At 42.9% G+C, this 242,283-nt stretch overlaps 7 protein-coding genes and 1 long non-coding RNA gene across 17 annotated transcripts; 4 read left to right on the forward strand and 4 right to left on the reverse strand.

Moving 5' to 3' along the window:
- Window positions 1-1,510: 1,510 nt before the first annotated feature.
- gata3 (GATA binding protein 3) lies at window positions 1,511-17,119 on the reverse strand. Of its 5 annotated transcripts, none has more exons than XM_086146568.1 (6): window positions 17,022-17,119; window positions 11,716-12,273; window positions 10,539-11,015; window positions 8,283-8,428; window positions 6,083-6,208; window positions 1,511-3,403 (listed from the first exon to the last, which is right to left on the reverse strand). In XM_086146568.1, the coding sequence occupies exons 2-6, from the start codon at window positions 11,948-11,950 to the stop codon at window positions 3,113-3,115; spliced, it is 1,275 nt and encodes a 424-aa protein (XP_086002694.1). In that variant the 5' UTR covers window positions 11,951-12,273; window positions 17,022-17,119; the 3' UTR covers window positions 1,511-3,112. The 5 variants fall into 5 exon arrangements, with proteins under 5 accessions (XP_086002694.1, XP_086002692.1, XP_086002696.1 ...); XM_086146566.1 differs by lacking the exon at window positions 17,022-17,119 and adding an exon at window positions 12,439-12,995 and having other exon boundaries at window positions 10,482-11,015; XM_086146570.1 differs by lacking the exons at window positions 8,283-8,428; window positions 17,022-17,119 and adding exons at window positions 8,104-8,150; window positions 12,439-12,965.
- Window positions 17,120-24,553: 7,434 nt separating this feature from the next.
- LOC147233917 (uncharacterized) lies at window positions 24,554-32,651 on the forward strand. Its single transcript, XR_015106142.1, has 3 exons — window positions 24,554-24,663; window positions 26,980-27,045; window positions 32,519-32,651. It is a non-coding gene; the product is annotated as an uncharacterized LOC147233917 (long non-coding RNA).
- A 55,838-nt stretch (window positions 32,652-88,489) lies between these two features.
- atp5f1c (ATP synthase F1 subunit gamma) lies at window positions 88,490-92,448 on the reverse strand. 2 transcript variants are annotated; one of them, XM_086146564.1, is made up of 9 exons: window positions 92,362-92,448; window positions 91,800-91,834; window positions 90,649-90,780; window positions 90,355-90,562; window positions 89,589-89,732; window positions 89,453-89,517; window positions 89,223-89,378; window positions 88,999-89,095; window positions 88,490-88,630 (listed from the first exon to the last, which is right to left on the reverse strand). In XM_086146564.1, the coding sequence occupies exons 1-9, from the start codon at window positions 92,400-92,402 to the stop codon at window positions 88,627-88,629; spliced, it is 882 nt and encodes a 293-aa protein (XP_086002690.1). In that variant the 5' UTR covers window positions 92,403-92,448; the 3' UTR covers window positions 88,490-88,626. The 2 variants fall into 2 exon arrangements, with proteins under 2 accessions (XP_086002690.1, XP_086002691.1); XM_086146565.1 differs by lacking the exon at window positions 88,490-88,630 and having other exon boundaries at window positions 88,995-89,095.
- Window positions 92,449-93,474: 1,026 nt separating this feature from the next.
- On the forward strand, window positions 93,475-97,872 carry kin (Kin17 DNA and RNA binding protein). The gene is made up of 12 exons (XM_086146573.1): window positions 93,475-93,718; window positions 93,807-93,901; window positions 94,000-94,043; window positions 94,485-94,607; window positions 94,939-95,123; window positions 95,201-95,249; window positions 95,742-95,793; window positions 95,880-96,000; window positions 96,169-96,297; window positions 96,396-96,495; window positions 96,633-96,733; window positions 97,732-97,872. The coding sequence occupies exons 1-12, from the start codon at window positions 93,605-93,607 to the stop codon at window positions 97,789-97,791; spliced, it is 1,173 nt and encodes a 390-aa protein (XP_086002699.1). The 5' UTR covers window positions 93,475-93,604; the 3' UTR covers window positions 97,792-97,872.
- Window positions 97,873-97,933: 61 nt separating this feature from the next.
- itih2 (inter-alpha-trypsin inhibitor heavy chain 2) lies at window positions 97,934-111,695 on the reverse strand. The gene is made up of 21 exons (XM_086146572.1): window positions 111,515-111,695; window positions 110,262-110,294; window positions 109,976-110,014; window positions 108,913-109,085; window positions 108,628-108,732; window positions 108,383-108,545; window positions 107,912-108,019; window positions 106,999-107,127; window positions 106,797-106,913; window positions 106,071-106,239; window positions 105,852-105,977; window positions 105,589-105,770; window positions 104,388-104,573; window positions 103,479-103,618; window positions 102,498-102,670; window positions 101,915-102,067; window positions 101,721-101,834; window positions 101,334-101,532; window positions 99,796-99,968; window positions 98,396-98,507; window positions 97,934-98,322 (listed from the first exon to the last, which is right to left on the reverse strand). The coding sequence occupies exons 1-21, from the start codon at window positions 111,608-111,610 to the stop codon at window positions 98,175-98,177; spliced, it is 2,838 nt and encodes a 945-aa protein (XP_086002698.1). The 5' UTR covers window positions 111,611-111,695; the 3' UTR covers window positions 97,934-98,174.
- Window positions 111,696-114,767: 3,072 nt separating this feature from the next.
- itih5 (inter-alpha-trypsin inhibitor heavy chain 5) lies at window positions 114,768-141,345 on the forward strand. The gene is made up of 14 exons (XM_086146574.1): window positions 114,768-115,019; window positions 115,088-115,132; window positions 115,743-115,906; window positions 117,251-117,352; window positions 119,924-120,192; window positions 121,061-121,230; window positions 121,366-121,482; window positions 128,565-128,736; window positions 128,864-129,173; window positions 130,697-131,337; window positions 132,780-132,833; window positions 135,467-135,583; window positions 136,350-136,727; window positions 137,371-141,345. Exons 1-14 carry the CDS (start codon window positions 114,870-114,872, stop codon window positions 137,628-137,630), a joined length of 2,949 nt encoding a protein of 982 aa, XP_086002700.1. The 5' UTR covers window positions 114,768-114,869; the 3' UTR covers window positions 137,631-141,345.
- Window positions 138,147-155,223, reverse strand: tmem110l (transmembrane protein 110, like). 2 transcript variants are annotated; one of them, XM_086146576.1, is made up of 8 exons: window positions 154,790-155,223; window positions 151,673-151,721; window positions 150,702-150,797; window positions 150,490-150,611; window positions 149,556-149,668; window positions 149,345-149,428; window positions 148,989-149,120; window positions 138,147-139,706 (listed from the first exon to the last, which is right to left on the reverse strand). In XM_086146576.1, exons 1-8 carry the CDS (start codon window positions 154,977-154,979, stop codon window positions 139,578-139,580), a joined length of 915 nt encoding a protein of 304 aa, XP_086002702.1. In that variant the 5' UTR covers window positions 154,980-155,223; the 3' UTR covers window positions 138,147-139,577. The 2 variants fall into 2 exon arrangements, with proteins under 2 accessions (XP_086002702.1, XP_086002701.1); XM_086146575.1 differs by having other exon boundaries at window positions 151,646-151,721.
- Window positions 155,224-159,730: 4,507 nt separating this feature from the next.
- sfmbt2 (Scm like with four mbt domains 2) lies at window positions 159,731-220,088 on the forward strand. Of its 4 annotated transcripts, none has more exons than XM_086146577.1 (21): window positions 159,731-159,927; window positions 172,844-173,018; window positions 174,777-174,874; window positions 181,282-181,522; window positions 189,276-189,296; window positions 197,672-197,760; window positions 200,025-200,274; window positions 201,273-201,370; window positions 202,590-202,691; window positions 204,079-204,309; window positions 205,599-205,725; window positions 205,953-206,066; window positions 206,609-206,651; window positions 209,698-209,765; window positions 213,114-213,253; window positions 213,427-213,536; window positions 214,512-214,687; window positions 215,332-215,501; window positions 215,842-216,108; window positions 216,185-216,349; window positions 219,151-220,088. In XM_086146577.1, the coding sequence occupies exons 2-21, from the start codon at window positions 172,925-172,927 to the stop codon at window positions 219,289-219,291; spliced, it is 2,745 nt and encodes a 914-aa protein (XP_086002703.1). In that variant the 5' UTR covers window positions 159,731-159,927; window positions 172,844-172,924; the 3' UTR covers window positions 219,292-220,088. The 4 variants fall into 4 exon arrangements, with proteins under 4 accessions (XP_086002703.1, XP_086002707.1, XP_086002705.1 ...); XM_086146579.1 differs by lacking the exon at window positions 159,731-159,927 and adding an exon at window positions 169,304-169,418; XM_086146578.1 differs by lacking the exon at window positions 159,731-159,927 and adding an exon at window positions 169,334-169,471.
- The last annotated feature ends 22,195 nt before the right edge of the window (window positions 220,089-242,283 follow it).

The following is a 242,283-nucleotide window of genomic DNA, read 5'->3' on the forward strand; positions in this document are numbered from 1 at the left end:
CTGCCGGCTGTGACTCACTTAAACAGATTCTCAAGGAAGTCCCTGAACATCACACCCGCCAGCCTTCTGTCTCCTCTCATCTGCCAATTGCAGAAGTGTGCGGCGGTACTTTGTCTCTCGCTTGAGGAAAGTCAGAATACGCCGGAATCTCTGTCCAGGAGCCACGAGGCTCCGCTCCCGCCGGTAAAGAGGTTGGGACGAGGAGTTTCGCTGGTTTACGAAAAATTAGAGATCGGTTTGTTTGTTGGCTGCGAGAGCGACACCTCATCGAGAGGCAACTCCTGCGACCTGGGACTCCTGTGGTTATTATTGTCGTTTTTTTTCTATGTTTTTTTTTTTTTTCACCTCTGAGACGATAAACCCCGGTTCCTCTTTTCTCCTAACCGCATTTACTTTTGGACCTATTATTTGTGCTTCCGTGTGCAGCTTCCCAGGGGCCCCATGTTGTCCCTTCTATGTCCTTCAGTGGTTTGGGTAGACGGCGGGGGCGCTTTTCCGATCGCGTTCAGGCTTTAATACCCGACCCCGAACCCTACGGCTGCAGATGTCAAGAGATCTCCTGCCTCTGATTCCAGCAGAGATGCTTAAGTAAAAAAGAACAAGACCGTTCGGGTGATTCAACTTTGTCGAACACAACAAAGAACACACACATCGTCTAAAAGTTGTCCATAACGTGCAACTTCCTGTTTTTTTATTTGAAAGTGCCTTGACTTTGACTTCAGCACCAGTCGGAGCCCATACACCAGGCGTCATCGGGTATTTTATAGTAATTTATCATTTATCCTTTATTAATCCCTCATTCTGTGCAATGGGCTGCCGTCCCCAGCGCTAGTTAGGGGTTCGGCGTCTTGCTCGACAACACTTCGACATGCTAGGAGGAGCCGAGAAACGAACCAGGAATGTTCGGTTCCGTCGACACCCCCATTTTCAACATTTTCAACATCCCCCTTCCTTTCTCTGTGAAGCAAAAAAACTATTTTTCTTCCGAGCGTGGAGTTTTCCAAGACCGGCCCCTCCAGAGAGACGCCTCACAGTTAGCCTGAGTCACCATCGGTGGGTCGGGTGGGGTGGGTGAGACGGGATGACCACAGAGAAATGAAGAAAATTTAATTACGTCTCAGTTTATCCGGGGTCTCGGCTTGTTTCTGTTTCTCGTCGACTTGAATCTAAGCACGCGGCGCCACGACCGAACCGCGTTTCAGGCCCAGCCTGTATGTTAAAGTCCGTATGACGCCGTAACCCAGTAAAGGGTGATAGCGCCACACGAACCCCCCTGCTAAATACACCGCGGCTATTTGATGTGCTAGCTCAAGCCTTCGCCTGTCCCTTTGCCCGCCGTGCACGTGCGCGCGCGCGACCCCCCGTGACCCCTCCGTTTGATTTGTACCTCCGTCGCCACTGTTTATTTCTGCTTTTCCTGTTTGTGCTCAGCTAACGTACTCGAGTTTTCCTGTGAATGCCGGGAAGGAGGGTGCAGTGTGTCAGAAAAGATGGCTCCGGACCACAGCGCTAACATGTCAACAGAGATTAAACTAGTTTATTATTTTTAAAGAGGAGAGGGGTGGGGGTGGAATTACGAAACCAAAAAAAAAAAGCAGTCATATTTTACACTAGTGATTATTATTAAATTTTTACAACCATTCAGTCTGCATAACATAAAGAAATAATTCTACATCTTTGTTTCTTTCGTATTTTTGGTACTCTGATTTATACATACAAATAACAAATACAGGAACTTTTTTTCACAATGCATATAATCTGTGGGCAGGAAGAGAGTCTTTCAGGTGATCAGTGTATCGGTGCGTGCTCGTGTGTGTGTGTGTGTTTGTGTGTGTGCGTGCGTGCATGTGTGTGTGTGTACAAGTGTTCGTACGTGCGTGTCAGCACAAAAAAACCAATTGCCCGAGACCTATAGCACATCCAAAAAATAAAAATTTAAAAAAAAAGAAGAAGAAGAAGAAGAAGAAGAAGAGACGCCTGCAGCCGGAGCCGCCGTGTCTCTGCAAACTTAATGCAACACAATTCGCACAGGCGAGGGGAGGGGGGCAGGGTGGAGGTGGAGGTGGAGGGGGGGGGGGACAAGGCCTGCCCTTCTCTCAAAACGTCTCTCCGCGTCTCCTCCCTTCTTTCTTTCTTTTTTTTTTTTTTTTTTTCTTCCGTCTCCTCTGGCAACAAGTCTCTCTCTCCGCCTGCTGCGACTCGTACCCTTCTCATCGTTTAGCTGCCCGGGGGGGGTTGGAGGAGGAGGAGGGGGGGGTTAGCGGCGGCGGTGGTGGTGGTGGTGGTGGTGTGGGGGGGGTCGGGGGTGGGGGGGGTAAGTTTTCTTTTTTTTTTTTTTTTTTTTTCTCCTCTCACTTAATTAAAAAGTCTTCATTAAACGTACTGTATTTCATACAATTTGTACAAATATATTCTCCCCGTCTTCGGCTGAAGGCGGAGGAGTGAGGAGGTGCGTGGGGGAGGAGAGGTGGGGGGGGGGGGTCCTGTCACACAGGCGCTGGACGAGGAGTCGTGAGTTCGGTGGGGAGTTGGGGGGGTGTGATGGGCACCATAAAAGTTTTTTTTTCTTTCTTTCTCTTTTGTGTAATGTCTGTTTGTGAGCAGAAAACAAAAATGGCTTCTTCTTTTTTTTTTTTTTACCCCCCCCTCCCTCCCCCCGTTTGTACAGTAATGGAGCCCCTGGCGGCGGTGGGATCGATCTGCCGGCGACGGAGGGTTCGCAGGGGAGAGGATACGAGGGCGGGCGAGAAAAAAAAAAAAGAAAACAGGACCGCCGGCCCGCCGCTGCCACCGCCGCCCTCCCCGCCCCCCCTCGGAGGTCAGTGTGCCACAGTCAAGTCCGCGGGGCCACCAGACGGCAGAGGTACGTGTGGATTTTATAAAAAATAAGATACAGCCGAGGACAAGGGGGGGGGGGCTGTCGTTCGGGCGCGGAGGGGGGGGGGGGGGAGTGCGGTCACGGGGGAGGGGCGTAGCTTGGGCAGAGGAGCTGATTATTGGTCTTTTTCGGATACAGAAGCGGGTCGGCAGAGGTACCGAGGGGCGCGGTGGTGACGGGGAAACGGAGCGGGGTGGTGGAGGCGGCGCGGGTGGAGGCCGGGGAGGGGGTGTTTTAGCCCATCGCTGTGACCATACTGGAAGGGTGGTGCGGGGCGAAGGGGAGGCTGGAGGAAGGGTGCATCGGCGTGGGGGTGGTGAGCATGTGGCTGGAGTGCGAGAAGGGCGGGAAGGAGGACATGTGGCGGGACAGGGCGGCGGGGCTGAAGGAGCTGCCCTTGTCCATCAGGCTCTTGGAGAAGTCGTCCATGGTGTCCTGGGACTTTTTGCTCTTCTTAGACTTGCTGGACATCTTCCTGTTCCGGGTCTGGATTCCTTCCTTCTTCATGGTCAGAGGTCGGTTGATCTGCTCTCAAAAGGGGACAAAAAGAGGACGGCAGGTTAGAACTTTGTCTCGGTGGCGAGGTCACCGAAAACGACACGAGCTGGCTTTTTTAACGTTTAACTCGGGGTTTCGCAGAGAAACACCCCTTTTCGAATCAAACGCGCTCAGCGTTCGACGAAAAACCTCCCGGCGTCACCGCGCTCTCCCTTAGAAAGCAGCAGTTTCGGTCCGATCGGGTCGGATAACTTGGGCCTTCATCAATGCGAAACACTTCGACCTCGCTCCTTCCGTCACGGTGAAAAAAGTTTTCGTGAACAGATTTTAAGGAGCGTCCATTCCGTCAGCAACACTGTGGCTCACGAAATTGAGATTTTTTGATTTAATCAAACCGGAGCGGAGGACAGGTGCGGCGACAGGTCGGCCCCGAATTCAACGCCAGACTTCGGCCGGGAGACCGAACCCGCCGCCGCCGCGGGGCCTTCTGTAGTCCACGTTTAAAAAAAAAAAAAAAAAAAAAAACCCAGAGGCCTTTTTTTTTTTTATTCATCCGAACTGCTGAGGCTGGATGTGAAACAGCCTAGGCTCAGCCGCTAACAAGCAGCAGAGGAAGAGCGAGGGCGAGGGAAGCTCACCAAGTCGGGAAATGAGAAAAACGTGAGTTTTTTTAAGGTGTGTGTGTGTGTGTGTGTTGTGTTGGTGGGGGTGGGGTCTTGTGTAGCAACGACAATGCGTAATGGAGACACTTTATGAGGCAAATCTGACTGTTTCATCCTGAAAGAGCAGATTGTTTATACATCTATATGTATATACACTCCGTATCTTTTGTAGTGTGTGTGTGTGTGTGTGTGTCAGCGTCTGCGTGCACGCCGGGGTGGATACCAATGTTGATTCCTTTAAGCTGGACTGTGCCTGCGACGGTGCCAGAAAGAAAAAGAGGAGAGACGGTGAAAGCGCGCATTTGTATGTGTGTGTGTATACGCGTGCTTGTGTGTGTGTGTGTGTTTGTGGAGCGGAGAGACGGAGAAGGGTCTGGCAGCTCATGTGCAGCCAGTCGACCGCGGAGACACATGGCCGCGGCGACCGCCACCACCAGCCAAGTCCTCCTCTCCACCCTCCTCCTCCTCCTCCTCCTCCTCGACAGCGCCGGCCGCCTCTGCCGGCCAAAATGGCCCCAGCTGCCATATTCCAGCGTCGGTTTAACGGGGAATGAGAGCTCGGGATGATGGAATTCCGGCTGCGGGTGAGGATTACGGGGGGAGGTGGATGAGGCCGACCGGCTTCCTGATCTTTCCGAGGCGGGAAAATGGAAGCCGGGATTCCGTCCTCGCTCTCGCTCCGTCTGAGACCTTTTTTTTTTTTTTTTTTTTTTTCCGCTTACTCTTTAAGCAGAGCGGACCTCGACGATTAGCGGAGGGCAGAGTTACGTGCCCCCACCCCGATCCCGACCCCCTGACACTCTCCCTCCCCCGGCGATGTGGTTTCGTTGGTTAAGAGGTGTGCGACTTCCTCCGGCTCTGACCCGAAACAATATGGCGGCGGGGAAAAAAAAAAAATCGCGGAAAACAATTATTAGAAACAACTAATCGACGAAAAGGCCTGCCAACAACTTCCTCTGAGGCAGGCTGAGAAAACCGGTGTCTGCGTTACAGGGCTTTCTAAAACACCTCCAACCCCCTCCTTCGGTTAAAAAAACCCGTCAGGGGGATGGACGGGGCTCGTCAGGTGTTCCAGGGGAGGGGGAGAATCAGTGAACTTGGAATATATTACAGAAAAAAAAAAAAAATAGAAGCAGCAATGGGGGAAAAAAAAAGGGGGGGGGTCACTTTCTCTCTCTTTTTTTTTTTTTTTTTTTTTCTAAACCAAATAAACGGATTTCACGATGACGCCGGGCGCCGGGGTCAGTTCTCGTGTTGTTCTCCTCCCCGTCTAACCTCGCTCTCAGACCATCTGCCAAAAGTAACATGGGAAAACGATTTAGCAGGGAGCATTGCGTGACGAGCGGGGCGGCCTGAGCAGGATACCCCCCCCTCCACCCCCCCGCACCCCCCCAGCCCGCTCCCTCTCGACCAGCTCCTTCCCAACATGGAGGATAGAGGCGACCTTTATCGGTTGACCGCGAGGGGAAAATATTACCTCCACCTGGCCTCGCAGGCCAGCTCATTATTATTATTAGCTTCTACTACAATGGCTGTTTGATTAAAATTGACAGCTTTGCGCGGAGGAGAGGGGAGGCAGATTTCGCTGGGGGGGGGGGGGAGTCAAAACAGGTCCTCGGGGGTGTGAAGAGGGCAGCGGGATTTTTTATTTTTTTTTTATTTTTGTCAGATTGAGGATGTGAAGAAATGTGGCGCAGCAGCCCCGAGACGAATCAGACGGAATGGCGGGGGCGGGGTGGGGGTGGAGGGGGGGGAAAAAAAGGTAGAAATAAAAAATTTTTAAAAAATCAACCGGGGAAATGAAGGAACATTTTTAATTGTGTATGTAATATTCAAAGTGGCAGTGGGTTATTTGGTGTTTTTGTTTTTTTTGTTTTTTTTTTTAGATTCACACTTTGTGCTAAAAGAAAAAAAATCAATTACGCATTTTACTCTGTTGTGGGCCTGAATCTGAACGCCTCGCCAAGGATTGTGTGGTTTTGGGGTGTTTTGTCAGTAAAATAAAAGCTGTATCAGGGAGATCTGATGCAGGTTTACTACTTACATTGTGCAGTTTGAAGTACAGGCCGCAGGCGTTGCACACCGGGTCCCCGTTGGCGTTTCTCCGCCACAGCGTCGTCGTTGTCGTTTGACAGTTTGCACACGACGTCCCTGCCCGCCTGGCCGCGGACTGCACACACACACACACACACACACACACACACACACACACACACACACACACACACACACACATGGGACAGAAAGGAAAAGCGTCACATCACCACGCAATGCACGACAGCCCGTCAACGCATCACATCCCGGCGGTTAAAGACCGATTTTTGTGGCGTCTTTGCGCACAAAAATAAAAAAAATGCACGTTGTATACAAACATTACGGTTACACGTTGCTAAATCAGAAGTATTTATATTTTTCTCTTTAATGCTGTTTTTTTATATTGGTCTTATTTTTAATATATTCACAGTGAGCTGAAGAGGGTTGGAAATGAAAGACGGAAAAGACAAAATATTACATAAATAAATGAATATAACAGAAAATATTTGGGGCTAAAAATAGCGCGATGCGAAATAATCATTGACATGTTGTAAGAAGCATTGCTTCGGAGAGGGAAGGCCATTAAATCTGATTAGATTACACCCCCCTTTACACACACACACACACACACACCTTCCCTTTTTCAAAGTATGCTTGTTTCTAATCGCAGTCGTAATGAAATGCGGAGGATTTTTTTTTTTACGCGCAAATAGTTTCGAAAAAGAGATGGGGTTGGAGGATGAAGGGGGGGCGCAGAGGATTTGACAGTGATGCGGGGGGAATGCCTAATAACTTTGAGTACGTGTGTGTGTGTGTGTGTGTGTTTTGCGGGGGGGGGAGGGGTGTAGTCACAGTTGAAAAATTAAAAACACAGAATGGGGTAAAGAGGCTCCGCGGATTGATCCGCAAAAGCCCGCGTCTGACAGTGATGTTCTAATCTCCTCTGAGTAAATAAGTGGATAAATAAATAAATAGATAGATTAAAAAAAAAAAATCGATAGTGACCGCGAAGGACACGCGTGTGGGTGGAAGTTAGGGGGAACTACTTTATCTGGAGGAGGGATTTCCCATTAGTCAAAAGCGCCGGTCTATTGCGAATTTAGAATAAACGATCATACCAGGAGCAGGTTATTACTCATTTTTAATGTTTCCTTTTCGCACGTAATTGTTATGTTATTATCTTGTGTTTACCCCTTTGAGGACGTTAAACCCCCCTTTTTTTTTTTTGGTATTGAACTGTTATTGTCGTGAAACAGCCTGGACGCGGGGACCGCCTCTCCCGCAAGTCCCCCCACCCCCCCACCCCGCACATTCCTTTCCCCGCAAAAATACAACGCCCGCCGTTCCGACCTCACACCGTGACTCGGCTCTGCAGATTTTTTTTTTTTTTTCTATTTTGACTGGGGGAGGTGGGGGTGGGTAGAGGGGTTGGGGGGGGGGTTGTGTTGTTAAAAGCGACTTTATCTGTGCTGCTCAGATATCCGGCAGCCTTTTCCTGGGAAGTCGGGTTTTCACATTAGAGAGAGGGGCGAGGAGGAGGAGGAGGAAGAGGAGGAGGAGGAGGAGAAGGAGGAGGAGAGGTCCAGAACACCACTGGACATTACTATTATTATTAGGGGTATTATTGTATTATTTTTATTATTATTCACTAATCGCTTCCCATTCATTTTTTCCCTCATTTGTCATAAATCTGTAAAAAAAAAAAAAAAAAAAAAAAAAAAAAAAAAAGAGGGTTGGGGGCTCATTAGAGATGTATGTGGGGTGGGAGAGGGCAAAAAAAAAAATGTCTGTAAAAATAAAAAATAAACATTGAGTTTGAGTCGGGTGGTGGTGGGGAGGGAGAAAGATCCAGGCCTGCAGCTAGCAATTCCAAAAAAAAAAAAAAAAACACAGGGCCTTTCTGTGTAGGTACTAAAATAGTTATTTTAAAAAAATAATAATAAGGAAAAACAGTGCAGTTTTTGTTTTTAATTTTTTTTTCTTTTTTTTTTTTCTTTTTTTTTTTTTTTTGTAGTATCTGAAAGCAGAGACCTGCACTTGTCGGGTCAATTTCCTGCAGCTAATAGGCCTACTTCTTCCTGGATGGGGGGGGAAACACAGACAGAGAGAGGGATAGAGAGAGAGAGGAGAGGGACAGAGGGAAAGAGAGAGAGAAAGAGAAAGAGAGAACGGGAGAACGTCATCAACAGAGACACGTAATCGGAACGTACCAGCCGCCGTTTGGGTTTGATGAGGGGGCGGTTCTGCCCGTTCATCTTGTGATAGAGTCCGCAGGCGTTACACAGATAGTGACCCGTACCGTCCCGCCGCCAGAGCGGGGTCGACGTGGCCCCGCAGTTCACGCACTCTCTGCCCTCTGCCGGGCCCGGGTGCATACACACACACACACACATACGCACACACAGAAACACACATATGCACGCACACAGAGGGGACAGTGGACACACACACACAGATAGGAGACAACGAGCAGGTCAGTTGATGATCCAAAAAAAAAAAGTTGGAATACAAATCTTTTGGAAAATCACAAGCTGAAAACAGGTTAGAGGTTAAACGTGCAGTAACAACTCGATCATAATCAAATTATTAGAATAATAACAATAACCATCACATGTGACATGGCAGGTTAAACATCCATTACAGCAGCAGTTTTTTTTTTTTTTTTTGAATGAGTCACATACACACACACACCGAACACACACAGAATAACAATTGCCTTAAGGTCCTTAAATCAGATAAGTCTTTGTTTACATAGTGGTGTCGATTGACCTGTTTGCTTCCAGATACTCTAAATTCATTTTTTTTTACTAACTAGAGCTGTTTATCTTGCGTGAGCAGGGTTTATTGGCTACAAAAAAATTCAATTACATCGACCTCATATGTCTCATAATAATGGTAGTGAGGAAGGTAATAGCGGTGTAATAACAGTGGCGGTGCGATGCGGGAGCAGAAGCCTTTTGTTTTGACCGGGTCCCGCCGGTTCTTCTCTGCTGACACCGGCAGGTGACACACGCACACGCACTAACAGCTTCCGATCGGGTGGGTGGGGTGGGAGCGGAACCGCGGAGCTGCGGGTCGGCGGAAAACACAGACACACACACACACACACACACACTCACACACACTCGTTGTTGGTTTTTTTTTGTTGTTTTTTTTTCTTTTTTTAACCCGCAATTCAACCTCCTTCGCAGCGACAGGGGGGTGTATTCGTGCACATGCACGCGCAAAACCCTACGTGTTTTACTTCTCATTATCATCATCATGTATCTCGTCGTTTGTTTACGCGTAATAACGCGTAACTGAAGCAAAAAAAAAAAAAGATAATTGAATTGGATTTTTGACGAGCGCGAAGTTTGAGCGTCTCTAAACACACACACATACACACATATTAACCCCCTCCACATTTAACTACTAATAACAATATTTGCGTTAATAACGCGATGCCGAATAATCTCGAATGATATGCATCGGCTAATCCACTCTGCTCCCTATCAACCCCATCACGATGTTAATCTGATTACGGCAATAATAATATTTTTGTTTGTTTAAAAAAAAAAAAAAAAAGGGAGAGGAGTGCTTTGCAGCGGGCGCGGCAATAACCTTTAAATTATCACCCTTCTTTGGATCGTGTGTGTGGAAGTGAAAGTGTGTGTGTGCGTGTGTGTGTGTGTGTGTGTGTGTGTGTGTGTGTGTGTGTAGGTCGTTGCTCTCTGCCCCCGCCGCGGTGCCGGTTCACCCCCCCCCCCATCCTCCTCCTCCTCTTCCTCCTCCTCCTCTCCCTCCCTGTGAATGAACGCGCAGCATCCGGTGCTCCGGCGCTGCGTAAACAATGCAACTGTGGCGCGCAGTGGTCTGACAGTAATGGGATTATCTTAAACATATAAACGGGGCGACAGAGAGCCAGAGCGCCCCCCTCCCCTCTTTCCCCCTCTTACCCCCATCCGACCCCCTACCCCCGGTGTCGGTGCAGGGTTTCCGACTAAACGGAGCGGCGTTGGATTGTGGCGCTTGGAGAGGAGGAGGGGGTGGGTGGGTGCGCAATATCGGATTTTTTTTTCCCTTTTCTTTTCTAAACCCGTCAAAATAATTTCCAAAAAAAAAAAAAAAAATCTAATTGAAATAAATCATCAAATATCCTCCTCTTTATCTTTTAATCTGCCTCCTTAATAACGCTGTAATTAACGTCGTTTTTCATTGAAAGGAGCGTGTGTGTTAACGCAAATCTCCCATTTTGCGGGCGTCGAATTTACATTTGAACACTAGTCTAATTCTATTAATAGTAATAATAATATTGACGCCGAGTGGGGTTTTATTTAATTTTTTTTTTCCCTGCGTTGCATCTGCACTGTATCTGGGGGGGAATCATGTGTCAGGTCAGAAGGAGGGAATGTAATAAAGCGCTCGCCTACCTGAGCAGGACCTTGTTTTTGGTCTTGTTTTGGAACCATAACTAGAAGAGGACCCACCTATCAGGCTACTCGGGGGGAAGAGGCCTGGCCCGTATTCGGGGACATAGGGTGGGTATGTGGCGATGGGGTGGTGGGCAGAGGAGGACCCTGCTCCGATGGACGCCACGCTCCGGCTGTGAGCCGGCTCCAGTTTCATGCCCTCGGCCAGGGTCACCTGGTACTTTATGCACTCCTTGTCTTCCTGGCGGCCGGAGCCGCCGGAGCCCGGGGTGGAGATGCCCGGGTCCGGGGACACGTCCTTCGGCGGGGTCGGGGGAAAGGTGAAGAGGTGCGGGCTGGAGTGGCCGGTGGACAGGGAGGAGGAGGAGGCCGGGGGGTAGACGGACAAGCCGGCCGGGGAGCCGTGGTGCAGCGGGTTCTTGGGGAAGGGGCTCAGGTTCCACGGGGAGGTGCTGTGGTGGGGGGCGATGCCTTTGCTCCCCTCCAGCCAGGGCAGCGAGCCGTGCAGTAACGAGGGACGGCACACCTGGCTACCTGAGAGGGGGGGTGGGGGGGGGGGGGGAGGCGGAAGCAGAAGGAAACATCACCAGCTGAACCTCGGGAATAAAACGACTCATCCGGTGCGATACGCATATAGAGGCCCGCGGATAAATCGGTGTTTTAAAAAAAAAAAAACACGAGTTTATAATTCCGGTCGCTTCACCCCGACACCCCCCCACCCCTCCGCGTTCCGTTCGGGTGGTTCCATCCGCGTCCCTTTCCACGCGGTGTAAATACAAATACAAATAGAGGAAAAAGCTCCACGCTGCTGACGTGGAAACCGTCGTGATTGACCGAAAGCGGGGAATTACTGGAAATTCTAAAAAAAAAAAAAAAAAAATTTGATATATTTCAGGCGCATCTGCACACACACACACACACACACACACACACACACACACCATTATTTGTCTAACCGAGCACAGGATTGATCCAGACACAAAACGCGAATAGAGCTGCTCATCTTAATCCCCCGATTTTAATCAATTTATTTTTTAAATAAACGCCCGTTTCAATGCAATCAATTTGTAGATGCATATTTACGGACTCACAGAAAGAAGCTTGATTTTTGTTTTTTGTTTTTTTTTTTCAGTCAAAAGCGAAAGTGGGTCAGATAGTCTTGTTATTTCGACGGGTACGTGTGACATTAGATAATGTGTGTTTTTTTTTTAAATAATTGTAAAATAAGACTTACTGTGCGGAGGAGGGGGATACCTCTGGACGGCCCGCACCGAGTTCCCGTAGTAGGGGGAGACGTGGTTCCCCTGCCCGTCGATATTAAAGAGTACATCCACATCGTCGGTCAGCGGGTACTGCGAGGGGTCCATGTAGGAGTGGCCGAGGCCCGGGTGATGGGAGCCGGGATGCTGCTCATTGAGCACCGCGGGGTGGTGGCTCATCCACCGGGGCTGGTCCGCGCTTACTTCCATGGTATCTGTGCGCGTTCACGGGCGTGAGTGTCTCTGTCTCTCTGTCTCTCTCTCTCTCTGCGTGCGTGTATTATTTCGTTTTTTTATGTCCTTTTTGTTTCTCTTTTTTTTTTTAAGCACGATCTTCAGGGGGAGAAGGAAAAAAAAGGGGGGGCAGGCGAGGTTCGGGGTCACAAGGTGTGAGAAACAAGCGCCCCCCCTCCCCCGCACCAAAAAATAAAAAATAAAAATAATAATAATAAAAAAAAAGGTAAAAGTTCCCCCCGGTTTTCTTGGCGTTAAAAGTTAAATCCACAGGTTCCGAGCGGCTCGGTTCCGGTCACCTGGCGGGGGAGAGAGACAGAAAGAGGGGGGGGGGGGTTACCGACTGGATTTCACGTTAAAACCATCAGACACCGGGAATCACCACACACACACACACTTTAAAATAATCATACATTTTAAATGTGACTATAAATTCAGTGAAAGCGAAGGAAGCCGACACCTACCCTTCATCACAGACCTGTAGAAAACACGTATACACGCACACACACGCACAAACAGTCGCACAAACGCCGCCGCCACCAACGAAGAAGAAGGTGTTGTCACATAGATATACGTCCAAAGCGGAAAGGTCGGTCCTCGCCGCACAGGAGCTCCCGAACTTCCCCCCCCTCTCTCTCTCTTGGAGAGGAGAGGCGGCGAGTCCAAAAAAAGAAGAAAAAAAAAAACAAAAAAGGAGGAAAAAAAAAACTTTGAAAAAATAATTAAAGATGTGTGTTTTTTTTCTTCTTCTTCTTGTCAGGCCCGGCTCAACAAGTCTGAGGAGGCGGTGCTGCGGCTCCGGGATCCGGTGCGCACTGACCGGCACCGGCGAGTTCAACTCACTGATCGGATCGGTGTTTGAGCGCGACTCTAAGCCTCTCCATTAACTCCTCTCTCTCTGTCTCTCTCTCTCTCTTTCTCTCTCTTTCTCCCTCTCTCTCTCTCTATCTTCTCTTGCTCTCTCCCTCCTCGCTCCTGCGCCGTTTGGCTCTTTTGCTCTCTCGCCCTTGCTACACCTTCTCTCTCTCTCTCTCTCTCTCTCTCTCTCTCTCCCCACCTCTTTTTTTTCTTTTCTCTCTCTTTTTTTTTTTTTTTTACAGTGAAGGCATTCTTTCAGGATGGCGCCAGGCAGCTCAATGCTTGCAGACAGCTGCGGCGCGACGCAACTTAAGGAGGGTCTGTCAGTGTCATCAGTTAAGGGGAGGGGCCTACCCCTAATTGAATACAAGGAGTGTGCGTGTGCACGCGTGCGTGCGTGCGTGTGTGTGTGTGTGTGTGTGTACGTCCTCCTGTTTAACGACCTTGCCAAAAAGTGTAATAGAACAAAAAGTATCTGCTATGAAAACGGAAACTTTTCCTGCACGTTTGCAAACCGGAAGTAGTTAATCCGACGGCTTTTAGAATTATCTTTTTTTTTTTTTTTTTTTTGGAAATGTTACATTTTTATTTTTTTTTTTAGGTTTATAAACTCACATCCGGGGTACTTGCCACGGTTTGAATGCCGAGGGGAAAAGCCCATCCAAATATTGGCGCCAAGTCCGAGTGTCGTTCTGCGCATTCTTTCTGCGCAGGTTCGAACCGTCCGGAGGCGGAGGCTCCGCCGCCCGAGCCTGTTGCGCGGCCGCCGGCCTGGTCGAGGGACGTGCACGTCGTAAAAAAAAAAAAAACGTGTGACAGTGCGTCCTCTTGCGGTGACACGCGCACCCCCCCCCCCTTAAAGAAAAAAAACACATAGGAGAGGCGTGCACGCGGATACCAGGACGCGCATCTACTGGACAGTCAGAAAGCTCGCGCAGTAAGAAAGGTAGTCAACCGCAAAAACCGGAAGCTGGTTATGTGTGCGCCCCCCCCCCGCCGTGCCGCGTACGAGCACGGCCGGTTCATCGGTTATTCACGACGGTGAGTTGAATGGAAGGCGCGTGCGTGCGTGGAACGAGTGAGACGTCAATGAAGACGATGTAAACTCGCGCACGCACGCACGCTCAGGCACGACGTGTCTCTGACCAGTCTCGCGCGCGCGCGAGAGCTCGGACGCCATTGGGTGCGTGACGTAAAGAGAACCAGGAAGCGAAAGCCTGCACGCGCGGGGGGGGGGGGGGGCACGCTCGGCGGAAACGCAGGTGAGTGTCGGTTCCCTGCGCGCACGCTCACGCGTACACACAAACACTAAAAGAAAAAAAAAAATCAATATTTCTCCTTTTACCAGTTTTTCTGTTCACATTGATTTTCAGGCGAGAACTGGCACGGCCGCATTCTTTTTATTATTTTTGGCCTTATAGCTGAAAGGGGGGGGGTTCGTGTGTGTGTGTGTGTGTGTGTGTGTGTGTGTAAACCCGAGGCTGAACTTGGACGCCGTCGGGCTGTAATTATCATCTTCAGAGGGAAAAAAAGGGGAAGCCATTGATCCGGTAAGTGGAAGGAAGCCAAACTGGAGGAAATAAAACCCAGGTTCACAATAAATGTGTATATGCTTTTATGCATATATGTATATTTATATGTATATACATATTTATATGTGTGTGTGTGTGTGTATTTAAACACACAAGCTCCCTCCTGTCCCATCATACCCTCCATAGTCTCGGTGTCAATATATATATTTATGTGTGTGTGTGTGTGTGAGAGAGAGAGAGGAGAGAGGGAGCTGTTGGATGCATCTGTGTATGTGTGTGTGCGTGTGTGTGTGTGTGTGTGTGTGTGTTTTGTTTGACGAGATGTATTGGTTAACGTCGCGCCCGTACGCTTGCACGCACGCATGCACGGTGGCGACGACAAAACCAGCACCGGTTGTTTAAAATGTAAACATTTATTTGATTTATTTTTGCCCGTTTGTTTTTCCCCCGCGGTGCAGATTGTTTCATGGCCACCGCGTACGTGCATGCATGCGTGCATGCGTGTGTACGTGCGTGCATGTGTGTGTGTGTGTGAACTTCCTGTATTTGGTCTCCTCAGCAATTATCTCCTTAGATTTATCACTGTTTACTTCCGGCAGCTGGTTAATCAGAGGGTCAGGGGGATTAATTTAGGAAAGCGGTAAAAGTATTAAAATCGCGTGCTATGTAACGACTGTGTAACTAATCAGGTTGATCTTTGTTATTACTATGTTATTACTCTGTATGTTGAAAGAAAAAAAATGACTCATGAATAATCCACTGAGCTTCTTGGTAAAGAAAGGCAGCTATAAGGAAAATTGAATCTATTCGGCCGAAGTATGTGTGTGTGTGTGTGTGTGTGCGTTTGTGTTTTACATTAAGGGCCTGTCAGCCACTCGCCGCTGCAATAAACACTGTAAGATAAATAAATGAAATTTAAAAGAAAACTCAAGACGAATAAATATATACGAGACGTTAAAAGAGACAGTTTCAAAATCACGCCGTAATTTCACGTGGACCAAAAAAAAAAACATGGCGGGACTCAAATGTCACAATGTCACACTCTTGAATTCAAACAAATTATATGCGACGTGTGTCTGTGTCTGCGTGTGTGTGTGAGTAATTTCTTCACCTTTCTGTCTTTTCAAGAAAACCGTGCACTCCCTCACTTTCTGTGTGTGTGTGTGTGTGTGTGTGTGTGTGAGGGGTATCAGGCATGAGAACCAACGCGGATTCTTAGAACCAAGCCGAAAAACCGAGGCGTTAAAATTCTGCGAGCCGTGTAAAAAAAAAACTAAAAACGAGAAGCGGATCCATTCTTTCTTCTCCCCTCCGTGATTAAAAGCAGGAGCCACGCGTAGCGGGGTTGCGTGGAGTGCGGGGGCCGCGGTCTCTCGGGGTTTGTGTCAGAAAGAGGAAGATGGAGCTGGAGGAGGAGGAGGAGGAGAAAAAAAAGGGGGGACCGTGGATTGATTGACTGCGATTCTTATCTGAGCCTCCAGACGCGCCGGAGTCATGTGACTTTTTAACACCGTGGGCCCGTGGATTAATCCACGTCCCACTAAAACACACACACTCACACCATCAAGAAACACTCGGGGTCTAATGAAACGGCCGTCGGATTATATCAAAAAGATATTAATTTGTAAAAAAAAAAAAAAAAATCAAACAGTCAGCCAAATCACGCGTGGAAAAAAAATCTCCCGAGATTTCGATTTGTTTTAAAATTAGATCCCGATAATTCGATCAGATAGGGGATGTTTGTGATTTAATCTGCGGTGATATCTCAATCGCACATTTAATCCCCGTGTTTTTTTTTTCTCTGTCTCAGTGTGTGTGTGTGTGTGTGTGTGTGTGTGTGTGTGTGTGTGTGTGTGTTCCCGCCCCGATGTCCTTCGCCTTTCGGAGCCTCCGTCGCCGCGGCTGCATCACAACGCATCCACCGGAGAGGAAGAGGAGGAAGGTGTGTGTGTGTGGCGGGGGGAGGGGGGAGATGGAGAGGACTAATAACGTGTGCGGGGGTTGAAACGCAACATCAGCACCCCCCTTTTTTTTTTTTTTTTTTTTTTTTAACCGAGCCGCCGGCGAGGTAATCAGATCAATTTCACGCCTTGTTCGGTGATTCTGCCTCCGCCAACCTGCGCGGGAGGTAATAGGTCATTAACCCTCCTTCCCTTTTCACCCCCCCCTCCACCTCCATACCAGGTAAGATGTTCCGTTTCCGGTCGCTGAAGTTCGGATTTTATTTTTATTTTTTAAAAAAGAAGAAAAAAAAAACACGATGAAGAGATGCCGGTTTAGCGTCTATGGGCGGCGACGGCGGCGCAACAATGGCGGGGGGTTCCGGATGCGATCGGCGCCGCGCTCGGTTTCTTTCTCGGGCGCATCCCTGACGACCGATAGATGAATCGATAATCGATCGATAAATAAGGGACCTCGGCGGGGAAGGGGGATCGCTTTTTTTTTTTTTTCTCCTCACCGGGCGTTTTCAACAACGCGCGGAAACGTCAATCGCCGCCGTAAAAGTTTCCGATCATTCGAGGAAGAGAGATGGAAGGATGGAGGGAGGGAGAAGGAGGGAGGCGGCGGGTGATCGATATCGACAAACAAGCAAACGGACGAACGGGGGGGGGGGGGGAGGAAAACAAAAAAAAAAGGGGGTAAATGTTTTCACCGACCTGTCGGCGCTGCTGCGGCCGGAGAGGATGGACATGGAGGCGGGGATGGAGGCGCCGGCGGGCGCGACGCGGGAGGAAGGAAAAGGAGATCGCGAGGAGGAGCGGCGGCGGCGGCGGTTGGATGGATGGACGGGGAGGGGAGACACACACACACACACACACACTCTCTCTCACACACACACACACACACACACACACAGGCTGCTACTTCCTCTGGTGGCGGAGGAGGAGATGGCGTGGGGTGCGCGTGCTCGGTCCCGGAGTCAGGCGGGGGCGCGTGCGCAGGCCGGAAAAAAAAAAAACCAAGGCCTTTATTTTTATTTTTATAATTTTTTTTTTTTTTCATAAAAACAATTATAATTTATTGATTTACTGTAACTGTCCGCGCGTGTTAGAAAATAATTACGTAACCCGTAATAAGCGTAACATGTAATAGCGTTTGAATAAAACGTTAAAAGTAATCAAAACAATCGGGTTAAAAGGATATAACAACAGTCGTAAATGTTAGAAATGTAATTACGGTCACACGCGTTGAAATGAGTGTAATATATGTTTCTCTTTGACGCTCGCCATATTAGAAGCACTTCCGGTTTAAAAAAAAAACTCAAAGTGTTTTTTTTTGTTTTTTTTTTAACCTCCGCCGATTGAAATCGAGACTTTCTTTCCCGCGCGCTGCTGAGGGGGCGGGGCTAAACCGGCAGGGTTTGTGACGTCACAAACGGGATGTTCGCCATCCCGGGCCGGTGCAGAAGCTTATTTCTTGTTTATTATTTCTCAATCGACCAAGAGAACGTCGGGTAGTGTTTAGAATAAAAAAAACGTTTGATCAAACACGATTTTCAAAACGATTGATATTGACAGACGATCAGTTGAAATCAAAAATCTGCTCCTATGAGTATTTAATAGAAGAGATATTTTCTCAACGTAATTTATTTGGCATTTTTCTTAGCCGGTAGAATTCATTGCTCCAATAAATGGGTATTGGTTGAATTGGAAAAAGACGACGAATCGTTTTACCGTACAAACTCCGAGTTACACATTCTCGTGATAAATATTTGTTAGAAAAGCCAAAACAGCGTGATATGTCCAAGGATTTTAACACGTTGAGTATTCATTTTTCCCAAAATACACCTCAGATACATGAATGGACTCGTTTTTGAGTGACCTAACAACCTTGTTACCCTACAACGTGAACGCAGGATTAGTTTAAAGATTTTGATGTTGTAAGTGTTTAACTTAGCATATGGCTGATTTATCAATCAATTGGAAAGTCAATGAAAGAATCAGAAGTTGACCGATCGATTATTTCGGCCCCCGAGAAAGGAATTGACCGGCGATCGATTCCAACATGGGGTCTTTAGAGTTTGACGGGATCGTATTTGAACGACATAAACGCTCAAACCGACCGATCGATCGGCCATCGATCCATCGACGTTCGTGTTTCCCAGAGGGGACGAGAAACCGGAAACGATTTCAGGATCTTAAATCGGTCACTTGGTTTGTTTCTCAAAACCGACCGGCGCTGCTGACGGAGTCATCGGGAAACAGAGCGGGGTAAGTTTAAACATTTCAATTTGTTGGAAATGAATTTTTTTTTTTTAAACATGAAGCTGGGGGTGAGGGGCAAAAATGACGTCATCAATGATTTTTGAGGGTTTTAAAAGCCTAAGAGGCCTTTAAAGGTCTGTCTTCGGTGTCCAGAAACCAGGAAATTCGCTCCCTGCTTTTCCTTCATTTGAAAAAAGATAATAATGGTCTTCTGATTAAAAGAAAAAAGAAAAAAAAGGCCGTTTTTTGTTTTGTCTTCCTCCTCCTCCTTATCCTCCCTCTCCCTCATCCCTTTCCGTTATAGAGCTCGATTGTTGCGTCTGATCGATTTCAGTCCAGGACGCACGGCGTGGCTCCTCCTCGCCGCCGTCCGAGGGCGAGGAGAAGAAATAAAGAAAGAGAGAGAGAGGGAGAGAGAGAAAAGAGAGAGAGAGAGGAGGAGGAGGAGGAGAAAATATGAAGCTGGAGTCTCATCAAAAAGCACGTTTCTGCGCGGGCAGAAATAAAGGGGGGAATCTCTTCGCGTCATTACGGTAAACGCGCATCGGCTTTTATTTATTTTTTTTATTTATTGACAAAACAAAAAAAAAAAAACGCCCGTTTATTTGGGTTTGATTGAAAGGAGCAACGAGCAAATCCCGTCTATCCACCCTCCTAAAGGACAGGAGGAGGAGACATTATTTCGCGTTTTTTTTTTTTTTTTTGGAAGTGAGCACACCCAAGCTTCACTACGCATGCGCGGTGGATGGATTTTGGGGGGGGGGATTCAATTAAAGTAATAAATTAAACATAATTGCTGCTAAAAACTTCCGCATCTAAAATGTTTTTTTTTTGTTTAAAGGAAATGCAAATGAATAATTCAGTATTTCCGGGTTAATCTGCGACTCCCCATTGATGAGGTGAATGTTTCGGGATGTAAATAGAATTAAAAGAATCAACGCACACGGATTGGGATGATTTATTAATCTGCTTTTCCAACCGAATCCACTGATTATTTTTGGCGGCGCGGATGGAAAAAAAAACGTTTGTTTGTTTGTTTGTTTATTTGTTTTATTTTGTATCGTCAAGGTGATAAACCCAGAGCGTTGATTGGCTACAAAAATGGCGCGGGTAATTAGAGCACATTATAGATGCAATAATAACAGATTAATTAACGAGCAAATAACAACAAGGGGTGCGTATGTGTGTTTTCAATCGGCTGTAATTTAATATATGTGATGAAAGGAGGGAAATTCATTTTATTTATTCAGGATAAGGCTTAAAATCAGGACATATAGGAGATTTAATCCAGGGTTCCATTTAGATGTTATTTAAAGCTAATATAAAATCAATTTCATTCATCATTTGTAGTCATTAAATCACATTTCGCTCAATATAAACCGATGTATGAAAAACTACAAAAGCAAAAAAAAAAGAATCACAGGGTATTCTTGCTGATATTGTGAGACATCGAAAATAAACTCGTTGAGCTGCAACCCTTTCTACACAAAAAAAAGAAAAAGAAAGAAATGAACACCGATATTTATTTTAATCGTGCAAAAAATGAATGAAATAAACGCGAGATTTTTGTGAATTAATGTGGTTTATTATTTTTCTTTTCCCTTTTCCCGTTTAAATGAAAATAATAATAATAATAGTAATAGTAATAATAATAAAAATAAACGGCTCCCTACCGAGGTCCACGCGTGATGCCGCGAGAGTTCATCGAAGTCACGCCGCCAGTTCTCGTGAAATCGCGTGATTGATGTCGAATTTGACGCGAGTTGCCGCTTAACGGCGGCGGCAGCCCTCCGGTAACACCGGGGCCGCGACAGCAGCAACAACAACCGGAGCCTGCGCACAAGGACCGCCCCTTTTTTTATTTATTTATTCACCATATTTTTTATTTCTCTCTCTCTCTCTCTCTCCTCCCGTCATCAGTCAGCTGATATTTATAAATCTCAGCAGATTATTACCCCCCACACACCCCTTCAACACCTTCTTATCAATGATAATATTAATATTCCCCAAATAAAAATAGGATAAATCCTTATTTTGCCCCCATATATTCTCACTGTTATGTTGTTTTTTTTTTCTAAAAGGGTTATTAAGAATAAACACCACCGATCTTCCATCTTTCCCCCACGCCTGTAAACGTGGATTAAGATGACCTTAATTTGAGACAAAAAAAAAAAAAAAAGAAACACCCCCGGATTAAATAAATATACACACTTTTTTTTTGTTGTTGTTGTTGTTGTTTTTTTATTTTTCTACGGTTTTATTCTCCTCACCCTGTTCGCCCTCCAAGCGTTAAGCCACTCTTGATATTTAAAAAAAATATATATATTAGGCCGAGGTGGTGGGTGGAGGGGAAGAAGAGGAGGAGGAAGAGGAGGAAGAGGAGGAGGAGGAGGGAGGTGTGGGAGAATTATAAACGACTCCCCGGCTCTTATCTGCTCCCTTCACGTATCCAGGATCACAGAAGCTGATTAAGAAAGAAAGTCGCAGCCAAACGGCGGATTCATAATGATTGGGAATAATGAATCCTTATCTCCCCGCTGCAGATTATCAGCCTTTCAGCGCGCCATGTTTTTTTGTTACACGGGATAATTTATTGCATCTAATACATCACAATGAATCTGATGGGTGGAGGTGGAGGTGGAGGTGGAGAAAAAGGAGGAGGAGGAGGAGGGGGGGGGGGTGATGGCCATGTTAGGAGAAGGGGGGGGGGTTCTAAAATCATTTATTGTTGTTATTAAAATATATAGATTTAAACATGGGGGAGGGCATGCACGCTTTTTAATCTGCACTATAAAAAGAGAGGGCTGATGATAGATATAGATATATGTTTAGTGTACATATATATGCATATATATGTATAATGGGGGTGATAGAAGGTATATAGGGATGGTTGGTATTTATTGTATATATAAAGAGAGATGGATGGAGGGAGGGGGGGCGCATAGAGGTATAATCTTGCCTGCTAGTTGTTTCCGGCAGCTTCTATAATTACTGTGTCAGTTTCAACCTGCAACGCACGTCGTCGACCCTCCTCCTCCTCCTCCTCCTCTTCCTCCTCTTCCTCCTCTTCTTCGTTCTTCCGAGATTTTCCTAATTTGTCGTGATTTATTTTTCCGCGGAGAAGAGATAATTAATCATAAACACGCAAGGGATGGGGTGATGGAGAGACAAATAAAAGGAGGGAAATATTCGGGATGGAGCTCATTAAGCTCCGCCCCTCCACCAACCCTCTCCATCCTTTTTTTTTATCTTATTTTATTCATTATTGCGTCATGACCTCTCTGTGCCGGCGTGACGTCTCAAATGCGGACGACGTCAGCGTGCGTGTGCGTGTGCGAGTGCTGTTTGGACGGCTGCCATCTTCCTCCTCCTCCTCCTCCTCCCGCAGCTGGCCGGTCCCAACACAACGCGCATATTAATGTGTAATAACGCCGCCATAAGTGTAATAACGCTATTATTACACTGTTATTACCTAATGACGACACTAATACATAATAATCCATCTCCGTTTGAAACAACGAAACACATTCGTTGGTATCAAAGTGGCTGTTATCGGTCGTCATGGTTGTCGATGTCATTTCGAAATATTATTATCATCATAATTCAATTGTAATAGTATAGCACATATGAGTATTGTTTCTATAGTATTTTTTTTAAAGAATGAGTGATTTTAGGATGATTGCTCGATGGTAATATGATTATAATTGAAATAATGATTAGTTTTTTGGTCTTTTGGACAGGTGTGTTTGTATTGCCTCCTCCTCTCTGGCTCCAGGACTCAGAGAGTTCAGAGTATTTATACTCAGCCATTCCATCCATCCATCCATCCATCCATCCATTCATCATTCCTTCCATCCATTCATCTATCCATCCATCCATTCATCTTTCCATTTTCCCATCCATCCATCCATCCATCCATCCATCCATCCATCCATCCATCCATCCATCCATCCGTTCGTCTATCTGCCGCCCTCCCCCCCGTCCATTCTGCACCCCCATTCCCTCATTTCCCGATGTCCTGGCAGCTCCAGCAGATGTTTATCTCTCTTATACGGCGGGATGCTGCCACGTCCAACAGAGGAGGAGGAGGAGGAGGAGGAGGAGGAGGATGGAGCACGACAGGCGGCTGGCCGGGCCTCCTCTCTTCTCCTCTCCTCTCTCCACTCTTCATTCGGCCTCTTCCCATCTTCTCCTCATCTGGATGAAAAGTAAGGCTTCCATTGTTCATCAGGTTTTAAAAAAAAAAAAGCAGGTTCAGGACATCGGGGATGTGGAGGAGCTGCAGGTGGAATATTAGGGATCTGTAGGATCCTGAGGAGATGCAGATGGGATGATTTTTTTTTTTTTTTCCGCTTTCTTGATTTCTGTTTTCTTTTCCTGCGAAACCCCCGAACTGATCCCGTATCATTCCTGGATTACATCCGTGTCGGTCCCTCGGCCGCCGGTCAGGGAGACACTCTGGACGACCTTCAGACCTCCGGACGTCCAGCTCCTCTCTGGAGGTGCGACAAAGGGGAGGACAGCGTCAAAGAATATTTGACACACACACACACACACACACACACGCACACGATGGCTCGACAAGCGGCGAAAAAGTCTCCGTCTCCTCGGGTCCGACTCGCCTCCTCTTTTCTTTCCCGTCAAAAGTAAATTTCCACATCGCCTCTCCACACCTGTCGGGTTTTTACTCATTTCGACTCAGCGTCTGGATACCCAACGGATCTTGAATGCAGCACACATACACACACACACACACACACACACACACACTGATATTTATATATAAATAAGCTTATCCAGATACAGGTCACCTATCCCGGATGAGATTTGTGACTAAATACTTGTTGATGCATCTGAAGGAGAAACAAAGATCTAGACCTGGTGTCTTCTGAGGGGGGTCTTTCCCCCCCCCAGCTTCCCTTTTAGATCCATGAAGGTTTTTTTCTTTTCCCGCCGTCCGGGGAACAAATCAGGAGCGGTTCAGGTTCGCACCCTGCCGGCGACGGGCTGGCGCTGCCCGGCCGGCTCGGGCCGGAGTGTCGCTTTTCCCCAAGATCTCCTTTAAATGACCGTCAAAGGGGCCGATATCGGGTTGCACGGGGGGGTCGAGGGGGCGTCGGGGGGGTCCAACGCCACCCCCGCCCGCCGCCGCCGCCACCACCCTCCCCCTGCCACTCCAATGCTACAGGAGTGAGCGAGCGAGGAGCAGGAGTAATTCAGTGCCTCCATTAGAGACTTGAAGGCCCGACAGTAAAACTGTGTTTACCCCGGAGTCTGATGGGGGATCGATAAAGAAACACCTCACTCTCTTTCTGCAGCGGGGGGGGGGGGGGGGGGGGGTCACTATGTACCCCCTGCTGCACCTCCGACTCCTTGCAAATTCCTGATGATTTCATTTTTTTTTGTTGTTCTATTACACAGGTTTAATGGTCTTTTTTCAGGCAATGTTTTGCAGTTATTGTAAATTTTATTAATTTATTAGTATTTTTTTTTTTTTTTTGTAATTATTTCATCTTATTTTTATTTTTATTTTTTGGAGGGGGGGGGTTATTTCCTACTATTAAACTTTTTATCTTCTGTATTTATTTTCTCAATTTTTTGTTTGGAATTTTTTTCATATGAATCTAAAGCAGATTTTTTTTTACAAGTTGCACTTGATGTCACTATTTTTTCAATGAAATATATTTTCAGTCTTTGTTTATTTTCTTTTTTCTATGCCACTCATTTTTTTCTGTCATTTCCTGCTCACTTGTTTTTCAGCTAATATTTTGCAATTATTTCATTATTTCTCTTCTATATTTATTGGCCATTTTTTGCAATTGTTTCAGTATTTATTTATATTTTTAGGGGGGTTATTTCTTGCAATGATTTCTTTTCTTTTTTTGTGTTTTTTTTTTTAGCTTCTGGCTGGTTGTATGCATTTTTTTGTGTGTGTATATTTTACAAAGTTAATAGGTTTGCCGATAAAATAGTGCCTGGATGTCACTTTTATTTTAATGAAATGTAATTATTATCGATTATCGAGGAAATTGATCTGGTTCCCGCCTCCTGACTGTTTTCCCGACTGAGAGAGGAGCCACTCAATCGCAGAAAGGTACGTAAAAAGTACACGAGACATCGATGCAATTCCCGATCGGCCTGCAGATTCTGTTTTAAGGCATGATCTCATCTCTTCCAAAACACACACACACACACACACACACACACACAGAGTGCCCAGGTTATCCTTTATAGGGGTCCCAACCTAGGGGTCAGGGGCTCTTGGTGGAGGGTCAACAGACAATTAACAGCTTTGGGAAGAAACAAGAGAAAGTTTTTCTTCTCTTTTTAAGGTCAAATCGTCCGATGACGTCACCGCCGGGTTCGCGTTCGAACACTCGGACGCTCGATAACGTAAACTCACACCTTTTTAAACCATTTCTTTTTGTATTCTAGGTGTTTTAGATAAAGGTGTTTGTATGGAAAGGTATTTACACATTTATTTATCCAATTCATCAATTGAATCTATTTATTAAAAAAAAAAATTGTAGCCAGCGAAAGAGCTTTTTCCATCCATCCGTTCGTCCGTCCGTGCGACTCCCAAACTAATTATTTGTTTTTGTTATGATTTATTATTATTGTTTTCCCACCAGTGATCATTTATATTGCCCCCCTCCCTCCCTCCGCTTCCCCTTCTTTTCACAATTAAGGCAAAGACATTAACTCCCCCCCCAGCTGCGAACAAACTCCAGTATCCGTTTCACACACCAATCATCAATCCTTGACGTTATTAACCCCCCTCCAACCCCCCCGCCCGCCGCCGCCGCCGCCACCAATTTCCATCGCTCACCTTTATCTTCTCCGGCGAAAGGTGACTTTAAACTGCAGGGCGACGGGGAAGAAAAAAAAAAAAACAAAAAAAAAAAACAAAACAATCCACTGAACACGCTAATTTTACGAGTGTGTGTGTGTGTGTGTATGGGGGGGTTACCTTCAGACACACATAAGCAGGGTGTTGGAAACAACACATCCACTGTGTGAGCGTGTGTGTGTGTGTGTGTGTGTGTGTGTGTGTGCAGGCCTTATCAGCTGAAGGCCCTGCATCGTCATTAATCTTCAGCGGGCTAATTAAATTAATCCATCGCCTCCTGGCACCGGAACATAACGACCGGCACCGGATAACCATTTCTACTCTTTTTCTTTTTATTTATTTATTTCTTTTTTTTTTTTTTTTTTTTTTTTTAATGTTTTTCATCTACTCTCTTTCTTTCGACTTCAGCGGTCTTTTTTGGGGGGGGGAATTTTAATTTATTATTCCTATTATTACGAAAAGTAACGGGGGGGGGGGGGGGGGTTTGATTGACAGTCCGTCCGCAGGATCATGTTTAATCCCTGCCTCTCTCCAGCCTGTTCAGAACTCATTTCTCCGCCGTGAGATGGGGGACTCAGATGGTTGCCGGGGCAACGGCGATAGTGCTAAGCCATTTCCATTTTCTGCGAGGAGGATGGGAGGCGCGCTTTGGGGTGGAGGGTGGGTGAGGAAGAGGGAGGAGGAAAGTGGAGGGGGGGGAAGGGCATCCGCAACAGAGGTCACGGCAAAGTCATCGGCGAACGGGACCCGCCGGAGTAACTGAGTACTACTTACTTTTACTCCAAAGTAGTGGGATTACTCTTGACATCTTTCCCTTGATGTGGATTCTCTTTTTAAAGTATTGCGGTTTAAAGATGAAGTTCAGTGTAAAAACCAGACACAAAACTTAGTTGAAAAATTACATTTATCATAGGAGGGGAGGGAAAAGTATATCGGTGTTTTCGATTTTTTTTTTTTTTTTAAAGTTTCCCAGGACTGAATGTTATTTCACAAAAAAAATTCACCCCAGCACACGATGCCTTGGTGACATGGTTATAACGGTGTAATAAACACTCGGCTCCCAGAACTACGACCCTGAAATAACAAGATGCGACTGAACTCCGTTTCTGCTGAACAAATTTACAAAGTTTTGCTAAAACGCCAAAAACGAACACAAACCAAGGGCGTAAAATGGGGAAAAAAAACGCACCTTATTCTCACAATATTCATAAAGTATTACAACGTCATACTTGAAAAATCAGTTTTCTGACTTGAAATGATACAGCTTTGTAAAATATTACAACTTTGTTATTGTTCTTGTAAAAGTTTATTTTGTTTTGTTTTCACTGTATTGAAAACTTTGTCCAGGTACAAATTAATTTTAGCACTGTTGACACTGTTATTGTGTTATTACAACTCTATCCTCGTCATATTACACTGTTATTACAACTTTATTTTGACAGTATTACAACCCGATAGTTGGAATATTATAATTCTGCTCTCACAGTAGCATGACTTTACACCGGCACGATTAAAGTTCTCACCGTGTATTTTTTATTTTTTTTTCTTCTTCCCCCTCAGCTTTACTTCCCGCCTCTTTGTCCTTGGAGAATCAGGCGTCGTCGGCGTACGGTGACATCGGCCGGGGTAAGCGAAGACGCGCCGTCCTTCCAGATCAAAGCTCAGCAGCTCAAGGCTGGCCTTCCACGGCGGGTTTGTCGCCTTTATTCGGGAAACACACACACACACACACACACACACACAATCACACACACATTCCTTCACCGCTACCACTTTCAATCAGGCTTGCATTAAAGAAAAAACTGCCATCTTCCTTCTTTTTTTTTTTTTTTTTTTTTAGTGGGGGGGGCTTTTTTTTTTTTTAAATAAACTTGACTTTACCTGTATCTGGAAAAGCGGCGGCGGCAGCCTGGGGAGACGGCGCCGCTTCCGCTTCTTATATGGCGGGGAGAGTGTCAGCGAGCCGGCGGGATGCTAATGCGCCGGCTTGTTAGTTTTAATTAAGTAGCCTATAGCCTCGGCGATCAGCCAGATCAAGGGCAGCCATTTAAATTAGCGGGTAAACTGCGGGCGGCGGCGCTCCGGCTCGCCTCACCTGACCTCATTAATTCCCCCCCCCCCCAAAAAAAAAACATTTCTCGCCTCTCGGTCCACACCACACCTGTCAGAGCCGGGGCCCTGGCAATCCAGCCGCCTTTTCTTCTAATAAGACGACACACACATACCACACACACCTCCCCCCGACCAACTTGCTTTCTCAGCGAGAGCGCCACGGGCGCCCCGGCGAGTTTACCCGGTCTGTGTGTTGACGATAAAAGGGCCGAGTTTAGGTGAAGGACAACAATCGGGGTTGGGGGTGGGGGGCAGCGATAATGAGCCTAATAAGGTATCTCACTCCCGCACATTGTTGAGGAGTCTGCATGTCGCCTATGAGGCGTCTTAAATTAAGTCACATCTCATTTTTTTTATTGAATATGCAAACATATTTGAAAACTCTATAATTGCAGATGATGCTTTAGGCTTGTACCCCTCTTCGCCCTCCCGCCCCTTCTCTTATATAAAGCTTTCACAACGCTCACGCCGCTCTCTGCTGAGCTTTTGGAAAAGCTGATGTCTAAAAAAGACTTGATAACGCAGGGCGAGGACGGAGGAGTGTCTCCGGGGCGGAGGGGCGCGGATCCATCTGATGAAGAGACGTGAAAGAGAAAAAAGGAAAAGGGGGTTGGGGGGGGAAGGATTGTCTGGCTTGTTCCTTCGTTTTGAAACTTTGGTACTAAAATAAAAGAGAAAGCGAGGAGGAGGAGGGGGTGATCCACTTTCTCTGTGCCGGGAATCCGTTCTAAGTCACAAATCTATCAATACACGATCAATATGTATTGAGTCAGATTTGGTCGAGGTGCTGACGTCGAGCTTAAGTTGGTTTTGACGTCTTACGAGAGCCGATGCCGGGCTGTTTTAACGTTAGGACCCGAACGCATCACTTGATTGTTGGCCTTTTGACGTCGTTCCAAGATTGGACGTTGTGATGGCGGTGAAGCCGAGTTCCAACAGCGGCAGGACTTTCATTCTGTCTGTCCAATGACCCTCCTCAGTTTAACCCACGTCTCTTTGACATCACGCTGACCTTTGCGATACTATAGACGTCTATGGTCTTAAGCTTTGCACCCCTATGATGTCAAGTTCGCAACTCGAAAATGGAAAGTTGTCACCTCTGTGATGACAAGTTGGCATCTCTAAGATGTAAAGTTGACACCTCGGTGATGTCAATTTGACAACTCTGTGATGACAAGTTAGCACCCCTAAGATGTCAAGTTGGCAACTCGAAGATGTCAATTTGGCACTTCTGTGATGTCAAGTAGGCAACTCTGTGATGTCAAGTTGGCACTTTTTAAGATGTCAAGTTGGCTATTGTAAGATGTCAAGTTGGCAACTCTGTGATGTCAAGTTGGCAACTCTCTGATGTCAAGTAGGAAACTCTTTGATGTCAAGTTGGCACCTCTAAGATGTCAAGTTGACACCTCTGTGAAATCAATTGTGCACCTCTGTGATGTCAAGTTGGCAACTGTAAGATGTCAAGTTGGCAACTCTACGATGTCAACTTACACCTCTGTGATGTCAAGTAGGCAACTCTGTGATGTCAAATTGGCACCCTTGATAGGTCAAGTTGACACCTCTAAGATGTCAAGTTAGCAACTGTAAAATGTCAAGTAGGCAACTCTGTGATGTCAAATTGGCACCCTCTTTAGGTCAAGTTGACACCTCTAAGATGTCAAGTTAGCAACCCTTTGATGTAAAGTTGGCACCTCCAAGATGTCAAGTAGGCAACTCTGTGATGACAAGTTGGCACTCTTAAGATGTCAAGTTGGCAACTCGAAGATGTCAAATAGGCAACTCTGTGATGTCAAGTTGGCAACTCTGTGATGTCAAATTGGCACCCTTGATAGGTCAAGTTGACACCTCTAAGATGTCAAGTTAGCAACCCTTTGATGTAAAGTTGGCACCTCCAAGATGTCAAGTAGGCAACTCTGTGATGACAAGTTGGCACTCTTAAGATGTCAAGTTGGCAACTCGAAGATGTCAAATTGGCAACTCGAAGATGTCAAATTGGCACCCTTGATAGGTCAAGTTGACACCTCTAAGATGTCAAGTTAGCAACTGTAAGATGTCAAGTTGCCATCTCTGGGATGTCAAGTTGGCAACTCTGTGATGTCAAGTCTGATTCCATGTCTCACATCAAATTGAAGTTTCTTTGAACTTGAGCTGGCATCTCTTTGCTGTCAACCTGAAGTTTGCTTGTCCTGCTTGACGATCGGTTTAACTACTGGATTTGGCAATTGTCATTTCGTATCAACATCTTTGACATCAAATAGAAGTTTCCTCGATATTAAGTTGGCGTTTCTTTATGTCAAATCCAAATTTCTTTGATGCTATCTGATGCCGCTAACTTTAAAATCCACATCGTGATCGGATATCGGACGCCTATTCCCCACGGCACACTGACACCTTCATCTTTGCACTTTTTCTCCGTCATTTTCCAGCTTTGCTTTACCGTGCGTGTTTTAAACCATGCGCGTGTGCACACGTGCCTGCGATCGTTCCCCCGTACCAAAACACATTTAGCCGCGGTGACTTTCCCGAAGCCGCATCCCGTCCGTCCTCCAAAGCCCTTAAAGACGTCCCTTCATTGAAGACGGGATTATTTGTGATGAAACCCGCCGGAGCCCAAAGATGGCGGCGGCGTGATGAAACCAAAACAAAGGGGAAATGCCGGTATGAAAGCAGGGGGCCAAGAGAAACAGCCGGACGCAGGCGGCCGCTCAGATCGCAGATAAATCCAATATTTCTCTCCCTGATGGTTCCGGGGGTCAAACTATGGGGGGAGCCCCCGTTAGCGACCCGTCCTGGCGGTCGGCTCAGTAACCAACCAGGGAGGGCGGGGTCTCGGCATCCTCTTCTGAAAACAGATCGGTGATCCGTGAAAACAGACGCCGTTGTTTTCGGAGCTTTTCCACCTCAAAGTTTTTCCCTCCAAGCAAAACAACAGGTGGGAGATGAAAAGAAGCGGTGGCGACCGGCGAGCGCCGGTCCGGTCCTGGGGGGGGCCACGGTTAACCCCAGCTGGAGGAGGTTTCTGTAGTACCTCCTTAAAAGCTTTTGGAAAATTTCAAAAAAAAAAAAAAAATTCCAGTCATTTTGAGGCCATTTCTTTTTTTTTTTCCTTCAAATTTCCTACAAAATTTTCAGATTTTGAAGGAATTCCTTGCTGAATTTTTGCTTTCTTCCCTTTTATTTTCTTTCTACACATGTTCATATGCTTTTTTTTAATCTCGGTTGATTTTTATTTTCCTCGCTTTTTTTACATTTATTTTACTGGGAAAAGATAATAATTTTTTTTTTACAAGGGAGTCCCTGCAAAGATAAATTACACAATTATGACAGGGTAATTACACAGTTAGTAATTTTAGGTAATTTTCCGCTCAATAGAGAAAAAAATTCAGATATTTTAAAATGATTCCTCTTCAATTTTAAAGGAATTGATTGATTTATTGCAGATTTTTCTGTTAATCTGTGGCCAAGTCAGTACGTTAAGTTCTTCTCAACCTCAGCTATTTCGGAAACCCAACCGATCGGTGGTCGTTGTTTTTTCCCACAAATCTGAAAACAATCAAGCGAGAAAAGAAAAGCGCTGCGGGTTTTCCGGGAAAACAAATCTAGATCTGTCGATGAACCGAAGCTTTGAACTCTTAAAAAGAGAATATCTGCAAAAACCTGAAACTGCATGAAAGACCGGGCTTCCGATGGATCGCTATCTTTTCGGGTGGCCGACGGTCGATGCGGTTTTTCGCGTTCCGGGAGTCGCGGAAAAGACCGTTTTGGACGGAGCACGTCGGGAGACTGGCGTGCACGTTCATCATCAGCATGCTCGGGGACGTCTAACAGATCTGGCCGGAGGCCTGGGAGTCATTTGGAAAACATCCCTTATCCATCCGCCTAACTACTGCCGTCTGGGGCCACCTGCATTAACATTTTATATATATATATACACACACACAGGTGTGTACACATGGGTGAGACCGGTTACCAGTTGGCCATCGGTTGATCGCAACGCCTCATAAAAAGATGTACAACCATTCACCCTCTCATTTATTCATCATATTTGGACACAAAACCATTTCCTCATTCACACACCATAGAGATAGAAATATAAAATCATTCACCCAGTCACAGGTCGGGGCAGTTTAGGGTCTCAAGTGAACCTCCAGGCTGATCCCTGTGCCACCATGAATAAAACGAATGAATAAAATTAAAAAAAAAAAAAAAAAAAAAAAATGACCATATATACATATATGTTTGTAGTTTGATATCTTCCTCCCATTGGGGGACTTCTTGTTGGCATTTCTTGTACTGTAAATATATTGATATAAATTTTTATAAATAATATGAATTAATGATATAATATCATAAATATATATATTTATAAATTAATATGAATCAATAATATAATAATACAAATATATATACATATTATAAATTAATATGAATTAATATAAATATATATACATTTATATATAATTTATAATATTTATAATATAAATTTATATAAATATACATTTTAAATTTTTGTTTTTTTTTAGGACAAAACATTTTTTTTGGCTTATTTCTCTTTCTTTTTTCTATTTGTTATTTTTTTATTTATTTTTTTCAGTTTTTGGTCATTCGGATTTTCCATCATGGATTCTTTTGAATCCAAATGTCGATCGATCACCGATCATGCCCCTCATTGTCTTACAGCTCATATTTCGGAGGTATTTTGATATAACCCCCCCCCCCCATTCGATTCAAAAGCAAATGTTATCAACGTTGGGCAGACGTTAATTCCACAGTCTCTCCCACCGCCAGATACATTTAAAAAGAAATCGAAACCAAAATAGCGTTCAGGAGAGTGACGACATCGGAGTATTCACGAAGATGGGAGCGATTTAAAAATATCCAAATAGCTCCGTCTTATCGCCGGAGCAACCTCAGATTAAACAACCTCACATTTTCTCTCCCTCCCACCCCCATCTTCTCTCCACATGTCAACATGTTTACGGCGAAGGGGAGGAAGAAGAAGATGAAGAAGCCGGCGAGGAGCTGCAGAGGCCCCCGCAGGCGTCTGCCACTCATCTGCCACTCAGCCCATGCAGATCCAGCTTGATTTGGAACTCCCTAATACTTGATTGTTATTATCAGGGGCCCCGATAAAAATAAGTCCGCGTTTGAGCCGAGAGCAACAAAATGTCAGTCAGGCGGCGGCGGCGGCGATGATACGCTAAAAGGGCTTTCCGCGACGCGGCAGACAAGCAGATACCCGGCAGATTAGGCTTTATTAGCCGTTCACGGCGACTTAATTGTGAGATCAAAGTTAACGTGGGATCCGTCGGTGCGATGAAGACGATTTTGCCGGGGCTGAGAAACAACGGCGCCGTCACGGGAGCGAGGGCGGCGAAGGGCGGGGGGGGCGTGGTCACGTGAAGCCCACGGAGGGTGGGAAAACCGTTCCAAATAGGAAATTTTCCAACGGGAGGCTTCCTGTACAGCAAGGGTGCCCGATACGTCCATCCCGATCCACCGGGCGATCGCAAAGGTACGGGTAGATCGGATGGTATTAAAAAAATAAACATCATCCGTCACTCACTGTGGAATTTGTCACTTAATTGACGTACAGGCCAGACAGTCTGACTTCTGACCTCTTCTGACACATGAGCATACAACTCCAGCAAGCTAGCGAGTTCCCAAGTTATCCACCAATTTATTTCTTTTAAACTCAGAAAGGGTATTAAAATGAACTGGACCAAGTAAGAAGCAAAAACTTACCACTTCCATAGAGAGTGGGAGGTGGATTTTCTTTTTTCTTTTTAAAGGGTGTCTGCCTCATTTGTCTACCATCGCTATACCGAAGAAGGGAAATGTGGACTTTTCGGACGGTTCATAAAAACTACGATGCTGACTTTCTGCCCAAAAGCAAGCTGGGGAGGAAGAACTAAAATCGCAGTTGTCCACTTATTTATCTGAGTCAGCCTTTTCCCACATGGAGATTATTAAGATTAAATAAGTCCAAATACCGATCTACCATGACTGATCATTTGGAAGCGTGCTTGAGGTGGATTTAACCTTAAACAAAGCATTGGAGGTTAATTTGGATTTTTTTTTTTTAGTTGTTGTTGACATTACTATTATCATCATTATTATTCTTGTTATTATATTAATAATAATAAGTTTGATTTTTTTATTTTTATATTTATATATTTATGAATTGAACGAGAATTTACGTAATACAAACGGAGATTAAATTAATTGTGATATTAGAACAGGAAAATCTGAGTTTGGAGTTGAATCACAGTTATGTCATAATATCAGAAAAAAGGTCAAATGAGACTAAAACTAATGATTATATTACTATCGTTGATTAAGTTCTTTTTATTATTGTTGTTATAATGACTTTTTTCACCATTATTATTATAATCATAAAATTAATAATGATAGTTTTATGTTTATATTCATGAATTGCATGTGAATGTAAATATTACAAGTAAAAAATAAAATAATTGTGATATTAGAACATGAAAATCTGAGCATGGAATTGTATCACAGTCATGTTATTACATCAGAAAAAAATTGTAAAATTCGGAGAATAAAATTATAATCCGAGCCACTCAGGGGATTTAGCTAACAGGGATTAAGGCATGACATTTAAATGTGGTTGTGACTCTTATTATGCAGCCTGATGATCCTCTGAGATGTTTTCATTGGTCAGACGCAATTTTTCCGACTTCACTATGGAGGATAGCAGGAAGGCTATTCTGCGAGCCTGACGTTGGTTGGAGAAAGTGTGGAGTCTCAGGTAACTGACCCTTCTTTCTGCTTTGCTTCAATTGCAGGGTCGCTAACAGGATGTAGCGAGCTACCTCGCACTCACCCACTTCTATGTGATTTTAAATGTTCTGGTGTCGTGTCGATGCAAAACAGCCGCCATGTTGGCGGTACCTCAGATGTAATTTTTTTATTTTTAATTTTATTTTTTTATTTTTTTATTTTTTGTTCCTCTTCAAAATCCAAACACAGTCATTGGTGATGTCACTCATTGCCATGTGACTAGACCTCCATCTTTGTAGTCCAGAGACACGAACTGATCTGTCAGAGCTAAGCCTTCTGGATGTAGAACATGGAAGCAGGAACCGACAGAAATCCAAGCGGTGGAATTTAAAAGCCGACGGATGCGGAGAACAAGAAATAATAGTCTTCTGAGCGTCAGGTTCCCGCGGGGGGGTCGGGGGGGCGTTGGACCCCAGGAAGTTTGTCTGTAATTTTCTGTCTGGTAACAGAACTTGCAGTTTCATCGTTCTGGTCACTAATCGCCAGAAAGCTCAGGATTACATTAAACTCAGATGACGGCGGCCAAAAAGCCCCCACATTGTGTGCGTGTGTGTGTGTGTGTGTGTGTGTGTGTGTGTGTGGTCACACGCCCCCTTTCAGCTCCTGTATGTGTATGTGTGTGTTTCAGAGGGGTTCCTCACATACACACACTCACAAACACACGCACCTCCACCCCCACCTCCTCCAGCGGCGTCTCCTCTGTACGTTCGACTCAATGGCCCCAGTGTTTGCGTGTCTGTGTAAGTACGTGTGTGTGTGTGTGTGTGTGAGTGTGCGCTTGGTGTGTGTGCGCGACTGTGGCACTTAACCTTGTGACCGCTCCAGGAATGAGCTCCACGGAATCGCCGCCGAGCCTGTCGGCCCCCTACCGCACCGCCGCGGTGTGCGTTACCACCCCAGGAGAGGCCGCGCACACACACACACACACACACACACACACACACACAGGCTCCTTCTATGTCCTCCAGAGGCGGAGATGGTGACGGTGTAAAGCCTGATGTTTAGACTCAGCGTCTTTGTTCGTCCCGGATGGTGCCTCCTTTTACCTGCATGAGGGAGGAAGTCTCTGCTGTTTCCACTTTAAAAGCCAGGAAGTGTTTGATTCCCTTGGTTTCCATGAGCTTTAAAAAGCCCCCCGGTCCAAACCGCAGAGTTGACGAGTCTGTATTATCCCCTTCCGACGGTCCATCACACCTCCTCCTCTTCCCTCCGACGCCCTTTGATTCACCAATTCATTTCGGGCCTCGGCGTCACGCACTTGTTGCGCGAGCACAACGCGGTCACCTGCATTGTCTGGGGAAAGAGGGGTGGCGTCAAACGGCAGGTGTACGATGTGGGGGGGTTGGAGGGAGGGTGAGCAGCCCCGAGATGGAGGTTTATGTATGTGGGTGGGGGGTGGTATGGGGGTGAAAAAGGTGGGTGCAAAAAACAGCCTTTTTAATGCCCATAATGAATATGGCTGTTCATGGTATCCGTTTTGCTTGCTAGTTTTTGGGTTAGTATTTTATTGCCCATAATGAATAGCAGTTCAGGACCTCGGTTTTGCTAGCTAGTTTTTGGGTTAGTATTGTATTACCCGTAATAAATATGGCGGTTCACCTCCTCAGTTTTGTTAGGTGGTCGCTCCATTTGTATTTCATTGCCCATAATGAATGTGGCGGTTCACAGCCTCGGTTTTGCTAGCTAGTTACTGGGTTAGAACGTCCACGATCATTTTGGCTGTTCAAGTCCTCTGTTTTGTTAGCTAGTTGTTGGGTTCGTATTTTATTGCCCATAATGAATATGGCAGTTCATGGCCTCGTTTTTGCTAGCTAGTTTTTGAGTTAGTATTGTATTGCCCATGATGAACATGGTGGTTAAGCCTTGGTTTTGCTATGTAGTTGTTGGGTTTGCATTGTAGTGCCCATAATAAATATGGCGGTTCACGGCCTCAGTTTTGCTAACTAGATGTTGAGTTAGTATTTTATTGCCCATGATGAAAATGGCGGTTCACGTCCTCAGTTTTGTTAGCTGGTTGTTCGATTTGTATTTCATCGCCCATAATGAACATGGCGCCCATAATGATTATGCTAGCTAGTTGTTGGCTTAGTATTGTATCGTCCACAATTATTTTGGCTGTTCGAGTCCTCTGTTTTGTTAGCTAGTTACTGGGTTAGTATTTTATTGCCCATAATGAATATGGCGGTTCACAGCCTTGGTTTTGTTAGCTAGTTGCAGGGTAAGTTGACTCAAAACTGCATTTCCTGGTTGCAGTTGGAGTATCACAGGAGGGGGGGGGTTCGTCCTAAGGTTTTCCCTCCCAACCCCCTGGGGTTGGGGTTGATGATGATTCTGCCCTTTTATCGATCGAGCTAGCGGTGGTTTCTCTGATCCCCTCGCTTTTCTGATCAGTACCGATGCAGCTGGTTGTGACGGCGGACGCCCAGCACACCGACTGACCTCCCCTCCCTGCTCCTCCTCTGTTCCTTCGGGCGAGGCAGGAAGAAAAAAAAACATGGCTGTTCTGCGGTATTTTAGGTCCTGCTCATTTCTTTGGAAAAAAAAAAAAACTAATTAAAAAAACCCTGCTGAAGGTTTAGATTTCCTTTTTCGGGCTTGTGTATTCGGCCTTGCAGATGCAAACATCGGTTGATTGCGTGAATAAAAAACACATTCGCTGTGTTTTGGATTGAAGAATTGTACTCTTTTCTAAGACATTTTTCAATTACTTGATACTACAAAGTGTAGTTTTATGTATTTTTACGAAGCCTGGCGGATGTTTGGGACATTTATCAGGGCCTGAGAGATGACAAACTAATTGAGTGTGAAAAAAAAAAAAACACCCAACCCCCCCCCCCCCCCCCCACACACCCTCGAACCCACAGCGCCTCTGGGGTCAAGGGGTCGCCGTCGCCGTGCACGTCGAGGTAAATGGATACGCGTGTGCGTGATGTTTGCAGCGGTGGGGAAGAAGGCGTCCGCCCTGACGCCACGTAGGAAATAATTCAGCCATCTGAGCCGGTTACAGCTGGGAGGGATAGGAAGTGGAGTCTTGCGGGGTCGGCACCATGGCAACGGTCTGCCTCGAAACCCGGGTTGTGTTCAGTGTCACAAAGGATGCTGGGACTTTACAACTTCACTCCATTAAATTATCCATTCCATTGGAAAACCTCACAGATCCACAAGAACTCAGAGGAACTGTGATTGACAGGTGACGCGTAGGGGTTAAGCCCCGCCTCTCACCCCTGGTGAATGAATGAATGAATGAATGAATGTTCTGTGTTTCTTCACGTCGTAGCTGGAATCGTGACAAAATGCCAAAAAATAGGAGACAGTTTTCACCTCCTTCTCAGCCCGCGACTTGTCACAGGCGTCTCCTACTTCCTGTCATGCTCGGAGCAGCAGGTCGTCGCTCGCTCTCCCGCCGCGACATCTCTGGCTTGTGATCCCGCAGCTTAACCGCTTGGAACTAAATTATGCATTTAAAAAAACCTTGTCTCATCGTCTCTGTGTATTGTTCTTTTTTCCGCAAAACCACTGGTTTGCCTGGAGGATCAAATTAAAAGCAAGGCAGGTTTTGCGCATGGAAGATACAGTCTAAAGTGCGTTTATTTTTTCGTTTTGATCTTTTTTCTAAAGTTTTGCAGATAGTTTCAAGCATGTTTACTTTTTTTAAAAGTCTTTATTTCTTGTACTTGATTTTTTTCAAAGCACAATCAAGTCTGATTTTATCAGGGAAATCAAGAATACTTTATTCTTTGTTTAATTTCTCTACTAATAATAGTGAGTCGGTTTTATTTATCTATTTCATGTGTATTTGATTCTCTATCTCATTTAATGTTACAAATAAAACCAAATGGATTCAACTTGTTTGTAATATATAAATATATACACACACACACACACACACACACACATATATATGTATATATATATACATATAAATATATATATAAACATATGTTTGATTTTTTTTCCATGGATAATATTATGTGTAATTTATGTTCATTTTACGTGGATTTTTTTTCCGTCATGTTATTTAATTTCACCAGCAATCTCAACTGGGTTTTATATTAGTTTCCCCAGCGTTTTTTCTTTTACATTTAACATGAATCAGATTTGTTGTTGTTGTTGCTTTTGTCTTTATCACTGCCATTGTTGTTTTTGTTGTTCTTATCGTGGTCAGTGTTGCCATTGTCATAGTTATTGCAGAAGTTATTGTTGTCATTATTGTTTTATTGCAATTACTGTTATTTTACAATAATTGTTGCCATTGTCACTGTATTTGTTGTGTGTTTGTCTTGGTTGTTGTTTAAATTTTGTTGTTGTTGTCATTGTAGCTTCAATCCTTGATGTTGGTGTTGCTGTTGTTATTGTTGTTAGTGTTGCTGTTTAAGTCTTCATAGTAACTGTCGTTGTTGCTTAAATTCATGTTGTTGCTTGTCGTTGTTATTGTTTGAGTCTTTCTCATTGTCATTTTTGTCATAGTTATTGCTGTTGTTATTGTTGTTGTCATTATTGTTTTTATTGTAATTATTGGGTTTTTTTTTTACCATAATTGTTGCCATTGTCACTGTAGTGGTTGTGTGTTTGTCTCGGTTGTTGTTTAAGTCTTTGTTGTTGTTGTTGCTGCCTCAGTGTTGTAATTGTAGCTGCAATCCTTGATTTCGTTGTTGTTATTGTTGTTACTGTTGCTGTCTTCATAGTAACTGTCGTTGTTTGACATTGTTTTTGTCATTGTTGTTGTTGTTTAAGTCTTTCTCATTGTCACTGTTGTCATAGTTGTTGCTGTTTTAGTATCTGTTGCTGTTTATCCAGTCTTTGAGGTTGTTTTGACTGTTGTCGTTCAAGTGTTCGTTGTTATTGTCATTGTTGTTCCAGTTTATATTGTAATTGCCATTGTTGTTGTTTAACTCTCTGTTACCGACGTTTATGGTATGGTCTTAAATGTTCTTGCCATTGTTGTTGCCATTATTTTCGTTATTTTTCTTCAAGTCTTCGGCATTGCTGTGTTCGTTAGTCTTCCTTGTTGCTGTTGCTGCCGTTGTCATCGTTGTCATTGTTTTTATTGCCGTTGTTGTTGTTTCAGTCATTGTTGTGTCATTGTTGTTGCTGTTCAAGTCCCTTGTTATTACTACCTTTGTTATCATCTTTGTGGCTGTTGTTACTGTTGTTGTTGTTTAAGTCTTTGCTATTGTCGTCCGTGATTTTTTCATACTCTCATTGGAATGGTCACATTGTTGCTGCCATTGTCATTGTTGTTATTGTCATTTTTGTCATAGTCTTTGTTGTTTCTGTTATTTTCATTATTGTTCTTTGAGTCTTAGTCATTGTTGTTTTTGTTAGTATTCGTTATTTTTTTTGCTGCCAATGCCATTTCTGTGATTGCTTTTATTGTTATTTAAGTTTTTGTTGTATCATTGTTGTTACAGCTGTTGCTGCCATTGTCGTTGTTGTTAATACAGTCTTTGTTGTCGTCTTTGCGGTTGTTGTTACTCTTGTTGTTTAAATCTTTGCTGTTATTGTCATTTTTGTTGTCGTTTAGGTCCCTGCTATTGTTGTTTTGTCATAGCCTTAAGTGTCATTGCTGCTATTGTCATCATTGTTATTGTTGTTGTTGCTGTTTACGTCTTTGTTGATGTCATTATTTTGTTTGTTGTTGTCATTCAAGTCACTTCTGTTATAGTGTTAGTTGTCGTCGCTGATATTGTCGTTATTTTAGTTATTGTTGTTTAAATCTGGTTTTTGTTGTCGTCTTAGTTGTTGTAGCAACCATTGTACGTCTTTATTATTGTTGTTATTATTCTAGTCTTTGTTGTCACCATTGCGGTTTCTACGTCGTTGTGGGTGTTGGGTTTGTTGTGGTTGTTTGCTGTCGTTTTCATTCTTGCCCTGGTCGTTGTTGGTTCTCTAATCCCTCCCGGCAGTGGTGGTGGTGGTGGTGGTGGTGTTGGTGGTGGCGGGGGGGATCACTGTACAGGTAAACATCTCCACGTCACCTCCAATTTGTCTAAAAGAGAGACACAGGGCAGGTCCGAGGGGGGCGGTCTGTTTCCCCCTCCGAGGCGAGAAGACGAGTAAGCGAGGAGTCGAGCCCGATGAACCCGCAGGCGGCTACGTGGCGGCAGCGGCTCGGCAGCAGCCCGACGGAGGCTGGTGCGGCGCTGGAGCTTGGCTGGGCTGTGCGGCATCTGTCTTTGTGTCTTTGTGTCTGGGGTAAAAACCCCCCGCCGCCGCCGAGCCTTTGTCTCCTCCTGATCGCCTCTAAAGCCGCAGCACTAATTGTTTAACACAGAAACACGTCTTTTCTCCCTTTAATGTTTTTGTTTTTATTGTCATCGATGCATTTATTACAAAACCTTTGTGGATTTTCGAAAAACACACGCCCCTCACCCCCTCCTCCTCTTCATCTTCCTCCCTCCCTCTCTCGCTCTCTCTCTTTCCAAAATGCCCGCCCAGAGAATGGGGAGGGAAAAGCAAAAAAAAAAAAAAAAAATGTGAACATCAGCAGAAAAACGGATGTCTGGCAAGTTGCATCATTTTCAGAAACAAACAGTGTGAAACCGTGTTAGCCAGCCCATTAGCATATAAACATAAAGACGGCATGTGTGCGCGCCCCGGCTCTGAAATAAAAGGAAAACACACACACACACACACACACACGGGGAGAAAAAAAGAGAGGTAAAACGTTACTCTCCGCTACCCGTGACGGAGGTTTCTCAAAGAGATAAAGCCCTGGGTAAACATGTGATCACCGCAGATCCAATCAGCTCAAACAAAAAGGGGATGTGCGATGGTGCCCGGGCGGAAACAAAAAATTAGCACGTGTTTGTGTACATATGTGTGTGTGTGTGTGTGTGTGTGTGCACTGTAGGTGTGCGACTACTATTATGCTTTTCGCGGTGAAAAAGTGCAGAAAAGAATGAGGAGAGCCGGGCGTCGCCACCGCCGCCGTTATCATTTGCATCATAATGGCGAAGTGATAGCGGTGCCGCTAAGCTCCTAGCGTAGCATTGAAATCGCTTACCTTCAAGAAATGTGTCACCCCCCCACACACACACAAACACACTATTTGTGCGCGCGTCATTGTTCTGCGGTTTCATCATACTTTTTCTTTATTATTATTTTTTTTTTCTCTTTTCAGGCAAAAAAAAAGAAGAAATAAACAAAAGTGCCGGGAAAACGTGTCGTGGGAGTGGTTTAGCCACAGCGCCCGGGAAAAAAGGTAAGAAGACACCGAGCGAGGCGGTACATTTGGGCGAATCAAGTTTTCGTTTTTGTTTGCGTGTCGTTTTCAAGTTGAAAATCAGCTTTCAGACTTTAGGAGAGAGAAGATGACAAATCCTCGGCTTCGCAGACGTCTTTCTTTTATTTTATTTTATTTTTAGATGTAGGACAAGCCGTGGAGTTAGAGGAAAACAAATAAAAACACCCCTTTTCCTTGTTTATCTTCCTATTTGAAAAATCTGCAAGGGGGGAAACAAGTTATTCATTTTGCTAAAAAAATTAGACTTCGTTTTTCGGTTTTAAAATACATACAGAAAGTACACTAGATTGGGAATAAAACCTACATCGTAAGATCAAAATGAAACTTTCAAGTGATAATAAAACCCACTTTATATTACAAGTCAACTCATATACAACTCATATAAAATAAGTTGATGCATTTCAACCCATGTGAAATGACTGATACAGCTCTAACATATATTACATTGCAATTACATGAAATATGAAGTTTCAAAATTAAATTTTGATGATTTTTTTTCTTCGTTGTTTTCAGTTTTTTCCCCCAATATTGTGGATTTAAATATTCCCATGGTTCCACGGAGAGTTCGGGCACAAGCAGAGGTCGTCCTGCGTATCGTGGAGCCACGATGACATTGAATAAAAGAGGTGACAAAGTATGTTAGATTTGGTTTCATCTCAAAGTGTACTATGTCTTTTGCAAAAAGGGGGCGTCACTCCTGACGTCCACAAACGGGCGCCCAAGGTCACCCGAGGATCACAGTTTCAAGGCGAACGAATGAGCTGCAAGAAAAGATCCTGCTTTTAACCCTCATATTATGTTAAGGGTCAATTTGACCCATTTCACCCATTGACCCAATGGGTCAAATTGACCCTTAACATAATATGAGGGTTAAACAACAGTTTAAAAGCGTTAGCGTAGCATTGCCAGATCCTTGGGTTTCTGTGGGCGCCCAATCACAGCACGGCGAAAGGCGAATGCAACCAATTGAGCACAAGACTCCACTCTTAGTGGTAATGCGGCTGTTTTTGATGATGATAATAATAAAATCTTATAATTGTTATTATTATTACTTTAACTTTAACATCATCATAAATACATTAATTGTAAGAGAACATTTAGAGCCTTTGTCTTTCACATCCAGCGGAAACAAACTTTATTTTTCCGCCCTTATCGTTCGGAAAGGCACAAAAAAAAAAAACATTAGAGGACACATCCAAAGACACAAAGTGCCCCCCCCTGCAACCCACCCTCCCCACCCCCCCGCGCCCAACCCACCCTCCCCAGCAGTCCCCACCTCAGCCTCCTCCCTCCATCATCTCCCCAGGAGGCTGCAGAGGCCCTGTACATCCCAGATAAGACCTTCTCAGAGGGAGAACTGAGGAGGAGGAGGAGGAGTTGAGGTGGGAGTGGGGGGGGGGGGTAGGATGGGTGGGTGGGGGTGAGGGTGAGAGCGGTGGGTGGGGTTGGTGGGGGTGGAAGTGGGGGGGGGGGGGAGCGGCGGGCGACTGAGGGCTTCAGGGTCACCGCAATGGCACGCTCCTGATAGCGCTATCAGCTTATGCTAATCACCAGCTAAGTGTTTCAGGACGAGCGGGAGCGGCGGGGCGTTATCCTAAAACACGCGCCTCCCACTTAACCTGCGCCGTATCGCGATGAGACCCGGCCCGCGCAGACGGCGGGGGCCCCGCTCTTTATTCAAAGACGGGGTGACGGAGAAAAAGGGGCCCAAATTGATTAATCGTGTCACAAATTGATGTTAAGTGCCATCGCAGATACGGCTCCTCTTTCTTCCTTCTTCCTCTTCTTTTTTTTTTTTTTTTTTTTTGGACCAACTTGGTTTTTTTTGAGGGCATTGTTCTGCAAAATAATGGCGGCGGGGCGGGTTCGAGTTGGGGTGTGGGGGGGCTTAGTGGATGGTGTGAATACAAAGCGGATGTGTAATGTAATGTAAGGAGCCATTGTTACCTCAGCTTACTGTACACGACAGGTGAAAGATAAAGACATGTGGAAGCCAAGCCCCCCCCCTTCAAGATAAAAAAAAAAAAAAGGGAAAAGTTGGCTGATAATGGCATCGCGCGAACAGACAATTTAGATGAAACGCCCTGTGAATGTGTCAAAGGGCCACGTCTCGCCCCGCCGCCCAATGAGAAGGAACAGACCTTTTTCTTTTCTTTTTTTTTGGGGGCGGGGGGGTGCGCTCGGCGGAATAAAAAGTATTCTATCGGAATTTACATTTAATTCACGTTCGTCCCGGCTCTCGCCGGTCGTCACAACTTCATCAACGAGTGTCAGACTTTTAGTTGTTGTTGGATACAACGGAAGCAGAAGAGTGAAGTCGTACTGAAAACTTAACTGATAATCAGGATTTAACTCACTCATTGATTCATCCTCTATACCGCATTTCCGGCACGAAGGGTCGTGGGAAAGCAGGAACCAAACACCGTCGTACAGACAATGAGGGAAGCTACATGCTAAAGTCCGGCTGTAATCGCTTATATCCCAACCTGCCAATTTGGACCACGATTGGGTGGACTTTACCAGCGGGGGCGACAGTTGTACTCTCGATTGTTAAGACAGGACATGGTAGTGGTCTAGCGGTCAACTGGGTTTCCACTGTGTGTTCTAACCATGTTCTCCTGCCCTTCTCCTAAAGTCCACGATCTGAAAAACAAATCAGATATTTAATCAAAGACTAAATTGAGTAGATTTGAATGAGAGGGTGGAAGGTTGCATGTCCCAACCCCTTGAAAACCAACGACGCATTGTCACCTGGGAATAGCACGATGTTGCGCAGTGACAGCTCTGCAGCGGCGATCCAAACATAATCAGTGGAGATGAGCAAAGGGTGTTTATCTGAAACGTACGTAAAACAACACTATACCCACACACTGGGTAAAAAAAAACCCGCGGCGACCCAAATCCCGCATTTAAAGTGAAATGTCTGCAGGAAATTGTGCAACCGATGCTAACGAAACAACAACAACAACAAGCCGACCCAAATTCGCACTGGAATAACGTTCAATCCCGGCGGCATTTGAACACATCATTGGGGACTATGCGGCCGAATGGACAAATCACGCGATTCTTATCAAATGAGTCATTCCCTTCGGACGGGAAGTTAAACGGGACTCGTGCGACTAGAGCGGATTAAGAAAGCAAACAAAAAAAAAAAAAGGACGAGAAGGCAGGTGGACATGGAACCCCCCACCAACACCGCTTGCTGGAAATTAAGACTCTCACCACCTCCCGACGATGACGGCGTTCAGTGCAAACTCTGAAAATTAACTTTCTCTGCCTCCTGCCTCCACCTGCGTGCACTGGCTTGCACACGTGGGTGTTGTGTTGTGTATATATATATATATATATGTGTGTGTGTGTGTTTTCCCTCCACCTTCCCCCTCCTAGCCTCTGCTCCCTGTTTAGATAGAGGAGCTCCAGGGGTACCAGGGGGACGGGGAGGTGAGGTCCGCAGATAGAGGACCCCATTGTGGTCGGACGGGAGACGCATTGTGGCTGGATTTGTCCAGTTTTATGTAAAAGCAATACTCTTTTCACCTGAACTAATACAAGCTGTGGCGTAAGCCCCTTACTGCCATGTGCTGCATTTTCCCCCCTAATCTCTCTGGATTCAGCAGCGTCCCCACATACCTCAGGGCACTCACTGATAAAGCCTTAACTCTATACTACTCCCCTCTCTACTCTCGCCTGTCTGCCCCCCCCCTCGCCATCCTACTCTCTCTCTCTTTCTCTCTCTCTCTCCTTCTCTTTTCTTTTTCCCAGGACACCGATGAAGCAGCCTAGCAAAAAATTAAAGTGATCAAGAGATTTAGAGGAACGAGGAGAAAATCACTTTGTGAATTCCATCTAGGGGAGGAGATGAGAAATGTTGAAGGGAGGGAGGAGGAGGAGGAGGAGGAGGTCGAAGGGGGTGGTGGTGGGGGGGGGAGTCGAGGGAGAGGAAGAGGGAGGCGGTGGGGATTTCTGGACTAAATCAACTTCGGCATCGTCTTCAGTTCGGCGGTAAGGGGGGGGGTGGAGGAGGTGGAGGATTCTACAGGGATGTGACGGGCCCGATACCTGGTCTTGCGTCCGTCTCCGGCCGGGATGTGTTTCTTCTGTAACCCCCCCCCAAAAAGAAGGATTTTATTTTGTTTGCTTTGAATGGGTTACTGCACAGGAAGCAGGGTCGAAGCAGGGGGGGGGGGGGGGGGGGGAATCCATCCGGTCAAAAGGAAAACGTTTCTTCCAGCTTGACGGGTCTTTTTCATTTTATTTTGGATGTGACGAAACGTATCGTATCATTGTCGCAAGACACGAAAAACTGTCGTACGCTAATCTTGCGGGTTATTCTCATGCTGCGAATCAGCGCGAGACAACCATCAGACATCGACGAAGACTTCGTCGTCCTTTGTTTTGGACATTGACCAAAAATCGGCAAAGTATGCTTTGTACGCAATCCATTCATTTCTCTTGAGTTGATGCTAGCAAAGTTAGCATGAGCGGTGATGGCTGGCGCTTCCGGTTTCCCTTTTCCCCTCTAAATCGCTAAATCACAAGGAAGTCGTCTCCTGACAAATTAAAAGCCGGTCTGGACCCGATTCTTTAAGTTGATTTACAGAAACCAAGCGATCCTCCATGAGCAAGCCAGCGGCGAGGAAACAGATCTGAGTTCAATGCGGGCGGCCTTCTGTCTCGACCGAACGGTAGTGACGCCTGACTCTTTTCACTTCCTGTCCTCGGGTTAACTCGACTCCCGGGACTCGTTCCCCTCCTCCCGACCTGGTGTTTCAGCTTCACGGAGGAAATAAAAAAGGACTCCGAGACATCCCGCCTCCCCGCCGTAGATCGCTTGGCCGAGAACTAAATTTAATCCCGACTTCCTGCAGTTGAGACCGGCCTAATCTTTACCATCACCAGTGGGAAGGGCGACGCGCCGGCGGCAGAGGTTCATACCGTGTTCGCGAGACCTCTGAAGCTGCTGTTTGGTGGAAAAACGACCTGCATGTTTTCGCAGCACTTCTTCGAAAAGGTCCCTGGTTCAATTCCGAATCCGATTCCGAGAGCCTTTGTTTGTGTGGTGGTCTCCGTGTTCTCCTCGTGTCTGGTTCTCTGGTTTCAGACCACAGTCCCAAAAACAAAGAGGAGGGTCATCGGAGATCCTACATTGTCCAAACGACTGATTGACAGGGTGTCTCTTGCAGAAGTGCAGGATGAGCAGAATAGATAATGAATGAATGACTGAATGAATGTTTTTTTGTTGTTGTTCTTGCACATATAATAGCAGATTCAAGCAGCCGACAAAGGAATAAAAAATAATTAAAAAAAAACGCAAGATTAAAAAATATATATTGTGTGAAAATTGAATTAGAAACTAAGATTTAGGGGTGAAAGGGTGAGACAGATAGACTGGATCGGTCCATCCAGAAATAAAACAAAGGTAATAATGAAGAAGATAAAAGGGAGGAAAGGCAATTGAAGAGGTCGGCCTGCGCTGGAATAAAATAGAAATGAAAATAAGATAAATAAAAGAGGAGAAGAGAACTTGTGGGAGACGCTGGAGAGATTATGGGTAGTAATAATGATAGAAAATAAAAAGCGATGAGAGATGATACAAATAAAATTAGAAATGAGACAAAGGTAAAGAGGCGGGAGATAAAGGAGCTCAGTTCTCAGGTGAAGGAGGGAAGGAAAGGTAGGTCGACCGAGCGATGAGGGTTAAAAAGTGACAGTCGAGTAAAAGATAAAAACAGCTGAGAGATAAATTAGACGTATAAAAAAAAAAAACGATGAAAGAGCCATGGGGGCGGCACTGCGGCACAGCGGTTAGCGCATCAAGAAGGTCCCTGGTTGGATTCCAGCAGGAGGGCTTTTCTGTCTGGAGTCTCCATGTTACAGAAATACACATATATATCTATGTATGTATAAAAATCCCTTTATTCGTCACACTCGGTTATACACGCAGCACAACATCAACGATATTTGACCGCTGCATTTGAACCATGAGCAGAAAGCACGCGCTAATAGGTGAAGCGGTTGCTCAACAACACTCCGGCGGGCTAGGAGGAGCGCGGGAATTCATTTATTTTTATTTGAAAATAAATATATAAAAATAAAAAGATGTTTGTTTTTTGTTTTTTTTTAAACTACAAGCCTAATCTGGGTCTTAATCCGCCCTTCTATCGCCAAGATGTTCTCCTTCCCCACGTCGCCTCGGATGCTGAAGTTCGTACCGATGTGTTTTTACCGGCGGCAGTTTTTTTTTTCCCCTCCCTTCTCAGGTAAGAGACCCCCCCCCTCGCCCCACAAACACACACACACACACACTCCCACGCCCCTCCCGCTCCCCCGTCAGCCATGATTTGTCAAAGCAATTTGAGATCGGCCGTAGGTTCTCCCTTCTTAAGCGACCGGAAAGCGCGCGGCGCTGACAGGATCTTTATTCAAATGAAGATCCTGTCAGGGGAGATTAAAGCGCCGGCGAGCCCACACAGGGATATTCTCGCCAAAAACTACAGATAATGCAGCCGGCGACTTGCTTCGACATCACGCCGCGTCCTCGGAGGTCTGCGTCTCCTTCCCACTCCCCGGCCTGACTTCAAAAAAGAAGAATCACTTTCTTTCCTTTTTTTTTTTTTCCTCCTTCCTATCTTCCTCTTAATCTTCCCCCGGGGTTCTGAACTGTTTTTTGTTTTTCGTATTAGCATGTTAGCTCGGACGCGACGCCGCCGGGCGTCTCCTCGGAGGGAACGGGCGAGGAGGGGGCACCTCGTCCTTGGTCGCCTCCGTCCTTTCGCTCTTCCCCGTCGCTATTCTTCCTTTTTCTCATTTAATCTCGTCCTTGGCCGTCCCCTCCCCTCATCTCCTCCTCTGAAGCGGCTTTATTTTTTTTTTCTCAACTCAAAGTTTCATATCACGCGGTTCTTCGTCTCTTTGAAGGAGTTTCCTCGTCACCGAGGCGGAGAAACAAGAGGCGGCGGGATTTTTCAGTCCACACAGGAACAAGAAGTAAATTTATTCGGTCGGGAGCTTAAGCTCTCAAAAACTTTGACATTTGGGTGAAAATCAGGTTATATTTTCACATTTCGTTCCGACAACATCCCGTGTTGACACGGCCCAGTTAGCTTCAACCGATAATCCTCCCATCACTTCTCGCTCTGTTAGCCTAGCCACCAAACAGCGAAGCTAGCTAGCAGCTCGTGCCTGTAGCTACCGGATGCGTGACCTTTGACCCCGTCCGAGACGGCTAGCGCAAACACCTATCTAATGATGGAACGGATGAGATTATGACGTCTGCGCGCTGAGTGCCCTTCTTTAGTGATAGATATTTTTATATATTTTAATCTTGTTTATTTATGCTTCTTTATTACATCAATTAATTTTTCAAATTCCACTCAGCGACAAAAAAAGACTTGGAGGTTGGCGTGATCCGAAATAACTCATTTTTTAAGTTAAACAGAAAATGAAAAAAATCTTAATCATTGAAAATGAATCCGAAAAAGGTATTTCTTGCATTTGGATACATCAATAAATTGTAAATGTACGTAATTAGAAACCATTGTTTTTCTGTGATAAGCTCATCCGTAATGTGGTTTCTAATGTTACTTTCAACCGTTAAATGAACAAATGATTTTTCTTTTAATGGTACTTCCACGTGTTTGCACGTTGTGACAATTACTGCTATAGAAATAGAGTGCAAAATATTTATACAGAAAATTTGTTTATATATAGAAAAAAAGATTACTGAGTAATGAATAAAAATATATATATTTAGTTGAAGCTAACGCTTTACTGATGTTTTTTTCTTATCTATTTATCTTACATATTAATTTAATATGTTTTGGTGAACAGGTGCAGCATAGTGGTGAATCGCACAGGTGGAAAGCCGTGACGGTGGAGGTGCTGTGTGTTTGTGTGTGTGTGTGTGTGTGTGTGTGTGTGTGTAGGTGCATGGTAGGAGGCCACTCACAGCAGTAATCACTGCTCTCCATCGGAAAATTTCTATCAGCAGATAAAACAAGGAGGAACAACTTGGACAAGATCCGCCCACACTGATCTCCAACTACACAAAAACACACACCGACAACACACTACCTACACACCTGACCCCTCCCTTCACACACACTCACACACTCTCCCACCGTCTTGAGCTGCCCACCACCGTGTGTGATACCACGAGAGGCTCCTCCTCATCAGGACCTCCACAATCCGGTCCCAACGATAGGTCCACGTACTACACACACACACACACACACTTGGCCAAGCCGCACCTATACACACATGCACGGTGACGAGTTGAGCGCGGGCTTCGGCGCTGACACGCACCATTATAAATAGTCTAATCTATATGGTAATGGTGTTGTATTCTACAGGCGAAGGAAGGGTGTGTGTGTGTGTGTGTGTGTGTGTGTGTGTGTGTGGTGGTGGTGGTGGAGGGGGTGAGATAACACCCTGACTCCGGGGTTCGCACCGCCTTCCACGGTAATTGTTATCAAAGGTTATTTGGGATGACACCGCCAGCTCCTCCTGATTGGCCGGTCCCCGTTATTTACGATATGAATTATGATAACCATGATGTCTCGCCGCTCCTGCGCCTCGCCGGCCGCCAGATACAATAAATTGCTATCGTTAATCACCGTGCTTTGTTCTGCCATGATTACCCCACCGCCGCCGCCGCCGCCTCCCAACACACACACACACACACACACACTCGCCGCAATAAGAGTTTTATTTAAGCGAGAATATGGCTTTGTCATCCTTTCTGGCGGGCAAAATGAAACTGACAATATTTTATGTCCTGACATTTAATTTGTAAAAAGCGAACGCCAGCGCGCATTTGCATTTTATGACACGCACACAAACACACTCCGTGTCTTTTTTTCCTCTCCTGTGCTGATCCATCTCTCGGCCCTCCTCCTCCTCCTCCTCCTCCTCCTCCTCCTCCACCTCCGTTGGCTCGGGAGCGGAGGTGACGTCTGAGGGATCAGGTTGCGGAGGGAAGAATAAACGGCGAGGCTTTGAATGCGTTTGAATGTCCGCCAGAGTTTACGGGTTTTGTTTGCGTACCTTTCTTCATCTCCTCCCCCTTCTCCGGCCTCCGGGATTGAATGGGGAGGGGGGGGAAATAAGTCCCCCCCCCTTCCCCCGTCTTCGTCCACCCAAAAACAACGCTGGGATTTACATGAGGTTTGTCTTATCCGCACGCCATCGGTGCAGTTTTTTTTCTTCTTCCCAGATGAAAAGGCTGATTACGCGGCGTGTCGATGGGCGGATATTAAAAGCCGGTATTGTGAGTGGCTGAGTCGGTTCGCAAATGAAAAAAAAAAAAAAAAACACAGCGGCTTATGGATGCAGTTTTTAATGGCAGGTGTATGGACGGGGGAGGGGATGAATGGATCCGCCTCCTCAGTCACGCCGAATTCCGAACTGGAAGCGCCGAAGATCTGAACGATGTCACGTCGATTCGCCGAGAACCCGCAGACGCCGGCGTGAAGAAATAATGTCAAGAAATCAAAGTGTCCCGTTTGGGAGAGCATTTGTAGGGCGTGGGGTGTTTTTTTTATTGCTATTATCCACACATTACGTCAGGGGTTAGCGTTACCGTGTCAACGCCGGACCCGGGGGAACCTCGAACCCTGGAGATACCGAAGCCGATTTGTGAACTTTGACCCGGTAAAAAAAAAAAAGGGAGCCGTGTTCACCATCAGAACCATCGGACCAACCGCTAGAACACAGAAGCTCCATCGATGTAAAAGCAATTTCGTAATAACTTACACTCTTGTTTGGTTTGCTTCTCCGTCACCAGGGTCTGCGTGTGAGACCCTCCACCTCGACGGCGCCCCCTGGTGGTCGGAATGTGCGAGCCGATGGCAGAACTTCAGGTCTGAGTGAGTGGGCTTAGCGTTGCTAGCCTGGTCTTAGCATCCGGCGCTCAAGCGGGTGAAGCCTGGGAACCCCCGGTGACGGATTGTCGTTGTCGCTCGGACGGTGGAGAAAGAGGTGGAGTCGGCTACGGAGCCATAATCCAAACGGCGCACTCTGGAGGGTGATGGTAAAGATGGCGTCCAACACGGCGTTCCCTTACAAAAGCACAGAACATAAAGTGACGTCAGCTCGGGCTCTTTAAGCGCTAAAGGGGGGCACTTGAGAAGTGGTTAACACCATCCGTGTGTTCAAAACGGGTGGCTGTCGTTGTAAAAACCCCCTCCCTGCTCCTCCATCCCAACCCAAAGGCACCCTGTGTGTGTGTGTGTGTGTGTGTCTTTAAATATTAACAAAGTCTAAACACTAACATATTCATAAACTGATCCTCGCCTGTGCGCTAATGCGCCGCCACTGGGATCCATATTTAAACATGCTCTCGCACATGCATGCCCGCAATCACACACACACAAACACACACACACACACACACACACACGGAGGGCTCTCCAGGAGATAACTCCACTGAAGTCGTTTTTTTTTTTCTTCCTTTTCCTGTTTGCGTGGTGCCAGGCGAGCCGTCCTGCTGCCACCGAGGAATGTTGATAATGCCGGCCCCGAGGCCCTAATGCGCACAAACACACATACTCGCACACACACGTACGCACACAAGCGGACGACGCCCATCATGTTCCACCGACGGCAAAGAACTTAATACATGTAAACACGATGGGGAATAAACTTGAAAAACAGCAAAAAAAAAAAAAAAAAAGAGGAGACCCGGAGAGGAGAAGAGACTTTGAATGACTTTGACCCCCGCGTTGCCTGAGATGACTTGAACACACACTTTTTTTTTTTTTTTTTTTTTTTTCCCCCTCACATTTTCCCTCTGAGCTCCAGCTTTCACTCACTTCCCCCCGACCTTCCGGTCCGGTGGGGACGGTGGAGGGAAAGCGAGCCCGCTGGAACCTCGGGCCCGAGTTCTGCAGGAGCTTTGAATAATTGTCCCGCAATATGAGTGTCTCTGATTAATTGCCTGAGATAAGGTCTCCTGCAACCCCCCACCCCCTCCACCGCCCCACCTACCATCCCTCCCCGGCCCCGGCTCCAGCTCTCCGTCTCCCAGGCCTTCCTGCCTCGGCTGCCATAATCAGCCCGGACTACTGAGAGAGAAACTATTTAACTGACCCTGTCATCTCAGAGCGCGATGATGGCTGTCGTAATTACTCAACAATAACAAAGGCCCTCATTTAGCTCCGACGGCTGCCTGCAATCAGCAGTTCTATGAATAACTTAACAAATAGGAATGAGCGGGTGTGTGTGTTGGGGGGGTAAAGGGGGGGGGGGGGGGGTTCGGAGGAGGAGTGGGGTGGGGATGAGGGAGGGAGGAGGGAAAAAAAAGTATTTACAGTCGCATTAATTCAAGGCCAAAAGACAATGCATGTCACCTCCAGCTAGCTGGGGATTCAGGTGACAGTCAGGCTCCTGTGTGTGTGCGCGTGTGTGTGTGTGTGTGCACACGCATGCTAATTACTGGCCTGATATCTGCTGTATGTTCCGAGTGGAATTACAAGAGTACGGTTAATTTTTTTTTTTTTTTTGATCACACTGCTAAAGCTTGACATTTGAGCGAAAAAACAGCCTGCCGGGCCAGATAAAACCATCGGGATGAACGGTTCGTCTCTCACAGCGCGAACCGCACCACAGGGTTTAACCTGGTTTGGGTTGTGACCCCGTAAAATAAAGACAGGAAACCACAACCTCGACAATGCATAGTTGTGTTTAACGCTAACAAATATCTAAACACACCCATTCCACTATTCATTCATTCATTCACCAGCCATACTGCTTATCCTTAGTTGGAGCCGATCCCAACTGTTTTTAGGTACAGGTGGGATTCACCAGTCAGTCACGCGCCCACATATAGAGACAAAAAAAACATTCACATATTGTATAGAGACATACATTCACTGTGTCATTCACATCTCATTTAGAGACAAACAACCATTCATTCTTTCTGTGGCTGAACCATATAGATTTTTTAAAAATAATAATAATTATCATTAATTATTAATAATAATCATAATTGCCAATAATTTGGCAAAAGATGGTCATTTCTACATTTTTTTTTTACCATTCCCTTTTTTTTGTAATTTTACAAAATTTTTCTTTGATTGTTTTTTAATCCTGTAAAAACGTCATTATCCCATGAAATTACAGTTTTTCAACATCTTTGTAAATTTGGATTTAATTGCTTGAAAAACAAACATTTTAATGCTTCAAGTGGTCCGTGAGAAAAAAAAAAAATGATGCAGGAAAAGAAGTATTACCGGAACGTGCAGATTTTTGTTCGATGCTATCCTGATGATGTGATGATATTATTGACCAAAAAAATTCAGTACCGTTTCCTTGTTCTGGAAACTTTTACTGTTACAAGTTCCTGCTTCCTGGTTGTAGATTAACGTAAGATATACACTCACGTTTTGATGCTTCCCTCCGATTCTCGTGGAATTCTTCTTTGTCTTCCTCCCAAACCCCAAACATAGTCAGGTGAATGGTTATATGTGGAGCCTGTGATTGACAGGTGACCCTGTGATTGACCCAGGTGACCTTACCAGGTTAAATCCTGTCTCAGTGTGATAAATGAATAAGTATTAATTCTGTTATGTTTTCCGGGATTAAACATCACATTATCCTATTATTCGAAGAGGACTGGTAGGACGTTTTTAATACATTTCATGATTGTACTCCGTGAATGTGACCTCAGCGCACACTTCCTGTTATTTACATGTACGACGCCGCCTCATCCCGCGCATTAACTCGCGAACGAAACCCCGACACGCCGTCGAGTTGCACCAAGAGTCGCCTCGACCCCCCCCCATTATTTCCCGGCGAGAGCCTCTGTAAAGAGACGCCACGCGGGCCGGCGAGGTATCATCGATCTGGCCGGGCGGGACCGACGGACGCGCACTCAGACGTGGCACAAAAGCGCCGTCCCGAAAGCGGCGGTCCGAGCCGGGGGCCTCCGCCTCCTAATTGTGTGCCTGCATGTCTCAGAAGGCGAAGCCGCCCGCCGCCCCCCGAGCGCTGTCTCCTGTCGCCTCCGATAGCACCTGGACTTTGTTGAAACGGACTATTTACATATCAAACAGCCGCCCGCCTGTTGTCACCGCACCCTGCATGGAAGACCGGCAGAGAAGAAGGCCGTTTCCCCTGGGAGGGGAAGAGAAGGGGGGGGGGGGGGTGATATATAAACCGTAACAAGGAAGTGAAAAGATTTATTATAATGGCGGTGGCGAACTGTGCGAGCTCTGTTTACTGATAAACACGCCGGGGCCTTTATAATGTTACAATCATAAGAAAAAAAAAAAAAAAAAAACTGGACCTGGGTAAACATTGGCGCGTGAGGAAAGGGGAAAGTTAGATGAAGTTTGACTGGAATTTCGGAGGGGGGGAGAAGGAGAGGGTAAGATAGATGGTTGAGGGTGTCGGAGGGGGGGGGGTTGGGGGTGGACCGGGCGCGCACTCGACACCCAGCTAATGGTAAATCCTAGGCTTTATACAGTAATTTACTGCAGAGCCTCGGGGCCGGGGAGTCTTTGAAGTGCCGGGAAATGTCAAATCAATTATTACTTAAATGAAAAAAAAAAAAAAAAAAATTCAATTTGCGCGTTTCATGATAATCGGTAACATTTCACGATAGGGGGAAAAAAAAAAAAAAAAAAATCGCAAAGCAATTTGAGACGATTTGAGCCCGGGCTCTCTCTTTTTTTTTTTTTTTTTTTTTTTTTCTAAAATACAATTCTTTGTATCGAGTCTTTCTTTTTTTTTCTTTTTTTTTATTGCTTCGCTCTGATACACTGATTGGAATATGAAGTTGTTGATGACGGCGTCGGCTCTTCGTCGTCGCCTTTCCGGTGTCATCGCGATGGCGGAGTAAGGAAAATCAATTTGGCGGCATAATACTCTTCATCAGTTGGAACTGGGCGATAATGATGTTCTACACCTGGGTGCAAGGGAGAGAGCGAACGCGCGCGTGTGTGTGCATGCGTGTGCGTGTGCATGTGTATGTGTGTGTGTGGAACAATACGTCTTCTTCATGATTCATTACTTCCTAATGTCGCTGGGTTGAATAAAGACGGCGCGGGAAGCCTCTGAATTACACACTGCTCGCGCTAATGGCTTCAAAAATAGGCCGAACGCCGCCGTCCCCCCTCCGCCACGCAGGGCTTTGTTCACGGACAGGTAAAGCAAACGAGGCGTGACAGTCCCCCTCTCCCGCCCGTCCCCCCCCCCCCCCGTCCTCCACAACCCCGCCCTCCTCGCCGACGAACGGCGTGATGGCAGTATTAGCGGTAACATCTGTATCAGCGCCGAGCCGAGCCGACTGCAAATGAGGCTTTTTGATCTTCGCGCCATCGGGAATGTAATGAGATCGTAATGGAAATGGCGGTTAAAAGTTGGGAAAAAAATAAAATAAAATATTAAGGTATTAAAATAGTCACCGCCCACCTGAAAATAATGAGACGAGACACGGTTGTCTCACGCCGGACGGCCTTCTGTCTCGACCGGCCCCGGCGGGTGCAACCACTTTTGTGTTTTTTTGGTTAAATCAGTTAAGACAAGGGTGGGCAATTATTGTGGCCACATTTCTTATTTAATTTTTATGTGCGGGAAAAATCATGTAAACTGAACAAAAGAAAAATTGCATTTCAACATTAAAATTTTTTTGCATTTTACTTAAATTTTAAAATCATTAATGATCACATAAATGTACTGACGTTATTTTGTATGTAATCATCCATAAAGAATTAAATTAAAGGAAAAAATAAGGAGTTTCGAAATTCAATATTGATTGAAAATACTTATTAAAGTATTCAAAGAAAATAGTTCGGCGGGCCGGATAAAAAAGCAAAACGTGCCGGATGTGGCCCGAGGGGCGTAAAGTGCTGAGTGAAGACATAATTTTTCATTAATTATGAAAGTTTTGAAAGTTTTTTGAACATCAATAAATATATGGGTGAATATATATATATATAATACAGGTATAATAAATTACTGTACAGAATCGTACAAATTGTATAAGGTAAGAGAGTGTAAAATTAGCTGCGCTCTGCATTTATACAATAAATATGAGTTCCGGGGACAAAGGTTTCCTTTCTCCCTTGGATTTTTGCAGGTGGGGCTCCTCATCTGCCCACCACCTTCCTTTTGTTCATGACGTTGTTTGATATTGATTAGCATCTTAGCTCGGGTGCCATTCCAACCACCAATCATAGCTGACGCTTGTGCGAGAGGCGGGGTTTAAGCTGGACAGGTCACCTGTCAATCACAGGGTCGCCTTCCACAATCATCCAGCCATTTATGACTGAAGGAAGATTTAGATTAACCTACTTTTGGACAATGGGATGGAAGACGGAGAACTCGGAGAACCCGCAAAAACTTGCTACCTCCTTTTACTTGTTTTATTATATTTTATAATAACAATCACTTTTATCGGGAAGGCAAACAGCAACATTCTTTGTTTACGTGGCAGCAGGAGGAGAGCAACGCCTGAGTGTCCCATTACAGGAAACCTGTCTGTTGTCATGGCAACAAACAAAAAAAAAAAGGAAATAAAGCTCCGAGACAGAGTATTTTGACTAAAAAACGACCCTGACGCGAACCTTAAAAGACCAAGGTCTTCAAGGGACGTGCGGATGAAACAACTAGAAAAGTGAAGACTTTCATTTTCAAGGAAGTAGGAAGTAGGTCGATAAATCACGACTGCCAAAACAAGCAAATAATTGAAAGAAAATCATGCAAAAACGATATAATGAGAGTGAAAATAAGGGCCCGGTTCACCGAAACGCTCTCGTTGAATAAATGAAACGTCAGCAAAAATAACACCATAATAAGCCCTTGGATTAAGTAATAATCATCTGCAAATAATGTTAAAATTTCCAACATTTCACCTGCGGTGAAGGAAATCCTTCACAGTACAGTATACCCTTGTTTTTCGCGGGGGTTTGCGTTCCAAAAAGAACCCGTGATGGGCAAAATCCATGAAGTAGAACCCTTTATTTTTTTTTACAATTATTATACAATTAAATACTCTATTATACAAATTGCTGCTGTCGTCCTTATGTTTTTTTCTTCCATCTTTATGGAACGAATGGAACATTCATTAATTCCGTAATGCCGACCTACAGCCGCGTAGCTTTTACCTTCCCTTAGCATGTCCAGAAGTTTAACTTTATCTGCGATAGATAGCATCTTCCGCTGCCTTCTGAGCCCTTCCGCAGGTGCTTTTGTCAGTCCAGAGCGTTTTGTCAACATTATGGGTTTTAGAGAAACTCGAAATTGCAAGAGAATTTGCACGTACATAATGTAAATTTGGCAAGCTGTTTAACGTACGTGTACATATTAAACTGCAACGTTATTGACGCACAGGTAGAGAAGTGGAGTGACTTTTTTAGTCAATCAGAATGCAGAACACGATGCATGATGCAAATCCGTGAAGTAGCGAAATGTTGAAAAGTAAACCTCGTTATAGCGAGGGATCACTGTAATGCAAAATAAACCTAATGTTGCCGAAATACTTGCAAAAAACAGGATCGAAAATAGAAAATGTGGTTAATGGCTCTTTTCAAAAACCGTGAAAAAACCGTCCAACCAGGTGGTTTTTTTTTTCCCGTCCCTGAACTTCACTCCTCATGTCGGACAAACTCCCGACGTCGCAGACGGCGCCCACCGAGGAAGTGCCACCCACCGACCCCTCGCATAATCGCCGAAACTCTCCCGATGACTCCGAGGCCTGAGTCAGCTCGGACGGAGGAAAAAGGGCAGACAGGCGTCCGTGCCAGGCACCCACATGTCTTTCTGTGCGCCGTGGAATAACATACCTTTTTTTTTTTTCCACCCACGCCCACGCCGGCCCCCCCCCGACGAGCGATCGGGGCCCCTGATAGTGACGATCATTACAGAAACCGCAGGATCGGCCTCCCCACCAAAACAAAGTGTTTTTCTGCTCCTGTTTTTTCAAGGCCTGGCGCCACCCGGAGTACAGTAAACAATAAACACAGGGCAATGCCGGGCCATGCGGGGGAGGGGGGGGGGGGGGGGTCTACCTGATTCACCCAGGAGCGGCTTTAACACACACACCCACACAGACACACACACACACACACACAGACAGACATCATCGCAGGTACAGTGTGTCATTGTGCGTAAACGCATTGAGAGGCAGAGCGTGAGGCGCCGCTGAGTGACAACATACATATCCCGTGTGCAGACGCCGCCTCGGAGGGTGTGTTTTTACGGTCGTTACCGACGATTTCAAAAAAAAAAACATGAAATTCACTTTGAATATACTTCAGTAAAAATAAAAAAAAAAAAAGTGAAAAATCATCAATAAAACAACTAATAGAGTAAATTAAGGAAAAAAATGGGAAAAAAAAATTATAAAATCGGATGGATCCGCGAGAAATTCCTGGCTCGCCGATTTTAACCAGTGTTACACACAACAAACAGTTCCAATGCCCGAGTGTTTTAATTGGCTGGTTTTGTTAAGCTCCGCCCCAAATTTCCCTTTGACCCCCCTGCCCTCGGTCCTGTCAGGACCCGAGCCCTTTTCCTACGTGTGAAAAGGCGCCCTTTCCTCGCCGCGGCCACGCTTATCGGTACATCGGCACGCACACACACACACACACGCACGCGCACACACACACACACATCCCTCCAGCCCCCCCGGGCCCTGCGTCCGGGCCGTTCCTGCCGAAACGCTGGACTCGCAGCAAATCGTCTGTCACTTCAAAGTGGCCTGTGATTACGGCACCCGCCGATTAGGGGGCTGTTAAGAGGAGCCGCTCCAGCCTCGCCAGTGAACCCGCCAAGGAATGCCGGGCCCGGTGCCGACCCGCCGGGGAACCGGAGGGGGGCGGGGGGGGCAACGCCACTGGGGATGCAGGGATCCCACGGAGCTGCAGCTCTAAAACTCATATTTTTCATTTTTTTTATTTTTTGTCTGTCTTGTTTGACGTCAGCGTCAGCCCCTCACCCATGTCTGTATCAATATCTGTAGTGATCAGGGCTGCTCGAAAATCATACTGCAAATTGTTTCTTGCTGATTTTTTTTTATTTATTTTTTTATTCATATTTAAAAGTAAAAAAAAAAAATGAATCCCATTTTTTTTTTTTTTTTTTTGTAATTACTCGGTACTTAACCCCTAGGGGACAGGAGGGGGAACATTTTTGAAAGGCAAAAAAAAAAATGTACTTAATCTCACAAATTTTTTTTTTTTATTATTCAGAATTTTTTCCCTCCATTTTCCCTCTGGTGCTATGTAGTAATTAATTTTTTTTGTATTTTTTTATATTTTCAGGATATTTTTTTTCTGATTTTTTCCAAATTTCCACTTCGATTCTAGGTCATCATCCTGGTTATGCTTCGCCAGTTGCCATGGGAGATGGTATTAAAATGCACCAGCTGCGTTTTTCTCCAGTTCTCTGAACTGTCCGTAAATAGAACCCCGTGGAGGAGATGGAAAGACAGATGCGGATTCTATCTGCGGGCCTAGAAGAAAAGAAAAAAAAAAAAAAAAAAAAAAAGGCCCAATCATATTTAAATTTAAATAAAAGCAGAAATACCAAACAGATGTCTCACTCACGGCGGCGAAGTCATTAGCCGACCCATCGGGGACCGGGGGCCGCCGGACGCTTCCATTACACTCCCAACTGTTTCCACATTTTCACCAACTTTTTTTTTCTATCTCAGCGTCGACCTGTTCTTGCCTTTTTTTTTTTTTTCCCCCTTTTTCGACCCGGCCTTCATCTCCACATCAAACAGACGGGGGAAAGAGGAGCGACGGGGCGGAGGGGCGAGGCAGAGGGGGCCGGTGGAACGAGGCCCCCGAACGTCTGTTTTAATGGGAATAATAAGCTTCTATCTCAGGCAATTAAAGTCTGCATCCGATGCTTATCGGCGGAGTGGAGCTCCGCTGTGGCATCTAAAGAAAATGTTTGCGTTTGAAAAACTCTGTCACGTAAACAAGATAAGGCGGTGGAAGGGGGGGGGGGGGGCACGGACACGTACCGCCGCGGCCAATGGAGGCCCACCTTAGCTTTGTCCTCCAGCAGGGGGAAGAGACTTTTTTCTGTTTTTTTTTTTTTTTAGATCCAACTATTTTGAATTTAGTATTTATGTAAACCGCTGTCCGAGTCATCGCCGTATATTTCTTTATATTTGATCGGCGATGTAATTTTTTTTTTCTTTTTTTATTTGTAAATTGACCTTAAATGTTCGTTACAAATGAATCAGAGCATGAAGAATTTGCGGCTCTACAAGGAACAAAATCATTTTTATTATCATTATTGTTGTTAAATTTCTCGAATTTTTTTTATTTTTTAATTTTCATATTCTTTTTATAATTTCTTTTATATTTTTTTATTTTCTTATTATTTGACAGATACACCTGTATCTCAGAGAAAAAAAGACATATAGATACACTTTTTTAAAATCCCTTTTTTGAATTTAATTTTGTAAATATGTATGGAGTCTGTATGTTGGTTCACTTTTGATTTGTATTTTATGTTATTTCCTATCCCTTATAGATATTTCTTTTTTTTTTAAATGCTTTTTTTTAATTTAGAATGCTCCCACCCTATATTTTACCATATTGTACCTAATAAAGTGGCAAATCAATTTAAAAAGGCCATTAGATTTGAACTGATTTGATATTTCTTTATGTCTTACATTATGGATCTGACTGTAAAAAACAACATTCCCATTTCACTGAAATCTACTTATCTTCCAAATTAATGTGTAATTACATTGTTTTTACAACTTTGACACACAAACTCTTGTCATGACCTTTCACCCCCATCCACAAATTCCATCCATGTTAACCTAAACGCAACCATTTATTCATGTATTTTTTTCCTTTTTTATTTTTTCCGTTTTTGGGTGGTCTTAAATATTCTACAAAGAAAAGAATTTGAATAGTCTATTTTCTTTAATTTTTTTTAATGTCTCATAAATCGCTCTGGGATTACCAAGGTCAATGTCAATGATGACAAATAAATAATGAAATGAATGAATAAATAAATAAAAGTTTCTAACTGACAGCAGCAACACTTGAAACCGCCGTTAAAAAGAAAAGTGTTATTTGTAGATGAGGCAACGATACGGTGCTGACATATATCCTGTAATTGCTGAAGAGCCTGTCAGACGAATGTTGGGATTATTAGAGATAATCTGCTTTTTTTTTTGTCAGGTTGGAGTCGAAGCATCGCTTGTTTTGGTTCCGTCGTTGTTTCTCGCTATCAGACATTTCCATCTCTTCGCTTCTCTGCACGCCGACGTCTCCTGAATGCACAGCCGAACGCCACCGTCCGGAAAGTCAGCATTTTAGGCATACAGTACAGGCCAGTACTCACACACACACATACACACACGCATGCATGCATCTATGCAAACACACAGGAATTAACACATGCATACAAACGCATTCATAAACTCACACAAGACACACATAATATATGATATAGGGTACACGCATCACACACAGGGTGCATGGACACACACACATTGATTCATAGGGTGCATGTGCATACACACACACATGCATGCAGATTTACGCAACGCACTCACACACACTCAGGTTCATAAACTTCATGCCGGCAGAAAGTGGGACAAAGTTCAGACGTCACATGACAAAAAAAAAAAAAAAAAAAAAAAAAAATCACATCAATTAGTGTCAGTCAATACAATCATCAAGTTGCGGACTTCAATTTAAAAAAAAAAAACAATAAAAATGTGAATTGTTTAGTCAATTTATAAAACCTTTTTCAAGTACAGCTGCAAAATGTTTAGTCATCAGAATCTCCAATTTCTCTGCAGCATTTTTTAAAGTTCCTTTTTTATTTTTAGTGCGTTTTCAAAGGATTGATCTGTTTTGTGTTTGTTTTAACATCAGAAGATGTGTTTCCAACATACACACACACACACACACACACACAATCGTACAGCGCGTCCTTGCACCGCGGCCCTGAGGTGACCTGGACGCCGACGATACGGCCAAAGCGGGCGCTGGGGTCGTGACCCCGGGGCCGTGCCGTCTCCCGGGGCAACGGGGTCGGGTCAGCCCGAGGGTAACGCTATCCTCTCAATCGGAGTTTATTTGTTTAATTTTCTGTTTAAATCCCAGTGTCTGCCTCTGATCAAGATGGCGGCGGATTACTGACGGGATGGGGGGGTTGAGAAATGGAAGGAGGGAGAGGGACGGAGGGATGGAAGGAGGGAGGGAGGGGAGGATGGAGGGATGGAGGGAGGGGGAGGTTCCTGCTGCTTCAAATGAGGCTGTAAAAATAATCCATCCTTCATTCAACCAAACAACTGAGTTTAAACTGGAGTCAAACCTCGAGGCTGCAAGGAAAGAGAGAGAGAGAGTGGGAGAGAAAGATGGTGAGACGGAGAGAAAGAGGCTAGGAGAGAGGGAGGAAGGCAGAAAGCAAGTGATGGGGAGAGAGATAGAGCGAGATTTCAGACGGAGGTCAGGTTGACTCTCACCCTTGAAACACACACACACACACACACATGCACACGCAAACACACACTCTCCGCTGTGAGGTGGCAGGAGTCCTTGTCTAGACCATCTCTTCTTTTCCTTTTAAATTAAATGAATAAATTAACAAAATGAATAAAAGCATAAAAATAGCATTATAAACAATTAATTTAATCAGCAGTGAAATAATTCAGTGAATAATGAGTAGTTTTGTAATTTTGAACTGATTGATTTACAGTTACAATCCTAAAATAAATGTCCTTTGTGTGCATGTTTTTATTTCCTTTTTATTCCATTTTTGTTCTTTGCAAGCCGTCTTATTCATACTTCATCATTTTCATGTGAATTAGACTGCAAAATTTCAGATTCCATAAATATTTTTAATAAATATATAACTATAATCACATAACATCAAGCTCTTCAAATGTATATTTAATTTCATTTTTGGAATGGAGAAAAAAATGGCAAAAGTGAAAAAATCAAATCAAACTTCATGGGTGATAAAGTGATTAAGTAATGAAAATAAACTTTTGTATAAAAGTTGATATATTTAATTTAGTTCTTCCTCTTCCAAAAGGTCCAAAAGCTGCAGACGGGAAAAAGAGTGACAACAAAATAAACAAAACTATGAACATATTAATTTTTCATAGTTTTGATTCAAAGGGAAAATGTGCCTCAAGGATATATATAAATTTTTTTTTTTTTTACAATCATGAAGTTATGAAATGATTACAATATAAAAAACACCTCTTGTCCTTGAAACATCCGAAAAGTAATTTAATGTAATTCTTATTATTCATATGATTATTTATTTTTAAGCAACAAACAAACCCATCAGACTTTACCAGTTTGTTTATTTTAATACTTGCAGCTGTCGGACCAGGCATTTGAAAAATACTTTTCAGTTGATTAAGTAAGTAAATGTAAAAAAAACCTGAAACAATTAATTTTTTTTGGCTACTATAATTTTTTCATATCCATCTTGTAAATCCGTCTCCTTGTTGTGACATGATTTTTCTTGGCGTAGTAAATTGAGGATGTCAAAAAGAAAAAAAAAAGCCAAAAGAATTTGTTGTGATCACATGACGAGTCAGACTGTTTGGACCTTTCTAATTCTTTTAGAATGACCTGATTGGCTATGGATATTAAGCTTTATCTCTGATCGTTATAAAAAAAGACATATGGGGACCGCCATTAGTATCGTCATAGAATCATAGCTTGAAAAAAAGTGGTAAAAGGCAATCTCATCTTAGTTAGCCACTAGCAGCACCTAAGCTGCACAGAAAGTAAATCAGCAAACGAAAAAACGTCCTCATATGAGGACAGCAGGATCGTAAATAATTGCAACATGGGATCTCACTATACACTGGATACATTTAAATGAATAAGAGATTGCCAAATATGTGTAAAATTTTATTTTTAATTTTAATTTTTTATGAAGGGGAATCGTTCACCGCCATTTGGACTTTTTTTTTTAATGGAGAAAAAAAATGGAAAAAATAATCAAATTGGGCTTTTGCTGTATGATAGAGAAATGAAAATTAACTTTTTGACTGCTTGACCTTTTACCTCTCCTAAGCCCCGCCCCTATTTACCCCCCCCCCCCCCCCCGAAAACCCCCACAAGGAGGAAGCCGGCGGTGGCCCCGGACCCTCATGTGAGGCGAGAACAAAAACCTCCAAATGACTTTTTCACCCGCCCGACACCGGAGGCAACGCAACAATACACTTAATTTGCCGTGTGTACCTGCAGAGGTGTGTGTTCCCCTCGGTTTTGTGTGCGTGCAAGTGTGTGCGCGTGTGTGTGCGTGTGTGTTGCGATTCAGCTCGAGCCCAAACAGTGCGGCGCCAGCAGTCTGCCCTTCCCTTGAGAACGTAACGGCTGAGTGGCATCGGAAAGAGAAACCAACAGAGGGTGTGTGTGTGTGTGTGTGTGTGTGTGGGGGGGGGGGGGGGGGGGGTGTTGCTTAATATGTGAAGGGGCGGCAGGTGAGGCCTTTTCAGGTAATGCCGTTTCCCTGATTCCCCGTCAGCAGCACGACGGTAAACCGAGCATGACTCAACTTTGCCGCCGTGGTTTTAGAATTTTCCAGAAACTCGACGACCCGGAGTCACCGAGGTCACGGGATCCGATACTCGGACTTGTTGGGCGACGCACGCGATCGTGAGTAATTTACTCAGGAAACGAAATCGCTAGGCGGTCGGTAAAACACAGAACATTTAATTTATAAACTTGGTTTACTGCGATCACTGAACATCTTCTAATGACAAGAAATTAAAATAAGAAATAAATAAGGAAATAGAGATAAATGAATGAAAATAAAACAAACGATAACGACGAAATAAAAAAAAAAAAAAAAAAAAAAAAAATGCATTTTGTTCCATTGATGTCTAAATAATCATGCGGAGTAGCCATGCGGATTTTAAAAGAAAAGCAGAGGCTGAAAACATTTTTCGTGTCTAAGATTCATTTGAGCCGGTAGACCAGTTCAATGTTCAGTTATTCCTACTGTTAACTAATGCTTAAAGTTTGTATCAGGAGTGCTAGCTAGTAACAGGAGTGCTAGCTGGTAGCAGGAATGCTAACTGGTAGCAGGAATGCTAGGGCTAGCGGAGCGGGTCAAGGTGTTATGACCCACCTGATTGACAACCCGACCTGCACTTCCGTCTGCAGCCAGCAGGCGGTCCGAGGCAAAGCATAGGAAGCAAGAAAGTACACTTGCTCTATCGTTTAATTTCTACCTCCGAAAAAAAAAAAAAAAAAAAAGATCTCAGTCCGGGCTGAACGGTAATCCTACTAAAAAATGGAGGAATGGGGAGAAAGCAGGGGTGAACTCCGGGGGTCTGGGTCTGTGCTTACTCCCACAGAAAATACAGTTTCTGCTTCCCCCGGCAGAAAAACCTTAGCAGCCGATACCCCCCACCCCTGCATCCCCCCACGGGCTTCCATTTCTGCTCATTCATTTTAAAATCGCTTAAGAAACCCTTTTTTTTCATATCATTTTCTGAAAACAAAAGGAGCCACGACAGCTGTAGTTGAGGAGGAAGAGGGGTGGTGTGTGTGTGTGTGTGTGTGTTGGGAGGGGTTGAAGGGGGAGTCGATAGAGGAGCCAAGACTCACTGAAACTCAATCTGGTTTTCGCGGCGCTCTGTTTTCATTGACCGGAGACTGATTCTTAAACACCATTTCAAACGCTAACTCGCTGAATAAATACGAAAATATCGCAGCGAAAATATTTTCGCCCGATTGTGTACGTTTTACATTAAAACCTTCGATCGTCCCCCACTCCCGCCAGCCCCGACATAGGCGACCATTCTTCCCGCTTCAACCTAACAGGACGAAAGCTTCGTGCTTTTTTTTGGTTTGTTTTTTTGCCCGACAAAACCAAAAAAGCGAAATCACCATCGTTTTCTCCCATATTCCTCAGAATATTCTGGACGTATCCGCGGAACGGCCTCGCCCGGTCCGAGCGCGCCGTCTCTCTAATGAAAACAAAGCGTCGCTGTTCAGACGGTTCCCTTGACGGCGCTCCAAACAGCCCCACTTAAGGTTATTACGGGCTATAAATAAAAGCGCTGGTTGGCGGGGCTCGAATGTCAACACTGTTTGCCCTCGTTAGGACACATAATTACCTCATTTACATTTCGTTTCCTCCCCAAAAAGTCGGAAGCCATTATGCGCCCGCGCCGCCGCCGCCGCCCCCTCCTCCTCCTCCTCCACAGTCGATTAGGGTCATCATCCAATCAGCTCCCGAGCTGCGCGATGGGAAGGGAAACGCTCCCATGAGTCACGCTGGAACGACGAGCCGGACAGTTTTGGGGAAGGGGGGGCTCATGGGAGCGGAGATGTTCAGACAGGAAGTGCAAGTAAAGGGTTTTTTCCGGCCTGCAGGTCTAGTCGGACCCCGTCTTCCTCCTCCTTTCTGCCCACTAGCTACCCCACTAGACGTGCTGCAGACAGATTTGGATGTCGAGGTCAGACTTGTTTGGGTTTTCCTCGGCACGTCGGTACGTCCCCGTCTCGATTTCCGCGACGGCTCGTCTCAAGAAAATGTTAAAAAAAAAAAAAAAAAAAAAAAGGGCTTCGAAGCAGAAACGGAGATCCGCACAGATTTGGTTATAAAAAAAAAAAAAAAAAGACACTGTAGTTTGCATGCCAGCCACCAGGAGGCGCTGCAGCGCACGACTTCAACCCTTGGAGGGAACCTGGGACAATGGAAACCCGTTCGACATTGAGCGAACAGAAAGGTTGAATTTTTTAAAAAATTGATGAATAAATAAATTAAAAATGTATAAATCAGTAAATAAACACCAGGTGATTGCCTTCGGCTATGCCGGCTCAATCCGAAGAACAGAAAAAAAAAAACAGAAGGTCAGCGTAATAAATATATTAATAATACTAATAGTGATTATAACAATAAATCTATCACTTTTTTATTATAAATTGTACAATCATTATTGTTATTATTGAATCAACACAGGGGGAAAAGGGAGGAATGGGAGAAATTAAGGGCGAAATCCTCGGTCTGAGTCAATGCTCACTGTGCTATAATAATAATAATAATGTAATTATGAAAGATAATCTTTTATTATCATTATTATGATTATCGTCATCATTATAGTAATCTTGAACGTTGAATCGTGGATTCAAAATGTCAACAAATTAACTAAATGCTTCAGCAGCTGAAGCAGGGTCACATAAACCGGGTCAGGAAACTGCAGCAAATCTGATTCTGTTTGAGTCCAGTTAACAAATGCACATCCTGCAGGCGCACACACACACACACACACACACACACACACACACACACACACTAGGGGCGTCTCAGCGTGAACGTCCTTCACCATTAGCTACGTGAGAAACACTGAGTGGTCGAAGGAGGTGAAGAACCTGCAGAACACACCGGCGCTTCTACAAAGTCGGGCCCCTTCTGAGCCGAAATAAAATTCTCCCGGCATTTTCCAGAGCCTGCGGCGGAAAAACAAATCACCCGGAAAAATTCCACATTTAGTGAGCGGGAATCGGAGAACTTTTCACTTTGGTTTCGTTAAATATCACTTAAACTTAGAGGCTAATTCGAGGGGTCGGGGCCAGAGCCAATCCCGGCTGACCCTGGGGCAGGAGGCGGGGCTTAAACCGGACCGCTCAGCTGTCAATCACAGGGTCTACATATAGAGACACCCAAGCATTCACATCTATGGAGGATTTATTTTCTTACTTTGAGAAAAAGAACCCACACAATAAGAGATTGCTAATAAAAACAGCTCATTTACAATATTGTTTAACAATCGGGTTAATACACACGTAATAAATATGCAGTAAATGAATGTGTTGAGTCCAGTTGGCCGTACATGGCCACGCCAACGACGCTCTACCACGCATCCCCGGTGAACGCCGTCGTGACCCGGCGTTCACCCCCCACGAGGCCACGTGTGCGGAGACACACCAGCACGCCAATCGCTCAAAGTTCTAAGACGCTGCAGACAAAACAGCGCTATGTGAGGCATGCAAGCGGGCGATACGGCCCCGACAAAATAATCAGCGCGGCAGATCGCGAGAGGCCTCATTCCTCACGTCGACTACGGGCCCCCGCCGGCCTCCGTCTGGCCGCGCCGGGCGCCGGCAGCCAACAACAGGAAAGAAAAAAAACAAAACAAAACACAAAACAGCACTCATCGGAAGCCGCTTTGCGTCCTCCTCGTCCCTCCATCAAAGCTTTTCTCCTTTCGCCTCCTTTTTTTTTCTCCTCTCCTCCCCCCCTTCCCTTCCTCTCCCTTCGTTCTCCCTCCTACAAACTATCTCCGCCGGCTTACCGCTGTGTGGTGGGAGTCCGGGATATTGTGTGTACGTGTGCGTTATAGCAGTATTACGGCAGTTGTGTATGAAAACAGCAGATAAGGGAGCGGGATGATGAAATGTGAAGCAACAACACATGACCCAGCTTAAAGATCTCTGATAAAAACAAACACGCTATATACTGTATCTGTTCACACACATACACACGCTCAGGAGTACACAAGGTCTCAACGCACACGTACACACACACACACACGCACGCTCAAAGTACATTTTCAACAGAAACACACACACTCGCGAGCTGTGAACCGAGCGTCGCACACATTCACGGTAGACAGAAAAGCAAAAATGCGCTCCTGTATTTTCTGATTTCCTGCACGTACCTACGCGTGTGTGTGTGTTTGTGTGTGTGTGTGTGCTCCATAATGACACAGTTCGGCATAGTGAATGTAAAAAAAAAAAAAAAAAAAAAAAAAGTGGTGTGGGGGGGCGATAAGATCGGTGAGACGGACCGAGTGACTCGGGTTCGTGTGGCGGTTGGAGCAGAGGATCATGGGTAGAGGGCGTTTTTGCCGTCGCCGCTGTGAAATTCGTTGCAGATGATCTTCGAGAGCAGGAAAAAAAAAGGGAAATAATTATTTTCATACAAGTATATCAACTTGGTTATTTACTCAAATCCAAATATACTGTTCTTTAGGATTTTCCTGCCGGAAGGGATGATTTACGGGCAAATATTGAAAAGAAAAAAATGATGGACGTGGATGATGCCACATGCTTTGTCCCGCCTCCCGTGAAACCGCCAGTCATCTCCTAAGCCAATCATCTGCTGAGATTCAAACTGTCAGTGCCCAAATCGGTAGGTTAGTAAAAAATTTGAAAAGGAAATCTATGGCATCTGGAGGTCTACATTTCAGATGAGGCGCCATCTTCCTTTTTCACTGTTTAGCATCTCCACCAATCAGCTGTTAGCCAACACTCACTTCCTGCACGATGGATCGGCCAATCAGGTTGTTCCCCAATTGAAGGAAGGTATTCTGGTACTCATTACTGCTGCGGTCCGCACCCGGTCTCAAACCCCCGCTTAGCACAGCTTGGTTCCCTAGCTTAGCCTAGCGTCTACTAGCTAGCTAATGCATGTTTTAATGAGCTGCATCTGCAATTACGACATCGGACCGCGTGGAAATCTAACCGTTAGCTTCTCCCGCTACATGTCAACCATGATAGCAGGTCCCTGTTCGGCCCTGCTGAGAGTTTCTGGGTTATGAAAACACACACACACACACACACACGCGCTCTCACACCAATCAGCGGCTATCTGATGTGGAGTTGTGGCGTATAGATGGTCTCCACTTCCTGCACATTCACCCTGATAACAGCAGTGTGGGTAGAGGTGGGTGAGGGGCTTTGGAGGGGCGAAGGTGAGGGACAAATATGTTTTTTTTCCGGATGGACAGCTATGGTTTTGTCCACGCTCCGCTACTCCGGGACACCTGGGTGATTGGCACGGAGGCCGGGCCACCTCCTCCCAGGACAGATTATTCATATCGCCTAGTTAGAGCGCGTGAAGCAATTACGGGCCTTCACACTCCGTCGGCTCCGGGAATGGCAGACTATGGAAACGCACACTATACGCTTCCTCCGATGGCGGCGAATGCCTGTCAGGGAGGAAGGAGAGGCGGCTCCTCGGGAGTCTCGGGTTCAGGCGGCTCCGGGCCGGACCTGGAAGCAGCGCTGAGATTTTCACGGTAATGAACGCGGAACTAACGGAGTTTATCGCACATTTTGCGTAAAAAAAAAAAAAAAGCATCAATGTTAGTTTGATGAATGAACTGTTTTATTTTTTTTTTTGAACCTCCAGCATTTCGATCTCCGATATTCCGAGAATGGGAATTCTGGGAACACTGGATCGATCACGTGATCGACCGCTAAATGAGCTAAACTTTGAAAATAAATTAATTCAAGTAATTTAAAAATATATCATGGCTATAACTAAGACAAAAAAATTATATATAAAACTAGACAAGTTTTAGGAAGAGTGATTTCTTTTTATGAATTTAATTTCTTAAAATATTACATTTATATCAGCAAAATAAGTATAAAAAAAACCCTGCATTTTCCACTCTCTCCCACTCTCCCAATGTTGATGCATTGCTTTAAAACTGACTTCACTGTTATTGCAGGGAAAAAAAGACATCCATTCATCTTTGCTCAGTAAACAGATGACAGGGTTATGTCTCAGCTCCGCCCACCATCAATGACCTTTGACCCCTCCAGGCTGCAGCAGGTAAAACACCAACCACTCGCCTTTATGTGTCCAGCTCTGATTGTCAAGATGTAAAGCTGACATGCACAGTTGTGAAAGACAATGGTCACAACCTATCTCACACACACACACACACACACACACACACACACATTTATAAATTATATAAATGTTTCCCCGCTGTGGCATCAGGGGGAAAATAAATGTGTGTGTGTGTTGTTTCTGGCTTCACACCTGCCTAAGCACATGCATGCACGCACGCACACGCACACACACACACACACACACATCCAGACATTGATTCGCATATTAGGATTAATTTCTCACTTATTTTATTTCATGTTATTTCTTGCGACATTATCGGAAATTTTGGATACTTTCTTACTTTATATAATTTCTGATAAAGTTTTCAACATTTTTATGGGAGTATCTCAAAGAACTAGTCATTGATTTTGTGAAAAAAAAAAAAAATTCTAGATATCCTATGGTTTTAAACCAATAAATTACATTAATCAGGCAATTAAAACCCCCTTGGATTTATTCCCGCTCACACTTGGTGTGACGTTCGGAATAGAAACAAAAATAGAAAGCGCTGGCCTTTTCTCACGGACAGGTGTAATCGATGTGTGATGTGAGCTGTTTCACTTTGAGACACACACACACACACACACACACACACACATACATACACACACGAACACAGTCCTAGTTCTCACACCATCAGCTGTGACCTGGTTAGCTTTAAGCCGGTGTTTGAGCCTGGCCCTTAGTTGAGGTTGGCTGCCCAGACAGGGCAATAGTTTGCACACACACACACACACACACACACTAACACTCATGCACACACACTAGCCGCCCTGGCTAATTGAAAGGCCAGGCCAAGAGGTCCAGGTCTTTATGGCTGCGGAGAGGAACCATGAATATCTCTGTTTCTTTTTGGCCTTCGTACAGAGACGGTGGGAAAGAGGTGAGCGGCTGTGGGAACAAAAAGCCTGGAATATTTATATGTGTGTGTGTGTGTGTGTGTGTGTGTGTGTGTGTGTGTGTGTGTATGTGACGTAACACCAAAGCCCTCGAAGCATTCATGAAAAATTTTCACCTATGCATAATTTATCCCAATTAAAACACATTTTTATTCTTAGATGTAAAAATGTATGTATGTATAATAGCATTGTGCCATATTCAAATAATTTCTTGCTGCATTTCCTCCCTCTCTAATGGAGTTTTAGATCATTTCAATTTTTTTGTGCTTTTAAAAATGTGTCATAAATGAATAGATGACGTCAGTGCGCCTTTCGCTGTTTTCCCCGTCAATATTGACCGTCCAAATGCAACAATTTCCGAAAAAATTCTGAAACACAGAGAGAGAAAAAATACCGACAAAAAAACGTACTGGTGGTCCAATTCTGCTTCACAGACCAGGATTCTGACCAGCGCCCACAGGCCAAGGGATCTGGACCAGCTTTTGAGTCCCAAGACCCGGAAACTGGTTTCCTGGACTTTCTGTAAGAACAGGATTCATAAAGTCGAGCTAAGATTTCTCATGTTTGTCAGAATGGGCTTCCATCGAAAGATCTTCATGGTCGCGGACTTAAAACCGAAAGTCGGAAAGGACATATTAGGAGTTGTTTTTGGAGTTGTGGCTCGCTCCTGTTAGGTATAAGGTGGTAATCTGAGCTGTTTTAGATCAGTCCCTTCCAAGTCCTGAGCTTACGACAAGTCTTTCAGTCAACAACCGATAGATGAGTTCGACCAAAACCGGAACAAGGTAGACAAACAATCACCAGAGAAAGTATTTTTGAGGTATGGATGAAGGGTAACGGCGAAGGACGTGATCAATATGGAGCATCCAGAAAGAGGAGAGGACGGTGAAGCTGTGGGCAAAAAAAAACTCAGGTTGTACCATGTCAGTTCTCCGACGTATCACAACCGAGAGGAGAAGGAAAAGCAGTGGACCGAAATAGCGGAGACTCTGCAAATACCCGTTCAAAACATTGCATGATGAGGAAAAACTGCAGAATGAATCTAGTTGTAGTCTTAGTGACTCTGTAAGGCTCACAGTCTTTCTTAAATCTCAGTCCGGGACCAAAAACTCAAGTGTTCTCCAAATCTTTTCAAAGTTTTCTGATATCTAGGTAGCATACATGTCAGATGGAGTAGAGAAAGGGAGTACAGAAAGAACAAAATTGTAGTGTGTGTTTTCTGTGTGTGCACGTGACATGTCAGACACATTTCCCACAGAGACGATAGACCGGGAACAGCGGGAACGTCCCGCTCAGTGCATGGACAAAGAGACTGGAGACTCGGGAAGGAAGTGGCAGTGCATCTCCATTGGGAGGAGGACAGAGAAAAGAGATGAATGGAGCAAAGTGGTTCTACCAGGTTCTCCATCATCAGTCAACAAACAGTTGGTAGATTCATTGAAGACTAAATTGTCACCGTGGGTGTGAATGGTTGGACATCTCGCTTAACCATCCGGGTTAAGCCCCGCCTTCTCGCCACTATGGCAGCTAGCATTGGCCCTGTGAGCAGGGCGGTTTGGACAATTTATGGATTAACTTACTCAACAAGAATAAACACTAATTTGAAGATTTAAAGATCCAGATATTTTTAGAAACAATCAATAAAGTGAATAGATCCCCCCCCAGACTGATAGATATGGCCACCAGGGGGCTCCAAAACTCACATTTCCTGTCCCACGGTCCAACATACAAATAAAATGACTGGAATGACAGAGGGATACATGAAAAATATAGTTATTCAAAAATTGCTGAAAATTAAGATTAAATAGCTTTTAAGTTTAGTTTCTGTTCATTATCAGGGTACCTTTTCTGTTTTTAGTTTTTTTTGCTCATTCTGGAGTTAATCTTTAATCCGCCAAATGATAGGAACTCAACATCCTATACGTTTCCAAAGAAAGAGCAAGAAACTACAAAAATGGGGAACATCTTAATCAGAATTCCATTTAAAAAAAAATGCAAATGTTAATAAGGGAGGAAGAGCGGAGGAGGAAGAAGGGAACCGAGGTTGAGGTGGGACAATGGAGTCAAGAAGGACAAAGTGAACAATCAGCTAATCGATCACAAACTCTGATTTCCAATAACTTAGCCTTTGATCGACATCTGATGTTTAACACATAATTCACTTTTGCACAATTAATTCTGTTTTGTCTCGCGGTGAAGACAAACATCGAGGAAATGATGGTGAAAGAGGCGAGAGCCTCCGGTTTCCAGACGCTAGACTTCACGACGCCCCTGCCAGGTTAGCCTCATCGCTAGCATCGGTTGCTAAACACGGATTTTGGAGACTGTACGCGTCTGCGGCTTCGGGAGGAATGTACAACGGCGTCATTTTTAAACTGCTGAAATGGCACATTGAGAATGACCGAACACGTACACACACACACACACACACACACACACACCCATGTGTGCACACATACGTGCACACGCGTCCCGTCGCAGTGGAAAAAGAACACACTCCGGGACAGACGTACACAAACCCATGGCTTTATGATGAGACATGCCTCATTTTTACAACCAAAACCGGCTCGGCAAATGAGGCGTTGACTAATTGCTGGATAAGTGGCCGTGAATGCTCTGTGTCTCCCACCACACACACACACACACAAACACACACACACACACACACACGCATGCACACACGCAGATGCACAATGAATTCTACTCTAATACCTTTGCACATGTAATGGCTCCCATAAGGGTGAGGAGGGGGCCAAGTTTACATTTGAAGTGAACACACACATACACTGATGGGAAAACATGCTCAGCCATCACACACACACACACGCACACACACTCCAAGGCATATAAACAAACAGGCGCAAATAAAGCGGGAAGTGAGCTTCATTTGCTCGCATGTCAAACAGTTGCGCTTTCTAGTATTAATATAGATTTCGCTTTGAAAACGTCATTTCAACACATGGAAACAGGGATGTACCATCACTGAGCAGCGCGGGGGGGGGGTAAGGGACCGATCCAAAACAGATGCACGTAGGGGTCAATAACGTTCGGTTACAAACTGTGACTCTGGAGATTGAAGGCCAGCATTGCTAATCTAAGGAAACCTCAGACTCAGGAATCCTCTTTTTTCACTCATAGCGTATATTCCGTGATTTTTCATTTCAATTATGTTTTTATTCTATTTTATTTCATTTTATTTTTTCATTCAACTCTTATTTTATTTTAGTAACCTTGAACTTGAACACCTTAATGACCACATAACACACACAGTCTGTTTTCAGTAAAGTGTGATAATGAACAACAAAAAAGCATGGATAGTTAGAGCCCAAAATTCAACACATTAAAAATAACCCAAAGGATTTGTAAGACTTAAAATTGTTTTTTTTACCTTAAAATTATAGATAAAATGATATTAGTAAGCACACACATATATATATATATATATACACTGCATAGCCAAAAGTATCCGCTCACCTGCCTTGACTCACATATGAACTTAAGTGACATCCCATTCCTAATCCATAGGGTTCAATATGACATCGGTCCACCCTTTGCAGCTATAACAGCTTCAACTCTTCTGGGAAGGCTGTCCACAAAGTTCAGGAGTGTGTTTATGGGATTTTTTGACCATTCTTCCAGAAGCGCATTTGTGAGGTCACACACCGATGTTGGACGAGAAGGCCCGGCTCTCAGTCGCCGCTCTAATTCATCCCAAAGGTGTTCTGTCGGGTTGAGGTCAGGACTCGGCGCGGGCCGGTCAAGTTCAACCACGCCAGACTCTGTCGTCTATGTCTTTATGGACCTTGCTTTGTGGACTGGTGCGCAGTCATTTTGGAAAAGTAAGGGGCTAGCTAACAAACTGTTCCCGCAAAGTTGGAAGCATGAAATTATCCAAAATGTTTTGGTTTGCTGAAGCTTTCAAAGTTCCTTTCACTGGAACTAAGGGTTCAAGCTCAGCTCCCGAAAAACAACCCCACACCATAATCCCCCATCCATCAAACTTCACACTTGGCACAATTTTCCTGGCAACCAACAAACCAAGGATCATCTATCAGATCGCCAGATGGAGAAGTGCGATTTGTCACTCCAGAGAACGCGTCTCCACTGTTCTGGAGTCCAGTGGCAGCGTGCTTTACACCACTACATCCGATGCTTTGCATTGCACTAAGTCTCTGCACACTCTTCTAGAGCTGATCTGAAGGCTACATAACCTTTGGAGGTCTGTAGTGTTTGACTCGGCGGAAAGTTGGCAACCTCTTTGCACTATGCGCCTTGGAAACCGTTGACCCTGCTCCGTCAGTTTACATGGCCTATCATTTAATGGCTGAGTTTGATTGGAACACCTGATTCGAATTATTTGGATGGGTGAGTGTCCATGTTATAGATTTGTTACAGAGCTTTAGGTAATTTCTTGTAACATTTGAGGGATGAATTGAATTTGAATTTGATTTTTTTTTTTTTTTTTAATATCAGCATTATTAAAATTATCAATAAGATCAAGAGGACAAGGGCAGAGCAGAGCACAAAGTGGTGGGGGCTGAAAAGGGAGGTGTGTCGGATGGTTTTCGGGGAGGAGTTGAGAAAGGCTCTGGGTGGTCAGGTAGAGCTTCCAGATGATTGGACAACTACAGCTAATGTTATCAGGGAGGAGAGGTACAGGTAGGAGAGTACTTGGTGTATCATCTGGAAGAAAAGTAGATTAGGAGACTTGCTGGAATAAGTAAGCGCAGGAGTATATACAGAGAAAGCAGCTAGCAAAGAAGTGGGACACCGAGGGGGCTGAAGAGAACAGACAGGAGTACAGGGAGATATAAAGTAAGGTAAAGATAGAGGTAGCAAAGGCAAAACAAAGGGCGTACGATGACTTGTATGCTCGTTTGGACAGTAAGGAGGGAGAGAATGATCTAAACAGGTTGGCTAAATAGAGAGATAGACATGGAAAGGATGAACAGCAGGTCTGGCTGATTTTCGAGGCGAAATGTATTGAGAAATGCTAGAAGAGTGATGGGAAGATGGAAAGAGTACTTTGAAGAGCTGATGAATAAGGAAAATGAGAGGCAAGGGTAGAGGAGGTGACTATTGTAGACCACAAGGTAGCAGAGATTAGTAAAAGTGAAGTGAGGAAGGCATTGAAGAGGATGAAGAGTGGAAAAGCAGTTGGTCCCGATGATACTTGTGGAGGTGTGGAAGTGTCTAGGAGAAGCAGAGGTAGAATTTCTGACTACATTATTCAACAGGATCTTAGAGAGTAAGAAGATACCTGAAGAATGGAGACAAAGTATGATGGTGCCCATCCCCCCCCCCCCCCCCCCAATCAAGGGGGAGATTGCAGAATTACAGCAACAAGAGAGGGATAAAGTTGATGAGGTATCATACAATGAAGTTATGAGAAAGAGTGGTGGAAACTAGACTGAGAGCAGAAATCAGCACTTGTGAACAGCAGTGTGGCTTAATGCCTGTAAAGAGTACTACAGATGCAGTATTTGCTTTGGGAATGCTAATAGAGATGTACAGAGAAGGCCAGAGGCAGCGGCATTGTGTTTTTGTAGACCTAGAAAAAGCCTATGACAGGGTGCCAAGAGAGGAACTGTGGTATTGTATGAGGAAATCTGGAGAGGCAGAGAAGTATGTTAGACTGGTGCAGGACATGTATGCTAGCTGTGAGACAGTGGTGAGGTGTGCTGTAGGGGTAACAGAGAAGTTCAAGGTGGGACTCCACCAGGGATCAGCTCTGAGCCCCTTCATGTTTGCAGTGGTGATGGACAGGCTGACACATGATGCTAGACAGGAATCTACATGATGTTTGCAGAGGACATTGCAATCAGTAGCGAGAGTAGAGAACAGGTTGGGGAAAATCTAAAGAAGTGGAGGTATGCGCTGGAAAGGAGAGGAATGAAGGTTAGTCACAGCAAGACAGCATAATGTATGTGAATGAGAGGAATCCGGGTGGAATGGTGAGGCTACAGGGAGTGAAGATCAAGAAGTTGGAGGATTTCAGGTTCGGCTCAACAGTCCAGAGCAGATGAGTGTGGAAAAGAGGTGAAGAAACGGGTCTAGCAGGTTGGAATGAGCGGAGAAATGTGTCAGGGGTGCTAGAAGACTATCAGCCAGAATGAAAAGAAAGGTGAGACCAGTGATGCTTTATTGCCTAGAAACAGTTACAATGACGAAAAGACAAGAGTCAGAACTAGAGGTTGCAGAGATGAAGATGCTGAGGTTCTCTTTGGGAGTGACCAGGATGGATAGGATCAGGAATGAGTCTATCAGAGGAACAGCACATGTTATTTGTTTTGAAGAGAAGGTCAGAGAAGCCAGACTGAGATGGTTGGGTCATGTACAGAGGAGGGATAGTGAATATATTGGTAGACGGATGCTGGAATTGGAGAAGATTTATGGACGTAGTGAGAGAAGATATGAAGGTAGTTGGTGTGAGAGAGGAGTAGGGATGGATGGAGAAAGTTGATTCGCTGTGACGACCCCTGAAGGGGACAGCCGAAAGAAGAAGAAAAAGAAGATTATTAATATTATGATGTGGAATTGTTACGGTGGAGAAAGGTTTCGTCAACACGCCTGGCGCCCCCGGAGGCCTGGAGGCCTGCAGCCCTGAGGCGGTCAGATGAGACTTTGCTGTGGTCGTAAGCTCAGCTCCTTACTGACTGATGCGGGGTTGCTTGCACAAACACAATTAGCACGTATGAGTTTGCGATATTTCCCGTACATGAGTGTAAAAAAAAAAAAAAAAAAAAAAAAAAAAAAAATGAAGGTACCCCCCCCCCCCCAACGTTATATACCCTAAACAGTTGGCCCGGTGATGCGCCAGTGTGTTTCATTCTGATCAAAACACACATGAGAAAAGAGTGTTAACGCTGTCAACAAGCGAGGAACCGCCGTTTTCATTCTCAGTGTGTCAAGGTTGGGGTGTATTCCAGCAGCCAGCCAGCGAGAGAGCGAGGGAGATGGAGAGAGAGAGAGAGAGAGAGAGAGAGAGAGAAGGAGAGGGTTGGGGGGGTGTCGTTCTCCATCCTCTGCTCTCCAGAGAATCCCATCATGAAACGCCAAAAAGCACAAAGAGCTCAGAGCCTCCGACTGAAACCGAGGGACCTTCTCTTTTTTTTTTTTTTTCCTTCTTCCTCTTCTTTTTTTTCCTTTCTTTTTCCTTTTTTTTTCCTCCAAAGGCGTGACGCATCACTGGGGCAACAGCGCCTCCCAGCACACTGCTGCTGGTACTGCAGATCGACTCCTGGCCCACTCCTCCCTCCCTCTACACACACCTCCCCTTCACCCCCACGCCGCCTGACATGTCCGTCAAAGAGTGAGAGAGAGGGAGGGTGTGTGTGTGTGTGTGTGTGTGTGTGTGTGTGTGTGTGGAGGTTGGGGGGGGGAATTTCTGCAAATCCTGCATTAATTCATTGATCAAAAAATGGGCGCCGGTGAAACAATTCGAGTCAAATGTGCACTATTTAATCAAAGCTTGCGCCTCAGTGTGTGCGCACGTGTGTGTATGTGTGTGTGTGTGTGTGGGAATCGAACCCAGCCAAGCACACACACACATACACACACACACACACACACACACAAAATCAAACTAATTACAATTTGTCCTTTCTCTTTTGTCCTCTTTGCACAGGGCCTCCCTTTTTAAATCCCACCAAGAAGACATTAAAGAGCAGGTCTGTGTGTGTGTGTGTGTGTGTGTGTGTGCGTGTGTGTGCGTGTGTGTGTGTGTGTGTGTGTGTGTGTGTGTGTGTGTGTGTGTGTGTGTGTGTGTGTGTGCGCGCGCATGCACGCGTGTGAGTGCGTGCGTGCGTGCGTGCATGCATGCATGCATGCATGTGAGAGGTAGTGGTAGTTGATGTACTGAGGGATTTTCCAAAGTGACACAGTAAAATAGCACACTAGAGCATGAAAAATATATATACACACACACACACACACACACACACACACACACACACATACATATACACATGCGCGCTCCCTCATTTAAATAAGCGCCAACACTGATTTCTCTCACAAAAAAAAAAAAAATATGGTACTAGTATAATAACAATGAAATAAGACCCTGTGAAAACTCGCAGCCTGCAGCAAGTATTTAAAATATCATTTAAAAAGGGCTGATCTGTAATTCAGAGCGGATCTGGTATCAGACGGCGTGCTTGTCATTCCCCGCCATAATCTCCGCCACGCCGAGAAACACACTGTCTGCTGGCAGCGGCGGAGAGAGGGAGGAAGAATCGGGGGGCTGAGAGGAAGAGGGGGGGGGGGGTTGACTTTTTTTTTCGTCCTTCCGCTCGGCATCCCGCAGCGTCTTCCTTCCTTCGTATCGACAACGATGATCTCCGCGTCTTTTTTATTTTATTTTATTTGAAGGAAAGAATAGGAAAATGCGTTGTTTTGTTTTCCTTGGGTAAAAGGAAAATCTAAAGGTTGAGAGACATTAAATAGTCAGAGGAGGGTTTGTCAATAAATCAACGCGATGGACTGATCGACTTTGGGTATTATTTTGAAGGGTTAAGGCGCGGGAGGTACCGCCTTTGGGGTTCGTTCATTGGTTCGTTCCGGGTCAGGTGACCCGGTGCCCGTCTTCGAAGCTTGGACGGGATTTCCCTCCGGTCGTGTCCGAACCGGAGATTAAGAGATTCTGCGACAAAGCTGGCCTCGCCTCCGGGTTCCATCAGTTCCGGACCTTTTCCGCCGCTCGACAGAGGAGCGAGAGACTTGGGTTGTCGGCGTCAGATTAGGAGATGAGGGATTACCGGTCCGATCTGGCAGATGTCCTGGAGCTTCTTCTGCTGACTGGAATAAATCAAATTCTAATCTCTTTTTTGGGGGAGGGGGAGCATTCTCATCTGTATTTCCTCTGAAATTAGGGATTAAAACCCGACCTCCGCTCCGGAGCCAGCTCGCCGACCAATCAGATCTCACCTGGAGGTCCGGCCAGCCGGCAAATAAAAACCAGACTTCCCGGATTTGGTTTTTCTTTTCTCCAATCCCGACTCTGGAGGGAGTTCTAGATGGGAGAACCTCGCTGGTAACTTCGAGTGTTCAGCTAATTTTCTAATAAGCGGTTTTGACATGCTAGAAACTAGAAAAGTCAAATTTCCACCTTTAAATGGATTTTCGACAAATCTCGAAGCACAGTACATTCGTAGAGGACGTAGAGCGATTTAGCATTTTAGCACGTTAGCTCCCACGCAGTCCTCACCCCCTCTGCCATCGTACGACAGCTCGACAGAACGTCCATTAAAACGGTAAACAGTTTCCGCCATTGTCCTTCGGTCCTCAAGCAACCACTCCTCCACGATCAAAATTAATTATTTCATTTAAAGAAAAAAATAAGGAGAAAAAAAAAGGAACAATGTCACTATCTACCATCTCCATGGATTCTGTTTCTCCACCTGGCTCTGGGGTGTTGTATATTTCTGGATGGAGAAACTGAAAGGATTAGAAAAATAAGTCAATAAATTCACAAAAAATGTCTTAGACTTTTACTGATTTTTAAGAAATATTCTATTGATAATTTCAATGATTAGAAATATAATTATTTGTCTTTTGTCTCATCTTTGGTCACAGGTCTTTGCCTTTTTTGACATCCTGCATCTGCAGATCCTGGAGAAGCTGTGGGGGTTTTCTGACCAGGTCACATTATTCTTCTGCAGATTGAACACATCACGCTTTTGACAATTCTATGTATTTATTTTCTTTTTTTCTCAGATTTATCGTATCTGAGGTCACTCATGTCTGAGTGATTTGAGCTGGTGATTCATGGGAAACGTTGACAGAGTAATCATGCTTTTATTTGCTAATCGTCCAGAAAAAAAAAAAAAAAAGAAAAAGAAAGAAATCAAAATTAAATTTAAAAGACGTTTAGAAAAGCCCTTTGAATCCGTGAGAGTCTGACAGGCGCGGCTTCAACAGCGCTCGAGCGCTGAATGGATCTTTTAGATCTTCTGGAAAGGAAACAGGGAAATAACTGCCAGTGGAGTAAGGGAGACTGTACTGGAGCTCCTTGCTGTGCAAACACACACACACACGGGGTTCTGGTTAGACGTGTGGTCTGGACAGGAAAGGGCTGGGGCCGCCGCACTCAGCGGGACACGGACCCCGGGCACTTCGCACTTCACACACACACCCACGCAAACACACTGCCAGACCGTCCTCACCCACCTATCCTGTTGCAGCGGGGGAGGGGTGGGGGTTCGGGGTGTGTGCGGGGGGGGGGAGAGTGATGGGGTCGGAACCACACACACACACACACACACACACACACACATATATAAAGTGGGGCGGAAACAGGCGGTGACATGCTGTCCTGCGGCTCGGGCCGGGGGCTCCAGGGTCGGAGTGGGCCATCTATCATACAGCAGGAACACAGTAACCCAAGATGTGAGTGGCAGCGGATCTCTCTCTCACACACACACACACACACACACACACAAACACACACACACACACCTTCAACCCGTGCATAAGAACGCTGATCAACAAAACAGGTGGCGAGCGAAGTCACGCTTTGCCGCTTGTGCTCGAGGGTGGGCAGTTAATGCAGCTAAGTATAAACATTATAGCATATTATAACATCATAGCATTATAGCATATTATCTACATCGCTTATCCTGCAGGGGTGGCTGCAGGGGAATTCACCCTGGACCGCCCACCGGTCCATCACATGCACGCATGCAGAGACATACAACATTCACACTTTCATTTATTCCTTCTTTCAGGAATCATATAGACATATCATCCTCTCATATGGAGACATATATAAGCATTCTTCCTGTCACCAAGATGTTTTTTCAAAATGTGTGAGGGGGAAAAACGACGGCACCAGTGGATGAGCGAGGGGCTGGTAGAATCCCCCGTCACCACAATGACAGAGTCTAGAGAGAAATATTATTTGACACAAAAATTCAAATAAATACATTTCAGTTCCCACGTTTGGTCACAAGAGGGGGAGCTGGTCACTGTATCCGGTTCACTTTATGCTCACTTTATCCATAATAAAAACATAATGATTATAAAAATGATTATCATCAAGAAGACTGAACCACAAAAAAATTACAACATGGTGGCGTGGAAATAAAGAACTGTGTGTTCTTTATTTCATTAGAAGTGAATTACAATCGAATTTTGGAAATTCCAGCCAAATTGGAAACAAATGAATATACATGAAGAAAGGCTAGAAAGAAAGATTGAGAAAGATGTGACATTAAAATTTAGGAAAAGAGACTAACCTTTGAAATCAGAAAAAAAATCACCTTGGGAAAAAAGGAAAGAAATGCTATAATTGAATATAAACTTAAAAAAAATGAATATAAAATAATCAGGTTGATTCAGAGACTCAGGAATATTAGAAGCCAGAGACCCATAATAATAATAATAATAGTAATAATGTGTCAACTACCTGACAACTCAAAAATGGTTTATAAAGTAGTTGAAAAAATAGTAAATTTGTCTAGATTAGCTGAAAATAAAAGAGTAAATATCCCTTATCCCAGTTTTGGACCGCCAGCATCTCCCTTCTGCAGGGGGTGAATCAGCCCCTCCTAATTTGTAAAGCAGGCCTGTGAATGATACAGGCTTGCCTTCGTCTAAATCTAAACCGCCCCCCTCGCCCCATGGATCCCCCCCCCACCGTCTCCTAAGGGCCGGATTGATGAGGCGCTGGCGTTCGCCGGCCCCTGGAGAAAAGTGGCCCGTTTAAGGGCCACTACTGTATTTTAAAACGCCATGGGGTGTTAAAGAGACTGATACCCCCCCGGCCCCTCAGGTGGGAGGAAAGAGGAAGACCGACGGCAGGGGTGGGGGTAGGGGGGGTATAAATCTGTATGGTAGCGGGAATCGATCACCCCCCCCCCCCCCCCACACACACACACACACACACACACACACGCACACACACACACATACCCTTGCTCCCTTCCCTATCTCCTGCGAGAGGCAGGGCGGTTTAAACGATCCTGCCCTTGTCCGACATAAATAGTCCGAAAAGTCCACAGAGCCGATACTGTGGGGGAGGGGTGCACAGAGATAATAGGGGTGGGGGGGTAAGATAATCATGCACCGGTTTTACTACATCAGACGTGCTCCCACGTCCACTTGTCGCCGTGGGAAACCAAGTTCTTTCCTTCATCCACTTTTTCAGATTAACCAGATTAACTAGATGAGTTTTATGGTGCAGTACCAGTTTTGGCCACTAGGGGGGACGTGAGCGGGGAAGATCCCCTATAATTGACGATCAAATAGTTCGCGAAGGCCAAATCAGTTATCTGACTGAAATAGAAATAAATAAAAAGTTGAATTCAGAGAAGAAATACATGTCGTTTCTCTTTACATCATAATAAATAAACCTGAATCGGCGAGAGGCTGCCGGGATGAAGACACGGGTCCCGTCCTCATCGTGAAGAAGACGTGGAGGGGAGAAAGGAGCGCTTTTGTGCGACGGGCCTCGTCTTTTCTTTTTTCTTGTGTAACATCTGTGTCGCCGACGGCAACGCGGGCCTCCCCCCGCCCCTCTCCGGATATCTGGGCTTCCATTGTCACCCACTCCTCTCATCATTTCCCGCCACAATGGCAGACGGCGATAACGATAACGAGGTGAAGACAAGCAGCCCTCCCTGACCCCCCCCAACGCAACCTTCACTCTCTCACACACTTTCATACTGTTTTTTTCCCCCCTATTCTTTTATTTATTTCTTTTTTTTTTTTTTACACACACACACACACACACACACACACACACACACACACACACACACACGCACATACTGAGTTGGTTTTAATTACCCTGCCCTTCTTGAGGAGGTCCGGTCGAGGGCAAAGTATAAATATTGAGATTAAATAAAAACAAATAGACGCTAAAATAAAAAAAAAAAAATGAAAAGTGGGGGGAAAAAACACATATTAGTTGTCTTAAAATGTGAGGTAAAACTTAGGGCAGGAAAAAGTGTAGATATATGTATATAATGGTACAAGTTTTTGAAAATTACCAAATAATAGAAACGATTTGTGCAGAAATTTACACAATCCTACGAGTAGTAGGTAATATCTGGGCATTTGTAATTAGCTTAAAAAAAGTACATGACTCATTCATACATTATATAGAAACATACAACCACGCACTCCCATGTTTACGCATCATAAAGAGACCTGGCACACTCTCATTCACGTCAAAAAGCGACAAACAACCATTCACTCCGTCGTTTCCATGTCATAAAGAGACAGGGGAGGGAGGGGGGGACTCTCATTAAAACATAAAAAATCTAAATTGTGTTGTACACCACCCGATGCATTTATTTGTTTAAAATGGGTATAAATAGTTCAGATCCCATTTGGGTGCTCCAAATGATCTATCTGTTGTCTCTTGCTGCTATGAAAAAAAAAAAAAAGACAAAAAAAACACACGGTCTTTCCGGGCCAAAGATGTCGGATATGAAACATTACCATGCCGCTAATTGAATCAAGGATAAGATACTCTTAACTTCTTAGAATTACAAATGTGACTCCAAAGGAGCTGTTGCCTCGCTGGTCATGAAACTCAATGCACGGCACTGAAGCGTTCACGCTCTCAGTCACAAGTCATATAGAGACATAAAACGATTCAGTCTCTCATTCAAACATCACAGATTCACATTCAAAGCATTTATTGTCACATAAGGTGTAGAAATGTGTTTCCCTGTACGGCGAAATTCCGACTTTGCTGTCCGCAGTGCATTTTGATGGATAGGAAGAGTATAAACATTATTATAAATATGATTATAGATATGAATATGGACAGCACAATAGAACAGCGGCAGTGCAATAAGACATTTGAGTGCAGCTTGGTGTGCAACTCACAAAGTGCAGGTGCAAGGATGAGTGCAAATTAAGTGCAGTAGACTTTACATGCGCAAGAAGAGACATATGATGACATTCCCTGCTCATGTGGACAAAAACAACCATTCACTCTCTCATTGACATGTTATATATACATACATTCACACACAATAAAGAGACATACAAGTATTAACTCTCATTCACTAACCACTGCCCCACGATGAATATGGGGTTTTCTATTCATACAAATATATATATATATTTGTATGCAGCATGGTGGCCCATGGTTAGTGAATGAGAGAGAGAATGGTTGCACGTTCATTTATGATGTGTTTTGATGTGTGTTTGTGTCTTTATGACCTGTGATTGAGAAGGGGGGGGTGCCTGTATGTCTGTGCGACGTGATGGTGGGAATCGTTGTATGTCTACATGTGACATAATACATGACATGTTAGCGAGAGGGCTAAAAGGCTGTAGGTTAATTTATACACACACACTTATGTACATATAAATACATCAATTTATATGCATCTACAGACACGCGTTTGTTTGATCTGAAGCATTAAATATGTAAGCCAACATTGCGTTAATTGTTTTTTTTAGAATTCTAATACTTGAAAATAACAAATCAAGGGAAAAAGCACGCTGACGCCAGGGGGCGCAGTTTCCCCCATCTTTCCGAATTACCTGAATCACCTGATCGACCCTTGGAAATGACAAAGTCAACCCACGAATTGTTTGAATATTAAAACTTAACTATCTAAAAGTTATGCCGTCAAAATATAAAATAGAAAAATTGGATTTATTTTTCTTAAAGGACTTTAAACATGCATGAACATGGACGGAACAAAGCTTACATGACGAAATTAATTTAAGGTTCTTACATCTTACTTGTTACTAATACCACAACTAATAATAATGACAATGATAATAATACTAACGATAAAGACACTTACATGTACACATTACATTCATAGTTTATCCAACATTTATCGCACATGTGTGTGACAATAAAAGACAACAGATTGGGACTTGTATATGAAATGTTTACAAACAAAATGTGGAAGTGGGGGTGGATGGGTGAGTCCATCTCCCACTATGGGGGGGGAGGGATATTCCATCTTGCAGTAAAAGGGGGGGGGGGCCTGCAGGATTCAGATTTAGCTTCAGGGAGAAAATACAACTTCAGCTCTGGGTTTTACTAAACTCCCACAGTCTTACACGGAGTTACTTCAAGCCCTCCCACTCCCACAAATGAAAGCCGTGACGTGGCGTGTGATTTGCAGGGGCCTCGTTTTTATCGCAGTCTGGCATCGTTGTAATTTCGTGTGTTCAGATGAAGTCACCCACCTTCCACATCTCCCCCCGCAGGGAGTAAACAATAACAAGCGCAAATACAATACACAAGCGAGGCCTGCGGAACACACACACACACACACACACACACACACACACACACACACACACACACACACACACACACACACACACACACACACACACACACACACACATAGGGATACGCACCTGCGTACTCGCAGGGATGCTGACAGACGCGCCGCATTGGCTTTTCTTCACGTTTGTTTTCGGAACATCCGTTACTTTGCTTTCGTTTTAATCTTAAAAGAAGCGGAATAATTGAGGGGGGGGGGGAAAAAAATCCGAACCTGTTCTCCCTTCCTCCGAGCAGAAACAACTTTTTTTCCCGGCTCTAAATCACTTCCGGTCTCTCAGCTGCAGCTCGTTTACAGACCGACGCCATCATTTCTTATCTGATAGCGCCATCTAGTGGTCATGATGGGAACTGCGCCTCAGCGTCTCGCTCACCACGTCGGTCGCTGATTGGTGGAAAATTTGGAAACCTGTTTTCCGATCGAAAGTATATTATTTGCTTTTAATGATTTATTCCATCCACAAAAAGGATGTTTTTCATGGTTTATTGAATTTGATTACGTATACAAAGAAACTACTTTTAGACCCTTTAATGGGCTTTATTATTATGGTTTTATGGTTATTGGTTTGTGCACTGTATAGCGTGTGTAGCTATATTTTTTGTTGTTGTGAGTATAAAATATAGGGTTTCATAATATAGTAAACTCATAGCTCTGACCTGATACTACTTTCTTTATCTCACACACAGACACACTTCATCACTTCTAACTCATAACGTCATGACTGCTCACAGAGAAGAGCTTATTGAAATATTCTGATTGTTCTGCAAAATTAGACTGTTTTATTTCTATGTAAATTGTTTCTGTCATTATTGCAGTTTAATTAAAACTGAAAGTTAACCAGCGCTGGATTACTATGAAATAATCCCTGAAAATATTACATTATGAAATGGGAACTGATGACAACCACCTCTCAGATTCACTGGATACGACTATTTCGTTTATTTTTTATTTTCTTTAATGGTCCGTCCTCTGCAGTTAGACATCAGATACAGATAGATGTTTTAAATGACACGTCATCTCCACTTTCTGTTGAACAGCGTCGAAATACAAATGTAACTCAACTCCGAAGGAACAAAACTGAGCAGAAGCCACTCATCTTCATCTCGGACGGGAGGGATTTTACCAGTCCAGAGGGAGAGACGGAGCGACGGTTTCTCTGTAAGAGCTTTTATTTTTCTTTACACATTTTACAAACAGAAACGCAGACGTTTGTGGAGTCCGGACGACCACCGCCTGGAGAAGTGTGAAGAGCTATCGGCAGAGGAAGAGAAGGAGGAGGGTCCTTGCCCGTTTATCTGCAAAGGAAGAAATAAGAGAAATGAAGATTGGATGATTTCAGGAGCTGAAGGACTGGAGCTCAAAGGGCGTCTAGTCTATTTTAGCTTCAGAAGAAAAAGGTTCACACACTCCTACGCAGAAGTACACACACACACAGACTTCGAACTAACTGGAGGACTGACACCTCGCTGTCTACGACCTAACATTACCTCCTCCTCAGTTCCTGGGTTGAGCAGAGGATGAAGAGGAGCAGATTGTGTCAGAGCAGAATGAGCATTTATATAGAAATTTTGAGAGAAAAGGGATGTGGGTGAGTTGAGAAGAGGGAGGCGGGCATTGACGGAGCTGGAGGACTCAAATAAAGATGGAGGGGGCGGGGACTCACAGAGCGGCGGCGCCGGAGATGATCTCGATCAGTTCCTTGGTGATGACGGCCTGCCTGGTGCGGTTGAAGGTGAGGGTCAGCTTGTCGATCATCTCAGCTGAGGAGGAAGAGGAGGGAGCATCATACAGAGCTTCAAAACAACAAAATAGTCATCCCGAGAGGAACCGCTGTGATCCAAATGCTCTTCGGGATACCGAGAACTTGTGGGAAGACGTTGCGCTTACATGCGTTCTTGCTGGCGCTGTCCATGGCGGTCATCCTGGCGCTTTGCTCGCTGCAGGACGACTCCTTCAGGGCCAGGTAGAGGATGTTGACCAGGGTGAACTCCTGGTAGTTCCTCAACACGTCTGCGTCGATGTCGTCGTAGATGCCCATGTTCTCTGCATGGAGGGAAGGGGTGGGGTCAGCCTCGCTGTGTGTCACATGACTAAACCCGGCGTTAAAACAGCATTACCTGAGCCAGCCACAGTCTCTGTGGAAAACAGGGGCTTCTGGTCCGTCTTGTACGAGATGACGGACCTGTGGGAGGAACGTCGTGGTCAGTCTATGACGCACGCTCGCACACGCGCAAACACACACACGAGTGTTACCTAAATCTGTTGTAGATGACAGCACCCTGGTCAAACTCGTATCCAGAGTTGATCAGCTCGGTGGCGATGATGGAGGCATCGCCGAAGCTGGGGGGCTTGCGGCCCACCTCTTTGCAGTTCAGCATGATGTGCTTTCCATGGGTTCTGAGAAGGACCAGCGGAGGAACAGTAATGAGTACCAGCGGGCAGGGTGGGGGGCAAGCCAGCTGACACTGAGCGAGTTTGACCTTGGTGGTTACCTGTCAATGACCAAGCCAAATATAGAGATATCCAACCATTTCCTCGGTGATTACAACCACAGACGATTTGGTCTTCCAACTGACCCCCCCCCCCACACACACACACACACACACACAGACAAACAGACAGACCCTAGATGACTGTTTAGAACCTGGAATGAATGAACAAATACTTCCTTCAATTGTCTCACAATAGGGAAATTTCAAACTTGTAGCACCACAGTGCTACCTTCACTTATCCTGGGCTTTTTCAGTGAAAATTTGAAATTTCTAACCAATTCTGAGATTTCTCTCAACAAATCGTGTTTTTCTGACTGAACTGAGGTAAGCGGCATTCAATCAGTGCAGTGGAAGATTTATGTGAATTACAGCGACTTGGGTTTATCTCCATTTTGCCAGCGGGTGAGTGAGTGACAGAGCGAGAGTAAGGCAACAATTTGAGATTCTGGCAAGTTCAGGGTCAGGTCACAGTAACCTCGACTCTGAACCCATCTTTCATGAGGGGCGGGGGGAGTCAGGATCGCTACCTGTGCAGGAGGCCTCTCAGCTTGTCTCCCACGTTGATCACCATCACCTCCTTGCCGGCGCCGGTCAGGTTGGCGATCTCGCTTTTGATGGTCTTGGCCACGCCAGAGTGGATGGCGCCGCAAAGCCCACGGTCGGAGGTCACGCCGACAATCAGATGCTTGTTGGCCTTGTCCTCTGGCGCCTTCACCTCAGCTTTCTCGTACAGGGCTGGTTGGGGAAGAGGACAATAGAAACTTCAGTGTCTTTACCGTCACTGACCGGAGCTTACTGGTGGCGAAGATGCCGACACCTACACAGAGCGCCGGTGCCATAGATGCGGGCCGGCTTCAGCTGCCGCTCGGCCCGAGCATACTTGGCAGCAGCCACCATTTTCATGGACTTTGTGATTTTCTGGATGTTCTTGATGGACTTCAGCCGAATGGTGACTAAAGAAGAGAGGAGAGGAGCGAATGTTAAAGCATGAAATAAAAGGTGTTGACGTGACACCAGATAGACTGTCGCCGATTTAAAAACACAGATTAAATTCAAAACAAAAAATCTGGTTGTAAATTCAATGAACATGACTGACTTATTACAGAACTGAATTTACACAATTATCAGTTAAAACAATTTGAAAACAAATCTTGATTTTAATAGTATGATATTATATATAGAACTATCTCATAAATCAAAGTGACTTTGGATTGAAATTTTTGAAGAAAAAGGGGGACGTCAAGAGTAAATTACAGTTTAAATGAAAGGATGAGGTAGAAACTTAGACGGATAATCTATCTTTCAGACACAATACATTCCGATACTTTTTTTCAAATGTATAATATTGGTATGCTGGTTCGATTCTGTGTGGAGTTTCCTCCCACATTCCAAAAACATGCAGCAGGTCAAAAATTGGGAAAAAATTGCCCCGAAAGAGTGAATGGTTGTTTGCCTATATATGTGGCCCTGCAATTACCCCAATGACAACAGGGTTCTAACACCACCCGCAACACTAAGTGCAGGATAAGTGTCAGAAGATGGATGGATGGAACATTAGTATGCATAACCCACCAACATGACTTCATGCATTGAATGTTACAGATTCTAAAACCAAATATACTCAGCTAACATGCAACCAGTTTCAATAAACTCGAGTACTTCAGTCTCAACCACAATACCATGCAAAAATATGAATGACCCATTATAGTTAATTTGAACCTCTGTTATTGCAAATACTACATTAAATACATGCATAATACTTATTAATACAAATCTGTGCACAAAACACTGAGAAATTACTACTGCATTTGTAAAAGGTGTGTGTAAACCTGTAGTCACACATTAGGAAGCTATTAAGAACCGACAGTGTCTGAACTTTGCATCTTGTGGTGTTATTGTCGTGAGAATACACATGTCAACAGGTGTGTGTCCGTTTATGCATCTCGAGTGTGTGAAGATGTTTAGTACTCACTGTCCTTCAGAGTGGCCATGTTCCTGACCTGCCCACTGTGAACATAAGAGACACAGAGAGGAGCGCTCAGCTTTGTTTTGGTGCGAAAAACAACGCGAGATCCCTTTGTGCAAAACTACAACGGGAAGTGGCTTTGGAGCTCGAATTGGTGTCAGATTAGCATGACCTAGCCGTCCCTTTGACGACCGTTCGAACTTATAGCAGTGCATTATGACTAGCTAGCTAGCTAACCTACCCTAGCTAACGAAGCCTGAAGTTCACTTTCCAGTTAAACACATATCGCAGAGAATGTAAAGCGACGAGGGGCGTTTATGATGAGACGTTTTCATTTCATTTGCTGCTAAAATTCGCACAATGTCATATTATTTTAACCTGAGCTCCCAAACCGGGTGAACTGTCATTCATTAGCCACGGCCTCCAAGTTAGCACGTCCTTCATTTAGCTGCCACGTTTCCAAGCATTGGAAAAAAACCCTATTTGTATTTACAACGCCAAAATAAGCGGATAAAGAGGTGGATAGATTAATGCTTGTAAGAAAGTGATCTAATATTGCAGTTTTTACCATTGTGGGGAGAAAACCAACGCGCTGGTCCTGGCGAACATGGTTAGTCCTATGAAGGTCAGACACGCAGGACTGCGCAGGCGCCGGCTGAAAGCAAAATGGCTGAATGTTAGCTTCAGGTTAAGGAGAAAACGTCGGACGAAACAGCGCTAGATCCACAGCGACTCACTCATAATCTATTGATATCTTTTAAGCCTTAAAATACGCAAATTGGCCCACCATTATTGGCCCCAATATTCTTTCAATAGTTTAATAAGTATTTTCAATCAATATTGAATTTGGAAACTTCTTATTTTTTCCTTTTGTTTAATTTTATACAGATGATTACATACAAAATAATGTCGGTACATTTATGTGATCATCAATGATTTTGAAGTTTAAATAAAATGCCGAAAAATTGAAATTGCAATTTTTATTTTGTTCAGTTTACATCATACCTATTTCGCCCGCACATAAAAATTAAATGAGACATGTGGCCCGCCATCCAAAATAATTGCCCACCCTTGTATTGATGAGATGATGAGATGAGATGAGAACAACTTTATTAATCCCGAAGGAAATTGTTGTGCCAGAGTTTCAAGTAAAAAACATAACAGTAATAGATAATAGTAGAAAGGAGGAAGAATAAGAAATATAATGAAATATGAATTGTCTTAACTGTTAGCAGTAACTACAAAGATTGAAGATTCCCTGCAGCTGAGGGCAGAGGAATTAAAAAGTCTGATCGCCTCAGGTAGGAAAGACCTCCTGTGGCTGGTTATTAAGGTTTAACTTTCGTAAAAGCTTAGATCAGTCTGGACTTCAGACATAATATTCTTCCGTAGACAATTTATACACTTATATTTCTGTTTTGTTTTTTGATCGGGCTCCTAGCTTCTTAATACAATATATCTCTCGAAGTATGATACTGATTTCTTTTCATATCGACAAATAACGGATTAAACTCAAGTTATGCTACGTGTGTGTGTGTGTGTGTGTGTGTGCAGAAAGGATGCGTGTATCTAACTACCGAAGACAAAAAGTTTTTGTTTGTTTGTTTATACTTTTACGAGCTTTACAAAGACCCCGAATGCAGCATATGATCTCGCGATATTATGACGCAAACATCGGGAAACTATACATGTTAGCGGCGGAAATTCACACTGTGTAGCCGTTTATCGAAGCAAAAACATCTTTTCTTGTTATTTTTGTTTACTTTTTAACCTTTAGACGTGTCTTTTATTATCTACGGGGTCCGGCAGAAATGGGGAAAGCGGATTTTCTCTCACCGAAGGCGATAAGCAACCGGATAAAATCCAAAGGTCTCCAGAAGTTGCGGTGGTATTGCCAAATGTGTCAAAAACAATGCAGAGATGAGGCGAGTCGCTCGTTTTCAAGACTATTTTATAATTCATTTTCTGTTTTTGTTATGTTCTAAACCCATCGTCTGACTTTTTTGTCAACAGAACGGCTTTAAATGTCACTGCATGTCGGAATCGCATCAGAGGCAGCTGCTGCTTGCCTCCGAAAACCCAACCAAGTTTATGGACTTCTTCTCTAAGTGAGCTTCTTCCACATGGACCGAAAATGAAGATATTTAAAAGTAAAATAAACTTTTAAGATTCCAGTTCTGACTGCCTATTTTCTGTTTTCTTCCAGTGAGTTCAAGAGTGAGTTCCTGGAGCTGCTCAGTAGACGATTCGGTGAGTTTTGTTTTTATTTTCTAGCTAACATCTTGGCAAAGTTTGGGAATTTCACCATACTCGCCACTTAAACAAGCGCTTTTTAAAATGAAAACAAAGTGCAAATAAATAGAGTAAAATAGTGCTAATAGAAAAGACAAAGTGATACAAAGGCCTGAAAATGCACTTGAAACAAGTGGCTTGCTACGCTGAAGAGCAGAGATTGAGTTAAAGGATAAAGGAAATATTATAGATTAAAAAAAACAAATAACATACAACAGCGTAAGCCATAATTTGAAAAAAAAAATCCAATGTATACAGGAAAAGTATCAAGGAAAAACACATCGGTGTGCCAATACTGACAGGAGATGAAGTAAATAGTTTCTGTACTGTATTCATATGTCTGTGTGTGTGTGTGTGTGTGTGCGCGTGTGATGACACGATTTTCTTTTCACCTTTCAGGGACAAAGAGAGTTCACAACAACATCGTGTACAATGAGTACATCAGCAACCGCGAGCACATCCACATGAACTCCACGCGGTGGGAGACACTCACAGACTTCACCAAGTGGCTGGGCAGGCAAGGTCGGCCATCTCTCTCTCTCACACACACACACACACACACACATATTTTTTGCGAGTGGAAATGAAGCACCTGCAACTGAGACGTCAAAGGAAACTAGAAGGTTGAAGATAAATGTGTAAAGGTTAAAATGATGGATGATTTATGATGTGTTTTAAGAATTGGATTATTATTGCGAAATATAACCTGAAGAAAAATCTGTTTTTGAACTCAGCTGAAGAAAAAAAGAAAATGAAGACTTGAACATGATCTTTACCTGTCAGGTAAATGTCTAGAATCTTCACTTTAGTACAGACGAGCTTAACTCTGGCGCGCTCTCGACATGGCCGGCAGGTTATTGCAAAGTGGACGAGACGCCGAAAGGCTGGTACGTCCAGTACATCGACCGCGACCCGGAGACCATTCGGCGCCAGGAGGAGGCAGCGAGGAAGAAGAAGCACGACCTGGACGACGAGGAGCGCAGTGCCAAGTTCATCCAGGAGCAGGTCCGGCGGGGGCGCGACGGCAAGGACACGGATGTGAGTGGGAAAGCAGATGGAATCAAGCGCAATCGTCTTATTATCACTTTGTAACAGGCGCGTTTTCCCCACTGTAGGAAACCCCAGTCTACACTGAGCTGAAACGAGAGAGTGAAGAAGAAAAAGGTTTGTTTTATGGTTTTGTTTTTGTACATTTGCCGCAGATAGGAACTCTTAAAAGATTATCGTAAAATGTTGTACGGCCTCTTTCAACTTTGCGTCTACATAAGAATAAGAATAACTTTATTTATCCCGAAGGAAATTGTTGTGCCAGAGTTTCAAGTAAAACATAACAATAATAAATAATAGTAGGAAGGAGGGAGAATTAAGAAATAAAAATAAAACTATAAAGTGTCAAAGTCAAGGCTATAAAGTGTTTTAAGGTCTTAAAAAGTACAAAGATTTGAATATTCCCTTCGGCTGAAGGAAGAGGATGATACATGATATGCATGTTTGCATTTTTCAAAATAAAATGCAACGGGTGAATCACATGAAGCGAGTATTTAAAGTATCATGATTGACTGAATGAATAATTTGTCAGCTGTAACTTGTTTCTTTTTTTTTTTTTTTTTAAAGTGAGGATAAAAGTTGATGCCTCTCACTTGTGTTCTCTTACAGTGACGTTCAACCTTGGCGCCTCCTCATGCGTCGCCGGCCCGTCCAAACCGAGGTAGAGGAGCCCCGGCTGTGTGAAAATCTCTCCTGGATGTTTTTCTTTTTTGCCGTTTGGTCTGAACCACCTGGTGTCATTCTCAGCTCCATCCTGGGGGCGAGCGCCCTGAAAGCAGCGGCGCCCTCAACAAAGAGGAAGGATGCGTCGTCCGGCTCGGAGTCCCGGGAGAAGAAGAAGAAGTCGGCCCTGGAGGAGATCATTGAGGTGTAACAGGGGTGTTTTATTGAAATGTATCTATCAATTACGCGATCAATAATTGATCACGACATACATAATTCAGTCATAATTGGCAGCCTTGCTGCATGCGGCGCCGCGGCAACCATGGCGAAGTCTCACCCGAGTTTGTTTTTGTTTTTTTTTTGGGTCGGCCAGATGGAGGAGAAGAGGAGGAAGAAGCAGGAGCCGGTCCGGACCGACCACTGGCTACAGCCCAACATCGTTGTCAAAGTCGTCACCAAGAGGCTTGGGGAGAAGTATCACAAGAAGAAGGCCGTAATCTTGGTAACGGCTTTACTTAGACTCCCCGTCGCCATGCCGGTCGTGTTCACCAATGATGTTCATGGGTTTGGTTTTCCCTTCCTGTTTTTAATAACCTGCAGGAAGTGCGAGACAAATTCACCGCCGTGGTGAAGATGATCGACTCAGGAGACAAACTGAAACTGGACCAGGATCATGTGGAGACCGTGATACCCGCTCCCGGTAAATGCTGAACCCGCGGGGGCATAATAGCACTCGATGACTATTCCTATTACAAGTTTTTATTAAATATTCAAGATAGTACTGATTGCACGTGGTCGTACTTGTAAGAAAGCTGTTGTTTCCTGGCGACCCCACAGGGAAGCGGGTGATGATCCTGAACGGAGCCCACAGGGACACGGAGGCCGTGCTGGAGGGGATCAACGAGAAGAGCTTCTGCGCGACGCTAACTCTTGACTCTGTGAGTTTGCTTTTTTTTTTTCTTGTTGCTATGGTTACGAGAGCCCATCCAGGTCATAAACCTGATTGTGTTTGACTAACAGCTCGAAAAGAGAGGGAATAGTAGGCTCTCGAGATGAAACCCACTGGACCTTCTCTTCATTTAAGTTGGGGTCAGAGAGTTAGCGTAGCATAGAGAATGGTAGCCCAAAGAATGTGTTAGCATAGCTTGGTTGAAAGTCCTTGGATACACACTCCCACCACTGCACTCTCGGCTTCATACCGTCACCACGGCATCACGTCCAGTGCATCATGAAACTATAGGCCCTCTTTGCACTGTAGGACCTTTTTGCAGTTCCTAACCTTTTCAGGAACTCGACTGCCTCTGTCTTGCAATTGGACTCCAAAGGAACCAGGAACCATGGACCTCAGTTCCTAGACCTGTTCTATCTCCTACTCCGGGGGAGGGTCATTAATAGTTCCGTAGGAACTTGTGTCATAGGTGCTCAGTGATTGGTGGAACTCATAAGCCACACCAAATATCAGATACTTTTGTCACTGGATGGCTATTTTCTGGCAACAAAATGGTCAGAACCAATAAGAAATGAACCAATGAAGAGGTCTTGTGGCCTGCTATGTCACAGAGGGGTTTCCAGAACTTGCAGAGGAACATTTATATTTTGTAAACTGTAATGCGGTTACTGCCTGTGAGAATGCAAAATGAAAAAGTTCCCCCGGAAGAGGATAGTTCCTGGAACGGAATTCTAGCCATATAGTTCTTTGAACTGTTCTGTCCAAACGTGGGTAGTGACAAACAAATGCACTACTTTCCTGACAAAAAACCTTGAAAAAAAAAAAAAAAAAAAATCAGCTAAATAGGGTTTATTACTGAGATGAAAATGACCCAGAAGCAGCACAGACACAATGCCAATTCTAAGAAAATAAACCCATTCGCACATGAACTGACAAGTTGCCGACTTTTAAAACCGCCTAAACACATCTTTTTGGATTCGTCCTCAGGGTCCACAGAGGGGGAAGCGCGTGGAGGTGGCCTACGAGGACTTCTCCAAGCTGCCCTGAAACCAGAAGCAACCACCACAACCCCCAACCTAGACTCTACTGTGTCAGAGCTCTTTTTTTTTTCGTCCCCCTCCTCCTGGGCTTTACATACTCTTCCTCACTCCCTCCGACGAGGCGTCCGACAAACCGACCATTCAGTTCCTTTGTACATTGTTTTTCTTTTTCTTTTTTAATCGACACTCAGATTACGACAGAGACGTCTCAATTGTGTGAATAAATTTGAAAATAGAGCCTGGTGATTTTTTTTTTTAAGACACGTTATCGGAAGCTTTGAGGGGAGAAAAAAAAAAAAAAAAAAAAGTCCCAAACACAGCACAGTGTGTTTCAGGCATCACCGCGCCTCCGCCTCCCCTCCCTTTCGTGGAACAGCAGCAACCGCTGGGTCAGAGCGGCGGCAAGAAGCTGTTGAGGTGCGGGAGGATGTAGTCGCTGTAATGGCCGTCGATGAAGCCCTTTCCACTGTTGTGCACGAACCAACAGTAGACGTCCGAGCCGTGCTGCACGTCGCGCCTGTAGTCCTTCTGCCAGCCCCTGGATCAAAAACACGGAGGTTGAAGGAGGGAAAGTGGCGGCGACGGCAGGTGGAGCAGGAGGTCAACGGTACCTGGTGACCAGAAGCTTGTTGCCTTTCACCTCCATGGTGGCCTCCTTCTTCAGAGGGTCGGCTCCTTCATGGACGTCGTAAACACTGATTTGAGGCTCCGTGGTAAACTGCCCTATGAGTGGAGATCACACACACACACACACACATTTTCAGCATCCGGATTTTAAGGTTTCGGCGTCCTTTGAACATCAGGAGTCTGACATTTTTATTAAAAGACAATCAGTTACTGATATCAGACTAATATCGGCTCCCTTCAGGTGGCAAAGCCAATCTATTTAGTCCTGGTCTATGTTTACAAGCATTTTTTCATTACAAACATTTTAATATATTGAAATCTCAAGAAATCTACATTCTATTAATTGTTTGGAGGGGGAAATTTTTTTTTTTTTTTTTTTTTTTTTTTATTATAGGTTTGAGGGTTGAAAAGTTGCACTTCGCCCAGACTTGCCTGCGCTGTGCTGTAGGTATATTTTGTACGTAATTTTTTTTTTTTTTTCTCTAGATCTAAATAATCAACGTGAACCAATGATTCAGTGTTGGGCGTATCCAGGCATCCTGGAAACTCCTTAAAAAAATCAGCAAGACAAAAAATTTATCATGTAAAACCTCATGTTGTCCTGGAATATAATTAAAATTTTAGTCATCGCAGCTTCCTGAACAAGCTCCACAAAATGCTTGAAGTTATCAAACGGATCATGTGAGTGGATTTCAAGTCTTTTTCATGATAACAGTAAAAAAGAATCCAGTATTTCCTGAAGAGATCCCGAAGAACTACCTCAAGGACCGAACGAACGACAAGCTCCAGGTTTGATGTAATTGTGCAATGCACCATATGGCCTCTAGGTGGCAGCAGAAAGCTTATGATCCTCTTAAGGGCTGGTTCACGCTAAAACTATTGATCCATTGTCTTCTGCTTATCCTGCGTTCAGGGTCACGGGGGGATGCTGGGGCCTATCCCAGCGGTTATCGGGCGAAAGGCAGGCTGCACCCTCGACTGGTCGCCAGTCAATCGCAGGGCCACATTTACAGACAAACAACCCTTCACTCGTTTGAAACCCATGCAGACAAGGGGAAAACATGCAAACTCCACACCGAAAGGTTCCCTTGTCGGAATCGAACCAGGGTCCTTCGGGTTGTGAGGCCCGAACACCAACCACTGCTGCCCCCACTACAGTTATTTTATATTTAATTAAGTACCAAAAAAACAACATCACCAATTTGATCATACTCACTATACAGATGAAATTTTTCATCCAGAAATGTATTTTCTTAATGAGTATCTAATTCAAGTCACCTGAATAATGATGTCGTTGTTGTTTCCCCTGCAAGGATGACTTTTCATATAAACTGTATTAGAGTGTGTGTCTTTCCCGAGGGCGCTTCGGCAGGCGGGGATGTACCTATGAGCCCGTGGACCCGGGGAGAATACTGGTTGTCGTTGGGGAGGTAAATGCCCAGGAAGTCAACGTTGATGGGGTGTTTCTTCCAGACGCGGTGGAGCAGGACCGCCACTCGGATGCTGCCGTTTACAGTAACGGTCAGGTGGGAGTCCTTGAGGATGGCGACCCGCACCCTGAACCAGACAACAAACAAAACACCACGGCTTTAGATCAGGGGTTGGCAAACTGCGGCCCGCGGGCCACATCCGGCCTGCTGGTCTTTTGAATCCGGCCCCAAAAGATCAGTACAGAATTCATACTTGAGCTGAATGATTGGATCAATGAATGTGGGAGCTCAAACAGGAGATTATTTCATTTTTGGAGCTACTTGAGAATTTTCCTGAGCTGAATGACCAGTGTGCCGTGTTCAGAGTTAGTGCAGCAAGACGAGCGAGTGACAGTGATAAGGATGGACAAAAGGAAAAAAAGAAAAGACGGTGAACTCGAGGCAAAACAGTAAAAGCTATCTTTCATTTTGGATCCACTTTCATCCGGGATGCGACGGCATCCGCCCGCTGTGCTTGGTGTGTGGTGAGAAGCTATCCAATAGCGCCACGGTGCCAAGCAAGCTAAAACGCCATCTGCAAACGAAACATCCCTCAGTTCAAAACCAGCCGATGGGCTATTTTGTGCGCTTACGTACAAACAATAAGAAACGGGCAATTTTTTGGGAGGAAAAACCACAAAGGTAAACAAGAGAGCCCTAAAAGCTAGCTACCTTGTTGTCGAACTCGTAGCTAAATCAAAAAGGTCCCACACTGTGGCAGAAACATGAATACTGCCAGCTTGTAAAGCTTGACCAAGAGCTTCGTGTGTGTCTTTCTACCATTACTGCCAGGATATCCATTTTGTTTCCATCCAAACAGTCCCAGGTTTCACACTGAGTATGAATACATCAAAAACTATATTATTAACCATATGTATTATATGTACTGTGTTAGAGTGTAACTTTGGATAATTTTGGTTGGTGGTGTGCCCCAGGATTTTGTAAATGTAAAAAATGTGCCGCGGCTCAAAAAAGGTTGAAAATAGCCTTTACTGTGAACATACTGACACACATGAATGAGCTGGACATGAAGCTACAAGGGAAAAACTGGTTTGGTCCATGAAATGCGAGCAAACGCAAGAGCCTTTAAAACCCAGCTGGTTTTATCTTCCGAGCAAATGTCAGATGAGTCTAATATGTACCATTTACAAATGCGTTTTTACATTTTTTTAAATTTTTTTTTATATGGAGTGTCAAATTTTAAAAGTCAATGTGGCCCCCGAGCCAAAAAGTTTGCCCACCCCTGCTTTAGACGCTTTAGAAGGAAGAGGAGGATGAAATCCTGCTGGTTAAAATATAGCGGCAGAAGCACTGGCTAAGTTTGTATGTACTATTTAACATATTCGGTACAAATATTTAACTCATTACCTGAGGACATCTGTTAATTCAACATCCAAAAATATGAATTTAACATCGGATCGACCGATCTGTGATAGCGTAATTAATTGGTTACCGGTTCAGCGTGAGTTCAGCCGTGGCCGCCCAGGTCAAGGTGCGGTTGCTCCCGCCGTCGCTCACGGCGATGGCATCGGTACCGACGGTCACGGCAACCCCCTCGGGCTGGTAGTAGATGGAGATGACGCCGAAGTAGGTGCTGAATTTGCCTTCGCGCGGTCGCTTGGAGGCGATCAGCTGCCCGTTCACCACCACGCCTTCATCGACGCCCGAGGAGGAGGAAGAGGAGGAGAAACACTATCAACCAGTCAGTTAGTTTTTACATGACGTCACTTTACGCAAAACGTCGGTTATTTTCAGTGAATTTTCCCATATTGTGATGAGGAAAACTAAACGGGTGTAAACCGTTCCGGTGGGACCGTGGAATGCGGAGGCGGCCTCGTACCCGCTCCGGGGTCCGACACCAGGTTGAGAATGTGGCCAGGTTTGGAGTCGATGTTGAAGCAGACGTCCATGTTGGTCGAAGGCAGGTGGATGATGAAGTGAGGGTCGTTGTCCACTGAGGGAGAAATAAACAATTTTTTATTTATCTTTTTTTTCTTAAGATTTGAGGGTGCACTTGCGGAGGGAGGGGGTTACCTAGGTTGACCTTCTCGGGGAGGGCCCACTCCTCTGGGCCTTTGGCCACGTGGCTCGGCGGAGGCATGGTGGTCATCTGGACCCACGGCGGCGGCTGGTAGACGACCCTCACCGGGCTCAGAGGTGCAGAGGAGCCGCCACCCAACCCTGCGCCTGGAGACAGCACACATTAATTCATCAGTGATAATAACAGCAATAAAAAAATGAATAATGATAATAATAGCAATAATAATCAGAATAAACAACAGGTAATTCATAAATATTATTAATAATTATATCAAAAGGACAATAAATAATCATACCAAAGGATGAGTTAGCCAGATCTTTTAATTTAAACAACACAAATAATAATGATGATATTAATGATTTTAATAATAATGAGATTGATAGACAGACAGATAAATAGATAGCATAAATTAGCCTGACTTATTAATTTAATTTACAAGAATAACAACAAATACGTACCAAATTGATTATAATATTCAGATTATACCGGGGCAAAAAATGCGATTGTTTTGGAATGACAACAGATGTGTGTGAACGCAGCGGTGTGTGTGTATGTGTGTTTCCCCGACACACACACCTGAGCAGCAGCCGTTCTTGCTGTCCCTGGGCGAGCCGGCCAGCAGTCTCTCTGTGCCGTCCTCACTCTCCACCAGCAGGGCGGTGAGCGGCGTGACAAACTGGTGGTCCAACGACAGCGACAGGATGCGCTGCGTGATCTTCCTCTTCTTGACTGCTGTTGGCGCCAGGGACCTGCCGCCATCACACAGTTCACTCTTTATACAGGTATGTAATCAGAATCGCTTTATTCGCCATGTCATTTTACATGACGAATAATAAGTCATAATAATATTTCTAAAACAATTGAAAAAAATAATGAAAAACAATAGTTTTAGAGGACATAATTTGTCATGCTGAGCTCATGATAGTGATGCTATTTTTTTTTATTTTTTAATTTTAGTAATTTCTTGATTATTTTTATCTATTCATTTCTAGATTTTAGTTAGTTGTTAAATTACAGATTATTTTCTGATAAATTTAATTTCGGTATGTTTGTTTACTAATAATAATACTAATTTCAATCACCGTTGCTCCTGCTACTCATACTAGTTATCCAGCCATCCATCCATGGAAAAAAAAAAAATATATATATATATAAATATATATATATTGGTATGATTTGGTAAACAGTGCTAAACAGTGCTAAATAGACATCATGTCACAGGCATTAAATAAATTAAGTGAAAATAAATTAAGAGTGAATTAATTTTATTCACTTTTTATTTCATTTTACCTTATTTTATCTTATTTTTTACGGCAAAATAAGGATGTCTGTCGTATTTCCAGGAGGATAAAATGAGGCGATTCATTTGGTATTGTTTCTTTATTCAATTATTTCATTTAATTCCAGAGACATGGACAATTTTTTTCTTTTGTGATAAATTAACATTGATGTGTTTGGCGCATAATATTAATGATAATAATTTCATTTCATTTTCATTTCATTTCATTGTAGTATAAGAAAAAAGATGGATGGATGGATACCTTTGACGCCCCTCACCTCTCACTGATCAGCTGCTTGATGGTGATATACGCCCACAGCTGCCTGGCGAAGCCGGTGAAGGAGTGCTGCTGCTTGGCCAGCTCCTCGTCCAGCTTCGACATCTCCACCTCCTTCTGGAAGGTGAAGTCCAGACTGGCCTGCGGGATGGGAACAGGAAGCCCCAGGGGTTTGGGGTGGAGGGGGTGGGGGGCGTCTCAGGTATACACTTCATACAACCATTTTGACTTTGCAAACCTCATTGTAAAATAAGCACATTTAAAAGCAGCCCGACTTGTCATTATTCGGACACGTCCAATAAGGTGCGAGTGTTGTATCTTCTTCAAGTCGCTGTGGTTACGTCGTCAGTCAAGCATCCCGTTTGTAGTTTTTATAAAGAGCTGATCAATTACTGATATCGGACCAATACCGGCTCCCTTCAGCTGACGTGGGTGGTGGGGCCAATCGATCTCTGTGTTTACATGCTATTTCTGATTACATCAAAACATTTTATTGTCATATTTCTTAGGAAATGTACTTTTTATTAATTGCTTGGAGGGTGAAAAAAAACATTTTGTTTTTTTTATTAATAAAATAATTAATTATTAATCTAATAATATGAGCTTGAAGGTTGAGGAAAAAACACAAACAGAAATAACAATTTCTAAAAATATTGCACTTCGCGAAGACTTGCCTGCGCTTTGCCAAAGGTATATTTTGCATTTTTTGAAATTATATTTTGTATATTACATGTAGTTATTTTATTCCTCCCTTTTTTGCAGCTGAAACTACTTGTTCTCTAAATCATGTCAACAATCAAAGTGAACCTTTTTTTTTTTTACCCACCAAAAAAAAAAAGGTAAAAATGAACATAGTGGGTGTATTGCTGAACATATTTTTTTATGGATGGCACGTGTGTGTGTTACTCACAGCAGAGGCGGTGGTGAGGCTGGTCAGTGTGTCGCTGTCGGTCGGCAGCACCTTCCCGGCCACCACCAACTCGGAGCCGCCGAAATACTTGTCGAAGCGGTTCTGGGTGATGTCGGACACCGACTCCTCGGGGAATTGGATGGCGATCCTCCTCAGCAGGGGAGAGGATACCTGGCTGTAAAAATTCTGCGGGAGGACGACGAGGAGGAGGATCATGAAAAGGATTTTCACAAGACCAAAAGACTTGCTGACAAAAGATGCTGCATCTGTTTAAGATAAGATGGTCGTTAATTAATCCCCGTAGGAGAAATTTGTTTGTCACAGCAGCGCGACAATGGCAATATCAATAAATATGAATATAAATGTAAAAAGAAGAGATCATTAGCAGGACCAAGACGAGAACAAGGATAGGAACAGATAACAGAATGACGACAAGGGTTAAAAAATAAACAGAATCACAACAGCAAGGATAAAAATAGATAACAGAAGTTTGCATTCTTCTGCATTATTGCAGATTATTACTTAGTAATGCTGTGTATCTAATAAGTATTCAGTGTCATAATGCATAATTACATGACTTTTACGTAGTCATAACTATATAATAAGTTCCTTTTCAATTGTAATAACTATATAATTATATTTGTATTTGGTCGACGTAACTAAGTATTTAGTGGTAATTGAATTACCGTAATTTCCAGCTGCAGACACCTGCAGATTATAGGCAGGTGCAGCCTATATATGTACACATATATGTATTTACTTATTTTTAGCTAATGCGGTTCAATAGTCCAGAAATAATGGTAGTTTTCAATCATCATAACTCTACTGCTGCCTTGTATTCAGAACTTGGAACTATAATATTCAATGAGTATGATGTACTCATAAATGCACTGGCATAGAAGCATTCAGTCGTCATACTTGTGTCATATCATAAGCATTCACATGCTGTGAATGTATAAATAAAGTTTTCCTCGTACATAATTGCATAATTACACCAGTAATCAATAGTAAAAACAAACCTATGATCGCATTGGTATTCAGTAGTCATGATAACATAATTACTCAGTTGTCATAACTGCAATATAACACAAGTGTTAGGTGGTGGTAAATGTCGTAACTGTGTTCCTGGTCTCCTCCTGGTCACAGTAGCAGAAGTGATGCTGTTATCTGATTGGCTGAGAGGGGAATCAGCTGGCCTTACCCGCAGCTGCTCGGCGGCGTCGTGGTTGGCGTAGATGCGCTGGGCGATGCCCCTGTTCTCCGTGGCGATGCGCTCCAGGAAGTCGTAGTCCACGTCGTAGCCGATGCCCAGCGAGAAAAGAGAAAACTCCTCCCTCATCACCCGCTTCACGTTCTTCTGGATGGTGCTGAGTTTGATCTCCCCTGAAGAGGAGAAGTAGGAGGAGGAGGAGGTGTCAGGCCCAACGATGGCGTGAGGATCCGGACTAGGCGAGCAGGTCTTACCCACAGTGGGGTCACCGTCGGAGACGAGGATGATCATGGAGACGGATCGGGCGTTGATGAGGCCCTGATGGGAGGCCCTCGTCAGAATCTGCACCGCTTTCATCAGCGCCTCGTTGATGTTGGTGCCTGGGGTCGAAGGTTGAAAACGCATCAAACCAGCCCGAATCTCAGAATCTCTCCATATTTTATCCCCCTTCGCCCCCGATCTGCCGGTCCCACCTCCCATCGGTCGGATGCTCTGCACGTATCTCTTGGCGTCGGCGACCTGCAGTGAGGAGGCCGACATCAGCTCCTCGCTCCAGCAGCGCACATTGTGGTTGAAATCGATGATGCTGAATTGATCCTCTAGAGTCAGGTCGTCCAGGATGGCCTGCATTGCTTCCACCGTCTTCGGGGGCACAGAGAGCGGTCGGAGAAACAATATTATTATTATTATTATTATTATTATTATTATTATTATTATTATTGATTTTGAGATGAGATGAGAAAAACTTTATTCATCCCGAAGGAAATTGTTGTGCCAGAGTTTCAAGCAAAAAACATAACAGTAATAGATAATAGTAGGAAGGCTAATAAGAAATACAATAAAATATAAATAAAATATAAATTGTCAAGGTTAAGGCTATCAAGTGTTTTAACCCTCATATTATGTTAAGGGTCAATTTGACCCATTTCACCCATTGACCCAATGGGTCAAATGGACTCTTAACATAATATGAGGGTTAAGGTCTTAAGTACAAATTAAGGAGTACATTTTTATTAATTTATTTCCAGGTTTTTCAGTGCATTTTTAAATGTAGCTCAATGCATTTTCTGAAATATATATTTTTTTTTCTTAAAGCTTTATTTATTTTTATTCTTCTATTTTATAAATCGAACATGTCATAGTAATGCCTTTATGTTTCTTTCGATGCCATGGGGTCAAAGGTCAAACACAGCACCCACCTGCTTCATCTTCACCCCCCACATGGATCCGCTGACGTCGATGACGAAGACGATGTTTTTGGGCAGGGGCGTCAGGTTGGTCGGGGCAAAGAATAGGACAAAGTGCCCGTCGGAGACCTGCAGGTGGAAGCGTGAAAATCTACTGGCGCGACCTTTGACCCGAACCCCGACCCCCCCCGCCACCACACCAACACCCGCGTACCTGCAGCTCTGCGGCACTGCTGTCCCGCTTCACATCGTAGCGCACGGCGAGGACGCCGTCGATGGCGCTGCCGCTGCAGTTCTCACAAGACCTCTGCTGCTGCAGGCTGGGCTTGAAGGAAATGTGGGCCTGTGGGGAGAACGAAGAAGAGGACGAGGAGGTGAGATGAAGAGGGCGAAAAAGCACAAGCATTCAGGACATGGCGCTTTTTTATATGTCACAATTTCTACTTTATTACATAGATATTACACCATTAGCTATTAGCTAAATAGATAATTAGATTGATAACAAGTTAGCAATCTAGATAGATAACTAGCTAGCTGGATGGCTCTCTATCTATCCATTTATTTAGATACATGGATAGATAAATAGCTAAATGACTAGCTATCCAGCTATCTAGATTTGTTATAGTAGGAGGAGGAGTAGTTCTATAACTATTGAATCTAGATAGCTATCTAAATAGATAACTATCTAGAAACCTAGATAGAGAACTAGCTAGCCATCTTGCTAGCTAGTTATCTATCTATTTTAATAATGTCAAAAATAATAATGATTGTGTTGCTACTTTTATATTAGACCTGCACCTCAAGGGACTTTGAATAAAAAGAAATACAAAAAAAAACATTAAAAAAAGTTAAATCCATGATAATTTACATGAATAATATATCTATATAGACATACATACACATACATACATACATACAGGTATACACACACACACACATCATATGGAACTATATACTTGAAACTATATGCATATATATTCAAGTAAAAATCCACTTCATACTTAAAGAACAGCATGACATGAAGTCTAAAGTAGACAAAAGATTTGAACAGAAACATTATTTTTTTCAGTGTCAATGAGAAATAAAAGCTTTGAACCAAAGGAAGCATTAGATAAGGGGGTCTTCACCTTGTCCCCGGTGGAGGTCACCGTGATCAGCTTGTTGAACTTCTCCCCCAGCTTGCTAGGCGTCTCCACCGCGGCGATGCCGTTCGGCTCATAGATGTAGATGTCCACCTGAGGACGGGGTTTCAAAGAAACCAAGATTGGCGTTGAATGGATGAATACATTAGCAACGACGACAAGCAAAGGAAATGGATATTAGCAAGGAAAACAAATGACACTGAATGAAAAAATTATCTTTTGTATAATTTACGATTCTGAATGTTAGAGCGAAAAGCTTGGTTCTTAAAGACGATTCATCTCCTTCTGGTTCCAAAAAAAAAGTTACAAATGGTTTTTGCATGTTACATGTTACAAATGAAGTTGACACTAACACAAAATAAGCATTAACATGTTAGTCCACCTTGAGATTCAAGGCAGTGAAGATGCTATCAATTCTAGCCAACTGTGACTTTTTATTTGTTTTGTCTGTTTCACCTGGAGCTGCGGGACCAGTCTGCCAGGCTGCAGGTAGAGCAACAGCTCATAGAAGCCCAGTTTGCGGCTGAGCATCTCCTGGTAGTTCAGCTCAAACTCGATATTGCTGCCCGATGGAACGTGGACCTCCGTCTTGAACGTTTCCATGTCCTGAGAGTTGGCCCTGCGAGACCACACGCACGGACAAACACCTCAGTTTCTATGACAACATTGCAGTGCAAGCCGGGTGTGAACATTCACTGTACCTGACGATGCCAGCCGCCTTGCCCTGGGCCCGGGCCTGAGCATACAAGTTCCGCGCCACCGTCTTCTCCTTCACTGAGCCCATGAACGTAATGCCGTTGACATTCCTGTCACGTTACCAATAAATGTTAGCCAGAAGTTTGAATTGTATTATACACACAAGATGATAAAAGCTGGTAATCTGCGCTTCCTCTGCACAGGAAAAGCTTTTATTCTGAAGGTAAATCTTCACTAGCTTTTTATTTGCACGTCCCAGGTTTAATCCTGAATCATTACTCTCGGCTCACATGGTGAAGTTGGTGATGAAGGCCCGTTTGGGGATCTGGACGTTGAATCCGACACTCTGGGCCTTGGAGCCCGAGTTGGTGACGGAGCTGCGGACGGTGGTCTGAGCAAAGCGGGATGTGATGCGACTCTCCACCTTGTAGCTCTTGACGGTGATGTCATCGCCCCGGATGGCCTGGAAGGGGAAACCACCTCACAGAATATTTTTTTTTTTTTTTTTTTCCATGGATGGATGGCTGGATAACTAGTATAAGTAGCAGGAGCAACAGTGATTAAAATTAGTATTATTATTAGTAAACAAACATACCAAAATTAAGTTTATCAGAAAATAATCTATAATTTAACAACTACCTAAAATCTAGAAATGAATAGATAAAAATAATCAAGAAATTACTAAAATTAAAAAAAAAAAATTGCATCCCTATTATGACCCCAGCATGACAAATTATGTCCACTAAAACTATTGTTTTTTATTATTTTTCTCAAATAATTATTTTAGAAATATTATTATGAATTAAAACTCCTGGTGATAGCGGTATCGATAGATTTTATAAAAAATTACGGATGACAAATAATATTAGGAGCAAAATATTAGTAAATATGAAATAAAAGAAAGAAGTTAAAGAAGCAGAAAACTACCAGGAAAAAAGTTACTGTGTGTACAGAAGAGAAAAAACAGGCAACCAAACTAATTTGGTTTGCAGCTCACAAATTTCCCCTTCGGAATCGATAAAGTATTAATTCAAATCCAAAAATCCGACGGACAGAGATAAATAAATAAAAACATAGATAAACAAGTACAACACTGTAACCATGGAGAAAATTGGGTGCCAGAGGGTCATTTCAATGTAACATTTTCTAAGAACCTCCAGAAGACGGGTTTCCTTTTGCCGGTGAAGGACGGCGAGGGCGGGTGCAAGGCGGCCGGCGCGAGGGAAGGAAAAAGGAGTCGACGACCTGCCGGTCACGAGGATCCTCTCCAAACAGCGGCTCATCGACCGGCAGATAAAAGCTCACCTATGACACAGCGGGGTCACGCCAGCTAGCCGGTGTGGGGGGGCCTACCTCAAAATCTTCCTGCTCCTCACTCGTCAATACGGCCCTCTGCAACACACACAAAAGCACGCACCCACGCACACACACACACACACACACACCGTGTCGGTCAGTCAGGGAGGAAGCCTCGAGCTTGTTTTTGTCAAATCAGTAGCTACTTCCACTGATCGATGGGTCGTTGCAACATGGTTAAGGAAAAGGAGCCATGCTTGGCGCTCAGCGTTTAAACTGAATGTTGAAAGAAATAATTTCAAATTGAAAATAAATTGAAAAAAAAAAAAGAAGCAGGTCTCACCTTGTGTCTCTCCCGATGGTCCTGCAGACGGGGCTGCAAACAGAAATCATTTCAGTGTATTATTATCATTAATATTATTATCAATATTATGATTATTATTGAGCAGGACTGAGATGTTTTTCTCCCATCTTGGGTAAAAAGCGGCTCAAACTAACTCTTGTCAGTTTTATTTGCACTCTTTTCAAAGATCAGCAGGTTAAAAAAGGCCAATTGATTAAATGCTTTTCAAAACTAAATGAAAAAAATAAAATAAAAAGTCCAATGTGTGCAAGAGACAGAAGCAACAATGAGCAGATGCAATGTGAAAAGGGTTAAAGGTAGATTAAAAAAAAAATAATTTTAATGTTTTTGGACCAATGTCAGAGCTCTGGCTTAAATTGAAATTAAATAAATTGATCAGAGTGAAAAAAAAGACAAATTCCCCTCACTCTCAATGCAATAACAAATAACTTTTGTATTCTATTTGTCAAAAATCACAAGGTTACATAAAACTTAAACGCTAAAAACTCTTAACTTTGGCTTCTTTTAATTCCTGCCTTTATTGTTTCAATAATAATGTCTCATTTTCGCTGTTTGAATGATTTCCGTCCATTATTATCCTTTTATTTGAAGATCTGGACGCTCTCGAGGCGGCTCGTGCGGTTGAATGCGAAGTATATGTATTATGTGATGCTTAACAGTGATTGACAGCTAGGCCTCGGAGTGTAATCTTTCATTTAAAAAAAGTTTCACTTGTAATATTTATATTCCATTATTGATTTAAATCAACTGATTTTGACTGAAGGCTTTAAGCTGCGGTCAATTTGGGAATTTGTTCACTGTCCGTGTCTTTTTTCAGGTTAAAGTCAGATACATAGGTGTCCGTGTGTATGTGTATAATGTAAAAAGAGAATTGAGAAAATTGGGTATTTGCAAAAAAATTGAAATTATCATAAAAAAACACCCCAAAATAATGGGAAAAAGTAAAAACAACAAAATGGTATAATTGACTGAAAAATAATTCCATTTTCTTTTCAAATCAGTAAACTTTTTTTGTTAAATCCCCCAAAAATATACACTTGCTGAGTTGTTAAATTAAATTTGAAAAAATTTGAAAAAAAAAAAAAAAATCAAAGATATAAGCTGTGAAAAAACTTTCTTAAATTATTATTAAACCAGTAAAAACAAAACCTAGGTGTGAGTGCTAATGCTCTCCTCGGGAAAATTAAAAACTGGAAGGAACCCGGGTCTTCTGACCGGCGCCACCGACTCACCGCCTCCTCCTCCCATTCGCCGTCGACCACAAACTCGATGCAGCTGCCTCGCTCCACCGCGGCCAGCAGCAGCAGAAGCAGCCTCAGAAGCTCCATGTTCCCCGGGCCTGCAAGAACCTCACGGCAGCACAATCTGACACAAACACACACAACAAACACGCACGAGGCCCACCAATCGCTCCGCCCCGATGCACGGGGGGGAACCGAAGGTTAAAATCCACCATTGGACTGGCCGGTCAATATTTGTTGTGTTCGGTGGAACTCGGAGGGGAGAGGGAAACTTTGAAACTTGACCCCATGGACAGGCTGATGGGTAAATGCAGTTCTGTCACATGTGCTGGCACACACACACACACACACACACACACACGCGCACGCCGTTTTAAATCCTAAGCATCAAATTCGGGGTCGCTATCTGACCGATGTGATGAAAAGTCCCACCCACTTTCATTGTAACGACGTAGACGCTTGTTTGTTGGTGTCTTTCCCAATCAATCAAAAGGACTGATTATTTTCGATGACACTTTGACCCCAGAGGGGTTTTCTTAAAAGATGTAATTCTCCACCACGATCACTAGATGGCAACAGAGCAGAACTAATTCCCAACAGGAGCGCCAGGGAGGCAGGAATTCAAGTATTCAAGACTTATTGTCCTTAAAGAGTGCGACAAAATTTAGAAATAGCAGCTCTCAGCGGAATTAAAAACAGACACAAACAACCTTATAAGGCAGGACAAAACACAACAATAGCAGCATCTCTGGGTTAGAGATGTAAAAGACAAAATATTACAAAAAATATGAATGACATCTAGAAGATGAATAGATAAATATCCAGAGAGAAAAATAATTAAAAAAAAAAACAAAGAAGTAAACAGTGGAAAAAATTAGGCAAAATAAGGAACTATGATGAAAAATCCCATTTAGGAAAAAATAAGACAAATAAACTGATATTCCTGATTAAAATAAAGACAGAAAATACAGCCAATATAGATTCACCTAAATGAAAAAAAATGATGTGAATAAAGAAAATATCACCTGAAAATGAATTCTAAACAAATCAAAAATTGGCAAAAAAAACAACCAAAAAATTTGCAATATGAATAAAACATTTATTGAAATATATTTAAACATGAAAATATGTAACAAAGGTAAAAAGGTACAAAAGGTAAAAAAAGAAAACAAAAAAAAACAACACTTAAAAAAAACAGTTTCAACTGAAAAAAAAAACAAAATGAGTGGCAGCCCAGTCTTATCTTTTTTTAGAGACATAGTGCCTTCAAGTGCACCCCTTGAAGCCCTTAGTTGATCCAAGCGCTGATGGGGTTTTTCCACTGAGTCTGCGGTCTGGTTTTCCTTTTCTAAAATGCCGACATGTACCTTCATCTCAGCAGTAAGAAAAGACAAAACAACCATCAGGCCAAAAAAAATCAAAACAAGACAAAATTTCTTTTTTTTCTCCAAAACAATACTGCCACTTGAAAAAGAACAATCAAAGCTCAATAAAAATATTTAAATCTGTTTGAATATAAAATTAACTAGTTCCTTTCTGTGGAGAACGAGCAAAGCTTTAGTTTGGAGAGGGACTGCCTGCCATCTAGTGGTCAAAATAGGAACTATCTACTTCAAGTGTAGCTGTTTTAGTCGGAAATCTTGAAATTAAGGTTGTCAAAAAAAACTTCACTCAAATTAAAACATAAACAACTTTTTTTCTGCTGTTTCTGAAGAAGAAAAAAGATCCAGAGTCCTTAAAACAGCAAGAATTATTTTGAGCTTAAACTTCTGTTGTGTTTATTACAAAAAAAAATTCTTATTATTCTATTCTTATTATTTCAATGATATTTTTGCATCATTTTGCTTGTGAGAAATGCATATTTTGAATCAATTTATCCTAAATTTCTCTGATTTAAAGTTTCTTCCTGCTTTTATTGCAACTTAAAGCAAATTGTTCAATGACTTGCTTGAGGAGCTTGAAATATTTTCTTTGTCATTTTAATGTTTTTTCTTTTACCACAATCAGGAGACATCTTTTGAGATTAATTCTGTTTTCTAAAAGGAAAAAAAAAGTCACACTTCTCCTTTCAGTTTTTCCCCTCAGGGGTCGCCACAGTGAATCAACCTCCATCTAATCCAGGGGTGGGCAAACTACGGCCCACGGGCCACATCTGGCCCGTTGGTTTTTAGAATCCGGCCTGCCAAAGAACAGTACAGAATTCATACTTGATGTGAATGACTGAATGATAGGATCAATGAATGTGAGAGCTCAAACAGGAGATTATTTCATTTTTGGAGCTACTTGAGAACACTTGAGAATTTTCCTGAGCTGGATGACACAGATTAGCTTTGTGATTTAGCCTTTACTGTAGACATACTGACACACATGAATGAGCTGGATGTGAAGCTACAAGGAAAAAACTGGTTTGTGCATAAAATGCAAGCAAACGTCAGAGCCTTCAAGACCAAGCTGGTTTTATTTTCAAAGCAAATGTCAAGTGAGTCTGATATGTACTGTTAAACAACGTGTTTTTTATTTTTTTGTATCATAAGGTGTGCTGACCTGCCCTGTCAAATTTTAAAAGCCAATGGGGCCCCTGAGCCAAAAAGTTTGCCCACCCCTGATCTAACCCGATTCTCTGTATCCTCCTCTCTCACACCAACTACCTTCATATCCTCTCTTACTACGTCCAATAAAGTTATACATTATTCAGAACAGCGGGGGTCCGTGCCCATCTTTTGCCGTGAGCTGAAAACATACCTCTTCACCAAGCACTAACTTCTAATCACACTTAGCCCCAACCCCAAAACTGCCCAAAAAAAAAAAAAAAGAATGATGAAATGAATGTATATGGTTCTGAGATGGCTACTTGCTTGAGCGGTCACTTCTTACTTCCGACTACAGGTACTTCAGATCTTTGGTGAGTGAATTCCACTTCTAGTAAGTCGCTTTGGATAAAAGCGTCTGCCAAATCACTATAATGTAATGTACTTCAAAATTGCATTTGAGAAAAAGTGTGTAGAATAAAATTTTTTGAATTATTAAATAAAAAAGTAGTACTTTATTAAATAATTAAGACTATGGAAAAATAGTATAATAATACACCGCCCGTCCCTTTGGAGGCCCCTGCCCCACACACTGGGAACCCTAAACTACTATTCATTCACACAGAACACGTAGCAACTCCCCCCCTTCGTGCGTGCATGCGCATGCATGCGCAAAAACACCATCCCATCCCATCCCACCCCCGGACACTCTGATCCGGAGGGTCTCGGACGGGGACGCAGGACAGAATGTCCCGCTCCTCTTCTTGATTTGTGAGCGCCAGAAGAAGGAGAGGGGAAAAAAAAAGAAACACCCGGAGATGTTGCCGCTGCTGCCGCTGCTGCTGCTGACCTGCCTCGGGGCCCCCGCCCGGTTGCAGCCGTCGGAGCCCTGGCTGCAAGATCTGATGGTCCAGGACCCCGATGCGGGGGACCCGGACCCCGATGCGGGGTACCCGGACCCCGACGTGGTGAGGGGCCGCGTCTCGACAGGTGTCCTCCGAAGTTTTTCCGCTCACCTTGTTATTCTTGTCTGCAGGCGCCGCCGAGGCTCCCGCGGCAAATCCAGTCCACGCTGGTCAAGGTACAAAGTTTTTTTTTGTTTGTTTTTAATGAAATAATAATGAACAAAAAAAAAATCTTTATCGCCTATACCAAAGTTGCTAAAATCAGCATTTGCGATGAGAGACAGAAATAAATCATTTTGGTTTAAATTGAATTTCTGCATTCTAGATCAGTCGGATTTGAGCCTCCGCACGCTAGAAACCGCTTCGGTCCGACACATTTTCATCACATCGATTCTTAATGAATAAGTTAAATCGATTAAATCGATACATCGAAGCACAAAAAGGGGAGAAATTCGTCTCCCAGTTGCCGCGAAAAAATCGACAACAATCCGATCAATCGATTATTAGTTTCTAGGAGAAAAAGACAAGTATCGATGTAAACTGGACCCCAAAGAAGATCGATCGATATATTTGACTATAGATTTCAAATCACGTGACTGTACCCCCCCCCCCCCCTTCCCGCCGCACCAAGGAGCCGTAACATCTATGTGGGGAAAAGTCGTGGGAACGAGTTCCTCTGAGTCGCGGGCGGGGCAGAGTTCGTGTCACCTTCAACAGGAAGTGAATATAGATAAACGTAAATGGCGTGTTGTTGGTGCGTAACCTTCCGGTGTCTCCTCCGTGTAGGAGGCCAAGCCCCACATCCAGGAGCTCTCCATCCGCACCGCCGTCCTCTCCCGCTACGCCTTCACGGCCGTGCACTGCACTTTGCTCAACCGGCAATCCGCCGCCGCCGACGGCCACTTCCGGTTCCGGATCCCCGCGAGTGCCTTTGTGTCCAACTTCACCGTGTAAGATCACGTGACTTCCTTTTATTGTTATCATTATTATTATTATCTGTTCTATTATGATTATTGTCATTGTCATTATTATTATTATTACTATTACATCGGGCCTGTCGTGGAAACGGAAATGATTTTTTCGGAATAAGACTGGGTTTAAAAAAACAAATAACTTACATCCGGGTCGTTCAAGACGACGTCCTCTCAATCCGTGGTTCCTCTTTTTTATTGGTTATTAAAATAGAGGAAATCGCTTTAATAAAAGTCAACTGGGTCTAGCTTTAGGAAATTCAAAATAAGAAATCTTCTTGTTTTATGATTTCGACAATGTTGGCAAAGGATGAATTTTCAGGCTTCAGCTGAATAATGGTCAAATGTTTATTTGCACCGATTCACTTGTGACAGAAACACCAAAAATACAAAAGTTTCCAAATAATTTATGTTCAAGGCCGAAAAAACGAACGGTCGTTTACATTTATCAAATATTAATTTTTTGTTTTGTAAAATTTCAAATTCTTTTATTCATCAACCAGAGGTTAATTTTCTTTGAAATTGTTTAAATATTTTCCTTAGGCCCGAGGAGCAAAAACAAGCCACTATTAGATTAAATAACAGTAAAGATAGAAAAAAAAAATCCCATAAAGTTGAAACCACTGTGTGCTGTCAGTGGCTCTAGGATTCTAACTACTGTGAACATAATCAATAATTGTGGTCATCAGTCGGGTGTAACAAGCCGCCGGGGTCCATTTGGGAGCACAAATGGAATTAAATGCTAATTCAAACATTAATATCAGAAGCAGGAGCTTTGAGGCAGGAGAAATCGGGGTCAAAGGTCAAGCTGCCGCTCAGACTTTAAATTAGTTTCTTTTTCCTCCCCTGAAATTAATTCTGTCACATTTCAGCGAAAGAAACTTAAGAGGATTTCATTAATTGTCGGATGATGCATAGCAGGGTCATATTAAACCCCCCCATCCGGCCCCCCTGGGCCCGCTCTTGAGCTTTAAGCCTATTGATTTTTCAATTAATAAATAAAGATCCATAAATCTTCCGAGTAGAAACCAGGTCAAGCCCTCCTTTCACCAGCAGGCTGGCTGTTGCGACTCCGATGTAAACTGTAACCATATCGGACACCGTAAACCGATCAGGGCTTCGTTCGGGTACTTGTCCCCGTCGCCATGGCAACACTGTCAGGCAACGCCCTGGCAGACGGCAAAACATTTAATAACAAAACCCAAACAGTGGAATCAAGGGACAGACGCAGGCTTTTGTGCGGAAGAATGTGGTTAAAGTGTGACACTGCCTCCGAATACGAGTGCCAGCCCTAATCCTCGACCTTTGACCCCCCTGAACCAGCATCGTCGGAGGGCGCGTCTACCAGAGTGAGGTCAGGCCAAAGGAGAGGAGGGTGAAAGAGGAGCGAGGCCCAACCAGGAACAAAGAGGCAGGTGACACAAGGTAAGCTGGTGTGTGTGTGTGTGTGTACGAGTGTATGTGTGTGTGTGTGTGTGTGTGTGTGTGGTCCCTCCTGGCCACTCCTACTTTCGAAGAGGAGCTCCTTTCTTCTGATGTTGATGATAATTTTCTAAAACCTCTTTTTACCAAAAGTAGACATTAGCAAAACATGAGTGTTTGTGTGTCTGTTTGTTTCATTAATGGATTTTTGGGTTTTAGAAAATCCAGTATTTATTTAATAATTTTCTAATAATTTATCCTTTATTAATCCCCATGGGGAAATTGGTTCTCTGCAATTAACCCATCATGGATGAACCATGAGAGGTAGGCTGCCATTCGGAGGAGCCAAGGAATCGAACCGGGAATGTTCGGTTCCACTATCCTTTTTTCTTTTTCAAATAAACAAGAAGGTACGGTTTGAAATGTCTCCAAAATAAGCAAGAGGTTACTTAAAGAAAAACATACAATTATGTAATAATTAAAATAAAATAAGGAAAGAAAAAAACAGCAAAAAGCATGGAGAAAAAAAACAGCTCTGTATGTGATTATGAAAATAATGACCAGGAAATTAGCGCAACAATTAGCAGATTACAGGAACTAAACCTGTCAAGTTTCAAGATGAATCATTCCTTTGTTTACAGCCTGTTTACGCTGCGTTAACGGGCCTGTCGCAGACATTTAATTAAAGAGTAATAACACGTCTTCTCTCAGAGGAGCCCTTCTCTTCTGTGTGTTCATTTCAAGACAAACAGAAAGAGGGGAAAGACTGAGGTCGGATGGAGGTTGGAGGGGTTTTTGAAGTGTTTCTAGGGGGTCCGAGGCCCCGGGGCGTCAAACCGGTTGCCCTGCATTTGGTGCCTATGTGTCGCTGCTGGAGGTTTAATGGTTCCTCCAGAGCAAAGAACCGTGGATTATGAGCCGCCCCCCGCCGGAGGCTGTGCAGGAGCAACATCTGGAAGGAATGACATCAGATTCCCAGCTGTCGGGCGTTGTGACATTTCATTAAGTGGCATTTTGTGACCCGACTCTAAATGGCCAAGGGATGAAGTGGAACATGTGAGATAAGACCTGAAAAAAACAAAGTGCTTCCATATTGGTGACATCACCCGCTTTGCCTGCTAATGTCATCACGACGCCTCTTCACCCCTCCTTCGTCCAGCCACTCTTGTTTCCCTCCACCTCAAAATTGTTTTTTCATAGCTCCACTTAAACTTCTGCCTTCGTACAGCGCAGCTGTTGCTCTTTCAATTTCCCCTTTATTTATCCTTCGGGGAACCTGGGTCACGGAAAGCGGCAAGGCGGCGCACGTAAAGGCCCCGTACTTACAGTAAGCGCCCGGAGCCCCAAACATTAGGGAAATGTTTCAGAACAAAAGCAGCTGACTGGATTTTCAAAACAGTTTTGGAGGAGAACAAGAAAAAGAAGTGAAAGCATATAATGTTCTTCACGGAGAGGGCGGTTGGAATACGAGATATTAAAGCTAGCATGTGTAGAATTTCAAGGCTCTGCAGCTCTGGAGACCTTCAAGAATGATCTTGAGTCTGATCCAGACACACGGAACTCGAGTCCAAGGGTTAAAACCAGATGCTTTTTTTCCAAGCAAAGAATCCACAGTACAGACTAGTAATCGCACATTGACAAATCAACACATTGTTTTCTTATATATAGCATATAGCACCACTTGGCCCTTCGTCAATCCTCGTAATCTATTTTAATAGCTTAAATACCATGATTGATCTGCCTTTTAAATAAAGCAAAATTCAATTATTTCGCATTTCATGGAAATTATTCACCTCCCTGTGTCCAGCCTTATGCAATAACGTTACTCCTAACACAGGGGAGCGGTAATGTGTTCAGCAGCTGCAGCTAAACAGCATGTTGCTGCAAAAATAATTAATGGTTTAATTTAATCGATTAATGGTACATTTGCTACTCCTAGTTTCGCTCCATAGCTAATGTATACCTGAAGGAGTAGAGGCTAACTGCTAGCAATAAACAAAAACATTAGCTATGCTGCTAAAGCCTTAATGGTAACACAATGTCCATAATGGAGTTTGAGCTAAAGTGTAGCGCTAGATAAGCCCCATTAGCACATGTGATCATTACGTCTTTTCCAGTTAGCTTAATGGCCAAAGAAAGGGCGTGTTCTGATGGAGCGCTGGATACGGTTTACGACAAACGCCTCAACTTCGGTTCTGAGCAATATGGAGATGTTGGAGCCATCTGTTGACCATGTTTTGAAATGACACCAGAGCTACACAATGTCTCCGCGGACTAGCTGAATGGATAATGGATGTGTGAGATTAATATAAATATGGAAGGAGAACCTTTGTTTAAGAGTTTAGGACATTCTTAGTGGTGTGTTTACATTTGTGAAGTGTTTATTTAAGCATGCGTGAGAGATTCCTGAGAATCGGCCAAGTGTGTTGAAGATTGTAGATGAAGATTTTGCAGGTGTTCCTATTGGACTCGGTCCAACAGGTCCTTCTGAACAGATCCCCCACGGGACGTGTTCTATTTATCTGTAGTCTTCTGCCGTCAAGGGTTCTAAATCCGTTCCCTCTCCCCTTCCAGCCCCGACCAGCAAGGGGAGATCTTCCAGATGTCGGTCAGCATACCGGGTCGGAACAGGGCCACCTTCCTGCTCACCTACGAGGAGCTGCTGCAGCGCCGCCTGGGCAGCTACGAGCTGGTGACCAGCTTGCGGCCCATGCAGCTGGTCAGCCGCCTCAGCTTGGACGTCACCATCGTCGACCACGCCCCCATCAGCGGGCTGGAGGTGCTGCCACTGCGCAACGGGCGGAGCACCACCACGGCCGGGTCCAGCGCACCCAAGACGCCAGGTTTTTTTTACCATTCGATTACTCTTTATAAAGTTCTCTTCACCCGCTTCAAGTGAAAAGCAGGGACTGGAAGGCATGCTTTATATTTAATTGAAAAAAATGTCTGCCTTTATCAGAACTAGAATCAACTCAAGAAGTGGAGTAAAGTCCAATGATCTCAAGTACTAACATGGAACAGATTGACAAAAAAATACTTAAAACTTCTGTGTACTTCCATATATCTCATCCCAAAAAAATACTTGCTGAAGGGACTTGAGTGAATCACGAAATAACGATTCCTTTTTTGTCACCAGCTGAATCTGGAGTTTAAAATGTTCAAATTTTGAATGGGTTTGAAAAACAAATTTACCAAAATACATAAATAAAATATATAGCATTATCAGAGTTCTACTGCTGTTTCCATAGAGATGCAATAATTATTTTAACAATGAAGAAAATTGCTATTTCAGTAAATATGGGGGGCGGGAGTGTGAAAGAATGAAAGCATAACCGGGTTATAACTCTTATTTAACAAAAATGGAACCTTTGAATAAATATCAGGTCAATTCTATGCAGTAATTTCTTCACCACTTCCTATTTTATATTATTTTTGGGTCATTTTCTGGGTGAGTCGATTCAAATAAAAACCCTTGTGATATTTGATTATTAGCTAATCTAGTTTTTAATTAACATTTTTTAAATATCTCCTCTTTACTGTATTGATTCTGTTTTTTTTCTCATTTGCATCAATCTCAAGGGGGTTTTCCTAACCCGCATAAACTTTTTTTAAAGCCTCCAGGAGTCAAATCAGATTGGTTTGAGAGCATCTCCTCTGTTCAGTAAAGAAAAGTTAAAAAGAAATCACACTTCCTGTCTCTCGGTCTTCCAGCCAGGCCCGAGCGACCAGTCACGACGGCCGTCAGTAATGAGAACAACGTCTACAGGATCACCTTCAGGCCGAGCATCATCCAGCAGGCCAAGATCGCCACCAACGGCATGCTGGGAGACTTCGTGATCCGTTACGATGTCCAGAGGGAGTCGGGGATCGGGGACATCCAGGTACGCCGGTGCTATTTGACCCCCCCCCGTAGACCAAAGCTGATGAATACCAAGGTCTTACAGCCGTAATCCATCCCTGCCCCGCCTGTTTCCATGACAATTCACAGCTACTCTCTCTCATCTGCCCCAACGCAGGTCTTAAATGGACATTTCGTCCACTACTTTGCACCTAAGGACCTGCCCGCTGTGCCCAAGAACGTGGTGTTTGTGATCGACACCAGTGCCTCCATGATGGGGACAAAGATCAGGCAGGTAGGGCTGAAAACCTCGACATACGGCCGACTGATAGTAATCGTGCAGTAAACGGACACTGACGTTTAAACTTGTCTTTCCATTTAGACAGCCAGTTACAGTTGGCAAGTACAGCATTCCAGCTTAATCTCATTCTTTTACTCATGTTTACACTTTGGTCGCACTGAGACCTCCTGTCACAGAATTGTAACGCTTTTTGTTTGATGAATTAATGGAATTTGACACAAATTCAAGCGGAATCTCATTTTTTCGTAGCCGAGCAACAGGACACTGGATGATTTTACGGGCAAAAGTACAATTTCAGTCAGCGGGTAAATGGGACAATCACAACTCTGTTATCTTGGTCGGGGCGGGCTTGGAAATACCAGCTGAAGGAAAAATCCAACATGGCTGCCACTGATCAACCAGCCTGTATGTTTACATCCTATCAAATATCAGCGCTACATCCAGCTGCCCTGATTGGTTGACCCATCCTATGGTCCAAATATGACAGGCTGTAGATGCAACACTTTATCTCGCCAAGTTGGTCTATTTGTGAACAGACTAACACAATATTTCCTTTGGAAGCCAAAGGAATCTTGAGCACATTTCTGGGAATGCGTGACCGCATTAATATAACGATGCACGTGATTTGTTTACTTCAAAAAGACAAAGATCAGGTTCTCCATCTTCCCCAAAAAGTCCAAAACAGGTGAAATGAAGACTAAGTTGTTGGGACAGAGTGAAGGGTTGGTTATTATTGACAGGTGACCGTCTCACCAGTGGTTCTAGACACCGTGTAGGTCAAAGTTTGATCTGTCTCATGGCGGGAACAGGAAGAGCTGGCGGTGTAATATCTCATGTTGACAGACGATGTCAGCGCACAGAGTATTAAACTGATAACCAAGGACATCAACGACTCATAAGCTGACTTTTCCACATATCATCAGATCCGGAACGCCCAACATCAGCTCCCCACCACCCCTTTCTAATCAGATGGAGCCTGGACGGTCATGTTTTGAGGTGATTCATGCCGATAAGCCGGCCCTCCTCTCTGAAGAAAATCCTGCCCCGAAGCTGAATAACTCGTATGAAATCATGGCTTTTTCCAGAGTGAGTGTCAGCTGAGGGAAACACACTCTCAGCCTGCACTCAACCAATACCAAATGGATCCCCATGTACCCAAGATCCCACCTTCTTACACCCACACTGGAATATCAATATCAGACCTTCTGAACCAGTATCATAATCCTGCTCCCCCTTCCTCCCAAGCAGCTGCTGTGGCAGATCCAAGCGCCAGAACTGAAAAACAGACCAGATATGTAGAACTGCGGACCGTAGAGCACAAGGCCAGGCTGTGAAGGAGGAAGGTCAGGGTCTGTGGGGTGATGGAACAGCCTCGAGCCCCCCCCCGCTCATCGCCGTACCCCTCCGTGGGCCGCAGAAACAGAACAGCGAGTGTGTTATGATGCCGCTTTCACAATAGAGGACTTCAGTGTGAGACTCCTCTGAAAAAAATAAAAAAATTATCATTGGCCGTATATCATGGCTAGCACATACACACAATAGTAGGACAATATAGCGTTTGTATTATTTAGATACATTTCTGAATTTCCATAGATTTCCTGACTTTTGCAGTCTTTTCCAAAGTTTTCCAGGGCCCCCCAAACATCTGTATGTATGTTCTAGTCATTATATCCTCCTTGATGTTCTTTATCAGGGGGGCCGTAAACAACATCCATCCCAACAACGGAGAAAAAAAGCAACATACCGATGACTAGCTGTTCTCCATCTGTAGGCCCTCCTTGGGTAAACAAAGCTGGTAAAGCTACAAATCAAAACTAAAAACACACACATGGCCATATTTCATCGGTGTGAACACACAGACACAAAAATGTAAATAAAGTGAAAGATAGGTCCAAAGTTTTAACACCATGTCAGTTTGAGACCTTTGTGTCAAATGAAAGACTTCTAGGAGAAACGCATTCAAAGAATTTTACTCATCCCTTATAAAAAAACAGCATGTTCCATTTTTAATTGTTCTGTTAAAAAACAAATTGTTTAATAACACTTAGCTGTGCTTTAATTACTTATTATTTTAGGAATTACATCATTAAACATTTTTAACAAAGTCATTTAAAAAATGCCAGACAATAGGAAAGTAAATTTCCTTCAAAGTTTTGCCAAATATGAAATAATGTAATGAAAACTGGCTGGAAAAAATTATTGAAATTTCTGAAATTTAATATGAACAACTTTGGAAAAAAAAAGGTTTAAAACAGAATTAAAATAGAGAACAAACATACAATTTGTATTTAATATATCAGCATATATTGTAGTGTTTTAGTCAAGGAAACACCCGGTTGATGGTAAAACATATGTTTAATGAGCAATAGCCGTTGTTGGCCACAGCCGCGTCACACGATCCTGCAATACAACTAACTGTTCCCGCTCAATTCCAGGTAAAAACCCCCAGAATTCATTGCACCCCAAACCACATATCAAAAAATAAGAATCAACATAAACCCCAACATTCATGACTCGCTACACCCAGGCGTCACGGAGCCCCTGTAGGGTGCCAGCCGGTCCCGGTGGAGTGCTACCTTGCGGCCCCGGGAGGGTAGCTACACCCAGTAAACCACCCCTCCCATGCACTCCAGGAAGAGACATGGCCCCACCCAATGACTGTCCAGTTTGGGGCATCTGCCCCTCTTTCGTTTCGGGGCGTAGACTCACACCAGCTCCCCAACTGTGAAGTGACGTCCCTTTGCGCGCAAGTCATAATTCCGTTTCTGGCGCCTGCCCGCAACCTGCATTTGCTTCCCGGCGTAAGCATGCGTTGAATCTAAGCGATCCCGCAGCTGCTTGGCGTAAGCCGGATCAGCGGGGATGGGTGGTGCATCCGGAGCCCTTCCAAAGGCCAACTCCGCTGGTGTTCTCAACTCCCTGCCCAACATGAGAAGAGCATGCGTGCATGCAGACGACGCCTGGATCGCTGTGCAGCGTGCCATCAAAACAAAGGGTAAGTGCAGATCCCAGTCTAGCTGGTAGTTGGACGTCAGAATGGATAACCTCTCCACTAATCCGTCACCCTGGGGGTGCGGTGGTGTTGTGCGGGTTTTTGTGATGCCCAAGCAAGAGCACATTGTGGCAAACACTCTGGACTCAAAACTTCTGCCTTGGGCATTATGGATGGATTCTGGGACACCTAAACATCCCCCAAAGCAGTGCATCTGCTATTGTTTCTGCTTCCTGATCAGGCAGCCTCGGGCCATTTCGTGAAATAATCCACTGCAGTGAGTATATATCGATTGCCTCTCTGTGCATGGCAACGGCCTGACGACATCGAGTCTTACCAGCTACATCAGCTCTCCCACTGGAAACTATTCCCACTGGAACCCTTGCGAGCAGTGTAGATGTCACAGCACCGACTAAAGTCCTCCACATCTGCTCTCATCGACCCCAATAGAAGGCCTGGCGCAGGCGACGGAGGGTTTTTGTCACTACAAAGTGTCCTTGGCCAGCAGAGCCATGCATGGCTGCCAGGACTGTCCCCTCCATTCCCTTAGGCATCACTATCTGCCATCTTTTCAACCCAGTAGCTGGCTCCACCCATGCTCTCTGGATAATCCCCTCAATCAGCCGCAGATGTGTGAACTTGGCCCACAGGCCTTTAGTCCATGGGGAGAGAGCTGCCACCTCCTCCCATGGAGGCCACTGATGTGCCTCCACCCACAACACCCACTGGCTGCAGGTCTGGGTCTTGTCGCTGCCCTTCCGCCCAGTCTGTGTTGTCAACCACACGCAGCTCCCTGCTAAGCTAGCATCTCACCACCTCATCTGTCTGTAGCATCAATCCTTTTTCCCCTCTCCTCTCATAGTGCCAACAGCGGTCTGCACTGCATGGAGGGCGGGAAGGTGCATCGGCGTTGCTGTGTCTTTCCCCTTCATGGTGGCTCACGACGAATTCGTAACACTGCAGCTCCTCCACCCCCCGCACAAACTTTTTGTGATAGGAAGCCAGTCGTAAAAAACTCTTAAGTGCCATCTGGTCTGCAGGGGTTGGCCACTCACGTATGATGCTCACCTTCTCCTCTGTGGTGCCGATTCCCTCGCCCCCTATCCGATGACCCAAGAAAGTTACCTCCTGGCACAGCAACTCTCACTTATCGGGATGCAGCTTCAGGCCTGCTGCATGGATCCATCGCAGCACTTGGCGCAGTGCAGCCATAGCTGCACGAAATGAGGTGCCATGGGTGAGGATACCGTCCAAGAACATCAGACACTCACTCAGAGTGAGGCATACCTGCTAACATCCTCCTCCTCCAAGCTTCTTCCTCTTCCTCCTCCATCATGATACACACCGCACGATCCATCACATCTTTCCCAGCGACCCCGAAATCACATAGAAAACTTCATAAACTCCAACTTTCGTAACTCTCTTCAACATTTATTTAAAAATGCTTTAATTCATCCATTTTCTATACTGCATAGCCCACTCAAAAGGTTTGGGGGGAGCTGTGGCCAATCCCAGCAGACATTGGGGCGAGGGGCGGGGCTTAACGAGATTGGGTCACCTGTCAATCACAGGGCCACTTCCGTAAAACCGTTAAACCATTAACCATGTCATTCACACCTACAGACATTTTAAAGTCTTCAGTGAACCTGCTGACTGATTTTGGACTTAAAATGGAGAACTTGGAGATTACCTAGGCAGGACAACATGAAGAAACCTACCCCCGTATTTAACAGATGCTACTTACAGTTTCTGATTGGTGTCGCCCCACCTGTCGTTAAAACGCGCCCGCGGTCGTTTCTATGCCAATCAAAACGTTTTCTGCTAAAATCGTAACTTACTTTGTGCTCGTTTAACGCGGACGTTTCAATGAAAGGGGAAGAAAATAAGGATAAGAAAATGCGTTATGCCGGTTCACTAATGCGGTCGAGCGACATTTACATTATACAGGAGAGAGCGAGCGAGGGGCGCGCGCCTTTATTCATAAGTTTGTTTAGAAACGCAAAGGGGCGGCTGACAGGAGGCACGCGCCGACTACTTCCGGTCGGCGGAAATGAATAGGACCGAGGGGAAATAGCTGATAAAAATGTTGGTTTACTGTGTTCCTCCGCGGGCCTTTCGCCGAATGCCAGGCGTTATGACAAAGGACGTGCGTCGGCTGGAGCGCACATATTTCCGGCGGCAGAGGACTGTAAGCTGGGGCGGTGTCTACCGGAAGCTCCTCAGGTACTGAACTCCCAAGGACACGTGACCTTTTGGGATTTCCGGCCAACGGATGAAGAGCGCACGCGTACACAAACAGGAACAGATCCTTCCACACTTAAATGTGGATTTATTTTTTATTTTTTCTTAACATTTTGATTTCCTTAGAATCATTATGTATATTATATTTCAGTAATACAGCATTATATAATATATAACAATGGTTATTCAGGAATCAGCGCCCCCAACCCCAGGTCAGAATATTCCTAGTTTCATACGATTAGCGAGATTTATAGATGATGAATAATGTCAATATCTTGAGTATTTACTTAATTATCTGTTATTGTTATTTTATAATATTAAGATAATTTAATATTCTGGCATACGTAATGGCAATTGATTAAATAAATTGATTTATTATAATCAATTTAAGTACATATTGAATGCTTGGGTTTGAAACTTGGAGACTTTTTGGATGGTAATGAGTGTGACCAATGATGAATAGACAACCAATGGTAATAATCTGAAAAGGCTTATTTTAATCCACACATTGTTTTTTTTTTAGATTTGTTTGTCATGTATGGGATAGTACTGGGATACTGGGATAGTTCAATCCTTCTTTACCAGACATTTTTTGGGGAGTTCTCAGACATGTCACGTGACTTCCTGCCAAATGACTGATGCAGGTTTGCAGACTTGCAAGTCATCCGTTGGTAATTTAAAGGTTAAAAGGGACAGACAGACCACCTTGGACTGTGACATGAACCAAGCAACTCCCCCCCCCACACACACCTACAAACTTGGCCTCTTCTCTTGGACAAAAAGGCTGCCAAAAAAAAAAAACACGGTGAAAATTGTCACCTGTTCCAGGAGGGAGCTGAAAAACACCCTTTTCAGGGAACCCGAACGCAGCTCACCCCTCGGCGAACCGAGCTAACAGTTTGCCCCCCTCCCTGCCATTTCAACGCTCTAAATTGGCCGGAAAAGCCGCTGGAGAATGTGCCGACTGGCGCCGACATGCAGGACGAAATAGAAAAGACAGGGGAAGAAGGGGGGGGTGACACGGATGCCAGTCATCCCAAGGGGCGTGTTGGTAAATTTGACTCTTCCAAGAAAACGATGGAACGTCAGCCCCTACCAAAGAAATGTGAAACGTGCATTTCCCAAATATAGTGCACCCCAAGTGAACCCCCACCCAAAAGAAATGTTTTAAACATCAGGTTAACTTGTTCAGATCTAAAATACTGAGGATGAACATGATGTTATTTTGGCCGTTTGGGTGCTTTTTCATTGTACAAACACACTTAACTGTAGTTTCACATTGACTGTTTTGATTTTTTGTGTGTGTGTGTGTGTGTGTGTGCGCACGCACAGTGCATGGCTGCTGACAGGCCGATGATTAATGGTCTCACATCTCCTTGTGGTATTTGAATACAATATGTACCGCAAGGGCGTAACCAGGGCTGACTTCGTATCAACACACACAACACACACACACACACACACACACACACATGCATACACACAGCATGTGTAAATATCCATCCATGCTGCAGATAACTGTTCAGTAAATATTTGGTTTGGGGTTTTCAAAAGATACGTCTTATTGTTATCCAGTTAGATTTTCTTGAAATTTCTACCCTATTCTTCCATATTTTTGTGTTAACGGTCCCCAGCGCCTCACGCTAGGCATTTTACTATGATTTTTGAAAACAAGTCAGCCAGTAAGCTTTGAGAAACTTGTTACTAAGTGAAAAAGGCAAATGCATTCCTTAAATGGTGCCTGCTCAAAGCCTTTTTTTGTCATTAATCTAAAAATTAAAATGGGAATTTCAGTCAAAATCTCCTCTTCATCCTGGGATCATCTGTTTTTCTCCCTTCCCAGACCAAAGAGGCATTGTTCACCATCTTGAAGGACCTTCGTCCCCAGGACCATTTCAACTTCATCAGCTTCTCCCACAGGATCAAGGCATGGCAGCCCGGCAGCCTGGTGCCCGTCACGCCCCTCAACATCCGCGACGCCAAGAAGTTTATTTACATGTTGATGCCCAACGGAGGTGAGGAGCTTCGCCACCGCGTCCCAGGGTTCCACAGAGTCACTGGGGAGCAGGAGGAACTTTTAATTGAAAAGTTCTCCCGTGGAAAGCTTCCCCGCTGTTTCACAAAATGTGTTTTCACCCATAGGCACGAACATCAACGACGCCATCCAGACCGGCTCCTCACTGCTACGCAACTACCTGGATGGCGTGGAGGCCAGCCCCAACAGCGTCTCCCTCATCATCTTCCTGACGGACGGGCGGCCTACCGTCGGCGAGAGCCAATCCGTGGCCATCCTAGGGAACACCCTCTCTGCTGTGCAGGAGAAGTTTTGCATCTTCACCATCGGCATCGGGAACGACGTCGACTACAGGCTGCTGGACCGCATGGCCTTGGAGAATTGCGGGATGATGAGGCGCATCAACGAGGAGGCGGACGCCAGCGCCATGCTTAAGGGGTGAGAGACGAACGAGGGCGATCCATTTCGGCGGCAAAACTCCGTCAGACCTGCCTCTAAACTCAAGCTGCCCTCTGTCATTGGGCTACAGAATGAGTTATTGTTTCCATATTGAGCTTGAAGATGTGAAAATATTCATCTTTTAAAATTCCTTAAAATGTCAGGTTCTATGTTCTACCACTTCCTCAGGAAATCGCTAAATCACAGCGTTGGGACGCGGTGATATTTAAGATGCCTTAATGGTAATGTACTAAAAAAAGATGATAAATACAAGGACAAGGCTGAGTAATTTAGATTAGCCAGCCCATGTTTTTGTAGTGTAATCTACTATAATCTAATCGTCAAGTTTAATCTACTTCTAATGGAGCAATTAGTCTTTATAATCCCTTAGTTTTTCACCTTCGACAAGTCCCCCCATCAGTCATCGGGCTGCAGGGGAGGCGGGTGCTGCTGACAACAGCCTACCATGCCGCTCTCTCTCTCACACACACACACACACACACACACACACACACACACACACACACACACATACACACACACACGAGGGAGCTGTTTTTTCAGCGGAGCAGGAATGCAGGGATGTTGTAAAACGAGTGCCCGGGTTTTGCGGGTTGAGTTAACAGATAGACTCCGCGGATTATTGGCCTTGAACAAACACACTCGGTAAAGAGGTGAGCCGGGTTTACTCGCGCACGTGCACACACACACATGCGCACACTCAGATACGGCAAATACAAGCAGAGCGATGGCCGGATGGTGGTTTGTTGCAAACAATAGTATTTTAAAAACATCTAAGCTGTTAAAGGAATTTCCCGCGGTGATGGTACACCACCTGACTTTGAGAGAACATCGCCGATGCTCGTTTGTTATGATCCGTGTCTCGAGAGCCATAGTCACGTGACCTTGACTTGATTTTTTTAAGAGAAACATGCCCCGGCCTGGTATCGTAGATAACCAAAGTTATGTTGAGGGAAACTGAAGATGATGCAACAAGTGTAAGGGGCTCGGAGATCGGGGTGAGCTGCTGTTATTCTGCACCGACACTTCGACCACTTTCAGCTATAGACCAGCGGCCATTTTTTTTTTTTTACCGTATTCAAGCGGCCTTTTCCCTTAATTACCCAGATGTGTGAATGAGAGGGTGGTATCTCTCGATGGTAGACCCGCATGTAGACATACAACCATTCACTCTCATTCCCACATCAGGGCAATTTAGGGAAATGGCTACTTATAATGGCCGCTGGTCTAGAGATCTAAAGAAGCTGTGGGTGAAAGCCAGCGAGGTGGCGCAGTTCACCCAAAAATGAGACTGGCTCATTATCAGCTATTCCCCTATGAATGAATGAATGAAAGGTGACATTTTAACCTGATGTGGGGTCAATTGCGTTTTGCGATCCAGCATAAGAAGCAGGGATGTGTATGCGGTTTCATAGAATCGTTTGAGAATCATCGCTCGCCGGGAGCGTTGCGATGAACACACAGCCGCCACCTTCATCTTCAGTCCCACGTGTCTCCTCCAGGTTCTACGACGAGATAGGAACCCCCTTGCTGTCCGACATTAGGATCAACTACACAGAGGACGCGGTCCAGTACGTCACCCAGCATCACTTCACCAACTACTTCAACGGCTCGGAGATCGTCATCGCCGGGAAACTGACCGACCGGAACGCCGACTCCCTCCACGTCCAGGTCACTGCCACCAGCGACGACCGGGACCTGACGCTGGAATCCGACGTGCCGCTGTTGCGCCGGCAAACCGAGACGGAGGAGCACGTCAACGCAGTCAGGGAGGCGATCGCGGCGGGGTCTAAGGCCCCGGCGACGCAAATGGTGCAGGAGTTTGGCAACGCCCTTAATGGGCTCGCCACTGACTTTGTGGAGCGTCTTTGGGGGTTCCTGAGCATAAAGGAGGGCCTCCGGTCCAGGCTGCGCAGTCGGACCAGCCGGGAGAGGGAGGACCTCACCCACCGGCTCACCAACATTTCCCTGGCCCACAATTTCCTCACCCCCCTCACCAAGCTGGTGCTGGAGAGGCCTGAGGTGTTGGCTGATGGCACCATGGCTCCGCCGCCCTTGCCAGCCAACCAGCTGCCTGACGATGGCGGTGACGACTCGTTGCAGGACAACAGGAAGGTGCCGGGAAGTTCAACTCGATTAGCAGGTGAGGATCAGTTTCCACCACTCCTCTTCCCCTCCATCGATCCACCCATCCCCTTTTGATTGCAGTTCCTGATTTTTTGACAAACTCAACGGAAGTGTCTGCATCCAGCAGGGTCACGCAGGTTAATCCACTTGCTCTGAACTTGCATGCAGACATGGAATAAAATAATCCCTCAAAAAATGTGGATTATATCCAGCTAATGGCTTTTTTTGATTGGAAAATGTGTCACTGCTGTTTTTTTTTTTCTGAACACTCAGTCCGAACTGGACAATGCACATATAAATGACCCAAATATAGATAACAAGAAATGGATTTCTGGCGCCTTTAACTAGATTTAAATGTCATCTAGGGTAGTGACCTGGCGTACACAAATTGTAGAATACAAAATGCCCATTTAGGGAGCATGAAAGGGAAGCTGACTCCTCAGGAGACCAACCGGCAACAGACTTTTTGGGTTCAACCTCCAGGGTTTTGATGGAATGAGCATATTTCTCTGACGCTAACCTTAATTTTAGCGTCAACAATTTGGCTGATCAAAAACAGTCTGAAAAATATTAAATGAAAATCAGTCTTAATTGGACCGGTCCGTTTGCTGACTTTTGTTATCATGGAAAACAGCAGTTTTGGCCTCATTAACAAAGCTCCTTTATCAGCACAGAAAATGTTGGCATGAAACATCAGCAGAACATCCCCATGAGGACTAAATTAATTTCTTTAAAATCAATACCGTAATGAAAAATGAACAGTACGTTTAATTAATGTAATTTCGAAAGCTATCAATCAATTTTTTTTCTGTTAGATTGATCAAGATAAATTGACGGTTTACAATAAAAACAACATTATTTCTGCTATTCATAATTTTTTTAAGTATTATTGATTTAGAGTTTATCTACCATACAAGAAAGAACACTTTATATCGCAATAGTTACATATTGTGTGACAAGAGCTTTCATTCTCGTCCCGCACCTTCTTTATATCTGTTTGTGGTCTGGCATAAAAAGTACGTTATATAAGCAACATGCTGTTTTGAGGTTAGCAAGGTTAGCTGCTTGTGTTTACCATAGTAGCTAATGCAAAGGCCCTGGCTTGTGATGAACGCTGGCCACATTTTCCATGGAAACCAACATGGGAAGCTAACACCTATGCATTAAGTTAGCATTGTGGTTGATGACGTTTTCTTCATAATCATTTTCCAAGCCAAGTCATGTTGTAGTCTTTTTTGTGACTCCAGGATGCTAAAAGCATTCACTGGAAATTCAACTGATAAGATGTTGCTTTGCGTCAAATTTGAGTCAAATATTTATTCATTCATGTCTGAAATAGCAAACCTAGCTTTAGCCATCTTTCAGTGTATATATCCAACTAGCACTGCTGTCTACATTTCCAGTTGAAGATTTTATGGAAAGCATCAAGCTTAAATTTTGAATCTCCTTTCTATTCAGGTAAAGCCGAGAGAAGACCAGCCAAGAAATCCATCACTTTTTCCAAAACTTCAGGTGAGTCCACTCTCCCACTCCTCAAATCATGCTAACACTTGCACATTTGCCTGATCTATTCAATAACCTCTGAGTCCCATATACTGTGTGCATGGATGCAGTGGTTATGAGACTCCATAGGAAGACTTGAAAGGAGTGGAGTGTGTGTGTGTGTGTGTGTGTGTGTGTGTGTGTGTGTGTGTGTGTGTGTGTGAGGGAAGTCTGTAATTTGGATTTTTGTCACAGTCGGCGGCGCTTCGGCTACAAGACTCTGAACACTGACCTGGACAGCGGAAAGCACACAGGGTCTAATTGAAATACCAGCTACGTAGCTCTTTAAACACACAGACGTGTGTTTATGAACACACACACACACACACACACACAGGCGCTGTGGACAAATGGAGTGTAGAAGTGAGAGGTGGACGTTTGCGTTTTGGTAAAGAAAGAGACCCCCCCCCCCCCCCCATCCCATTCTGTTAGCGCAGCTAATGGCCCTGTCATTACTGCTGCTCTGTTATCATCTCACGATTCCTCCCAGACGGTTCTCACAAGCCTGAGGAGAATCCAGGCAGACATGCGGAGCTTGAGAAGTTCACAAAAATACAACTTGTGCGTCGACCGAAGTGTCTTTGGTTGACGCACAAGTTGTATTTTGTGACGACAGAAAAGGAAAAGCTGCTGATTTGTTACGACCAACAACGACGGGAAATACACCGCTCTCGGTTTCATAGTGTGTTTTAACCTGCAAAAACAAAAGAAGATGACAAGTGGTGGCGGCACGCCACAAGTTTACAAAATGAAGTCTGTGACGGCGGTGACGACAGGCTAATAACCGCCGGCGTAGCGATGGACTGGTATTGATTAAAACACATCTTCAGTCCCCAGACAGGTTCTCTTATTTTTGGAGGAAACTGACAAAAGCCCCAAGTCAGAGGCAGAGGGGATGGTACGTTGTGTGTGTGTGTGTGCCAAAAACATTCCAGATATATAGCATGCATGCTAATACAATTAGTGAACCATGACCCAGGGGAGGTTGGACCTCCTCAGAAGGTATTTGTGCTTCATCTCCATTCCATCAAAAGCAGCTGACTGATTAAACCTTCATACATCTGGGTTTACTTTCCACCTAGCCGCCACAGCTAACATCCAGCTAGAGCAGTGGTTCTTAACCTTGTTGGAGGTACTGAACCCCACCTGTTTTACATGCGCATTCACCGAACCCTTCTTTGTTGGATCGAGGATCGTTTCGTTGATGGGTACAAAGAACAGGCAGAGTAGCCTTTTCATCGAATCTGGCTCCCTTCACCTTGAATTCAGCAAGCGCTATGTTCTTGTAGTTCCCATCTCCATGCAGCTGAAGGAAGCCTTCCCTTAGTTTTGCCGGTGCTGGACTAGAATTGCTCATCTTGTCTTTGCAAATCATGCAGTTAGGACATCGATTCCAATCACGTTCCGTCATACATGTGAATCCGTATTGTATGTATACTTCCGACCGCTTTCTTTTTTACATAGGCCAAGCTATGTAGCGTGATCACCTGCAGCCAGTGATGTCATCACCAATGTGTGTCTTGACCTCCGCCGAACCCCTGAGACTGACTCACCGAACCCCTGGGGTTCGATCGAACCCAGGTTAAGAACCACTGAGCTAGAGCCTTGTTGGCTAAATCTTGTGTTTTTCAACTTATTTTTGCTAGACAAACAAAAGCCGGGCTGTTAAATGAGTCGCCACAAAAATGTGTCCAACATTGTTTGTAGGCCTGTTTTTATTCTAGTGTGTGTCTGCGGGGCCCAGATGCGGGTCTTGGATGCGATGAAAACAATGTATTTATGACAGGGAGCCAATACTTGCGTGAACTTGACAAGGAACGCAGGGCACTGTTGACGGGCAGATTGGAAGTATGGTAAATATACAGGCGGGTTGGGTCGACCAGGGGTCTGGAATGTCAACAGAAAAGTAACCTGCAACGAAACACAACCAGGAAGTGAAGCTATCGTTGATTATCGATGTTTGCGACTGTGGCGACAGGAGCGCAGAGAAAGACGTCCTTTTGTAGCTACTTTTGATGTTTGTGATGATTTTTGTTTGGAATCGGAAGACAGGATGAGGTTTCCCATCCCGCCATATTGTATTGGTCAATTAAACTTCCTGGTTACTAGAAATTTTCATTAGAAAGATGCTGAAATTTTGGAGTCTTTGTCCTCCTCTGAGCCACCTGCTGCTGGTCATGTGGACCTACCTCCTTCCAGTCACATCTGTGAGCACCCGGGGCTACTTGTAGTCCCGAGTCTCTAAAATTTGAATGGGAACCAATGCATTCAGTTACCAAATTCCTAGTTAGCACTTAGCTAGCCCCTAATTATGCTTCTGTAAGCTTACTCTCCTGAAGGATATTCCGCGATGCAACCCTCGTACCCTCCCCGGTCTTTATCAAACTCTTGCTTTCTCTCTCTCTGTCTCCCCCTTTCTACCCCAACCAGTCAAGACAGAAAGCCGCCAATATTGAGCTTCGATCTGTCTGAGGGTTCTGTGTTTCTTCACTGTTGTCTCCAAGTACTTGCTCATGGGGGAATCTTGTAGGTTATTTGTGTGGCCTGGAAAATTGTCAACCAAATACGCTGTTTTTCTTCCCTGCTGCCTCTCGAACCCTTAGCGGACGGCGACCCCCACTTTGTGGTGGAGTTTCCCCTCAGCAAACTGACCGTGTGTTTCAACATCAACGGCGAGCCGGGACAAATCCTCCGCTTGGTGTCCGACCACAAACAATCCGGTAAGGTGCGAGCCAGAAGAATCGTCGGGCACTTTAGGTGGGTTCAATCAGTTAAACCAGGGGTCGGCAACCCTTCACACCCAAAGAGCCATCTGGACCCAGTTTCCTCGGAAAATAAAACACTGGGAGTCGCAATTAATTTTGGACGTCTAAAATAAAGGTACCACTGTATATATTGCTTTTCATTACATTTACACTTTGTATAAACAAGTGTGAAGTGTGTTGCTTCTGAAATTCACAAAGTATTACGGAAAAAAAAAAAAAAATTTATGTAATGAACTCATTTTGAGCTTTGGGCTTTCAGAGCTTGTAGCGGAGCCTTGACCTGAATTTCAAATATAAATCGGGAAAAAAATCACAGTGTCAGTAAACAATAAAAAATAAATATTTGCAAAATATCTTCATAAATATTTATTTTACCTGGTTTATGGGACTTCTGCTCCTGAACTTCTGCGCACAGCATCTGCAAATCGGGACTTTACCGGCTGGCGGGTATACCGGCTTCCGCGAGTGTGACGTTATTTTGAGCGACGAAAAATAATAAATATAATTTTTATTTAATATTTCAACATCACAATAATCTTCCAACTTCAAACTAAAAGCCAAAAAAAGGAATTAACACAAATGAAATACACTTCAATTAAATATTTAGAATTTATTTTCCCAAGCCACTCGGGAGCCGCAGTGTAAAGATGAAAGAGCCGCATGCGTCTCCGGAGCCGCGGGTTGCCGACCCCTGAGTTAAACCCTTCTGTTCTGTATTCAGGTGTGACGGTAAACGGCAAACTAATCGGCGCCCCGGCTCCACCGGGCAGCCACAAGCAACAGCGCACCTACTTCAGCACCATCACCATCGTCATAGATCGTCCAAGACGGGCCTACATTGAGGTGACGCCTAAAAAAGTCATCTTGGACGGGCGGGACCGGATGGTTCTGCCCTGCCACACCTCCATGTCGGTGGAGAGCGGCGCCCTGTCGGTGTCTGTGGCGGAGAGGTCCAACGTGACCGTGTCGGTCGGACGAAACATCAGTTTCGTGATCCTGCTGCACAACTACAAGAACCCAACGGCTTACCAGCGGGACCACCTGGGCTTCTACATCGGCAACAGCAAGGGCCTGTCGCACGGCGTCCACGGGCTTCTGGGTGGGTTGGAGACGCCTGCTGCAGGCGGAGAGGGATAACTCACAAATTCAGATTAATTTTTAGAAAAAACAACAAACTTAGCATAACTTCTTCCATGTGATTTACATGAAAGAAGTTATGCTAAGTTTGTTGGTGCAGTACTCCTAATGGCCTCTAGGGGGCTAAGTCTTAACATTCAGGCATTTCCAACTGATAATCAAAAGTGAGAAACCACAGTGATATATACTGCTCAAAAAAATAAAGGGAACACTTGAACAACACAATGTAACTCCAAGTCAATCACACTTGTGTGAAATCATAGTGTCCACTCAGGAAGCAACACAGATTCATTTTGACTTGTTTTAAGGACATTACATCAAAGTTGGATCAGCCTGGAGTTTGTTTTTACACTTTCATTTTGAGTGTGATTCCTAATCCAGACCTCCATGGGTTGATACAATTGATTTCCATTGATCATTTTTGTGTGATTTTGTTGTCAGCACATTCAACTGTGTAAAGAGCAAAGTATTTCATAAGAATATTTCATTCATCTAGATCTAGGATGTGTTTTTTAAGTGTTCCCTTTATTTTCTTGAGCAGTGTATTTCTAAAGAAATTTCCCCTTTACGTTAACGTGAAGCCTCCTGGTTCGCTCTGCTTTCAGGCCAATTCCTGTTCGAGGAGGTGGGCCTGGCGGAGCTGCCGGCCGGAGAGGACAACGAGCCCACGCAGGCCCTGAAGCTTAAGAACCGCTCGGTGCCGGTTGTCCCGAAGAGCCGGCGGATCTACAGCGGCACGCAAAATGTGGACTGCTGGTTCGCCAAGAACGCTGCCGAGAAACTCATCGACGGACAGTACGGGGACTATTTGATGTCGCACATGTTTGACACGGGGGAATGGCCGCACTTGACAAACCGGGTGTGAAAAGGCTGCCCGGCGTTTTAATTATTAAACCTGAACTAATCCCCCCTTCCCACTTCCCCCATCTGAAATATCTTGTGACAATAGATAACGGTACCAAGTCTTACTTTCCCACCTTCCTCCGCAGTTCTCCCTTCTGAATATATTTCCTACTGTTTCTAATGTAAATGTAATTTTTTTATTGAATGACCCCGGATTGTAGTTTTTTTTTTTTTTACAATCGTTTTATTGTAAATAATACATTTAAATCTAGGTTTTAATATGGTTTGGGGGTTGCTTTCATTTTTGCCCCTATTTGAGTGGATTAAAAACACACCTGGTTACCACGGAGATCAACCCCCTCCGCTAACTAACCCCCTTGCCCGATGACACGGCAAACACACGGGGCGCACTCATGCAAACACACACACACTCACACACACACATACACACACAGCCGTCGTCCTCCCCTGTCATCAGGGGCAGGGGGGTGGGGGGGCGTACACATTCCCTGCAGGAATCCGCCGACACACACCGACACATCTGTCAAGTCACCTTTATTCGTAGTGCAGATTAGATACATTCGTCGAGGCAGCGGGTTGTGACGTTACGCAGTTTAAGTCACAAGAGTGGAATGTTGTCGTATATATAAATCGTATATATCGTATATAAAAAAATACACTGAAAAAATGGACATACCACATAAAATATCATGTCGAGCTGTTTTTCCAGCCTCTAAACCCCCGAGTGTACGGAGGCCAGATGAGATGATTTCATGATAAACCGCGAGTACAAAAAAAAAATAAAATGGAAGACAAATATTCACTGCCTATTTGGCCTCATACTGATTTCACCCGCACAGGATTATGATAATCTGGCATCTCTAAAAATGGTTCCAGAGCCACCATCGCAGCAGATTCAACAACCAATACGTTGATAAATCAGATAAAATTATCACAGAATAAATACAAAAAAAAAAAAAAAAAATCGCATTAACCATATTGGGTGAATGGACAAATCAAACACAATCATTGAGTGTGACGCCGTGTCAGTTTTGTCATTGGCCCCGGGACGCAGGGTTGCCAAGGCAACACCGCTGAAAGGGTTGCGTATCAAGATGCGGCAGGACGTTTAGTTTAAAATTGCGCGTTAAAATCCCGCACCCTCTTCCACCCATTTCACAGAGGCGGAGAACGCCTGATTTGTTATGTTTATCGATCACCTTTCGGCCGGAAAATGCATATGGAACGCCGCCCAAATTATCCTGTTTTTTTTTTGTTTTTTTTCTAGATTGAATCATTTTCATGACGTGAAAAAAAAAAACAAAAAAACCTGACACCCGAATTCCGGAGCGGTTCGAAAGAGTTCGGTTCTTACACGATTCAACGCCTCTCCGTGGAAACCTGAGTAGTCGTCATCGGGCTCTTTGGTGAGATGTCGGTACAGGGAAAAGGCGTTCCCTGCAGGGGATCTATCCGGGTGGACGCCCGATTTTCGCGGCCATCCTTGACATCCCCACGGTTTTCTCATGGAATTCGACCGCGATGACGCGTTGCGTCCGTAGGAGGTAGGCGTCGTAAGAGGCCTTAGAAGTCAAAGTCGGTAGCCGGAGGCAGAGCATGTGGGAGAGCCGGCAATTACACCTAAATTAAAAAGAGTGATTATATAAAATCTTAGCAGTTAAGAGTCCACGCTCCGGGCTGCTCTGCAGAACGCCGGACATGATAAAGGCCTCTTTTGAGGGAAAAAAAAAAAAAAAAAAAAAATCCCCCGTCGCGAAGAGACGACAGCTTTACTACTCCAGCGTTCGTTATCGTCTCCCTTAAAACGTCTGAAGCGCCACGCTCACGCCGTAATCGCTTCTAGCCGGCGTTTCTGTAGTGGTTACTCTGAATGGGAGGAAAGATGAACTGATGTAAAGGTCTTCAAGGTTAAAAAAAAAAAAGATAGAGGGGTAGATGTAGGTCGGGTTCACACCACCACCCAGCCCGGCTTGACCGGTGATCCGGAGTACTGGACGTCGGGTGACGAGCCGCCCTCGGCGAGCTCCTCCTCGCCTTCCTCGCCCTCTTCCGTATCCGTTTCCACCGTCAGCAGGACCTGAGGGACCACAGCAGAGCACAGCGCAGAGCTTGAGCTTCCGGATTCAGGGACATCGAATTCAGAGAAATACAGGAAACGGCTTTCGAACCCGCACCCCCGATTGGTCCGGCATGTAACGGGCATGGCTGATTCGCATATTATCCACTGATACGAGATGAAAAAAAACATGCGGAGACGCAGTATCGCGATATAATAATCCAGGTTTTAATGCCGGGGGACTTTTATGGTAACCGCTTGATGGTATTTAGGAGGCTTTCGGCTTGGAGGGTCAGTTAGGAAAGTTGCCGGTTCAATTCCCGGCTCCGTCTGTATGAACGGTGAAGTATCCTTGGGCGGGACACTCGAACCCCAAGTTGCTCCCGATGGTCGGGTTAGCGCCTCGCCTGTGTAAATGCAACCGTTCATTTATTCATTCATTATATTTATTGCTTATCCTGCACTTGGGGTTGCAGGATATCCCAACTGTCATTGGGCAAGAGGCGGCGTTCACCATCATATAGATATACAGTAGTCCCTGTTGCTAATCGTAATTAGCCTTACAAGCTGTTGTAGCTATACAACAGGTTTTTGCAGTATAAATGTATTTTAACATCATAACATCCGACTGGACGTGACCTGAACATTACTCTCAACATTACTGCATTATACTGCATTATAATATATTTATAATCAAAAATTATATCATTGATAAAATAAGCATTTTTTTAGGGTAGCGACCAAAGGCAGTTCTGTCGCCTGGGCTCCCACTGGCTTAGCGACCATAGCTTCATTCTCTGTTTCTCTGCGGTGTTGTGTTTGTGTGAATTATCTGGGAAAGTTTTGAAATTAATTTCAACCCCCACCGTGACGGCCAAATGTTCTACGCCTTCTAAGATATCTGGCACTGAAACTAAGCGGCGAAGGAAGATGCTAACCGTTGTAGAAAAAGCGCAACTTCTTGACCTGTTAAAGCAAGAGAGTCGCTTCGCTTTTCACCGCTTTTCATTTATCGTGGCTGGTTCTGTAGCGTTACGCCCACCATAAACTAATGTGGAACTATTCACGGTATAAAGTACCGTGCACTTTAAGGCGCACCTAAAAGCCTGGAATCTTCTCAAAAATCGACAGCGCGCCTTATAATGCAGTGCGCCTTATAATGCAGTGCGCCTTATATGTGGATCAATACTGAGCTGCAAGAGGTCTCACAAAAACGGGAAGCAGCTGCCGACCCCATTTTCTCCCGTAGAAGAAGCAGCGCGCGGTGCATGCTGGGATATAGGACTGCGCAAAGCGTGCATTTTCATTTGGACCGACAAATCATTTCTCCTACAGTTGGAGGACAAACGTGAACAGTGGGTTGTTGAACAGAGAGCTGCAAGTAGATCACCACAGTCACTATTTGAATGACGGCAACAGCGCTAGCTAGCGATATGGACATCAATGAATTTAGAGGCGATCCTTCTCGGTGCTTTCGTTTTATGAAACGCTTTGAACTGTGGAGTTTGAAATACACTGTTTTCAATGAAGGCGGCGCTAATACTGATAAGAGCTACCGGTACTTACGGTACCGTGTTGTGAATGCACTAACTTGTTTTGGGAGTAAACGGAGTTGTCAGAATGTTGGTTTGTATTCTATTAATAAAGTTTGACTGACTTATCTGACTGTTTTGTTGACGTTCCCTTTAGCGCAGCTCCATTTAGTGGATGCATAACGCAACCCCAGCCACTACTTTAGCTTCTATTATACGAGCCTTATAATGCGGTGCGCCTTATATATGATTTTTTTTTTTTTTTAAATAGGCCATTCATTGAAGGTGCGCCTTATAATCCGGTGCGCCTTATGGTGCGGAAAATACGGTACTACTCATTCATAGAGGTGTGAAATCACTTGATAAGTTGAGACCATTTCCTGAGCTTCCTTCCTCTCCCAAGGAAGGGAATAAAAACTAACTCGGATAAATGCATCCAAAGCTGTGAGCTGTTTGGATTCACGAGCAAACGTCATCCATCGCTACCGTTATCGTTTAGCGGTCTGTTCGCGGTCGTCAAAATCCTATCAGACACACTCGCCGGCGGCCCCGCTTCCTGGCAGTTTCTGTCGACTACAAACAAGGAGCCCCGGCTAGTCAAAAGGTCACCGAGCCACAGAAAGCCTGCTAGTGAGTTTGGCTGAAAAAAAAAAAAAAAAAATTCTGATGGAAACCGCCAGGCCAGAAACAAACCTTCTGCCAACACAAATATGACCGTTCTGGTACTCAATCACGTAACCGTCCAACGGGTTCGGACAAATACCCCAAAATATAAAGTTGCAAAAATACGGCTGAATATTTTCAGAAAAGGGAGTTCTTTGTGCTTTTTTTTCCCCCCCAGGGGAATAAATGAAAATGTAGAAAAATGATCTGAGCGGATCTCTCAGAGTCTCAAAAAGCAGGACGGGGGCTCGGACCGAACTCCACTTCTGTAGAACTATCTTCCATGGCTTCTTTGCATCCAGTTCACAGAACTTTTTTTGAGTTTGGTCATCTGGATGATCGTGACATTTACTCAAAATGAAAACAAAATTAAAAGATATGATATTTTAAAAGAAACCCATACGTGTGATGTATTTTACTTCATCTGAAGCCTTCTGAGAACAGAACTGTTGACCGAAATACAACACAGAGAGGCGAAGTTGAATCATTTTCTTTCAAAATGAGCCAAAAGATTGTTAATTTAGATTATATTTACACAAGTTTCACAAAATGCTTACTTTGGCAACTTCGTCCCCGACCCATTGGACCCCTCGGGGCAACAAGCGACTTGATGAAGTCTGAATCGTTCTCAAATGTCCAGCGAAGCGGAGCTGAAGATTGTTGCCAAAGAGTTGGCTTGTTTCTACACTTGTTTTTAATCGATGCCCAAAAGGATGATAACCATCGAGAGGCAATAACAGATGATGATTGGTCAGGATCCGGTGCAGAGGACAACGTCCTCGTACGAGGACTCTGTGTCGTAATAGGTTAACCCAGGGCGGTGATCGTAGACCGCTCCTTAAAATGTCAAATGCCGGATCCATTACATCATGTCACGTGACGGCGGCCCGTCCAATGAGCTCGCTCAAACACCCAGAAGTGTGACAAAAGTCCAGATATTTGGCTTGAATCCCATCGACTGGCGTTGAGGAGCGACAACCCCAGCGGTTCGGGGGTCTCGGAGAGCGGCGACGTTAACGCGTGTCACAGGCGCCCGAACCGGCTACAACAGCGTCATTGTGGCGTTTTTTGCCGGACGCCGCCCTCTGCCCTGATAAATGCCCCCTCTATCTGCCCGCCTCCTCCTCTCCGCCCGGCTTTCCATCACATCAGTGCGTGGAAACGATTCCTAAATGTCACTGTTATCTGTTGATGAAGAGCTGATTTATGGCAGGCTGGCGCCGGACCAGAAAGGGGGAGATGGGGAGGGTCGCTTGAATTACAAAATGACAGCCTGGTTTTTTGCAATGGGCGGGCGGGGGGGGGGCGGAGTCTGTGGTTTAAAAATGTTTACAAACACAAAGCAGGAAAAACCGAGGAAAAAAAAAAATCTGAAAATTTGGGCCGATAGGATGCGGGAAAATTCACCCCCCAACAACCTGGTTCTGGCGAGGCTAAATTTTCGACGTCTGAATAATCCCTCCGGGAGCCCCCGGATTCGAAGATTCGACTGCGATCTGCGGAAATCACAACCGGTCAGTCGGACCGGAAATTCTTTGTCGTTCGGATTCCACCTCTTTTTTTTTAATTTTTAAAAAATATACAGCAGAACAATATTTCTTTCTTTCGTTTTTGCGGTCCTCAAGGGGCGTGGCTTCAATTATTTATTATTTCTTGGACAACTGAGAACCTCCGGAGACAGGTTCCTTTTTTTTTTTTTTAATACAGTATACCCTTGTTTTCCGCGGGGGTTACGTTCCAAAAAGAACCCGTGATAGGCAAAATCCGTGAAGTAGAAACCTTTTTTTTTTTTTACAATTATTATACAATTAAATACTCTATTATACATTGTTGCTGTCGTCCTTATGTTTTTTTCCTCCTTCTTTATGGAACAAACAGAAGATTCATTAATTCCGTAATGCCGACCTACAGCCGCATAGCTTTTACCTTCCCTTAGCATGTCCAGAAGTTTAACTTTATCTGCGATAGATAGCATCTTCCACTGCCTTTTAGGCCCTGCCGTAGGTGCTTTTGTCGGTCCAGAGCGTTTTGTCAACATTATGGGTTTTAGAGAAAATTGCAAGAGAATTTGCACGTACGTAATGTAAATTTGGCGAGCTGTTTTACGTACGTGTACATGTTAAACTGCGACGTTATTGACGCACAGGTAAAGAAGAAGCGGAGTGACTCTTTTAGCCAATCAGAATGCAGAACACGATGCAAATCCGCGAAGTAGCGAAACCGTGAAAAGTAAACCGCGTTATAGCGAGTGATCACTGTATTAAAGCTATTAATGTACCCTGACTGTCTAACACAGTTGCTTCCTATCTCCATTCCCAGCGGCACTGGTCTTGATCTCCGTTCTGTACCGCTAAAAGGTAGCTTTTCCTCGCGGCTGTCGATGAATGCTTGCTAACGGGCGATTGTCGGGTTTATTGAAATAAATTCAAAGAGTATAAAATGTAAAGTGGCATCAGACAACCGGGTTGGGATACGGCGCCGCGTGAATAAAATCCGACTTGACTCAACCGTCAATAATAAGACCACCGGCGTCGACGACGAGTTGGAAATCCGTCTGTTTTACATTTTCCCCGTGCAGATAAGCTGGGTGCGGTTTCTTTTTGAACCATTCGTGGGTTCTTCAAATTCTGGAAGCAGATCAGAAAGATGATTTTGGAGCTCGACGGAATAAAATCAGGTGCATTAGCACAGCCGCTCCGACTGGTACGATTAGCATATCAAGAGTGTTGAGGGGGGGGTTAATGGCCTTGTCAGAGATCTGGAGTGCACTTATGTGTATCCAAAACAAACAGATCCAAATCGAACCAGAACACAAAGACTCTCAGTGGCTAAATAGCGAGCAGCTGTGCTGGAACTGGGTTACGCTTTACGCCTGAGGAGACGCACGTGGGTTCGAAACCTGGGAGGCCGGAGTCGTCCTTCGGCTTGGGGAATCGTGAACCCAACCAGAACGTCCGATGCTCTCGGGAAAGGGAAACCCGACACTTCCACTCGACCCAAACAAAGCCAAATCAGTGCCTGACGGTTCCGTGTGTGTGTTTTCCCGTTCCAGTTCAAACCGATCGGGGGGGGGAAAGAAAATACCCCACATGTAAATCTCTAACAGAGGGGATCTTATTGTTTCGGCATGTCCGACCACAGTCTCCTTGTCAGACGCCGTAAAATACGGAGAAGACTCCGACCCCTGACCTCCAAAATGGAAGTCCGTTGTTTGGGAAGTCCGCAGTTAAAATCGGTTAATGTCTCTGACCTTCGCTCCCTTACGCCCCCCCATCTCCAACCTAGTGTTAATGAATAATTAGCATTTTGGTTTATGAGGCCCCGCGGGGGTCTAATTTTTCAAAGACATTTCTAAAGACCCTTAGAGGAGTGAGTGTTTCCCTGAATATTTCCATTCAATTTAAAAATCCAGCTGACCTTTAAGGTGGACACGGAGAACCCCCTTCCTGGCTTCGACAACGGTTCCAGCCTTCTAGTTTGGACAAAAACGACTTTTTAAAGTCGCGGCAGGCCCCGAATGTGGCTGCTTCAGAACAAACGGGTAAATAAGTAAATAAAACTGGGTCCCTCCTCGACCGAGCGAGCATCTGCACCGAGTTTGAGAAGATTTCCTAAAGGCGTCGCCGAGATATTGCCTCCGCGATGACGGGAATAAACAAGCGGCCCCCAGAACAACGCGAGAGCCAGGAATGAAAGCAGGACCGTCCGTGCGATTGCCCATTTGGACGACCCCCGGCTTTTTAACCCCGCCGAGGTTAAGTGGTTCTCATGGGCTCAAGATGAACCACGTTCTTCATCGCTTCTGTTTCGGTGGATCTAATGTGGGAAGGGGAAAAGGGGGGAGGGGGGAGCATGTTGATGTGATGTTACATCAACATTCTCACAACATCCTCTTTCTCTTTCTATTCCGCTGTAAGTCTTGTCTACATCTAAGTGGGCGGTTTACGGCGCAGCCGTACGGTGGGAAAGAGGCATCGAGAGTAATCTTTCCCCAGGGTGACGGGGCGGAGCAGGTGCGTCCACGTTCTCTTTCTGGGGCCGCCATGTTGTTAAAAAAGCTAATGTTAGCTGCAAAATAACCTGCAAATTGCCAACAGAATTCATAGACGTGGAATTTTAACCGAGCTCTCGTGCACTTTTGTATGACCGAGTGTTGATTCCAGGTTTACGCTAAAACAACCTCCGAGCTACGGCTCCGTTTACGACACAACTTGCGTTGAAACAGGTAAACGCTACGGCCTGGGCTAATCTACAAGTATGGGTCTCCCGACTTGGTTTCTTATTGGCTGACATCGGGTGTGATGTACCAAAGAGGGCACGCTCAAGAGAGGTGAGCCCTGACAGGGGGACGCTGTGATGCCACTGAGAAGTTCGCTGTCATGAAGTATGGATGCCCACGAGCTGTGAAGGTACGTAGAACGGGGAAGCACAGAGTCTGTGAGGTCACCAGCGAAGGCAATGTAGGTCTGCAAGGAACCTGCAAGCCTTCTCTGAAGTCGGTCCCCTGTGGTTCTGCTATGACACGCTGTATAAGCGGGATCTTGAAGACAACATCGTTGAGTACATGAATTTTGACGCGTTATCCATTCACCACCTCAAAACTCAGGAAAACGGGAAGGAAGGAAAATGGTGTGCAGCCAAACCCCGAACGAGGACGCTGAGGTGAAGTCGTACATCCAGACCGTTATCAGCGAGGAGCTGGGTGACGCGACCGGCCGAGGGCAGAAATCGAAGGGTCAGAAGTGGTGGGCGCGCTACATTTCGCTCAACTTGCAGAACCGGGACTACCAGAGGAGGCTCTCTCTCTGCGAGAAAATAATAGAAAACCTTCAAGGCCAGCTTTTTGCCCAGAAAGGAATAGGTGCGGGGTCTGCCGCCAGGTGCCGATGGCACATGAGAAACCATGCGGCTCAGAACAAGAAGCGGCAAAGAGCTGCCATCGGACACGACGCCGATTCCGAGACTCCATGGGGCTTAAACACTCCGCCTGAGATGTTGGACCTCCTCTTCTTGCTGAGGGAAAGAGAGGAGGAGGACCAGGTGTTCGGACATAGGACGAGGCCTTGGAGTCAAAAGGCTAACCGGAGAAAGGACAAGAGGTGCGAGACTCTTGCGGAGTCAGGCACTCCGCCTGAGATGCTCGAGATCCTGCTCCTGCTGAAAAAAATAGCGGTCGGGCCTTGCGACCCTGCGAGGACAATGAGGTTGCGAGCATCGCCGGATAGTCAGAGAGGGTCGACCGAAACAAAAGTCAGACCGCTGGAGGAAACGGAGAGGCTCGGCGACCGTGAGGAACCCTCGGCCAGCGACATGTCAAACAAGATTCTCGTGAAAAACTCAATCGAGAGCTTGGCCAAAGCGGTGGTCTGTACTCTGGTTAAGCAAACGCCGGGGGAGAACGGTACATCGACGAGAGTCCGCATCTGTCCATGTCTGTCCGCTTGCCAGGGGCGTCCCCTGCGCTCCGAAGGCTTGGGCGGAGGTAGGAAGGGTATTTCAAGGCAGCTTGATGTGAAAGCGCGTTGTCGGGAGTGCATGAAAACAACCTGTGCATTTGTGGCGTGACCGCGATGCCCGCAGTGTCAGGGGGGAATCGCCCTCGAGGCACCCGTGGGATTTTCGACACATTCAAAATAACCTGTCATCATCCACCCCGAAACCGAAAACAAGATCATCGCCGATGACAAAGTCAGAAGATGAATCTCAATGGAGGGTCAACGGAGTCAAGAGGCAAACTGCGGCACCCAACCGTGGCTTCGTTGAAGAAACCGGGGCATGTTTACTTTCTTGAAGATGTTCTACCTTCCATCAGAGGAGCTTCTCCAGTTCTATCTAGGTAACTAAGCAGTTCGGGCACTCAGTGAACAGATGTTTTTGGGAACTAGAGAGACTTTGCAATATTCAGAACTGTGCAATATTTCATTTCATAACAGCTACACTACAATTTTTCCGTTTATCATACTATTGTGCACTCCTTACCTCACTTGTTACTAAGACACTTTATAGTTTCACTGAGACACTTTATAGTTTATAGTTTATTTTTATTTCTAATTCTGCCTTTTCTTTTTATCATTTATTACTGTTATATTTTCTGTAACTCTGGCACAACAATTTCCTTCGGGATTAATAAAGTTGTTCTTATCTAATCTTATCTTAGACTCGTTGGGTTACCTGAGTTGGGGTTTGAATGGGATTCATTAGAAGAAGCCCCTCTGCGATGGGCTGAGCAGCTATTGACAAAGTAAATCGGTCAGTTTCATCCCCATTCCCTGAACATCCCAGCGCAGCAGGAAGTTCAAGCAGAAAAATTGGTCACAGGTACAGACAGAAGAGGAGCAGCTGCGGTCAGTTTGAGATAATCAAAGAGGGGAGGAAGGGATATTCTAAAGGTGGGGCCTTGAAACGAAATCGTTCCCAATTTGAAAGGACAAGGAGTTCACACTTGTTGGCAATGGGGTCGGTAATCAGCACACGCTACCCGATCGATTTGGATGAAACATTCAAAAATAGATTTACAGCACCTGAGGTCGGATCGGGTGTTTACCCCTCACATACTTGCCGATTATCCATCACACTCAGCAGATTCCTGTTTTAAAAATGCAGCAACGGGATGCTGCATTAAAGGGAAGAGGTTCCCTTGATGAGGCAATGTCTTGGTCGTATTGCACACTGACAATGTCTACGATGGTGTCACGAAAGGCCCGCCATACTGTATTCATAAATGTATTTTGGTTACCAGACCCTTTTTCGGGCCTTTTTTGTCAATGGGAAAAAATACGGTATTGATCTGATATCCGATTCCTGCCATTGTGTCTGAGCTCCACATAGAGGAAATTCATGGCCTGTATGCTTTAAAAAGCGTGGCATGGAACGCTGAAGAAAATGGACCAAGCGACGGGGTTGCGGAGTTTCTGGAAGTCTTATCTTCTTGGTATGCACTGGACATTGGACCAAAGTGACGTTTCTCCATTTTTTTTAGAATTTTGGGAGTCTCGGAACAGCTAAACAGAAGCTAAGGCATATGGGTTTGGACACTGCAACATCTTAATACACAGTGAAGTTGGTGCTTTCGGTTGTTGGCCTTTTTTTTTGGCTTATGGACTCTCACCTGGGACTCGTCGTTATTGGCCCAGGGAAGAGAGTCCGGCTTCTTCACCGAACCGTCACACGCGTCATCTGGGCTCTTCATCGTCTTGTACTTCCTCATCGTCAGGCTGTCCACCACCCAGAACATGATGGACTTGGGGGGGAAAAAAAAACCCAGGGGACCAGGGTAAGTGAAGCTCTTCAGATATAAAGTACCCAACAAGGAGGTGGGGTTTTAGATACTTGTCCGATGGCGCTTGATTTAACTTGGTTCAGGTTCGATTGAACACATCAGACCGGACGGATCAAGTGAATTTAGACACCAGCCGGCGGTCGCTCTTCATCGGCGTATCTATAGTTGCAAAAAGCGATACTTACGTTGACGATAAAGGGCACGATGAGCATGACCAGCACCAGCTCCAGCTGAGGGTTGGCAATGTAGCTCAGCAGCACCTCCTGCAGCTGGAGAGAAGTAGAGGAGAGCCAGGACCGATCTTTAATTTAACGAAGGATCATATCTGATGGCGAAGGCCGGGTTCCCTGATTTTATGGCGGCTTGTTTGGTGTGACTCTACGTTTGTCCCCTTACTTTGGACCATCCAGGGACAAGCAGCACCAGGCTGATCACGCCCTTCTCCAGCACCATGATGAGCAGGTAGATGCCGCACTGGCCGAGCCACGCTGCCGCCTGGGGGGGGTCGCCTAGAGGGGGAATCGGTAATCGTATCACACATCATTTCAAGAGCAACAAAGAGGCGGTTGTCATTTCCTTATCCCCTCATTAGAAGGCGCACAAAAGACTCATACAAGTCTCTGAAAAGGGGCTCAAACATCCTGAATCACCCCCTCCGACGAGATAACTCCACCACCATTTTCAACTCCGTATTCTTCACCGAAACATGTTTCGTGTGTGCAATGTCAAAGGGTTTCATTAAAAAAGAAAAAAAAAATTCTAAGACGGCCTTAAATGAAAATGTCTGATCGGGTTTGTTCCGGTCGCAGAGACGCTTCGTTTTTTTCGTCTCCCGGCCTGAAAGGAGTTTTACAGGTGTCTTTACCTGCAGACACAAAGGAGCGTACCGTCTGTCATTAAGTCGGGAGGAGGGGGTAAAGGTGCGGGACCGGGGAGGAAGGGCGACAGACGCCTCCCTCCCTTCCGGTAAAAAGACAAAGCAAATGTCAACTTGACCTCTTGGAGGTAAACAGTTCCAAAGACTCGCCCGTGCAGGGTCATTTGGGAGAAAAAATTTCCATTGCGAGGAGGAAAAAGGGGCGGATAGAGGGGGAGGGCGGGCCGGTGAGGAAGAGTTATGACAGCCGTGGAATCATTTCCCTTTTTTTCTGAAGCCGTGGCTGGAAACCCCAACTCTTCTGCAGCTGGCGAGGTTGGCTCGCCACCCTGTCGGACATGCAGCGCCCCCCAGTGGACGAAATCGGAACTGCGCGATCACAACAACCGACAGCTCGGTGATCACGGTTCTGTTTGTGTTTTAGAAAATAACGCAAGAGGGTGCGTCACTCACCGTATTCCCCGAACATTAGCGGCGTCCACTGCTTGTGCTCCACCAGCCTGGACACCAGCTTGACGGCGATCCAGATGACCAGCATCCCCAGCGTGGCGTCCAGTAAGAAATTCATCAGGTATCTTGGGTTTAATTAAAAAAAGAAAGAGGGCGAGAGTGGGTCGAACCTTCATCTGCCGGGAGTTTACTCATGCAGCGAGTTCCATACTTACAGGGAACATGGATCCATTTTGGTGAGCGTGGAGAGGAAGACGTTGGCGAAGTGGATGAAGAGTGCGCCGATGGCCTGTTTGGACGTGTCGTAAAACCTGCAATTTTAAAAGGTCTTTAAAATTTACATTTATTTTTTCACTGTATGGAATCTGCATGACTAATTGGAGATTTATTTTTTTCCAACTTCTAGACCAAAATAAAATTAAAGGTGAGTTAATCTGACCTTTGACCTGGAGTTCTTTTTACACATTATGAGCAAATACTAGCGACTACAATTGAGATTTCTTGAAAGAATATTTAAGTTTCGATTCATTTTAGTGTTTTTGAAACAGAAAACTTTTATCTTCACATTTTGTGAGGAACCTCCCTTTGACTCATTGGCCTATGAGAAGATTAACACTCCCCAGTAAAAACCTAAAAAGAGTTGAGTAATATTTCTGTAATGTAGAAAATACTCCTTTAATTGTCAGTAATCTTCCAGTTTAGCTCATATTTTCCCCATTTTTATTCTACTTAGTCATAATACTGAATGGAGAATTATGTCATCCGCGGAGCAATTTAAACTGCAGTACCCAATTTGACCACAAGAGGTCGCTGTTACGCCTCTGTCGAGAGCTCCATCTTCAGCAGTGCAAGTTAGATTTTTTGAAAGAGTGTGCTTGATACTTCTATGTACTTAAGCGCCGGTGCATTTCTTAGAGAAATACTGCACATGGGGAGGAGGGGAGGGGTTTACTACAAGAGGAAAATCCTTGGCAAGATTTTTGCTCTCCCCACAAATGTATTTTGTTCTCCCCACAAATGGATTGGCGCCCTTGTGGCTGAAATGGGTACACAAAAAAGCATTTAAGAGGTTTTGAGGGAGAAAATGGTTCAACTCTGGGGTTTCAAAGGGATCTATTGAGGATTTGTTGAAGGTGTGTGATAACAGAAAGTGGGTCACATTTCAAAGAGAGGATGAGTTTCTGACCAGATCCTCCAGGGTCGTCGGATCCCCGCTGGCTCCCGAAACCTCTTCACTGTGAAGGAGAAGAAAAGTCAGATTTTGTGAATTTCATTTTCTTGTGTTTTTTTTAATCATTATTTTAATATTTTGAGGGAGTTTCTGCGGGTCATTATACAACTCCGCGCTGAGAGGCGACCGACATCCACCATTCCCGGTCACCTCTTCTAATTCTAAAGTCCAGCCCGGACCGGTTCTCAACCCAGATCTGTGATGTCGCTGCCATGGTGACCTACAATCCTCCGCTCTTCCAGGGAGAAAATATTAACAAGGATGTACACTTTGACCACGAGCTTGTGTGTGTGTTTGTTTATGGATTCCCCCGCAAATGAGTAACTGAACGGAGCTTGTCGATCAACCTCGTGGATCGTCAAAATTAAGGGGATGCACCAGAACCCAGCGCACAGTCTGACCTTGTAATACTTTCTTCTGATTTGTATATGTATGACGCGCACGCACAACACACACACACACACACACACACACACACACACACACACACACACACACACACACACACACACACACACACACACACACACACACACGGAAATATCAGAACATGGAAGAGGGGTGGGGAGTTATTATTAGCGCCCCCTTGTGGACATGATGGGAACTACAAGTAACCGTTTTTGTTGTTTATTCAATTAAATTAAAAAAAAATATCTGTTTTCGGGGGTTGTGGATGCTGGGGAAATTTTAGGACAGGTGAGAGCCATATGGTAAAATGAAAAAATACAGTTCGGAACAGATAATACAAAGGATAAAAGAATATATATAACTATACATACTATTGTATTAAAAGGCAGCAAGATATAGGAAACCAGAGGATTTACAGCTTTGTGTACCACAGAAGTAAAATGACAAATATGTATTTACAATGAAATTGTTTATGTATCATAAATGATAAACCATAAACAGTGAGGTGCATAAGGAACTGTTTGCAAAAGTGGAAATTGAGGTCTGAGTAGTTCAAACTTAGACAAAAGCTATAAAACAAAAGCTATATAAACAGTGTATAAATATTTGTGTCACTCCTTTGTACAATAAAAATAAAATGATGTCATCGTAATTGACAAATACATAATTATTCTATAAATCTTTGGTGAAAAATGTCATTCATTGATTCTCTATTCTGCTTAGCCTGCACAAGAGGTCATGGTTGTTTGTCAAGGGATCACTAAATGATTCCCAGAGTTTGGGCCGCAAATAAAACCCCAAACAGAGTAAAATGAAGGCTTGAAGCAGGTTTGTGGTTCAATTCCAGGCCAAGGTCTCCGCTCAGTCCCTCTTTTTTCTCATTTTGAAATGATTACCTAGAAATCCTCACATAAGCTAAAGTTTTTTAAATATAATATAGACAGCACAGTTTAGACCAGGGGTGGGCAATTATTTTGGCTGGCAGGCCATATTTCTTATTTATGTTTTATCCGCGGGCAAACTAGGTATCATGTAAATTGAACAAAATAAAAATTGCAATTTTGGGGGATTTCATTTCAACTTTAAAATCATTCATGATCATATAAATGTACTGACATTATTTTGCATGGGAACATCCATACAAAATTAAACATAAGAATAAAATACAGAGTTTCTAAACTTAATAATGATTGGAAAGACTTATTACAATATTCAGAGAAAATAGTTTGGCAGGCCAGATAAAAAAGCCCGCGGGCCGTAAAATTCCCAGGCCTGATTTAGACATTTGCCAATTAGTTTCTGGACTACATTTTTTTTTAAACAAATTTAGCACATTGATTATGCACATGAATAAACTGTGATTTTTTTTTATTAAAACAAACAACAACAAAAAATCAAGGCGGATCTTTGATGTTTATTCTTTATGAATCAATTAAGCCACACCTTTCTATTCTCTTTCAACTGTATTTTCTTTTCTCCTCATAAAATGCCTCTGAGTCTGCAGGTGTTTTTCATTCATGCATTTCACCTCCATGTAATTCAGTACCACTCAGTTCTCCTCATATTCCAGTTTGGGAATAACAAAACCACACCACTCCTCGTGGTGTTTTTTTTTTTTTTTTACTTTTGTTTTTTGTGCAAAACATTGCCAGAGGAGACAAACACTGGGATGCTCCGCATTCCCGGAGTCAGCTGCCACAGAATCACAAGTCAGGAGGCCATTGTTCAGGCATCTCCAGCCTTTTCTGACAAACAGGACTAGTCGAGTTTGCTCTTTATAACTGACTCTACTTTGATTGCAACTAATTGCCAGTATTTAAAACACGCTGGCACTCAAATCCCCCCATCCCCTCCACACACACACACAAAGAAAAGCTCAAGTTAGGCCTATTTCTTTCCACCAAACTGAGAATGTTGTTCCAACCACTTATATAAACATCACTGTTGCACGTTAAGATATATAAAAAACCATGTTAACCTGACAATGAAAGTTAAAAAACGTTACTCAGGTGCTGTTTGTACACTATTTGTGAACAGTTAGTTTTTTTTTTTTTGCAAATACCCTGCTGTCTCGAAGACACTGCGACGAATTCCCCTTTAAAACTACACAATTGATGGCGGCGGAACTATTGCAGACGCAAATCATTGCGGTATGGGGAACCGTGGACATACACAGCACAGTTTCGTCTCGGCACAAATTTCGGCAATTTAAAAACCCAAGCAAAATCGCGATTTTTTGGCCAAAATTCGTATTTGTCGACGGTTTGACTGTCGCAACCGCCGAGGAGCAACGGTCATTTTTTGTGGACGTGTAAGATGTTTTCGGCCTCCACGGTGGAGCACAAGACAAATATTTAGCATTAATAAGAAATGTAGCGGCACAAACAACCCACCGAAGGCTAGCAGAAGATGTTTAAATACTCTTTGTGTCTTAAGAGGTTGAAAATCGCTTATGTTTAACATCGGAAAAGCGAGAACGAACAGAATGGGCGAAAAGTCCAATGAAATTCAACGGAGGCGCTAACGGGCTCACTGGAAACAAACGTCAACAAGACGCCACGTGGATGCGCTGAACGCGTCTGTTTAATTGCACTAAATGTGGGTTGTTGGCGGTTTTTTCCACGGGATCCACGGGACACGACCGTGTGAAAGTGGGGTACTCACACATTAGCGTGCTGAAGGCAACGACGGCTAGCAGCCCCTGGATCAGCACACCGAACCGGTCCGTCAGGGCGCCGTTATCGCAGCCGTGAGGATTAGCTTTGTTGATGTCGGACATGTTTGTAACTTCCAGAACCCCGCCGTCGAATAACGTCTTCATCGTGAAGACGCCGGTGTAACCGTACATGTCCATGTCGGCCGGTGGGGAGCAAAAAAAAAACAACAACAACAACAAACGATGGGGGGGAGACAAAGGGAAGCAATTCTTCAGCGGCTTCTTTCCACACTTTCCTTTTTCTTTTTAAATCCCCACAATGAGCAGTAATCCCGCGATCGTTTAAGCGTTCAGAGTTGGATGAGGAAGATGAGGTGAAGGAGAAGGCCGGATGATCGATCAACCAAATCACATCTATGTTTATGTCGGAAGAAACGCACAGCTGTCGAGTGCCCAGTAATGGAGACGGAGCTTCCTGTTTGGGCTTTTCAAAATAAAAGACCGATAAGTTATCAAGCCACGTGTGAATTTATTTTGGTTATCTTTTTTGTCTGACATGTTGCTGTGATTTTCTGGGCTTGAATAAGAACTTTATTCTAAGGGGGTTCAATAGAGATGATATTTAAAATGATATCTTGACTATAAAATCCATTAGCAACAATACCTTGTTTTTTTAGCGTTGTGGAGAAATATCTAAAAACCCAAGAAATTAAGGTTTTATGATTCGGCTTTCTGTTAATATTATTATCGTTATTTTCAACATGACCAAAAGATGTTTTACTGATCTGTTTTAAACAAAAAAAGGCTTTTAATTTGGAATCTCACCGGGCGGCCCGCGCTCTGACACGTGCCTCTCGTGCGCGATACTGCGTCACCTTTCGCTCGTGCTAACAAGCACGCGCCCGGGTCAAGCCTCCGCCCTCGCGCCCCTCACGTGACAATTTGTCCGGCAGGTGGACTTCCGGTCAAGAACATGATGGCCACTTCTAATTGGAGCGTTACAAGAATTAGCATGTAAAAACGTCGTTAAATGAGTTCATTTACCAATTTGAAAAATAAATACTTTCTTTTATTGAAATGATCGAAACTTTTCCTTTTGATGTGAAAAAAACAAACAAAAAAAGCCATATTTGTGTTGGTTGTATACGTCATAATTATAGCTGTCATTTCTTTTTCTTTGTGACACATCAAAAATCTGACCAATCATTGGTGGAAAATGAAGTCACATGACTCTTTCAGAGATCCTTTTATTGCGTTTACCACGTGTTCTTTAAGCTCAACTTTATTGATCCCCATAGGGGAAATTCCTTTGTCACAGCAGCATAACAGTTATATTTCAAAAAAAGGAAATACATATGAATAGAAAGGCAGAAGGCAGGCCATAGCAAGACAAAAAAAAATCCACAAATAAATAGACAGTAGATAAATAGACAACAGACAACAACAACAGGGGTGACAATGGGACATCGGGGATACTGAAACTCAGTTAATCCATTTTATTTTGTGAATATGAAATTCTCCCAAAAGTAGAACAAGTTGAAGAAAAAAATGAAGACGTTTTCCTTCATGCTGTCCTTGTAGTAAAGAAAATGTCCTTATGCTGCATTGAGAATCCAGTTTTTCTCTGAGATAAAGGCTTGTGCATTTAACCAGAATAAGTGTGAGTACAAGCAATAATAAGATAAATCTACAATAGATTCTTCATTTATTCCATAGAAATAACAAGAGACATCAATATCAATTTGAATTTCTAACGTTTCTGCTGTACTTTCTAATGTTTTAGGTTTTTTTGCTGAATATATTTTCTGATTACTGTTTAGAAAGAATTTATTACTAATCGGCCATATTTTATTCCAGTTTAACTCATTATAGAGCGAAGACCAAAAAAAATTAAGCTGTAGGAGCAGTTACACCAACCAAAAGATTTCTTATGTATTTACTTGAACATTTGACTTTTGTAACATCAACACTTCCCCCCCAAAAAGTAGTTGCAAGACATTCCTTGGGATAGCATTACAGATCATGTAATATTCTTTTGGTGTACCTGCAATACCAAATTTGGCGGGAAATTCTTTTTATAATAATTGACCATTAGACTTCATGAGCTGTGAAATTAGAATGATAGTGGTTTATGGGGTTAAAATTATCATTTATTTTCAGCAGGCGAGTGGTGAGCTGTTAGGTGACTTTTTCACTTTTATCATCCATCTACTTGAAATACTGACCTTCTGAAAGTTGTTCTCATCTCATCTCATCTGCTGCAGGAAACAACAAGAAAACACATCTTTAGCATGGACAATATTTGATTTCAAGCAAGCCCATCTTTTACATACTTATGTTTTTTTCCACAAATGCTTTTTTCTTCATTGATTTTTTTTAAATTCTGAAATTTAATATGTTTCTCCCTATCTGACAAAATCTAATCAAGAGTAATGACATTATTTCAAATGGAAAAGTAACAATGCCATCTGCGTAGACTACCAGCTTTTCAAAATAAAATGCAAGGAAGAAAGAGTTGCCCATCTTGTGGTCAGAGGCCAAGAGCCCTGGAGCATGGCACACGTGTCGCCCTGCGTGCGTTGATGTTTGTGTGTGTGTGTGTGTGTGTGTGAAGGGGAGGTATTTAATCCTTCCTCTCCCGCGCCTGAGTGGAAAAGCCTCTTCCAAGGCAGATTAATGGAGGACAGTGCATGAGTCCACCATCTGTTCCACCAACAGTAGGAGCCTCTCCTCTTCGTCCTTTTTATTATTTCCTCCTTTTTCTATTTCATCATCTCACTTCTACTTCTTCTCTTTCTCCTTTTTTTTTTAAAAAAAAGAAAACCTTTCTTAATCTTCTTCACCATCAACATCTCCTCCCTGTTCTTCTGTAAGGTTGTATGCCTGGATGTGTTGATAATGAGGATTATTATAAAACCGACAATGACTTCCAAGTTCCAATATTTCAAAATAAAATCCTCTGTTGTTGCAATATTTTGAATTGAAATTATTAAACGTCTGACACTCTTTTAAATGTATTGAAAGATTTTTCAATGGCGTCTGTAGACTGTAGTTTTTTTAATCTTGTTTTTTTGTCCTTTACATTTGTGAAACAACCAGAGAATCTTCAGAATTCAACTTTATTGTCACTTTTTCGAGTTACACGACCTCTAAAACAAACATTTTTATTTATACTGTGTCTCTGTCAGCGACATTCCGCCTGCCTGTTTAAATAGTGAGCACTTGGTGCCAATTGACGAGTAAAACACCGCATTTTTGAAAAGAAGGATCCGTCTTTTCTGATGTGGGATGACCTTTCTTTCTTTTTTTTCCTCGCTATGTTTTCCTCCAAGTTTTACCGACTCTGGACTTTAAAAACAAAACAAGTAAAAAAAACAAACAAACAATCAAACAAACGAAGCAGACGGTGGATTAAAAGTGAACCGATCTATCATCTGTCGTACATTTGCTGAGTCTTTTCTTACTTTCTTTCTTTTTTAAAAATATTTGGGCGTTTCCGGTAGTGAGGTACGTTTCACGGAGACACGAGAGAAATCAGGCCTGCGGGTTTTGACAAAACCTCGTGTTCCTCCGCGCTTATAGTTTCACTTTCTGCAGGCGTAGAGTGTTTTTTTTTTTTTTTTTAACTCCTAAAGTTAAGCGTCAATAATCCTCCTCTTCCCCCAACCCCTTTCTTACTTTTTATTCTTAAACTTTTATCTGAGATGGGCTTCCCTGGCTGGTTCCGGAGATAATATGTGACCGTTTAACCCCTGCGTGGGAGAACCTTTGGACCGTGGGGACAACAGTGCACCGCCTCGCCGCTAGGGGTCGCTGTTGGCTCAGAGAATAGACCTAGCTTCCTAATTTCAAATAATGAAGTTTCAGGCTAATAAGATTGTTACTGCGTGTGTGTAAGTGGTTTTTTTTGTTTTGTTTTTTTTTTACATTGATATTTTTATTAATTTTATTATTCTAATTTTTTTTTCAGTTAATTGATTGCATACATGTCCTTCTGTTTCCTCGTACCCGTGTGTATCATTGACATTCAATCCTATTCAGCTATGTTTGTTTGTTCATATGTTTTGTCTGTTTATGTGTAATAAAACTGGTTAAAAAAAAAGGTGTAAGAACTTTTGAAATCGGAATTTTACCACAGTTAAAGCAGCAAATGAAAAGATTTTTGACGAGGTGCGGGGTTGGTAGGCAACTTGATGTAATAGGGAGACACATGACAGGGAGTGTGAATAAACAAAAAAAGTACAACATGCAATAAAGCAAACAAATTTGGAACATTGAGAAAATGTTGAGTAAATGGAAGGAAAATGTGAAATAGAGGATGGTAGTTGTCCAAGTTATTCATTTTTTCACACATGATGAGCCAGGTTTTCTTTGCCTTCTCATCACTCGGTTACCACATCATAAACCTCACAAACTGTCTTTGCCGATACCATTAATATTAATTTTATGACAAATTTTATACCATGTACCATGTAGTACAATAACTTCTCACTAAAAGTGTGCTAAAGTTAATCCTTGCATGGATAAAAGTTATGATTTGACAGACGATGAGAGATCGCATGAGGTCACAAGGAACAGCGGAATAATAATAACACAATAAAGGAAATGTAATTTTAGACAATGAAACAAAAATTCAAAGGTGACAGAAGAGATTAAATGTGTTTAAGGAGGTAAAACGGGTGGAAAAACTGATGATTTAATCTAATAAAAAAAAAAGTCAGCTGGAAGTAACACACACAACATGAAAACAAGTATAGAAAAAAAACTTTATTGAGATCAAAATTTTAATAAATATGGTTATTTTTCTGTTGAAAATGGAATTTGTTTTTTTTTATTACTGTTTTTGTGCTATCTGATTTAACAGAGGGTCAGCGAAGGAGTTGCCCTGTTGCAACGACAAAAAAAAAGAAAAGATGTTCAGCGCATGCGTAGTCCGGGGATGCCATATTGGAACGGGGGCAGCGGCGGCAGCAGCAGCAGCAGCACCAGCAGCCGGGAGACGGCGGCTCAGAGCTCACGCAAACTCGGAAAGAGAGAGAGAGAGAGCGACAGAGAGAGGAAGAGAACAAGCGAGAGAGGAAGGGAGTAAACGCCAAAGGGGTCTCGTTAAGGAAGGAGAGGACTTCGAGAGAGAAAACTTGGACAGGTAAGACAGGTGACGGTCTCCGCTCGACGGCCGCCGCCACTTTCTCTTCTTCGACGGGAAAAAAAAAAGAAAAAACAGTGGCAGTTTTTTATTTTTATTTTTGTTTTTTTTAAACATATATTTTTCACGTCTGCGCGAAAGAAAGGAGAAACAAACACTCGGCGCTAAAGGCGGTTTGTGTAAAAATACACACACATTAACACGCTAGTCGCGAGCTCAACTTGTGCCCGAACTCACGCGCTGTCATCCTAATTAAGAGCTCGCACGAGCCAGCGGTAGCCGTCTCGCGCCACTAAGTGATATTGTGTTATCTCCCACTCTTTCTCTCTCTCTCTCTATCTTTATTTTATTTAATTTTTTTAATTCAATTTTAGTTTCATTTTCATCGTATCGCTTTTTCACCCTCTGCGCGGCGAGGGGAAGGGTGTGAGATAGAGCCCTTTTATTTTGTAAATAAAAAGGTAAAAGTTGTTTTTTTGTTTTTTTAGTTCAGAGATGTTTCCAAAGCGAAGATGAGTCACTTGGGTTTTTTTTCTCGTCACATTAGAGGTGCGCAAAAAAAAAACGCCATCGGAAAATACCGGACACTGCCAAAAAATGTCAAAGCACTTTCAACATGGCGGTTTAGAGACGGAGAGAGGAGGAGGAGGAGGAGGAGTGGGGCGGAAGGCGGGGGGAGAGAGAGAGAGAGAGAGAGAGAAAGCGAGAGAGAGAGAGACAGAGAGGGGAGACTGCGCCTTAGAAAATCTTTGAACAGGGAAAAAACCAAACGCAGCGTCGTAACGCGACCGGATCGGTTTCTTTTGATGCCTAGTAGCGACGTTTAATCAATCAAACACGAAGCGCGCGTCCGGCGTCCATGCACGAGTTTTTTTCCACCGCAGTTTCGAGTGTGCAAAGTACACGGGCGGCACGGCAGCGGTGGCGGCGCCCCCTCTCCCCTTCCCCCCTCCCCGGCTCGGCCCGGCTACACCCTCCGCCTCATCTTCCTCCTCTCCTCTTTCACTTTATCCCAACAAACAACAGAGCAGTGCACGCGTGCGCGCGCGCGCGTGTGTGGGTGGTGGTGGTGGTGGGGGGGGGCGTCCACGCCGGTTTGATTTTAGTTTTTCCACGCGGAACCGCGACAGCCGTTGAAGGGTTTCTTCTTCCGTACTAATTTGTTGAACGTCCTCTTTTTTTTTTTTTTTTTTTGGTCAAATTTAATCGGCAATTGCGCATTTGTTTTTGTTTTTTCCCTTGCATGTGGTGTGCGCATGTGCGCGCGCCCTCGTGTCTGTCAAACATGGCTGTTTGTGTGTGAGTTTTTATTTTTTTTTCTGACGCGGGTTCCTCCTGCGCGCTCCCGCGAGATTTGAACCGAGACAATAAAAGAAGGAGGGGGGGCGCCCATGTTCACATGCGATGAATAAATACCCTTTCATCCAAATTTTGAAGTCGGACATTTTTTTTTCTAATAATTATTTGAAAATTCATCTATTTCAGAATTTTTAACCAGATAGAAGAGCACTTTCAGTGGGTGAAACAGAAATGTCTAATATAGTGAATGAAACGTGATGAATGTTAATTGTTTTTGTGCAGATTGTATGTATGTGTTATCTTGTTGCATTATGGTGGAGCCTTTGTATGTGAATGTTCAGTTCATGTGTTAAATGCACACTCGTGTGGAGCTGTGTTGTAATTGGTGGAAAAAAGAGGAGAAAAAAGCCAATGTAGGGTTTTTTTTTGGTCCACTATTTTGTTCTCCATGATACACGGAGTTGTGTGTGTGTGTGTGTGGGGGGGGGGGTGAGGATGAGGGTCCTGCTGTCAGCAGCGAACGTCAGCACACAATCTTTTCTGTTCCTCGAGATGGTTCCGTTTTGGAATCTATGGGAGTCGATCCGGGGGTGGAGAGACGTCTTTTTGTAAAAGGAAAACAATCTCTCTGAATGAAATGTCTGCTCATATGCTCTGTTTCGCAAGCGCTAAAATGACAAAAACAACAGAAAAGAAAAAGCGACTGTTACCTACAAAAAAGCATTTTGGAGATAACAGTTGGCTAACACGGTGCTCTGTGTCCATCGTTCCGCCATCTTTCATTTGTTGTTTTCTAAATGTGAACCAAACTATCGGTCTACTGTCCCTAGGGTCCCAGTAGGAGGAGCTTATTTATTGAACGTTGTTTGAAGATGACAGAAAGTCGGAAAGATGTTTATAAGTCTGTTATCTCCATCTTGTCCGTTGAAGAGACCAATGATTAGAGACTGATGACTTTTTCCAGTATCCCAGATGTCTGCCAGTTAATACCCCCCCGTTTGTTGGTGAAAGACTTCATACAAAAAAGGGCAGACATTCTTCAAAGCTGCTTCTTTCCTTTTGATGTTTCATGTCTTTTCGTCCACAAAAACGTCAATGAACAGCAAAAACTAGGTGATCGCAAAATATCGGCAATAACATCTGGCCTCTCTCCGTCGGTCTTTCTGTCTTCATAATTTAGTCTCAGACCTTTTTTGTCCTGCTGACATCTGTCAGCGACGGCGACGTCCTTCAATCAGGTGGCTCCATCCGTGCAGCTGGATGCCAACACCCTGAAGGGCAGGAAGGTTCTTAAAAGGACCACTTTCAAACTGTGGTTTTCTCCGGGGGGTTTTCATTTGTATTTCTGGCTGTGAAAGAGGAATAAATGAAAAGGCAAGACAAAGAAGAACCAGAGTTTGTCGGCTCTTGTCAAGTGTTGGACAAGGTGGACTTCAGTACTGTTCCTTGCTGTTTGACATACAGTCAGGTTCTCATACACTAGAGCTGATATTCACCTTCATGACAGGGATCTGTTGATGTGAAAGTTTAATTATACTGTTTTTTTTTTTTTAAATAGACGTATCCAAATTAGAGCTCAGAGAGTAGAAATGAAGGACTGAGAAACTTTGAGGTTCAGTCATATTCTTTTTTTAAACTGCAGGATGAGAAGGCTGCTTCCTGTCACTGAAGCTGAGATGAGATTCACTTGGAAAAGAATAAGAAGAGGAAAAAAAAACTTTAAAAACCTGCTGGTTTAGAGTTGACTGTCTACAGAAATTGTAGTGCTGAGAGTTGAACAATCAGCGTTTCTTTATCTTTTGCTTCAGAAAACCAATATTAAATGTACTGTATTTTTAAAGGAGAGACTTTAGACTCAATCAAAGAGTTATTTATGTTTTCAGCGCAAAGCTCCTGGTTTGGCTCTTCGGGTATGCAGTTTGTGCAGCTCTGCTATCGGAGCTTCTTTCCTGATTGATGAGTACACACCCTCCTACCTCTTTCCCTCCATGTCACCAGCGTGTGGGATTCTATCCCAAAAGCCGCTGCTTCTCACGTCGTACCAGTTTGCTCATCCTTGCTCACATCAACCCCCCCCCCCACACACACACACCCCCCCTCTCCGGGCCCCCCCATGTGGTGTCACATTTGGCGAACATGTTGGAGTGGAGTGGATCCTGTGGCGTCCTGCAAGGAAACGGCTCCTGGACGGGTCTAAAAGAGGAGAACCTAATAGGCGGTAATGCAATAAAAGCCGAGCCCATGCAGTGGTAGTTAATCTCCTAAATCCTCCATTAAATCTTTGGCAGGGATGCGCGCGTGTTTTTGTGTGTGTGTGTGTGTGTGTGTGTGTGTGTGTGTGTGTGTGTGTGTGTGGGTGTGGGTGTGGGTGTGGGTGTGGGTGGGTGGGCGGGCAGGGGCAGGAGGTTGACACATGTATGCCCCCCTGATGTGCACTCCTATCCCTATCAGGGGGCAATCAATTAAAAAGAAAAAGAAGACAGAAAGACATTCAATTTGAGTTTTGGGGCTGCGGATGCTCTGCATCTGGGATTATCTCCCCCAGACCACTTTAATCCCCCCCTGTTGGCCCAGTCTGGTCTCTTTCCACTGGGTGGCTGGAACGGTCCTGAGTTGCACCAAAGTTACAAATTGAGTTGAGTCAATGCTGCCGGACTTGAACATTTCCAAAGAGTTTAAAACCAACTTAAAGTCAGGAATTTTAATAATGTGTTATTTTAAAGAATTTTTTTGCATTTTTTTTTCCACTGTTTCCAGGCATAATTACCAGATAATCAGATGATTTTCAAGATTATTGTTTAACGAATGGCAGTCATTTTTTTATTTTTAAGTCACAGATGCCTATGGTGTCTTTCAGGGACAAACAACCTCTCTGTAATTGTTTCACATTTTGAATTAATAGTCAGTAATCAAAAAGTGAATATATCAAAGGCAAGTGGAGAAAGTCATGTTGGATTTCTTTAAAACCAATATGATAATCAGATTAATTTTTTTTTCAAAAACCATTTTATTTTATGAATTACTTATCATAAGATAACCTTTTTTGAATATTTGAAATATCTGTTTTCCGAAATGATTGAACACATTATGAGGTCTTTTTGATAAACCGAATAATTTCTTAATATGTGATCAAGGCAGGGGAAGCGAAACCTGAATTAAGGGGATTTTGTGTGTGCGTGCGTGTGTGCGAGCGTGTGCGTGCGCATGCGTATGTTGAGATGAGGTGGAGAAGGCGCCATGTCTTGCAAACAGGGCGAGGAGTTAGCTGAGATTTCGTCGTCAATCTTTTCAGACATGCTTTTAAACCTTGATGCCATCGAGAAAAAATCCAAACAAATCTATTATGCAAGATAGATGGGGGAGTTTTCCGCTGTCAAATTTAAAATTAAGGGGGTTTGAGTTTGGAAACAGGGTTTATTTGTCTTTTCGCTGTGTAAGGATCAGTGAGGATGCAACTCATCTCCTGAGACAGCAGGGAATTTCACATTAAACTGATATCGCAGAGGTGCCCCACAGCAAGTTTTCCTGATTTGATTCTACCATGGAATCTTATCAGCTTCTCTGTCTCCGGTCCCAAAAACAGTCAGTAGTTTTATTGAAGACTCCAAATTGTCCATAGATGTGATTGAACGTCTCTATATGATTTACAGCTGACCGCTCCAGGTTAAACCCTCACCCCCTCATCCCTATGTTAGCTGTGATTGGCTCCACACCTGCTGCACGATAGGGCGCATAGAGAACAAATTAACAGTCTTCTCCTAAAATTCCAGAGAAATAGATATTTTTTAGATCCTCATGAAGAAGAAAAACTTTGGATCCAGTCTTCCCTTGCCCAGACACAGGTCTACCTCCCTAGAGCCAGGCCTGGTGGCCGGGCCTTCTCCCATGGGGCTTGGCCGGGTACAGCCTGAAGGATTGACTTGGGTCCCTCTTCTCCAGGAATCACCACCCTCAGGCAGGGCCAAGGGGTTCAGGTACAGTGCAAGCTGGGCTGTGGCCGGAGCAGGGGACCTTGTGGTCCGATGCTCGGCTGCAGAAGCTGGCTCTTGGAACATGGAATGCCACCTCTGTGGTGGGGAGGGACCCCAAGCTTTTGCCTGAGGCTGAGAGATTCCGACTAGATAAAGTCGGACTCACCTCGATGCATAGCATGGGGTCTGGAACCAGTTCTGAACCCAACTGGTGTTTTGTTATTGGACTTCTGTGCTCGTCACAGTTTGTCCATAACGAACACCATGTTCAGGCGTAAATGTGTCCACATGTGCACTTGGTACCAATGCACCTCAGGCCACCGTTCTTTGATTAACCCTATGGTCATGTCGTCGGATTTGCGCCGCATGTCCTGGACACTTGGGAGAAGAGAGGGGTGGATCTGTCAACTGATCACCACCTGGTGGTGAGCTGGCTCTGATGGTGGGAGAGGATGCCTGGCAGACCCGAACATAATGTGAGAGCCGCTGCTCCTCCACTTAGAGAGGAGTCAGGTTAGGTGGCTCAGGCATCTGGTCAGGATGCCTCCTGGACACCTCCCGGGGGGGGTATTCTGGTCATGTTCATCTGGGAGGAGACCACAGGGAAGATCCAGGACATGCTGGAGAGACTGTCTCCTGGCTGGCCTGGGAATTGGAGCTGGACCATGTGGCGGGGGGTCTGGGCCTCACTCACTGCTCCGACTGCTGCCCCTGCGACCCGGCTCTGGATAAGTGGGGGAAGATGGATGGATGGATGGATAGATATTTTCTTTTAGATACTTCTTGGTACTTTTGAAATATTAAAAAAAAAAAAAAAACGCATTTATGATTTAATTCAAACTTAATTATTTTTAACAGATTTTTTTAAATTGTTTTTTAGCTATTATTGTTAAAAAACAATTTTAATTTACAGCTACTTTTTCTATCAAACTAGTTTAAGGCATTGAAGTTGTTTATACACAAATGAATCAATGCCATGAATTAGACCATTATGCTTGTGAAATCCCGCATTTAGTCCTTGAAGTCAGTTTTACTAACAAGTACCGACAGGTTGTGTTTTTATTAGAAGAGGAATACAGTTTTATTTATTTATTAATGTCTTTCTGGTAAGTTAATAAAGATCTTTTCTTCTTGGTCATTCCACTGCTACACGCCCCGGGGGGGAAATAAAATCCATTCAACTCATTACTGATGATTTGCGTTAAAAAAACCCCACTTCTGATTCCCTTTGCTCGTAAATCAGTTTCAGTTTTTCGACGCGTTCCAGAAACCAACAGAGAACATTCTTCAACCCCGCCGGGATGTCGATTCTTATGCTTTTTTTTGTGTGTTTTTAAACAAGACTTTGACCTATTCTTTTTGTTGTTTTTTTCCTCTTAAATTCTGCAAAGATAATAAACAAACTACCCAAGCTGAGGTTTTGATTGGAAACGAGCGCTGACGTTTTTGTTAAGCGTTTGCATGGTGACACATTTTCCTGTTGAACCACAAAACACACTCAAATGACCTTTTCAGTGATTTAACTACTTTTTTTTCTCTGTCTTTAAACCCAGAGGTGCGGCCTCTGAGGGGAATGAGAAGTTAACTGATGTGGGTTTAAAAAAAAAAAAGGCCTGGAAGCTGGTAATTTCACTCCTTTGACTTGTTTGTAATGTCTTGTGATATTTTCATATGGCAGTCTAGAGGAATTCTACTTCTTCTTAAGAAAACGAAAAACCCTGTAATAGATAGTTTGAGTGTTTTACGGAAACCCGAGGTAATGATTCTTCCGTCACCTCGTCATTAATAACAATTTGTTATGGATAAAACAGCTCTTCGGTTTACAAATTAAAGTCTCATCCTAAGTGCTGTTTGTAAACCAAAATTAATTTCCCCTTAGGAAACAATGGAATATTGATAAAGTTGCCCCTATCCTGCCAAAATAAAAGCTTCCTTTACTGTTTTAAAGTCATCCTGTTCTCAGGATAGCCTAGGAAACAACAATACTGAGGACTGTGCTTCCTATTCAAGAACGTGAGCACCTTTATCACCTCTGTTCCTTTGGGATGGAAGAGACCTTGGGATCTCGCTGTACTGTCCTGCAAAGCAAGATCCTAAACACAAAATCCTCGTCCTCCCTTCGCTACAATGTCTTCCTCCACTGGTGTTGCGGTTCTCAGAATGAAAAAAATAAACGTGCAAAAGCAATTAAGATCAAAAACAAAGTGCTTAGAATCAATGGTGAGTTCAGGGCGTTTACACTTTCAGATGCTGCAGCATGACCCGTGCATCTCAGTTAGTGGTCAGCAGCCTGCTAGAGGCTAGATTTGGTTTACTGACAAACTGTTTTTGTTTACCAAGGCATTATATGTTAAGAGATTTTTGTTCCTAAACTGGAAGCACTCTGTAAACAGAGGTTCCTGCACCTGAAAATAACAAAGCCAATGGAATGATGTCGCCAAGTCAGCGTCAGGGGAGGAGAGAGACAAAAACAAAAAGCACGTCACCCATTGAAGGGAAAATTCTTCTGTCCAAGACCATCACTGACAAGACTATCACTGAGGGCTGTGTTCATCTGTTTGTTGAGACGCTTGCCCCTTTCTTAAAAATTAAAAAATGAATGAAAAATAAAATCACAATACAATTACAAAAGACTCAGGGGAATGAAAAAAAAATACAAATAAATATCTGAAAATAGATTCTTTTAAAAAAATTACTTTTACAGCTAATGAGACTCTTTTAAAGAATAAGAAATATCTGGATATTATCAGGTTATTTCCAAACAATGAGGGTCTTGGTCAGAAAAGGAGGAAAGCTAGTATTTTTAGTGTTTAACATAAAAAAAATAAATAAAAAAAAATCATCTTTTAAGCAGAAAAAGCTCAGTCTCAATACAAAATTAATGGTCTGTTATTTTGAAAAAGAATCAATTTTTACAGTCTCAGAGCTGCTGTTTTATGACTTCATTATCCGGTGATAGGATAATAAATAGGGGCCGAAAACAGACCACAGAAATATCTGTTTTCTCTAAACGTGTGTTTTCTTTATCTAAATATCAAAGTGCTGATGTCTTCAGGTCTTTTTACATCCAGAGAACAAAAGAGTGGAATCAAAGACAACTTAATCGGCAGCTGAGTATTGATCATGATCATTGACTCATTATCCAATAATCCTACTATCGATCAATTGGTTTATCAGCATGTCAGAGTTTGGCTAAAGGGGGATTAATTTCACTAGAAACTAGAAGTATTTAACATTTGATGTGTAGGAAGTGGGGAGTTTACACTTGCCTCTCTTCAAACACAATCCAAAACCATCAATTGATCATCACAAAAGTTGGCAACTGATCTCAAAACTGGTAATAATCAATCACCCTGGGCGTGTCTTGTTGTCGAAAAGAGTCAGCAGAGGCCTCTGATTCAATCAAGACAGGGTGAAACTTCACAGTGTTCTCAGAGTGTAAGGGGGAAATTTTTAAGAGGGAGGGGGGCTCAAAGACATAGTGTGTGTGTGTGTGGGTGGGTGATCACACCAATGATGAGTCAATGTTGCTATAGATTGTAGGGCAAGAAAACCAGATAGGCTGTGTGGGAATGAGGGGGGAGGGGGTGCTGGAGGGGGAGCGGGGGGAGCAGGAGGGGGGTGAAGGGCATCATGTGAGTCAAATTAGCTCAGCTTGTTGTTTATGCAGTGGATGTGTGTGTGGAGCCACTGTGGGACATCAGGGGTGTGTGTGTCAGAGCTATCCTCCTCCCACACACACACACACACACACACACACACACACAGTGGGCTGTTTGTGGAGGCTGTCAGCGCTGTTGTAGCCTCTCAGTTCTTGTAAACACTCCTGGAACAAACAGCCTCTCTAGTTTTTTTTCCCTTTGCCCCTGAAATTTTCTGGATTCAGATCTTCTTTTTTTCCGTCCAATAATTATTTCTACAGCCACAGAACTTTACTGCACGGGATTCTCACTTTTCTCTCACTTTCTTAGTTGTGTTGTTTTTCCCTGGACTAACCAACTGTAAGCTGAAGATGAGGCTTTGGACCATTCGGATCTTCTAAACTGTTAGTGGGAGTCCTTAGGGGATCTAGTTTATTTTTGGTTTTTGCCTTTTTTTCCGTTGTCGTCGTTTGGGGTCAAGGATCTCTTACGTCGTCTGGGTGTGAGCTGGCAGGTTGATGGACGTGCTCCGGAGTTGGAGTGTGACTCAGTGGAGCTGACGGCGGGTGGCGGGATGCTGGTAAACATGGCCGATTGTTTTCTGCGACGGGATGAAAAACAACTCGTGCGGAGGTGTGTTTGTTGCTTAAAGGAACTTTGGTATCCTAATTTGTTCTTCAGAAAACTTCCTTGTCAAACAACTCATGCTGTGTTCTGACATTTACCCGCTGATTTGTTTTTCTTTATTTATAAAGATATTACCATTTGTTTTGATTCATTGTTTTGTTTTGTTTTTTTCTCCCAAAACATACTTGAAAAGCCAAGCGTTCCTTATAAATTACCTAGTGTGTTAATGAAGCTAATTAAATCTTGGTGTTATCAGTATGGGTGGTTTTCGTAATCAACGGTGAACAAAGATCTGTTTGCTGTATTTATTTTTCTGGTCACTTAAGAGGATGGCATGACAGTGCAGTGGTAAGCTTCTCCCAGAAAGCAAAAAGATTCCTGGCTCCATTCTGATAGAGGGGTTTGCATGTTCTCCCTGATTATATTCCCAAAGTCCAAAATCATGGATGAGGTTCATTGGAGACCCCCAATTAGCCAGATGTGTGAATGTGAGAGAAGGGGTAATGAATGAATTATTGGATGAAAAAAACATGAAAAATTTTTGTCTTGTTTTTTTGGAATTGCAATAGCTTTATTTTATTGTTATTTTCTGGAGTTTATGTTTTTCAGGTAGTCAAATGTGTGAATGATTTCAAACTACACTTTTAGGCACTAGTTCATAAATTACCTGAGTTGGGGGATTTGGAATGTATGGGGGATGTAAGGTCAAGTTCACTGTGATTCTAGGGAATTTTATTGGACCTTGAAATCAAGGATTGTTTGATCAGATTTTGTGGATCAATGATCAAGGTTGCTGCAACATCAGTTTTGTCCCTTTCTCAAAGTTGTCACACTTCAGGAAGTGCTTCAAGGAAGTTCTGAAAAGTTTGGCCCCAATGTCTTAAGGTCTTTATCTGGAATTGTTTGTACTATGCCCTCCCATCGGTATTTGCCCTGATAATTGGCTCCTCTCGGAGTTTCAGGGATTGCACGTCCACTGGGACTCAAGGACTCATTGGTATTTGGCAGTCAGAACATTAACATTATAAGAGAAATGATAGGTAGGACATTTTGCGGCCTCAAAGTTTAAAGTCACAACAAAATGTCCTTCAATTACATTATTATGACCACGAGCTCTTTAAAAATCTCCATTGTTTGAGTCTGGACAAACATGATGGATACAAGCTGGAACTGCCTGTTTTGTTGAACTCTGAAATCTCTTGTCAAGTTGAAGCAGAAGTAATGATCTTCTCCACTGGCTGCTGTCAAAAATTATCTTAAAAAAAGGAAGCATTTCCTTAGAATCCGTCCATCCATCCATCCATCCATCCATCCATCCATCCAACCATCCATCCATCCATCCATCCATCCATCTTCCCCTGCTTATCTGGGGTTGAGTCGTGGGGGTAGCACCCGGAGCAGTGAGGTCCCAGACTTCACTCTCCCCCGCAACATGGTCCAGCTCCTCTGGGGGACCCCAAGGCGTTCCCAGGCCAGCCTGGATGCATAGTCTCAGGCCATCCTGTGGAGGAAACTCATTTCGGCTGCTTGTATCCACAATCTCGTTCTTTCGGTCACTATCCACAGCTTGTGACCATAGATGAGGGTAGGAGCGTAGATCAACTGGTAAATTGAGAGCTTTTGGCTCAACCTCCTCTTTACCACGACAGACCAGTACAGAGACCTTATCACTGCAGACACCGCACTGATCCACCTGTCGATCTCCCGCTCCATCCTTCCCCCACTTGTGAACAAGACCCAAAGATACTTTAACTCCTTCACTTCGGGCAGGACCTCTTCCCCTCTCCCTTAGAATTGTACATGTGTTTGTGTATATATCTATTGTAAGTCGCTTTGGATAAAAGCGTCTGCTAAATGTAATGTAATATATATATATATATATATATATGTATATGTGTGTGTGTGTGTATATATGTATATGTGTGTGTTTATTTATATATGTGTGTATATATGTGTGTGTGCGTGTATGTATATATATATATATATATATATATTACATTTTGCCTGCAGATATTCCGGATTCCGTCTTTGTGTTCCAACTCATTCTACAAGCAGAAAAAAAAAAACCTGACTCATTAGGCTTATTAGCCTCGGGGAAAACAACCGGAGGCACAGCATCACACGGAGAGGCCACTGATGAAATGAGCTGGCTGCTCTTATTTATTTATTTTTCCAATTCACCCATGCTTTTTGAGAACGAATCACCAGCGGTTGCCCTGATGGAGCTGGGAGGGTGATCGATCAGTCCATAGCTCCTTATGTGGTAGCAGAAGCAGCTTGTTGCAGTTTTTTTGAAAGAGACTTTTGAAAGAGACTTTTAAAAAAGAGAAATGTCAAATAAAGCTGTCAGTCTGTCACCGCCAATCAGTCAATCATCAAAAGATGAGCAAGGACAGATAGTTTTATCTTTTTCAAGTCAGACTAGACTGGCTGCCATATTTACTTAGGGAAAACCACAGAATGTTCCACTCCGCTTTAGTCACAGGGTGTGTTTACAAAATGGCAAATTCTTGTGAGTATTGAAAGTGATTTATTGGCCAGGAGCATGTTGTTGTTTGTCTTCTGCTGTTTTCATGGTCAGTCAGTTCCTAATTTTCCTGGTTTGACAATACTTTGGTGATTTCTAACAGATGCAAGGATTTGATCATTTTCCATCATTGAAGAGAAATTATTTCTTGTAGCAGGCAGTGGGATGGGGTCAGGGGTTAGTCTGTGTGATATCGTGACTTTTTACCACCTTCTGTTATTTAACGCTTCCTAATACCTTTGTGAATGCTGACACATTTTGCCTGTCCTCCATGGAGGACACATCCTCCCCACCTCCCCAGTGAGCTCTTGTGTCATTCCGGTCTTTCTACTTTTGCGCTACTGCAACTGGTCATTTGACGGGGAGTCGATGCAAATCCAGGCCACCAGCAAGACGTTGAGCACAACAGGCTCGCTGGTCACCCCATTTTGATTTTTCAAAGCCAAGGTCCCCTTTGTCTCCATTGCCTCTGCGATGGGACGGCGACCACTTCTTCCTCCTTTTTATTGCAAGGACATGGCATCATCTCCTGCCTATTAAATTCCGTTTCCAAAGAAGTCCTTGGCGAGTAATAAGTGTGTATCAGACTGAAAGTCGGTGCTCTTGCAAATCGTGACCCAGGGAGTCACTGTTCCGCTGGACATATTTGGAATTATCCTTCAAATATGACCAAATTACTTGCTTTGTCCCACATACACACACACGTGCACAAACAAAACATGAAAAAATGTTTCAATGAGGAGGTGCCAGAATGAACATTATATTACTGATGACCTTTGTGCCTGTGTCGGCCACCAAACAGCTAGGGCTCTCGTTAGTTTCATCTAAATCTGTGCCTCCTTGTTGGCCAGGAGAAGCCTGAAGATGCTGTGAGGACCTGATCGGCTGCAGGTCAAAGGTCAGAGCCGGGCAGAAGTTGGAGCAGCGGCAAGATGCAGTCTCGCTCTCAGCAGCAGCGGCCCCTGGTTCTTGCTGCCGTGACGTCCCACCGACCGACCAATGGGAAAGAGGAGGAGGTGAACACAGGTGGGGCCTCCTCCCTTTTAGACCAGTTTTGTTTGACATTAATATTCTTTTGATTGTAGTGCCTCGATTTCAAAAAAGGATATTTTTATGAAACTTTCTACTTTAATGCTCAACTGAATGTAAACAAACATTTCTAATTAATGACAATTAGGGCATACTTTTAGATAACCGTTGTTCAGCTTGTTGTGTGATCCATAAGAAATGTGTTTTGTTGAATAGTTGATAATTCATGCAACGTTTTTCTCAATTTTTTTGTTGTGTTTTATCTATTCATATCATCACTTTGGAAATGATTTTCTTTTTATCTTATGAAAAAGATCAAGATAGATCACACTGTTATAGCTAATATGTATTGTTATTAGTCATTGAAAGCAATTGTCAAGAAAACTAAATATGTTTCATTTCAATAATCAAGAATAACCAGTGTGATTTCCCACAAAGTATCTTGTTGTTAGCCATCTTGATTTGTTTTCATAATTACTTCATCAAGTAAGCAGTGCTGTAATTCTCATTAATTTGCTAATTTGTCCTTTTTTTACCCCACTGTAGTTTTCCCTTGATTGTTTTAAAAATCGTGGCTTAATGGCATGAAAATCTGTGTTACAATTCAGTAATTATACTGAAATTACCTAAAAGCGGCATGAGAGCAACAAATCACAAGACAAAAAAATTGAGGCTTTTTGTACATCTGTATTGATCGGTGATTGACTGCCAATTTAAAAACCACTAGGAGCGAACGCAAACCGGTTGTTTGCTGAGAAGGCTCATCAGAATTGACAGGTTTGATTAGCTGCCTGGCATCATGTGACAGATGGGTTGCCTGTCTTTTCCTCTCACAAGACAGCAAGTGAAATGTAAAGTGGAAAAAAAAACATCTTGAGGGGAATGTGTTTAGTTGAATTACTGTCCTAGCGATTCTGAGATTAAATACAGAATCCTGAGGATATAGTCAAATTTACTGTTCCTGTTTATAAGCACTGAGATTTAAGTGAGACATATTGGATTGAAGTCAAACTTCTGGTCTCAATTTGAATAGAAACAGTTGAAAAGACAGACAAAAAACTGATTAGTTTGATGGCAATGGACATCCTTAGAGTTCTAGAACTGAATTAAGAATTCTGAGATTATAGTCAGGAATCTGAGATTATAGAAGTATTTCAATACTTCAATACTAAGTTTCTCAAAACTTAATCTTCTTTACTGAGGTTTTAGAGCATCCCCCAGGTCAGTTGCAGCAACCTTTGTTTTTTTTTTGTTTGTTTGTTTTTTGTTTTTTTTTGATAATTCTCTCTTTAATCTTTCCCCCCCCTCCTGAATTCTGATCTCAGATTTGTGCCTTTGAACCTCTTTTTTTTTCCTTTTTGTAATCTCCCTTTTTTATTTTCTTTCTTTCAGCCCCTGCTTTAATCTCAGAATTTTTACCTTCAAACTTAGCTTTTTCCACAGAATCCTGGCTTTAATCTCCCCCTCCTCTCCTTCCCGGCCCTAATCCCACCCTAAACCAACTCAGTGTATGACTAGAGCCGTAATATACCAACTCAGAGGAAGAAGAGTCAGTCACAGCAACACTGAACACTTTGTGGAGTGAACATTACTTGTATTATGTAAGATGGCTTACTGTGTGTGCGTGCGCACACACACACACACACACAAACACACACACACACACACACACACACACAAAGAGGGTGTATTTGATGAAGTGCATGCTGAGCCTCCGGCGAAGGCCATTGCTGACCTCAGGTTGTATTAATCCAGACGCCGAGTCCATGGAGGAGGAGGATGCTGAGTTTAACTGGGAGGAGTATATGGAGGAGACGGGCGCCATCCCTGCGGCACACACTACCTTCAGACACGTAAGTGATCCCTTAAACACTCTCCGCCGGGGTGTGAACGAACACACTCATACACACAATTGGAGTCTTCCTGGGCAGTGCTGGCAGCCAGTAATCCACTCCAACAAACACTGCCCTGTGTTTTCCTCCATGGTTACATGCCGCATGATGGACAGACAAATGGACGGCCGCCGCCGCCGTGACCACAAGCCTGCAACATGGGATGATTCAATAGAACACAATCGAAAATGTTGTTTTTGTTCTTTTGCTTTTGGTTCTCAACGGTGTTTTGGTTACTCAAGAGCAATTTTCACCACAATAGATGACATTGTTTGTGTGTGTGTGTTTGTCAATAACACCTGCGATGCGGCTACCAGCACCCCGAGGAGCCAAATCTGTAAAGATAGCCGACAGACACATCATTTCAACAACTTGGTTCTGGTGATTCTTTCTCTTTTGCTAAAAATCATTGATGCTCTGCTGTCAACTAGCTGTCCACATCATAGGGGGCAGTTCAAGGTCCACTTTGCAACAGAACGTTTTATCTTAATTTTAGATAAACAAAATTACTGGCACTCACAGTTATTGATCTAATAGTAAAGTACTTTGCGTTGATCAAACTGATATTGTACTCCTGGTTTTTCTGGAATACATCACAACTTCTCAGGTTTGGATGATTATGTTCCCCGAAAAATAATACATTATTATTAGATAATTATTATTCTAATCATTATTATTACCTGTAAAATTCAATGTTTTTCTCCCTTTTATGAAATTCAATATTCAGTTCAATATAGAAACATCATTATCTATGTATTACTAAACAGTTGATTACCACTCTATTATTTTCCTCCTCCATCAAACATTTGATAAATATATTGAACAGCCAAATCTTCTATTGATCCCCTTGATGAGGTCATTGGAACCCTGTGCATGTCTCATACAAGATGCTTGCAGTATCTTGTATACTGCCTGCAGTACTTCTATCCACCTGCCGCTCAGTACCTGTTTGTTTGCGTGTGTGTGAGGAAAAAGTGTCTCGGCAGTTACAGGAAGTCATGTGTGGCCTCAACCAAAACAAAACTAAAGTTGTGTATTCAGAGGTTGATAAATCACTAAATTAAAGAGGAAAGTCAAAGAGAAACAAGGGTCAGAGAGACACACTTTGTCTTTTGTGTGTGTGTGTAGGGGGGGCGCAGTGGACGGGAAGCGCACTCTTGGCTGTGGTGGAAATGTGTGTCATCAGTACTTGGCTGTTTGGACAAATCTAAAGGAATTGAGGGGGTTAATGTCACCACACATGCACACACCCCAGGTCGCTCACAGTTGTCAAGCAGAAGACAAACATGTCCGTTCTCTTTCCATTTCATTTCAACATCTTCCAATGTTTGGATTGTTCCACTTTCAAACTTAGTGGGATTCAAATCCCAAACCAACCTTCAATTTCAAAATCAAAATATTGTGGTTCAAGAGAGGGACATCTGTCAGATATTTAAATTTGCATCTTCTAAACATAACATTAGCATCTGGGTGTTAATCCACTGGATAATGGATTAAGATTAGGTCCTTTGGCTTCATCAGCACTTGCTCTTCTGATACTTTTTTGTTTCCAAACACCGAACATCAGCCCATGTGTTGATACCACTCTGTTTTTTTTCAATGTTCAATAGCCAGCTATCGCTCTTTGTGTCGGCTCCGGAAATCCAGCATCCACCCGGCTGCTTCAGAGGGAACTCTCAAATGGAACCTAGTGATTTTCATGTTGACGAACAGAAACCCATGTGGGAGGAGTGAAGGGGTGGGGGCAGCGGGGAGAAATGGAGCGGGGGACAGGCCCACAAGACGGAAAGTATTCTTGGTATTTTTTTTTATCTTTACTCTGGTAGAATACTGTATTTTAATTTTCCTGCCAGTATGAGTGCGGCCATGGATATGTATTGAGTCCAGGTTATTTCAAGAAGCCTGATCTTTCACACCCATGCGGGATCCACCCTGAGTGGACCAGAGTGGGTCAGACCCCCTGCCACCACCACTGAGTGGCACGAGGTCCACCGGGCCCTCAATGTTGAACGCAGAGAGTTCTAGAACTGCTTCTCAGATTAATGGAGGGATTTGTTTTTGGTTGGTACTCTTGTCTAAGAATAACAAGGTTTGATTCTGACTTTGTTTGCTCTGTGTGGGTTCTCTAGATTTTCAGTCTCCAGCCCAAAAACAGTTAGTATGTTCATTGTAGACTTTTTTAACTGTCCATAGTGAATGAGAGAGTTGGTGGTTGGATTTGTCTCTAAATGGACCTGTGATTGACAGGGTACCTGCCCAAGTCAAACCCCGCCTCTCTGTCCTCACTGTTAGCTGGAATTGGCTCCAGCCCCACTGCCGGTAAATTGAATGAATGAGAGTTCAAGTGAGCGGGACTGCAGGTTGCCACCGACAACAGGGCAGCTTTTTTTTGTGTCAGACTCACCTACTGCCACTGTTTGGGAAAATCTGTATTTACATTTGTCTAAAAACAAAACAAACCTAGTCTGATTTTGTGTTTGTATTTCTTCAATATGTTGACTCACCACCCTCACTGCACATCTGCTCTTCAGGATAATCTGCTGCTGAGTTGTACTGTAATATCGGGCCACTAAAGACCCGACACCAGAGGAAATATGGAGCTTCCTAACTTCCTTCCTCCTCCTTTCCTTGACTGTAATCTAACTTTCCCTTTGACTGACCTCACGCTTGTATTATTTAAATGATTCATTTCAGTTAATTCTAAAATTTGATCAGGGGCTCTTAAACATATTATTTTTTTCACAATATAGTAATCAATTTTTTTTTTTTGTATAGTTTCTAATTTCACATGATTTATTTTGAATACATTTTTGACTGATTTTGAATAATTTAAAAGCAGTTTTCAGGTCATGTCTCGAAATTGTCATGTGATTTTCAGAATTTTCAGTATTTCTTTTTCCCCCCGTAATATCTCATGAATCAGTTGACAGTGTTTTTTTTTATCTTAAACTAATTGAAGTTAATACAACATTATTTTCTATTTATTTTTGTGTTTGTTGTTTGCTTGTTTTTCTCTTTTTTTTTTTAAGAATTACGGCATTTTCCCAAAAATTTTCAGGACATTTTTGGACAATTTCTTTTAGGGAGCTTTTAAACAATTATCAGCCTTCTCCAGTTGAAACAGATCCTTATTTGTTTATATATATGTTTTAATTTGGTTTTAGCTTAAAACACAACCATGAAATAATTGACATTGTGGGTGAAGTTTTAATTTGTTTTTAATTTTGTCAACCAATTGTTGATAGCAACTATTCAAGTTAAAAGAAGTCCTTTACAAAGGAAACATTTGGCATCTAGTGGATGTAGAGAGTTGTATTTCAGGTTGTTTCCATGGCCTGTTAGCATTTACCCCTCAGGTGTTAATCGAGCAAAGCACCAGTTTATTGTGTCATATATCCCACAACTGTGTAACTACTGAGTAATAACTGTTACATCACAGAGGTTGGCCAGACTGCGTCCCGGGCTTGAGGTCATTATCCACCTCGTCGGACAGTGTGTTTGGAGCAGCTGTCAGCCGCGGCGATGAGCCTCGAGGCGGCTGGTAATTTTAGATGTTAGAGAACTGTGTCAGTGTTTCACATTTATTACATCACCCGGAGCAATGGGCGCAATAATGACTAGATTAGACTATGTGGGTTGGGTTATTTATTTATTTTTTTTACAACTGTCAGGACACATGTTGTTTTATTTATTTCTTTTTTCTTCCAGTCTCTATGTGCATGTGTACGAGTGAGTGTGTGTCTCCGGGGAACCTAAATTGCCTTGTTGGTAAGTGGATTGAGTCGCTGGCAAACAGACCATGAATTCCCCAGAAAAAAAAACCTGATTCAGTAAAGTGCAGCCTTCGTTGTTTGCCCGGACAAATTGAAAAAATTTCTCTTGGGCCTGTGCTCACGCGAATGCGCGCGTGCGCGCACACACACACACACACACACACACACACACACGAACAAAAATACACATTTAGAGAGTTTGCTTGCCTGTAGCTCTGTTATGTAAGCCAACCAGAGTGATACAGCACGTTTGCATTGTTGCGACAGGAAGTCACGGGGGCCTTTCGTATTGTGTTTATTTCTAAGATGTTGGCTTTTTCCATTCACTGGCGAGCCCGTGCGTGTGAGAGCATGTGCACGTGTGGGTGTGCGATCCCTGAATGTGAACATCCTGTCATGCTTGAAGGTTTCTGCAGAGTAATTGGGGAGTGACTATGGTGGTGCGTGCGTGCGTGCGTGTGTTCTAAGTACTACTATTAGCCCTGCTTGATTAATTGAACCTCACCTGTGGTTTGAACTCCTTTGCTCTTTAATTGGAAAAAAAGATCTGTGCAGGTTGGAATAAATTGTCTCTGGATCCTGATGAGAAACTAGATTATATTTAGCTAATGGTGATAATTTTTTTCATTATTCTTATTCTATTATGTTTTTCAAAATAGATAATTTTCTTTTTTTTTCGCGAATGCCAGTGGACCCTCTGGAGGTAAAGATGAGTCAACACAACAATGGGAATTAATCATGTTTTTTATTATGAATATTTTCTGCAAATAAAGGAGAAAAATCAGCAAGAAATATATTTCGTATCCACAGGAAATCACTTGAAGGTCTGAAATGGAAATTGAAAATCACAAGACCATTTTGTGGAAAACTACGGTCCTTGTAAAAATAAATGTGTTCGAAATGGGTGTACAGTGCCCACAAATGGCCCAGGAATCATTCCCAAAAACAAGATTAAGGAAATAAACATGAGAAATGTTAACTTATTTCAAAAAAAGTAAAAAATAAAAAAAGGGGGATTATATCAAATTTTATTTCAACATATTATTTTGTTATTAACTCCAACACATGGATTATTTGTTTATTATTGCTCTTTTATTTGATGATGTGGAAAATAAAACTGTTAAGCTCTGCAATGAAAAACAGTACATTAGTGGACACGATTATTTGAAAATCACCCGGGGAATAAAAATAGTAAAACAAATAAATCAGAAATGATATTAGCTCTGCTAAATGATCTGGGGGTTATTTGAAAATTAAAACTCATAATGAAGCATCAAACTCGTCTGTCTTACTAAATGTTGCTTTATCAGATTTTAATTTCTATTTTCTTGTGAAAGTCTTCCATTCAGCCCCGAAACCTGACAATGTAAAATCACAGATGATTTCTGGTGAACACATTTCATTGGCACCAGTCTGATTGAGACCTATGGCTGCAGATTAAAAACAAATGCCATCAATGTTTGTCTGACTTCTATTTTCATTCACAGTAAGTCGTCTGGTAGACAAAGTCTTGTTTAGTAACAGAAACAGGTTCCAGATTTATACATTCAAATACAACTTTATTTGTGTATTCTTCATACAAATCTAAATCATACAACATGAATTTCAAGAATATTCATTACACACATGGCCCTCTGAAATACTATTGTATATTTGTTTCTCTCCATCTATCCATCTGCTTGTCTGCCAACTGTGTATCCATCGGTCTGTTTACCAACTATATCTGTCTGTCCATCTGTCTATCCATCTCTTTATCTGTCAGTATTAGCTATCTAGCTAGCTATCATGCTATCTACTGTATATGTCTGTCAGTTACCTTGTGAGCAAGTTATTTAATAGATTAAACTTTACTGCATTTCTTCACCTCCCAGACACTTTAATCATCAATCAATTAATCTGCTGATGGTTATTTACTTTTTATTGGTTGATTGAAATATCAGACTAGGGTTTTCCTCCTTCCTCAGCTCTCCCCGACCCAGGAATGAGGGGTGTCGAAGAATGTCGATATGTGACATGCAGAGCATTGCTTTCACTATATTCTCACGTTTAAAAGTTCAGCTGTAATCGATCAATCTTTGAACCGCAGCTCCGTCTGCTCTCTTGCATCGTTTACATGGGGACCATTCTTTATGTTTTAGAAACATTTTTGTTTCTTGCCATGGGTGCCTGACTCTTGAGACGCTGGTGAAGGTTCCAAGTCGTACAGAGGAAGACGGTGGAGATGCTTGCTTCAGGGTGAAAACCTCAGATCAAGGAGTCGCCCCTGCCGCTAATCGCTCTTGAGATTTTTAATATAGAAGTGCGGTAAATGTCCCCATGGTGAGAGACGGTTGCTGACGAAGGGAATGAAAGGTAGAGGTTGGCATGTGTGATGGAAAGTAGGGCTCTCAAATTTTTATAATTTTTAACTTTATTTCTGTGCTCGACAGCCATGATGGTTCATGCTCCTGCAACAGCAGCAGCTTCAAGGACCTTCTGAAGGACCACTTCCAAATTGAAATTTATGGTCTTTTTAAACCGTTCTTTCTGGTCTTTTTCTCTTGTAACATTAGCCAGAGTTTCATCGTGTGTATGTTTGTGTGGTTCCACCCCCAGGTGGAGGTCAGCCTGCAGAGCAGCTTCCAGCCTGGCATGAAGCTGGAGGTGGCCAACAAGAGCAGCCCAGACACGTACTGGGTCGCCACTATCATCACCACCTGCCGCCAGCTACTGCTGCTGCGCTTCAGTGGCTATGGCGAGGACCGGCGGGCTGACTTCTGGTGCGATGTCATGACGGCCGAGCTGCACCCGGTGGGGTGGTGTACCCAGAACAACAAGACCCTGATGCCCCCCGTAGGTAAGAGGGACTCATTGCACTGGCCTCACGGGTTCTTTTCACACACAAGCCGTAAAGACTGTCCAGCTTGTTCGCTCATTTACCTGACAGTGCCAGAATAAGTCTGATTGGACTGTAAAAACCAGCCAGCATATTCACAGCAGAAAGGCATCGACGTTTCACATCGTGACTGGAGTGAAATAAATAATCTGTGTCTGCAACCAAAGAGGGGAATCGCTGTTTAAGCCAGATTGGAATGATGAGATTCAGGGACCGTTCGTGTTGAGATACTTCGGACAAAACACTGCAGTGTTCGGATGATGTCCTGCTTCCTGTACCTGTTAGTAGAATCATTGAAGACTTAACTTGTCCATAGGTGTGAATGGTTGGATGTCTCTCTGGCCCTGTGACTCTATGTTGTAAGCCCGATCTCTCGGCTCTGTGCCAGCAGGGATTGGCCCCAGCTCTCCACTACAAGATTGCAGTGTCGATAATGATTGAATGACATTGATTAATGATCGATTACGAGAGAACTAGTCGAAAGGTCCAATAAAAAAACAGATGTGATTCGCCGTAGTAGCAGCAGGCCGGATTTCCTCGTAGCAGATTTCTTTACCACAGCTCTGCGTAAAACAAGTGAAGACTATTAAAAAAAAACACAAATTGACATGGAGGAGAAAAAGAGAAAAGAAAAACAAGCAGTAAATTAAAAGCAGTACAAGCTCCCTGTCGTCGCCTCTGGTCTGGTCTAGGCTCTTTGATCGACGTTTTTAACCGAAAGCAGCTGAACTTGGTATTTAGTTTTCAGCCGCAGCAGGGGAAAAAAAAAAAACAAGGAAACACAAAGCCTGTAATCCCCGGAGCAGCCGACCTGAGAGGTCTGGAGGTTCAGTCCGGGTCGTGCCATCTGATAAGAGCCTTGGATACAAGCCACTGAGGGATTTATGGAACAGCAGCCCAATTTTAAAGTCAATTCTGAGAGAAAGTGGTTGCTATTACGGCGATGAGGATTGTATTTTCTGCTCTGAGGTTTTTTTTGGGGGGGGGGGTTGGTACTCGTTACCATGGACGCAGTGGAAGCGAACGAGCCAATACAGTGTTCTCAACCACACGAGACACGAGAATTCACCTGTTCCTTAGGATCCTGTTCTGATTTCTGGGCTTGGGATCGTCTTGATATTTTCCTGGCAGCAGAAATGTGGTGTTTAGCGTTGGAGTTGAGGGTGGGGACGAAGGGTTCACTGGGGAGCTTTGGTTGAATTCATCACAATTTCATTCAGCTGCTCTCGCCATAAAAGATCTCCAATTCCTGAAGAGCATGCCCGATTAACATTCCTGTTGTTTGTGTTTTTGCTAGTCTAGCTAGCCTGACCTGTGCTGATAGCAAACATCGCATGAAATCCACGAAATGTCAACGGAACTCCTGTATCGCTCGTATTTCCAATCAAATAAACCTTCTACAGATTTCATTTCCAGCCGAGTACAAGCCCCGCCCCTTATGGGATAGCTGAATTTTAATTGGCTGGGCCTAAGCTGAACCTGTGAGGAATTCTCCACTTTGCTCCGTTTTGACAGGACTCGGAATTTTTGTAGCTGTGGTTTTTCGGCTCTTTCCAGCCCGAGGTGTTTTCATGTCTGTGTACTTTTAATATATTACGCACAACTGCAGTTTTCAGGAGCACCTGCAAGCACAGAAATGCTTGCAGTCACTGAAAGAAGCTACTCATCTTCAAAGTACATGTTGAAATATATGAGCAATGTTTACTTAAAAAAAAAGCCCCATACTGATTCTGAAGGATATTCATATTACACGCTGTTTTTCTTTTTCCTCGTGCATAGATTGGCACGCCCTGGTTTCGGTATTTGTGCTGTGGTTGTTAGATAAATATGTGAGTACATGGGTGATAGACCGTACAGGAGCAGCAGCCAATCAAAGCTCCAGCGGTTTGTTGTGCGTTCTGGAAATCCTGGAATATATTAGTTGTGGTTATTGAATGCTGTGAGGATGTGCAGTCGGTCAGGTTGGACCATACGCTTGGTCTCCAGCACACCCTTTATTTTGAGTAACACACCTGCAGGCACCCAGATGGCCTTTTGCTATTCAAACCAGTTGATGTCAGGCAAGGGATCCCCCGTTACCAAGATGTTATTATTCTATTTGATCAATATTTGTACCAGCTACATAAAAAAAAGATAATACAATCTCTGAAAATATCTTTGTTTAAATTTGTAAAAAATCCTTTTCACTTGTAGGCCCCCATTGGTATTTACGTCACAATGCTGCCTGCTCAGTGACATCACAAGCTTGACCTGGGCTTGGTCCCATTTGTTTTACTGTACTGTGCAAAAACATTTCATCTGTGTCACCCTTCCCGTTTGAACCTGAGAGTGACGTGAGCAAGGAAGATAACGCTGAAGGCAGATATCAAAATTAGCTTGAAAATGATGACGAACAAAGACCCAAAGAAACAAGGGTCTGCAAAAGTCGCTGGTGTGTGTGCAGCAACTGTGTTGTTATGCTCACAGAGAGAGCGCTTCAGTTGTAAGCAGCCCCACTTTTTGTTGTTTTGCTGTTCACTGTAGGCTTACGGACTTCTCTTTTGACTGACCGGATGACTCGTCGGTTTCCTGACAAGTTTCCCGGTGTTTCGTCATTAGACGCTTCTTCTGCAGTAGCAGGTTGTAGACACCCTCGCAGGAGAACATCCAGCATCTCCTGCCCGTGGTGTTTCTTCTAGCGGACTTCACTGGTTTCCTGAGAACCTTTTCTGTGCTTGTGAAAGAAAACTGCAGGGACGGCGTTTGGCTTTATGGTCTGTTTAAAACTCTCTCAGCAGCTTAGCAAGGCTAAATGCATCAAATGCATCCAGATCGAAGTGGTTAGAACACAGCCGCGGATCCTTAGGAAGTTCTGTACGTCCACAAGCCATTTCCCACTTCTTTGTTGACTAGCATCAGTCCCTTTGTTTCCCCGCGGACTGGAAATTGCACCCAAAAGCAGCACAATGTGGTATTTTTACTGTATATACCATTCTGAGGGAAAATTAACTCTAGCAATCTCTATACATCATCAATCCAGTATGTATTATGCTAGTAAATTTATGGCAGCACACCACAGTTAAAATGTGTGTTTATAAAGTTGTGATTTGTAAAGAATTAACAATTCTTCATTTTTTTTGTTTTAACAACACAGTAGTATGAGACAAATAGTAAAGCATATTTATGCCCATTAGTCATCCCAGGCCAGGTTCCTTTTAGAGAGCCAGAGATCAGCCAATGGGTAAATACGAGATTTGGGATGCAAAACATGACGGGTTGTTATTCTTCTTTTTCTTCAACTTCACAAGTGATTTATAAAACCTTTGTTTGATTTTAATAGGGAAGTTATCTGGAGAAACGCATAATCTGAGCCGTTTGCTGCCAGCTGTTAATGTACTGGTTCTCAAACATTTTTGACTTAAGTACTTCCTCCTAGAATTTCTTCTGCAGAGTACTTCCTGAACTGATGTGGACAAATAGGCCTGTTTAAATGGGATGTGCGTGATGTTAACTTCTTTATTGTTGAGAAAATGTACTTTTGTGGGGACAGCACACCTGCTAGATACACACTAAGCTAGATTTTAGCTGGAAAAAAAAAAGGTGTCTCCACCTGCAGCGTCCTCTCAGCTCTCAGATCGATGACTCGCCCTCCCTGGCCTCCCTTGGCCCATTTATTTCCCTCGACAATTCCTGCCTGATGGATGGCGCGTGCCGGGGAGACGACCTGGATGTTTGCGCCTGACTCAGACGTCCTCGCTGTGTCTCCCCCCCCCCCCCCCCTATTTTTCCCCTCTCCCAGTAGACCAACATCCAGGCTGATTATTGAATTAGGACTGAAGATAAACTATCTTGATTTATTTATTGTGTGTCACTATTCAAAACTCACTTTCCCCTCTTTTTATTTTTATTTTTTCAATTATTAAAGTATTTAATGCAATTGAAGTTAAATATTTTGAGTCCCTCTTTAATGCAGGGACATCAGGTCTTTTATTAAAATTCTGTTTTTGCTTTTTTTTTTAATCTTTTTTTTGGTCCTTTTTTTCCAAAATCATTTTTGCCTAAGTTTCTTTCAGCTTTAAATTCACTTGACTGTTATGTAATAGTGTTTCTAACTAATTTGAGATTACCTTAAACATCGGGCAAACTTAGTGAGTTCAGTGATGGGCAGCAGCTATCGATACGGAAATAAGGTGCTGATGAGGGCACTCCTCAGTCGTGGCTCATGTTCCTCCTCTTCCTCCCTCTCCTGTCCCGAAAGGCGTGATGGACAGCCAAGCTTGTGGCTTCTCTAATGATGCAAATCAGAGCTGCGATGGTGTAACTGGAGGCGGGCACGCATCTCTGCCAGATGCCGACACTCGGCAGAATTCAGTGCGTGCGTTGCTGTTTTGTTTCAAGGCTTTGCATCATGGTGTGTGCGCGTGCGTGCGTAGTCAGCTGTAATGTGAGTGTGAAGAGAAAAGTGCCACCATTAATGAATCCTAACTTTATGATTCCTGGAATAGAATATAAAATGTACTAGTACAAGGCTACCGATTGCAGTATTTTGTTTCTGTTCTTTTGCCGTCATCTGACAGCAACGGCATCTTGTCGCCATCATTTTTTTTTCTTCAACCTTTATTCTACCAACAGGATGAGTAATATGCGCGTGTGTGTGTGTGTGTGTGTGTGTGTGTGTGTGTGTGTGTGTGTGTGTGTGTGTGTGTGTGTGTGTGTGTGTGTGTGTGTATATAAGTGAGTATATATATATATATATATATATATGTGTGTGTGTATATATATATATGAGTGTATGTATGTATATATATGTGTGTGTGTATATATATAAATATAAAAAAGTGTGTATATATATTTATAAAAGTGAGTATATGTGTATATGTGAGTGTGTGTATGTATATATACTGCTCAAAAAAATAAAGGGAACACTTGAACAACACAATGTAACTCCAAGTCAGTCTCACTTCTGTGAAATCATAGTGTCCACTCAGGAAGCAACACAGATTCATTTTGACTTGTTTTAAAGACATTACATCAAAGTTGGATCAGCCTGGAGTTTGTTTTTACACTTTAATTTTGAGTGTGATTCCTAACCCAGACCTCCATGGGTTGATACAATTGATTTCCATTGATCATTTTTGTGTGATTTTGTTGTCAGCACATTCAACTGTGTAAAGAGCAAAGTATTTCATAAGAATATTTCATTCATTTAGATCTAGGATGTGTTTTTTAAGTGTTCCGTTTATTTTTTTGAGCAGTGTATATATATATATACACATATATATATGTATACATAAGTGAGTATATATATATATATATATATATATATATGAGTGTATGTATGTATATATATGTGTGTGTGTGTGTGTGTGTGTGTGTGTGTGTGTGTGTGTGTGTGTGTGTGTGTGTGTGTGTGTGTGTGTGTGTGTGTGTGTATATACACATCATAGGTACACTTCAACTATGGGAGAAAGAATAGGGGAAAAGAATCCAGGAAATCACATTGTAGGATTTTTAATGAAGCACTTGGTAAATTCCTCTGTAAAATAAGTATTTTTTCACTTACAAACAAGCAAGATTTCTGTCTCTCACAGACCTGTAACTTCTTTAAGAGGCTCCTCTATCCCCCACGTTACCTGTATTAATGGCACCTGTTTGAGCTGGTTATCAGTATAAAAGACACCTGTCCACAACCTGAACCAGTCACACTCCAAATTCCACTGTGGCCAAGACCAAAGAGCTGTCAAAGGACACCAGAAAAAAAACTTGAGACTTACACAAGGCCAGGAAGGCTGAATCTGCAACTGTTAAGCAGCTTGGTCTGAAGAAATCAACTGTGGGAGAAAATTGAACACTCATAGACAAGACCACTGATAATCTTCCTCAATCTGGGTCTCCACACAAGATCTCAACCTCTGGGGTCAAAATGATCACTAGAACGGTGAGCAAAAATCCCAGAACCACACAGGGGGACCGAGTGAATGATCTGCAGAGAGCTGGAACCAAAGTAACAAAGGCTACCATCAGTAACACACTACACTGCCTTGGACTCATCCTGCGGTGCTAGATGTGTCGCCCTTCTTAAGCCAGTAAATGTCCAAGCCTGTTGGAAGTTTGCTAGAGAGCATTTGGATGACCCAGAAAAGGTTTGGGAGAATGTCCTATGGTCAGATGAAACCAAAATAGAAGTTTTTGGTACAAACCCAACTTGTCGTGTTTTGAGGAGAAAGAATGCTGAGTTGCATCCAAATAACGCCATACCTGCTGTGAAGCATGGCGGTGGAAACCTCATGCTTTGGGGCTGTTTTTCTGCAAAGGGACCAGGACGACTGATCCGTGTAAAGTAAGGAAAGAATGGGGCCATGTGTCATGAGATTTTGAGTGAATACTCCTTCCATCAGCAAGGGCATTGAAGATGAAATGTGGCTGGGTCTTTCAGCATGACAATGATCCCAAAGAAACCGCCCGGGCAACCAAGGAGTGGCTTCGTAAGAAGCATTTCAAGGTCCTGGAGTGGCCGAGCCAGTCTCCAGATCTCAACCCCTTAGAAAATCTTTGGAGGGAGTTGAAAGTCCGTGTTGCCCGGCGACAGCCCCAAAACATCACTGCTCTAGAGGACATCTGCATGGAGGAATGGGCCAAAATACCATTAACAGTGTGTGAAAACCTTGTGAAGACTTACAGAAAACATTTGACCTCTGTCATTGCCAACAAAGGTATATAACAAAGTAGTTAAATGAACTTTTGTTATTGACCAAATAGTTATATTCCACCATAATTAGCAAATAAATTCTTTAAAAATCAGATAATGTGATATTCTGGATTTTTTTTTCTCATTCTGTCTCTCATTTGAAGTGGACCCATGATGAAAATTACAGGCCTCTCACCTTTTTAAGTGGGAGATCTTGCACAATTGGTGGCTGACTAAAAAGTGTGTGTGTATATATATATATATATATATATACACACACACACATACAGACGTATACATAGATATGTAGACATACGTGTGTGTGTGTATATATATGTATGTGTTTATATATGTGTATATATGTATATACATGTGCGCATATATATATATATACATGGGCACACACACATAAATATATATATACATAACAAGGGATTAGTGCTTGTTGTGTTTCCTGCAAGCTACAATCAACATACTCTCACTGTGTCTCAATGTAGCTGTCTGTGCTAATAGCGCAGAGCTATTTGGCTTGGTTGTACAGGTAAAAGATGCTGAACGCCATCCAGTTTTCTGAGTTGTGGAGACACTGGTCCTTCGCTGACTTCTCTTATTCTCTGTCAGAAGTTGAGCGCAAGGGCAAGGAATTTTAGGTTTCATCAGAACACGAGCCCTTGAAATGCCTTTGAGGCTTTGTGTTTGGACAGACCCTCGATGTGTCACCATCTCCACCGGTTAACTTGCAAAGCTAACAGAGCTAGAAAGCTTCAAAGAGGATCCTGTTACAGGCATTCAATTAACACCAAAGTTTTCTATTTACTAAAATACAATGGAAGAACAATATGTTTGATATGTCTAGATGCAGGTCTAAATATTTGGTCTGTGAGTAGATTCACGTCATGGCGAGGTACCCTCTTATCGTACCCTCTGCCTGTGTTGGCATATGTTAGCGCCATGAATAAGACTAACATGGTGTGTTATTAAGTTTCTCAATGTTCTCACAGTGACCTGTTTTATATTTCTTTGTTTTTTGTTTCCTTTGTCTCTCAGATAACATTTACCTGAGAAAAGGTAAGCCTCTCTAACCCCGACTAACTGCCTGCCTCTGTAGCAGCTAACATTATATCAACACTGTGTAAATGTTAGGCCTCAGAGCAGCACGTTGTGTTTCCTCCTTCCTCCTCTTCCTCTTAAACCTTGTTGCAGGAAGTAACCTCACTGCTCTGTTGTCATGCCTTGCTGCTGCTGCTGCTTCTGCTGCTTGCATGTGACTCCTCTAGCTGAGTGCAGAGTGAGTGTGTCCTCGCAGTGATAACACAAACATGCACGCACCTACATGCACGCTGCCCTTGTGTGTGTGTGTGTGTGTTTGTGTTTGCAACCGCTTTAGTAAGGTGCACCTCTGTGATAAGTGTTGCAGAAAAAAAAACACAGGAGGAATGTGATGTCTCGATAAACAAGTGCATTGGCGAGGAACACGCCAATGTGAAGAAATAACAAGGCAGGAGTATGTGCGTGCGTGCATGCATACTGTATATGTGTGTGTGTTTTAAAGGCAACAGATAAAATAAAATGTGTTGCCACCCAGGATAAGTGACTTTATGCCCTGGTAACCTTTAAAGATGCTAGTTTACAAGGGCAGGCAGTGTCTTATTTTGAATTTACACACCCGCCGTCTGTTTGCCTTCATGGGTATCGTTACCTCTCAACCCAGAGTCTTCGTCCGAAGATGATGCGTTTTGAGTTCTCTGCTATCCATACACACATCGACAATTGATAACAATAATTTATCCTTAACTATTACCCATGGGGAAATTTGATTTCTGCAATTAACCCATCATGGATGAGCCATGAGCAGTAGGCTGTCGTCCACCAGCGCCAGGGGAACAGTTAGGGGTTCAGTGCCTTGCTCACCAACACTTCGACACACTAGGAGGAGCAGGGAATCAAACCAGGAAGGTTCAGTTCCAAAGATGATTGGTCTACCTCCTGCACCAAGCCGCCCCTAAAATGAGGAACATTTCACGAATCTGCGTTTCATCATTCCCTGTATATTGTTGCCCCTGTGGGTGGCAGCTAAATCATATGATTTGTGTTAAAAACAAGGTGAAGTGACAGTGCTAATGTGGGCAAGATGGAAGTCACCAACCTCTCAGGTTTTACCTTTTTTAACATTTTTAAATTTCATTCAACTTCACTATGCATGAGAGATTTAAACATTAGCAATTGTAAAAAGTTACTGACGCGGCTAATTTTTCAAGTGCCATTATTGGGGTCATGAGGTCCACACAGAGTGTTTGAGGCAGAAATAAATATAGTGTTTTTTTAGAACTGTCTGTGCATTTGAAATAAAAAAAAAAATCATCCTGCCCTCCTCCTATGAGAAAATGTTTTATTTTAAATCCAAAGCTACTCCATGTCCTGTGTTTTAAACAGATTCCCCTCATCTTGTAAAATTGAAGTGGTTTTAAAGTAGTATTTGGACAAGGTTTCTCCTTAAATTCAAGTCCAGACATTCCAGTGTTGTTTTTTTTTTCCAAAACAAAAACAAAGAATCCCACCTCCTTTATTTGAGAGGCAGGAACTACAAACTGTGCTTCATTTTAAAAAGCCCTTTGGATAAAACCGATCAGATATGACAGACACAGCTAAATTCCACATCAATCTCACTTCCTCCCACTTGTGCATGCTCACACACATGCACGCACGCCAACACACAAACACACTCTGCCCCCCTCCCCCAAATCAGCGCCTCAGTTTGAGAGGCGTCTCGTTGTCCTTCAGGCTCCAAGGCATCTTGTTGCACAACTTTGGGGATTTTTTTTTTTAGATTAGTTTATTATATATCCAAATTTGGGAGCCGGTTTAGCAGAATAATCCTGCTGATTTCATCCTTAACTTCCTGTCCCGCCCACAGTTTGAATTGAGTCATCCCTTGTGACTCATGTAAATATTTCATATGCATCTTTTTTTGTCGGTTTTGTCATCTCCAAAAATAGATTTTATTTATCCATATTGCGAACTTTGAAGAGCTGGTGTGTCCTGAGGTCACTGAACCTTCTCGAAGCGTTTTCTTCATGAAACCAAAATCGAAACAGTCACAGATCCACACAGTGAGATTATAATCTGACCTACTTTTTAGTCTCGATTGGGGGGATTGTCTCGATCTTTTGCAGTGACAACATTTGCTCCTGTCAGTGAAGTCATTCAGTGTATTTTTAAATGGAAGAACAATGCAGTGATTGAATTTACAGTTAGGCGTCTTCAAACATCTACAAGAGAACCCCTCCCCCCCTCTCCCCCACCCCTCCTCCTCTTGGAAGTCTTCAAAGAAAGGCCTAAGACCTAAATCTAATTGGAACGAAAAAAAATGTTGAAAAAAATGTGCAAATGAATAGGTTGTGACTGAGAATATTACTGTTGAAAATGTAATATTTTTATATATGTATATATATATATATATATATATATATATATTGCAATTGTTAATGATATTGGTTTTCCCTACATCTCTTATGTCTATTTTTTCTGCATCGCCTAACTCTGTTTTACATATTTATGATATTTTGAATGCATAGGAAGCTGTGGGGGGTTTACTTCTTTGTGTATTTGTGTGTTTGTGTGTGTGTGCGTGCCCATGCCTGTGTACATACTTTGTGTGTGTGTGTTTGTGTGTGTTTTAAAAAGCATGCGCCTGCATGTGAGCTGGACGCTTCCCTTCATGCGAGGAGCTTTACCTCAGCTGCCTCAATGGCTCGGTCATGTGACACAGAAGGCACTCACCCAACAAAGATAATTTACATAATGAATTCACCGCGGCGCTTCCTGCCCGAATCTGCAGGAGGCAACCCTCTCAGACAAACCTTTCCTCTGCTGTGTGTGTGTGTGTGTGTGTGTGTGTGTGTGTGTGTGTGTGTGTGTGTGTGTGTGTGTGTGTGTGTGTGTGTGTGTGCGCGCACTCGCGCAGTGCAGCGGTGTGTTTGTTGGCTCCATTCAAGGTGACAGAAGCGTTGTTTTGAAAATAAATAGATCACAAAGAGTTTCCTTGTGACTCATGAACCTTGAAACGCAAAAATTATCCTGAACGACAACAGGAAATATTTAGACCATTGTCACTAAAAATGATCACACACATAAAGATATATATGATTGCACAGACAAAGGTGTGTGTGTGTGTGTGCGTGCGTGTGTGCGAGATTACAGTGTTTTACATAAGAAGATTCAAACTTATTTTCTATTTATGTTGCGTCAGAAATGACTACAGCTCATGTAACCTGGTAAGGAACCAAAACCCTGTGAAGTTGAATTTAAATTCTTCTTTTGTTTTTTTTTGTTTGTTTTTTTAAACCATTTTAACCATTTTAGGCCATGTATTGAAACAGAAAGGGTCGTGATTTGTCTCCATACAAGAGGAGAAAAAAGGAGGAAGTGTATTTCCACTTTTTGTTTTTTAAACAGTAAGCCTTTGCATTTTGCATTGAGGCACAAAGAAGAGAAAATGTTCCCCAAAGAGAAATACTTTTACCCCTTTCAGAATTAAGTTTAAATCAGTTTGAAATTACACGGATTATCTTTACTTTCAGAGTTTATGCTTCAGAGTTATTCTAAACACTAGAGCTGTGTTTTTAAAAGTAAAATAAAGGGGTGGGGGGGACCCAGATTGATGCTTTCCGACATCTTACTGAAAGCTCAGATGTATTCTCTGCCGTCGAGCATTTTCCAAAATGTAAAATGAAAATAAGATATTCCTCCTCTGTCATGGTATCTAAATTGGCTTTTATATGTGGTAGAACGTCCTTTTTGGCTGTATAGTACGATTTGTTTGGTTGTTGCAGCGTCATTCATCCGCTCGCTATTAGAAGCAACAGCATCTTCATCTGCAGCTGGTGAAGCTCCTCCTCATCGGCCAGGAGCGTTCGTTTAGTGTCAAGCCTTTTTTTTTTTTTTTGTTGTTTTTCCAGATGCTTCCTGTCCTTTCGCCATCCATGACAGAAGAAGTTTACTGTCATTAAAATTCATTTAATTGTCTTTTCTTCATGTTCAGACTCATATTTCAACTAGTCTCTTGTTCTCCATTTTCTTCCAAATCTTATGACTCAACCCTGAGAAAACCACTTCTCTCTCCTCAAATTATAAACCATTCTTAGAAAACGCCAACCCTGCCCCTTCAGTATTGTTTTTCTTTAATTTCCTTTTCAAATATTTCAACTTAATTCTCAAGAACTCCAAATTTTGTCCTTGTAGTTCCTTTATTATGACTAGGAATGAAGACGTTTATTATCAGAATAGCATTTTCTTTTTTTTTCAAACACCGAATCGACTCTGTTCTCATTATGTGGCAACATCTTCTCGACTTTTTTCCAACAGCATTCTGGACTTTGTCTGCATGACAAGTATTGGTGGTTTATTCTTGTTGAGATTTAGATAGGGTCCTGGACCAGAGCAGGGTAACATGCTGTGAGACAGAGGAGGAATCGCCCTTAAGTCACTCTCATTAGCTCTGATTAGAATCTGTTAAACTGCTGCCGCTGCGGGCTAGAGGGCGTGTGCTCACGCACGCACACACACACACACACACACACACACACACACACACACACACACAAACGCACACAGGGAGCAGGTTCTTCTCTTTTAATTATAACATTGATTAACTAAAGTGTAGCATTTGCAGAAAAACACAAACAAAACCAAAAAAGAAAGAATTAAAGGTTGAGGTGGGGCTGTTCGCAGAGATGAGGTGCCAGGAAATGCAAACACGTGTTTTTTTTTTTTTGTTTGTTTTTTTTTTTTGTTCTTGTTCCTTTTAATTAATTGTTTTAAACTTTAAAAGTCCACTTTGTTTGCTCTCATGCTGGATATTTGTTTAGAGACTGGCTACGCAGCAGCATGGACCTCGTGGGAAGGTTGGGGGAGGTGTGTGTGTGTGTGTGTGTGTGTGTGTGTGTGTGTGTGTGTGTGTGTGTGTGTGTGTGTGTGTGTGTGTGTGTGTGTGTGTGTGTGTGTGTGTGTGTGTGTGTGTGTGTGTGTGTGAGCGCGCGCACACATACGGCAGGGCAGCAAACTCGGCTGTTTTTTCAGATCTCCTCCCTCAAGGTTAATTATGCTCTCGTTATGTGAAAGTGTGCGTTTTGTTTTGTTTTTTTCTCAGCTTGCAGCCTTCAGGATGGAAGTGAAGAAAATAGATAATTATTTATACAAGGAGCTTCACCATAGTGTGCATGTGTGTTTTTGTCAGGGCAAAGTTTTTGTGTATTTCAAAGCTCCACTTGCTGCTGTTGGGCTTGTGAAAAGGGCCTTAAGTGGACCTTTATTGCGGCGCTGTGATGTCCATGTTTCCATGGAAACAGATCAAATATGGCTGGGAATAGACAGAAGTTGGAAAGGTTTACTGTGCAGCAAAGCAAGGCAGAACACAAAAAATGTTTTAAAAAACAAAACAAAACAAAACAAGGAAAGGCAGGAAGTACATAATGATTCATTTTTTCATATTGAAAAAATTGACATTTTGCTCATTATATATTTTGAATTTTACACCTGTGTTAATTTACAGTCTCCTAACTGTAAACTTCAACAAACCTGCTGTTGGAATTCCAACATAAAAGCTTGTCTAATGTGGTAAGAATGCCAAAATAGAAGCTTGTCAGACATTGCTAAAATGACAAAAATATTTCTTGTTTACAAAATAAATGATCAGAGTTGTCAGAAATGGTATTACAAAATACCAAAATCAAACTTTACTACTTTGATATAAATTTGGTGTAAATGGTCAACATAACACAAAGAAAAAATAAAGCTGCAGAAGTCTGAAAACATTGGCAAAGTGATGAAATAAAAATGTCAGAAATGTGGTTTGAAAAACTACAAAATAAAAGCTAGTCCATTGTGAGTAGAAATACAAAATAGGAACATGTCATACTCTATAAATGATTCGATAAAACCGAATCGAACTTAAACCGTAAAAATGTCTGACCTTTGCTGATACGGTGATAAATTATTGAAAAAAAAAGCTTAAACCTGACAAAATAAGAGCTTCCCAGACAGTGCTCGAACCACGAAATAAATCCTTGGAAAATAGGACAAAACAAAAGCTTATTTCATCACTGAAATATAGCTTGTCAAACTTTGTTAAATGAACAATGTCAAAATAAAAACTTGTGACAAGCACAAAATTTCAAAATTGGAATTTTTCCTCTATTGCAAATAAAATAAAAGTTGTGGAGGTGGGGCCAGGGAGGGAGTTTCAGAAGGGTTTTCAGAAGAGTGAAAGAAGCTGTTGGGCCACAAACGGCTTCCGGACTGATGTAGGCGGGATCTGCAAAAATGAGCATATCTGTCTCTGCAGCTCCGCACACAGGATGGTTTGTGTCCTAACGTGTCCGCGCTCAGCGAGCGTGTACGCATGTGCACACCAGCATCCAACCTCACTAGAAGATTAAACAGGCGTGCTAGGAGAGCCCGGTCTGCTCTCTCCTTTTCACACACTGATTTGTTGACCAGAAAATTCCGTAGTAACTTATTTGATTCAGAAGGGACCTCTGGACCCTGACAGAGATTTTTTAAAAATTTTTTATCCCAACGCGTCAATCAGTTGTGTCCCAATGAGGCGGATTTGCCTTACCCTTTAAGTCATGCATTAGTATCCTTTAAAATAAAATAAATAAATAAATAAATAAAAAACAATTCCAGAAGTTGGAAAAGCTTTGTCGACAAAAAAACTTTTTTTTTTTTTTGCAGCTTATCTCAATTGATCATAATGATCAACTTTTGTATTATTTGTTCATAGAGTTTTGTTATACTCCTTTTGATTGTCATCTTTGCATATCTCATACACAACACATTATATCTTATATCGCCGCTACTGGTTGTCTACCGGCCTCAGGAAAGAACTTTCATTCCACTCTCAAATGATGGAAGGATAATAAAAATCCTTGAATCTGGCCGTAAAACCCAGTGGTCACTGATGATGTTGATGACTATGATAGCATGAGCTAGTATGAGCTTTTAACCCCCCAAAACCTCAATCAAACAAAGAAGTGAAATACCAATAATATGATAAATACAAAGAAATGGAAAATTGTTAAAAAAGAATGCATAAAAATACTCGAACTAAAATTTAATGATAACCCTTTTTAAAAGCGTGTAAACTAATAAATAACAAAGGACATACAGTTCAGGAGACAGAAAATTAAGCTGCCGACTCTAAACTGCTGCCATTTGAAACACAGTCACCCCGGTGCGTTTGTCACTGTGACAGCTGCAGCCTCCTGTCCGACGCAGATCGCCTCCTGCCTCTCCCAACTCTTTCTGGAACCCTGACTCATTTTGTCGCACGCCAGTAATTTCAACAAGTGGTGTGTGTCTGCTGATTAACACGCCAGACTATGAAGGCCACGCAGCATCTCCATCTTCCTGGAATCACTTGTAGGAGTGCAGGAGGGAGGAGCAGGGTGGGGCAGAAGCTCATGAGTCCTGGAATGTTATGTAACTCTGTCCTGGCTGTGGGAACCAGGAAGCATGCATTTGAGCAAATTCCCTGGAAGTGACATTCCAGCTCCGCCAGAGGGGGCGGTGACTTAATTCACAGCTGGGATGTGACATAGAGCTGCATCAAACTTCTTTTAGTCTCCTTTGATGATGTGTCGTTCGGTGATATTCACCGCACATCCATCGAAATCAAAAATGTGAGTGATACCTTGAAGGGCGTGGTGCTGCCGGCCCTCAGCCAATAAGAGCAGGCTTTAGTGTCGCTACGGTTACGCTTTGGACCAAGCGAGAGAAGTCAAAGTTACACTGTGATCTGCGCTTTGACTCGCTTTTACGTCACGAGCATAATGTTTTATTTGCCGACTTCCCTCTGGCTCCGCCCCCTTGTTGCCTCTCCTCTCTAATGCTTGGGATTTGTTGATGTCAGACCTCTGGCCTTTTTTAATTCATGTTGCTTTGGTTACAGCATCCTTTCTATTGTGAGAGTCCGGGGCAAAAGTTCCTTTTGCTTCTCACCTATTAAAGCACGCTTGCCCCCACCACAATAAAAGTCCTTCATGAGTCAACCTGATACTTCATCTCTCATTTTGTCATGATTTTGTTTCTCTCTTCTTCAGAAACTCACCAGATTTATTTCTGTGCTTTTTTCCCCTGAACTTTCCTTCTTTCAGCCAGGAATCAGAGCCGAAGTTTGAATTTTATTCATTTTAAGAGCAGAGGCCTTTAGAGGCTTTCCTGCCTGACAAAAATAAAGTGACCTTAGAAAAAAAAAAAAAAAAAAACAACAAAAAAAAAACCCTTGCAGTTTTATTGCCTTTGCCTATTAAAAATGCAGTCCAAGTAGGAGAGGGGTGTACTTCTGTATTCAACACTAAGAAACTACAGTACAAAAGCAGTACAACCTCCATTTTATATTTATGTTTGTGCTTTAATTTTTTGTATGTTTTTGTTTTCTGCAGCCATCAAAGAGAAACACAATGACTGGACTGAGTTCCTGGTCCATGACCTGACCGGATCCAGGACGGCGCCGGCCAACTTGCTTGAGGGGGTGAGTGTGTGTGTGTGTGTGTGTGTGTGTGTGTGTGTTAGGGATAGTTGGGATTCAGCTATCTGACCAAGTCAATAGGAAGTGCTTATATTTGATTCTGATAGTCAAAGGGTTCTGATGGATTCCTGACGGAAAAGAAGAGGAGGCCTCCAGCTAGTAAGAAAAAAAAAAGATGCAGCTGAGCAGAAGGGAGAAATTGAATCAGCACCAGTTCCTGATGAAGTGAAGCCAGGGGATGGGGGCATAAATAGTATAGTATTATAACGGAGAAATAAAAAAAATGGAAAGAAAAAACACAGATGAAAAAATCTTGCCCATAAAATGGCAAGATTTTTTACTACTTGTTGGTTAATACTGCTTTTCATTCTGCTGTCTTGCCAATTACCCATTAATCCAGTCTAAGTGGATAAATACATTGATTTGCTTGGATTGTTTTCATACTAATGTGAAAGTGAAACCCAGTGACGCTGCAGTATTAAAAGAGGAAATCACCTAGAAACTCCGAGGTGCTGAAAAGAAATCCCTTGGAATTTCCTTAATTAAAAAAAACAAAACTTAAGAAACCTTTACTGAGAACTGATGACATTTGGAAAAGATCACGTCATGACATATCATGACATACATGAGGAACTTTTCAAAATAAGTCAAGTCAGAACATTCTGGTGAGTCGCCTGCCAGTCAGATCCAAACGATGCGCCATGTTCTGAGTTCCTCCTTTTTACAAGCCTGGCGACAACTTCAACCTCCTGTCTTTGGTCGCCTCGGCAACCTAGTTTATAACGTCACAGGACCATCATGGGATGGTGTACAGTGGCGTGGCATGTCGTCCAAACCAGTAAAACTAGACAAAGGATCTCTTTTACTTTCAGTTCATCAGCTAGAAGAATCAGCTAGTTTCTAATTTAAAAGAAATGTAAAAAAAGGAAAAGTGCCCAGCAACCCCCCAACTGCCCCCCCCCCCCCCCAGAATTTTCGACTTCAGTTCATTTACGCTGACACTGCAGGGGTTTTTCCTGGCGCTGCCGTCTGTTTGGTGACGTCAGAGATGAGAAACTGTAGTATCACCGCACACCAGGAAGCAAAGCTGTTTATCAGATGTCACAGCAGCCTCAACGTATCTGGTTTTCCTCTGAGACCAATGTAATAACCCCCACCCCCATCCGTTTTTGTTATAGTAGCTCGAGGAGTTTTATGTCCCCCCCAAAAAAAATTTGTTTGTGTTTCTTTGTGGGCTCAAGAGTTTGATTTGTTTGTTTTATTTTGAAAGTGCTACCAGGAAGCTGCAGTCATCCTGTTCTGTTGATTGTGCCATGGGTTAGTGAACGGTCAACTGTTGTGTGAAACTGACAGTTGAACCTCAGTCAGCCATTTTTCTTGCATATTCCATTACTTCTCTTTTTATATATATCTAGATCTAAAGAGTTTGAAAAGATTTGGAAAAGGCTTGTGGCAAACTGTCATCTCAGACCTGCTCACATCTGAGGACTAGTTTTTAGAATTTAATTTGAGTCTGAGATTTTACAAAGACTTTGAACCTTACAGGGTCATTATTTACAAGACTACAACTAAATTCTTTCAGCAATTTTTTTCCCACTATGCAATGTTTTCACTGAGTGTTTGCAGAGCTTCTGCTATTTCAGTCCATCGCTTTTCCTCTCCACTTGGTTAAGAGAGTTGATATGGTACAAGCTGGGCTGTTCTGCCCACAGTTCCACAATCCGCTCCTCTTCCTGTACACGCCACACTGATCGGAACGTTCTTAGTTACTCCCAATCATCCATACCATCTCTCCCCCCAATTTAGGTGGTTGTTTGTCTACCAAGTTTCCTTTTTTCCAGTTTGTCGGAGCTTATCTATTGGTTGATTGTGGTACATGACCATAAAGGCTTGCGATAATATTAAACATGTTTGTTATTGTCGTAAGCCCAAGACTAGGAACAGACTGCTCTAAGAGTAAAGACAACTAACAACTAAGAACAACCGAGACAACCCGAGCGCGCTGCAACACCAGTAAAAATTTCCTTCCAACTTTCAGTTTTAACTTTGACTGTGAAACTTGTAAGGTGTAAGCCCAGCATAAGAGGTTTATTTGTTACCTTTTCAGAAACAAGGTGTTTGCCGTCTTTTTATTGTAATCTTAAAATTCAGCAAAGTAAAAGATGAGAAGAAAAGCATCATAGAGGGCATTGTGTCAAACACTGTAGACAACAATGTAAACAATGTCTGGCCTCCCTCCTCCTCCTTGTCCTCCTTCTCGCCCGCAGCCTCTGCGAGGTAAAAACACAGTGGACCTGATTGTGGAGGGCTCCATCTTGGAGCTGCAGGACGCCTCAGACCCGTTCCTTTACTGGCCCATCCTGGTGGTCCAGAACGTCGGGGGGCGCCTGCGTCTGCGTCACGCCGGTCTCGATGACGAGCACCGGGCTCATGATATCTGGCTCTTCTACCTGGATGTCAGGCTCCGCCCCTTGGGCTGGGCCCTCGAGAATGAGCTGGACATGGAGCCGCCCGCAGGTGAGAACCTCTTGAATCGGACTGCACATCAAGGCTCAAGGCTGAAATTTTCATCCTAAAAATTCATTCCTAAAAATTATGGAAGGGGAAATAACATTTCCAGGAATGATGCACCTCGGATGCTGCAGTAATGGGTCGGGTGTGTGTGTGTGTGTGTGTGTGTGTGTGTGTGTGTGTGTGTGTGTGTGTGTGTGTGTGTGTGTGTGTGTGTGTGTGTGTGTGTGTGTGTGTGTGTGTGTGTGTGTGTGTGTGTGTGTATACACATCTATACGTGTGTATAGATGTACATATATATATATATATATATCTGTGGGACAGACAAACAATTTAATGCAGCAAGCAGAGACATACAGTTTACTATTTTTCTAATTAAATTTCAGGGGGAAAATAATCAAATTAAAGTGTTTTTCTGTTCAAAAGATAGGCTGTCTGAACAGCTTATCTGAACATTTAACAGACAAACGAGGACTGGCAGGAAATTATGCGTCCGCCACTGAGATTCTTTTTGCCTCTGATTTTGCATTCATTTTCAAGTCAATTTTTAAAAGTAAAATGAAGTGAGGGAAATAGTCCCAAGTCTGTCACCTGTCTTTAATCTGCAGAGAAATAAAACTCCTGCTCTGCATGTTGGAGTTACATTTGCTTATGTTTAAAATGAGCTTTTATTCTTTTGTGTTGATCAAGTCTTTTTTTTTTCCATTCATTATATCTGTATCTTTTTCCCATGACTACTCACTGATTTTCACCAAATTCTATTTTAGGGTTTTTTTTGTCTTTTGTTGCTAATATTTTTACCAGTTTGCAGCCTCAATATGTAGCCTCAATATGTGCTCTTTAGAAAAAGTCAATTTATTCACTTTATTTTTCAAATACAAACTTTTTGAAAATGCTAATATCCTTCCCAGAACTTGCAGGGATTTTTATCACAATGTAGCTACAGATTTGAGGTTGTTTTGCACAACAACCTAATTGCCTATGTTTTCATCATGCATCCTTAGAGCTGCGGTCCCTGAAGAGCGCCACCCACTGGCAGCAAGCTCTGGAAGACGCTCGACGTGTGGGCCTGGAGAATCCACTGCCGCTAGAGGTCTTCAAGGTGAGGGAACCGTCGGCACTGTGGCTCTCGAGTGATGTTCTAGAGAGATATCTAGACACCACTTCAAGGGAAGTCTATTTAAAAAAAGATAAAAAGAGATTTCACTTCCTGTCGACACTATTTTCCGCAGTGTTGAATTATTTGCTCTCTTGTTTTCCTCTCATGGTCCTTGCTGACCCGTTGCTACATTACCATGGCAACCATGTGGAATCAAAGGAAAAGAGTCCTTCAATTTGTACCAAATTAATTTTGTTTTTGTTTTCTTTTTCCTATTTCCTGTAGATAATTGGTAAACGGGTCTGTGTAGGAAATGCAGTTGATTGAGGGTTAATTCAAAAATGGGTCAGATTGTAGTTTGGTTCAGTTTTATTTTGTTCTGTTTTTTTAGCAGATAAATATTCACCAGGTGTTAAACACCAGCTTTTTGCTGGAACTTTGTCACTCAAGACATCATATCAATTTTTTTTTTTTTAATTAACTCCTTTTTAAATGAAGCTTCTCTAATATCCAAGTAATCAGAATAATTCTTGTAACACTTCATCACTAAAACCAGTCATAAGTCAGAGCAAGTTATTTAAATAAACTTAATAATGCGAAGACAGGGAACGCCCACGTTAGCCCCGCCCAGGAGGCAGGATGACTAGCATTTCAGAATGAATCCAGTATAGCCTCTAGGCAGAGTCCTTGTAAGTACACAGGCATTTAAAGTATTTGTAGCATCACACACACTGGTCACCAAAGATACAGACAACTTATGTACTGTAAAGTACATTAACCTGCTTTGTAAAGTAGTTCCTATCTACTATCTAGAGTTGTAGTGTAGCGATACTGCTTGAAGTAAAGTAAGTGTATTCACAGTCAAAGTATCGGTTCAAAATACGGATCAGAAAAGTGCATGCAAGTTAAAATACACATCAGAAGTACTCAGTAAAGAAAGCAATTGGAATAGGCTTGTCAAACAAACAAGATGCAACAAAATACATCCTAAATCAAGAATATTAAGTAAACAGGAAATACACAAAGCCCGTCATCTGCTTATAGTATCATAGTAGGTCTGTCCTGAAAGGAAACCTTGAAAGTGTGCACGTTGTTTTTTTTTCTCAGCATGCACACAGTCTTAGGATAGAGGTGAAGAAAAATAGATTATTATTCATACAAGGAGCTCCACAGTAGTGCGTCCAATTTAAAAAAAGTTTACATGGTAAGTCTCCTGTTTCAGGACCACGTGGACCTACCCAGGCACTCTATGGAGGTGGGGATGAAGCTTGAAATGGTTTCTCCGTGGGAACAGCTGAGCATCTGCCCTGTCTCAGTCACCAAGGTGAGTCTGGGCTGAGAAGTAGGGCTGAGCGATGATTCCACCCCCCCACCCCCCAGCACGCTGTTCGCCCTGATGGGGCTTGGATTTTGGATTCAAGACCTGGTAGTTCATTTAAAGCAAGTCGTGTTAGCAGCAGGATGATGTTGTCCTTCATCTTTTTTTTGGGCAACATCTCCCCCAACTTTGCAACAGTAAACATGCAATATCAGTAAAATATAAATGTGCATCTTATTCACAGCTTTTGTGGGATAACTTCGACATGTGTTTTTCAGTAACCATGGAAACATAGTCTGCTGAAAACACATGTGAAAAGCCGCATGGGAATGAGTGGGGTGCGTTTAAAGAGAATCTAACCCATGAGTCCGCAGTATCTGATGTAAGAGATACTCGATTGTGTTTTTGTCGTTGTACTCCAGGCTCTGAGGATGTTTTCTTCTTAAACTGCTTTTCATTAGAAGATCACATCTAAGAAGATTGGCTGTCAAAATTGGTTCATTACAATGTTATTTCAATATCATCGCACCTGTCGTTATATATGGTAATCACCAAAATAAACATAATATGAATATTTATAGAAAGCCCTTTCATTTTAAAAATTCAAAACATTATTGCGCATTTACGTATTTATTTATTTAGTCATTTATTTATCAGCGCATCTGTATCCTGTGAAGTGTCTAATTGTAATTATTTTTATGATTATTATTATTATTATTATCAGCCAAAACTTTGTTTTGCCAAAATTTTCACTTTATTTCTTTTATCAAACCTGAAGGTCCTCAAAATCCCAATTTAAACATTTTGCTCTCTTCGTGCCTGTGCGCCCTGAAACATCTCTGAAGCTCAATTTTTAATTTTTTTAAGCTTTTTGATATTACATATGGTAAATACTTTCAGGGGGAAAAATACAAAAAAATAGATATTTTTTTTAATAATTCAGAAGATAAAATTTTCAAGAATGAACTTCAAAACTTAACCAAAAAATTCTTAATTAGAACCAATGTTCCCTCCAAGCTGTGCGCTTGCACAATCACGCACTGCTCCAGCACAGCAAATCTGTGCAGCGCGTGAAATAAAATCCAAGCTGAATTGTAAATAGAATAAATTAAACACATCATGTGTTTAATTTATTTACAGTTCAGCTTAGCTGTGCGCAGAGAACGCTGGAGTAGTGTGCGATTGTGAAAGCGCGCAGCTTTGAGCGAGCCTTGATTAGAACAGATAATATTGGTCCTTGAAAACTTCATTGTGAAATATCCAGCACTTTGACAATTTGGAACAGCACTTGTGTTCTTTATCGTTCTCCAAGACAACATGATCCCCCACTGCTTCCTGCTCCAGCAGCTGACTGATGACATCATGTGGTGAAGCTGTCTCTCCTTCTCCTCAGGTCTACAACGACACCTATTTCCAGATCACACTGGATGATCTAATGGGTAGCGCCAGGCCTCAGTCAGTGGTCTGCCACAGGGATTCGCCGGGCATCCTGCCCGTCCAGTGGTGTTTGAAGAACGGCGTGGTGCTGGAGCGTCCCCGCGGCTACCAGGGACAGGACTTCGACTGGGCCGACTACCTGAAGCAGAGTGGGACAGAGGCAGCGCCCGACTCCTGCTTCCCTGACGTAAGAATGCACTCACCCAGCATTCGTTTGTTACATATGCTGCTTACACTGCCGATGCTGGGGGCACTGCCGAGGCTTTGCTCTGAACCTGTAACTGGTCAATTATATACAGACACATGCGACCATTCACTGTCATTCACACCTATGGACAATTTTGAATTTTTTCAATGAACCACCTGACTGTCTTTTGTATACGGGAGGCAAGATGGAGTGGGAGAACCTGGAGAGAGCTCAGGCCAGCAGAACATCAAGATCCCACATAGAGAAAACCCAGTCAGAATAAAACCAAGAAGCAGGTTCTGCTTCCCTAAGTTAGTCTCAGAGTACAGAGTTCACCACTACATCTCCTACTGCAACCCAGTATCTTGGCAGCTAAATTAGTAACGACTCCCTGGGGAGTACGGTGTTGAAGTACTGATGTACTCTGTGTACTGGATACCTGATGGAATTGCATTTCACACCAAATAACACACATCGATGGAGAAAACATAGGCCAGTTATTTCCCAGCAGAGGCTTAGAGACACGCTGATCTTCCCCCTTTCACAAATTTCCGCTAAATGCCACTTTTGAACCCAAATGACGAAATTCTGCGGCAGTGCTTTCACTGCCCGTGGAAGTTGCAGTGCCAAAGTGATGCCTGTGTCTCGCCAGGAAATCAATATGATGTGCCTGAAACAAAGGTGGCACACTTGACCTCTAACACCCCTTCCAGCCAAAATTGAGTATAATAATATACATATGATATTATATTATGAAGATTTATTACAATAGAGGCAATGTTTTCCAAGTTAAAGTGTTTGTCATAAGGGGTAAAAGTGAAAATCATCAAAATAACAAGGTTAAATATTAAACATGTCAAATAAGCAGTTACAATAAAGGCCTAGTAATAGAATGTGGTTGAAAACACAAAGAACAACAAGTTCTTTAAAATCAGACAGATGCCTTTAGCGCTTTTCATTTGTGGCTATATCATATATTATTTTGTTGTATAAGAAACACATACAGACAGCACTGAGAGAGTACGTTTCCAGAGTTACTGGGAAACGGAGGCCTGTATAAGCATTGTAAAATGCTAAATGAATTGGAAAGAGATAAAGACAAATGAAAGATAAAAGGTTTCAACACGAAACATTAAAGCGAACTGGGGGAATAGGTGTGAATCATCAGCCACGGTCTGAGTCATACCCAAGGTCACTTCGGGTGAAGGAGGTTTCTGGATCTGACCAGACTCTCTCTCTTATTTGTGTGTATTGTATGTGTTTGTGTCTCTGAATGCATGTGCGTCCAGACATGGCAGAGCAGAGGTTTTGCAAAGGACATGTGGCTAGAGATGGTGAACCCCCACCGGGCGGCTGAGGTGTGTGTGGCCCAGATCACACAGGTCAAAGGACGCCTGCTGTGGCTCCGGTTGGAAGGTACAGATTCGTGTGTGTGTGTGTGTGTGTGTGTGTGTGTGTGTGTGTGTGTGTGTGTGTGCGTGCGTGCGTGCGTGCGTGCGTGCGTGCGTGCGTGCGTGCGTGCGTGCGTGCGTGCGTGCGTGCGTGCGTGCGTGCGTGCGTGCGTGCGTGCGTGCGTGCGTGCGTGCGTGCGTGCGTGCGTGCGTGCGCATCCCTCATTCCCTCCCTTTTACGTGCTCTCCTAGGTGTGGCCAAGCCCCAATCCGAGTGCATTGTGGATGCCGAGTCCATGGACATCTTCCCAGTGGGTTGGTGCGAGGCCAACGGTTACCCCTTGACCCCTCCACTCAAGCCTGTCTGTACGTTCAGAGGAAACACACACACACATATACACATACAGCTGAACAGATAATGAACTCTAAACCTCAGATTGTTTCCATGGTTACTGGAACCATCCCAAAAGTCCTTCAAAACCGGTCTCCAATCAAGATGCATGTTTTTTTAAAAGGAGAACAACACTTTTTACATTATTTTTGTTTCAGTGGGTTTTGTTTTGTTTTGTCACCATGGTTACTCGACTGTCAATTCTTGCGTCTGTTCAGCCAGCGCTTTGACATAGACCTGTTCAGGTTCATCGGGGACGGTCCATTGAAAACAAAAATGGAGAATAGTTTTACAGGGGTAGCTTTTGACCATCTTTGTTGCCGTGGTTACTGAAACATGTGACCCAGATATGAGAGTATACACATAGGCACATAGTAAAAAGTGAAAGTGACCAAACAGGGTGCAATGTACAAGAGAAGCTGTACATTTGACCGTAGCTAGCCCTAACTGTTGGAAAAAAGAACCTCCTCCCTGTCGTCAGGGCAACCAGGTGACCCCAAGCTGTTTGTGATTTCAGGCACGAAGCAGAAGAAGATTGCAGTGGTTCAGCCTGAGAAACAGTAAGGATCCGCCCGTCTTTGCAACTACAACCGCAGGGGGCCTCCATGTCTTCTTGTTGTGTGTTTGGTACCCATGTGTTTGATTTCACACACACACACACACACACACACACACACACACACACACACACACACAAACACAGATACACAGAAGCGTGCACAGGAGGGATAAAATGAGTAGAGTGGTGTTGTGATGTAAACCATGTGTGTGTTTTACACCGCCACGGGCCATAGCTCACATTAAGCACTTGCCATCTGTCTTGGATCATGATGCACGTAAGTATGGTGTCAGTTTGATTGGCAGGTGACAGTGTGTGTCGCACACCTCCCTCCTTCCCTTCCGTAGGCAGCCTGGTCCTGTATCTAGTGACTTGTCATGCAAGCACATTGAGGAACATCACTGAGCAAGACTTAATAGAAAAAGATAAAAAGAGACAGTCTTTGTCTTTTAACTATGAGATTTTAGTACATTAAACAGGAAGAAGGCCTAGGAGGCAACAGATCCATACATGTGACTATACTTTTATTCTGAATTTTTGCAACTGATGTACATGACCCTCGTAAACCTGTATTATCATTTACGTAATTATCAAGATATAATTACCCATTTTTACATAGCTATAGCAAGAATTACCCCAAAAACTAATCATAATTGTTAATATTAAAAAATACTTAATTTTTGAATCGCAAAGCATTAAAAATAACAATTTGAAAAATGATCATACATATATAATACTTAGGGCCTATATGCGGGGGCTCAGGACTTTTGTCGTGTGATTAAAATGTAATGGTAGTAATGGAATTCATTTGCGATTATACTCATAATGCCTCAATTTCAAAATGAAATGTAGTAGTTGAGCAGCTAATAATAAAACAATGAGACCAGATTTAGATGTTGGATCTGCACAAGATTATTTGGGGGGTTTCCCTTCAAACTGTCAAAACAATAATTAATCAGTTTCAAAAGTCGCTGATTTTGTACTGAACTGGTAATAAAAATTAAAGTGAGATATTTCCATAAAATATTTTGTAAATATATTTATTTTGAATTTTATATATTTATATATTTTGGAAATATTTCCATGTGTGTGTGTGTGGGGGGGGGGGGGGGGGGGGCAGCAGTAGAGTTTCTGGCTAGATTATTCAGCACGATCTTAGAGAGTGAGAAGATGCCTGAGGAATGGAGACGATGTGTGATGTGCCCATTTTCAAGAATAAGGGGAATGGCCAGAATTGCGGCAACTATGGAGGGATAAAGTTGATGAGCCATACAATGAAGTTATGGGAAAAAGTAGTGGAGACTAGACTGTGATCAGAAGTCAGCATTTGTGAACACCAGTATGGCTTCATTCCTAGAGAGAGTACTACAGATACAGTATTTGCTTTGAGAATGCTAATAGAGTAGGCCAGAGGCAGCTGCATTGTGTTTTAGTAGATGTAGAAAAAGCATATTACAGGGTGGCAAGAGAAGTTCAAGGTGGAGGTGGGGCTCCATCAGGGATCAGCTCTGAGCCGCTTCTTGTTTGCAGTGGTGATGGACAGGCTGACACATGAGGTTAGACAGGACTCTCCATAGAACATGTTTGCAGATGACATTGTGATCTATAGTAAGAGTGGAGAACAGGTTGAGTAAAATCTAGAGAGGTGGAAGTATGCGCTGGAAAGGAGAGGAATGAAAGTTAGTCGCAGCAAGACAAGATTATATGTGTGAATGAGAGGAAACCGGGTGGAGAGATGAGGCTACAGGGAGTAGAGATCAAGAAATTGGAGGATTTCTTGGGGTCAACAGTCCAGAGCAACGGAGAGTGTGGAAAAGAAGTGAAGAAACTGGTTCAAGCAGCTTGGAATGGGTGGAGAACTGTGTCAGGGGTACTATGCAATAGAAGGTTATCAGCTAGAATGAAGAGAAAGGTATACAAGACAGTGTTGAGACCAGTGATGCTGTATGGCCTCAAAACAGTTACAATAACGAAAAAGGAGGCAGAGCTAGAGGTCGCAGAAGTGAAGATGCTTAGGTTCTCTTAGGGAGTGACCAGGATGGATAGGATCAGGAATGAGTCCATCAGGGGAACAGCACATTTTATATGTTTTGAAGAGAAGGTCAGAGAAGCCAGACTGAGATGTTTCAGTCATGTACAGAGGAGGGATAGTGTATATATTGGTAGACGGATGCTGGAATTGGAGCTGCCAGGCAGGAGGTCTTGGAGATTTATGGACGTAGTGAGAGGATATGAAGTTAGTTGCTGTTAGAGAGGAGGATGCCAAGAATAGGGTTAGATGGAGAAGGTTGATTTGCTGTGGCAACCCCTGAAGGGAAAAGCCGGAGAAGAAGAAGAAGATATAAATATAATATGTATAATATTATTATATCATAATTATAACATATAATATTGTAATAAATATAATATTGCATAATAAAATATTGATTTTAAAGTCTGTCGACCTTAGGGTGCGGTCAGCGTTTGTTTTTTATTTTGTTTCCTTCCTCTCTGTGATGAAAGAGAAGGAAAACTATCAGTTTGTACCCCTTGCCTGTTGAGTGACTGATGACGACGATCCACCGCCGCTGCCACAAACATCAGGGGAAAAAAATCACTTAATGACAATGATTTCTACATACCTGTGAGCCTGTATTTAAAAACAAAACAAAAGCAAAACATACCTCTTCCTCCTCCTCTTGTCAACCCCCTGAAGCCATTAATTAAAAGAGTTTCCTTTGGGGTGGCAGGAAAGAATTTTCCCACTGCGCTGATTGATTTGGTGACGTTGAAAACGAGGGCAGGTGTGTTTGTGGAGACGGGTAAAGGGAGCGGAGAAATATGAGATCCTTGCCGCCACTTTGTCTTGTTTCCTGCCTCGTGGCACGTTCCATTTATCAGTGTTGTGGGAGGGGATCCTGTTGTCACAGGGTTGACGCCCCCTTACACACACACACACACACACACACACACACACACACACAAACACACACACATCTTGTTTGATTAGATCAGGCGTCCTAACTCCATTGATCACTTTTACTCGACTGATTGTCCCTTTCCGGCAGGTCAGCTCCGTCCCAGCAGCTGGAGGCACCGCCCGTCAACCACTGCCAACCCGTTGCCACGGATACAGGTAATCAGACACACCGACAAAGGATCAATCGGTTGTAATTGATGCTAACAAGGAGGAGGGGGAAACCCCCACCCCCAACCCCTTCCTTCCACCTCCTACACACACACAATACACACACTTATACATACACACTGCTACTTCCTGGAAATATTTAATTTATAGAAGTGCCAATATTAGGATTCACTATTGATCCAGGTATTGATTTCTGATCAGGTATCTGTGGGGGATACCAGTTAACCCACATAGATTTTCAGTATCAGTGCAGCTGTTTGTGTCATGCCTTTATTTTCTTTTTCTTCTTCCCTCGTAGTTTCATTTCTGTAAAATGACTTCTCTGCTTTCTGCGTTTGGGGAACTATGTGTCAGTTTGGTCTCAATGTAAAATCCATGTGGAAAAAAAACTGCTAAATTAATTGCCACGAAGAAAAAGAAATTTGTTCAGCTTTGCAAGGAGTTATTTATCAATATAACATAAGATAATCAATAAATTACCTATGAATGATCAGTGACAACCCAAAATGACATAAAATTTAGCAAAAAGTACAGAGCCTGTAAGACATTAACGAAAACATGAAAGTAAAAAGAAATTGAAAAAAATAAAAGAAATATTAGAAGTGTTATTGAAATAACTGAAAATGGCTGATGAGTGACTGAAAGCATATAGATGTCATTATTTAAATTAAAATGCATTTGCAGAATGCTTTACATTTTTAGAATGTGAAAGCTTATTTGGTTCATGAAACTATAACTTCTTGTCTTGCTGCACAATAAAGGTATCAAAATTCAATTTGGATTTTCATTCCCAGGCAGTGCAGGAGAGTGACCTTAATGGCTGACCTTCTCCTTCGTGGCTTGTTTGGGCACACACTCACAGCACACACTTGACTGTTTACCCGCTTGCTGATCGCTGACTCTGGTTAGCATGCCAGTCCCTAACGCTGTCACGCAAATCTTACAATTACGGGACCAGTTGTAATCGCAGACAATTTGTGAATCGAAAGCCGTGACGCATTGAGCAAATTATAGAGAGCTTGGCTGAATGCTGTGCCCTTACAGACACCCCTATCAACAACTTTGCCCAAGCTAGCCACTTCTCAGGTCTTCAACAACTCATTACGGTGGTGTTTGGAAGGGCACGGCCGACCATCAGCATCCCTTTCTATACCATCAAAATGTACCATGATAACAGTGTCTGTTAGGGTAGAGTGGTCAGCCAAGCTCTCTATTATCTGCTCAACTCTGTCACTGGCATCCATTGCAGAAACTGTCTGTGTGCTCCACTGACGTCACTCTCATGCGCCGCTTGGGAATGAGAATCCGGATTGAATTTTGATACCTTTATTCCGCGGTGGGACAAGACAATGAGAAAGCAGTGTTCTTTTAATTTTCTTTTTAATTGTGTCACAAAATGTGCAACCTCAAGAGGAAAATGAAAATGCACTTTGGATTACTTACTGCTCGTTTTAGTTATGAGTCACAATATGCTACTACATTCTAAAAATGAAAAAGCTTTTCTGCTAACACATTTCAGTTTTCAAATTTGACATTTCTCATTGAAATTTGATAATTTGGTTGGGTATATCTTGAGTATTAAATCTTAAAGGTATTTTGCTTTTTTAATTTGGATCGTGTCACAGAATGAGCAGTCTGGGAGAAGAAAAGGAAAATGCAGTTTGGATTATGTTTTAGTTGTGAGTCAAAATATGCCGCCACATTCTGAAAATGAAAAAGCATTGTGCAAATGCATTTTATTTTGAATTATGATACTTATAAGCTTTCATAAGGGACAACATGCATTTTATTACTTAAAAAGTTGTATCTGATGAGTTCAGCAGGTCACATTAAGTAATGTGAAATGTCTATTTTCAGATTATAGGCGGACTGTGTTTCCACTGCTTGGGGCACAAGGTTGTAGTAATTATTGTGTTGTAAACACTAACAAAGCATTATTGATGATGAAGTTGTTTTTTTTTAAACCAGCAAAGTCAAAGATTGAAATGCAGCAAACATTCAATGTTCAGCTGTGTGTACAGGCCCCGGCAGGGGGGAGAGGCTTTTGGTGCGGCGGTTGCACCACCATGCTTCTTTCTGTTGCCGACTGTTTTCTCAGTCTGACTGTGGCGGAGCTCAAACAGTATGTCTTTGTTGGACGGGTTCTCAGCCAAAGTCGGGAAGAAACACATATACACACACACACAGGCACACACACAGGCAGTCACAACTTCCTTTTAAAGGTCAGACGTTCTGTACAGGAAACTTATTATTACCAGACATGGTTTTAAAATAAAGATGCAGCTTTCAGATATAAATAAGCCTGCAGCTTCCTTTTTTTTGTTCTTATTATTACACTAGCGTCAAACCGCTCATATTTTTTTGTAAAGTGTTCTCTTTAAAAATATATCAGACATCAAACTTAGTTTTCAAAAGAAGAATGCTTTCTGATAAAATATATTATATTGACACACCTTTCCTCCATTGTTTACAAATACTCTCACTCATGCATATTCAACCAACCAACACATACATAAACACAGTAATTAGTATTCAGTCACAGCAGTCTTTCCGCAAGTGCCAGTGGTGGTCAGGGGTTGCAGGAAGGTCGAGATGGGTTATCACCCCTTCTTAACCCCTCACCCATACACTCACACACACGTTACCACCCCTGGAGACTGAACGATCTGGGCCGCATCTGAAATGTGTTTATATTAAACAGATACAGTGAAGCTTGGGGAATATAAGGCATATATGAAATAAATATAGATCATAATAGAGGTAGGTAAATTACTATCAGGATGAATACTGTCATGAAATGTGATGAGAAGAAGTGCCTTAAAAAATTTAGGGAATTATTTAAATTACATATATCGTCTTTGCAGGGTCACATTTATAGTGGAGGTCATTCATATTTCTTAGAATTCAAACATTTTTGTTTACAAAAAAAAAAAAAGCTGTTAATAGCAATGAAAGTAAGACTTCAATGGTGTGAATAATTCCTGATGTGAAAAAATAATTTTTCAAGTGGTTAAATGATTGTATCAGCATACTGAGAAGTAAGGTTTTGATACATTTGAGTTTTATGTTACGAGTCTGATCTTTCACACATAATTTTCACTTTGAATATTTCTGTGGTTAATGAGAAACAAATTGTGGCATCCGGTCAACTCCTTTTAATGGACCTTTTATCCACTTAGTTGCTATAAGATCCTTTCCACATCCCCTGGTGGTTGTGAGTACGTTAAGCCGACCGAGGCCCAATTTCTTTTTAATAGTATAAGAAGGTGACCCCCCCCCCCATTGTCACTGCTTGGTCTGGCGCATCTATACCTTCTGAATGCTTTCTACCCGCAGGTGCTGCCAACGGACGCTACTGCTGCTCCAAAGTCTTCGTCAACCACCGCTGCTTCTCAGGCCCCTACCTCAACAAAGGCCGCATTGCCGAGCTGCCGCAGTCAGTTGGACCCGGGAAGTGTACTCTGGTGCTGAAGGAGGTGAGCTTGGGGGGAGCATGGGGTGGCGGGCTAAGATGCAGGTCTTGTTAGCCTCCTGCTGATTCCTAGCAGGGTCTTAATTTGAATCCCTTGATTTGACAGTCATGTTGTGTTTAGGTACACAAACGCACACACACATGTTCACACTTACACTCTCTGTTGTCCCCCTGCAGCTCCTCAGCATGCTGATCAACGCTGCCTACAAGCCAGGTCGAGTCCTGAGGGAGCTCCAGGAGCTAGAGGACCAGACCTGGGACTGTCAGGAGGAGACGCTCAAAGCCAAGTGAGGAATCATCAGAGCTGCTGCTCCCTCAGCCGACCCTACTTACATGCGTTTATTGTTTCAAAGAAATTTTGGTCAAAAAAAACTTCGAATGAAGAGATTTAAAAAAAGCTATGATCTGACTTAACAAACATAAAAAACTAAAATACAGATTAATAGAGCAAAATTACATAAACAGAAACTTTCAAAGAGATTTTTGAAATTCAGTCTACAAGGGAAAGGAACCACGTTTTATGAAATACTCCAGAATGTTATTGTATCTCAGTGAAGGGAATAAGCTGAGGTGCTGAACAGCAACTTCTGGGTATTTTAGCCAGATCGCCGGCTGTCAAAAGAGCTGGATTATCATTTGGTAACAAAAACTGTTTGAAAAACTTGCTTTTGGTTGTCTATAGGTTTTTATCACTTTGTCATTACTTCCTGCAGTTTATCTAGTCCACTGGATTATTCCACTTCTCCAGAGGTTGGGGGGGGGGGGGGTCTCGAATCAAAACCCTGCTCTTTTTTTTCCCCATGCATTTTTCCAGGATATTTCCTATGAAGTTTTCCAGAATATTTTCCAGGACTCCATCAGAATCACCTTTCCCCCCCCCTTCTTTTACTATAAAAAGAAAGTGGGACAAATTGCATTGTCACAAGATAGTCCCCTCACAACCCTTTGAAATTCCTCTTTCTCTAAAATGTTATTTTTAATGTCTCACAGTTCACGAGATTGACAGTGTTTTTTCATGAGGAACAAAATTATACCAGGGAATGGACAGAAGTTGCCATTAGTTGTTGCCGTGGTTTTACCTTACCAGGACCATCAGATGAGGGATTGATTATGCCTGGCAGGGTCTTTTGTATTCTGTCCCTGTCATTGATGTCAAAGGACAGAGGCCTTTGCTGCCTTTCAACCAGTTTTTCATCGTCATAAAGGACCTTATACCCCTGCCTGCTACCGGTTCATTCAACCCTTCTCTGTTTGAATTCCAGGTATAAAGGGAAGACGTACCGCTCAACCATCCGCATCATCCGCCTGGCCGACCAGATCCCCGACTTCTGCCGGAAGGTGTGCCTGAAGCTGCAGTGCTGCCCCAACCTCCTCAGCCCCGTGCTCGTCGCAGAGAAGTGCCCGGAGAACTGCTCCGTCCAGACCAAGACCAAATACAGTGAGTGGGCCGCTCCACTTCCTGACTCAGAGTTCAGACCAGGACTAATTGATCATAGAAGTTGACTGGCAAAGATAAGGATGCCGAATGCTGAAAATTGGACAAGGAAGTTTTGGGGAAAAATGTTTTCCAAGTGGTAAAATATTTTCACACGAGCCGCAAAATGTCTTGAAAGTCAGAAAACAAATGATACGAAAGAGCAGCGGATGCATCCAACACTTATTACAAATAAATAAATAAATCTGGAAAATCAGGCAATAAAAAAATCAAGAGCAGAAGAATAAATACTTACAATTCGTTCAAAACATATCACAAAATCTATGCCTCAAAACATTTGACACAAACAAATCTTTGATGAAAATAAATATTTAAATATTTGATGCATTTATTTAATAAGTTCCTGTTTTTTTGACAGAAAATATATTCAAAATTTCAGTTCTAATTAGAGGACTCACATCCATAGATGTGATTATTTGTGTGTGTGTGTGGGTGTGGGTGTGGGTGTGGGTGTGGGTGTGGGTGTGTGTGTGTGTGTGTGTGTGTGTGTGTGTGTGTGGGAGGAGGCAGGGAGGGAGGGGTCTGGTAATCCAGGCCCGTCTGTGCAGTGGTGGGGACTGTTGTCAACATGTTCTGTTCTTCAACAGCTTATTACTACGGGAAGAAGAGGAAGCTGTCCAAGGCCACAGGGGGAGATGGGGCCGGGGAGGGGGAGCTGGCCAAGCCTGCCCGCCGCAGGAAGAAGAGGAAAGCCATCTTTGTTCAGAAGAAGAGGAGGTCGTCAACGGTGGACCTGACCCCTGCAGGCTCGCCACAGGTCGGATGCCACTGATGTCCTTGTTTTATTTTGAAAAGGCACATTTCAGTGTTTCAAACCAGGAGCTGTCTTTGTTTTGTTTTTTTTTTAGGTCCTTGATCAATTTTTAATTCAGCTAAATTTAAATTGTCTGATAGTACATTTTCTTCCTTTTTTTAATTTTTTTTTAAATTTTGGCCCTATTTCCAGCCCACTGCCTATGGTCTTGTTTGATTTCACAGAATTTTTAGGACATTTTTAAATAATTGTCTTATTTACCGTCCACACCTAAATCCTCTCAAACGAGACTGACCTCTGACCCCCACATGCTCCTCCTCTTCCTCTTCCTCCTCCTCCTCAGGACAGCGATGAGGTGGAGGACGAGGATGAGCAGACGATGCAGTCGGGCAGCGAGGGCACCAGCTCGGAGCCCCGGGACGATCACACTGATGCTTCTTCGGTAGAAGTGGGTGGCGGGCGCCCACGCCGGGCCTCTACCCGGCGGCTGGCGGAGACGGCAACGGCAAGCGGCCAGGAGGCTCCCGAGGCTCTCAGGAGGTCAACCCGCTCGCTGTCGGCCAACAGCCACAACAACAAACACCAGCTGCCCAGAGGGGAGGGCGTGCAGGTGAGACCTGGAAGGGAGGCAGGCGGGGGCAAAGGGGGGTCAGACACAAGGCGATTAACTGTGTTCTGTGCGTTAGGATGAAGAGGATCAGGAGGAGGAAGATGAAGAGGAGGAGGAAGAGGAAGAGGAGGAGGAACAGCTGGTTTTGGACAGAAACCCTCTGGAGTGGAGCGTGGATGAGGTGGTTCAGTTCATCAACTCGACCGACTGCGCCTCGCTGGCCAACATCTTCCAAGAACAGGTTTTAATTTTCTTCTTCTACTCTGAGCCGCAGACCCAATAAGACGACTCCACATTCAGCTCCAATAGTATTGTCAAAATATCTGTAATTCACGCTTTAATAATGGCTTGGAACCTATCTACCGGGGTCTGCAGGAAGTGACCCGGGGAGAAATTACACAAGCGGAAGCAGCGGAAATGAAAGTCAAACTGCACTTTTACCGGAAATTGATTACTAATAAAGGAAAATAAGGTTATGAGTGTTAATTGGCTCCAGTTACCAGGACACGCAGGGTTTACCACACTTCCTGGAAAATTATTGACCAATTTTCCATTTGTGGAAAAAGGAAAAAAAAAGTTAAATATCAAGGGAAACTGATTTCTCCTCCCTGTGCTTCTCTGCCTTGTGAGTGGCCTTCAGTGGGAAACATTGAGAAAGGGCTCTCGTGTTTGTCTCCTCAGAGCCTTCCAACTACTTTGTCTTTCCATAAGATCTAGCAACTTTCCAGGCCCCAGTAAGAACTTGTTTTTTTTTTTACAATAAGCGTCCCGAGACAAACCAGTGACTTTCGGATGATGAGTGTTGCTAGTATGGCTCCGCAAGTGATAAATTTGTCACAATTTGTGAAAATTTGTCTTATTTTCTACGAATATAAGAGATTATTTATGCTCTAGCCATAGACTGCACATATTTTAAATCAGACCTCTGGGGGGTGGAAGAGGAATAAACATTGAAGCAATCTGGTTATATGTTAAATATGCATGTATGGCTGTAGAAAAGAACACTTCTACAAGGCATTGTGGGGCAGGGTCAGGAATAAGTATATGACATGATAACTTGTCACTATAGCAGCTGAAAATGTCTTGGAAAATAATTTAAACCCTCATTCAACTTAAGGCCAAAATTGTATCAGCATTCTAAATCAGGAGGATTGTTGTGCGATCGTGCTCCATAACTTCACTCCAAAGTATGAGCTCCGCGCCTTATTTACTGTTGCCAGATTCAAATGTAGCCTTGCCATGAACATAGCAGGAGTTGTCTGCATTGTTCAGTTTCCAGGTCTCTTGGCTTCTGAGAGGAAAATATCAAGCGACTGTTCTTGGAAATGTTGGGTGATGACAGCTTCACGAGACACCAGATGATGTGTAGATCTGGCCACTCTGCAATAAACACCGATCACTTACAGATAGGTCATAATCTAAAGGCACAAAGTGAAGATAGATTTCTACGATGCGTCATAATCATCAGATGACCTCATAGGCATATATGGTCTCAATTGTATAATTAAAATCTGTTTATTGTAATATATCTCGTAGTCCTGGCCATTCAGATTGTTCATCACGCTTGTTTACTAATCCGTCTCATCAAAATATGCAAGAATAAGCACATTTTATATCAGTGGTAGCAAATTTTTCAAAAAGTTTGTTGGTGTCAGTTCTCCCTTTGCTAGGCCATGCCCCAGTGACACCAGTTACCTGGCGAGGGTGAAGGTAGAAAAACAATTTATTCCCTTCCCGAAAGTAGAAACAAACCTTGAAGTGTAATTGTGGATAAGGTTACAAAGACATCATCAGCTGAATCTATCAAAGGTCCACAACTTTGCAAGGAAAAACTTTGTTAACCATAGATAAATGTAATGCTGTTGGTAGCAGGTGTTAGAAGCTTTAACTCTATGGCTGCTAACATTGGTAGCTATTAGTGACCATAGCAAGCAAGCTTGCCAGCTAAGCTAACATGGCCGGGGTCTGAAAAAGTAACTCCAGATTGGGACAGTGTAATGTTAGATTTAATGTCATCTAAAGGTTTATGTCCTTCAAAACAACATGGTAAACACCTGTCTCAAATCCCTGTGTCGTTTTTCAAAAAAAATCCACAGTACTTCTCCAGGGATTTCCCCAACAGGCAAAAAAACACACAACCAGCAAGTATTTTGCCGACAAATTCCTTCAAAAAAAATACCTGCAAGAAATTACACAAGAAAGGAAAGAAGGAAGGAAGAAAAAAATGTGAAGAAGAATCAGTTCACATCAACAAAACCTCAACAAGAACAAGCTTTAGAACTCAATGCAATTTACATATACCATTACATTAATCTATTATTTATTATGAAATGTAGAATTCACCCCCCAAAAAATGAAAAGAAATTCCATAAAAATCAGCAAGAAATGAGAGAAGAATTAGCAAATTAGGTCACAATAAGACGAAGACATTTTAATCTGCAAGGTAAAAAGAACTTTTAATCAGTGAAAACGCAGAGACTTTTGACATGTAGTCATGTGACCAGATGTGACGCTCTGTGCCTTGACAGGACTCTCTGCCTAGCAACCAATCACATCCAAACAACAGACAGAGATCATTTAGAATAATCCAGCTCAGCATTGGCAGGATCCTAGGGAGAAACGGTCCCAGAAGAGTTGGATTTCTTCAGAATGAGCCAGAAACCTTATAAAAATACATCAAAAAATAAAAAATGAAAAACTGCATGGGGACGTAAAGGTTGATGAGAGGGTGAATGGATGCATGTCAGTTTATGTGGACCCGTGTTTCACAGGTAACCCAGTTCAGGTTAAACCCTAATGTCTCAGCACCATATACAGGGGAATTGGCTCCAACCCCACAGACAATGAGTGGAGAAATGACCAGATAGATTCAGATTTCCTCTTACACTGCAAGAAAGCCAAAATCACAGCACCACAACTAGCAGCAAAGCGTGCAACTGTTTCCAGAAAACCACTAATTCAGGATTGGAGTAATGTGGCATCAAGCCCGGTCACTTGACTCGCCTTAGCTGGCTTGCTAACAGGTTCTTTCTCCGCCCCTAGGACATTGACGGACAGGCTATGCTGCTACTGACCCTGCCCACCGTGCAAGAATGCATGGATCTGAAACTGGGACCCGCCATCAAACTCTGTCACCAGATCGAGCGGGTCAAGGTGGCCTTCTACCGCCAGTACGCCAACTGACACGCCCCCCCCTCCGCTGCACCACACCCACCTACGGACAGATACGTACGCCACTCCCACTGAGGAAGACGAAGAAGACAATGCCAACTGCGGGAGGGTGCGGGGGTTGTTTGGGCACGTTTGCATCAGGAAAAAAAAAAAAAGAGCACAAACTGAGACAAAAGCAAGTGGCTTTTGCAAAGCCGATGGACTGAAATGCACGAGTTTGACGTGGCGGCGACGCTTCCTGCTGCTCCCGAATCAATCTGTGAAAGAATCTTGACGAAGTCCTTTTTATTCACCCAATCCCCAACCTCCATCCCCCCAACCCCCTCCTTAATTTTCAGTTCCTTTCTTTCCTGTGTTTGAGGCGCTACGACTGCGTTTTTAATTTAAAACATGATTGTCAACAGTGAATTGGAAAAGAAAGCCCCTCCCCTTTTAGCGTGTAACTTAATTGGTTTTGGAAAACAAAAATCTTAACACCAAGCTATTTAATCGCCCCAGGAGTAATATATTTCGGAGTATTTATTGTCACCCTTATTTATGAGGAGAAGATTATTATGACGACCGAAGCAATTTATCCGAAGGCTGTTTTTTATTTTGGTTTCTTTTTAATTTATTTCACAACACACACAGTAACCAAAAGAAAAATGAGAAATCTGCCTCCTCCTGTTTGTTTTATGGAGCAGAAACATGTCACACACCGACGCACGGGCCAAAAATCAATCATGCACCATATTTCTTTCCATCTATGCAAAATGTGTTGCAGATATTTTTGATAAAGCGAAGAAAAATAAATTTCTATGAATTTTTAAGTCTAGTTTGTGGTGGAAAGTTCCTGCGAAGTTTTATTGTTTGTAATTTTATAAGACTTTGAGGCTTATAGGGCTATTTTTAACTTTCTAATACCTGTTTTCCTCAGGAAAAGGGTGCTCACCACAATATTATTTTCAAGGAAAGAATAATACTTTTCATCAAAAAACAAGAGAACAAGAAAAAGATTAAATTAAAAGAATACAATTGTGCAACTTACCAAGCTCAACAAAGTATATAATATTGATATACATATACATATATCAAAAGTCACTGAGAAGTAATTATAATTAAAATATTTTATCTGCATAAAGATTAAGAAATGACTTGATCAAATTAAATTTTGAAGTAACACAAAAATCAGGCAGATAAAAGAAGCGCAAATTTGTAATTTTCCTAGAAATAATCAAAATGTAAAAAAAAAAAACTAATGAGCAATGAATTAAGCAATTAAACAAAGCAGTTTATGGATATGAATGTAGTTTCCATCCCCCCCTGGTGGCGGAGGGTGGGAGGGCAGCTCTGACCCTGCAGGTGGACCTTTGGGTGACTTTCAGAAGATCTCTGGCAAAGCAGGAAGTGTGGGATGGCGCAATGGACGTGACAGACTGCATGTCAGGAAGTGACAGACGGAGTGTCAGGTGAGCAGTCAGAGGAGAAAACGGTGTTACTTTCATTGAAAAAAAAAAAAAAACGCCCACCAAAAAAAACTTAACATTTTTTTTAAATTCGATAACATTTTTCACAAAGTTGAAGGCTAAACCGAGACCCGATGCTAGGATGGTTTGCCTGACCCTGTCACCCGATTACTGAGTCTCAGTTTACTGGAGATCCTCATTACACGTGTAACCTATATCATGACATAACTAAGATCTGTATTCACCTTGAAAGAGGGGGGAGACAATATTGAATTTACACTTTTTTTTTTATTTAACACTTCTGATAATAAAATAGGACAATAAAAATTTGTTTTAATTGCTGTCTTAACTAAATTCTATTTATGAGAATGCAAATTAAAACTCATCCTTTTTTCAAATTGGTAACATATAACCTGAGAATTTTCATTAATTATTAAAAAATAAAAAATTATATACATCATAAAAAAAACAATGATAAATTAAAGGGATAATATAAATATGGAAAAATTAAAAAAAACACGGTTAATAATTTATAATCTGTATTCAAAGAGTGGAAATAATCCATCCTTTTCTATCATAATTGAAAGAATAGATAAAATAATGGCATATTTTGAAAGAAGACGTGTCAGAGTTAAAGTTAAACCATAATTCTGTTTTGTGAAGTAGCTGGAATATCATTTCATGTGGTTTATAAGACATTTTGTTCCCGTGGTAACGAACACAGAGCCTTGAAACAAACACACACACACACACACACATAGAAGCCCAAACAGTTCAATTACAAATGAACGAGATGAGCTGGTTAGAAAACAAGGCCAAATACCTTGAAGCGCAGTAGTAAACACAAGACTGTGAAACTGATTTATCTTCTTGTCTGTTGGGGGGAAGGAAAACTAATACAAAAAATAAAAGACAGAAAAAAGATAAAAAGAAATTGGAAAAGAAAAAGAACTATCACCAAGAAGTGCAGCAGGTTCCATTAATAATTTTGACAACACCTTGAATCAGTACATGATTCGGAATTTATTGTTTTTTTATTTTGGTAAAAACAACTGCTGGGTTATTTGATTCTTGCTCATGTTCAAATTGAGGTTTGGAAGTCTAACATGCTGTGTGATTGGAGAGGATGTTAAAGGGTTAACCCAGCCCTTTTAAGTTTTTGGACCCACTCATGTGTTTATCGTTTATTTTTTTTAGTTTTAGCTGATATGACACCAACAACAATGGCAGCAGTAAATAACCAGAACACTACTTAATATTCCTTACTCCATAGCCCTTTTTTTAAGAACACAGTTCATCCGGGTCTATCGTCAGGATTTATCAGGATCAAACATCAGGAACCTGCATGAAACCAAACGCCAGCAGGATCCTCATGGAGGAAACTTGGCCTGCTGTCTGTTTAAAATAATGGATAAATGGAGGATAAAATTGGCCGTGGCAGCTTTGGGTCAAATTCCCACGTTGGATGGTGTAGCCCGGTTAAAGATCACTCAGATTTCTGTAGCGACCTGTCCCTCGACTCATCTTTTTATAATATTAAACGGCAGAGATTCTGAGGGGCACCAATACGCTGCCCTGTGGGACACCATTTCCCAATCATGGGCTCATTAAAGTATATTTCATCTCACCATAACATGTGCTTATAAACAGAGAGGGACAAACCTCTTGCCTGAAAGTCTGAAAGGGATGATCTGATGAGAACTTTGGTGGTTTCAAAGGTCAACAAGCCATCCAACCAGTTCTTGTGAAGATGATGCTGTTCCTCAGAAACATCTGAACGGGTTTCCTAAAGACTTGACGCAAGCATCCACATGGACTCAAGTATGAACTGATGAACTTATTTGGCAAGTAAAATTTTTTTATCACTAAAAGTGATTTATGCTAATGACCTGAGAGGGTTTTCCCTCAACATTCCCTCTATGCTTAGCTTGGAGTCAAAGACGGGGGGTCAAAGGTCACGGTCAATCAAGAGTCATTGATAAATCATGATTACAGATCCTTATCCAATGAGGAGCGGAGGTGATTTTATGATCCCCAGTGTTGAAGATTTGGGGGAAGGGATGAAATTTAGAAAAAACTAATGTGATTCTGAGACCGTCAAACTGATCTCACGGCTCCCACTTGTTGGCTAGATGCTTAACATGGCGTCGAAGAGTTAGCGTCAGGCCCTCGTTCGTCGTGCGCATGATTCAACGGTGGAGCGTCAGCCAATGGGAGGCTGAACAGGGCGGGTGATTCACGTTAGACACCGTGACCCCGTGATTCACCGCCTCACTGTGCAGATTCAGCTGAATTTCGCTTATTTGCTTTCATACCTCACACACATGCCTTCCCAACTCCAACACAAGGCAGTGAGTCACTCTGACGGAGCTTCTACCTTTATTCTGTTGCCAGGCAACCGGATACTAAACGGCAACTCGTAAAAACGTTCAGGTCCAAATATTTTGAGTTTTAAAATGTGAAATAATCCTTTATCCAATCCACAGGAGGAACCAGTGAAATGTGGCGAATGCTAGTTTTCTAAAATTATACCTTTGTATTGTACTTCTACACCTTGCCGTAATGTTTGTTTTTATCTCACAGTAATATTTGGGTTTTAATAGAACTATGTGTTTAAACATGCATCATATTTATGGCCCTCAAAACTGCCCCCAGAAGGTGTTAAATCAGGCGATGCTTTCAGGAGTATCTCCCGACATTGCATTTGTAAGTGCAGCATTTTCTTCTAAAGCCAAATCAGATTATCTATTTGTATTCTTTTTTTTTTTTCCAAGTAAAATTGAGTTTTCTACAATCTCACTGGTATTTGATCTAGCTCTCCTTCTAGACAACAAACTTGAGGTTGGTTAAAATTAATTAAATAGCAAAAATATTTGTGAAAATTATCTGAAATTAGCAAAAAGTAACAATGAAATCAAAAAGTAATTCAATCTAATATTAGCAATTAATTTATCTATATAAAGTACTTGTAAACTCATTACAACTTACATAAAAATCGGAAATAAATCAAAATTTTTTAATGATATTACTTTAAAAAAATGACAAATGATCAGATATTTAACAAAACAAGAAAACAAAAAGATTTTTAAAATTACAAATCATGAGTAAATGATAGAATTAATCTTCTTGAAAAGACATGAATACAAAACCTGAAGGTTTACTGTTGGATATGACAGCAAATCCATCCCCCCCTCCTACGGCGTGTTTGTCTTGAGCCTGCTGCACCTGCTGAGGCACGGCAGCCGATAGAAATCAGAATTGTAAAAAATGACAAAAACAGACAAAAATTACATTTACTGAACACAATAACATGATGAGGGGAATGTAGGTCAAAGGTGAGATGTGTATTCAACAACCGGAACGCAAGTTTGGATATATGTGTGCGTGATCTCAAGATCAAAATAAAGAAATACGTGATTATGAATAACGACACATTATTTATTTATCTATATATATTTTGTCTTCAGAATAAAGATAATACCCCAAAATGGACATGAATATAAGTAACTGGCTAGCAAATTTAGAGGAAAAAAATGCTTACAGATGTGCAGATTTAGATGTCGTGACATTAAACCCATTGTTTTTCCAACAGTGAACATAATATCTGGCTGATAACCTCTATGGGTCCTTTACCTGAACAAGTACTTCTGATATATTCAGTGTCGGTTTGCAGATATTATTCTTGTACTTTAACTCTGAGTACTGCAAATGTCCAGGGATGTGGGTAAATATATTCACAAAGGAAAACCTTGTAACATAAAGTAAATATTGGAGAGCGAAAAAAATGAGCACAGTTTTAAGTGTGTGTGTGTGTGTGTGTGTGCGTGCATGCGTGTTAAAATGTGTGGGAAGCCGAGGTGTCTGGTTAACAAGCCTGAGTTTTCCTGTTTCACACACACACACACACACACACAAACTCTCAAAAAACCCTTGCTTGGAGTGCGAAGCTGACTTAAAAACTAGGTCAGAACACTGCACACACACACACACACACACACACACACACAAAAGCACAGCGTCAGTGTTTTAAAGCTCAACGGGGAGGCGAAGTACAATTGGATGTGATGAAGATGAATCTTGATCCATCAGTTCACTGCTGAACTCCTCCAGACTCTTAAAAAAAAAAAAAGTGCTCGGATTTCATCGTTTTTTTTGAACCCTTTCCGAAGAAGTGACACCATTTATTTTCCTTTATTATTTTTATTTGCTGAACTCCACTCGTGGCGTCAAGCCTCTCGGGCCAAAACATCAGGAATTTGTGCGGGAGACGCTTGAGGATTTTTCGGCGTGTCTCCATACGCCGACAATACTGTAATGTATTTGCAATTTAAAGATTATTTACTCTGCACGACATAAAATAACAGGAAGCCTGAAGTTGAGATATGGCTTTTTGTCACCAGCTGATTCATGCAAAGGTTGATTATAGTTGCTTTAAGTCCGGTTAAAAAACACGTTTAATTTTTCCGTTTTTGTTTGTGATTAAACGGAACTAACTGAAGATCAATATTACCTTATTTGGAAAATGTTTGAACTGTATATCCTGAAAAATGACACAGAAGGAACTCTTGAAAGGAATTTTCGTCCCATGTTCAAATGGAATCGGAAATGAGAATCTAATTACGTGCATCTGTTTTTTGTTTTTTGTTTTTTTTTTTTAAACCTAACTCAAATCACTCACATTAATGTTGACTACATATAACACAAATATCAAAATCATCCATCCATCCATCTTTCCCCCCCTGCTTATCCGTCTCCTCTCTACTCCGAGCTCCCCCCGGATGACTGAACTTCTCACCCTCTCTCTAAGGGAGAGTCCGGCTATCCTGCGCAGTAAACTCATTTCGAACGCTTGTATCGGCGATCTCTTTCTTTCGGCCGCTACCCACAGTTCGTGACGACAGGTGAGGGTGGGAACGTAGATCGACCGGTAAATTGAGAGCTTCGCCTTTTGGTTCAGCTCCCTCTTCACCATACAGAGTCGGCATCCTTCCCTTTTTTGTGAACAAGACTCCAAAATACTTGAACTCCTCCACTTGGGGCAGGACCTCTTCCCCGACCCGCAGTGAGCGTTCCCCCTGTTTCTGGTTGAGTGAGAGCGGGAGATCGTGGCCTGATGAAGCCAACAGAACCACATCATCTGTCAAAAACCCCTCCGTGAGCTCCCACCTTACCGTGGTGGAGAGGTTTGTGCGCCCCGGTGATCCTGGGAGTAATGTCATTGGGGTCTTTATGCCCCTGAAAGGTGAGGGACCAGACAAAATGTGGCTCGGAAGACCCTTGTGAGGACGACAAACGTTGGATGTAGTTTTTCGTCGCTCGGGCGACCGTCCGAGGGGGTGCAGTGTTAGCCGGGCGCTGGCCCAAGCGGGGGACCTCGGCGGTTCGATGCTCGGCTGCAAAAGCTGCCTCTTGGGACACGGAACATCACCTCTCTGGTGGGGAAGAACCCCAAGCTTTTTCACGAGGCTCAGAGATTCCAACTAGATATAGTCGGACACGGTACACAGCGCGGGGTCTGGAACCAGGCCTCCCGAGAGGGTGTTTTAGGGATCTGGAGTAGACATTTAACTGTGTTCTGCAGGCAATCCTGTTAGGTTGCTGCGGGAGTATGGGGTACCGAACCCCATCATATGGACTGTTGGGTCCCTGTACGATCAGACCTCGGTCCGCAATGCCGGTTGTGAGTCGGACCCGTTTCCGATGAGAGTTGGACTTCGCCAGGGCCGCCCTTTGTTTGTTTGTTTGTTTGTGTAGAAGTTTATCAGGACAGTGTACTTTTACATTAAGCACAGAGGCAGAGATGTTTGTACCAGATTGTAGCTCATAGCTAATTTCCATCTGTAGTCCTGGACAATACAAATATAAAACTGTACAAAATAGACAGTGTATATAAAGTATACAGATAGGCATTAAAATAACTATACAATATATAAACAGGCAATAAAATACGTATTTTGCAAGTTGAAAGTACTATTGTTGTGATGTTGTGATATTATTACTTTGGTCATCTGGGGGACAAAAATACAGACAAAATGCCTGTCTGGCATTGTTAGCGTTAGCATGTTTGGTGCTCCAGAATCCAATTTTTAACGTTCCGTGTAAAGGTGTCACCGATTCTGTTCAAATATCAAATCAGAAAAATGTAATTATCAATTATGCAATATTTGTGCAATATTTCATCTCATAACAGCTACACTGTGCAATATTTCATCTCATCTCATAACAGCTACACTATAATGTTCCCTTCTATCATACTATTGTGCACTCCTTACCTCACTTGTTACTAAGACACTTATAGTTTTATCACTGCTTACTAAGACACTTTATAGTTTCACTGAAAAACACTTTATAGTTTATTTTTATTTCTAATTCTGCCTTTCTTTTATTATTTATTACTGTTATATTTTCTGTAACTCTGGCACTGCAATTTTCTTCGGGATTAATAAAGTTATTCTTATTCTTATTCTTATTCTATATATATGTCATCACGTTCTTAGTTTTACAGTAAACTTAAAAAGTGAGCCATATATGAGGAGCTGATTTGGGCAAAATATCATTTTGGTCGATAAAATGACGTAATGGAATTCTTTTAAAACAGGGACGTTTATATATATATATATATAGAGAGAGAGAGAGAGCGATAGATAGATATTTATATACAGTAAAGTATATCGCTCTTGATAAAGTCCTTGACTCAGTTTGCAAACATGTGGGAATAAAATACTATTGCGATGGTATTTCTAAAGGTATAATAACAGTTCCAGTTTTGTGAAAATTATAATTATCATAATAATAATGAAGAAGGTTTCCTGGGAAACTGTGAGTGTCGCTGCCAATCTTTTCATCTGATGGGATAATCGGCCCTTTTTCCCATCCGAGGGGTTTTGATCATTTCCAAATCCGCTCCCCCGTCATTCCTGTGGGATATTTGGAACGGCTTGGACGGTTTTGTTGCCATGGATACCGGGACACAATCAGCCAAAGCCGTCTCGATCCCGTCCCAGTAGAAACGACCACTTTGACACACCCATTGTGTGTTTGACGAACAATTGCGGGATGATTACTCCAAGTACTGGTCGCCAATCACTACTATGGGGTATAATTGTGTTTATTATTTGGTGTTGTTTTGGTGTGTTTTGTTCACATGGTTACTCCAAACATTACAAAAATTATTTCTATTCTTCTCCTTATAGAGATGTTATTTTCATTTTGGTAATTGTCTGAAGGTAAAACACTGGAGGAAGAAGAAGAAGAAGAAGGAGTAGGAGGAAGTGGAGCCGCCCAGATCCGCTCGCTATTCATTCCAATGGGCGCTAATTGATTTGGGGGGGGTTTTGTTGTCGCCATGGTAACTCAAAGCTTCACTGTAAGTCTTTCTCCTCCTGCACAGGAACTCACCGAAGACACACGAAGGCGGAGAACCTCGTCGGTTTCGTTCGGGGGACTTCTGCAAAATTGTCCAAAACGGGGTACAACCACATCGGCGGGTAACGTCAGCCCACAGTAAGTGGGGGTCACGACACTCACGACTGTGTGTGTGTGTGTGTGTGTGTGTGTGTGTGTGTGTGTGTGTGTGTGTGTCAGACCCCCCACCCATCTGCTGCCGTTCAATCTCCATATGTTTGCCCTTACAGTCAACTGTCCATACATGACAAGGGGGGAGGAGTTGATGGGCGTGTGTGTGTGTGTGTGTGTGTGGTGTTAAACTAATTTTCCTTCATCTCCCTTTCAAAAGGTAAGTGGTTCACTGATGGCATCAACGGGGGAGGAAGGGGGAAGGAATAAAAAGGAAATTAACTGGAGCTTTGACAGGAAACAACAGGAGCGAGCGGGACGGGATTTGGGGGCTTTACGGTTGGTGGGTCTGTTTTGTTTTTTGTTTTTTTAAAAACACTGATGCAATCAGGAGTTGGCCCTCCAGATTCTGGAACCGTTGGACAGGAAAAGACGGGAATTTGGATGAATAAACAGAAAGACTGAAATGGTTTTCTGATTTGGCTCATTTTCCAGCCAAAAAATGTGATTAAATTTAAATCAATATCATGGCTTGTCAAGACTTCTTTTTGACTCTTTTTTTTCTGTTTTTTTGTTAATGTCTTCCCGTTTTGTGTCAATAATTCAGTAATGTGTTTTCAGGTGATTTCTGATATCTATCATAATCATTTACTTTGTAAATTAACTTTTTTTATTATTTAAAAAGTACCAAATTTCCCTCTCGCTGACGTCCCCAGCTCGAGATGGGATATCTCCCTTATTTAACACATTTATCTCACAAGTCATAGTGTGGAAGGGGATAATTTTTTCCGCATTTTGCTTTTATTTGACGCTGATTTGTTCATTTATCGCAGATTTTCTTTGCCTTTTCCTGCTAAATTTCCTTTCACGGTTACTTTAACATGGTTCTCCAGCCAACATTTTCTCCCGATTTCAAGCTCTGTTGTATTTTGTGGCCAAAATATCAGATTAAAATTATATTCATTTCAAGAAATAAACAGCAAACTGCATTTGAAGCCTGTCGTTTGGCGTCTGATCATTCGAGCAGCTTCATTCTGATAAATAACCAAAATGATTGTTTGGTCACATGTAATTATTTTAATGCAATGTATTTAAATACAGCCGTTGTTTCATAATCATGAAATAATTAGTCATATTTGTGTGTAGAAACAGTTCACATTAATACATTTGGAAACTGTTGATATTTTTCTTTCAATTTGGTGTTTTTATTTTTTATTTTTTCATTTTAATTCACTTCTTTTTATTTAATTCTATTTTATTTTATTCTATCATTTATTTATTTTATCGGTCATTTTGAGTTTAGCAAAATAGAAAAGTTGAGTAACTGCTAGTTCTTATAGCAGATTTTTGTCATTTGTGTGTGTGTGTGGGTGTGTGTGTGGGCGTCAAAGTCATGCTTTGACCTATTTCCTACTGGGTGACCTGTCGGGTCACACACACCTGAGATTATCTGCAGACAATCTCATGTCGCTCTGTCATGATAAATCCACTGGTGACTGGGATTAGCTGTTTGTGTGTGTGTTTGTGTGTGTTTGCATGTGTGTGTATGCCAGTAATACAAGGCATGTGTTGATGTTTTTTGGGAGCAGTTGAAGGTTGTTCAGGACAATAAAAACACTGGGGGAGAGATATGAAACAGGACGATGCTTTAAAACACAAAACCAGCCAATCAGAGGCTTCGATTCTGACCAGAATTTAAAGACACTTTTTACCAGTTTCTTTTTATGCATTGAATATTTTCCTCCTGTTGTGTGTATGTGTCAGACTATAGAGAAAAGTTAACAAAATCCATTAATGTCTCCTAGAACTAAAAACTATTGTTAATGATCAAGTGTATTGATGATATTGATAAGTGTCCACAATCAATTCAAGAAGTTAGCTTACTATTTTCTCATTATGATCATAGTTTCTATCAGTATTTGCCTCAATTGATCTATATTTGAAATCAATAGCTCCTCCCACTGATCCCATTGAGGACGACGCTATATTTATCCAACTTTTTAAAAATGAATTATCCAACTTGACATAGTTTTGAGACTTGTGCTCAGTTCTTTGTTACAATATACGAGATTTTGGAGTCGTTTCTTTGTTATAATCAATGTGAGCCGAGGAACTATGTAAAAAGTTAAATGACTGGATTGGATTCGACAGGATTTGAACTGTAAACTGAATAAGGAAATTAAATAAAAAGATCGGCTGTGGTTGAGCATTTGAGTGGGTGATTTATTCTGAAAGAAACAACAATAAATTAGGAAATTCTTTTCAAGGACGTTTGTGTGTGTGTGTGTGTGTGTGTGTGTGTGTGTGTGTGTGTGTGTGTTTTTGTCTGCGTGCGTGTGTGTGTTTGTAACAGAAGCTATCTTGTATTATTCTCGGTGGTCTAACATTTGGTAGTAGTTGTTACCGATAGTAGTAGAAGTTGTGTTTTTATTATTATTATTACACAATGAAATGGAAAAAAAAAATCTTTTTTCACTTTTTATTTTATAATCTCCTGCATTTCTGAGAAGAGGGTGTGTTTTATTCCCACGTATTTAAGAAGAGAAATCCTGGGATGTTGCCGAGATTACACAATAAATATTTATCCTCTGCACTTAATCCCTCGGAAAGCTGTAAAACCAAAGTATTTATTTATTTATTTTAAAAAAAATATATATATATATATATACATATATATATATATATATATATATATAAAATAAAAGGACGCAGATAAGGCTATGTTAACATCAGCAAACACATGATTTATTGACTTCGAATCATTAAATAAATCATCTTTTTTTTTTTAAATTCCACCACAAAAAAAACAATATCTAAATATTTATGTTTATTTATACATTTCTATATATTCTCCCAATTTGGATTTTCGTGTTATTTTTGAGTTTAGTTTACACATTTCAATTTCTTTTTAAATGTGTTTTCAATATTAATACACAATAACTGATTGGCTGTATTTGCAATTTTCAGAATTTTTTCAATTTTTCCACCTTTTTTCAGTTAAAATGCCTTTTTTTTTTTTTTAAATTTAGCTTGTGCTTAGCTTTACTTTTATTTGCAAGACATTTTATGAAATGTTTTGCTGCTATTTAAATCAAAGCTGGGTTTCCTGCTGATGCCTCCTCGCTCCTTCATCCCCTCCTTCTTCTTTCTCTCGGTTGCAGCTATTGTGTTTCCACGCAGTCTGCCTGATGTTTAACGCAAGGCATCGCAATTATCATGCTCTATTTGTGTGCAGATGTGCACACACGCATGCACACACATACACACACACGCACACACAGTTCCTCATTAGAAAGAGGTGTTTACTCAACATGTGTAATTCAAATCGGCCCTATTTTTTTCCTGTTTTTCAACACTTCATATCCTGTTGTGTCTCTGCTCCCTGCAGCAAGTTAGCATGAGATGTGTGTGTGTTTGAATGTGTGTGCTTGTGTGTGTGTGTGTGTGTGTGTGTGTGTGTGTGTGTGTGTGTGTGTGTGTGTGTGTGTGTGTGTGTGTGTGTGTGTGTGTGCCTTAACCAGCCAGAAACTGTCCTTTTTTTAAGCTTCATCCTTTTGACTGTTAAGAAACACTCAGAGGCCGCTTTATGATAATCCATGTGCTGGTATGCAATATGAATGTGTGTGTGCGCGTGTGTGTGTGTGTGTGTGTGTGTGTGTGTGTGTGTGTGTGTGTGTGTGTGTGTGTGTGTGTGTGTGTGTGTGGGTGCATGTGAGTGAGAAGGTGGGTGGGGAAGGGAGGGGCGGGGAGGGAAAAACTCGCAGCATCTGGTTGGCTGCTGGGATGGTTTCCATGGCAACGTGTAAAACGAGTGCACGTTCTGTCCCCCAGTTGCAAGAAGAAGATATTGTTTTTATATTTCCCCCCTTCCGGTCTGAGCGAAGTCACGTGTCGTCGTCATCGAAAGTGATGACCTTTTCCGGAAACTACTGACCATCACATGTCGTATTTATCATTTATAGTGAATGAAATTACACGGATTAAATGTAATCAATCAATCAATCAGATTTTCACTAATCAGATTTCATGAAATAAAAATGACAAAAATGCAAAAAAATAAATTAAATCAAATGCATAATTATTTAGGGTAAATAAAAAAAAGATGGATTAGTGAGTTAATATGATAGTAAAAACGAAAAATGTAATCGCATCATATGAATAAAAAAAAAACGATTTAATCTAAATAAGAATATGAATAGAATAGAGGTAAAAAAATTATTATGCAGAATAATTGCAAAAATGCAAATAATTAAAAAAATAAACTTGGTAAAAATGATCAAAAAATAAATTACAGTAGAAATGAAACGAAAATAAATCATTTAAAAATAATATTTTATTTACATTAATGTGATACAAATATAATTAATCACATTAATGAAGTTAACTTTAAACTTAGATAAAATCAAATAAAATCAGAATATCAAGTAAGAGTTGATGCCAAAATTCACATAATAAAGTAAAAGAAATTAAATTTAGAGAAGGTCAGAATTAGAGGAAAACTTATTGAGGAAAGAATACAATGGAAAAATATTCAAAAAATATAAAATAAAATAAACCTAAAAAAAAAACATTTTAAACTGAATATCAAAGGAATACTGAACCAAAAACACACCAAAATGACAAATTTTATATAAATAATAAAGAGAAATAATTTTAAAATAACAAAACAAATATATCAAATCAAATATAAATAGATTTTAATTACATTAATTTAAGCATAAAACAAAATAGAATATATAGAGGATATTTATACACCAGTTACGGTTTTGTTGTCGGGCTCAGCATCACTCCATCTCCAGATTCATATAATCCATCTCCAGATTCATATAATTTAAAAACCAGAAATGTGTTTCCACTCAAATCCAGTCATGTCTTTTTTACCACAACACTGAGGCACCGCGAGGATGCGGCCCGATTTCTGGCGCCCCCTGGCGGCCAAAGATCCCCGCCTGTCTGACAATAGAAATATTTATATGCACGACGCACACGCACACATATATGTAAAGTTATAAATCCAGTGTAAATTAAAAAAAAGATAGTTGATTCATTTATGAATCAATTAATTAATTTATATATGGTTTCATTATTGTTATTATTATATTCCATTTATTTATTCCATTTATTTTTAATTTTATCTGTTGTTTTTAAATCTATTATTAAAATCAATTTTCGTGTTTTGTGAATTATTTATAAGCTTAATATGTAAATAAGACTTATACAAAATTGACAGCTTTCACATCTATAGGTATTGTGTAGACAGTTTTTATAAAATAAAATATTTACCGATTTATACTGTAGTGAGTCACGAAGGTTGTGATCAATGCTGATGCTTGTTTTCTGTGTGATTTTGGGGTCACTTTTTGTGATTTTGTGATTTTGTTGGTGTGGTTTGGGGTGCATTGAATTCCGTTTTTTTTTTTTGTTTGTTTTTTTACCTGCAATTGAGCGGGAACAGTTAGTTGTATTGCAGGCTTGTGTGGAATGGCTATGGCCAACAACAGCTATTGCTCAAACAGACGGCTTAAACAGACGTTTTACAGTCACCCGGGTGTTTCCCTGACTAAAACACTACAATACATTCCATATTAACAATGAGTGTATTTTGTATGTTTTATATATAAATTCTGCCATTTGCTTTTAGAATGCTAATGGAGAAGTACAGAGAAGGTTAGAGGCAGCTGCATTGTGTTTTAGTAGATGTAGGAAAAGCATATGACAGGGTGCCAAGAGAAGAACTCTGGTATTGCATGAGCAAGTCTGGAGTGGCAGAGAAGTATGTTAGACTGGTGCAGGACATGTATGCTCGATGTGAGACAGTGGTGAGGTGTGCTGCAGGGGTAACAGAGAAGTTCAAGGTGGAAGTGGGACTCCACCAGGGATCAGCTCTGAGCCCCTTCTTGTTTGCGATGGTGATGGACAGGCTGACACATGAGGTTAGACAGGAATCTCCGTGGACCATGATGTTTGCAGATGACATTGTGATCTTTAGTGAGAGCAGAGAACAGGCTGAGGAAAATCTAGAGAAGTGGAGGTATGCTCTGGAAAGGGGAGGACTGAAGGTTATTCGCAGCAAGACAAGAGTATGTGTGTGAATAAGAAGAACCTGGGTGGAACGGTGAGGCTACAAGGAGTGGAGATGTCAGGGTTCACACCTGATCCCCATTGTAATCGGCACCAGCTGCAGCAGATGCCGCTAATCAAGATCCCTATAAAGGGCAGCAGCACGCTCTGCCTGGCGCCGGGGGATTGTGGTCCTCACAGACCACTGTGAAGCCCTGCCACGACCGGACCCCATCGCTGCCATTGTGGTCCTCACAGACCACTGTGAAGCCCTGCCACGACCGGACCTCACCTGTGCCACGACCGGACCCCATCCCTGCCATTGTGGCCCTCACAGACTACTGTGAAGTCCTGCCAGGACCGGACCCCATTCCTTGCCACGACCGGACCCCAGGTGTGACCTCTGTCCCCTCTCTCGTCACGACCGGACCCAGTCGGCCGGTGTGACCTCTCCCCTCCCGCAACCCGTCCTGTCCCGTCTGCAACCCGTCCTGTCCCATCTGCAACCCAGTCTGCAACCAGCCCCGGCTGCAACCCGTCCCGGTGAGACCCAGCCTCTGCAGTCCCGCCTGCAACCCGTCCCGTCCGCAGTCCCGTCTGCGCCCTGCCATGTCAACCCAATAAAAGTGCTTTCAACCACCCATCTCTGCTCTGAAGTGTGGTTCCCTGCTCGAGTCCGCCCCAGCGATTCGTGACAGGAGATCAAGAAGTTGGAGGATTTCAGGTACCATAATTTCCGGACTATTGAGTGCACCTCAATATAAGCCGCACCGGCGAGCTGATCACTATCTGGGGGATCCTACTGCGCACTAGAACCTTCAAAGTCGTCTGCTTCGGTGTCTGAGTTCAACGGCCTCAGAATTTCCCGGTCATTTCAACGGTCCGACGTGACGAGGATAAATGTTTTAGTGTTGTGAAGCTCTTTAGCCCCCCCCCCAAAAATCCATAAATTAGCTGCATCGTTGTTTAAGCCATAGTGTTCAAATCGTCTGAAAAAAGTCGCAGCTAATCGTCCGGAATTTATGGTACTTTGGGTCAACAGTCCAGAGCAGCAGAGAGTGGAAAAGTAAAGAAATGGGCTTAACCAGGTTGGAATGGTTGGAGAAAAGTGTCAGGGGTGCTATGTGATAGAAGACTATCAGCCAGAATGAAAGGTGTACAAGACAGTGGTGAGACCAGCGATGCTGTATGGTCTAGAAACTGTCACAATGACAGTAAGACAGGAGGCAGAAGAAGAGGTTGCAGAGATGAAGATGTTGAGGTTCTCTTTGGGAGTGCTTAGGATGGATAGGATCAGGAATGAGTCTATCAGAGGAACAGCACATGTTAGATGTTTTGGAGAGAAAGTCAGAGAAGCCAGACCGAGATGGTTCTGTCGTGTACAGAGGAGGGATAGTGAATATATTGGTAGACGGATGCTGGAATTGGAGCTGCCAGGCAAGAGGTCTCGAGGAAGACCGGAGAGAAGATTTATGGAGGTAGTGAGAGATGGTATGAAAGTAGCTGGTGTGAGAGAGGACACAGAGTATAGGGTTAGCTAGGGAAGGTTGATTCACTGTGGTGACCCCTGAAGGGAAAAGCCTAAAGATGAAGAATATACAATTTCTGCCATTATCAAGAAACTTTTAAAAAAGTCTATGTCTTCAAAATATAATTCAACATTCTTTTCTGTTTTGTTGTTTACGCTATCAAAAATGACACACCGAAAAGTTCTACTGGTTCCGACTCGCCGGCGCTTCCGGTTTCAGAAAGTCACTTCCGTTTGTATGTCGGAGGACGAGTTGGAGATGCGTTCACTATCTCCTCGGAAAGTCGGACAAAAAAAGCTTCCGTCACAAATAGGTAAATAATGTAACACTTCGTCGTATTGATGAGAATTAATTAATGTGAAATTATTGTTTTGAACATGTCTTGATCAATAACAGTCGACATATCATTTACAACCAAATAAGTAAATGTATCTAGATTCAATCATGAATGAAAATTATATATTACCTTAAAATGTCTTATTTTTTATATAAAAATATTATTTTATTTCATAATAATTGCATCAAAATATGATTATAATTCATTTTTGACAACTTTATACAGGTCCAATAACATTTTTGTGCTATTTTTATCAAGTGAATTATGTTTTGTTTCTATATAAGAATTAATGTATACAATGAAATATCTGAATATAATGAATGAGAATAAAAAATTATTTGTTTTTCTATTGCAAGAAAACCAATTTCTTAAAACAAGGGGTTTTTAATCATATTTTGCTTTTACAAACATAAATTAATATACATCTTATATGGTTATATTTAATAAAAATGTGAATACAATTTATTTAATGTACATTATTTTTTCTGTTGGAAATGAATTAAATAAATAAAATGTTTTTTTTTCTTAATTGTTTTTTGTTTTCACATGAAAATGATGGATCTTATGATTAAATGTTTGATTAATTCTAAATCTATTAGTTTATAAATAGTTAATTGGATTAATTTGTTACTGCCATTAGCCAGTACTGTTTTTTTTATAGAATTTCATTTCCTTAATAGAAATGTTAATAACAAAAGAATAAGAATATTTTATCATATGCTTTATAAATATAAAATCATGATATTCCACTTAATGAATTTCATTTTATTTGTCAGTAGTTATACTTTGTGACCACTGGAGTGCAGACCCGCCACTTCAGCAACCCAGATGAGTAACAAGTCCGTGAACGCCTCATATGAACGCGGATAAATTCACGGACTCCCACGGTCACGGATGGAGAAGCTCTTTCGTCCGTGGACTCTGAACATCTCTCGTCTAATCCAGGTCGGTAACTCTGTTTTTGTTTCTAAGAATTTTAGTTCCTTTTTTTTGGAATCGTCTCACAGATTCACCAACTCGCAACAGTTTGATTTGGACTTTTTAAGTGAAAAAGCGTAAAACCGTCCAGAAGCGTCCGCTAACTTGACGTCTGAAAGTTGTTTTTGCAGCTCTAGAAGTTCTTTCTGATAAAAAACAAACAAACATTTTCTTGGAAATCGGTGTTATCGATAAATTTGAAACCATTGAACTATTTCCTGCGTGGGAGTCTCGACTGCAGAGACAGGAAACTCAATGCCAATGACGTGTGATGATTCAAGTTGAAGTGAAACGCTATAACTAATATAACCGTAATAAAAACAGTTATATAAACACTAAAACATTTTAAGATAAAAATGTAGACACTAAAATACAAAGTAAAAGCATCCAGACGTGTATCAGGGTCTGTGACTGATTATCTAAATAAAATAAAATAAAATTCTGAAATCTTGTAATTTATTATATTTCATACCTTATGAATGAATTGTCACAGACAAAAACATTTGTAATTAAAAGAAAATCAAAAACATGAATATATAAAAAAAAATCGATATTTTACAAAATCAATCGATAAATAAATACATGAATAAAAGAGATGATACATTGTTTCATTCACGTGAATGAAAATACATCTAATGAAGGAAATTACTATTACGCCCACAATATAGGTATTATTAGTTGTGTGTGTGTGTGTGTGTGTGTGTGTGCTTTGTCTTTATCCCAATTTCTTCCTGTCTCTGTGTCCCCTGGTCTGTCTTTGACTGAGTGACCACTTCAGATCTCTGTCATGCGCACACACACACACAAGCTGACACATGCACGTGTGTGCGCACCCACCCACACACACACACACACACACACACTTTAAAGCATGCTGCGGTTATTGAAGGAAGCTGAGACAGTGGGTCAGCAGACTGGGCCTCTTTATTGTGAAAGGTCAAATAAAGGTCGACACGCTGGTGATCTTCCTGTTTATCTACAGACATGCTGGGGGTGAAGAGACAGTAGTGGGCAGGAGCAGCTGGGGCGTGGGGCACCTTAAATAATATAGTTTGACTTTTTTCAGATCAATTCCAGACTTAATGCATGTTATATCTACCTAGTTATCTCTGTTTTTTTTTTCTATTATATCTTAATTTAATTTTTCAGGTAGATATCCTGAACTTCATTTTCAGGAAATGTAGCACAATTGATTTATTTTATGTCCTCAAACTACTAGTATCCTTCAGTAAATATTAAGATTGTTTTTGTTTTTTTTCTAATTCTTGAATCTAATGTCAAATGTAAGGTCATTTTTTTTCTCAATTTCATGTCATTTCCACCATTTTCATGAACATTTTTTATCATAAATTACACATTTTTTTAATCATCTGTAAGTCCTTAAGTATTATGTAATTCACATTTTAATTTTAATTAATTATCCGCTATCAGGGTTTTTATTAATGTCCATTAATTACTTGTGAAGCCGGTAGTTTGTGTTTTCAGGTTAGATATTGATAATATTTAAGATGTCTTATTTTTCTCAAACCTGTAATGTCATTTCCAGCAAATTTCTGACAATATTTAGTTAATCGTTCAGCATTTTTATTTTCTGTTATCAAGAAACGTGTGCAATTCCTGTATCCATTTTTGGCATATTTTACAACATTTTAGCGTTTGTTTTTTTTTTCCAAATATTTGATAAATCACAGTCTTTTCATTTAATTTTTTTGTTCATTAATTATATAACTCAATTTTGATTTTTTGTTTTTTGTCAACTCTTGCTAGCTTACAGATAATTTATTTCCTGCTATCTTTGAGATTGTTAAATCTTCATAAAAAAAAAAAGATGTATTTTTTGGTAATTTTTGGTAATTTATCGAATAATTTTAAGATTACATATGTAAATATTTCTATAAATCCCCAGATAAGTTCTAGCTTATATTGAGAATTTTCATTAAATCCCAATTTTCATGTAGTCTGGGGCAAATTCCCAGGAAATTGAATCCCAATTTCCCCGTCACAGATATTCTTTCCTTTGTTTAGTCATTTTCTGAAAAAAAAAAAAAAAATCTTTTTAGCTGATTTTCTTGACAAATCTCTTTTGGTGACGTTGGTTCACACCGTAAACCCACATGATATCATCATGTTATTACTGATTTGTCATTGTAGTTTTTATTTTTTTTGAGGGCCCGTAGGATTCGGCTCCTTTGCCCGGAGCGGAAACTGAAAAGATAGGCGGCCTTCAGAAAAACACATCCTGAGCAGCTGTATTTGTTGTTTCTTTTTTTTTACAACAACGACCTCTGTGTCACCTCTGCTCAAATCCACTTACCGCCCGGTAATAAAGCGGTCACACACCAAATAATCCAACCATGTTTCCCAACATACCTGCAAGCTCAGCGCCTCGGGATTAAGGCGAAAAATCCAAATAATTATAGACCAGCTTATTTCCTGTGTTTAAGATGTTTAGCAGGACCTACGACGTCCGTAGGAATTCACAGTGTAATTATTTTAATCCAAGATATCGTTTTTTTTTTTTTGTTTTTTTAATTTATTGGTTTATATTCAAAATGGTTGCTTGCCGCCGTTTCCCGTAGCATTACGGGATCAGTTGCCTCAGTTTTTTCTTTTTTTTTTCTCAAAATGCCGTAGTCAGAGGGTTTTTTTTCTACAAATCACACTGAAATCTGGCACGGAACACCCTCAACAAACACGTGACTTTACTCAGGAGTACTATGTTATACTCTCAAACTCAAATACCCTCCTTCTCGCCGGCTTCTGCAAGTTTTTAGGAAACTTTATGCCAAATTAAACATGGGTTTAATGCAATCTGGTGGTGATTTGCAGATGCTCAGAATTTTGGATGATTTCTAGATTCTTTCTTCTGGAGGTCTTATTATAAATTTTCCCATTTCATGTAATGTCTGTATTTTGAAGGTTTTTTTTTATTATTTCTTGATTATGTTAAAGTAATTTGTCTCTATTTTTTATGTTAATCCCTGGATTATTTTTACATGATCTCATCCTCATTCCATTTTTTTATTTCTTTTTTTGATTATTTTTTTGATTTTTGATTTGATTATTTTTCCTGACTGTTCATTTCACACTTGTTTTTCTTAAGTTTTTTTCCACAATTTCTTAGCAATAATGTAGGCCATTGCTTGCTAGTTTTTTTTCAAGAATATTATTTATTCATTTATTCTTTATAGATCTTTTTGGGTTCAGAGAATTTAATGTCAGCTTCGATCCTTCCATCTTGAGAGCAATGAGCTTCACTTACTGAAGAGAAGAGACAGTAACTTCTGCTTTCTTCTGCATCCTAATGGATGATCTTGGCAGCCGCCCGAGGAGGCAGGGTGACCTTTGTCAACCGCCAGATACGAAAACAAAAAAAAAAGGAGAGAAGAAGGAGGAGGGGCTGCATCAAAGTGAAACCTGAGTTTCCACCGTCAGACGGAGGGGAATCCTCCTCTGCTGGTACAACAGGAGCCATTCAGACTTTTATTTTGTAGGAGCCATCAGGTGGCTGTGAGTCAAAGGGTTAAAAGATGCCTTTCTTTTTAAACATCAAAAAAACTTTGAATTTTAAGCTGCATTCTCATACTTCATATCGGTGGATTTTTGATCAGTTGTTCCTTTATTTATGTTAAAGGTGCAAAATTATATTGAATTGAGGCGATTCAATTTTTACATAAGTTGGTAAAATACATGAATGTAAGATATCAATTCCGCCAGAAAAATAAGGAAAAATACAGTTATTTTCCCCAGTATTAAATGATCACTTTCTTTTTTTACAAGGAATTACTCCTTTAATTTTATGTCATTTAAATTTGACCTTTTTTTTTTAATCATTTTCACCTCACATCGTCACACAAAATGTGTGAAATATTAATATCAGTGGATTCCAAACTTGGCCAGGATGCACTCAGGTATTGTTTTAAGAGCCTCCGCTCTGTCGCCTCCCTCCGAGCTCTGCAGGCCAGTTCGGAGTTTGAAGGAGCGTCTGATTCGCCTCCGAGAGGAAGTGCGGTTTCATTCTTGTGATGCCACGCAGGAAGTCGTTGTCCTGCTGCAGCGCCCTGCCAACACGGGCGGCTGCAGGGCTGCATCGGCGTGACACGCAGAGGAGGATGAAAAGGAGCAGAGAAAGTGGCGGTGAAAAATGTTGAGGTGCAGTCAGCTGATAGTTTTTTACGGATGATGTCATTCAGTGTGTTTGGATTTAGTGATAAAGATGCAGGGGAATATTGACTGCAGTGTAACTATACTCAGCATGTAGTCATCATTGTAGTTGTTATGGTGCAACTTTACTCATAATGGTGTAATTGGACACTTCGCAGTGTCATTATATTCATTATTATGTCCTGGTTGTATTTGATAGATTTAAGGTTATTTTTTACAAATTAAAACATCTATACACGCCTTAAGAGCAACGGTCGAACGGTTAAATTCCCACAGTATTTCAAGCAATAGATCACATTTTCGTTTTTTTTTTTTTTCTAATTGTGGTCAGACACTCTTCAAATCTCCAAATATTGCTTTTATTTGCACTATTAGTAATATAATATAATATTTCATATATATTAAAACCAAACCTCAAGTGCATGGAAAACATTTTTCTCACTTCTATGCTTGGTTCCTGAAAATGTTTCACCAAGTTTTGCTTCTTCTTTTTTTTTTTTCAACCTGGCCAGGTTTGAACTGTTGGGAGAAAGTTGTGTGTGTGTGTGTGTGTGTGTGTGTGTGTGTGTGTGTGTGTGTGTGTGTGTGTGTGTGTGTGTGTGTGTGTGTGTGTGTGTGTGTGTGTGTGTGTATGTTTCACAATTTAACAAAAGCATCCTTTACAGAAATGTATTGATATTTCTGTTACATATATATATATATATATATAAATATATATATATATATATAATCATTAATATCACGATTGAACATCTATATTTACATTCTTTTATTTTACAAACCTATTCATTTAACTTAAGAAATGTTCTTTTCTTAAGGAATAAGGAAGCAATATTTTTCAATTTTCCTTTTTTTCTAAATTGCTACAGCAAAAACCCCAACCTGCAACTCTTTTAAGGTATGTGTGTGTGTGTGTGTGTGTGTGTGTGTGTGTGTGTGTGTGTGTGTGTGTGTGTGTGTGTGTGTGTGTGTGTGT

Source organism: Fistularia commersonii, chromosome 5 (assembly GCF_037954325.1).
Source record: "Fistularia commersonii isolate RoL2024-O1a breed Wild chromosome 5, RoL_Fcom_v1.0, whole genome shotgun sequence".
NCBI classification, from domain to species: Eukaryota; Metazoa; Chordata; class Actinopteri; order Syngnathiformes; family Fistulariidae; genus Fistularia; species Fistularia commersonii.

Bases quoted from the DNA above. Each gene is read 5' to 3' on its own strand.
- kin (XM_086146573.1), top strand. From the start codon at position 93,605: ATGGGGAAAGCGGATTTTCTCTCACCGAAGGCGATAAGCAACCGGATA. The intron at 96,001-96,168 runs GTGTAACAGGGG...TGGGTCGGCCAG, and splicing joins CCCTGGAGGAGATCATTGAG to ATGGAGGAGAAGAGGAGGAA. The intron at 96,496-96,632 runs GTAAATGCTGAA...GCGACCCCACAG, and splicing joins GACCGTGATACCCGCTCCCG to GGAAGCGGGTGATGATCCTG.
- sfmbt2 (XM_086146577.1), top strand. From the start codon at position 172,925: ATGCAGTCTCGCTCTCAGCAGCAGCGGCCCCTGGTTCTTGCTGCCGTG. The intron at 204,310-205,598 runs GTAAGAATGCAC...ATGTGCGTCCAG, and splicing joins CCGACTCCTGCTTCCCTGAC to ACATGGCAGAGCAGAGGTTT. The intron at 215,502-215,841 runs GTCGGATGCCAC...CCTCCTCCTCAG, and splicing joins CCCCTGCAGGCTCGCCACAG to GACAGCGATGAGGTGGAGGA.
- tmem110l (XM_086146575.1), bottom strand. From the start codon at position 154,979: ATGGACATGTACGGTTACACCGGCGTCTTCACGATGAAGACGTTATTC. The intron at 151,722-154,789 runs GTGAGTACCCCA...TCTCCTTCACAG, and splicing joins TGCCTTCAGCACGCTAATGT to TGAAGAGGTTTCGGGAGCCA. The intron at 149,121-149,344 runs GTAAGTATCGCT...TTCCCCCCCAAG, and splicing joins TCGTGCCCTTTATCGTCAAC to TCCATCATGTTCTGGGTGGT.
- itih2 (XM_086146572.1), bottom strand. From the start codon at position 111,610: ATGGAGCTTCTGAGGCTGCTTCTGCTGCTGCTGGCCGCGGTGGAGCGA. The intron at 110,015-110,261 runs GTGAGACCTGCT...TGTGTGTTGCAG, and splicing joins ACCATCGGGAGAGACACAAG to AGGGCCGTATTGACGAGTGA. The intron at 102,068-102,497 runs GTGTGTGTGTCG...TGCTGTCTCCAG, and splicing joins CAAGAACGGCTGCTGCTCAG to GCGCAGGGTTGGGTGGCGGC.
- gata3 (XM_086146566.1), bottom strand. From the start codon at position 11,950: ATGGAAGTAAGCGCGGACCAGCCCCGGTGGATGAGCCACCACCCCGCG. The intron at 8,429-10,481 runs GTAGGCGAGCGC...CGGGCCCGGCAG, and splicing joins AAAAACAAGGTCCTGCTCAG to AGGGCAGAGAGTGCGTGAAC. The intron at 3,404-6,082 runs GTAAGTAGTAAA...TTTTGAGAGCAG, and splicing joins TGTACTTCAAACTGCACAAT to ATCAACCGACCTCTGACCAT.
- itih5 (XM_086146574.1), top strand. From the start codon at position 114,870: ATGTTGCCGCTGCTGCCGCTGCTGCTGCTGACCTGCCTCGGGGCCCCC. The intron at 121,483-128,564 runs GTAGGGCTGAAA...CTCCCTTCCCAG, and splicing joins TGGGGACAAAGATCAGGCAG to ACCAAAGAGGCATTGTTCAC. The intron at 135,584-136,349 runs GTAAGGTGCGAG...TTCTGTATTCAG, and splicing joins GTCCGACCACAAACAATCCG to GTGTGACGGTAAACGGCAAA.
- atp5f1c (XM_086146564.1), bottom strand. From the start codon at position 92,402: ATGTTCGCCAGGACCAGCGCGTTGGTTTTCTCCCCACAATG. The intron at 89,733-90,354 runs GTAGCGATCCTG...GGTCCTTCTCAG, and splicing joins CTGAGAGGCCTCCTGCACAG to AACCCATGGAAAGCACATCA. The intron at 89,379-89,452 runs GTAATGCTGTTT...CCCTCCATGCAG, and splicing joins AGAGACTGTGGCTGGCTCAG to AGAACATGGGCATCTACGAC.